Raw genomic sequence first — 275,946 nt, 5'->3', positions numbered from 1 at the left:
TCCTTGTTACCACGTGACCTGTAACAGCCAGTGCTTAACGAGGGGGCTTGAGCCCAGCTCTGGCCCTGGGTGCCAACCCAAAGACTTGCCGGTGTGCCCCCGAAACGGATATGAGTTTATGAGTGAGATCACTTTACCTGTGGATGAGTATGTGTGTAATGCGTTTGTATGTATCTATATTCATCAAGACACAGGCACGCGAGGCCTCTAAGAATGGCCGTCAGTTCTCTGTAGAAGCCGACCTTCCTTAGACCTGCCCTGTGGAGTCGGCTGCATGGGGTCACTAAAATCCCACTGAGAAAATAGTCCACCTTGTCAGCTCTCTGCAGAAGGGACTGACTTTACCAAGTTCCTGAAAGTCTACGGCGAGCACCAATCATATTGTCAATCCAAATTTTGTTGAAAGTATCGTTCATTTGATCGTCAGGTTTGTTTTCTGTTTTTTTGGGCGGGGTGTTTTTGTTCTCCTGCTGGTGACACAGGAAAGATTTGAGTGAAACCAGGGTAGGGCTGGTGGGCGATGCGCTTCGCGCCTTCTCGGAACCGTGTCTCCCGGGGCGGCCCCTGAGCCAGGCAGGGGCTCTCCAGCCTCCTAGTGCCCTTTACCGCTGGCTCTCCCACTCCTGCAGCCCTGTATCCTCTCAGGAGGAAAGAAGATGCTGAGGCGCCTCCAGACACCCGCAGTGTGGCATCAGAGGAGGCCCTGAACCCCAGAGGACGCCCTTCGTGGCCAGGCGTCACTGCCCAGCCCTGGGGCGCGGGCAGCTCGTCCATGGAGCCGAGGGGACCCCTGCTGTCGACGCGGGTTCACAGAGCTGCGCTCGGCTGTGTCGCAGGGAAACTCCTCCGGGGCCGCGTGGCGTGGGCCACTTCTCTGTGGTTTGCAGGTGTGGACTCAGTTCCATCTTGATAATGTCTCTTCCTGGCACGTGGCCTCGCTTTGGCTTTTGTCCCTCTCCGCTGTGGCCGAAACTGTAGCTCCTGGCCAGGGTGAGACTCAGGGCCATTCTGCCCGCTGGAGCAACAGGCGGGGGTGTGAAAACCACCCCGAAAGCCACCAAGGCTCGCTGGGGAGCTCAGGGTGCCCCCGCGAGGAGGGGACCACGGGCCTGGGCATGCGCTCAGCAGGTGGGGGGGGCGCTCAGATGGTGGTGACAACCGGAGGGGGCCTGGAGGCTTCAGGGGCACTCTTCCCCTGTGCCTGGCACTTTCTAAAGCAGCTGAAGCAACCCACTTCCCTCGAGTGCTTGTGGGAGCATCTGGCCCCAGACAGTCACTGCAGGGTGACCCCTGGCCCTGGAGGATTGTGGCCGTCGTGGACCTGCCGAAGGCGGTTGGGCTCTGAGCTCAGTGGGGCCACCTGCCCGTACTCGCTGCCTCGAGCCGTGGCGGAGTGGCCATCGGCAGGGGTTTGAGCTCATGCTGCGCCGCCGCCACTGTCCCCGCCGTCCCTGCCACGCTGGGCACCAGCAGGGCTGTGATGGGTGCGTCCCGGAGCCTGGCCCAGACGTGACTGTCTGCGAGAGGAGAGGGAGGTCTGGCGTGAGATGTACATTTTAATTTTTTAAACTGCTACAAACATTGTACTTACGAATAAGAAGAAAAGAATTAAGCGATAAATTGCCGGGTGAGGCCTGCTTTGCTTGTGGGGAGCCTAGACCCCGCGGGGGGAGGCGGACGGTGCTGCCACACCAGCACGAGCCCAGCGCCTCGGTCGGGGCGGGTGGTCGGGTGGCTGGCCGTGCGGGGCTGAGGAGGCGACCCGCGGACCACCTCGCAGCGGGCCTCCTGCCAGCACACGCGGCCACAAAGGCTGCAGCGGTTCTGTCGGAATCTCCCAGGGGCCGGGGGATTTCACCCAGAGCCCTCCCCTGGAGGGGTGGTCGGGGCTGGCACAGGTTCTGGGGGGCTCACTCGGGGGCCACGACCTGACTTTCGAGCCCCTCACGGTCCAGCTGCCCCTTCCGCCTCGTTGGCCATTGGCCCATGTGCTCCTGGACGACAGCGTGAGTCGATGCTGCCCTGTCCATTTGAGCCGGTGAGTTCTTCCCGCCTGAAATGCTAGCTCCTCCTGGAAGGCTTCTCCACTCAGCTGAGTGGGCACCGTCCTCCCCAGCCCCCGGGAACCCCGGTAGTGAGCGTCACAGTCATCTCGGGGCGCTGGTGATCGCCCACCAACCTGCAAACACAGAGACCCTGGGCCACGGGCTGCCCCGGGCAGGCGCTTCACAGTGTCTGCTGAAGTCCCCCCAGTTCTGGGAAGTGGGCGGCCCCGAGCCCGACCGTGGTGGGTGCCCAGAGAGACGGCCGAGCATGGGTGGACTGGCCCCTGCCTGTGGTCACGGCCGTGGGACCGCACACACCTGCAGACAGGGTGTCGGGATGTGTGCAGGCGCCGCAGGTGCGGGCAGTGTTGGCAGGAAGCTGCTTGGAGAGCATTGGGCTGCTGGGCCTCGTGGACGGGCCGCACGGGTTCGTTTCCACCTGAGTTGCTCTACGCGTTTGGGAAGGTCATGTCACCTCCGCAGGTGTGTCTCCTCTGCGACACACCCCCAGGGCCCCTTCAGCTCACCCTTCAGAGCTGCCTAAGCTCTACCCGCCCCTCCCTGGTCCAGGCGAGGCAGCCAGACCCTGGCCGGCACACCTGGTCCACCTGTTGTTTCCAGAAAGGAAATGTCCCCAGATCCCCTGGAAAGAAGCGACGGCATGTCCCCCGCTCGCCCTCCAGCCACCGCGCACAGGTGCCCTCGGTAAAGGGCAAGACTCCTCTTGCCTTCAGAGGAAGCCCTTGCTTCCTGGCCTGACACCTGAGAGCCCTTCTGGGTCTGGGGGTGCCCGGCCCAGCCTTGCCCCTCAGGGTAGCCTGGCCATGGGCCCAGGCGCCGCCGGACGGGGCATTCTGCCAGGGCCCGGGGCCCGTGGGCACAGGGTGGGCCCACTTTGTGGGGTCACCAGGGCTCTGGGGAAACCATGAGGGTGTCCTGCAGTTTCCACGCGCTTGGGGGCCTCAACAGCCTGGCTTCTCCACCTGGATGGCTCATCCCCACTGGCCTTCCAAGCAGGAAACCCGGGGCCCGGCACGGCCACGTCCTCCAGGGGCCTGACGCTCCCAGGCCTTCACCCTGCGCTGTGGAGGGGACGGACCACTGGCCAGGCCTCCACTCGCCCGGCCCAGGCGGTGCTCGGAGCCTGGCTGGCCCAGTGGAGCCGTCGGGTCGGGGTTGGCTTCTGCCTGCTGAGGCGGAGGACTGCAAGTTACGGGTCTGGGCTCCCGTGCGCGCGGGGAAAGGGTGGTGGTGCCGGCACGGTCGTCGCCGCCTGGCACCAGGGAGTCCATCCTCCCGCCCTGCCCTCCTTCAGCTCTGCTCTGCCCGCGCCCGGGCCTGGACCCATCTCGCCCACTCCCTGTGCTTCCCTGCCTCTGCCCAGCTGGGGAGTCTTCCTCGGCCAAACCCCTGCCTTCGGAGGCGGGCTCAGCTCACCGCTGCCTGCTCCCAGGAGGTGCTGGAGGCCCCTGAGGCCCCTTCCTGCCCTGAGCCCCCCGGGGGGAGGCGGAGGCCTGTGCCGAGGTTTGCAGCCCTGCCCAGCCGAGGGCATGCAGGGCCCACCTGTGGGGCCGCTGGGAGCTGGGCCTGCCCTCCCCTCCTGCCTGGCTCCTCCTTGTCCTTGGGCCGAAGGTGAGGGCTCTGCTTCAGGGAGCGTCCCCCGGGCCCCCCCTCTCCAGGGCTTCCGGTGCCCCTGAAACCTGAGAAGAGATGGTTGGAGCCCAGCCTTTTACCCTGACTCTCCTGGGCGTGTTGGCTGGGGGCCTAGCAGGGGGTGTAGATGCCTCCTCCGAGCCGCCTGGCTGCCAGGACCCTGAGCCCGGGCAGCGATGCCTGTGGGCCACAGCTGCCCCGCGGAGGCACTGGGACCCGCTGTCCTGGGGTGACCAGGCCGGGTGCCCTGGGGCAGCAGCTTTTCCTGATGACGATTCACCAGCCCCAGCCAGGCCAGCACACGGGCCTCTGCCCTCTCCCAAAGCTCCAAGGAGGGTTTGGGTGGGGGGAGGGAGGGGGCAGCGGGTAGGGGCCGCAGGGCCTTGGAGGTGCAGCCTCCAGCCGCATGTCTGGCGGTGGATACTTGTCCAGAGAGGACGACTCCTGTGCTCTTAGCCCCACTGTAGGTGAGGACGGGCTGGGGGGCGGGGACAGCCGAGTCACAACCCGAGTCGGTGGAGCTGGGTCTGAGACCCTGAGCCGGCTTTGCCTGCCTCTCCCTTGGCCCCCCTGCCCCTGGTGCTGGGATGCACTGAGTCAGCCCTGCTCTGCTCTTGGAGTCGTGGTTGAAGAAAGGTCCACCTGGAGGATGGTCAGGGTTGGCACAGGCTCTGGGGGACACAGAACCAGCGCTAGGGCCACTTGGTAGGTTGAACCCTTCATCTAGGGCGGGGCAGGGTGGGGGGTGGTTCCTGGAGGAGGTGGGCCTTCCGGTCACTCGTTCACTTGGCAAACACTACTGAATGCTCTGTGCCAGGTACCCAGGCCGGAGGAGTGCAGCAGTTGTCAGCCTTCCTGGGCGGTGCTGTGTGGTGTCCCTGTGTCCCCAGAGAGGGAGAGGCCTCCACCAGGAGCTGATGGCAGGGCCGGGCCCTGACCCAGGGACCCCTGCTGCCCTCCCCCTCTGCACCCCAAGTTCTGACTGCGGTGGGGGGAGGGAGCCCCAGCCAGCCCACCACATCCTGAGCACCTCCCCTCCTTCCGCCTAGGGCTTCAGCCCGCCTCGCAGGGTGTCAGAGGGCAAGCTCTGGGCACGCGGGTGCGGGGCGGGGGGCACCTGGGCAGAGACTCGGGGACGCCTCGCATCCCAGGCTCAGCTTCCCTGTCCTGGGACGGCTCAGGCCAAGATGCTCCTGTCGTAGTCAGGCCCGAGGAGGGCCCTCTGTCGAAGGTGGAGGTTTTCGGCCTGGACTTTGTGAGCCCTTCCCCCCGAGTTCAGGCCACCCCAGAACCCCAAGGATGCCAGGCAGGCTCACGGATGGGCACGCTGGCCTGTGGGCCTGGGGGTGGGGCGGGGGCACCACGTGGCCATCGCGGCCCGTCCAACAGGTGTGAGGGCTCTTGCTGGCAAGCCCCCTGCTTGAGTTTTACCTTCAAAATGTTCAGTCCCGACGCCTTAGGTGGCCCTTCTCTCTGCAGCCCCCGCAGGCTCCACCGCTCTGGTCTTCTGCCCGGCTAAGGCTTGGTTCCCTGGCCATCCTGGTGGGCGCTCAGCCCCTAGGCCCTGCCGAGGTGGCGGCCCATCCCCAGCCTGGCTCTCAGGCCCCGCTGTCCTGCCCTCCCCGTTACAGCCCCACCACCTCTCACTGCCCGTCCCGCACGTGCTCTGGGCCGGGCGGCCTTGCTGCCTCCCTTGGCCGGTCCTTCTGCAGAGCTCTCCTTCATCCTATGCTGCACCGCCCGGCTGGTGCTGGAGGTCAGTGTTGCTGTCCCCTGAGCCTCAGTCAAACACTGGCGGAGGCCTGCTGAGGGTGGGTGGCCGGGGACCCCAGCCAGTGCCAGGGGTTGCTTTGTCCAAGGTCAGCATTGGGGGGCCTCCCAGGAGAGCCAGGAAGCAGCGGGGCGTTTGCCCAGGACCATGGGCAGAGGAGGCGTGATGGCGTCCTTCACGAGGAGCCTGGCGGCCACTGCACAACACAAATCAAACCCAGCCCCGAGCCAGCCTGCCTGGGTTCAGAGCCCAGCTTGGCTCCTTGACCACAGCGTGACCTCACCTTTGTCCCTCAGGCTATTCATCTGGAAAATGGGAATAGCAGCAGTGCCAGCCTCCCTCACAAGAGTGCTGTGAGGATCAAAGTAGAAAACACAGACGTACCAGACATACTGCACTTAGAACAGTGCCCAGCGATCAGAGAGTGCTTGAATTCTTACTACTGTCGCCTTAGCAAGCGCCACAAAGCTGGAAGGCAGAAAATAAATGGCTGGCTCAAGGAAGGTCCAATTTGCAGGAGGGAAAAAGGGGAGAAGGACCAAAGTGTATTGAATAGGAAGACTTCAGAGAGGAGCTGATGCCAGAACAGGGTTTTGAAGAATGAGTAAGAGTTTGCCAGTAAGTCCGAAGGTGAAGTCTAGGCAACCTGCTGGAAAGGGAGGGGAGTTACCTGAGGTCGGTCCTTTGTTCATTCCTTTATTCAGCAAGGCTTCCCCAAGCCGTTTCCTGCGGGGTCCTGGCGTACAGGAGCAGCCCACCCAGCCAAGTGGACCGGGCAGGTCTGGGCGTGGATGGCGCTGATTGATGCAGGGCGGTCAGGGCTGCGGTGGGGCTGCCCGTGGTGGGAGGGGTCCACACCACCTGCTCCCAGCTGCTCTCTGGCCTCAAGCACTGTGCCGGCTCCTCAGCCCACCCCACGTCACCCAGGCCAGCAAGCATCCCGCCTGCAAGGAGGGGAGCAGGCAGACAGTGGCCGAGCCAGGGGTCTGCTCGGGGCCGGAGCCCTGCCCCCGCCCAGCCTGGTGGTGGTGGCATTTGTACCGTAAGTGTGAGCGTGTTGGCCGGAGGATGGCTGTGCGCAGGGCACGCAGGTGGGTGGGTGTTGGTGCACACGCACGTCTCTGCGGGTCCCCGAGAGTGTGTTCCTGTGTCATTCTCCCGGTCTGTCTGTCTCTGCTCCTCCCACCCCTCTGTGTGCCATCTCTCCTCCTCTGGGTCTCCCTCTTTGTTTGCCTATGTCTCCTCATTTGGTTGCACCCCAATCCCTTACCTGGGGCCCTCCCTGGGCCCCCGCCTGTGTGAGCCGGGGCGGGGCAGAGGCGGGGGCTGCGGCCTGGATCCCACCTCTCAAGAGCCCAGTCTGCCCAGCGGAGGTGCCTCGTTCGGTGGCCTGGGCCGGCCAGCCTGGCAACAGGGCTGGGGCTCCGGGCAGGGCCGGGAGCCTGGGCCGCCAGTTTTGGGTCTGGCTCACTCACTGCAATATTGATGGCCCGTCAGGGCAGCCCTGATTCCTGCGCTTTCAGTTAAAAGGTTTCTGTTGTTGTAGCTTATGCAGTTGCTCTGTTGCTATGGAAACGTGACATCAAAATGACGTTTCCCGTTTAAAAGCTTTTAACTAAATTCCTGCCTGTCAGATGTAGGCCCCATTTTGAGCGAGGAGCTGCCTTCCAGGAGCGGGGCTCCCGCCGCCGTGGTGCGCAGGCCCCACGCGGCCCGGCCCGAGCGCGCTCTGTAACCCCGCAGGTGCCCCCCGGCATGGCAGCGGCCGAGGTGCCCGGCTACCTCGTGTCCCCGCAGACAGAGAAGCACCGGCGGGCCCGCAACTGGACGGACGCGGAGATGCGCGGCCTCATGCTCGTCTGGGAGGAGTTCTTCGACGAGCTGAAGCAGACCAAGCGCAATGCCAAGGTGTACGAGAAGATGGCCAGCAAGCTGCTGGAGATGACCGGCGAGCGCCGGCTGGGCGAGGAGATCAAGATCAAGATCACCAACATGACCTTCCAGTACAGGTAGGCCCGCGGGCACCGCTCTCGCCACCACGGAGCCCCAGGGCGCCCCAGGCTCGCCGGGCAGGCGGTCCGCACAGGGACCCCCCCCCCCCCGCCCCGGCCGGGACATCCCCGGAGCTGAGTCAGGAAGGTGGGGGGTCCTGGCTTTGTGTAAGCGAGAGGGGACCTGCAGAAGCCGTGGGGGAGGGGAGGGGGGAAACCGAGGCACAGGAGGGCCGGGCTGGGGCTGACCCCGGCTCCTCGGGCCTCGGCCAGGGCACCACCCCCCAGGCCCGCGGGCGACTCCCACTCGGCCCCCCAGGCTTGGCTCTGCTCCCCAGGGTGGCGGGTGCTGCTGTGTGGGCGGGAAACCGAGGCCGGAGGAGGCTCAGCCGCCAGGCCCGCGAGCCGGCCTGTCCTGCCGCTCTGTCTTCTTCAGCATCCGCTGAGCCTGCTGTGAGCAAAGCACACCGCTGGCCTCAGGGCTGGGGCGGGGGCGTGGAGGGCTCACGCGGAGGCCCCGAGTGCCCAGGAGGGTCCGCTCCCCGGAGGAGGCCCCCTGCCCTGGCTGCCTTGGGAGGAGCCCGGTCAGGGCCAAGCACGCGGCTCCGGCAGGGGCAGCTCTGGCGTCCGGGACGGAGCCCTGTGGCCCCACGTGCCCAGCACCGTGGAGTGTGAGGCCAGGCCTATCTGCAGGGGGTCACGGTGAGGAGAGGGTCACAGGGAGGGCAAAGGTCAGAGGTGTGGAGTGGGTCAGGGCAGGTAAAGGTCAAGCAGGAGCTGGGCTCTAGGGGGAGAGTGGCACGGAGAGCACGGGCCCTGGGGGCGGCCTGGGCAGCCCCGAGAGCCTGTCAGTGTGCAGGGGGGTGGGAGGGTGCCGTCTAGGGGGCCGTGCAGGGACCCAGCTGGTCTCAGCCCAGGCCACCTTCTGGCCCTCCTAGTGGCCGCCGTGGGCAGGGGCACAGAGCTGGGTGTGGACGGGGCCCCGCAGGTTGGCCTCGGGCACCTTGAGCCACACCGTGGGTGAGAGGACCCTCACCCCGACTCCCACGCCCACCTCGAACAAGCAAGGAGAGACCTCACCCCTCCTGGCCTGTCGCTCCCGGCTCGTCTGGAGCCTGGGGACGTGCAGAGGCGCCCCAGGGCCCTGGGCAACCAGAGGCTATTTCAGTTGCATCCATTTAACTTTTTCTGGCCCTTGGAGGTCCTGAGCCTGGCCCGTCCGAAGGCCCATTTCTGACCCCCAGCTTGGCCCCCAGCCAGGCCCCAGGGCGGAAAACAGGCGGCTGCTGGGGTCCAAAGGCATCCGAGTCGCTTAGGTAAAGTCTGTCAGATTCCAGCCGCCGGCTCCTGGCGGGAGGGCCGAGTTGCATGTAGGCGCACCTGCCCCCCGCCCCCCGGTGAGGAGGGGGGCTGCGGAGGTGACGCAGGCTGTCTTACGGGGCTCCTGTCTGACTCCGTAGCTCCAGGGCCCTGACTGGTGTCTAGCCGGGTCATTCATTATTTATCCTGAAAGCTTCTTCAGAGTCCCAGGGGAGGGATTCTGTTCCATTCCTGGAAGAGGGATGTGGGCCCCAGAGGCCACAGGAGAAGAGGGTGTGGCTGAGCGGGCCCAGGGCCCCCTCGCAGACAGCACTTCACAGTTTAGGAAGCACTTGCACACCGTGGTACCTGTCAGCTCCCGTTCACCGATGGGGAAACCGAGGCCCAGAGCAGGAGAGGGACTTGCCCAAGGCCACACAGCCCCTCACAGGCCAACGCTTTGGCTGCATGACTGGTTCTTTCTCTCTCGCCCCGCCACCCAGAGCCTCCCACAGCAGAGACTTTGGTTATTTTTTCATGACAGCTTTTTTTTTTTTTTTAACAATCCTTGTGTATTTATTTATTTTTATTTTTTATTTTTTTGGCCTCACCACAGGGCTTGCGGGATCTCAGTTCCCCGACCGGGGATTGAACCCGTGCCCTCGGCAGTGAAAGCGCGGAGTCCTAACCGCTGGACCTCCAGGGAAGTCCCAAGACAGCTTTTTATATATTAAGATTGTCGGGGGAATTACCTGGCGGTCCAGCGGTTAGGACTTGGCGCTCTCACTGTCGCGGCCCGGGTTCAATCCCTGGTTGGGGCACTAGGATCCCGCAAGTCACTCAGTGCAACCGAAAAAAAAAAAAATGCTGGTTAAGGAAGCCTGGGGGTGGCCTGGTTCCGTGGGGGATGTTTTGTTGGCACACCGTTCAGGGGCTCCCCGTGCCGGGGCGGGCCTTTCCTCATTTCTCTGAGGAGTAAGCTGGCTTGAGTTGACAGAACAAGAGCTGGGGGGGCCTGCGGAGGGCCTGGAGGGGAGCCCAGGTGGGGGCCGGGCCCCGGGCACCATCGTCCACCCCCTGTGCCCATGTCCGTGTCGCCCTCCGCGGGATGGACGGTGGTCCGTGGTCAGGAAGACAGAGCGGCCTGCTCGTCCCCACGTGGCCTGTCCCTGGCTTCCTGCTGAGGACACTCTGCTTGAGGGCACGTCCCGCCTGGCCCGCCTCTACCTGCTGCCCTGAGCCACACACCTCCGCGGGGGGCGACTCTTTCAGGTGGTCAGCTCATTACCTCCAGCGGCCACACCCTGGCAGGGATCCCCTTGTCAGAGACAGAGACCATCTGGCCACGGGGCACTCTGTTGCTCAAAGGCCTCCCCACAGCGGGAAGAGCGAGGGGCAGGAACAAGGGGGCTGCAGGCTGAGGCTGGAGGCCCGGGAAACCCTGTGGCCTCTTTCCTGGCCTGGCTGGTGCTGCCCAGCTGTCTTGCAGCCGCCTCTCCCCATCCCTCACCTCCCAGGGGACAGCCAAGGCCCAGGGACCTTCAGGGTCTGTCTGCAGGGGTGGGGAGCAGGATGCAGGGCCTCGGATGGGCTCAGGCCCACAGTGGGCAGAGCTGTGCAGTGCAGACCCTGGGCCTGGGGCCCGAGTGGGGATGGGGGATGTCAGGCAGTGTGGGAAGGGACCCCATCCGGCCCAGCCCCGGTCCTCCTGGTACCTTCAGCTGAGAATGAAATCTGACAGCTTGCTGTTTGCCAGGCACCAGGCGTTGTCTTCTCAAATCTTCCCGAGAGTGACGGCCACGTGAGGAGCTTACTTTGATCATCCCCATTTTACTGATGTGAAAATGGAGGCTCAGAGAGGTTAATGGACCTGCTGATGGTCACACAGCAAAGCGATGGAGATGAGAGACAGACTCAGATGTGCTGGACACCGAGGCCTGTGCTCTTACCTTCTGAGCTTCTTGCTCCCCAGGGCGTCCTCTTTAGAAAAGCACGTTTATTATATGACCGTATTTTACGTTTGCATTACACATTATATTACGTTTTATTCCCATGTTGGTATTATACCATATATTTGATTATTGCCGGTTAACTTATTACAAAGCAGTATTTGTTCATTGCAGAGAGTTTAGAAATTCCAGAAAAGCAAAGAGAGGACGAATGAGCCCAAGGTCCCGGCACTCACACTGGGGCACGTGCATCCTTTCCAACATCCAAGGCGGTGTAGGTCCCGAGCCTGACTTCTTGCTGAGTCCCATGTCACCTTGGCCCTGGGGCCTGGCCGATTTTTCTGGGGAGTCCTGACTGCCACGTGGCTCCCCCAGGTCCGGAGCCCCCGAGTGCCCCTCCGCCGAGGGCCGGGCGAGGCAGGGCCGGGAGCAGCTGTTTCTCACCCTTGGCTCTTGTGTCTCTCGTTTCAGGAAATTAAAATGCATGACAGATAGCGAGTCCGTCCCGCCCGACTGGCCCTATTACCTAGCCATTGATAGGATTCTGGCCAAGGTCCCCGAGTCCTGTGATGGCAAACTGCCGGACGGCCAGCAGCCGGGGCCCTCCACGTCCCAGACCGAGGCGTCCCTGTCGCCGTCTGCTAAGTCCACCCCTCTGTACTTACCGTATAACCAGTGCTCCTACGAAGGCCGCTTCCAGGACGATGGCTCCGCCAGCTCCTCCAGCTTACTATCCCTTAAGTTCAGGTAGTGTGTGTGCTTCCCTCTCTTGCCTCCACACCAGCGGGGCAGGGGGCTGGGGGCCGCGAGGGGGCTGTCCTGGCGGCGGCATCCTCTGCCGGCCCGGGCCGGCCGCCGAAGCCTAGGCAGTGTGCACCAGCCCCCAGGGGCAGGGAGGCCAGAGACAGGAAGGCAGGTGGTTCCCGAAGCCTGGGCTGTCGTGTCCACAGACTGGGTGCATCTCCTGCTCCGTCACCGTTTAGCTGTGTGGAAAGTCCTTGATCTCTCTGGGCCTCAGCCTCCCTCTGTGAAATGGGGATAAATCAGGACCTTCTCCAAGGAGGGCTGGGGTTAGAGGCGAGCCCTCCCGCCTGCCCTCGGCTTCTGGCTCTTGCGCTCCCCCTACCCCAAGCAGACCGTGCCCTGGGGTCCCCTTCTCCCTGGCCTGGCCGGGCTGGCTGGTCTCTCAGCACCGGGGAGGGGGTATCAGGCTGAGCCTCCAGGGTGTCCTCGGAGCCTGGCTGCAGTGGGGGGACGCAGCCCCTCTGCCGTCTGCGGCGTCCTGCCAGGCCTGTGCTGACCTCGCCTCAAGATGCCCTCAGTCAGGCGTGCGGGAGACACACCCCTGTGGTGTGGGGGCCGGGGAGCCAGAGGAGGTGACGTTTGGGCTGGGCTTTCACGGGTGAATAGGAGTTGGCCGGGGGGGAGAGGACAGGAAGAGGATTTGAGCCGTGGCCCTGCCTCCCCTGAGCCCGGTCTCACGTCTGTCAGACAGGGGTAGGGTGGGGTGAGGAAGGCATCTCTGGGGGCCCCTCCAGTCTGACACCCCCAGTCTGGGGGGCTGCTGCTTGGTTTGTTCTCAGCAAAGACTCCAAACAGAAATGCCTTTGCTAGTGGCCAGGCCGAGTTGCAGGGAAGTCTGAGATTTACGGACAGTTGTTTCCATGGATTGAGCCCAGTTCCCACACTGACAGCTGCCCCGGGCGTTGCACCAGGACCGGGACGTGGGGCTGTTCTCCCTCTCGGGGCCAAGCTCTGCTCTCTGCCCCTGAGGTTGGCGCAGTCAACGATTCTGCACAGAAGCAGAGGGCCTGGGCTCGGGCACGGGCAGGGCCTTGGGGCCTGGTGGGGTTTGGCAGCTAGCTCCCTGCCCACCCGTGAGGGCCGGTTAGACCCGGGATGCCCCACCCCCGAGCAGAGAGCCCAGGGCATGCCCACCCAGCTCAGCGGGTTTAGGGGTGCTCTTGTGGCAGGGCCCCCCCACCTCCTAAGCCTGCCCCCCACCTCGTGGTGGGAGGGCCCGGCCCTCACGTGTGTGGATGGTGGCCCAGCTCCCCATGTGCCCGGTGGCGGCTGGGAGGGTCGGGCAGGGCCCGGGCTCTGCGGCCAGCTGTCCACACGCCGGCGCTGTCCTTCCAGGTCGGACGAGCGGCCCGTGAAGAAGCGCAAGGGACAGGGCGGCCACTTGCAGAGGAAGAAGCTGCGGCTGCTGGAGACGATGCTGGAGGAGCAGCGCCGGCTGAGCCGCGCCCTGGAGGAGACGTGCCGCGAGGTGCGCCGCGGGCTGGACCAGCACAGCCTCCTGCAGGCGCAGGGCCTGCAGCTGCAGGAGCGCATGATGAGCCTGCTGGAGAAGATCATCGCCAAGTCTGGGGTCTAGGCCGCCCGCCTGCCCCCCGCCGCTCCCGGTCGGGCCTTCCCTCCCAGCGGGCCGGGAGCCCCCAGAGCCTCGGTCTCCAGCATTAAAGCCCCCCGGACACGCGGCCGGGGCCCCGGGCTCACTGCAGGGTGGCTCCTGGGAAGAGCGTCCCGGAATCTGCTCTCCAGTATCGTCCCTGTCGACGGTACTCGGAACGGCTTTCGATGTTAAACGTGTCATTTTCATCACTGCCTGGAAGCGGAGGTCACGGTGCAGCCTTGGAGGGAGGCGGCAGGCGGTCCCTCCCAAGACGAAGCAGGTGGACGCAGCGCGGGGGCGGGTGTGTCCCCCTCCCTGGGTCTGCTGCGTCGGCCCCGAGAGCCTCGGACACCCGGGCCAACCCCAGAGGCCCGCACCGCCTTCAGCGGCCTTTTCATCTGTCCCCCCAGGACGTCGGGCATCCCGACGGCGCTGATAACAGCGGTGACCCTGCCCTGTTCCACCGTCTCTGCCCAGGGACGCGGCGGGGACGAGACGAGGCCCAGCCTCGGGGAGCTGACACTCGGGGGGCAGGCAGGCGAGTGAGTGGAGAAGCCGGGTGACAGCGGGTTGTGAAAGTGCTGGCAGGGCAGGGCCGGGCTGGACACGGGCACACATAGCCGGCAGCCATCCAGGAGCTGCCTCCCCGGGAGGGAGAGGGGCTGGGGGTGGGAGTGTCAGCACTGCAAGATCTGCCGGCAGGAAAACCCCTCCAGAGCCCCCCGCACCCCCCGTTCCTCCTGAGTCTCATCCGGGCCCAGGTGGCTGAAAGGAGGCACCACAGGAGAGCTGGGGGTTACGTTTTGTTCAGGGCCTCCCAGGGGACGTAGCCTGGGACGCCGCCACTCCGTAGCTCTGAGGACGCTCTTCCAAAAAAGTGGGGAGAAAGGAGCCTCTTGATATGTGACTTCTGGTAGGAGATATGGCAGTCAGGTCCCAGTAACAGGTCACAGCTAGTCACAAAGAGCAGACGTCTCAGTTAATGGCTGTAGCGCTTTTCTCTGTGTGGGAAGAACCGGATTCATTAAAACTCTTGCTGAGATACACGTCTGCCTGTCCGAGGGCCTGATTGTTTGTCCAAAGCACAGAGTACCCCGTCACGGTCTTCACGTCCTCTGTCTGCAGTGTGGAGGGCTTCGTCCTGTCTCCTTTTTTGCTGGGTGGGGGCCACGCCGTGTGGCGCGCGGGATCTTAGTTCCCCGACCAGGGGTCAAAGCCGCGCCCCCTGCGGTGGAAGCGCAGAGTCCTAACCACTGGACCGCCGGGGGAGTCCCCATCCTGTCGCCTTGATCCCCTCGCAGGGTGCACCGTGGCTCCACCCCCGTGCAGCCGGGTGACGAGCGGAAGCCCTCCGTTGCTCTCTGCTTTACAAGGAATGTCTGCTTCGCCCCTGAACTACAAGTTGCTGCCACACAACAGGGTTCTGGGGAGACACAGTGGGTGGGTTAGTGACAGGTGGCTTACGGGGTTGAAGAGCTCCTTCTGACTGTGGCTCAGCAGACTGTTAGGATTTCTTGTGGGGCTGCGGGGTGGGGAGTGGAAGCCGGGGCCCTGCGGGAGGCTGCCGCGGTCTCCCTGTGTGACAGCCACCGGCTCATCCGAACCTCCAGGGGCCCTTGAGGGCAGCCAGGCCGTAACCAGGGCTCTGCTGGTGTCAGAGCACTCCGGGTGAGCCAGGTGGTGTAGACACCTGTCTGCTGGAGGGAGGGGCTGGGTGTCCTGTGCAGCGCAGAGGGCGGGGCCGGGAGGGCACGACGGCCCACCGGGATCCCCTCGGAGAGCACGTGCTGTGGCCTCAAACCATTGCACTTTGGGACTGAAGAGGTGGTGTGTCTGGGGAATGTTTACCCGGCTCTGCAGCAGGGGTGGAGCCCTGCCACGTCAACCTGCAAGTATTCCCACGAGCCCCAGCTGCCAGGAGTGCCCTAACGGGTGTGTCCCGCCAGGAGTGCCCTAACGGGTGTGCCCAGCCGGGAGTGCCCTAACGGGTGTGCCCAGCCGGGAGTGCCCTAACGGGTGTGCCCCGCCGGGAGTGCCCTAACGGGTGTGTCCCGCCGGGAGTGCCCTAACGGGTGTGCCCAGCCGGGAGTGCCCTAACGGGTGTGTCCCGCCGGGAGTGCCCTAACGGGTGTGCCCAGCCGGGAGTGCCCTAACGGGTGTGCCCCGCCGGGAGTGCCCTAACGGGTGTGTCCCGCCGGGAGTGCCCTAACGGGTGTGCCCAGCCGGGAGTGCCCTAATGAGTGTGTCCCGCCGGGAGTGCCCTAACGGGTGTGCCCAGCCGGGAATCCCACATGGCTCCCATGTCCACCGCAGAGGCCCAGAGCCTGGAGGCGCCTCATGTTGAAGGCCTGTGTTTGGGGGCTGCCCTGGCGAATTTCTAGCTCTTAGACAAGGCACCAGCACGAGAGCTCACTCAACCAACGCTGGGCCCCGGCCAGGCTGGGCCTGAGAGGGTCTGGACTGAACCCCGACAGACAACCGTCCCCATCAGGGTGGTCATGCCCAGAAGCCCTCCAGGAGGGGCGGATCGAGTCATGTAGCAGAGTCTTCACCTTAAACATCTTTGCGTTCCTAGAATCAGGGTCATGAAGTATTCGTATTTCGGAAACTGCGAGGCCTCGGTTACAACGTGTAATTTTGCATTTTTGCATTTGTATTTAGAGGTAATTTGGTCTGTTTTCTTTTCCCTGCTCTCTCCATCAGAGTTTGTAATTAATGCCCCTTCTGCGTCCTCGATGGAATCAGCTTATCTCTGTCCTTGGTCTGGACAGAGCCATTTAAGGTCCAGCGGAACTCAGCTGAGAACCGCCCAGGTCGCGCCCTTCATAAACAATGTGTCTTTAGCCACTTTCCAATGTCTTCTACAGTTATGGGTCCGTTAAGGAAGGAAAAGTGGCGCTATCAGTAAATGCTAAGATATTTGATAAGATTCAGCAAAACAACATGTTAACACTGACAAGTAAAATCAAGAACCAGACAAATGTGCTCACTTTCACCATTATTATTTTGTTGTCTTGACATTTATCGCTAATGCATTAAGACAAACAAAATAAGCAGGATAAGAGACGAAATGAAGAAATTAAAAATACCTTTATTTTCAGATAATATTTTTATATACCCAGAAAACCGAAGTATAGAAAAGATCAAGAGCACTTTAAACTACCTTAAACCCGTTAAATATGAGGATGGAAAAATTCACAGTTATGATTCAAAGCTGTAGACTATCTACAAGTGAATTTAAGCAGAAAGGTATAGGATTATATGAAGAAAACTATTCAGTCTCATCAAACAATGTAAAACAGGCCTCCCGCCTTCTGAGATGGCCCAAACTCTGTCTGTGGAGCGTGCTTCTCCCGAGGCTGTTCTCCCCTTTTGAGACAGACTGCATTATGTCTATGGAATGTGGATCTCTCTAGATAACTCCACTTCTTACCTATCCAAAAAAAGAAAATTTAAAACAATATCTGAGCATGTGGAGAGGCTTAGCATTCTCCCAGAAACTCCAAAATATAATGTAATTATATTAATGTAATCCCAACTCTGCTCTCAATAACACTGCACTTCTTTGTTTTGAAATGGATGGAATTATTTTAAAATTCACATGAAAAAGGAATAGGGCAAAAGCTCCGAGACCGATGAAAGTGGGAAGACGTGCTCAGCTCCAGGAGGCATTGGGAAAATACGAAATTAAATGCGAACATGCATTTCACACTCGTGAGATGGGGAGAACGTCAAGAAACGAAGACTCGGACACGGCCGGTGGCCACATAAACTGATGCAACCGTTCCGAGGAGCCATCTGTCATTTCCTAGGAAAGCTCATCAGCCGGGCCGTTCCCACACGTGCCAGCCCAGGGCTGAGTTCTCAAACCGGGGCCTCAGGACCCCCATAAATAACACTCTTCAAAATTATTGAAGATGCCAAAGAGCTTTTCGTTTATGTGGGTTCTAACTGCCAATATTAATACCTGTTAGCTTACCTTACTAGAAATTAAACCTAAGATTTAAGAAATATTCACTGCAAAATAACAATAAACTCACTACAGTGGTAACCTAAGTAACAATTACATGGAAAATATGTTTTTCAAAACAAGAAGTTTTAGCGAGCAGAGTGGGATCATGTCACATTTCCTCAAATCTCTGGCTTCAGAGAGGTCAGCGTCCACTGTGGCACACGGCTTGGTTGGAAAACGTGAGAGAATCTGGGAAATCCAGACTCACATGGTTACACGTTTGGGAAAGAAAGGAAGGTTTAATAACATCTGCAGGTCACGGACGTTCTTCCTCGTGACGACACCCAAACTCAACAAGCGGTGGTCCCTCTCGGGCTGGTTGCAACGTGGAATCTGAAATCGTATCAATGAACTTTCCCTTCTGTCTTATTGGAATCCATCTGTCCGTCCTGCGCCTGGACCAGTCCTTATCCACACTTGTTCCTGTGACATCACACGCTGGGCATTTGGAAGATAACAGATCACCAAGCAATGCAGGTGACAGTCATGTATCAAAGTGTTACTTTTGTGAATATCACCATCAGTCTCAGCAGAAAAGTCTTTAGTTTGGTAAGTTGGAGAGCTTATGGTGACGGATGCAGGTTTTTCAAAATCCCAGTCTTTGCATGAAAGCTTGAATTTTATTATTGGTCACAAACGCTCCGTTTTCCTTGAAGGGACAGGCTCACTTTGTCGTTTTCAAGAAAATGTCTGCCAGGTCTGAATAATCAGAGCTTCTATCAGTCCTTCTTTCAAGTAAAAAGTTGTTGCATTAAAATGTGTGTGTATTTTTCAGCCAGCAACTCAAACAGCTGCACACGTGCTTTTCCCCAACCTCCCCTCAGGCCCGGAACTGAAGTCCTTTGTGTGTATCTGCCATTTGGTCACACGGCAGATTAAGCCGTGGACTCAAGGGCCAAGATTTGATAGAATTAACCCTTCTCCAGCAGGTGCTGCCTCTGAGGGCCCCAGGCAGCTTTCTGACACTGTCTTCTGGCGTGTTCCATTGGAACCGTGCTGGCCAGAACTCCTCACCCCATGTGGTCCCAGGGTCAAGGGTGAGGTTGTGTGAGGCTGGGAAGGCGGAAGTGAAGGGGAGGCCAGGATGTTCTGAAGGCCGCGGTGGCTTGCGGTCATGGGGGGTTAGGGCCATCGACGCAGCAGGGGAGAGACACAGCTGTCTCAGCTGTTCCAGTTTGTCTGGTGCAGTGTAACTGGCCGCGTGAGCCATTTCAGGGAACTGGTTCCACGGCATTTTGGGGGCACCTGCTCAGGTTCAGGTGCTGTGATACTGTGTCCCTGCCCTCGAGGAGCTGAGGACAGACCTCAATTCCTTCATTCAAATCTCTGCTGTTTGGTGTCGAGGTTGATTCAGGTTTTCCCCTGTAACAGACAATGCACCGAAGACCCTCCCTCCCCTCCCTCCCCTCCCTCGTGGCAGAGCCTGCTAAAGGCCCGTCAGTTTCCATGCTTTCCTTCCTCAGTGACAAAATGCTTATATTATTCTGGGCAACAGTGTTCCAACTAAATCTGACCAAAGTTCCTTGCAATTTAGGGTGACAAGTAAGGCATCTGAGGAAGTTAGGTGCAAATTCTAGGAAACCTCCTTAAGAAAGTAATAGGCAGGTATGTGAGTTTTTCTTGCCCTTTCCCCACTTTCTCCTGTTTCCTGCCCAGCAACAGGGGAGATGGAGGAGATGTCTGGCTCTCCAGCAGCCTTCCATGACTATGAGGCCCTCTTGAGGATGAAAGCCACAAGCCCAACAGAGCAGAAAGACTGAGGGCCCTGGCATCTGCCTGCACCATGAAGCTGCTGTGTGGGCCTGGCTTCTCTTATGTGAGAGAGAAATAAAATTCCATCCCATGTCAGTGTTATTTCCAGCCTCTGTTTTTTGCAGCCAAATGCAATTTTTAACAGAGAATTTAGTACCAGAAAGGGGAAAGGGTATTGGCAACAGCAGCTCCTAGAACAATGTGCCGGCCAAGTGGAGGCAGCTGAATGGGGGGCAGAGGGGTCACGAGGGCCTACCCATTGCCGCTGGAAAGCCGGTGACACGTGCCATGTCATGGGGATTGTGTGGCCAGACTGCCACCTGGCCCACCTTAGCAGGCAGACACACACAGGCAGGATGGCAGCGCTGGGGGGGTGGGGAGGAATACGTGCAGAACCCTGGTGAGAGCTGGGCCCTTCTTGGCACCTTGAGCAAGACCCCAACAGCAGAAGGGGAGCCCGGGGGGCGCGCAGTGTCCTAGGGCCAAGGCCCCCCACACCATGTGTGTACAGGGTCCCCGAGTTGGGATAAGGGAGGCCGGGAGGGCCGCGAGTGTGGGCGGGGCCCCGGGGACCTGGGCTGCTCCTCAGCTCAGAGGCCACAGTCAGCATGGGGGCCTTGCTCCCCGGGGAGGGCCCGGCACACAGACCCTGCCCTCCCTCCTGCTCCAGCTGCCGTCTCAGCTGCCGTCTCATTTCACATCCACAAAATGCCCTCAACGCAGGCCTCGCCCCCCAAGCTTTCCACCAGCTTCTGGAACTTTCCCATCTTATTACACCGGTGTGTTATTACTCCTCCACGGCCGATTCCTCGTTAACCCGTTGCACCACCCTCCTCCTCCTGTCAAGCCCACGGCTCAGGCTGCCGGGGGTCTGGGGGCCCGCCTCTCCCCAGCTGCTTCCCCCGAAGGCCAGGAGCTCAGCGCACAAGAGCCCATTACTGTTGAAATTTAGATTCCGGCTTCATGCCTGACCCCCACCTCCCTCATTTTCCAAAACGCCTTTGTCTTTTCCTGTTCAGAGAACTTTCAAGAGATCTTCCAAGTTCTCAGGGAACAGTGCGGCTCCCCAGGGTGCCAGCTGGTATCTCCTGCAATTATCCTTTAATTATAGGGACAATTTTAATTTCACAATAATTAGAAATATCAACTGCAGCTCAAGCCTTCAAAACTAATGGAATTTTAATGGGCAGCTGCTCAGGTTACAGCCAAGGATAGTAACGCTCCACCACCGGGCGGAGGGGGTGGCTGCAGGCGTCCGTGCGGGGGGCGCAGGGCGGGCTGGCCGATGCTCTGGGGCCGCCCTGGAGCCTGGGAAGTGATGGGCGCACCCAGTCCTGTGGAGTAGGGCCTGCACCCCGGACTTTGGGCCCCAAGCTCAGTGTATTTCCCTCCTGAAGATGCATCCCGGGCCCAGGTCCGCCCACCGGCAGCCCCCAACGCACTTGGATCTGAGCTCCTTCCCCCCACCCTGGGCCAGAGCCCACCCCACCCTGGCGCCCACAGGGTGGGCCACGAGGAGCTTCCTCTGAGGGATCTGGGAGTCGTGACGCTCACCCACTCGTGTCTCTCCTCTCAGGACTGCAGTCCAGTGTCTGAAAACAATCTTTTCACGTGTTTGGTCCAGTTTTCAGTTGTTTGAAGTGGGTGGGCACGGGTGGAGGGGTGATTCCATCCAGACCTGTGACACCACTGGGGTGGAAAGTATAAGTTAATGGTGCCTTTAGGTGGGCAGAGGTTTTGCTTTTGATAAAATCAAAATTACCTAACATTTTTCTTTTATGACTAGAGTTTTTGTGGCCTAAGAAATCTTCACCAAGGTCATGAATTGATTTTCCCATGTCCTATTCTAGCAGCTGTGATGATGTTTGGATCTTTGATCCAACTCAGATTAATTACTGTGTATGATGTGAGTTAGATATCATGGTTCATTCTTCTCCATGGTTATCCAGTTACTCCAACACATTCCCCCATGGAATTTTTCTGGTGCCTTTGTCAAAAATCAATTCACTGCACACGAGTGGGTCTAATTTCTAGACTCCGTTCAGTTCCGCCGGTCAAATGTCCACATCATCATGATTACTGACTGTAGTTTATAGAGTCTTGAGGTCAGATAGTGTGAATCTTCCAACTTTACTTCTTTTCTGAAATTGTTTTGTTTACTACATATCTTTTGTGTTTCCTTATACATTTTAAATCAGCTTGTCAGTTTGTATCCAAAGAAAAAGCCTGCTGAATTTTGATTGACACAGCATTGATCTGTAGATCAACTTGAAGAGAACTGACATGTTGCCAATCACTATTGAATCTTGCAATTTTTGAACGTGATATATCTCTCCCTTTGGAGAAATCTAATGCATACTTTATTAAATCTATTCCTCAGTATGTAAATCCTCCAGTTGTTTGTTGGTAGTATATAGAAATACAACTGATGTTTGTATCTGTAGCTTGCAACCCTACCAAACTTGCTTATTAGTCTAATAGCTTTTTAAATAAGTTCCTTAGGACTTTCCAAGTTTATAACCAGGTTTTCTGTGAATAAAGGCAGTTTGCTTCTGGGCTTCCCTGGTGGCGCAGTGGTTGAGAGTCTGCCTGCCAATGCAGGGCACACGGGTTCGAGCCCTGGTCTGGGAAGATCCCACATGCCACGGAGCAACTGGGCCCGTGAGCCACAATTACTGAGCCTGCGCGTCTGGAGCCTGTGCTCCGCAACAGGAGAGGCTGCGATGGTGAGAGGCCCGCGCACCGCGATGAAGAGTGGCCCCCACTTGCCACAACTAGAGAAAGCCCTCACACAGAAACGAAGACCCAACACAGCCATAAATAAATAAATAAATAAATAAAAGAACGTGAATTTCTAAAAAAAAAGGCAGTTTGCTTCTTGTCCTGTAATGTGTATGCCTTTTATTTTTGTTTCTTGCTTTATTCCTCTGGCTGGGACCTCCAGGACAATGTTGAAAAGAAGTTATGACAGTGCCATCATTGCCTCATTCCTGAGCTAAGGGGGAAAATAGTCTTTTACCAATGAGTATGATGTTAGCTGTAGGTTTTTCATAGATGCTCTTTATTAAGTTGAGGAAATTCCCTTCCATTTTTAGTTTGTTTAGAGTTTTTAATCACAAATGTGTACTGAATTTTGACAAGTGCTTTTTCTGCATTTATTGAGATAATTGCAAGATTTTTTTCCTTTGTTTTGATAATGTGAATTATAAGGGTTGCATTTCAAATGTTAAACCAACCTTGCATTCCTGGGATAAGCCATACTTGTTCATGGTTTTACTTCTAGTAATATTTTGCTAAGGATTTTTATATCTATGTTCATGAGGACATGGGTCTGTACTTTCCTCTTCTCATTATGTCCTAGTCAAGTTTTGGTATCAGAGTTATGCAGGCCTCACAAGATGAGTTCAAAAGTATTCCACCTTTCTCTGTTTTCCGAAAAACTTTGTGTAGGAATGGTGTTATTTCTTCCTTAAATATCTGATTCACTCCAACAATGTATGGTTCTGGGATTTTATTTGTCGGTAACTTTCTATATGGAAAATGCTGGCTTTTTTCCCTAAAAATTTATTATGAAAATTTCAACCACTCAGAAAAGTGGACAGAATTGTATAATGAACAGTCATATCCATTTCCTAGGTTAACATTTTGCTGTACTTTCCTTAGCAGATATCTATCCATCACACCATCTTATTTTTTGATGCATTCCTAAATCACAGACATCAGTACATTTCCCCTTAAAGATTCTTAATTATTCGTTCAATGTATTTAACTGATATAGGGGTAGTCAGACTTTCTACTTCCTCTTGTGTAATATTTGTTGTGTTTTTAAAAGAATTTTTCTATTTTTATATAAAAATTTACTGTCAAGTTTATTGCCATCAAGTTGTTCATACAGTTCTCTTACTATCCAGTAGATATCTGTGGGCCCTGTAATGATATTCCTGATATTAGTAGTTTGTGTTTCCCTCTAACTTTCATTTGTCTTACTGAGGTCTGATAAATTGTATTAATCTTTTTGAAACACCAACTTTTGGCTCTCTTGTTTATTTGTTTTCCCTGCAGTTTGGCTCTTCTGTATTTCACTAATTTCTGCTCTTATTTTTATTATTTCCTTCCTTTACTTCATTTCCTTCATTTACTTTAGGTTTAATTTGCTCTTTATTTTCTTACCTCTTAATGTAAGGCTTAGGTCATTAATTTCAAACCACTTTTTGTCTGTTTAAACACTTGAAATTGAAACCACAATTTTTGATATACTGAGTTTTTTACCATTCAGTTTAATGTATTTTTCTAATTTCCCTTGTGATTTCTTCTTTGACCTTTGGATTATTTAGAAGTGTGTTACCTAATTGTCAAAAGTTGAGTGATTTTCTAGGTATCATTATTGATTTCTGTTGTCAGAGAATATATACTGTATGACTTCAGTCCTTTAAAATTAACAAGATTTATTTTATGGCCCAGCATATGTTCTCTCTCGGAAAATGTTTAATGTACACGTGAAAACAATCTGTATTCTGTAGCTGATGGGCGTAGTCTTCTATACACTTCCTGATTATTTTGATTTTTCATCAATTTATGATAGAAAAATGTTAAAATATTGTTATAAATCTATTAAATTATTTGTCGATTATTATTGTCTCCTCTTAGTTCTCACAATTTTGCTTCAAATATTTGAAGATATAGCCACTCCAGCTTTCTTATGGCTATTTTTCCGTGGTATTTCTTTTTCTATCCTTTCACTTTCAATCTAAATGTGTTTTTCTATTTAAAGTGTGTCTCTGTTAAACTAGAATGTAGCAGGTTTTTTTTAAATCCAGTCTGACATGTCTTGCCTTTTAATTGGAGTGTTTAGCCCATTTATATTTAATGTAATTAGTGATATTGTAGGTTTAAGTCTACTTGTAATCTTACTAATTGTTTTCTATTTGTCCTATTGGTTCTTTGCTCTTTTGTTTCTCCCTTTCCTATCTTCTTTTGGATTAACTGATTTAAAATTTAAAAATTTTTATCTCCTCCATTGGCTTTTTAGTTACAATGTTCTTTGAATTATTTTTTTAGAGGTTGCTCTAGGGATTCCAATATGTATCCTTAATCTACTTTTTTAAAAAAATCTTTTTTAAAAATTAATTTATTTTTTAAAAATTTATTTATTTTTGGCTGCATTGGGTCTTCGTTGCTGCGCATGGGCTTTCTCTAGTTGCGGCGAGTGGGGGCTACTCTTCATTGCCATGTGTGGGCTTCTCATTGCAGTGGCTTCTCTTGCTGCGGAGCACAGGCTCTAGGAGCGTGGGCTTCAGTAGTTGTGGCATGTGGGCTCAATAGTTGTGGCTCACGGGCTCTAGAGTGCAGGCTCAGTAGTTGTGGTGCACGGGCTTAGTTGCTCCATGGCATGTGGGATCTTCCCAGACCAGGGCTTGAACCCGTGTCCCCTGCATTGGCAGGCAGATTCTTAACCACTACACCACCAGGGAAGTCCCCCTTAATCTACTTTGAAATCATATTATACTACTTCATGTGTCATGTAAAGACCTTTCAACATACAATTCCATTTCCTTCCCATCTTTTGTGCTATTGTTGCATATAATTTACATGTACTTTTGTTATAAACCTCATACAACATTGGTATTATATTTGCTTTAAATGTTCAATTGTTCAGAAAATAATATGTGTCGGTAAGGATGTGGAGAAATTGGAATCCTTGTGCAGTGTTTGTGGGTTGTGAAATGCCGCTGTGGAAAACAGTGTGGCGGTTCTTCAAAAAATTAAAAACAGAATTATCATCTGACCTGGCAATTCTACTTCTGAGTGTAAACCCAAAAGAACTGAAAGCAGGGACTGGAATAGATACTTGTACCCCCATGTCCATAGCAGCATCATTCACGACAGCCAAAAGGTGGGAGCAGCCCAAGAGTCCGTGAATGGGTGGATGGATGGATGGATAAACAAAAATGTGGTCCGTCATACAATAGGATATTATCCAGCCTTGAAGAGGAAGGAAATTCTGACACATGCTAAACATGGATGAACCTTGAGACATTATGCTCAGTGAAATAAACCAGTCACGAAAAGACAAATACTGTATGATTCCACTAATATGAGGTCCCTAGAGGAGTCAAATTCACAGAGACGGAAAGTAAAATGGTGGGGCCGGGGCAGGGGGATGGGAAGTGAGTGTCTAATGGGGACAGGTGTCAGTTTGGGAAGATGAAAAAGTTCTGTGGACGGATGGTGGGGATGGCTGCACAACAATGTGAATGTACTTAATACCACTGAACTGTACACCTAAAAATGGTTAAGATGGTGAATATTATATTTGTTGTTTTGGGTTTTTTTGGCCGTACTGCATGGCTTGTGGCTTGCGGGGTCTTATTTCCCTGACCAGGGATTGAACCCGGGCCCTGGCAGTGGAAGCGCGGAGTCCTAACCACTGGACCACCAGGGAATTCCCTATGTTTGTCTATTTTACCAAAATCAAGAAAAAAAAAAAATTGGAGAAAAGCCCATAGCTTTAGCTCTTTTTTTTCAATTTTGTTGTTTTATAGGAATTTTGTCAAGGTGGAAGGACAGAAGGAAGGCATTTTATTGAACATTTTACTGGCTTCAGTTACATTTATTAGTATTTATTAGTATTCAGGCAGATGTGGTGTGTGGTTCCCATCTGCACTGTGATTCGGGGGCCCTGAGTATTAGGTATGCTGTGGAAGAGCTGAAGGCTGGCAGGGACCCTGCCCCTGGGTCCTGGTGTGCCGGGCGGCTTTAACAAACTCCTATAGACTGGGGGCTTAGACAACAATCATTTATTCCTCACATTTCTGGAGGCTGGACGTCTAAGATCAAGGCACCGGCAGATCTGGTGTCTGGTGACGCTTTGTGGCTCATAGACTGTGGCTGTCTTCTTGCTGTGTACTTACATGGCACCAGGGGTGAGGGAGCTCCCTGGGGGGGGTCTCTTTTCAAAGGGCACTAATCCTATTCATGGGGGCCCCACCCTCAGGACCATCCACCTCCAGGACACAAATGTTCAGACCACAGCACCAGCCCTTAGGGTTCCTGCCTATGTATGAGCCACGGCTGCAGACACTCAAGTCACCCACCTGGAAGGTCCCACCTGTCTCAGGACCCTGACATGAATGTCCAAGGCAGCACTGACCAGCGGGACTCCGAGAGGGCCCTGGAGGAACCGGGGTGCAAGAGGACGAGGCCTGGGGACCCTTTGGCCTCAGGTGAGACACTCCCCTTGGTCTCACGCAGAGGGGAGCACCGGCCCCCTGAGACAGGCATGCAGGCCCGGAATCTGAACCTGGGTGGGCGGGTGGTCGTCTGATGGGCGGGTGGTTGGGTGGGTTCCTTTCCTTTCTAAAGCAAAGGAAACATAGCAGCCTCCCCAGGAGGCCATGTCTCTCCTGGGCGGACACAGCCTGTCCTGGGGACCCAGCAGACCCCCTGCTCCTCCGGGAGGGAAGGCCCAGAAATGCACCCTGTCACCTTGGATCTGAAAGGGGTGAGACTGAAAAGCGTGTGAAAACTCAGAGACTTCCTGCTCTTGGGGGTTCCCAGGGCGCAGACAGGGCTTTGTGGAATCGTCTATTCCTTCTCAGTTCTTGCCCTATCGCTGCCATATTAGCAGAGACATCCCGCAGCCCGGGGCCAGGGACTGTCTCTCGGGCAAGCCAGGAAATCCCATCACAGGACCAACTGGGAAACGCGCAGAGTCCAGATTCCTTTAGGTGTGAGAGGCAGTGCCTTTGTCCAGCCTGGGTGTCTCCCTGGTTATTCGTGACGTCCGTCAGAGGTGGGGGGACTGAGGGCTGCGGGGGACCCAGGGACGTAGGACTTCCGATGCTAAAGCCTGGAAAGGCCCAGGTGAACTGGGACAGCTGGTCCTCATAAAAGGGAAAGGTCAGACCTTCACCCCACAGTCTGAAACGTTTATTTCCTATGCAGTTGGTGGGTGGGAAAAGCATTTCTCACTATAGAACCAAAACGCAACTTTCTTTACTTTCTCCCTCTTTCTCATCGCAGCCCGTGCAGGGGGCCAAACTTCCTAGGTCCCTAAAACTTTCTGGTGGCATTAGGGTTTTCTGCTCACTCTTACATAAAAGGCAGTTAACTTTCCATCACTTAAGTGGCAAATATAGTCTCAATTCAGAATCAGTCCAAATCAGTGATATCAAGTCTGAGATACTAATCAAAGTTCCACACTTGAAATCAAATCAAACCCTCCTGCCCTGGGCCAGCTGGGGTCTGGAATCCTGGGAAGGGGCGAGGTGAGGGTTTCCCCTTCCCCAGTCTCCTCCCACTGCGCCCCAGCTAGTTGCCACATTTCTTTTTTCTTTAAAGAAAAAATTTTTTAAATATTTATTTATTTAGGCTGTGCCAGGTCTTAGTTGCGGCACGCATGCTCTTTAGTTGTGGCACGTGGACTCTTAGTCGCGGCATGCAAACTCTTAGTTGCAGCATGCATGTGGGATTTAGTTCCTCTACCAGGGATTGAATCCCGGCCCCCTGCATTGGGAGTATGGAGTCTTACCCACTGGACCACCAGGGAAGTCCCCAGTCGCCCCCATTTCTGTCCCTGCAGGTGGAATGGAGGGGGTGGGGGAGAGGGAGAGGACTGAGGGAACTTCTGGGGTCTGGGCCTGCCGGTACAACATCCCTCTCTCTGCAGGTACTTTCGTGGGTCCTTGGGTGAGTCCACGGGTGGACAGGTGGGGACCCCCCCGGACACCCCCTCCTTCCTCGGCCCCGAGGAATCAGGGTTCACGCCTGTCCTTGCTGTGGGCCCTCTGCCTCTTGGGGTGGCAGGCAGACAGGACAGTGATGCTGGCACCACGCATGGTCCACGGGATTCCTGGGCATCCTTGTGCACACACAGTCAGGGTGTGGGATGGGTTTGGGGGCCCGGGATGCCTCCCAGGTCCCCAGTGCCTCCTCTGCAGGGGACACAGGACACAGAGTGACACCTGGATGTGGAGGAGGCATCAACTCTCCCCCATGCTGGGTGGGACCCGTAGCAGGACATCCCAAAGAATCTCTCCTCAAACCCTTCTCCGCTCCCTCCGGTGGGCAAGCGGTCCGGCTGTCTTGCCTTTGTAAGCTCCCCCACTGCACTTCCCCGCCCCCTTACTCATCCATCACAGCTGTCACACTGTCACCTGGATGCAGATGGACCCTGGCTCTGGCCTGCCCGTGGTGGGGCTGGGGGCTTTCCCTCCTGCTCGGTCTCATCACCTGACAGTTGGGATAATACTAATAATACCCACTCCATGAGGCCGGCTGACTAGGTGATGCCAAAAAATTCCCCACGCAGAACCCCTGTTGTCTCCATAGAAAACGCAGGAAGCACCCGTCCGTCCGAGGGGGTCCAGCACGTGGTGGGGAGCGGGGTGGGAGACTCCGGGTCCTTACTGAGAGGTTACCCTGGGGCTTTGTCGTCCCTGGAGGTGGACGTGGGTGGCCTTACAGGCAGGCGTGCGGCCCGCTGGGCCTTGTTCCTCGGCTGGTGTGAGCGTCCCGGAGCCCTGATCCCACGCAAGGCTCCCCGCGGCCTGAGAAAGAAGCTGTCCTGAGGAGCGTGCCTGTGCCCCACCTGCCCGGGACCTGAGCTCGGTGGCGTGGGTCCGAGGGTGTCCGGGTCCCAGACAGAAGAGGGCGCGTGACGGACAGGGCGACCCTGCTGGCCTGGCGACATTCCTCCCGGGGAACAGCGGGAACAGCCGCGCGCGCCCCGAGGCACGAAGGGCAGCGCGCCCCAAGCCTGGAGGCCCGGCCCGGCGCCGCACCCTGGAGAAGGCTTGGCACTGTCTCCGGGAGCCCGGGTCCCCACCCACGGCTGTGAACGGGCAGAAGCGGGGCTGGCGGAATAGAGAGGCCCGGCCGGGGAAGCACCCGGGGTGCCCGCGCCCAGAGGCGCCCTGACCCGGTGCTCATCCTGCCCAGGGGAATTCTGCACAGGCCCGGAGGCCCCCCAGGATGCGGCCTCGCTGCGCCAGGAGCATGGGCTCGTGCACACCATAGGGAGGGATCCGAACGGGGACTTCGCCGTTCGAAAAGGGATCCTCGTCCTTTCCAAGTCCTGGTCTTAAAGGTGAGTTCCAGACGCTGCCTGCTCGCCGAGGCCACCGCCGAGCCTTCTAGGAATCGCTGAGGGACTCAGAGTGCAACGTTCAGAAATTACTCCCCCGTCGTTTTCCTGTTTTGAGGGGGTGTTTCTGATTTATTTCTTGTCGATTTCCCGTGGAGGAAAACACAATCTCCTAACATACACTGTCCCCCAGTAGGTATTTTTCCAGCAGGAGGGGTTCTGTTCCAGTGCGTTTAGGCGGTTGGTGGAGAAGAGACATTTCAAAGTGGGGACTGCCCAGGAGGGGACATTCACGCGCAGGGGCCCCCCTTTCCTGCTATGTGAACTTGGCCGAGGCCAGGCCGCCAGTCCCCAGACCACCAGCAGCCCGGCGATCCTTCTTGGGGGCCCCAGTGTGTTCTGATTGATTATATGTTCTGTTTCTGTAACACTATGGTCTGTTTCATTAGTGCACGCTCTATTTGGTGACAATGTCCCTAATTAATACAAGTTCTATTTAGTGACAATATGCTCTATTTAATTAATTTCATGTGTTCTAGTTAAAAACAACATAGTGCGTCACCTGATTTATTTTGTCTGTTCACTGATTCTAATGAATTCCAAAACACAGGGTGCGAGGGTGGGTTCTGCAGACCTTCGGGGCTGGTCGGCTTGCCTGCCTGCAAGGAAGGGGCTCACGAGGGGCCACTTGGGGATTTCAGGTGGGGACAGCATGTGAGCAGGGCCTGAGCTGGGGGCGCGCAGCCCCATGTCTAACTCGCTGGGGTCCCTCAGCTGGCCTAACCCGCTGGGCTCCACACCAGCCTTGCCCCTTGGTCTTGGCCCAGGGCCCCTGCCCCTCCCTTGCCCACACCACGGCCTACAGTCTCTCACACCCCCTGCTGCCCCCTCCCCGGGGCCCTGTCCCTCCCTTGCCCACACCACGGCCTACAGTCTCTCACACCCCCGCTGCCCCCTCCCCAGGGCCCTGTCCCTCCCTTGCCCACACCACGGCCTACAGTCTCTCACACCCCCGCTGCTCCCTCCCCAGGGCCCTGCCCCTCCCTTGCCCACACCACGGCCTACAGTCTCTCACACCCCCGCTGCCCCCTCCCCAGGGCCCTGTCCCTCCCTTGCCCACACCACGGCCTACAGTCTCTCACACCCCCGCTGCCCCCTCCCCAGGGCCCTGCCCCTCCCTTGCCCACACCACGGCCTACAGTCTCTCACACCCCTGCTGCCCCCTCCCCAGGGCCCTGCCCCTCCCTTGCCCACACCACGGACTACAGTCTCTCACACCCCTGCTGCCCCCTCCCCAGGGCCCTGCCCCTCCCTTGCCCACACCACGGCCTACAGTCTCTCACACCCCTGCTGCCCCCTCCCCAGGGCCCTGTCCCTCCCTTGCCCACACCACGGACTACAGTCTCTCACACCCCTGCTGCCCCCTCCCCAGGGCCCTGTCCCTCCCTTGCCCACACCACAGCCTACAGTCTCTCACACCCCTGCTGCTCCCTCCCCAGGGCCCTGTCCCTCCCCGGGGCACTGTCCCCACTCCCCAGCACCACCACCACTGCCCCTTTCCGTTGTCCCTCCACCCAGCCAAGGGCTCTTCTGGAAACACAGCTGCCCAGTATCCTGGACGTGGTTCCCAAACTCCTCCTGAGGTGGCCCTGCAGGTCTCTCTGCCGGACGGCCCCCATGGGCCATGGCACCTGCTGGGCTGGTCCGCCTGGAGCTCCTGGAGCCTCTCCTGTCCCGGACATTGTGCCCCCAAGCCTGGCACGCGCCTGGTGTGCGTGGGCACTCCCACCCTTCTCACGGCCCTTCCTGTCCAGGAGCTCCGGGGTGGAGGGGGTTAGTTTGGGGGGTGTGGGACAGACCTGAACTTGACCCCTTCACAGAATGTTGGGACGGTGGCAGGTGGGTGTGTGGGTCTGGTGGGTGCATGGGAGGGGTGTGTGGGGTGGAGGTGGGTGTGACAGGTGAGGGGTGTGGGAGCCACTTCCCAGCAGGCCGGCCAAGGCCAGGCAGATGGGAGGAGCACCGGCTCAGGAGGGCGGAGAGGACCTTGGGCCACGCTGGTTGCTTGACCACTGGAGCGCTGATCTGGCCTTGTGTCCGGCTACGCCAAGGGCGCCTGGCTGTAAGGCCCAAGGTCCCGTCTCCTTGACTTCTTGCAAGGCCGGAAGGGGCCTTGTGGAGGGGAGCCTGGAATGCCAGCCTTGGACTCAGACAGTGGATTTCTTCCTGCAGAAGGTGGGGCCCCCAGGAGATTCTGAGCAGGGATGGTACAGCAGACGCAGGCTGGGGAGAGGAGCCTGGCAGCGTGTGCCCGCCGGCCTTCTGGCAACGGCTCAGGGCGCGGGGAGGGGCTGTGTGGCATTGCGTCAGCTCCCAGCACCCCCCCACCCCTTAGTGGTGACCTGTGCAGGGCCTGCCGGAGGTCTAGACTCACAGTGGCCTTGCAGATCCTTCTGCAGAAGGGCTCTGAGCCCCTGAACTGAGATCTAGAGGCGGAGGAGGGGCTGCGGCTCTCCATCGGGGCCGCTGCTGCAACCTCTGCTCACCAGCCCTCCTCTCCTTTAATTGTGGAAAACGACCGGCACCCAGTGCCCCGCCCACCTTTCTTGCCCCAAGAACACCATCACCACAGACCTCCAAGGGTCTGCCCACTCCAGCGGGCCCACCACCTTTCCGAGCTGTGACGTGCGGGACCAGCCATGGCAGCACCTCCACTGTCAGCCGCGGCCTGCGAGGCAACCACCGGCAAGCCCCTGGATGTGCTGTGCTCTCCGCAGAGAACATTTCTTAGGCTAAGTGACCATACGCTTTATCACCCCGCATAGGGCTCCTTGTGGAGACAAAGGGGTTAATAAAATAGACTGAGAATGCAGCCGGCAGGTGTCGACGGGGCAGAGTCGCTTAACTCTGCCAACCTTGAAAATAAAATAGCCAGTCAGTTATTTTACCAGCAAGATGAGTTCATTCAGGAACAGCGGAGGAATTGCTATTTGGGACGTGCAAGTTGTGGCAAAACCATGAGCAAGTCTAGCAAACAAAGGAGAGGAATTTTATAGAGTAAAAGGGAGGAAGGTGGGAGGGGCTGCTTTGAAAGTCCACTATAGGAAAGCAGGGGTTCAGAGTGGTGACGGTTTCTCATTGGCTGAGCAGTGGCGGCTTCTCATCGGCTGGGCTATTGCCAGGTGAAGAGAAAAGCCTCCTCCTGCTGGGGAAGTAGTGACCTTCCTGTTGGAGATGCAAAGTACTCTCTTCCTGTATGAGGCCTGTAGTCTCCCGACTGCATGAGAGGTCCCCTTCAAGCCTTCCCAACTCTATTTTATTTTGTTTTGTTTTTGTGTGTCTGTTTTTTTGGGGTTTTTTTTGGCCACACCATGTGGCGTATGGGATCTTAGTTCTCCGACCAGGGATTGAACCTGTGCCCTCAGCAGTGAACTGCGGGGGAATTCCCCCCAACTCTATTTTTTTTTTTTTTTAATTTTATTTATTTATTTTTGACTGGATTGGTTCTTTGTTTGCTGCGTGCAGGCTTTCTCTAGTTGCGGCGAGCAGGGGCTACCCTTCGTTGCGGTGCACGGGCTTCTCACTGAGGTGGCTTCTCTTGTTGTGGCGCACAGGCTTAGTTGCTCCCTGCGGCACGTGGGATCTTCCCGGACCAGGGATTGAACCCGTGTCCCCTGCATTGGCAGGCGGATTCTTAACCACTGGGCCACCAGGGACGTCCCAACACTATTTCAAATGAGGTTTCCCTTTGTTAGTTTTCAGATGTCCCAACACGCCTTGGCCTGCATCTCAGCCCAGTGACCACGAATGAGGGTGTCAGTGGTCACCGTGGAATCGCTTCCTGCTGTCATGCTACTCACCACCAGCAGCGGGGTCCACGCTGTCTTCGCACAGGTTGGGAATCCAGTTCCAAAATCCTTTCCTGATGGTCTGCCTTCTGGAAGGGTTACACTGGATCCGGCGGCCTCGGCCGGGGCTCCCTAGAGCACAGAGCCTGCAGGGACGGGTGGAGGCACGCGGGGCTGCCCCCAGAGCTGGCGCAGCTCCTGGGCTTCTGCTCAGTGATGCAGGTCGTCTCTGGGCTGCCCTGTGAACAGCTCCACTTTGAGCAAGCTGACCCCGGGGGAAATCCGGGACCCTTCTTTCTCAGTTCTCTTATTGCCCAGCTGTTGGCCCTTGGGAGGCTGGAGGGGACCCACTCCCCAGGGCGGGTGCTTCCTCTGGGTCTGGATGTGGGGTCCGTGCAGCAGAGCTGTATGGTTCACCCGCCCCAGACCTTCTGCGAGGCCGGCTTGGCCAATGCAGGTAGAGGAGGCTGCAGCAGTGCCGCTCCGGACTGTCCCCCACTGTTCACGTGTTAAAGCCCTAACCCTCCAGGTGATGGTGTTAGGAGGTAGGTCTTAGGGAAGTGATCAGGCCATGAGCGTGGAGTGCCTGTGATGGGATTAGTGCCCTTATAGGAAGAGACATGAGTGAGCTTTTGTCTTCTCTCTCTGCTCTCTGCCGTCTGAGAAGACAGCCATCTGCAAGCTAGGAAGAGGGCGCTCACCAGACCGGGGATCTGTCCCCACTTTGACCTCGGAACGCCAGGCTCCAGAACTGTGAGAAATAAACATTTGCCGTCTAAGCCCCTAGTCCATGGTATCTGTCATAGCAACCTGAGCTGACAAGATAAGAGGCGTCCAGTGCTCTCCGCTGGCTCAGAGCACAGGCAGGGCCGAGTGAATCTAGACACCACGTGGAAGGCCCTACGTCCGCCCTGTTAACTGCTACACCAATAATACTACAGACTGGTGGCTCAGAAACAACAGAAATTTATTTCTTGCACGTTGGAGGCTAGCAGTCCAAGATCCAGGTGTGGGCAAATTCAGTGTCTGGTGAGGACTTGTTTCCTGGTTCACAGACAGGTGTCTTTGGTCTGTGTTCTCACATGGCCCATCGGGTGAGGGAGCTCTCTGGGGTCTCTCTTATAAGGGCACTAATCACGTTCATGGGTCTCCACTCTTATGAGCTCATCACCTCCAAATACCATCACATTGGGGAATAGGCTTCAACATGTGAAGTTTTGGGGGGCACACAGTCCGTAGCTGTGCTGTCGTGGAGACCGTTGGCCCCAATGCCCGAGAGCTCACCACTACCTGCCCTCAGCAGAGCACGGCAGCCCTTCTGATGGCCAGCACAGTCCTGCCAACACAGGTCCACATCCCCGGATGCTATCGAGCTATTTCATTTGCAAACATAAGGGGAAGATGCATCCTGACAACATGTCAGGTAGTGAGAAATTTGTCCTTCGCTGCCCTTTTGGGAGCACTGAAGGGAATATGAAGCATAACTTAAGATTTTCTGATTTTTCACAGTCAGCCGAGGGGCTTGAAGTGTGATGGCTGGTGTATTTGTCACGATGATTTAATATACAACCCAGCAGGCACCAGCCAGGTTTGGGTGCCGGCTGCATAGCTGAAAGTCAAGGCCTGACTAGTCAGGAGTCCTGGGCTTGATTTTTCCCACACTTAGCTTGTACAATAAATGCCCAGCAGACTGTTTCCTGAAAATACTCTGGCCGGTCACTATGACTAACGGGAATGGGATTTCCAGAGTAGTGACCGCTGAGGAAGAAGACAACTGGAGGGGAGGAGAGCCAACCCTGGACGGTCTTCCCGGGCACAAGGCCCAGTGTCTGGACAGGTGGGAGGGGAGCAGGCGCCCTGGGGACCTCCAGGGCAGCCTGGGTCGTGCTGGGCACCTGCCTGGCCTGACTGGCCTCTGCCCCCTGTTGGGGGACTAGGGGTCGGCTGTGATGCGCGGGGGACACCACACTCCCTTCCGCAAAAATAAAGCGATTTCCTGGTGGAATGCGGTCTGATGATCATCAAGGTCGCGGAAGGCAGTCGAGAGGAGGGGGCGGGGTCCTCGAGACGCGGGGCGCGGAGGAAGTCTCCGCACCTCCCGGGACCGGGGGGGTGGGCGCGGGAGAGAACCCGGTGAGGGAGGGGACACGGGCCGGCGGCGCAGGGCGTCCACGGCCAGAGCAGGGCCCGCCACGTCTCGCGGGTAGCGGAAGTCCCGCCCCTGTCCGGGGGTCCCCGCCCCTCAAGATCCGCCCCCTCAAGATCCGTCCCTCGTCTCCTTCTTCCCTTGTCCCGTGGAAGCGCCGCCCCCCATCCTGTCCACTGGACTCCCCGTCCGAGCTCCATAGACCAAGCACTCAGGCCCCGTGCTGAGAGCCTCCCACGACCTTGGAGGCCACGACCCCGCCCCACCTCCCTCCTGGAGGTCCCGCTCCTCCCACGGCCCCGCCCCCAGAAGGTCCCATTCATCCCTCGACCCCGCCCCATAAGCCCCGCCCCTCCCCGGCCCCGCCCCTCCCCGGTCCCGCCACAGATGGCCCCGCCCCCGGGGTATACCTCTCCGCCCACGGCCCCGCCCACATTGGCCCCGCCCCAAACAGCCCTTAGGCCCCGCCCACGCGCTGGTATCACCCCCATTGACCCCGCCCCTCTCTGCGGCCCCGCCCCCTCTGCGGCCCCGCCCCTCGGCCCAGGGAGACAGCGGAGGCGACCGTTGGGCGCGCGGGCGGAGCGGTTCGCGGCCGGAGAGCGGGCGGCCGGTAGGTTGCGGGCCGGGCGCTGGCCGCCCCGCCTCCGCTTTCTTTCTTCTCTGGGCGCGCGCTCGCGCCCTCCGCGGTCCGCCCCGCCCAGCGGAGCGGAGGGTGCTGGGGCCGGCCGGCTCCTCAGTGTCGGGGCTTCCCGGCCGCCTCCGCCCCCGAGAGATACCTCTCCGCCCACGGCCCCGCCCTCATTGGCCCCGCCCCGAAACAGGCCCTTAGGCCCCGCCCACCCGCTGGTATCGCCCCCATTGACCCCGCCCCTCGGCCCAGGGAGAGACAGCGGAGTCGACTGTTGGGAGTGCGGGCGGAGCGGTTCGCGGCCGGAGAGCGAGCGGCCGGTAGGTTGCGGGCCGGGCGCTGGCCGCCCCGCCTCCGCTTTCTTTCTTCTCTGGGCGCGCGCTCGCGCCCTCCGCGGTCCGCCCCGCCCAGCGGAGCGGAGGGTGCTGGGGGCGGCCGGCTCCTCAGGGTCGGGGCCGCCCGGCCGCCGCCGCCCTCCTTTTGTTCCCGGGCCCGACTCCGGCCGAGTTGTGGGGCCGCCGCCGGGCCGGCCCTTGGCGGGACAGGAGGGCCGGGGGTCGGGGCCGGGCCGAGCCGCGGGCCTGCAGTGCCCACCGCGTTCGCTCGGACGGCGGCCGAGCCCGCGCGTCCCGGGCCGAGTCCGCACGGCTCCCGAGTTTCCTGTCCGATCTCACGGGCGGCCGCATTGTTTGGCCAGAGGCCGCCTCCAGAGACCCCAACTCTGGAAATCCACTGCCGCAACGCAGTGCAGTGCCGTGCCGGCTTCCCGGTGCAGGCTCCGTGCTGCAGCTCGGGGGTGGAGGGGTGAGACTGGGAGGCCCAGAGTGGTGGGTGTAGACAGAGAGCAGCCCAGAGTTGTGGGTGTAGACAGAGAGCAGCCCAGAGTTCTGGGTGTAGACAGAGAGCAGCCCAGAGTTCTGGGTGTAGACAGAGTAGTCCAGAGTTGTGAGTGTAGACAGAGAGCAGCCCAGAGTTGTGAGTGTAGACAGAGTAGTCCAGAGTTGTGAGTGTAGACAGAGAGCAGCCCAGAGTTGTGGGTGTAGACAGAGAGCAGCCCAGAGTTGTGGGTGTAGACAGAGTAGTCCAGAGTTGTGGGTGTAGACAGAGAGCAGCCCAGAGTTGTGGGTGTAGACAGAGAGCAGCCCAGAGTTCTGGGTGTAGATAGAGAGCAGCCCAGAGTTCTGGGTGTAGACAGAGTAGTCCAGAGTTGTGAGTGTAGACACAGAGCGGCCCAGAGTTGTGGGTGTAGACAGAGTGGTCCAGAGTTGTGAGTGTAGACAGAGCGGCCCAGAGTTGTGGGTGTAGACAGAGAGCAGCCCAGAGTTGTGAGTGTAGACAGAGTGGTCCAGAGTTGTGGGTGTAGACAGAGTAGTCCAGAGTTGTGAGTGTAGACAGAGAGCAGCCCAGAGTTGTGAGTGTAGACAGAGCGGCCCAGAGTTGTGGGTGTAGACAGAGCGGCCCAGAGTTGTGAGTGTAGACAGAGCGGCCCAGAGTTGTGGGTGTAGACAGAGCGGCCCAGAGTTGTGAGTGTAGACAGAGCGGCCCAGAGTTGTGGGTGTAGACAGAGTGGTCCAGAGTTGTGAGTGTAGACAGAGCGGCCCAGAGTTGTGGGTGTAGACAGAGCGGCCCAGAGTTGTGAGTGTAGACAGAGTGGCCCAGAGTTGTGGGTGTAGACAGAGTGGTCCAGAGTTGTGAGTGTAGACAGAGCGGCCCAGAATTGTGGGTGTAGACAGAGTCGTCCAGAGTTGTGAGTGTAGACTGAGCGGCCCAGAGTTGTGGGTGTAGACAGAGTAGTCCAGAGTTGTGAGTGTAGACCGAGCGGCCCAGAGTTGTGGGTGTAGACAGAGTAGTCCAGAGTTGTGAGTGTAGACAGCGAGCAGCCCAGAGCTGTGGGTGTAGACAGAGCCCTTGGCGGGCGAGCACCCTCTCTGTGCCTTGGTCTCCCCATTGCTGGCTTGGGTTTGTAACGCGAGCTGCCTGTGAGGCTGCTCAGGGTTGTGAGTGGGTCCGCGTGGTCAGTGTCCGTTACTTTCACGTGCTGTGATGGGAAGGGCACTTGTGAGGCCGGGGGACCTGCAGGTGGGACAGTGAGGCCTGTGGGGAAGGCGCCGCTTCCCCTTCCCCAGAGACCCCCCCCCCAACCCAGGTCTGAGACAGGAGCCCAAGTAGGCAGTGGGGAGAGGGCGGTGAGTAGAGAGAATACGTTTAAAGTTTTACTTTAGAAACATAGTGGTCACAGCGTGAGGTTTCATCAGAGCGCCTTCCGACCCAGTGGTCTTGAGGCCTAGAGATAATGGGCATGAGGTGGCCGGCACAGGACCTGGGCGCTGGGTGACCGCCTGGGGGCCGGGATGGGCAGAGGAGGACCTGGGCTGGGCGGACGTGTGGCGCTGACCTGTGGGCGGGTGCTGGGTGGCAGTGTCCTGCGCCGGGTCAGGAGGTGAGAGGCAGGCACTGAGTGGGCCTGCGCAGCCGAGAGGAGGGGGCCTGGACACTGCTGTGCCCCGGGGTCAAGGGCAGGCCTCCTTCCCCTCGTTCTAGAAGGAGGGCATCTGAGAGGAAGGGGCCAGTGGCCAGGCAGAGGAGCAGCTGCGGGCTGGGAGGCCGGGACCAGTGTGGCCCTGGCGGAGGGGCGGGCGGGAGGCGGGGGAGGTGAGGGCGGTCAAGGCCACCTGACCAGTGGAAGGAGTGGCCCGTGCCGCCCGCCCGCATCTCCCACAGCAGAGGTGATAGCATGTTCGTGCTCTGATTATATTGTCTTTTGACACTTGTCTTTGTCTGAAACAGGCCAAGCAAAAGGGTCAGGATGAAGGAGAAAACAGTGTGTTAGTGAAGACTTAACACATGCTGTGTAGCAGGTACACAAAACACAGCGAAGCCAGGGCGTCTTACATTTTCTTTGAATTTGGTGGAGTTCCCATAAACCTTTTACTTTCTAGTTAGCACGTGTATGTGTTTCCCGTGACCTCTGTAACAAATTACCTCCAGCTTAGTGGCTTAAAGAGCAGAAATGTACCCCTCGCAGTTCTGGAGGCTGTCCCCACACGCCTTGGCCCTGGGCCCCATGTCACACTGCCCTGGCGCCCCTGCTTCCGGCCTTGTGTCCTGTCTTCACACCTCCCCCTGCCTCCCTCCCGTGAGGACACCTGTGGTCGCACCTGCGTGTGGAACCCAGGGTCCTCTCCCAGCAAGGGCTGTTTAATGTAATCCCACCTGCCAAGTCCCTGTTGCTTATAAGGTGACATTCGCAGTTCCAGGGCCTCGGACCCGATGTCGTTGCGGACCACCCTGACTACTTTTGGAAGGGCTGTGGTCTCTCCCGTCCTGTGCTGGGGAACAGCCATCTCGTACACCTTCCCCGACTGGGCGCTGCTGGCCCTGCGTCCAGAAGGGCCTCGCGGTGTCCCCTGCTGTGCGCTGGAGGAGAGGCCGCAGCTGTCCCGGGAGAGAAGATGAGCTTTGCTTGGGGTTCAAGTCTGGCAGATCACTCGTTTTTACTTTTGGGGGTGGTGGTTACCAGCTCCTTTGGCCATCTGACAAGAGCTGTAGTCAGTCCTCAGAAGTACACTTAACCCACGTGCACGTGCAATTTTAATACAGACACAAGTTTATCTGCGGTTTTTGGGGGTTCACCAGGTTCATCCCCGAGATCATGTACTCCAGGCAAGTAAAATGCCTAGTTTGTCCTTTCTGCTTTCTTTCCTCTTTTCCTGTGGCCTTACTGTGCCCAACCCTGTAATCAGGTGATATCCCGATGTGTCTCCTTCCTTGTTTTTTTTTTTTTTAATTTAATTAATTAATTAATTAATTAATTTATGGCTGTGTTGGGTCTTCGTTTCTGTGCGAGGGCTTTCTCTAGTTGCGGCAAGTGGGGGCCACTCTTCATCGCGGTGCGCGGGCCTCTCACTATCACGGCTTCTATTGTCGCGGAGCACAGGCTCCAGACGCGCAGGCTCAGTAGTTGTGGCTCACAGGCCTAGTTGCTCCGCGGCATGTGGGATCTTCCCAGACCAGGGCTCGAACCCGTGTCCCCTGCATTGGCAGGCAGATTCTCAACTGCTGCGCCACTGGGGAAGCCCCTTGGTTTTTTTTTTTACACACATCATGCTGCACCATTTTTGTCCCTTGACAGTGGCCATCCTTCTAGGACACCAGATGAAGAGCTAAGGCTACTGATTAAAGAATCAGACAGCAGGCCCTCTCCTGTCCTGCTTGCCCCCATCTCCAAGGGGCAGTCATCTCAGGCATCCTATTTTCTCAGGCATTTACTGCCATTTAAGCTGCTGTCTTAAAATGTGTGTGTTTGATTTCTCTCGAAGATGCGAGGGAGGGCTGGCTCTCCCCTCCGCTGCACCACTGCTTCCTCTCCCTCCATTTCCCAACTTCATCACATCACCTTCTTTTGGTTAGACTAGTGTCCGCTGCTCACGTGTTTGTTACTGAACCACACGGTACCTGAGCACAACTCCTTTCTCACCCAGCCCTGTCACTCCCCTGTCAACCTCTCTCTCCTCACCCCAGCACGCGCCCTGCCACACCCCTCTTGTGGTGGCCCTTGTTGTTGGGGACTTCGCTTCTGGAATCCCGCTTCCTGCCCCACTCTGTCCTGGTCCCTATGGGACCTGCACGCCTGCGCCCCCGTGTTCCCGCGCTCGGGACCTCTATTCTCTGTCTGGGCTCACTCCTTGTTCTGTTGAGTGCATATTCATGATAACTAAGAAACATTAACTAGATTTTTCTTTTGCCCTTGATTCTGAAAGTATCTTTGTTTCACTCTTCAGTTAACTTTTAGTTTAGCTGGGTATAGAATTCTACTGAAAAGTATTTTCTCAGAATTTTGAAGACGTTGCTTCATTGTGTGTAGTTTCTGGCACTGGTGGACGCTGATGCCGTGGTGGTTTCAGGTCTCTGTGTGTGATCTGGCCCCACAGGAGCTTCTCTTGTTCCCCATGTTCTGAACTATCAGTTGGTGACATACGTTCTCATCACTGTCCTGGGCCAGGTAGCCCCCTTCAGCCTAGGCCTGATGTTTTGTGTTATTCTTAGTTTTCTTTCTTTCAGTTTTGTGTCTCTCTGGAACTCCTTTATTTGGAGGCTGGAACTCCTGGGCTGACCTGCTAATCCCTGATCTTCCTTCTCCTCTTGTTGATCTCTTTGATGTTTGTTCTGCTCTTGGGAGATTGCTTTGCATTGTCTTCTGACTCTTCTGTTAATTGTTTTATTTCTGTTATCCCTTTTATTGTTCAATAGTTCTTTTTTATTTCGATTTTCCTTTTCTATTTATCTCTTAGAAGGTAATAATTAAGGATACTTTGAGTTTTTATTCTTCTTATCTTTCTTTTTTTTTTTTTTTTAAAGATTTTAGTAGTGTCTATTTTTATTTATTTTTATTTTTGGTTGCGTTGAGTCTTCGTTTCTGTGCGAGGGCTTTCTCTAGTTGCGGCAAGTGGGGGCCACTCTTCATCGCGGTGCACGGGCCTCTCACTATTGCGGCCTCTCTTGTTGCGGAGCGCAGGCTCCAGACGCACAGGCTCAGTAGCTGTGGCTCACGGGCCTAGTTGCTCTGCGGCATGTGGGATCTTCCCAGACCAGGGCTCGAACCCGCGTCCCCTGCATTGACAGGCAGATTCTCAACCACTGCACCACCAGGGAAGCCCCTTATCTTTCTTTTTTCCCCCTATTTTTTACTAGACTATATCCTTCATGAGAACAAGGATTTTTTAAAAAATAAATTTATTTATTTTTGGCTGTGTTGGGTCTTTGTTGCTGTGCACTGGCTTTCTCTAGTTGCAGTGAGCAGTGGCTACTCTTCGTTGTGGTGCGCGAGCTTCTCATTGCAGTGGCTTCTCTTGTTGCAGAGCACGGGCTTCAGTAGTTACAGCACGTGGGCTCAGTAGCTGTGGTTCACGGGCTCTAGAGCACAGGCTCATTAGTCGTGGTGCATGGGCTTAGTTGCTCTGTGGCATGTGGGATCTTCCCAGACCAGGGCTCGAACCCGTGTCCCCTGCATTGGCAGGTGGATTCTTAACCACTGCACCACCAGGGAAGTCCCTTGAGAACAAGGATTTTTTTTTTTCCTCAGTATTATTCATGGCTGAATTCAAACACCTAAAATTGTGCCTGGCACATAGAAGGAACACTATATGGTGTTCAGATCTCCTATATTACTGATTTTTTGTGGGGTAGGGATTCTGGTCCTTCTAATAATTGTTGAGAAAAGTGTTAAAGTCTCCATTGTTGACTGTGGATTGTTGATTTCTGCCTTGAGTTCTTTCAGGTTTTTCTTTATATATCTGAAGCCCTGTTATTAGGCTTGTACACTTTGGGGGTGATTTGTCTTCCTGATGAACAGAGCTTTTGTTTTGAAGCCCATTTATCTGACACTGATACGCTCCCCCAGCTGTCTCATGTTTACTGTCTGCACCTTATGGCTTTTCCATCCTTTTACTCTCAGCCTGTCTGTATGCTGACATTCAAAGTTAGCTTCTCATAAAGCCCATTTCATACTTTCTGCTTTTGAATGTGAGTGTTTTTTCCATTTCCAGTTTTAATGTTTTAATTTCCCCCAAATTGAAAATTTTTATTAGCTAATAAATAAACAAATAATAAACACAAACTTTTCCAAAGCAGTTTTAGGGGGGAATGGGCATAAATAATATTTGGAACACTCTTAATACCAATTTTTAGAAAGTGTTTGTTATAGAAATTATTTGAATAGATACAGAGTAAACAGAAGAATACAGTGAACGCCCAGGTACTGTCACTCACCTGTGACGGCCTGTGATGACTGTCGACGTCTGGGCTTTCTTGTCTCACCGTGACTCCACCTGCTCCTCCCTCCTCTTTTGTCGTAGCTTTTCATTTCCGTTCCATGTGACTATTAATAGGGCTGATTTGTGTCTCCACTTTGTTTTCTGTTTGTCCTATTTTTTTTCTTTCCTGTCTTGTTTTGGGTTAATTGAATGCATGCATATATGTGTGTACATACACAAAGGTATGTACATGTTTGTATCTGTGTATTGCATGTACCAGATGTGTATTTATCTGTAGTAAATATACACACATATTTTCTAGTATTCCATCTTAATTCCTGTCTTGGCTTTTTGGCTGTACCTCTTTGCATTATTTTTTAGTAGTGTAAAATATGTATACTAACTTACTGCAGTCTGTTTAGAGTTAATTGTGTAACACTTTAGAAAAAATGTTAAGAATTTTATAATAGTAATAAAAGTTCCATTTATCCCCCCTTTGAGCTATTTGTTGTCATTCGTCTTGTATCTACATATGTTATAAACCATACAACACATGGTTATAATTTTTGCTTTAAAAAGTCGTATGTATTTTAAAGAAATTAAGAAAAGGAAAATAATATTTCAAAACATTTACCTGCATATTCACCATTTCTGTTGTGCTTCATTCCCTCTCGTAGATTTGAGTTTCCATCTGGTATCCTTTCTCTTCAGCTTGAAACACCTCCTGTAGCATTTCTTGCCTGTTGGTGACAGATTCTCCCAATTTTGGTTTATCTGAACTGTCTTCATTTTCCTTCAGTTTTAAAGGATCTTTGTGCTGGCTGTAGAATTCCGGTTTCTCCTTCCCAGCCCTCTGGTTCGCTTGTCTTCCGGCTGCTGTTGTGTAGATGTCAGCCTCGCCATCGCCGCCTTGTCCCCATGTATCACGTGGCGTCTTTGCCTTTGCCGTCCGGCACTTGGACTGTGGCGTGCTTCGGCGGGTTTTCTTTGTATTTATCCTGCTCAGGGTTTGTTGAGCTTCTTGGATAAATAAGTTTATAATTTTTTACCCGATTTGGGGGAAATGTGGTCATTGTTTATTCAGATGTTTTTCTGCCCCGTTTGTTTTCCTCTCCTTCTGGCGCTCCTATTACATGTGTGGCTGATGTTTGTTTGTTATTGTTCCGCAGGGCATTTAAGCCCTGTTCTAATTTAAAATTTTTTTCTCTTTCTCATCTCCTTCTCTTCCGTCTCCAGTCCAAATTAAGTCCATTTCATTCGATGAGTTTTAAAATTTCAGTTACTGTAGTTTTTATTTCTAGAGTTTCCACTGGCTTCTTTCCTATAGTTTCCATTTCTCTACTGAGATAGGCCACCTGTTTATTTGACTGTATCTTCCATTAAATCCTTGAACACACTATATTAGCTGCCTTAAAGTTCTGATCTGCTAATTTCAACTCCTAGGTTATCTCAGGATAACTTCCCACTGGCTTCTTTGTCTCTTGACTGTGGGTCACACCTTCCTGTTTCTGTGAACATCTAGTAATATTTGACTGTGTACTGGACACTGTGGATGATCCACTAGTGGTTCTTTTTTCTGAAGAGTGTTGATTTGTCAGGACTCACACAGACCTCTCTGCATCACGTCTGCTGCTGTGCTTGGACTCTGGCTTCCTCCTCGGAGGCTCTCTGGGCACAGGCTGCTCAGGGGCTGGCCGAGGGCTGGGCAGAGTTTACCAGCAGACCTCAGGGCTTCCTCTCTCCCCAGCTACCTCCTGTCTGAGACGCTGAGATGTTCCCCTCACTTTCCAGCCACCTGCCATGCCCAGACTCCATCCTGTGACTAGAAGCTGGAGGATTGCAGCTTCCACCTGAGCTCTAGACGTGTACAAACACACACCTTACCCAGTGCAGCCCCCTTCTTGCAGAGGATAACTGCCCTCCGGTTTCTGCCTGCTGTCATAGCTCTTCAAAGAGTTGGTTTTTATATTTTGTACCTGGTCGGAACTTGATTCTTCACAGGCGGATGCATGAGGCTGTCACTTCACTGACGGACCTCCTGGCACTTCGGTTAGTAGCCAGGCGTTGACCTTTGGGGTTTACTTGTTTCTCATCTAGAGAATCAAGTAATTGGGGAGTGAGCCACTCCAGCTTAGGAGAAAGCTCTTCCTTACCAAGTCCTGGATGAGATGAAGTCCAGGGCGGCTCTTCTGGGATGCCTTCTTAGACACATAAAGCAGTGTGGGGAGCGTGTTGGCCGGTGTGCACCCCTCGCTGCATCCGTACGACGTGAGCCGCCGAGGGGTGAGGACGAGGGTTTTGTCCTCTGACCTCTGGTGGGGGGGCGGTCCTGCTGGTGCGGGTTCCCTCGACGCAGGGCTCCGTTTGGTACCTGCTCTTCACCCCGCCCCGGTGTCTAGCCCGACCTCGGCAGACTGCTTTTCTGTGCCAGCTTCTGTCTGTAAAATAGGGTTAATGATAATGCTGTCGTGCGGATGAGCTAGAATAACGAGTGTGAAGTGCTGGGGACCGTGTGGCCCGTAGGATGTTCCTGGTGCCGTTCGCGTGGCTGCTGTGAGTGGACGTGTGCCTGTGGGCACACCCGCGTCCAGCCCCTGCTGCGGGCCGGCCTGTGGCTCCGTGGCTCTTGAGTGCAGTCCCGAGGAGCCCGGCCTGGGACACGCTTTACCTGGAGGCATTTGGGCAACGTGAGGTGCCCAGACCGCCCGCTCCCCAGAGCCCCCATCCCTAGTGGCCTGGAGCCCGGCCGGGATGGGCACCGAGGCGTTTCACAGCCAGTCCACTCCTGACCGCGAGGGTGGGGCAGCTGGGCCCGGGCTGGGGGGCTCCTGGGCGCACTTTGTGTGAGTTTCCCGGGGCCGTGGAACAAAGCACTGCCAACTGGGGGGCTTACACCAGCGGGGATTTATTCTCGCTGCTCTGGAGGCGGATGTCCACATCAAGGTGTGGGCAGGGCCCGGCTGGGCTCCCCCTGGGGGCCCCCGTTGTGGGGAGATCCTTCCCACCTCTTCTGGCTCCTGGTGGCCGCTCGTGGCCCCTACGCTCCTGTCTCTGCCTCCGTCTTCACGTGGCTTCCCCTGTGTCTCAGCTTCCCTCTGCCTCCCTCTTACAGGGCAGGGCCCGGCTGGGTTCCCCCTGCCTTGCCCTCTTGTGATGGCATTTAGGGCCCCCTGGGTAGCCCAGCACCGTCTCCTCATCTGAGAATCCTTCACACAAGCCCATCTGCAGAGACCCTTTTTCCAAATGAGGTCACATTCCCAGCTCCTGGGGATTAGGACCTGATGTCTTTGGGGCCACCGTGCGGCCCACCACACCCTGCCTGGACCTGGGAGGCGAGGAGCCCCGTGGGATCGTGGGCAGGGGATGGGCCTCCTGCCACGTGGCCTGCTCTGGCCACGCGTCCTCCGTTGATTTCCGAGGGCTCTGCCCGCCGCCCGCCTGTGTGCAGGCTGAGCCCGTGTGCAGGCTGAGGCGGGTACTGGGACTCTGTGCACTTGCAGATTTCTGTCTCCCTGAGAGTGACTGGGAGAGACGCAGAGCACAGAAAGGTTCCCGTCTGCCCCACTGAAAAAGGCAACAAGGGCAGTGCGACACCCTGCGGCTTCTTCCTCTTGACTCCTGTAGCGAATGAGCAGATTTGTACGTGGGGGGATGTTCTGTAGGAGGCCTGAGAAAAGACCCCTTTCTTGGAGAGGAGAGTTGTTCTCCGCCGGTGCCGGCCTTGGCGTGAGCGAGGAGGCGGGGACCAGGCAGCCAGGTGGGCGGAGGGTTTGGCTGTGCCTCCTGTCCTGGGCCGCTGGGAGGGTGGCGGGACAGCCAGGTTCCGGCGGGGGGCTGCTGCCTCAGGACTGTGGGGCTGTCCCTTCATAGTTAGATGTGCTGGATAAAAACTGCTGTGCGATATTTGGGGCACAGTTACACTAAAAAGTTATTCGTCTTTTATCTGGAATTCAGGTTTAACCAAGTGGCCTTCATTTTCATTTGCTAAATCCAGCAACTTTATTTATAGTCCCCCCCTGCCCAGGTTTCAAAACCACAAACAGAAATAAATACCAAGCAGAGCTGAAAAGGGAAAGTCAAATAGCAACAGGAATGGAAAATTGAGATGGTTTAACCTTCAGTATTTCAATTTGTAGAATTTGTTTCTGGAATCAAAACTAGCCCCCCAGTTCCATCAGCTATAGAGCCTGAAACATTGTAGCCCCAGCTTGTCCCGTCTACTTTCTGGAATCGGTATGGCCAGGCTGGCACCCAGAGCAAGCCAGGAGCTCGAGGGCAGGGTCTGCCCGCCGATGGCAGGGGTAGGGTGTCACTGCTCTCGGACCCCTCCGCTCAGCCCTGGCTGCGGGGGGCTGGGTGGGAGCGTGGTAGGGCTCCCGGCCCGCCTGAGCTTCTGCTTGGTGTGGTGCTTCTGGGCAGTGGGGATTTCTGGGGCTTCCGGCCCCTGTGTGTTCTGACCTTGTGGCAGGTGGACCCCTGGCTGACGTTCCTGCCACTCCTTGTGGCTGTCTTGTTCCGCTTCCCCTGCCCCCTGGAACCTGCCTCCTGTCCTGTTCTCCCCCAACCCCGACTGTGCACCCACAGTGGCATGTGGACCACTGCCCAGGGCTGGGAGGGGAGGGGCTGCTGAGCAAACGGCAGGCGTGGCCCAGGTGTGGGTGTCCTCCACTGGGCTGCCGGGTAGCTGGGGGGTGATGAGGCTTCGGGGAGTTCGGGGGTCTGGCTGGGGGGGGCCACCTGAGCCAAGGAGCGGCGGAGGGAGGGAGGGGGAGAGAGTAGGTTCAGGGAAGAGCAATTTTTCAAATGGAGTCAGGGCTTCGGTTGCCCTCCTGTGGGTCCCTCCAACTTCCGTGTGTGATGGTACTGGCCCATTGAGCTGTTTTGTCCCCCAGGGTGGCTGGCCCTGGGAGGGCGGGGCCGTCACTGGTCATCTGATCGTAGTTGTCTACCCGGTGCTGCTGTAGAGGCCACTGGACAGTTATTGAATGAATGAATGAGTGAATGAATGAATGGGTGAGCAGGGAGGTCATGGGATGGTGAAGGTGGACCTGCCCAAGGTGAGCGTTGAGGTTTGGGCTGGGACCCTGGGCGGCAGCCGGGGAGGATCCCGGGCTGGAGCAGGGTGGGCTGTGGAGGTGCGGCCGGCAGGTGTGAGCAGGGGCCGCTGCAGGTGCTGGCAGCCCAGCCAGCCTCTCCCCTGCCTGTCTCCTGCCCCTGTCTTTGCCGCCATCACCCTGCCATCTCCCACCTGGATGTCCGGCTGCCTGCCTTCTGCCGAGCTCCTCCTTTCCTTAGTTGAGACCTTTCTTAAATTCCTTCCTGTGTAGAAAGTGTTCTTATTGTGATGGGAGTTTAAAAGTTACTTCCAAATGCACCAACCTCAGTATCTTCGTTATGCCCATCACACTGGAGAGTGATGCAGAGTGGCAGCAGAGGGTGCCTGGTCAGCCAGCGATCAGGCCCCACGTGTGCTCGGGGGACGGTTTTTATGGACACGGGTGCCTGGTTACAACATAGGTGTCTTTTGTGTCCCCTGAGGCTGCAGGGTCTGTGCCCCTCAGTGCCTGTGTGAGCCTAGCCGGTGCGAAACGATGCTGCCTTCTGCTTGTTGGAGGTCTTACGCTTTAAAAAAAATTTTTTTTTTTAATTTTTAAAAATTGTTTTATTGAAGTATAGTTGATTTACAACATTGTGTTTTACACTTTTATTTATTTCTTTTAGATGAGAGAGATCTCACACATTTGTTTCTCTTAACTGGTTATCATTTGGATTTTTCGTGATGTAAACTTTACAAAGGATTAGAATCACTCAGAAAGATGTAAAATAGCAATATTTTTGAACCAGTAAAACGGACCTTTGTAATTTAAAATAGTATCTTTTCTGCTAAATCTAGACTTTCTTTTCATACTTTGAGAAAAGGAGAAGTGCTGGTGAGGGGGCTGCTTGGTTGAGGCCTGGCGTAGGCAGGGGCACCGGGGACAGAGATAAAATATTCAAGCCACCCTGCAGGTATCCTGTTCCCACAGGCCCTTCTGTTCTGAGCGCTTTGGGTGCTCGCGGGGTTCCTTGGGTCTCCCTTCCTTGGGGGCAGCCCTCTCCTTCCTCCGCAGCTGAGCTGTACTCGGCTTTACAGCACTGAGAGAGAGCTCAGTGCTGTAAAAAGAACACCCCGTGGTGTGTTCTCTTGAAAGAAGATGGAGCTAGATGAGTTTTTTTTATTTATTAAAAAAAATTTTTTTTTTCCTTTCTGCATATTTTGTAAACATTCAGCTATACCAGGTCTTAGTTGTGGCATGTGGGATCTTTAGTTGTGGCATGTGAACTCTTAGTTGCAGCATGTGGGATCTAGTTCCCTGACCAGCGATTGAACCCGGGCCCCCTGCATTGGGAATGCGGAGTCTTAACTACTGGACCACCAGGGAAGTCCCTGGAACCAGATGAGTTTAAAGCTAGTGTTTTAAACTTTCTTTACGTGGGAAGTATGACATCAGCAGAGCTGTATGTCTTCAAGTTCACATTATTTTCGGAATTCCATTTCCTTTTAACGTTATTAGACTGTGAGTAATAATTTTGTATACATTTTCCTGCTGTGTTTAAATGTTCTTAAGGTTGCCAGTCTTTCATTTCCCCTCTTTCTTATTTTTTCTCCTCTTTCCAGATTACTTGTATTTGTCGTATTTCCTAATTCTAAGAGCTGCTTTGCTGTTTAGTAAATTCTTGTCTCCATCCCTAGTCGATGGGTGGCTGCCTCGTGATGACCTGACTCTGGCTGAGGCTGACTTGGGAGCAGGAAGGGACGTGCCCCCGGAGAAATTCTTGTCTCCATCCCTAGTCGATGGGTGGCTGCCTCGTGATGACCTGACTCTGGCTGAGGCTGACTTGGGAGCAGGAAGGGACGTGCCCCCGGAGGCCAGAACCCAGGCATCTGCTCCGTGTCCCTGCAGCCTGACCTCTTGGTTTCTCTGGGCTTAAAGTGTTAAAACCCTAAGAACTGACATTTTGAAAAAAACCCACGCAAAAAACTCTGCATAATAACAAAGTGCTGAGCTGGAACATTTTATGTGTGGTACTCTTCTCTTCAGCCTATCATAAATTATTCAACAACCGCGCGTCCTAATAATTTTAGGGGCTGCTGACCTGCTTCCTAAACTTAGGTTAATGTGCAAATTTGGGAGATGAAGCTACCAAGGAGTTGAGCTAGACTGTTTGAGAACCAGGTGGATGATTTTTGTTAGCAGAAATACTTCAGGGGAGGCCAGTTTCTACACAGGCATTTGCTCGTGTGCTAATAGTAAAAAGTGTGGTTAAGAGCCCAAACTGAAACTGGTCAGCCTGAGTTTGAATCCTAACTCTGTCTTCGGACGTGGTTGTAGGCGAGATGCCTGAGCCTCGGTTTCTTCATTTGTAAAACAGGACTGTTATATTTAGCTTGTGAGACTGATTGATTAGGAGGTCATCCAAAAGTAGTCATTTTTATTAACCAGTTTTTCCCATTCCTGGTCAGTTTATCTTTGATTTATGCAGCATGATTTCCTTAATCACCTCATCACAGATTAGATTTGAGGGAAAAATACTTAATCATGCATTGCTGCTTAGAAATAAATATAGCACTGTTTTGTGTATATTTACAACAGGAATGGTAACAAGTCAAGTGATAACATTCATATTTTGGATTACGTGGTACGTTAGTTATTGCTGCCATATAACAAATCACCCCCCCGAAACGACAAGGGCTTTCTGCCTCCCAGTTCCTGTGGTCAGGACCCCGGGGGCGGCTTAGCTGGGTCCGCGGTTCCAGCTCTCACGCCGGCTTGTGATGAGGGTGCAGTGGGTGAGGAGCCACTCCTACGCTCACTCTCGTAGCAGCTGGTGGCCTCGAAGATCCACTTCCAAGGTCACAATGTGACTGTCGGCAGGCCGCACGGCCTTGCTGGCTGGGGGCCAGAGACGCTGTTCTTTGCCACGTGGGCTGCTTCTCGGGGCAGCTCACAGCCTGGCCGCTGACTTCCCTCAGAGCGAGGGCGGCGGGGAGGCAGTCTTTGGGTAGCCTGTCTTGGAAGCGACATCTCGTCACTTTTGCCATATTCAGTTTATTTGAAGCGAGGCACCAGGTGTAGCCTGCACTCAGGGAAGGGGGCTGCCCAGGGTGGGACGACTCGGGGGCAGGATCGTTGGGGCCATCTCAGAGGCTGCCTATCTGTGTCCAGCCCACGGCCCCAGTGGTTCACGCCCCTCGCACGTACAGAACGCACTGCCCCCGAGATCCCTCCACGATGGCATCAGCTCAAGAGTCCAGAAGGCCGTCATCCGGACGGGCTCCAGGTGTGGGTGAGGGTCCCCGGCTGTAGTTGCTTGAGCACAGCTCCGGGGGTGCCCTTCGTCTCCATCTGTAGACCGGAACTGAAGGCCAACTATCAGCCCCTCCCCAGAACAGTAATGCAGTGTTGGGACAGACATAGGGTAACCACTGTAGACGCTCCTCAAAAAGAAGGGAAAAGGGAAGGCGTAAAGGAGTCACAGGTGCACAGCAACTCTTTAATCCAGCCTGGAAAATGTTGGAAATCGCTTCTGAAGATTTGGGGATGGTGGCTCTCGCTCTGCCTTCTGTGCTCCTGATTCTTCTCTTTCCCTTTTCGTGAAGGCAGCACGCGTTTGCAGTTGAGTCATTCTCTCAGCCTTCTTCCCGCCAGTAGACTTTTGGAGATCCAGTGCCCAATTTTCATTTTGTACTGCCTGTGACTCTTTCAGTTCAAGCTGGCAGTGTTTCCACTGATAGTGTTTTCTTGAAAACTTTGTGGGCCTCCTGTGAATCTCATTGGTGTTCACGCCATCAGACAAGAGTCATCCTTCAGATCTCTCTGAGATAAGCCCTTCTCTGCCTTGGGCTCCTGCAGGGTGAGGGACGGCGCCCGTGGGCATCCTAGAGGCCCAGATGTTCAATGAGAAGGTCTCTTTACGGGGAGCTGTCCATCTCTTACACCTTTCCTTACACGCAGCGGCTTGCACGCGGCATCACACGCACGAGGACTCTGCCCTGAACAGAAGAGGAAGGTGAGGTGAGGAGTTGGCTTTTGGGGACGTTCGGGTTCTTGTGGGTGGTTGCTCGGAAGAGAGTCAGGTGGCAGGAGGTGACAGTGATGACGAGTTCAGAGCAGGTGTGGAGAGGAGGAGGTGGATGCAGGCGAGCTTGCCCAGGGGGACAGATCAGCCGTGCGGGAGGAATGCAAGTGGGGTGAAGACAGGGCCACGCTGGAGGTCATACTCATGGCAGGTCCGTGTCTCCCCTCTCCTGTGTCACCTAGATTCAGTTAGGCTAATTGGATTTTAGTTTTGGGGCTTTCTGTATGCATTGCTTGTGAACACATGACACCATATGCTCAACAAGTGTCTGGCCCTGTGGTCTGAAAACTCCTGACGGTTGTTTCCCTCCTTAAGTAGAAATGTGTCAGTCTGCTCTGGCACTTGAACCTCAGGACCATCCCTCAGGGTATAGGTCGTGTACTTGGAAGAGGCAGGTGACCCGAGTGGAGAACGACCCGTGGTCCTAGCCGCCTGGCCCGGCCCACCGTGGCTCCCTGCTTCTCTTGGGTTGGGTGTTTGCAGGGACTTGGGTGCCTGGGAACTCTGCGTGTCTCACCTGATGGGCGGTTCGGCTGCCAGCTGTCCTTGGAGGTGTTGGGCTGGGTTCAGGGGTTCAGGTCTGATGAGGTTTGGGAATAGGGAATGAGGGTGGGATTCTAGCTTCATTTTAGGGAAGAAACGTGCCAGAGTGGATTTTCGCCAGTTTCCTGATGTTTGGCTCGCTCTGATCCCTTTCCCTCTTCTGAGTTGGTGCTGATCCAGACCTCTGTTGATGGATGTGGTGATGGGGCGAGCCTCACCTTCTGCCCTGGACTTGCAGTTGGACCTGCTTTCGTGCCACCAGGGCAGGGCGTCTTGCTGAGGCCTCACCCCCTTGCTGATCCCCATCCCAGCTCCGGCAGAGTCTCCTGAGACCCCACAGCCGTGGTGGGGGCCTGCCGCAGGGCACAGGTCTCCTCTGTTTTGTCCCTTCGGTGGGGCAGGATTGATGTGGGTCTGGAGAGAGAAGGCAGCCTTCATTTTTGTACAGCTGGGAATTAGGTGTTCCTGATGACGGTGGCCTGCGTAGAAAAACCCATTGCCCTCTTCAGTTAACTTTTTTTTTTTTCTCCTTACAAAAGTCATATCTATTCTTTTTAGAAAGTTTAGACATTATGGACTAAAGTAATTAAATTCTAACACTTAGAGACAGCGAGGCCATGTCCTGAACAGTTATTGGCTCAGCAGGTGCTCACTGAGCCTTCTTCCCGCTCCAGCGGGCACAGGATGTGAGTGCGGAGACCTCCTGCTGCACCTGCACCACCACCCCCCCCGCACACCTGCACCTGCACACCTGAACCCACACCTGCACAGCTGCACCTGCACATCATGTGTCATCTGGGCTAGTGGGTGGTCTGGGAGGGACGTTCCAAAGGGGAGGGTGCAGGCGAGGCTGATGTAGGGGTGAGGGACTCGAGTCCTCGGGGAACTGCGTGGGGTGCTACTTTGTCCACCGGGCCCTGTGACTCCTCAGACCGTGGAAGAGTGAGGGTGAGCCTGGCCTCTGCCTGCCCCCCAGGAAAGGTGCTCTGTTGTCTCCATTGTACAGGAGCAAGGTCATCATCTGACCAGTGTCACACGAGTGATATGGCTGGGCCCCCAGCATCCAGCTCCACAGTCCAAGGGCCCTGACTGGAATGGTCTGCTGTGCTTTGTCTCAGCTATTTTGCACAGGCAGAAGGTGGGCCCCCCAGTGTGGACTCCCCAGGATGGGCTGCCCCCAGGATGGGCCCCCCCCAGGATGGGCTCCCCCAAGATGGGCTTCCCTAGGATGGGCCTCTCCAGGATGGGCTTCCCCAAGATGGGCTCCCCAGGTTGGCTCCCCCCAGGATGGTCCCCCAAGGATGGGCCCCCCAGGACGGGCTGCCCCCAGGATGGGCCCCCCCCAGGATGGGCTCCCCCAAGATGGGCTTCCCTAGGATGGGCCTCTCCAGGATGGGCTTCCCCAAGATGGGCTCCCCAGATTGGCTCCCCCCAGGATGGTCCCCCAAGGATGGGCCCCCCAGGATGGGCTCCTCCAAGATAGGCTCCCCCAGGATGGCCCCCCAGGATGGGCTCCCTCAGGATGGGCTCCCCTAGGATGGGCCTCCCCAGGATGGGCTTCCCCAAGATGGGCTCCCCAGGATGGCTCCCCCCAGGATGGGCTCCTCCAGGATGGCCCCCCAAGATGGGTCCCCTTAGGATGGGCCTCCCCAGGATGGGCTTCCCCAAGATGGGCTCCCCAGGATGGCTCCCCCCAGGATAGACCCCCCAGGATGGTCCCCAAGGATGGGCTCCCCCAGGACGGCCCCCCCAGTATGGCTCCCCCAGGATGGCCCCCTAGGATGGCCCCCCCAGAATGGGCCCTCCAGGTTGGGCTCCCCCAGGATGGGCCTCCCTAAGACGGGCTCCCAGGATGGCCTCCCCCCAGGATGGGCCCCCGGAGGATGGGCCCCCCCAGAACGGGCTCCCCTAGGATGGGTCCCCCAGGATGGCCCCTCCAGGACAGGCTCCCCCTGGACGAGCCCCATTGTCTCTGTTCCTCTTCCCAGAACAGCGCTGCCTGCACAGCAAAGGCTTCCTACGTGTTTGTGGGGTGGACGTGGACAGACAGCTATCGGTAGAGCTATTTTAGTCCCTCTGGTATTCAGGAGAGGGGTGTAAAATTCTACACTCAGAAGGTACTGCCCGACCAGAGGTCCTCTTAAAAAGAGCCCTTCCTTCTTTTTCCAGGGGCCGAGAAGTCCTTTGTGGGGAGTGTGACATGTGCTCCTGGCCTGGTGTATCCGGACTCCGGCCACTGATCAGCAGGTGGTGGAGGGTGGTTCCGGGAGCACCGCCCGCAGCGCACCTGTCTGTCTGTCTGGCTGTCGAATTCAGTCTGTGCCTCTGCTGACGTGTGCGTGGGGCCCGCCTGGGGCCCAGCCCTCCTGAGGCCACTCCGCACTGGGTGAGAAGCTGTGTCATGGGTGAATAAAAAGAACCCCCCCGAGTCAGGCAGATGGGGACTCTGCTTTCAGCTGAGGGGTGGCCGGTCCCTCCTGACGGCCGGCGCAGGGGTGGCTGTGGACTCACAATGCCTTGTTTCAGCGTCTCCCTTGTGTGTGCTTGACCATCACACTTAAATGGCCGGACTGGACATGCTGCTTTTTCTGGCTACCCTCACCTTTTAGAGCTGCCACAGGTTGAAGTTCTGGCCGGGGCTACGTTAATAGTACAGCTCACTCACGTAAGTGCCTGGTGAGCGTGACCGGTGTACCCACACCTGAACACCCAGCCTTGGCCTCCACCTGCCTGTTGCCTATTCAGCAAGTGTGCGGGAGCCGGAGCACCTTGAGGGCTGGGCTGTGCTGTCCTCAGACACCTGCTGGCAGGTTCTCTTTCTTCATGTGAGACCTTTCTCTCTGAAGGTTTGGTGGGACTTCTTCACTTACCCTGCTTAGCATTTGGTGGGCCCTTTGAATTTAAAGGTTCTTGTCTTTCTGTAGCTCTGGGAAGTGGTCCATTAATTTTTGGACCAACAAGGCAGAGAGGTGTTATTGGGCAAACACTGACCACCACGAATGAATTCAGTCAATCCATCCACCCACCATTCATCCATCCCCCAATCCCCGTCTGTCCATCCCTCCATCCATCTGTATATTCATCCCTCCCCATCCCACACCCGCTCATCCATCCCCCATCCATCCATCCATCACCCCATCCACCCATCCATCCATTTATTCACCCATCCCCCATCCATCCTTCCATCCTCCCATCCCCCATCCATCCTCCCATCCCCCATACATCTCCCCATTCTCCCCATCCATCCGTCCCTACATTCTCCCATCCATCTCCCCATTCCCCATCTGTCCATCTGTCCATCCCTCCACCCATCCACCCACCACCGAAGCTGTGTCCCCTGGCACTGTGGTGACCAGTTTCTTGTGCAGAAGCAGCCTGGTTGCAAAGCATTCCCTGAGATGAGGCATAACCTGCGGCTTGAGACTTGGCAATGAAACCGCGGTGCCTTTCTCTGTTTTGGGGACCTGAGCACGGTGACCTGTGTCCCCTGAGTCGTCGGGGGTGGGACTGGGGGGAATCTTACCTTTGTTTTAGCTGCTATTGGATCCCTCTTCTATTTCTTCCAGTTTCTTTCTCTCCTTTCCTGCTTTTTTTTTTTTTTTTTTTAAGTCAGATGAGGTCAAATATCCCACCAAATGCTAAAATCTGGCTTCAATTTCAGCTGCCTCCAAAGTTCTCCAAAGAGAATTTTGTGTTTTCCACATAAGCTACAATTTAGGTCATCCAACCCCAAATACACCCTACTCATTTGGGAAAACCCTTTCCGGCTGCCCTGTGGGTGATGCAGCGACAGATGAACAGAGAGGCTTTCCACTGAATTTAGCCACGTGCTTTCCTCCCCCGGCGGCCCCTGGACCCATCCTCTCGGTCTCTTAGCTTTCCTGTGGTGCTCCATCTCCTGGTCCTTCTGTGAAGACTGCCCCGGACTGCCCTCCGGCCCGGGGTTATTGTGGGCTTTTGCAGGCTCTGTTTCCATGGTTGTTCCCTGTTGGTGATAACCTTTGCTTGAGGCTGCGTCTTTTTGTTTTGCTTTGTTTTGTTTTTTGCAGGGCAAATATTTTATTTATTTATTTATTTAATTGAAGTATACTTGATGTACAATATTCTATGTTACTGGTGTACAATATTATATGTTACAGGGGTACAGTATAGTGAGTCACAATTTTTAAATGTTATACTCCATTTATAGTTACTATAAAATATTGGCTGTATTCCCTGTGTTGTACAATATATCCTTGTAGTTTATTTTACACGTAATAGTTTGTACCTCTTAATCCCCTACCCCTATATTGCCCATCCCCACTTCCCTCTCCTCACTAGTAACCACTATTTTGTTCTCTGTATCTGTGAGTCTGTTTCTTTTTTGTTATATTCACTAGTTTGTTGTATTTTTTAGATTCCACATATAAGTGATATTTACTGTAATATAAATGATATTCTGCATGTAAGTGATAAGTATTTGTCTTTCTCTGTCTGACTTATTTCACTTAGCATAATACCCTCCAAGTCCATCCATGTTGTTGCAAATGGCAAAATTTCATTCTTTTTTATGGCTGAGTAGTATTCCAATGTATGTATATACCACATCTTCCTTATCTGTTCATCCACTGATGGACACTTAGGTTGCTTCCATATCTTGGCAATTGTAAGTGATGCTGCTGTGAACACTGGGGTGCATGTATCTTTTTGAATTAGAGTTTTTGTTTTTTGGGGGGTATATACCCAGGAGTGGGATTGCTGGATCATATGGTAGTTCTATTTTTAGTTTTTTGAGCAACCGCCATACTTTTTTCCATGGTGACTGCACGAATTTACATTCCCATCAACAGTGTATGAGGGTTCCCTTTTCTCCACATCTTCGCCAACATTTGTTTTTTTTTAAGTTTTTTTATTTTTGGCTGTGTTGGGTCTTCGTTGCTGTGCATGGGCTTTTCTATTTGCGGTGAGCGGGTGCTACTCTTCGTTGCAGTGGTGGGCTTCTCATTGTTGTGGCTTCTCTTGTTGCAGAGCACGGGCTCTAGGCATGCAGGCTTCAGTAGTTGTAGCACGCAGGCTCAGTAGTTGTGGCTTGCGGGCTCTAGAGCACAGGCTCAGTAGTTGTGGTGCACGCGCTTAGTTGCTCCGTGGCATGTGGGATCTTCCTGAGCCAGGGATCGAACCCATGTCCCCTGAATTGGCAGGCGGATTCTTAACCACTGTGCCTCCAGGGAAGCCCCCAACATTTGTTATTTGTGTTCTTTTTTATGATAGCCATTCCTTTTTTAAAATTAAAAAAATTTTTTTATAGGAGTATAGTTGCTTTTATAATAGCCATTCTGACAGGTGTGAGGTGATATCTCATTGTGATTTTGATTTGCATTTCCCTAATGATTAGCAATATTGAACATCTTTTCATGTGCCTGTTGGCCATCTGCACGTCTTCTTTGGAAAAATGTCTATTCAGGTCTTCTGCTTATTTTTTTAATCAGATTTTTTTATGTTGAGTTGTATGAGCTGTAACCTCTGATCGGTCATATCATTTGCAGATATTTTCTCCCATTCAGTAGTTTATTTTTTCATTTTATTGATGGTTTCCTTTGCTGTGCAGAAGCTTTTAAGTTTAATTAGGTCCCATTTGTTTATTTTTGCTTTTATTTCCTTTGCTTTAGGAGACAGATCCAAAAAATATTGCTATGATTTATGTCAAAGAGTGTTCTGCTGTGTTTTCATATAGGAGTTTTATGGTTTCTGGTCTTACATTTAGGTCTTTAATCCTTTTTGAGTTTATTTTTTTATGTGGTGTTAGAGAATGTTCTGATTTCATTCTCTTACATGTAGCTGTCCAGTTTTCCCAACACCACTTATTGAAGAGATTGTTTTTTCTCCATCATATTGGGTTGGCCAAAAAGTTAGTTTGGGTTTTTCCATAACATCTTACAGAAAAATCCAAATGAACTTTTTGGCCAACCCAATGTATTCTTGCCTCCTTTGTCATAGATTAATTGACCATATGTGTGTGGGTTTATTTCTGGGCTCTCTATTCTGTTCCATTGATCTATGTGTCTATTTTTGTGCCAGTACCATACTGTTTTGATTACTGTAGTTTCGTAGTGTAGTCTGAAGTCAGGGAGTGGGATTCCTCCAGCTCTGTTCTTCTTTCTCAAGATTATTTTGGCTATTCGGGGTCTTTTGTGTTTCAATACAAAATTTAAAATTGTTTTATTTCTGTGAAAAATACCTTTGGCATTTTAATAAGGATTGCTTTGAATCTGTAGATTGCTTTGTGTAGTATGGACATTTTAACAATATTAATTCTTCCAATCTATGAATATGGTATATCTTTCTATCTGTTTGTGTTGTCTTCAATTTCTTTCATTGGTGTCTTATAGTTTTCTGAGTACAGGTCTTTTACCTCCTTAGGTAGGTTTATTCCTAGGGTTTTTATTCCTTTTGATGCAGTGGTAAATGGGAGTGTTTCCTTAGTTTCTCTTTCTGATAGTTCATTGTTAGTGTATAGAAATTTAACAGGTTTCTATATATTAATTTTGTATCCTGCAACTTTACTGAATTCATTGATGAGCTCTTGTAGTTTTCTGGTGGTGTGTTTAGGATTTTCTACGTATAGTATCATATCATCTGCAAACAGTGACAGTTTTCCTTCTTCCTTTCCAATTTGGATTCCTTTTATTTCTTTTTTTTTCTCTGACTGCTGTGGCTGGGACTTCTAAAACTATGTTGAATAAAAGTGGCAAGAGTGGACATCCTTGTCTTGTCCCTGATCTTGGAGGAAATGCTTTCAGCTTTTCACCATTGAGTATGATGTTAGCGGTGGGTTTGTCATATATGGGCTTTATGATGTTGAGGTAGGTTCTCTCTATGCCCACTTTCTGGAGAGGTTTTTTGTTTTTTTAAATAATAAATGGATGTTGAATTTTTTCAGAAGCTTTTTCTGCATCTATTGAGATGATCATATGGTTTTTATTCTTCAATTTGTTAATGTGGTGTATCACAATGATTGATTTGCATATAATCACAAATCCTTGCATCCCTGGGGTAAATCCCACTTGATCATGGTGTATGATCCTTTTAATGTATTGTTGGATTCGGTTTGCTAATGTTTTGTTGAGGATTTTTGCATCTGTATTCATCAGTGATATTGGCCTGTAATTTTTTATTCTTGTGATATACTTGTCTGGTTTTGGTATCAGGGTGGTGCTGGCCTCATAGAATGAGTTCGGAAGTATTCCTTCCTCTGCGATTGAGGCTGCATCTTTTTGACTCTCCACGTGCCCTGATTGGGATTTTGGGAGTCCTTCTGGGATCCCCCACTTGTGCTGGCCTCTGCCTGTGTGACTGGGGAGATAGTGGGCCGGTCACCAAGAGGGTGTGGCTTTGGGAAAGAGGGTTTGTTTTTGTTTCGACTGTTGAGTTTGAGGTGCCCCCAAGCTTGCAGGAGAGGTGTGGGCGGCGATCAGCAGGTGGGAGACCCCCACCTTGTGGTGGGTGTGATTGCCCAGGGGGAGGGGAGAGAGGCCGAGTGGAGGAGCCTTGGGGGGAGGTAGGCGTGCTGAGTCTGCTGAGAAGTGGGGAATGAGGACTGAGCGTGTCTGGGGGCCCAGCTTGTGAGGTCCTTGGTGGGTGGCATGAGGAGTGTTTGGAGGCACGAAGGGCTGGAGGCCCCCAGTGTGGATAAGCCCTTAAGAAGCTGCCAGGGGGAGAAGCAGCGTAGCCCTGGGTTATGAGGAGTCAACTGAGGGGTTATACTCCTTTTAGGGCTAGAGAGGCTTGGGTGTTTTCAGACCCAGGCGGGCGGTGTCAGCCCCCTGAGGTGGTGGGGATGGCATCGAGGGCCTGGGGGAGAAGCTGGCCTGATGGAGGGGGAGGGTGTGCACTGCGGAGGGAGGGCCTGCGGGGTGTCTTTCTTCTCTGGAAAGGAGGGGACAGGCCACGAGCCGAGGGCAGGGAGGCGACGGCCGGGTGGGTTTGGGTGGTCGTGAGTAACCAGCGGAGAGTTGCGGGGTTGACGGGAGTGCTGAGAGCCCCGGGGCTGGGAACGTGGCTGTGGACAGGGGCCTGGGCGCCCTGTGTCGTGGCGGCCCCGCAGCACCTGCTGTGGAGAAAGCCCAGGCCATTCCTGCGGGGGGGGGGGGGGGGCGGTCCCCGGGGTCCCCGGATGGGGGCGGAGGACATGAGTGGGGGGACAGGAGCGTGCCTGGTCTGATGCCTGGCGGGCGGGGTGGAGGGAGCGGAGGCGGGCAGGAGAAGCAGGATGGCTGAGGGGGCTGGTGCGACGGGGGGCTCCGGGGCGCGGGGGCAGCGTGTGGCCGCAGAGGAGCAGGCTGGACACGGGTGACCGCGAGAGCGGCCGCTGAAGCGAGGAGGAGGAGGGATGGAGAAGGCTGGGGGTGGGATGTCCAGGTGGATGGAAGGTGTCGGGGACAGGGGGATGGTGAGGCGGGGTGGGAGGGACGGCCTGGAGGGGGAAGTGGGGATGACCGAGGCACTGCCTGGTGCCTAGAAGGGTGGGTGGGCTTAGGCGGACGTCGGGGCCGAGGAAGAGAAGCATGCTTCCAGCAAAGGTGTGTTTGGGTGTCGACACGCAGAGAGAGGTGACGGGCAGCTGAGAGCGCAGGAAATGGGTTTGGCGCTCGGGAGAGAGTTCCGGGGTCAGGCCTTGGGGTCACCCACGTGGGGGCTTTGAGTTCAGAGAGGAGGTGGGTCCTCAGGGAGAGGGGACAGGGACAAGGGGGCCGACAGCGCTGCCCCATGCGCAGAGTGCAGCAGCTGGGCTGCCTCCCTGGAGGGTCCCCTGGGAGCCGCTCAGCAGGCCGCGTGGCCCGAGCAGCAGCTGTGCAGACGCCCTCAGGAAGCTGCTGCCGTCGGAGCCTCCGGTTCCCCGTCCCCGGTCCCCTGCGGAGAGGTCTTCACAGGAAGGGACCGTTCCCTCCTGAGGCAGCCCCATGTCTGGCCCAGTCCCACGCACAGTGGGTGCCCGGTGACACCGATGAACAGGTGAAGGGTCTCACCGACGTCAGTGGGGGCTGTCAGGTGGCAGGCAGTGGGAAAGGGGCCTTTCAGGACGAAAGCTTGGCGAGGGCGTTGGTTGTTGGTGGCAGTAAGGGGCCCAGAAGTGGCCTTGATGCGCGGGGTCCACCCGCAAATCCTCCCGGGTGGTTCGGGCCCTGCTGCAGGCGGGGTGGCCGTGGGCTCGGGAGGGCTTCGCGGGGGTCAGGAGCGGGCGTTGGAATGGACCGGCGGGGATGAGGCGGCCGGGACACAGGGACCACCAGCGTGCATCCTGGCGTGGGTCTGCCGGCGGTGTGCTGAGTCCTCCACGCGTGTGTGTGTCCCCGAGGGGTGTCGGGGAGGCGGTGTCTGGCGGGGCTGGCGCCGTGAGCACTGCTGGGGTGGTGGTTGCAGGTAGCTGCTGGGACACAGTGGCTTTGGGGATGGGTTTGAGGAGCAGGGGTCTGCTGGTGGGCGCGTCCCACCACTGCTCCGCTTCCTCTCCGAGCCCCTCTGCACGGGGAGAGAGAAAGCCCAGAGCAGCCGGGTTCAAGTCCACCTCTGACACTGATTAGCCGTGCAGCTGAAGACAAGTTACTTAACTTCGCTGTGCCTCCGTTTCCTCATCTGCAAAATGCGAATAATCGTACCTACCTCATAGCGACGTTTCACACACACGAGTTAGTAAGTGTAAAGCCCCCAGAGCGGCGCGGTGCACGCCGTGGGCCGTGCCGCTTCCCCACTGCCGCCGTTCCGCGGCTGTCTTGCCCTTATTCCTGGACCTCCCGCTTCTCCTCAGTGTGCTGGGTGCTTTCTGCCTCCTGGTCCTCAGTTTCTCTCCCTCCCGCTCGCTTCCGCGCCCTGTTGTGGTTGTTCTTTATTGCTTTGGTCTTTTGACCCCGTGCTCAGCTCAGCCCGTTGCGCCGTGAACATCTGTCACCTTTGCGGCACAGCCATGAGACCTGCAGGGCCATCCCCACAGATCGCCCGTCTGCACGGGCAGAGGTGGAGGCCGAACTGCGGCTGTGCCAGTCGCCCCCTCCTGGGATGGCTTTCCCGGCCCGTCTGCTGCAGACTCCTGGGCACCCGAGCACAGGTCTGGGACTGGCACTCGCCCTGCTCCGGAGTGATGGCTGTCGCCTCCTCTTGCCCCTCCCTCTCTGGGGATGGCGGGCTGCTGGAGCAGGGCTGGGACCCGCTCTGTAGCTGCTTGGTCTGGGGCGCTGCCGGGCCCAGGTAGGCACTCACTCTGTGCCTGTGAGTGGAGAAATTCATCAGGACAGGGCTCATTTTGTGCCAGATCTAAACTGTGGAAAGGCGTAGGCACCTGGTGTTTATTTCTAGATCTCATTGGTTTGAAGGACGAGTGGCTGACGGTGGTAGTGGGGTGTGGAGAGAGGGGAGGCCCTGGTGTCCTAGCTGACTGAGCCATTAGGAGGTGGCCCTTGGAAGAAGCACTTCTTTCCGACCAGGTTACCTTTTCTGCGAAACAAGGAGGCTGGCTAATTAGATGATGTCTTCATCCGCTCCGCTGCTGTAACAGAATTCCCTACACCGAGAGGCTTAAACCACAGGCGTTTATTTCTCCTAGTTCTGGGGCTGGAAGTCCGAAATCAAGGCGCTGGCAGATCCGGAGTCTGGTGAGACCCACTTCCTGGTTCCTCACATGGTGGAGAGCAGGGGCTCCTGTGTCTCCTCTGGAGCCACAAGGACACTAGTCCCGTCGTGGGGGCTCCACCCTCATGACCTCATCCAACCTGATCGCTGCCAAGGGCCCCGCCTCCAGATCATCCCACTGGGTTAGCATCTCCACGTATGAATTTGGGGACACAAACATTCAGCCCGTAGCAGACGGTCTCAAGTCGGGGTGTTGCAAGTGCTGTCACCCACGTGCGGATCACCTGGGCCGTGCACGGTGGGTCGGGGCTGGCCTCTGCCCAGAGCTCGGAAGCCGGGGCCTCTGAGTGCAGGAGCGGGAGCGGGAGCCTGGGTGGCAGACGTGCCCGGTGAGGTTGGCAACTAGCGCCCTGTGGTTTCTTCTGAATTTCACTGTCTGTTCCACCAGTTTTACTATTAATTGATACAGTTTAAGGAAAAATTAACCTGTAGGCTGGATTACAAAATGTGATTATTAGGTATCAAGATATTAGTAGTATGAATTAGAAACTATTTTTGATCGATAGAAGAAGACGGCAGTAAGAGTCTAATAGAAATGTTTGGGTAAACCACCTACAAGACTGTCATTGGCTATTGTGTCACACAGTGTTGTGTGTGACTCCATGGGGGTCGGATGAATCATGGAGTAATTCTGCATATAAAACTGGGAAATTATTTTTTTCATACAAGCAACATCTGTTACTGTTTGGAAGAGAAGGCCTGGGGTTTTCTGTTCCTGGAGGAACCGGTGGGGCCTCGCTAACCCTGTGCCAGGGAGTTCACGGTGGCAGCCTACATTGTCGGGAGCCAGACGCTGCTGTGAGCCTTTTTCAGGTGGGATGTTTCATGCATACACTGCGTCCCCTCTCCCCACCAACAGGGCGATTCCCCTTTTGCGAGTTTCCCAGTGGCTGCTGAAACAAGTGACCACAAACTCAGTGGCTTGAAACACCTCAGGTTTATGCCCTTACAGTCTGGGGCCAGGAGTCCAGAATCAGTGTCGCGGGCGGAGGCCGGATGCGGGCAGGGCTGGTTCCTCCTCGAGGCCCCCGGGGAGGCCCCTTCCCCCCCCTTCCAGGCTCGTAGCTCTGCTCTCTGACTCCCCCCTCCCACCCCCCTCCCGCCTCCCTCTGCCAGGACCCTGTGATCACGGCCACCCCTCCCCGCCTCCGGCGAATCCAGGGTGACCTCCCATCTCGGGACCCTTCACTCCATCACATCTGTAAGGTCCCCTCGGCCATGTGAGGTGACAGGTTCCAGGGATCAGGACGTGGCGTCTCTGGGGTGTTGTGTAGCCCACACCCCTTTAGAAGATGCAATGAGAAGACCCTGAAGCACAGTTCATGGCAGACTTTAATATACACATTTTTTTTTTTTTATTTTTTTAAAAAATTTATTTATTTATTTATGGCTGTGTTGGGTCTTCGTTTCTGTGTGAGGGCTTTCTCTAGTTGTGGCAAGCGGGGGCCCCTCTTCATCGCGGTGCGCGGGCCTCTCACTATCGCGGCCTCTCTTGTTGCGGAGCACAGGCTCCAGACGCTCAGGCTCAGTAGTTGTGGCTCACGGGCCCAGTTGCTCTGCGGCATGTGGGATCTTCCCAGACCAGAGCTCGAACCCGTGTCTCCTGTATTGGCAGGCAGATTCTCAACCACTGCGCCACCAGGGAATCCCCAATATACACATTTTTAATGATGAATATTAAATAGTTAAATTCCAGTCCTAATATTTAAATGATTAATTTAGCATCACTTAGATACTGAATAACATGGTAGTTTATAAATAAATTGCTCTTTTCACTCTTATTGTCATAAAATAATTCTACTCAAGCATGCGTCCTGCAGGTCAGTGTTTTGTCACTTGCAGCTGCTCCTGGAGTCATTGAATAATATACTTCCCATTTTGTCCAGTTCTTTCACTTTTTGTTGTGTATACATCAGTTACTCTGAGTTACGCTTCTGTTACTGGAAACTTTATCCCAAGACATGAGAATTTCTCCTGACAACTTTAAAACAATTATTTAAAAAACATATACTCTTTAAAAAACGTGTTCTATTATGTTTTGGATCTTCACAATACAATCCCTCACTGTATTGCTTTTTTTTTTTTTTTTTTTTTTTTAATCCTAACATTTTCTTCCCTTCTTTTTTTTTTTTTTTTTTTAAATTTATTTATTTTTGGCTGTGTTGGTGTTTGTTTCTGTGCGAGGGCTTTCTCTAGTTGCGGCAAGTGGGGGCCACTCTTCATTGCAGTGCGCGGGCCTCTCACTATCGTGGCCTCTCTTTTTGCGGAGCATAGGCTCCAGACGCACAGGCTCAGTAGTTGTGGCTCATGGGCCTAGTTGCTCCGTGGCATGTGGGATCTTCCCAGACCAGGGCTCGAACCCGTGTCCCCTGCATTAGCAGGCAGATTCTCAACCACTGCGCCACCAGGGAAGCCCTGTATTGCTTTTTAAAGCGATCTCTAAAGGGTTTTGTGGGGAGAGGGATCCTCCCAGCGGGCCTGGCTGCCGCCCTCTGCGAGGCCTGCGTGTGGGGCTGGCGTCCGGGGGCTGGGGTGTCGGGATGGGGGGCTCCCTGGGCCTCCCCTGCTGTGTCTGTGCTGACACCCTTCCCCCCTCCCTGGGGCTGCAGTTCGGTGTGTGCCCGGCAGAGGGGCCTGCGGAGCCTGCGGGCCCCCAATGAGAGCCCCGGTTCTGAGTCTCTGACGAGCTTCCCTGGGGACAGCATGTCGCTGGGGGTGGAACGCAGCCCGCGTGACTCCACGGGACAGGGTTCTGGAAGCTGGCGCCTGTTTCCTCTGGACCTCGCCCCCGGGCCCTCTCCCTTCAGTGGTTCTGCTTCACAGCCCTTCACTGTGATGGTTCAGAGCCCCGAGTATACGTGAGCCCTGCGTGTCCTCCTGCTGGAAACCCAGGGGTGGTCTTGGGGATCCCAACATGGGTTTGTTTTCAATGACAACCAATACTTTCCATTGTGAAGTCATCCTCCTGGAGCAGTTAAGTTTAAATTCTTTTGCTCTTTTTGGTTGTTTCATCTGTGCTGTCAGGCAGCCTCTATAGTATCAGGTTGGCCAAAAAGTTCCTTTCGGTTTTTCTGTAACATCTTATGGGAAAACCCAAACGAACTTTTTTAGCCAACCCAATATTTCAGACTAATGTGTTTTCCCCACACGGTGCTTTGTTCAAAATAATTACTTGAGGGAGGGTGGTGGATATGAGGGAAAACAAGCTGACACCCCTTCCTGGAGAACTTTGTGTGGAGGGAGCTTGTGATCAAAGACGGGGCTGGACTAGGGGTCATGCAGCTGCCTTTCCACCCTCGGCTCTGCCCCTGGCTCAGCGCGTGGCAGGGAGCTCCGGGGAGCTGGGCACCGGTCCTCGGAGCACACCCTTGAGTGATTAGGGTCCAAGGGCTCTCCTCTTTCCATCCAGACAGGGAGGAAGCAGATTCTGCGGCAGTCCTGTGTTCCTCAAACCCGGGGTGGGATTAGCCTCGGCGAGATCGGAGTTGGGAAGGATACCAGCCCTGGGAAATGCCTTCTGCTTTGGAAGATTTCTTTGGCCGACTAAGATTTGTTGCACAGAGATAGTGCGTCTCCTTCACGTTGACATTTGTGTGGCAACGAGAGACTCTTCCTGTGACGGTTTTGTTGTGAATTATCTTTTTATGTTTGGGTAGTAGCAGTAAGCAGTATAAATATGAGATCTTTAACAATGAGCTTTATTCTTCTTCCTTAGGGCATTATTTCAAGGAGAACTATGGTAGCTTCCAGCATTCCCTGAACCATGGATCTGCTGGCATAGTGAGCTATGCTCCTGGTCTCGGAAGCACTTTGAGATGTACAGAGCGGGGGACCTGGGGGAGCGGCCGCTGCTCGGGACGGCGCCCCCCCGGATGCGGAGCGTGGAGGTGGCCAGAGGAAGGGCGGGGTACGGATTCGCGCTTTCCGGGCAGGCGCCCTGTGTGCTCAGCTGTGTCATGAGAGGCAGCCCTGCGGATTTTGTGGGCCTCCGTGCTGGCGACCAGATACTTGCTGTCAACGAGATCAACGTGAAGAAAGCGTCCCATGAAGACGTGGTGAAGTTAATTGGGAAATGTTCTGGTGTCCTGCACATGGTGATCGGTGAAGGCATCGGCCACCTGGAGTCCTGCTCCAGTGATGAAGAGGTTGGATTTTATGAAGGAAAAGGCTGGCTGAAGCCCAAACTCGACTCTAAGGCATTAGGTATAAACAGAGCAGAGAGAGTCGTTGAGGAAATGCAGTCTGGAGGGATTTTCAACATGATCTTTGAAAACCCTGGTCTTCGAGCAAGCAGTTCAGAGCCCTTGAAGTTGAAACAAAGATCCCTTTCAGAATCAGCCACTGGGCGATTTGACCTTGGCCATGAAAGTGTAAATAATCCAAATACCAGCCAGCTTTCTAAGGAGGAGATACCGAAAGTTGTGAACGATGATTCTGTTTTCAGCGTTGGGCTGGAGACTCATGAAGACTTCGGGGTGGACGCAAGCATTTTGAACGTGGCCATGGTTGTGGGCTACTTGGGCTCCATCGAGCTGCCGTCCACCAGCTGCAGCCTGGAATCGGACAGCGTGCAGGCCATCCGGGGCTGCCTGCGGCGCCTGCGGGCCGAGCAGAAGATCCACTCGCTGGTGACCATGCAGATCATGCACGACTGCGTGCAGCTCTGCACGGACAAGGCTGCTGTCCTGGCCCGATACCCGGCCGAGAGGCTGGCGTTCAGCGCCGTGTGCCCAGACGACAGGAGGTTTTTTGGGCTGGTGACCATGCAGGCTGCCGATGACGGGAGCCTGGCGCAGGAGGAGGAGGGCGTTTTGCGGACATCCTGCCACGTGTTCATGGTGGACCCGGACCTGTTCAGTCACAAGATCCACCAGGGCATCGCCCGGCGCTTCGGGTTTGAGTGCACGGCCGACCCTGACACCAACGGCTGCCTGGAGTTCCCCGCGTCCTCGCTCCCAGTCCTGCAGTTCGTCTCCGTGCTGTACCGGGACATGGGCGAGCTGATCGAGGGCATGCGGGCCCGGGCCTTTGCGGACGGGGACGCGGACGCTCACCAGAACACCAGCACCAGCAGCAACAGCGACAGCGGCATCGGGAACTTTGCCCACGAGGACAGAAGCAGCCGAGTGCTCGTGGTGGACCTGGGCGCCAGCTCGAGCAGGCACGGCCCCGGCGGCAGCGCCTGGGAGGGTGTGGTCGGGAGGGGCTCCCAGCCCTGGGGCGCCCCCTGGAACGGGGCCTTCGGCCACGACCCCGAGGGGGCCCCGTTTGAGGCCGCTCTGCAGGCCGACAGGTGCCGGGACCTCGGTAAGCACCTGGGGCCCGCTCCTCACGTGGAAGGCCCCCCGGCCTCCTTGCGATGCTCGGTCCCTCCTTCCAAGAGGGGCGCTGCGGGCCCCGGTGGTGGCTTCGGCCAGCGGTGGCTCCCGGTCCATGTCCTGCAGGAGTGGCAGTGCGGGCACACCAGCGACCAGGAGTCTTACACGGACTCCACCGACGGCTGGTCCAGCATCAACTGCGGCACGCTGCCCCCTCCCATGAGCAAGATTCCCGCTGACCGCTACCGGGTGGAGGGCAGCCCCGCGCAGCCCCCGCCCAGCACCCAGAAGAGGGACTGGGCCAGGAAGGCTCTCGGGATGCAGACCATTTTCGGCCCCCATCGAAGTGTTAGGAAGACTAAGGAAGACAAAAAGGTAAGCCTGTTAGGGGAGGGTCAGGAAAGGTGAGCGTGGTTTCATAGCTCGGTCAGTTACTGATGAACGACGGCACCTTCATGGCCCAGTTCCCAGTTCTGCCTTCCTCTGGCTGCCCTGGTGGCCTGTGTCGGCTTCAGGGCGTGTCTGCCTGGATTTGCCCTGGCTCTGGGCGGGGCGGGGCGGGACGTGGGTGGGACAGGTGGTGGTGGAAGAGATGGTGACCTCCCGGCCAGGGTGAGGCCCTCCTCCCTGCTCCCCACCCTTTCCTGCTGCCCTGGGTGCCGGAGGGGCCTGTCCCGGCAGCCCCTTTGAAGCCCACTTCGTCTCTGGCCCCAGTGGCTGAGGCCTCACGCCCTTTTGAAGCAAGAAAATTCTGGAAGCACAGAGACTGGTCGCTTCAGGACGGGGAGCTTCACCTTGGTGTTTCCTTCATTGAGAAAGTCCTGCTAGGAGAAAAACAACAGCTGAAGTTGGCAGTGGCTCGTGGCTGGAGCGTCAAACAGCTGGGGGCGGGGCCGGGAGCTTGGTTCGGAGTGGGGGGAGGGACTCAGCGCAGCAGGAGGGCTGGCCCTGCTGGCATCTGTGCTGGCGGGCGGGCTGGCCCTCAGCTCAGCTGGCTTGGAAGGAACCCTTCTCAGAGGACCTTTGTGATTTAAAACACCTTTATTGGGTTTGTTCCCGCTGTGGCCTGGGTTGTGGAGTTTGTTGAACGTTCTGTTCAGGATCCGTCCCCTTTCCAAGTCTTATTATTTTTCATCGTAGAACACATCAGAGAAAACTTAAAGACGAAGGAAAGGACAGGCCTCCCATAGTTTTAGCTCCCCTAAACGACCATGTAACACTGTGATGTATCTAAGCATAGATTTGTGCTTTTGTAAACACAGTTGTAGTCACGCAGGTTTTGACTGAATTCCTAAAGTGGCCGGGCTAGCGGGACTTCTGCCCTGTGCGCACCTTCCCTCCCGTTCCCTCGGTGGAACTGCGTGGGCTGGGGTCTCCTTCCACCTGCGGTGCGGGCAGTGTGGGCGGTGTGGGCGGCAGCTGCGGCCTGGGCTTCCCTGTTGGTTGGGGGAGGGCTTGGGGAGGGAAGGCCCTGGAAGGTGGCTAAAATGTTATTAGAAATTGGGGAATTCACCACCTCTTTGAACACATATCCCACAAATGGGTTTTCTCCATTGCCACTGCGCATGTGAATTGTTACACTGGCAGGAATAAATGGTGTTTGTCTGGCGGACTGTGGTGCACCCTCATGTCCGTTCACTTGGTGGCAAGTCTCAGGCTCCCCCCAGGGGCTCTGACCTCAGGAGACCCAGAGACAGGGTGCCGTGCTCCCCGCTCTCCAGGCGAGGTGACCCGTCCTCGAGGGCTAAGTGACTTGTCTAAGGCTCAGCAGTCAGGACGAAGCAGGTTCATGAGTCAAACCTTGGGCTTCGTCGTCTCGTTTTAAAGACTTTATTTTTAAGAGCAGTTTTAGGTTTATAATGAAATTGAGAGGAAGGCACAGAGAGTTCCCTCTACCCTCAAAGGCACACAGCCTCGCCACCATCAGCATCCCTCACCGGAGGGAGGGATCCCTCATCCCTCGCTTGTCACAGTCAGTAACCCTGGAGCCCATAGTTTATATTAGGGTCGCTGTTGGTGGTGCGCATTCTGTGGGCTTGAACGGTTTATAGTGACGTGTGTTCACCATTGTAGAATCAGACAGGGTGGTTTCACTGCCCTAAAAGTCCTCCGTGCTCTGCCTGTTCAGCCCTCCCCTGCCCTCCCCCAGCAGCCACTGATTTTTTTCCCTGTCTCCGTAGTTTTGCCTTTTCCAGTTGTCGTATAGTTGGAATCATACAGTCTGTAGCCTTTTCAGATTGGCTTGTTTTACTTAATAATATGCATTGAAGTTTCCTCCATGTCTTTTCATGGCTTGATAGCTCATTTCTCTTTAGCGCTGAGTACTATTCTGTTATCTGGAGGTACCACAGTTTATGTATTCATTCACCTTCTGAAGGACACCTTGGTGGCTTCCAAGTTCCGGCAACTATGAGTAAAACTGTTATAAACATCTGTGTGCATGCAGGTTTTGGTGTGGACATAAGTTTTCAACTCCTGTGGGTAAGTACCAAGGAGTGGGATTGCTGGCTCGTGTGGTGAGAGAATGTTTAGCTTTGTAAGAAACTGTCTTCCAAAGTGGCTGCACCGTTTTGCGTTCCCACCAGCAATGATGAAAGTTTCTGTTGCTTCACATTTTGGCCCCAGTTTGGTGTTGTCAGTGTTCAGAGTTTTTGCCATCCTGACACGTATGTAGTGGCATCTCACTGTTGTTTTACTTTGCATCTCCCTTGATGACATGTGAGGTTGAGCATCTTTTCATATGCTTACTTGTCATCTGTATATTTTCTTTGGTGAGGTGTCTGTTAAGATCTTTGGCCTATTTTTATCAGATTGTTTGTTTTCTTACTGTTGAGTTTTTTTTTTTTTTTCAAGAAATAGGCCTTTAGTTCCTTTATTTTAATATAAATTTATTTATTTATTTGTTTTTAGTTTTGGCTGCGTTGGGTCTTCATTGCTGTGCGCGGGCTTTCTCTAGTTGCGGCGAGCGGGGGCTACTCTTCGTTGCCGTGCGCGGGCTTCTCCTTGCGGTGGCTTCTCTTGTTGCGGAGCACGGGCTCTAGGTGTGTGGGCTTCAGTAGTTGTGGCATGTGGGCTTCAGTAGTTGTGGCACACGGGCTCAGTAGTTGCGGCTTGTGGGTTCTAGAGTGCAGGCTCAGTAGTTGTGACATACGGGCTTAGTTGCTCCACAGCATGTGGGATCTTCTCGGGCCAGGGATTGAACCCGTGTCCCCTGCATTGGCAGGCGGATTCTTAACCACTGCGCCACCTAAGAGTTCTTTGTTTATTTTGAGTAACAGTCCTTCATCAGATGTGCCTTTTGCAAATATTTTCTCCCATTCTGTGGCTTTTCTTTTCATTCTCTTGATATTGTTTTTCACAGAGTAGAAGTTTTAAATTTTAATGAAGTCCAGCTTATCAGTTCTTTCTTTGGTGGATCGTGCCTTTGGTGTTGTACCAAAAAGTCATCACTAAACCCACGGTCATCTGGGTTTCCTCCTGTGCTATCTTCTAGGAGTTTTATGGTTTTTTATTTTACATCCAGGTCTATGATCCGTTTTGAGTTCATTTCTGAAGGGTGTACGGTCTGTATCTAGATTCCCTTTTTTTTTTGCAGGCGGATATCTCTTGTTCCAGCACCATTTGTGGAAAAGACAGTCATTGCTCCCTTGTATTGTCTGTGCCCCTTTGTCAGAGACCAGTGGACTATACTTAGGAGGGTCTTGGGCTCCTTTTTAATGTTCTTTAACCTTCAACAAAAATGTTGTGGAAACGAAGGTATTGGCTGTTATTGCTTATACCGTAACAAAAGAATGAAGTACTTGACATGGGATTGATGTTTCCAGCGCTGGAAGATAGCAGTGTAGTGTTCACTGTTTGCAGTGTGCTTTATTTCCTTATTTGATCTATGAGCTCATTATCTTACTGACAAGGAGAGTAGGGTTTACACACATTGAGCGACTTGCCCACAGTCAGGTGGCGTTCCTTTCCTGATGTGATGGGACATACGATTTATCTAAAAATAAGTAGTAATAAATTGTATTGTATTGCATTCCAGCTCTGATCTCTGGAAGTGTATCCGTGGCTCTTTGCTAACTGGGTTCCCCCGCATTATTAGCGCAGTCTAATCCCACAGCCCCTGCTGGAGCGGCCGAAGCTTCCAGGGTCCTAAGGTGGGTCTTCTGGTGTCCCTCCTGGCCTGGCTTGAGCTGGCTGGTGGCTTGTCAGGATGAGCAGAGGACAGGTCAGGAAGGGATGGAGGAAGGAAGTGCTGGAAATGCGAAGAGGAAGAGGCGTTAGGAGCAGGAGGGGGAGATGCCAGAGGTCGTGGAAGGTCGAGTAGTCGGTGTCCGGAGTTACTGTAAATTCCTCTCTGTGGTGACAGTGGCTTCAATGTCTTACTCTGTGCAAAATCAGGCTGTGTCCGTCAGGATCTGGCCAGGAGACAGAAAACACACCCGCGAGTTGAACGGGGAGACGTTAGAGTGAAGGATCAGTAGCCAGACCAGAGGTGGCCCGCTGGCATGAGACCACTAACGGAACCCCAAGGAGGGAGCAGCGGAGGGGGCGGGGCCAGCAGCAGCCAGGCGGAGACTTAGAACCGAGAGCAGGCGGCCGTGGGGCTGCAGCCAGGGCTGCCCGGGAACAGGCTGCCGGGAACGACGGCCCCGAGGAGGATGCGGGCGCAGCCAGCCCCCGCCGCGTGGGAAGCAGCCCGACGGGAGCCAGCGCAGCCCCTGCCGGCGGAGCACCGTCTGCAAGGCCCAGCTCCGGTGTCCGACGCTGGCAGAGAGGTGTGGGCTTGGCGCTAAGAGGCGAGAGACTCTCGGACGCCTGGCTCAGCCCAGCATCTGGCGCCCTCTGCACACTCCATCTGATCTTCGCGCAACCGAGAACCTCAGCAGGGCGCCCCGCACGGCGCGCAGCTGTCCTAGGAGCGGAGATGCGCTCTCCCCTCCTTGCTGTTTGTTGTTGTTTGTTTAGGGGCTTTTCTGAGCAAATTCTGTCCGGCGCATTCTTTGTTGTGTGTGGCCGCGAGGTCTCGGCTTGGTTCGCTTAGAGGTCAGCTAGTGACTGGGCAGAGATTTCCTTCGATGCCTGGAGCCGGTCAGTCTCGGCCTTTGCCGAGGGGCCTGTGTGTGTGGAGCCTTCAGCGCTCAGCCAGGCAGCTGATGGCCCTGCTTGGGCCTCCACTCCTGCCGGTGCAGCCATAGCCCTGTGCGTGGGCACAGCCCTCCATGGCCTTGTGGATTCTGGGGAAACCTTGGAGCTTTTCACACCCCTAGTGGACTTCTCACCCCCCCGGCTTCTCCTTTTAAGCCGGCCTTGGCTGCCTGTGCCCCTGATCCCAGGCCTGGGGAGCGGCCACTGCCAGGACGCCCTCCCCATAGCGCCCTCTCTCTCTCTCTCTCTCTCTCTCTCTGTCTGTCTCTCTGTCTGTCCTTCTGTCTGTCTCTCTCTCTCTCTCTCTCTCTCTCGCAGCCCTAGGGTGGTCTTTAGTGGTCTCTGTGTTTATGATTGCTTCCATGTTATACTCGACAGCCCTTTGTATTAAATGTTCCCTTTGAAACTCTGGCACGCAGCCCTTCTATTCTGTATGCACAAAGGAAGCCAACTCTTAGAGGGGCTATACCACTGCGTTCAGTCACCAGCTGGTCTCTAAGTCCTATCAGTTCTCCGTCCAGACAGTCATCTTTTCAGGATGCTCCTTTACCAGGGCTTCGTCACTGTCTTCTTGGTCCTTTATACCCTAGCTCAGTCCAGATCTCGGCTTTCTGGGACCCCTTGGCTTTCGGGGACCCCTTACTCCTGTGGACGCCTGGAGGGAAACTGGCCAAAGAGAAGGCCCACTTTTCTACGCTTGCTCGTTCAGGTGGACACCTCTCTGCCTCTCAGGCTCTTTTATTATGCTGGTCAAGTGGGAGGTTTGCAGAGGGAATGCTCGGCACTTTGACCCCCTCCCAGTAACATCCAATGCTCTGACTCCTAGTGCACTGACCTGGGCAATGCTCCTGAACTGTTTCCTCGTTGGGGAGCTGTGGGATACTGGGCTGGGGGCTGGGAGCCCATCACTCGTAGACTTAACCGAGTGTATGACATTGTTGACGAGAGTTAAATAATGTTTATAAATGGATGCCTTTCCATTTTATTAAGAGTTTGTTAAGAGTTTGGGTGGGCTGCCCAGGGCTGATGTGGAGGCTCCCCGTTCATCAGGAGCCAGGTTCCTTCTGTGGTCTGTTGCCATCTTCCGCCTGTCTGTGCCTCCACATGAACTTGAAGATAGCCGCTCTGCAGGTGCAGATGGAGACAGCTTTCGTCTACACTCCAAACTGCAGGAGGGGGGGAACCTGCTGGAGGAAGGGGAGCCTGCAGGAGGTGGGGAGCCTGCAGGAGGAGGTGGGGAGCCTGCAGGAGGAGGGGGGAGCCTGCAGGAGGAGGAGGGGGGAGCCTGCAAGAGGAGGAAGGGGGGAGCCTGCAGGAGGAGGAGGGGGGGAGCCTGCAGGAGGAGGTGGGGAGCCTGCAGGAGGTGGAGGTGGGGAGCCTGCAGGAGGAGGAGGGGGGAGCCTGCAGGAGGAGGAGGTGGGGAGCCTGCAGGAGGAGGAGGTGGGGAGCCTGCAGGAGGAGGAGGTGAGGAGCCTGCAGGAGGAGGAGGTGGGGAGGCTGCAGGAGGTGGGGAGCCTGCAGGAGGAGGAGGTGGGGAGGCTGCAGGAGGTGGGGAGCCTGCAGGAGGAGGTGGGGAGCCTGCAGGAGGAGGAGGGGGGAGCCTGCAGGAGGAGGAGGTGGGGAGCCTGCAGGAGGAGGAGGGGGGAGCCTGCAGGAGGAGGAGGTGGGGAGCCTGCAGGAGGAGGAGGGGGGGAGCCTGCAGGAGGAGGAGGGGGGGAGCCTGCAGGAAGAGGAGGGGGGGAGCCTGCAGGAGGAGGAGGGGGGGAGCCTGCAGGAGGAGGAGGTGGGGAGCCTGCAGGAGGTGGGGAGCCTGCAGGAGGAGGAGGGGGGGAGCCTGCAGGAGGAGGAGGGGGGGAGCCTGCAGGAGGAGGAGGTGGGGAGCCTGCAGGAGGAGGTGGGGAGCCTGCAGGAGGAGGAGGAGGAGCCTGCAGGAGGAGGAGGGGGGAGCCTGCAGGAGGAGGTGGGGAGCCTGCAGGAGGAGGTGGGGAGCCTGCAGGAGGAGGAGGTGGGGAGCCTGCAGGAGGAGGAGGGGGGAGCCTGCAGGAGGAGGAGGTGGGGAGCCTGCAGGAGGAGGGAGAGCCTGCAGGAGGAGGAGGGGGGAGCCTGCAGGAGGAGGAGGTGGGGAGCCTGCAGGAGGAGGAGTTGGGGAGCCTGCAGGAGGAGGAGGGGGGGAGCCTGCAGGAGGAGGGGAAAGGGAGCGGCGCAGTCCCCGTAGAAGCTGCAGGAACTCTTTTGCTGCTCCTCAGTGTACAGGCCTCGTCACCTGACTGCACGCTGCTGCAGGCGGGGCTGGGAAGTGCGGCTGCACAGGCAGGTGTGCAGCCCAGATGTCCATCGCTGCTCAGAGGGGACTGTGGCTCTGGGCTCTGCCATGGGGGATGGGGCGGGGTGTTACCCACGTGGAAAGCCGCCCAAGACTCACGAAGCGAAAAAGCAGGTCACATGTGCGTATTTAATATGATCCCGCTTTTGTGTAACGTATTTCAATACCCCCCCAAATAAACCTAAGACATTTTAAAGCATACGTATGTTTGTATGTAAGTATATAGAAAAAATTAAAAGGAAACACTCCAAACAGAAAGTAGTAGTTACCTCAAGTTAGTAAGTGAATACTGGGAAGGGTCCAGGACACTATAATTTTATTTTGTGGTGTTTTGATTTTTTTGTTATGGGAATCTGAACATATTTTACTTATTTAAAATAATGCCTTTGGAGGAAAAATGAAAATTACTTTCTTAATTCTTTTAATGAGAACAAAGTGAGGATTGGTACTGGAAGCTGTAGTGGTATTTCTGTGGCATTGCTAATGACAGTTCATCAGCTATCCAGCCAGGAGAGTATTGGATTCCACAGACAGATCTTGTGCAGTTTTTCTAGTACAATGAGAGGAAGTTTTAAAATAGATTCTAAAAAATTCTGGAGAATACTAAAAAGGCCAGGTTAGGGCCCCATGATATAATTCCCTCTAAAAACAGCAGCTTTGATCTTCATCCCTTGTAAACAATGCCCTTGGGCAACATTGCATCTCTCTCTGCCGAAGCAAGAGGAAAGGAAGCAAACAATGGAGATAGAGTCAGCTGGTCTGGGGAGATGACACCACTCACAGGCAGAGGGGCTGGGGGCGGGCTGGGAAGGGCACTGGGCTCCTTAGCTCCCTACCGACTCGCTCTGCGCAAGGCCTTCCTTCTGACCACGTGCACTGAGCGCTCTCTGGGGGGCTCCGTGCTGCGTGCGGACCTGGAGACCCAGGCCGGTGGAGGTGCTAGGGGGAGCGGGGGAGAAGCGCTTGGGCGCTCCTGGAATAGGCAGGGCAGGGCTTCCCAGAGCTGGACGCAGTCTGTAAGACGGAGGTGGGGGGACACTGAGGTGAAGGAAACGGGAGCAAAGGAGCAGAGACACAAAGCAATGCCACCCCTTACTGTTCTTTGGTTTTGTATAGTTGCCAGGAAAAGTGAGAATATTCAGAGCTAAGTGGCCACTGCCAGAATCAGAAGTGTATGAAGTGCTTGAATCCCTTATTGATTAGTTTTGCTGTTTCTTCAGCTTTATAAAAATGGCTTTATAACACAGTCTTCTGCAACCTGTTTTGAGATCACTGAATATCATTTCAAGATTTATCCATGATACCATCTGCAGCTGCAGTTCATCATTCTAACTATGTAACATTCCATCGTGTGAGTGTACCACCACCACACACACACGCGTGTGCGCGCGCACACACACACAGAGCCATTAACAAAATGACTGATGATGCTTTGGTGAACATTCTCGCACACGTCTCCAGGCGTGTATATGAAGGCATTTCTCAGGGTCTATCCAAAGAATGGAATGGCTGGTTTGTATCAGGGCCGTGTGTTAAGCTTTTGGTCTCTGTATCCGTTCATATTGACAGTAGACAGGTCTCTGGAGCAGACACAGCTTTAATTACTGATGTACAATACGACAGTGGTTCCCCCGTGCCCAGTCCTTGCCCTGGACTGGAGCAGTGAGAACCGCAACGGGTATCACCCCTCAACTCCCAAAACAGGGATCCAGGAGATTATACATGTGCTGCCCCCTTCCCCTCCTTAAGGGGGAGAGAAACCGTTACTCTAAGCAAATCCTCTTTCTAGACAGGGGAAAAATCCTGGGTCTCTCCTCTCACCCTTTGCAGGGCAGGTGGGTGTCTCCAGGAGGGACATAAGATCAGCCTCTCTGGGAGGTGTTCCAGGCCTCATTCCTTTGAAATGTCAGTCTCACCTGGAGTTTTCACCATCTGTTTGGTCATAATTTAACTGCTGAGTCCCAGGACATGGAAACTTTTAGTACAGGTCCCAAGTCTCAGTAAACTTTGCTCAGAATGCTGTAACCGTGCAGAAACATGCTGTTTTCCTGACAGTCCCGTACCAGCTACTGTAAGAACTCAGATCGCTCCACATCCTTGCTGAAGCTTGCCTTCGTCAGACTCCTCCAGTTTTTGCCAATCTATTAGTTGTAAAATGGTATCTTGTTGCGGCTTTAGTTTGCATTCCCTCGAGCACAAAGTTTTGATTTCCTCTTTGTTGAGGGACCTACTGAAATCTTTGCCCATTTTTCTGTTGGTTGTCTTTCTCTCTAATTGGTAGGAGTTACAGATTTTGGCTCTTAACCTTTGCCTATTACAAGCGTTCCACGAATGCCCTCTCCATGTTCCATGTGCTGTGGCATTTTGATGAACAGAAGTTCTTGACTTTGATGTCGTCCAGCTTGTCAGCCTTTATCTTGCACTTTTGACATAACACATTCACTACTACCCTGAGGACAGAAAGATTTTCTCCTTTTTTTCCCCTAAAATTTTTTGGAGTTGATTTTTGTGAATGGAATAAGGTGGGTGGCAAGTTAATTTTTTCCTCTATGTGGACGACCAGTTGTTGGAGCACTAAATTCAGGCTCTCACGAGGCCCAGTGGTGCCCTCTGCTGTGTGCTGTGTGTTCACATATGTGGGTGTCAGTTCTCTGTCCTCCACTGTCAATACCCTAACTGCACTTTACCTCCAAAATTGTACCTTTGGTAGTAAGTCTTCGTATCTGATAGGCCGAATCACCTTATCTGATCTTGGCTTTGCTTGAGCCTTGCTCTTTTTTGAGCCTTGCTCTTTCATATAGATTTTACAATCAGCTAATAAATTCTCCAAAAAAAAAAAAAATGTTATAGACTTTTTTATTGGGACAACTGACATATGTAGGATATTGAGTCTTCCTATCCATGAAAATGGTACCTCTCTTCATTTATTTAGGTTTTCTTTCTTTTCTTTCAGTAAAATTTTATAGCTACCTTCATAAATGTTGTTAATTAGATTTTTTCTTAGATTATTTGGCCAGATTTATACCTAGGTACCTTATACGTTTTATTACTATTGTAAATGGGTACCTACTTAAAAATTGTAAATGTTAACTTTTGTGATATATAAAAGTACAATTGATTCACTGCTTTCTTTGTGCAGCTGCCTTGCCAGGATTACTTCTGTTTGTATTCGTTAATACTTGTCATCATGAATGGATGTTGAATTTTAGCCTTTCTTTTTTGGTTCTTTTTGTGTTCATTGAGACAGTCAAATGGGCTTCCTCCTTTAAAATGCTAACGTGGTATATTACACTGATAGAGTTTTGAATATTGAACCATGCTTGCATTCCTGAGATAAGCCTAACTTGTGCTTATCTTTTTATATGCTAATGGGTTTGGTTTGCTAGTATTTTTGTAGAATTTTTGAATCTGTGTTTATGAGTAAGACTGTCTTATAGTGTTCCCTTCTCTCATTGTTTTTGTCTGGTTTTGGTATCAAGTTTATTCTAACCTCATAAAGTTATAAAATCAATGGTGGCATTTTTCTCCCCCTTTTCCTCCTCTTCTTCCTCCCTTTCTTCTTTTTGGTGTATTGAATCTCTTATTTAAAAACTCTATTAGAGATGAAATCTGTTTAGTCTGTTATTAACATAGCTACACAAGCTTTCTTCAAGTCAACATTTTCTGTCCTTTTATTTAAACTTTTCCATTTCTCCATGTTCTAGGATTGTTACTATGAGTGGCAGGTAGTTGGATGTTTTTCCTGATCCAATTTGACATTCTGAGATTCAAGAGTAAGACCGTATTGACATTCTGAGATTCAAGAGTAAGACCGTAATAAATTGGCAAATTTAGTCCATTTATATTTATTGGGATTACTGGCATTGTAGTATTGGTTCCATGATGTTACTGTGTACTTTCCGTAAGTCTGTTTTTTCCTAGGCTCTCTCCTCCTTTCCTGCCTTTGTTTGTGTGTTTTGTTTTCAAGGCTGTTGTTGGTTTTCTTGCTTTCTTCATCACCTCCTTTATTGGCTTGGAAGTTATGCCACACACCTTGTTTCTGTCTTTTTAAGGTTTTCACTCTTGATGACTGCCTGGCTCTTTATTTATTGAATAAACAAACATATTCCTTAATTTTCTGTCTCGAGTTGGATGTCCTTTCCTACATAGTCACCCTTTTCTTCCTTGAGCAGGACACCCAGTCTTGGCTTCTTTCTCGAGAAGGTGATTCACTGTGACCAGGAGCCCTTCTTCAGCTCCCACATGTTATTCCAGAGTCACCACTCTGTGTTTGTCCAGTGTCTTGTTGGAAATAGAATTTTGTTGATTTTAAAATTGATTTGATTTTGGGCTTAGAATTCTTCCTGATATGGAGAGTTTTGTAGGAACCAGATCTCACAAGTTGTGCTCGTTACTTAGCTGTTGTCCCTCAGCCCCAAGCCCGCCTTCTGTGATGGGCTCTGGGACGGGGGTCTGTGCCCTCTTCCCCTTGCCAGCTGGGTCACCACCTGGCTCTGCTCCCAGCGGCCAGGCGAGAGGAGGAGGGTCCTGCAGTTTCTCCTGCCGCTGCTGCTGAGTCCAGTTTGCGGTTTCCCCGCCTTGCCCCGGGGCCTTGTCACCCCCCCAGACACCAGCCGTTGCCTGTGTCCCCCTCTGAGGTCCGAGTTCCGGGTCCCACCTGCCCCTCATCTGGCTGCAGAGTTTAAATAAGTCCTCCTCTTCCCATACTGTCCCAGCCCTGGGGGTGCAGCCGCTTCCCGTCCTGGCATCTTGGAGTCTCTTTCTGCCCTTTCAGTTCTCTGATTCCTGCTTAGCAGTTCTTTGTGGGAAATTCTCTGTTGAGCAGTTGGTATGGTTTTTCTTTGTGACTGATATGGTGGGAGAAGTAAGTATGTCAGCTGGAAATCCTACTCGGCTTCTCTTGGGCAGGTCTTCAGATGATCTGGTCTCTGTTTTAAGCTAAACAGCATCCTTGGTTAATTTGTTCAGTAAGTGCTTACTGAGCACCTGCTGTGTGCCAGGCACTGTTGAGGGGGGACACAGCCCTTGCCCCACTGGGGCTTCTGGTCTAGTGTTTACACCCTTAAGTTAGGAGTTTCTGGTTCTGACTGTGGTGCAATGAGATCTGGGTCTGGGCCCTGCTGGCCGTGTGGGCCCGAGCAGACCCTTCACTGGCTGCCGGGTTCTCATCTGTAGGTTGAGGAGGCTGGACTGGCTGGTCCAGGTCACTGCTTGTGCTAAAATGAGACCTCTCCCTGGGCGGTGGGCAGGCGGGCAGGTGGCAGCGGCCCGGTTCTGCCCGCACTCCATCTGCTGGCTGTTTCTCCTCTCGAAGGCTTCCCTCAGGGGCCCTCCGCCCTCCTGTTCTGAGTTGACCGTCCAGAGCAGGGTTCAGGAGCGCGAAGGGCTCACGCTGAGGTCCATGCCGGCTGCTGGCCCTCGTACGGGGCGCTTGCGGGCAGAGAGGCGGAGCTGGGGCAGCCCTCAGCCCTCCCCTTCGCAAGCAGTTGAGATGAGTTGTTTGCGATTTAAGAAGTGGAGTTGACTTTGAAGAAAGCGGATTTGTAGCCATTTTTGCCTAATCACTACTGTTTAGCTCTGTCTGGGGAGAGTGAGTGATGTAGTGCCAGCAGGGGGCGCCAGATCAGCGGGGATTTTCCAGCAGTTTATTGATGTACAGCCGTCTTCATACACCAGGGTGGGGGGCAGGGACTCTCGCTGAGGAGCAGCCGGGTAAGAGCTGAAGCTTCTCCCTGTTGGTGAAGTGTCTCCACGGGGTCGATTCACACCTCTGTAGGCGTTATTCCTTCTCTGAAGTCCCAGTCCCGCAACGCGCCCGTGCGCGGCCACGTGCAGACGGCTGCTTTCCTTCCGGCCGCGTGGACCCCCCGGTCCCCAGTGACGGGCTCCCTGTTACTGGGCACCCAGGTCCCCACGCAATTTTGCTCTTGTGCGTTCTCTGAGCAAATGCCACCCGGCCAGGCAGGTGGTCCCAGGAGGGAGCACACGCAGAGCAGAGGCCCCTGCTGCTCCCGCGGCTTCCAGGCAGCTGGGGAGATGGTGCGGGGGGTGGGGCGAGGGTGCTGGGGACCTGTGGTTCCGGTTCCTGCTGAGAGTGGAAGCCTCGGGACCCCCGCCCCCCAGCAAGGGGCTGAAGGGGGCTCGCTCTTGAAGGGACGCCCCGTGCGGCGAGGAGGGGGCCTGGGGCGGGGGTGAGGGTCTGTAGAGAGATCGCTGGGTTCCAGGTACATTTTACACATAGACTCAGCTTTGGGCATATTTTTTGAAAAAGACATTTCTTAGACAAATCTTTCTCGAGAATATGTCAAATTTAGTAACTTGCCGAAAAGGCCCCGCAGTGAGCAGAGGGTGCTGCTCCCGGGGGTGGGGTGGGGGGCGGAGAAGGAGGGACTTGGACACAGAGGCGGGGAAGGGTGTGGGTCTTGACAAGGCCTGAGTGGGTTTATCGGTGGTCACAGAGCAGCCCTGTGGGGCAGGGCCTGGGCGCCTGTCCGCAGGAGCGGAAGCACAGCTGGAGCCACAGGCTCCCCCAGCTCAGGGCCGGGGTGGGCCTCTCGGAGGCCAGGCTCCGAGCCACACTCGCGCTGGAAACAGGCTTTTCCTCAGCTTTCGAGAGGCAGCGTGACGGGTCCCCCGGGCCCATTTGGGGACAGGCAGGTCTTCTGTGCAACTTGATTTCTCAGAGGCATCCCGGCCGAGCCCCAGCCCGGACGCAGCTTCACCTCTGCACGGCTCTGTGGCCATTGTCCCTTTCAGAGTGACGCTCTCGAGCCCGTGAGGGTCTGGCTGCGGCCGGGCACCCTCACTGCCTTCTTCCCTCCAGTGTCCCCCGCCTGCCCTTAGCCCCAGCTCCACGGCAGCCCCGTGGGGCGTCTGTGTTGCCCTCTGTGCTCCCAGCACCCTCTGTGTCACCCTTGTTTTCCCCCACCGGCCTGGGGACTGCGGGTGGGCAAGCCGGCGGCACAGCACCGCCTGGTGTGGACACGCGGAGACGGAGGATGCGCTTGCTGGGACAGTGTGCACACGGCTTCCCTCTTGGGCTCCCGCTGGGATGCTAGGGTTTGATGAGCACACGTGGTGACGCGGTACTACGTCCCGGGAGCCTTTTGCTGGTGGTGACGATGCATCTGAGATGGAGCCTTGGCTGTTCTCTGCGTCTTCTCTCCCTGAGTCAGCTCCTTTCTCCCTCTGTCTCCGCCGCTCTCTGTGTCTTCCTCCCTCCCTCTCTTTCCCTGTTAGTTCGTTCTGGATCTTTCTCTCCCTCCAGCTTGCTCTGAGGGGGGTGGTGTCTGCGAGGTTGGCCGTGCAGAAACTTAGCCCAGAGAGCTTTATAAGGGAGTGCTGCAAGGTTTTGTCTTTCTGCAAGATGCCCGGGTCCCGGCGCAGGTGGGGAGCAGAGAGAGCCTGAGGCCTCGCAGTCTTTAGAAACTCGTAGCTTCCCTTATGCCTGAAGCCGGTCACTTAGGATTTTGAGTACCCAGGAAGTCAGAGATTTTCAGCTGTGATGCTTTTTATTTTTAAAATGTGATGACATTTGCTGGAACCACATTTGGGGAGATGTCTGGCATAATGACAGTGAATTAATTCTGGTCATTTCCCAGAGAAAGAATAAGATGTTTTAATGGCTGGTTATTTCATGCACTTGGGTTGGTTTGGTCTTCAGACACCAGCTGAATGTCTAGAGATTCTTTAATTTCCTAAAATGCTTCTAAAATTATGTGAAAGCACGAGCTTGCTGAAAACCAGCCTTTATATTACTAATGATTTCCTCCGCCCACTTGTGCTTTCCTATACATGCGCACATGTTTTTCCGTTGCCCTTGGATGAGGAGTTTGAGGCTGGGATTGTCCTCTGGACACACAGTTGGAAGTGGCACAGCAAACGCTTGGGGGCCCTGGGATGACTCTTTTTTTCAACTTTGCGTTTTTGGTTGTGGTGACTCGTTCGTAATGTGAGGTTGACCTGGACGACCTTGAGGCCTCCTCTCCTCTGGTCTCTCCAGGCGGTGTGTCAGGCAGAACTAGTGTCTCCTCGCAAGAAGGTAACGACGTCTTTTTCTCGTTTTAGGGCTCAAAGTTTGGGCGGGGCATTGGACTCCTGCCACCGGCTCAGCGTACCTCCGCCCGGAGATCTTTCGGGAGGTCCAGGAGGCTGAGCCTCACCCGCTCCCTCGATGATCTTGAGGTAACTTCATTTCAGGGTTTCTTCTTTCATTCTCCAGGTTTTAAAAGATGATACAACTGCATCTCCTTTGAATCCCACCCATTTTCTACCGCCTCTCCCTCTCCTGTAAACTCAATCTTCAAGTGGGGCTTCTATGCACACCCGGCCCCTCCCCTGCCCCACCTGCTCCTGCCCCGTCCGGACCCTCTTCCTCTGCTCCTTGGTCTACAAAGCATCACGGTGTGTCCCGTCCTCTCTTACATGCCAGATGCCGTAATAGACACGAGAACCCTCTGGGGGCCTGTCATTGCCTGTTACCAAACCAAACTTGGGTCCGTTTGCGCAACACACAGAAAAGCTAATCTATTGACACTGGGTTGTGGGGAAGGAAAGTACAGGCACCAGACAAGGAGAACGGGTAGCTCATGCTCAAAAGACCCAAACTCCCCAATGGATTTCAGGGAAGGGCTTTTAAAGACAGTGTGAGGTAGGGGGTCATGGGGTATGTGATCAGCTTGTGCACAATTCTCTGGTTGGTTGGTGGTGAGGTAACTGGGTGGTGTTTCAGGAATCTCAACCATCAACCTTCCAGCCGGTTGGGGGGTCTACGTGCTGTTGGGCAGCCTGCATAACTTCTTCCACCTGGTGGGGGTTTTAGTATCTGCAAAACAGCTTAAGGACATGGCTCAGGATGTTATCTGGAGCCCTTGAGGAGGAACTGGAGGTCCTTGACACTGTTCAGAACTATTATGGTTTTGTCTTGCTTGACTGTTTTCTTTTGATTCTGCATTTTCTCACTTCTCTGGTTAAATTTGCTGTTTGGAATTTGGGGAGGGCCTAGGAGGCTAAAGCTTTTCTACAAACAAGAGGTGGGGGGAGGCACTGGGGGATGCGTCCCCAGGAGGCCCCCCAGGGTCCTGCTCCATTTCATACCCACTTTATTTTTTTTTATTATTAAAAAAAATTAATTAATTTATTTATTTTTGGCTGCATTAGGTCTTCATTGCTGCACGTGGGCTTTCTTTAGTTGCGGTGAGCGGGAGCTACTCTTCGTTGTGGTGCGTGGCCTTCTCATAGCGGTGGCTTCTCTTGTTGCGGAGCACGGGCTCTAGGTGCGTGGGCTTCAGTAGTTGTGGCATGCAGGCTCAGTAGCTGTAGCTCGCGGGCTCTAGAGCGCAGGCTCAGTAGTTGTGGCACACGGGCTTAGTTGCTCCATAGCATGTGGGATCTTCCCAGACCAGGGCTCGAACCCGTGTCCCCTGCATTGGCAGGCAGATTCTTAACCACTGCGCCACCAGGGAAGCCCCATACCCCCTTTAAATGTATGATATTGATCCACATGTATCGAGAGTATCCTCTTGTGTGGTCCTCTTCTTTGATCTGTAATCCTTAAAAAATTAATAGACTTTACTCTCAGAGCAGTTTGGGGTTTACAGAAAAGTTAAGCAGGAAGTACAGAGAGTTCCCATGTGTCGCTATGCTGGATACATGATTATTAGTTTAGGTTGCATAACGTGCATGGAGGCCACTCCTTGTGCTGTACATTCTAAAGGTTTGGACAGATGGATTGAGGTCACGCAGCCACCATCATAGTGTCACACAGAGCAGTCTCACTGCCCTAAAATCCTAGGTGCCCCGCCTGGTCATCCCTCCCTGCTCACCCTGGACCTTGGCAGCCGGGGTCCTTTCACTGGTTCATTTTGTGTGTTTTAAAACTTTACACAGATGTAATCGTACTGCATGTCTTATTCTGCCACTTTTATAATATTGTATTATGCTTTCAAGCTTTACCTTGTAGTTTTAGTTTATTTTACTTGTTATGTAGCATTCCATTATGAATATGTCACAAATTTTTATCCATTCTGCTATTGCCGGCCACGTGATAGAAGGTTGGGAACAGACCTCCCTGAGCGGAGCGGCAGCGGACAGTGTCATGCAGGTGCCCACGTGCACAGCCAGGGCTGTGAGAGCGTGTTCTGGGGAGTCAGTTGCTGTGACAGTCTCGGCCGAGCCTCACCCAGGCTCTGGTCGCCAGCAGGACCAGGGGCCTTGCTACCCTGCTCACCGACACTTGGTACTGTCAAACTGAAATTTTCCCTGTTTCAATAAAATGCCAACTCATTTTAATTTGCATTTCACTGATTGTGAGTGAGGCTGAGCATTCCATCACGGGCTCTTTGGCTGTTCAGGTTTTCTCTTTTTTGAATTAGTAGCCTATTCATGTCCTTCTTGTAGTTTTAAAATTTTTATTTTATTTTATTATTTTTAAAATAGATTTTGTAGTAGTTCTTTACATTTTGCGGATACAAATACTTTGTCAGATAAAGGTTTCGAAAATATGTTCTTTGTGGCTTTTTTCTGCCTTTGTCTAGGGTGTCAATAGATACATATTTTAATTGTAGTAAATTAGAACATAGAATTTACCATTTTTAAGTGTCCAGTTCGGGGCAATAAGTACATTCACATCATTTTGCAACCATCACCCGTCAACTCCGGAAGGCTCCTACCTCCTACAGCTGAATCTCGGTGCCCGTCACTCACTCACTCACTCCCCCTCCCCTCCCCCAGCCCCTGGCACCCACTGTCCTACTTTCTGCCTTCAGGAATTTGACTTTCGTGTCTGGCTTTTTTCACTTAGTAGAGTATCTTTGCGGTTCACCCATGTTGTAGCAGGTGTCAGAATTTTTTTCCTTTTTAAGGCTGAATAATATTCCACTGTATGGATGGACCACATTGTGTTTATCCATCTGTCTGACGATGGACACTTGGGTAGCTCCCACCTTTTGGCTAATGTGGCTAATGCTGCTGTGAGTACGAGTATGCAAATATCTGTTTGAGTTCACTAATGTTTTAAAAATTAACCATAATTTCTTACAAACTCAATAACAATTATCTGGAATAAATTGACTTTGGGATTTTTTTTTGCTTAAAACAGTGAGTTAATTGTGTTCTGATGCTAAGCTGGAATCTTTGGCTGTTAAGAGCTAGAAAGGGCCTCGAAATCACCTCATTATCCAGATGAGAAGGGGAACGGATTCCAGAGGGTTTTCAGAGAGTCCTGGGTGGGTTTTGGGGCAGCGGGGCACATGGTACTGGGAGGTGGGAGCGGGAGCAGCCGTGGGGCAGCCCTGGGGGGCCCTGAGGCTGGAACAGGCCCCTGCGCAGGGCCTCAGGGCTCTGGGGTTCCGAGAAGGGGGGTCCCCGCCAAGCCTGCATTCTCCCTTTGGGAGTTTGGCCAGGTGTTGTCTCTGCATCGTCCTGGGAGAAGGGTCTCTGCAGGGGCCTGAGCCCCGGGGGACCAGGAGCCAGCGCGTGTGGCTTGGTGGTGGCTCGAGGTCTGCTTCCGGACAAGCGCTCCAGGCCCTGCAGTCACCATTTACGTCTCGTCATGACAGACACCAGGGGTCTGCTGTTATCTGCGTGGCTGATTGAGGGCAGGCCGGACCTCCCCTGCCCTTTCCCTCTGAGTGTCCCCATTCCATAGATGAGAAGCCGCGTGCAGGCACAGTGTTCTTTAGACCACGGACTGCAGAGCATGCGATCTTTCTATCACCTGTGAACCTCTTTTGTCAAAATAGTACGTTAGAGACATGAGATTCAATCTTTGCTACCTTTTTGCCTGAAGATTTCAAGATGTAGAAGCACAGATAACTTTAACACTTGCCTTTGGGAAGCCTGTTGAACGCCCTGTCTGTCTGTTCTTCCCTGTGTCCCACACTCTTCGGCTAGGCGGCCTCTGGGCCATCCCTGTTCCTGGGCCTCACACCCTTGTTTGGCCTCCTCCTCAGAGACACCAGCTTTCACATCTTGCCTTTAATTGTCCCTGCCGGGGCCTCTGCATGCCGCTGCCACCAGCCCGACTCCTCTGCACGAGGCCAGCTCCGAGTCCAGTTCCTGGGCCCTCGGGACACCGTGTCTTAGGTTGGGCCTCCTGGAGCAGACTCAGACGGAGGGCCCTCTAAATGCTGGGCGAGGAGGAGGACCCAGGAAGGACCACACAGAACGGGGCGATAAAATGGTGAATGTATCAGTCAATCCAAATGAGTGGTGACTGTGTAAAACAAGAAGAATTGTGTTTTGTTTGGTTTGAAAGTACATGAAATGAAATTACAGCCCAGCAGGATGCGCACCGGCAGAGGGGAGTGGAGGTCAGGTGTTTCTGGGCGCTTATCTCCACTAGGAAGAGGATAAAGGTGTGATTAAAATTTGAGTTTTATAAGGTAAGGATGCATGTCGTAATCTCCAGGGTAGCCCAAGACAATAAAATAATAAGTACATTTTAAATTAATAGAAGGAAAAAAATGGAATAATAAAAAATATTGAATTTGAAAGAAGGTGAGACAGGAGGAAAGGAGAGACAAAGGGCGAAGAGCAGGAAGGACGAGTCGGCAGGCTCCGTGAGGGGGTTCAGTCCAACTGTGCTGGTAGTTACATCAACGGTAAAGGGGTCAAATATCCCAGTTAGAAAGGAGAGACTCAGGCAGCATTAAAAGTCTGGTTATGCTGTTTGCTAGGGACACGTCAAATGGAATGAATGGAAGAATGGAGGAGGAGACACTGTGCAGTACTAATCAGAAGGCTGGTAGCGGGGCCGCACTGATCTCAAAGCGGTCTCCCAGGCAGAGCGCCCCACAGATAGACAGGGAGCCTTCGTCATGGTGAGGCGACAGGGAGCTGCAGTTCTAAATTTTGTTTGCATTCAGTTACACAGTCTCAACATGTCTACAGCAAAAACTGACAGAAGTAGGAGCAGAATAGGACTAATCTGTACTCACAGTAGGAGATTTTTTAGCTCCTTGCTCAGTAACTGGCAGATTGAGCAGGAAAAGTTCAGTAAGAGGTAAAGGATCTGACCAGCCTGACCTGCTGAACTCACGTGTGCAGCACCCAGTAAATTCATCCTTCCCTCCCCGTGGAACATGCAGGAAAGCTGACCATGTGCTGGGCCGTAAAGCAAGTCTCAACAGATATGGATGTCTCTTCACCCAGAGTCTGTCCTTGGCCGCAGGCAGGTGTAGCAGAAACCAGTGGCAAAGAGAAGACACCGCACTCAGGTCCAGAGTGAGAGGCTGAGTGATCTAGAGTTCAAAGAAGAATCACTGTGGAAATTAGAATATATTTTAGATGATAAAGAAAATACATCTAAGCCTGTGGGATGTAGCTAAAACTGAGCTTAGAGGAATATTTGTAGCTTTACGAGCGGATGTTAGACATGAAGGAAAGTAGGAAGTCACCACAAGAGGTTAGAAAAAGAGCTGTAAAACAGACACAAAGGAAGTAGAAGCTGGACAATGATGAAGGTCAAAGCAGAAATTAATGAAACAGAAAACTATCAAAACAATCAGTAAAGCGGCGTTACTTCCTAACTCATTTTATGAGACCTCCAAAACCTTGGCACCAAAACCTGAGAGACACCTTAGAGGAAAGGAGGGTTATGGGGCAGCTCACTGGTGAGAGAGGTAGAAGGTCGTAAACTACATCATGTCTTCTGGATCCAGCTGTTCATGTTTGTTCTAAAGACAGCGTTTTTTTAACATTTGAAAATCAGTCAGTGTAATTCACCACATTAACAAAGTAGAAAAATCATATATCATCTTAACAGAAGCAGGAAAGACATTTGGTAAAATTCAATATCTGTTCATGGTTAAAAAAAAACCTTAACAAAATAGGGATTAAGGGGAACGTCCTTAACCTGATAAGGATATAAAAAAGCCTATAGCATGTGTCAGACTTAAGCTTTCCCTTTGAGATCGAGCGAGGAAAGATGTCTGCTGTTACCATTTCCATTTAAATGTTTACTGCAAGTCCTAGCCAGTGTACTAAGAAAGTAGAACAATGGAAGTTAAAAAACTTGCAAAGGAAAATGACAGTGTGATTATTCTCCCATGATGTGATCGTAACATGGAAAAATCCAAAAGAATCTATGGATTCTTAAGATTAATGAGTAAGTTTAGCAAGGTTGCTGGATATATGGTCACTATACAAAAATCAGTTGTGGACACAGTTTGAAAATGACATGTAGATTCAATGTAATTTTAACCAAAATCCCAACTGCTGTTTTGTGGAACTTAAGATGATTCTAAAAATTTTGTGGAAATGCAAAGGGCCAAGTGTAGCCAAGATATTCTTGAAGAAGAATAAGGTAGGAAGACTTCCTCTATGAGCTGCCGAAACTTATTATAAAGTTAGAGAAATGTGAAACTGTGGAAGTGGCGGCACACAGATAGATGGATAGACAGATAGACGGTGGAGTAGGAGAGAGAGCAAGAAACAGACCCAGCACCTGTGGACGTCGGGCCGTGTGTGCAGAGCAGGGGTGAGTGTGGTCTTTTCAGTGGTGCTGGGCTAAGTAGGGGTCTACACGGAAAAAAAGAGTGCAAGAGAACCTGATTCTCCCTTACGCTGTGCAAGCACAGTTAATCCAGCTGTGTCGCAGATCTCCCTGGGAAGGGCAAAACGCGAGTTAGTAGGGGATAAAGTAGACGCACATGTCCGTGGTGGTGGGGAGGGAAAGACTTTTTAAGCTGAACACAAAAAGCACAAACCATAAAGACCAAGGCTGACTCTGACTCAGCGAATGCTTGGAATCTACGTTCACACGAGTGCACCTTCCCTCGAGGGCAAGGACGGGGGGGACACGAGTGCGGCGACCCACGGAGGCTCCTTACAACACCTACCAAAGCAAAGCGGGCAAGAGATTCAAACAGGCCTCTGATGAGAGATGATCCACAGTGGCAAATGCAGCCCTGGAGAGGCTTCCAACCACATTAGTTACCAGGGGGGCAAATTGCAGCCAGTGAGGTCCACATCCCAGGAGGTCTGGTGGAAAAGACCGGCGGACGGCGTGAATGTTGGTGCAGACGTGAAGCAGCCGGACTCTTGCCAAGCACGGGGGAGTGTTCGCCGTTACTAGGGACACTGAAGACACAGGTGTCCCGAGACTCAGCATCCCTCGTGTCTGAGACGGCGTCGTGTGGACCAGGAGACAGGCAGCAATTCAAGGCAGCGTGTCGTGAGGCTCCCAAACGAGGCCACCTCTCCTACCACAGTGTGATTGGCTCGTGCTGGAATGCCCCGCGGCTGCCTCGTGGTGTGCAGGTGTCACGGGAGCAGTTGGACACCAGAGAACGCGTCTGCACAGTTCCATCTGTGTGGCTGTGGCTCGTGGTGGTGTGTCCAGTGCAGAACCGTGGAGAGAAGCGGGGACATGGCTACGCTTTCCCTGTGACTTGGTGGGGCTGCGTCGCGGGGGGCGAAGGGGGAGGGAGGGGAGGGGAGCTGGTGACAGGTGGGGGGAGGCGGGGTGCGTGGGGGGCGTCCTCCCTGGAGGGCTCTCGAGACGGGAGGTGTGGGAGCGTCGGGTGGGTTTCTGTGAGTTTTGGTCGTGATCACGCGGATGGTCACCAAGGAGGGCGGAACCCGAGAGGCGGGGCAGGAAGAGTGCAGTCTGCACTTCAGGCCCGCCTCTGCCTGCCGCGTGTAGAGCCAGTCTCAGAAAGAGGGCCTTGCGTTTGTGGGACATCTTCAAGGCGCCCAGGGCCTCGAAGGGGGGCCCGGGTGCAGGGGTCCCAAGCTGAGCAGTGCAGGCCTAAAAGGGAACAGTGCCCCAGCCCAGTTTCCGGGAGCTGTCCCTCCCCGTCACCCACTGGAGGCCGTTGACCCGTGTTGTGCGTGGAGCTGGCTGAGCCACTGCTGACCGTCGGCAGGGGTTTGTCCGCGCCTGCTCCCTCCGTCAGCCTGTGCTGGCTGCTCTCACCGGAGCGGGCCCAGGGGTTGTTGGCAGGACTGGCAGTGCCTGGCCTGGACAGCAGGGGGCGCTGAGGCCATGCGGTTCCCTCCCTGGCCACTTGTCCAGACTTCTCTGCTCTGGAGGGAGGGGGGCTTTGGGGGGTGGGGGCTTCGCCTGGTCCCTCTGATGCCGAGGCTGAGGGCGAGTGAGCTGCTTTACACCAGCTCCCTGAGCTATGCTGGGCTGGCCCCTGAGACTGACCCCCTACAGCAAAGGCAGCAGGACCCCGAGCTGGGCCTCAGACCTCAGACTGAGAGCCCAGTTGCCGGCTGTGGCCACTTGTCTGATTTGGTTCACTCCTTCCCACCTCTGGCTCACCTCTGGGACACTCTGGGCGATTTACAGAAGTCCCATTATCCAGGGTGAAATCTACTCAGACATTTCAAAACAAGCTCTTTTTACCCATTTCTTTCTTTTGCTGTTTTGCTATTTCTAGGGGAATTTAACTTTGAAGTTTTTGCTTATTTTTTTTTTTTTAATTTTATTTAGTTTTTTTTTTTTTGGCTGCACTGTGCAGTGTGTGGGATCTTAGTTCCCCAACCAGGGATTGAACCTGCACCCCCTGCATTGGAAGCGTGGAGTCTTAACCACTGGGCCGCCAGTGAAGTCCCGGTTTTTGCTTATTTTGGTTTGTCATATGCTAGTCTACTCTTTAAACTATTTACATAGGAAATTATCTTAATTCTCTTTAAGATCCTATTAACTCAGGAGCATATACTAGGTTTTCTCAGTACCTTGAGTGTCTCCTCATTCAGTGACTGTTTTTTGAATGCCTACTGTGTGCCGACGTAATTCTGGCTCTGTGGACAGCACTGGACAAAACTGACACCAACCCCTGCCCTGGAGGAGCTGACCTCCCAGCAGGGATGGATGGACGTGAGGGGCAGGAGGTGGGGCACAGGTGCTGCAGATGGGCAGGGCAGCTTCAGGGTTTAGAAAGGGTCCCTCTGGCTGCTAAGCCAAGAGTGAACAGTAGGGGTGTTGGGGCGGGAAGGGGGACAGTTAGGATTACCCTTTGGGCCACGTGGTGGTCCAGGTGAGGGGAGGGGTTGGGGAGTGGGGGGCTTGGGCCAGGTAGATGACGAACGGTCAGACTTCTCACCTCGGATCAGGGATGGAGGGCAGCGCTGTGGGGAGACTCGAGGGCCCCCGCCCACAGGGGTCACAGCCGAGGTCCTGAGGCGGCCGTGGGAGGCCTGGGGTGAGGAGCTGGGAGGGCAGGTGAGGCCGCGTTTCCTGAGCATCTCCCCACGGCAGTCACCATGGTCACTGTGGACCCTCCTCTGGTTGTGCCTTTTACCCACTTAGCCTCGGGAAGTCTGGGCATCCCTGAGCGGGGGTGCTCTGGCCCTCGCCGGCCTCCTCGCCCTCGTGAAGGGGCGAGGGGCCGGGCAGGCTGACGCAAGCCTGTCTCTGAGCTTGTCTGCGCTCATGTCCCTTGGTTACTTTGAACCTTGAGTAAAGCGTGGGTCTGTCCACTCCAGGCCCGACTGTGCCCAGGGCTGGGCGGAAGCCTCGGGAAGCCCTGGTGGGTCCAGGGTGTTAAGGAGAATGTGCCCCCCCTCCCAGGACTGGCGTGGGCCGGGGGATGGTGACTGGTGAGAGGCTCCTGGGGAGACAGGTGACTCTGCAAGGAACCCAGAACGAAGAAGGAGCTCTTTGGCCCTGAGACCCCACCTGCGGCCCCCAGCCCTGGGATGCAGCTCGCCAGGGTCCCCACTCTGCCTGGTTCCCCAGTTCCCGCTGGACGCCCTCCCTCCCTCCCTCTCATCTGCCCGTTCTGGCCGGAGCCCTCCCCAGCATACTCCCCGAGCTGCCCTGACCCCGCTCCATGCACCCCACAGGCACTCTCGTGCCACGTTAGCTCAGGACGGACCCCCGGGCAGGCGCGGCCCCAGGGAATAGAGGCCTCTGGGTTCCTCCAGCTGCGGGACTCTCCCGCGGGTGCTGTCGTCGGGCTTCTGGGCCGGGGTGCCCCCAACACCCCCCTGCTTTCCGGCCGTTTGCTCTCTTGTGGAGGTGCCAACAGCGTGGCTGGCCTCAGCTCACAGAGGGGGCCGTCCTGTCAAGGCCGAGCTGGGCAGCTCCACGCTGTCCGCTGCCACCAGCCTTTTCTTCTCCTGCCCGAACCAGCACTTGCTGGGTTTGTCAGGGGCTGTGCTGGGCTTTGTGGCCCCGGGTCTGAGGCCGCCGCCCCCTGGCCCCGGGTCAACACTCCCACCAGAGTAAGGAGGATGCAATGGTGGGTGTGGCTGGTGCTCAGAACGTCCTGGTCACTTGTTCCAGGAGCTCCGGGAACCTCTCTTTCCCCAGGAAGTGAGCCGGGCTCTGGGCTGCCCAGGACACCATCTAGTACCGGGGAGTCTGTGGCCAGATTCTCGCCCCACCCCTTCCTCTCCTTGCCTTACGGACAGCAAAGGAGGAGACAGAGAAAGCCTGAAGGGACAGAAGAACCCAGAGGGGACAGCTGCACGTGGACCCTGATGGTCCTGGGCTGCTTTTTGGGCTGAATGTGATAAAACACGCAAAGTGAAATTGTTCTGCTTCTGCAGGGACACATACATTTCTGTCTGAAATGATTGAAATAAAGACAAGTTTGACACCGAAGTGGTAACCTGGGCGGCTCAGCACCTGGGTGCTGGGTTTTCCCAAGGTCCTAGGAGGTTCTTTGCTTGCCCTGTGGGCGTGGCCTGTGCTGCAGTCTGTTTCCCTTCTTGGTCCCTGGTGGTCCTCTCCGGGGTCTGCCTGGTGGGCCTTTGGGGCTAGGATGCTGCTGTCCCCGCTCTGGCTAGGAGGCCAGCACCTCCTCCAAAACCCTGTGATTAGTACCGGCCCTCGGAAACCAGCGAGGAGGATGATCAGGCCACAGAGTCACGGGCTCAACTGATCACTGTGAAAACCCCACGGTTGTCTTTCCAGAACCCTCCAGCAGGTTTTGTCTGGACATGTGCACGTGTGCACGTGGATGGGTGCGTGTGTGCGGGTGTGTGCGGGTGTGCATGCTGGAAGGGGAGGCTGTGCGGTGGAAAGGATGTCGCTGTGTCTAGCCCCCTGTCTCAGCCCTGCAGGCCTGCAGCGCGTACCTCACAGCTCCTCCCGCCGTGACGTCTGCGTGCCCAGAGGGCCTCGTTTGTAAGGGCACCCCCCTTTCCTTAAAGATGAGGCCCTGCCAAGGAAAGGGTTCGAAGCCCCTCCAGGCCAGGCGGGCACCCGGGGACCCCGGGAGCTGGAAGGAGTGGCTTCTTGTGTCCTGGAGCCCCCCTTCCGGGGCGGGTCAGGGCGGGGGCAGCTGCACAGAGGGCGAGGCGGGGCTGCGGGTCCCCTCCCTGCCCCTCCACACAGCCCTCCCTCCCTGCCCCCCAGCCGGCCGAGGTCTCCTCCTGCTCCCTCTCCCCTCCCCCCACCCCCCTCGCTGGCTCATCACAGCCCCCAGCATCCCCCATCGGGCTGTTCCTGTGCTCCGTGGTGGCGGAGAGGGTGACCGTGGCAGCCTCTGCTCGTTCCCCTCTCCTGCTTCCGTACATTTATTGTGTGAGAAAGCCTGTCTGAGGAAGCTCGAGCCAGTGCCCGCTCGTTATCTCTGAGAGTTCTGCCCGTGCACAGGACACTCAGGCTGGCCGTGTGCGCGTTTCTCGCACGGAAAGCAGAGTAAGGTGGGCTCGGCGTGTTCCGGCTGGCCGCCTGACCCCCAGCCCCAGGCCATCATCCCTGCCCGCTGGCCCATTGTCACCACTGCGCCCGCAGCCCTGGACAGGATGCGTGCCGAGGTCCTCCCGGTCTAACACGCCAGGAGCGAGGGCCATTCCTGGAGCCCCTCAGATGAGACCCAGGGCACCTGCTGCGGAGAGGTTTTGACAGGGAAGCCCCTTGGGGAGAGCAGTTTATCCCGAATGTCCAGAAAGCTAGCAGGTAGCTCTGCAGTGTTGCCTAGGTTCTGGAAACAGTTTTCTTTTTCTTTCCTTCTTCCCTTTTAAAACCAGGACCTGCCATGGCCCCCTCGCGTTCAGGTTGTGTCAGGTGTTGGGAGGCAGACAGCAGATTGTGGAGCAGGGGCCGAGGCTCCGAGACAGGTCTCAGGAACACGGCAGGTTCCCAGGGCTGGCCCCGCGCACGCGTGCACGTGGAGCTCATAATAGACTCGTCAGCCTCTGTAATTAGGCGGTGCACTGCACCACGCTGCTAAAAAACAAATTCTCTGCAGCTGCTGTACTGGCTGAGCAATTACCCCTATCAGCTGAAGGTTTATTCTTCTGATTTGGTAGAGGAAATACTTTTAAAATGATCTCACAGCGTGATTTATGTAAACGGATTTTTTTTTTTCTTTGTACGAGACAATTGAGATAGAGTCTGAATCCCTGGCAAACCACAGCTTCCTGCAGTGCCCTGTTGCCATGGGTTACGGAGGGAGCGGGATGGAACTTCATCTGAAATGGCTTTAAACTTTCTGACGTGCACAGGCGTGTGGCGGGGCTGCATGGTGTGTTTTAGAGCTGCGTGCCTGGTGCGGGTCGGAAGTTCTCCTGTCTTAAGATGAATTTGGAAAAAGGGTTGCCAAAGGAGACTCACGTTTTAAACAGTCAGCAGGTAAGCTACTCCAGATGTTTCTCGTCACTTAAACGGAATTGTTTTAAGGAAACTTGGCATCTTGGTTCCTGCTTTATTTTCAGCCTGTTTAGAGAATGGTAGCTTTTAAGTGTAAACTTTGAAAATGTCTTTCTTGTGTCTACATCATGGAGCCTGAAGTGAGTCCCGTGGAGGTAAAAGCCCGGCTCTGGGACCACAGACCAACACCCAGAGCGAGGCTGGGTTGGGGGCCGGTCACACCGGGTCCCCCCCAACCTTTCGGTGGGACGCTGCCCGCATTCTAAGTCAGCCTTACAGAGAGCATCCATGTTTCCTTGTCCTTACCATAGTGATTCTAATAGATTTTGAAGATGAGTGAATTAATTTTGTTGAGATATTCAATTTCAACCAGATACCTGTATTACAATTTTTCTTACTCTTTAAATTACTGTTTTATAGCTAACATTTTCTCTTGTTTAAAATTGAAGTATAGTTTTCTTTTTTAAAATGGATTTACAATGTGTTAGTTTCGGGTGTACAGCAAAGTGATTTGGTTGCATATATCTAGCATTTTAAAGTGTAATGAGCTGGTTCTGCTTCGTATACATACATGGGGAACTACTTACTGGCAGTCGTATGGAATGATTGATTAGTATCTAAGCTTATAGAGTTGAACTTACTATAAAATGTTTTTAAAAGATTTGAGATTAAATAAAAATTTTTACTTTCCTCTCGTGGCTGTGCTGTGTTGATGTAAAGGCAAAAATAAATTTAAATTATTTACAGAAGATGGTTCCTAGTTACTGGGTACCAGTTTAAATTCATTCTTTTCTGAGAGTTGTTTCATCTTAAAATGTTCTCCTGATGTCTAGTTAGAGCCTTCTGTAGAGAACAGCAGGAGGAACTACTCGCTCAGAAGTGACTGGCTTGGGTGTTGGGTTTAGGAAAATGACTGCATCGTTCCCTTTAAATAGAAAATAGAAGTAGGTCTGCTGGACAGGCCAAGAGTCGTGCCTGTGAAGGAAGTGCAGATTTTAATGGATTTTAAAAATATTTACTATGTATTTTGAAAACTCCTTGTGCTGATAAAGCTCACCTGAGAGGGTGGGCTGGCGGCTGTGATGTTCACGGGTGTGCTTGCCGCGTGCCCGCCTCTGGCCCTCTCTGCAGGAGTACTGACGTCTCCTGTCCATTCCATTTCACGTCCTGGTGGAAGAGGGAACTTGGGATACACTGTGTCCAATATATGCACCAATTGACCAGTTACTAACTTGTACATATATGTAGGCTGCATTTTCGTTCCCATGGTATATAGAAGCAAGTTTTAGAAAATGTTTTTTGAGTGAAAAAAAAAAATCACTAGAAATCTGCCTTTTACTTGCCTACATAAACGATTTGGATTCATTTTGAAATTTTGCAAATGCTCAACCCGGCATATAACAAAATCTGGTTGGTAAGGTCATATTTTAAGCAATAGGAAATGGGCTGGAAGGTGGTAGGGCAGTGTGCAGTCCTCCGGGTCTGGCTGGCTCTGCCCACGGGCCGGTGGGAAAGGGGGCAGAAAGCGCCGTGGCCTCCAGGTCAGTCCTAGCGAGAGACGTCTCGGGGTGAAGGGCAGTAGGGCTGGGGGGCCTGTGTGGGAAGGCCGCCCTCCCCTTGCCAGCTCTGTGCCTCCCCCGAGCCTCAGATTGTCCATTTCTACCATGGGTGTGTCACGGGAACGCTAGGGCCCCGTCCACGTGTGGATGTGCTCAAGGAAAGCCGTGACTTGTGAAGGGCGCTGTGTCTCTCGTAGCGCCTTTCATCTTGGAGAGGAGAACCCGTGAGCCTTGAGAGGAGACATCTCCCATAGCCATCTGAGAAGCGCACAGGGAAGCTGATGGATGCGGACCCGGCAGGAACGCAAGGCCCTCACTGGCCAAATGAACCTGTCGGTTTCCCCATCTTTTAGGAATGAGGTCCAACATAAGTAGACTTTGAAATGTATCTGCCCCTTTGCCAAAACAACGCGATCCTTCATATTTAAACCACACCACGATGGGCTGTTACAGCCTCAGGGGCTAGTAAGATCGCATTGAGGAGGCACGAGGAATCGTTGCGGGAAGAAGGAAAGCTTAGTGGGCTCCCTCTCTGGGCCGCCTTGCGGACCTTGGAGCGGCGCCCGAGCGCCCCTGCTGTGTCTGACCGGCGCACTGGGGTGGGGGCTGTGGCGGTGCTCCGCGCTGTGGCCGGGCCGCGGTCCAGGAGGGCTGCGACGGAATTGGCCGTGTGCCGTCTGGCGAGGCAGCCCTGCCAGGCAGAGCGCCAGGCCGGAGACCTTGGCGACCCCGCGTCACTGCAGCCAGCGGCGGGCTCCATACCGCCTTCTGGGCCGCGGGAGCAGCCCCCCGTGAGGTCCGGGGCCCCGGGCACCGCCGTGGGCACTGCCTCGGCCGCTGACCCTGCGTCCCCGCTCTGCTCTCACTGCGCCAGGCCCACAGTCCGTGTCCACAGCACCCAGTGTCGCCGGGCGGAGCTGTCCGGCCTGCTTGGGTGTCCGCTCCGGTGGCCCGGCTGCTCCGGGAGGGCGGTCAGCCCTGGGGGTCCCGGGCGTGGATACAGGTTCTGCCGCGTCGCACTCAGGCGGTCTTTGGGAGAGTCGGGTGTGGCGGCTCCGTGTGGCCTTCCCTCTGCCCAGGCAGGTGCCTTTGGGCTCTGGAGTCCCAGGGAGAGAGCTTGCCTGACACCAAGGGGCTTTACCCCTGCGTGCGCTGGGCTCTGGGTGGGATTTGAAAATAAAGGTTGCCCTGTGAAAAGCAGTAAAATAGTCTTTTCTGGGCGGCGCTGAGTAGGGAGGTGTTAGGACCAGCCGCAGTGGGCGGGCGGCAGCGGTCAAGGCGTCGGCGGCAGCGGTCAAGGCCGTGGGCGCCCGCTGAGGGGGTGGCGCGGTCCAGGTGCAGCCGAGGGAATGCGGGTGCTGGGCAGCAGATCCCAGGAGGAGCCCTTGAGCAAGGCAGCTCCGTGCGCTGGGGAAGTGAGAGCGTAAAGGCGGAGGGGCAGGCGCGGCCAGGAGTGGGCCGCTGCTTCCCGCCCTGCCGAGCACGCACCAGGACCCCGGCTGGCCCTCTCCTGGTTGGGGGCGGCGTGGGCAGGGGGCAGATCTGAGCTGCGCCCTTCTGTGGGCGGGTGTGTCGAAGGCGCTTGGCCCGCCCTCTCTGAACCTCTCCAGGAGAAGCTCGATGGGCTGTCAGCCCTTCAGTTGACTGAGTTTCTGTTTAGCTCAGATGAGCTGACTTGGGCTCACTGGCCTCTCCCCCCACGTCGGCTTCTCCTGCTCCTGCCGCCGGGGTGCTCCTCTCCAGAGCCGGGGTGGCACCGGGCTGCGTGTCCAGCGGTCTTTGCCAGCGGGCATCCCGTCGTGCTGGGGGCACCCCAGTCGCTCAGGCCTGCTCTGCCCCAGGCCTCTTCACCTGACAACTGCATGGGGCAGTGGCTTCGGTCTGTCCAGGACCGTCCACTGTACCCCACTTGATCTGTGGGCTGCACAGATTCTTTTCTCCCTTTTTAACGCTCTGATTCTTGTTCTCTGTAGAAGAAGAAAGCCTCCTAGCATACTTGAAGGAAACGATCATCTTCCCTATTGTTCACATCTTCCCTTCTGTTCACATCTTCCCTTCTTCTGTAAGACGTTGGTCACCTGGAACTGGGCTTCCCTGCGTCCTGTCCCCCTTTCTCTTGTTTGTTAGCGTGGCCGCAGGCGGCTCCTTTCTCCCGGGTCCTCTCAGTGAGCGCTTCTCCCCTGACTCTGAGCACACAGCTCTCATCTGGCGGGTGTGGAAGCTGAGCCCACCTCCTCCTGAAGCAGCAGGGCCTGTCTGCGTCCCAGCATCCCGCTGCTGCTTCGAGGCTGCCCTCCCCGCCCCGCCTCTGCAGATCTGGAGCCGCGTCCCTTAGGACGTGCGGGAGGCCTGGGGGGAGGGCCCAGCCCTGCTCCTGCCGGGCTCCCCGACCCCAGAGCCCTGCGGTCAGAAGGCCCCTGGGCTCGACCCTCCGAGACCCTCCGAGTCTGTCTGACCTTACACTTCCTCGCCCCGCCGGCTCTCCTGCCCTGGGCCCTGGGAGCCCCACTCACTCTGCCCCACGTCGGCCCCCTTCTGTGCCATGCGCTCCGGGACACCTGCCTCCCCGGGACGGCGGGGACTTGACTTTCTGGATTGATCTCCAGCCCCTCGCATAAGCGCCTGTGTTGCAGGTTTGTGGCAGGCACCCCGCGTCTGGAGGAGCGCGCGTTTGGTTGAGTGAGTGGAAGCTGTCCCAGCGGGTTCCCCGCTTCCCACGCTCCCTGACCCCCAGGGCCGGCGCCCCCCGCCACGGCCCCTGGCCCGCCTGGGGAGCAGGGGCTCCAGCTCCAGGCCCGGCTCCGCCGAGCTGAGGTTTTCAAGCGGTGGCTGCATCTCGGCCTCCATGAGAAAATGTTTCAAACGTTTCCTGGGTTTGGGCCCCAAGTTCAGATGAGAGGGGGCTTTGGATTCCGTGGACTGTTTATCCAGGAGGAGCTCCCGGTGAGCGAGCCTGTCTGAGGCTATACTCAGTGCCACGTCCTGCCCCGGACATCCCGGGAGGCCAGTGTCTACGTTAACTTGACTTGCAGGAGTCCGGCTGTCCTGTGGGGATGCAGGCGTGAAAGTCGTCCCAGACCCTCTGAGACGTCCCGCCCTGTCTACACAGTGGGGATGCGGGTCTTTCTTCAGCTGGGCTGGCCAGTGTGGAGGGGGTCTTCGTCTTCATTTCAGCAGTGAGGCCAGAGGGTTCTCGTGTAAAGTTGGATGCTCACCCCAAATCCCTAGCGTCAGTGTGGCGCCCGTGTGCCACCTCGTCCATGTTCCTTTGGGTTTTTAAGTTTTTGTAATGAATGATCTGAGGCTTCTCCAAGGGCACAGTGGAAATATTAGCTGTTAAATTCTTAGGAAAATGCTGTGATTGTGGGTTTTCGGTTTCTTCCGATTTTATTGGAGATTGAAGAGCTCTTTGGGACACACACACACACACACACACACACACACACACACCCCCCGGAGACGCACAGATTGCATTCTGAGCCGGGGCCCCTGCGCCCTCCGACTGCAGGCCCCCACTGCCCGTCCCCACCCCTTGCAGGAAGTGCCGTGAGCTGCCTGTTAAGCCCCGGCCCGCCTTGTGTCCGGCCACCCCGCTGGCCACTGGGCAGCACTGAACACACCTGTGGTGCTGTCGTCCTGTTGTCACCATAGTCTCTGGATCGCAGAGACCCTCTGCTGTGAAGTCGGGGTTTGAACCTAGAACTACTTGCCTCTTCCTTGCTGCACGTGAGCCTTGTGTCCAGGTATCTCTTTGGCTGAAACTGCTGGGAAGGAACAGTGAGAGGGGTGTGTGTGTGTGCACAGTGTGTGTGCAATGCTGTGGATCCTGGGTGGGCTGGGGCGCGGGCACTGCCCCTTTGGTTCGGGCCCCTCAAGGTCTGTGGGAGGTCACCCCTGTGTCCTGTATGTAACCGGAGGACTGGGCGTCGTGGCTGTGGAAGGCTTCTCTGGAGAAGGCATGGGTGAAGCTGCAGCCCAGGTAGTGGGCTCTCCAGGTGCGGCTGCAGGTGAGCGCTAGGGACGGGGTGGGGTGCTCCAGGCGAGGGGAGGGAGAGGTCGCCTCTCTGCTCTCAGAGCTGTTCACACACGGCTTCCCCACGTTTGCACAGGTGCTCTCCACGCACCACCCCAGGACTACCGCCCGCGCGGGGGATGCGTGTCACATCAGGACACACGGGGTGTGTGTGCTTGCGTGCACGTAGACGTGCAGCTCTGAGGCCGGGCTCTAAAACAGTGGAGACCCCGGGGCATTCGTGGTGTTTTTCTTTCACATTATTCTATCCCATCTTAACTCATTTCTTCACAAATGCTGCTAACGATCCACTGAATTGATTTGATAGCTCCTTAGAGGGTCGTGGCCTGGTGTGAAGACCCCTGAGCTCTCGGAGCAGAGGGCGGGCTGGCGTGTGGGTGGGACCGGCAGAGTGGCCCTCCATCCCTTGTCCTATGGCCCTTCATCCGCCCCTTGGAGTCTTCCTGCCCCACACCACCTGCTCTCTTCTGTGCTCCGTCCAGTGAGCAGTCGCTTTAAAACTTAGACGATCGGGACTTCCCTGATGGTCCATTGGCTAAGACTCCGCGCTCCCAATGCAGGGGGTCTGGGTTCAATCCCTGGTCAGGGAACTAGATCCCACATGCCCCAACTAAGGGTTCTCATGCCGCAACTAAAGATCCCACATGCCGCAACTAAGACCCGGCACAGCCAAATAAAAATCAAATAAATAAATATTAAAAAAAAAACCTTAGAAGATCAAGCTTTTAAAAGGCCAAATAAATATAAATTAGGTGCAAATTGAATTGTTAGATTCTTAAGGCTTTTCATCATTGGGATTATCTCTTTTTTCAAAACGTTTGGGCAAGTTACAAGCCTTTGGTCTCTTATTTTAAGAACCAGAGATGGTTATTTAATATTTCTTATGTTCGAAGTAGGAAATTTTGTCAGTAGCTCAAAACTGAAAATATATATAACTGTGTATTACTATGTACCGTGTAATTAGGAAATGACATATTCTCATAACTGCTATTGTCAAATGTTACTGACAGAATCGGCCTTGATAAACCAGAATCATGTAGCACTCTTCATAGAAATTATCTAAAACGTTCAAAACGTTAATTAAAAGTAAAATATCCGTGCACATGTGTGGTCCAGACACATTTCCTGCTGGGAATAGATCCAAATCAGTTAACACTGAACTATCAGGTTTAAGAGGCTGACCTGAGGTATGGAGATTGTTTGAACTTAAATTACGTATCTAAAATACTTTGTAAGTTTTTAAAAACAAATGTATTTACGTTAGTGTAAACTCCAGTCTTGGAGACATATCATAGACCTTTTTAGAGCTGTTTAGTTATGGTATGTGTTTAAATCGTAAGCACAGAAAAATGCTCACTTTCTGGCACCTTTTAACTGGCAGCTTGTTTTCTGCAGCTGCACTTTTTATAAGAATAGCATGTCGATATGGGAATGTGGGAAGAACCCAAGAAGTACAGGCTAATGAAAACACGTTGATACAAATTATACTGAGTATCAGAACAAACGTTAGGCGAGTTAAATTTTAATTTGTGAAAATGTTTATAGTGGTCTAAGCATGCCAAGAAATGTGGGGATGCCTAACTTTAAAAGTCATGTTGAGCTGCAATTAGTCCTTCTTACCCTTTGTGGGGGATGTTCTTTGGTAATTATCTATGGGAGTTTCTGAATTTTTGCCATTTTGGATGCTTCCCCCGTCAACCAGGATGTGCTTGAAAAATGCAAGCCAGGCTTAACAAGGGTAATTTGGTCAGAATTGGACATGTCAGTCCCAAGGTCAATAGAAACGATTTGGGGGTTGCCTGCCTTTCCCCCAAGGCTGTTGTCGGCAGGTTGCTTGCCTGCACCGTCTCATTGGCCCCTACGCCAAGTGCTGGCCCCCTCCCTCGCCCCCTCCTGTGACAGCACCTGTCACCTGTGCTGCACTGTGTCACCTTTCAGCCTCACCTCCTCTGATAATGAAGCCCCTGTGATGTGCTCCGTAGCCTGCTTCCGTATCCTTCTCAAAAGGGCCAAGGAATCAGACGCTGACTAGGGATCCAGCGGGCCCTTTTGGGGGATATCTCATATCGGTTCACGTGATGGCCCAGCTCTGTCACTCCCAGTGTGTGCTTATAAATAGAATAAATACTGGGACTTCCCTGGTGGCGCAGTGGTTAAGAATCCGCCTGCCAATGCAGGGGACATGGGTTCGAGCCCTTGTCCGGGAAGATCCCACATGCCGCAGAGCAACTAAGCCCGTGTGCCACAACTAGTGAGCCTGCACTCTAGAGCCCGCATGACACAACTACTGAAGCCCGCGCGCCTAGAGCCCGTGCTCTGCAACAAGGGAAGCCACCGCAATGAGAAGCCCGCGCACCGCAACGAAGAGTGGCCCCCGCTCGCCGCAACTAGAGAAAGCCCACGTGCAGCAACGAAGACCCAACACAGCCAAAAATAATAATAAATAAATAAAATTAAAAATAAATAAAATATGAAAAAAAGAATAAATATTAGATAGTAAACGGAAGAATTAGGTTAATGATAATTACACATTATTTGCAAATTAAGTAATCTGGTCAGGAAGTCATCACCGACTTCTCCAAAAGTATGGAAACTTGGAGGAGGACAGTAGTTTTATGTCCAGGTGATATTAAAGTGCGTCTCCATAGAGCTTTACTTTCAGATTAATGTCTGGTTGGGATGGAAACAGTTGCCAGGATAACAAATCGTGAACAGAGAAGGTGGGAGACGGCGAGGCAGGGCTGCGTAGCTGCTTCCGGTGATCCTTCTGCGTTGATTCGTGTCAGGAGCCATCCCAGCGCGAACTTGCCTCTCGTCAAGGATTTCTGTGCAGAGCTTAGGGCCTTGGGTGGGCGGGGATATCCGGCCGCTCCGGGAGAACCCTCAGCACACAGGGGCCACCAGCCTGTGGCTCCACAGACGCCTAGTACTTGGAAGGCACTCTTGGCACAGCTACCCAAAGTGGGGAAAGGAAGGAATTACATCATCTGAGGCTGTGGCTTGTAGACTTTGAGTCCCTCCTGGAAAATGCTGAACAACTGAGACTTGGACCCAGGATGCCTCTTCCTGGTGGGCATCCTGGAGGAGTTCCCGGAGGGACGGCCTGTGGGCAGTGGGTGCCCATCTGCAGAGCAGCTTTCACTCCTGAGGGGGTCTCGCTGGCCCTGCTGCAGGCTGGCCAGGATTTCCTGTGCACCCTGCACCCTCTCTGTGCACCCTCCCAGTGCAGCCTCGTCTCTGCTGCTTGCTTCCTGGGCCTCCTCTCTGTGCTGCCATCCGTGTGATTTCTTTCAGGTCTGTCTTCCAATCCCCAAATTTTCTCTTCAACCTCTAATCTCTGTTAACCTCTCTACTGAGTGTTTAATTTCAACAGTTGCAGTTTTCATTGTCAGTCATTCTGTTGGGTTATTTTTCATGTCTACCACCTTACTTCCTCTTTTCTTTATTGCAACTTCTATTTCTTCACAATTTCATGGTTATTTGACATCTGTATTAGAACCTTCCAGTGTCTGAGATTCTGTTAGTAGCTATTTCTGCTGGTTCTTTCTCGTGGTGGGGTTTCCTTGGGTTTGGGGGGATTTTTGAATTGGGAGCTCACGTCTGGGCAGGCTCAGGAACTCCTGTGGGCCTTCCCGGAGGGTTTGTGTTTGTGGCCGCCGGAGATGGGGCTCCTTGCCCCAGGAGCGTCCGAGTGAGTGGACACGCACCGCTCAGCCCTGCGTCCCGCCTGGCGGCCTTGGCATCTGCCGGCTGCTCTCCGTTCCCTCCCCCTCTCTCCTCCCTCAGGGCTTCCCCTTGCTTCTGCGGCGCAGCAGTATGTTAGAAAGCATGTTTGTTTCTGTGCTAGCTTCACAATGTGTCTATAAATCTAAAACTGCTCTAGAAGCACGTTTGGGGAACTTTACCTGGATCTGTTCACACTGTCCCCCATGGTGGAGTCTGGCAGCCCCCCAGCTGGAGCCTTTTCAGACGCGCTGAGCCCGCCCTGCTCGCCGTCTCCACGCTCCCCAGCCCACCCCGCCTCCCCGTGGGCTGCCCACACTCAGCTGCCACCTCCTTCTTGGCTTCAGGCACACTCCTGTCTCCTGGATCTTGAGTTCAGTTCATTTTGGGGATACGTGTGAGATTTTTTAGCACATTTTGTTCAGTCTGCTAAAGCCTGAGACTTTAGTTTTAGTCGTGATTGTAACATGAAGTGAGCCACATCCTTCACATTCGTGGATTTTGCATTTTATGACTTATTTTTCAAAATTATTATTGATAGTATTTCTGCTTTTGTGTATGGCCTTGCAGATTTTCTTCTCGTAATCTCAAGGGAGTAATTTGCCTTTGATATTACTTAATTTACAACACGATTGTAGGTGATTTATTGTGAGCATGGGCAGAAGGACAGCTTCCCATGGTGCAGTCGTCCGCCCCGGGAAGGAGACTCACCCCACGCTTCTCCGGTGAAAACCAGACCCTTGGCAGGTGAGGGCTGGTGGCTCGCTGGGGCCTGCTCATTGCCTGCCTGTCTGGCAAGATGAAGGTTTAAAAGCTGGACCCACAATAGCCTGTGTTTTTACTACTGAAAAATATATTGATAAGGTACCAGGTTATAGTTCCAGAGTATTTCTGACCAAGGACTCACGGTGGTGTGAAACGCTGATGAGCCCGACCCTAAAACCATCAGGAAGCCGCTTCCTCTCGCTGTCAGAGGACAGACCCTTGGGGGCAGGAGGGTAGGTGTAAGTCCCACAAGGTGAGGGGCTGTGACCAAGAGGGTCCCCTGTCTTCCGTGAAGCCCAGGAGGCAAGGTCTGGGGGGCCCTGGCGCTGGCGACAGGAGGGCCAAACAGTGAGTAGGGGATGCAGTTGACATGGTGGCTCTTTTCAAAATTCGGCCACAAATACATGCTTTCTCTCCCCCGGGGGGATGGCGCTTCCACCGGAAGCAGCTAATCTGGGGCACCTCTGTCCTCACTTCTTTGGCTTTGGCCTTAGGGGTCTTAAAACATGACCTCTGCTTGTTGGGGAGGCCCAGGACTTGGGAAGGGGCTCCCCGTTCACTCCCCACGCCATGCACTGCGATCTCCCTTCCCTCTGCAGAGAGGAAGGCGTGCAAGGCCTGGGGGTTCTGCAGTGGGTTTATTCTTAGGGCGTGGCTGGGAGGTTTCCTTGCGCCCAGCCCCGCGCTGGGCGAAGATGCAGAGGGCAGCACGCCCGCTCCGGTGCCCAGCACCGCACCGACGGCCCGCTGGCCCCCGTCCCTGCCTTGGGGCCCTGCCTGCCCGCTGCTCTCGGAGCTGTGCCTGTGCTGTGACCAGGACATGTCAACAAGGCAGCAGGTGGCCCTGCACTGAACCCGCTCCCCTTCCCGCGGTGAAGGCTCCCTGGTGTCTGTGCCACCGACACCCTCTCCTGCCTCCGCCCAGCTTTTCCCTTTCCCGACTCCTTCTCCGGAGCCCTCTCCCTCCATGTCCCGGGTGACCTGCCCTAGGTTGCAGCCTCAGAACTGTTGACCCCCAGGTGGGTCCCCAGGGGGTCTTGCTCAGCTGTCCCCATCGGAGGATTGCTCAGAGCTCTTTGGGAGCCCAGCCCGCCTGTTGTTCTGGGACCTCCCTCGATGGCCTCCTCCCTCCAGTCCTGGCCTGTCGCCATCTGTTTGCTCAGGGTGGCTGGGCCTGGCGGTCGGGATTGGCTGTGGGCCGGCCCCCACTCTGCTACCACCGGGGCGGTTTCACCCCTGCACGGGCCGGGTCTCGGGGTGAGAGCGCCGAGCAGGGCTGTGATGTGCCCAGGGCAGCGCCTGGCCCTGGACGGACAGTGGGCAGGGTGCCTGCCTCCTGGACGTGGGTGTGCCTCACGGACTCGAGCCCGGGCTGATCAGACTGAAGTCTGTAACGCTGTTCTCACCGAGGTTGTTACTAAGACGGCGATGTCAAACGTGCTGGGATTTGTCCTCAAGGGGAGATGGGCTGCTTCCGCCCGGCCTGCGCCCCGACTCGCCCAGGAAGCGCAGGGACGCGCCCCAGTGAGGCGGCTGGTCTCCTGGACACCCGCTCCCAGAACGGGGACGGCCAGAGTCTTCTTTTGCTGCTCACGTGGATGTGCTATCTCCTGACCTGTCATGAGGCCCAATTAACTCATGTCTCTCTCTCTTTTCTTTCAGTCTGCAACTGTGTCTGATGGTGGTAAGTCACAATTTCTGATGTATATTTTTATTATTTTTAACGAAGTTTTCACATGTGGAGTGTATTTGCTGTTGGCTCACTCGTAATGATGTTTTCTTGGCCTTTCTGCATCCCTGGGTGGAGGGGAGGATCTAGTCGGGGCCAATTTGGGGGCAGCTCTCCATTCCTCGCAGTGACTGCTACCTGGGTTTTGGAAGCAGTTTATTGCAGGGACGTGCTCGGTGTGGCAGCACCCTCGCCCGTCCCCTCGCATTCCTGTGCCAGCAAGTAAAGACCTGCTGCCCGCCTTGTAGAACTAGCTTGTAAACCAGCAAGGGAAGATTTCAGAGCTCTTGCTGAATTTGAGCGATTCTGGAAATTCGGGTGAGACGCTCAGTTGCTAAATTTCCCTTTCTTAGGAAAAGTTTAGTAGATAATTGGAGAGGTGTGGGATGAAGAGGAAGCTTTTTTTCTGCCTTTAAATGATTTTGTTCAGGGGATTCTTTTAATGGGACTTCCCCGAAAAGCAGATGGCCAGAGATGTCCTACTTCACTTAAGATATTTCTCGATGTAACCCTTATCATTTTAGTTCCGTGAGTTTTAAAAACTCTTCAAAATGATTTGGAGAGTTTCTTCCAAATGTTCCTTATTTCTTATAATACTCATAAAAGTCCTATGCTCACAGTTTTGGTTTTTTTACTTGTTTTTAATTACTCTGTTCTGTCTATTGAGAGTTGAATTTTATAATTTGTCAAAATGTATCAGCACTTTATTTTCATTTATTTGCTGGCTGTGGGTCCCAAGTACTGCCAGAGCTGGGGAGTCACGGGGTTCAAGGTTACCCTCTGTATTGTAAGTTAAAGAGAAACCAAGGGTTTCTATTGTCCAGCAACTACAGACTTCAGTCATGAGCCTTAGACAGGGTAGCAGGTATGTGGCGGGGCTCGGCCTGGAAGGTGACGCCAGTCGCCCTCCGCCGGCTGGGGTCAGTCCAGCCGTGGGAAGTACAAGAAACGTGCAGATACCTGAAGCTGAGACCAGACAGATCCTAAAGTTTGTGTTTGGGGATTTATTTTTTTAATAAAAGGAATTATGTTACCTGTCTTATGTACAACAATAATCATGTCATTTAATCACCTTAAGCTAGGAGTGGGAAAAACTTCCTTAATGAAAGGAAATAGGACCTGTAACCAAATCCAGGATAAAAGTGAGTGGTTTTTACAGTATTCTGTTCATGTTAACCTTTCTGTGTGCTCATTTATCTTTTCTGGTAGAAGGCATTCATTTCTGCAGGAAATTTATACATTTGAGAAGTTTATTTAATATGTTCAATTTAATCATAATTATTAAGATTTATTCATCTCTAAAGTTTTCTTCTGTCAGCGGTAGATGCAGGAACCCCGGGGAGTTTTATTATATACTTCATTTTACAATTTTTGAAAAGCTAAACTTCCCAAGTGTGGGAAGCCCCAGACTCACAGCCCTGTGTCCTTTCTAAGGAAGTGGTGTCCTGGCTGGTGGCAGTGGTTCCCCTGCCCTGCTGGGGCTCCCCACCCCCTGGTCCCTCCTTCTCTTCCTGCCTCAGGCCCTGTGCCATTCAGGATAGGCCCCTCCCTCATGAGTCCCTCTGCGGCAGAGCAGGGAGGGGGCAAGGTCGCTATTTCTTGAGCACGCCTTCAATTTCAGGGACTGCACCAGACAGTTATATGTGTCCTACTGAGTTTTTTCGTGCTTTTATTATTTTCCATCTTCAATTTCTTTTCTGATTACAAATAAGAAGAAAAAGTGATCTCATTTATTTTGCATGTTAGTTCCAGGAGGTATGTATTATTATATTCTGCCATCTTTACAGGTAAAAGCACCCAGGCAGAAAGAGGGTCACACAGACACCAAGTTAAGAGGCTGGGACTCAGGCTCTGAGGTCTGCCTCACTGCAGAGCCAGGCTCACGGTGCCCTCCTCCCCATCTCAGCCCTGGACCCTCCAGTTTCTGACACCTGCTTCCTGGGGTCACCTTAGCCCATCTGCGGTCGGGGGCTGGTGAGAGGATCCAGGCACAAACTCGGAATATGTGTCCACAGAGATGTTTCATGTTTGTGTTGAGCAGGAGATTCCGGCTCCTGGGGGCCTGGGAGCTCCAGGAACAAACTGTTTCTATGGGAAACGAGTCCTGCAGTGACTCAGGACCGGCTTTGGGGAGCAGCTTTTTCACAAGCTGTGCGGCCTCCACCTAGTCGTCCGGCCTAGTTTGGGTGACTAATAAATCATCACTCAGAAATATTTTGTGTTGTTAACCTTGTCGGTGAGATCATTTGGACTCATTTAACTGTTGGACTCATTTCACACTTTATACTTTTATTATGTGTGTTCTCACCATAGAGTTAGTTTTGTGGGTTTATTTTAAGGAAGTTGGACAACACTATTTTCGCCATCTTTGTCAACCAGAAGTGTGTCTTTTCGATTTCTCAGGAGAGTGGCCCAAAGCCAGAGACCACCCTGTGAAGGAAGGATTAGAGGTCAGTCTCTGTGGAGGGCAAACCAGGACCAGGAGTGAGTCCAGGGAGGCAGATTCTACCTCAAGAAAAGGAAGAACATCCTAGCACGTGAGAGAGGCTTAAAAATGCAATGATCTGCCTTGTGGCAAATTATCCAAATGCTTATTCACACCGAATCCCCCATCGTGGGAACGGAACCCTGGGGAGCTGGTGGCCATAGCTTGGTGGCGTCGTAAGGCCTTCCCGTGCGGAGGGGAGAGAGCCTTCCGGTCCCTGAGCCTGGGGTTTGGCACAAGGCAGCTTTATTGTAATAAAAGTTTACTCTCTTATTTTCTTTCTTTTTTACTTTGTAGTACCAAGCAGCTTCGCCAGGACTTCCCCTCCCACCCAGCTCCCACACCCTGGAAGGGCCAGGCTGTCTCTGCCGATACTGGACCCGCCCTTTGAGGTTGGGAAGTTGGGGCATTAGGGAGCTTTCGAATGAACGCCTGCATCTGCAGGCACGTGTCGGGCTGTGACCATGGGGGACGCGGCTCTGGCTCCTGGGGTCTGGGGTCTGGGGTCTGGGGCACATCCTCTCCGGCTGCTTCAGAGACACACCAACCTCGCCTTTCCAACCTCGCTCTTTCTCCACAAGCATGCTGTGGCCCCAGGGTCTCCTCGTGACCTTCCTCCGTCTCCGCCCCCTGCATCCCGGCCCCTCCCACTTCCTCCGCCTAAACTCCGCCCCTCGCGGTTCGCTCCGCCACCCCACAGCTGACTTGGGGCCCAGTCCCCCGGGCTGGCAGGCTTCCTCCCCTGGTCTCCCGTGGCCCCTCAGACGCACGGGATCTCGGTTGGCTCGCACAGCGCTGTCCGCTGCCAGCGTGGTCTCCCCGGCCTGGGGCAGCGCCCCCCGGAGCCCTGTGCTGACCACCCCGGCCTTCACTTGAGTGTCAGCCCAGGCTTCATCTCCTTCCGACACTGCTGACGAGGTCCCGTCATTTTAATTATTTATCGGTGTCGCTGTCTTGTCTGCTCCCTCCACCCACTGGACAGTGACCTTCGCGCGGTGGCTTCAGCACAGCGATGGCGGGGGAGGTGTTTGTCAAGTGAATATTGAATTCGGCCGTTTACGGTATGGCAGACAGCAGCCAGGGCCTCGGGGCTAAGACCTGCGTTAGGCCATTAGGGCAGTGGCTTTCACAGTTTTTCCTTCTTAGTGAAACCCTCTCAAAAAACAAGCAAGCAAGCTTAGTAGAATCCCATTCTATAAAATACAGCAGCAGAACTGTCTGCTGGACTCGGGGGGTGTGGCCAGGCCCTCTGAGGATGCTTCTGCAGCCGGGGCCCAAGGACCCGGCGGCGGCCAGTGTCCACGGGGACTCGCGTGCAGTTTCTTTTGTCTTTCTCCAGAAGCGGCCGTTTATTGCCTCTGATTAACAAAGACAAATCGTTTTGAAGTAGATTTTACACTCTGTTGCCATAAATTAATAAGCAGTACTTTGAAATATTTCTGATTATTGTTCTAACATAAAAACCAGGACCTTTTGAAATCAGAAATAATATCTGAGATGAAAGACATGCATTCTTTAATTGTTGTTTGTTTTCTGAATGGAGACGGCCTTTGATTTTATATCTACTCTCTGCCCTGCTTTTCTCCGTCTGCCCCTTTCCAACAAAGTACAACTTCAGCCAAGTGATAGGGCATCAGGAAGGGGGCTGGCAGGTTAGGAAGTGACAGGGAAGGCCGAGCGGTGGGGCTCCTTGTCACCTGGCAGCTGAGGAGCCCTGGCCACCGAGCCTGGGTGTCACCAGCCCGGGGCACTGACGTTGGCTCCGTAAACCCTGGGCCTTGCCTGAGCCGGCTCAGTCCTGGGGCGTAGTACTGGGAGGGGGGACGGGGGTCTGGTGGAGGCTCTGCGCTCGCTGGTTAGTTCCTTTGTAACTGGTAGCTGAGAGTTGGGCTGGCAGGTTAGGATCATTGGTAGTTACAGTCAACGTGGAGAGCAGCTGAGTATGTCGTGTCGAGCCAATGGTCCTTTAGTGACAAGGATTACATCATAAACCTGGGCTGTGAGATGCAGCCAAACCGAAACCGGTTATAGGTGAGGTCAGCGCCCTAGGGCGTGCTCGGTACCCACCCGTGTGTGTCATTCGGACTCACGTCTGATATCAGTAACCGCTTCCTACCCAAGGCTTTCTTTTTTTCTTTTTCCCTTTTAAAAATTATTTTACTTTTTTCCAGCTTTATTGAGGTATAATTGATAAAAAAAAATTGTGTTTAAGGTATATGATGTGATATTTTGGTATACATACACATTGTGGCATGATCACTACAATCAAGCTAATTAACACATCTGTCACCTCACATAGGCACCTTTTGTGTGTGTGGTGAGAACACGGAGATCGATTCTCTTCTCAAATGTCAAGTGTACAAAACACTATGATTATAGTCACCATGCTGTACTTACTCATCTCACAGCTGAGACTTTTCGTACCTTGACCCACGTCTCCCCATGTCCCCCTCCCCCAAGTCCCTGGCAACCACCATTCTACTCCCTGCTTCTATGAATTTGACTATTTTAGATCCCACAAAGAAGTGAGATCATACAGTTTTTGTCTTTCTGTGTCTGGCTTATTTCATTTAGCATGTCCTCCAGATTCATCTATGGTGTTGCAAAGACAGGATTTCCTTTTTTTTAAGACTGAATAATATTTCATTATATGTAATATATATATATATACACATACATACATATACACCATAATTTCCTTATCCGTTCCTCCATGGGCACTTAACTTGTTTCCATATCTTGACTATTGTGAACAATGCTGCAGTGAACGTGGTGATACACATATCTTTTGAGATCCTATTTCATCTGGATGGATAACCAGGGATGGAGTTTCAGGATCATATGGTAGTTCTAGTTTTAAATTTTTTGAGGACCCTCCATACTGTTTTCCACAGCAGCTACAGCAATTCACATTCCCACCAACAGTGTAGGAGGGTTTCCTTTTCTCCACACCCTCTCCAGCACTTATCTCTTGTCTCTTTGATAATAGACAAGACTGTCGACTAATGGGTGTGAGGTGGTATCTCATTGTGGTTTTGGTTTGCATTTCCTTGAGATCAGTGATGTTGAGCATCTTTTCATGTACCTGTTGGCCATTTGTATGTCTTCTGTGTCAAAGTATACATTCACCTCAGGTCTTTTGCCAATTTTTTAACCTGGTTATTTGGGTTTTTGTTATTGAGTTGTATGAGCTCCTTGTATATTATGTTTATTAATCCTTTATCAGATGGGTTTGCAAATCTTCGGAAGGAATTCTGACCACGTGGCCACCATTAAGCAGTTCAGACCCTCGGCTTCTTTACTCTCACTCACCAGGGAGGTTTCTAAGAGCCCAGGAGTATTCTCTTCTGCTTCTTTGAGAAAGTCAGTCAGTTAATACTCAAAGGCAATTTAGTTGTAAAAGGTTTTTCTCTATGTTATTAATTTGATTTTTCAGATATATCTTGCCTCTTTTTTTACTTTTTATTCATTTTGTGGTAGTATTGATTTTGTCCTCAATTTGTTTCATCAACTATGCTTTCTCCCCTTTCTCTCATAGAACATGAAGAATTTCTAAAGTTTTTTAGGCTGTGTTTTCTTCCAGACCAGACTTTGTGTTTGCTTTTTGCATATTCTATACCTTCTTTCCTCCGTCCGCCCACTCATCTACACATCCATCTACCTACCCATCCATCCATCCATCCATCCATCCATCCACCCACCCACCCACCCATTTACCCATCTATCACGTCATCCTCCCATCTATGGATGTCAGCAGTCCCCATGGCCCTTATCACTGTGCTTTCTGGCACTGACATTCTCGAGCCCAGAGAGACCACAGTGCTGAGCTCCCGGGTCCTTCCTGCCTGAGCTGACACCCTCAGTACTAGTTGGGCTCTACCCACAAGGGTGTATCCTTGACTTTCCCTATTTTGCTGGTGCAGCTTCCTTCCCCAGGACACCTGCTGGGGACTCAGGAATGGGTCAGACTCAGAACCTGTCAAAACCTTTTTATTTTTTCTCTTTTCTTGGCTTTTTTTCTTTCTCTTTTCTCTTTTTCTTGTTTGAAGCTTATGGCATCAGACTGTGCCATCTTTTTTGGTTGCTTTTGCTAAGTTTGTGGCTGATTTTTAATCCCCCCACTCCGCCCCCGCCTGTGCTAGATGTGGGGAAAGGAGAGGCTGTGGCTCTTCTTCACTTTGCCCATACTTACCTGGGGAGCTGCCGTGTGCCGGTTTGTCTTGTCTTGTTTTGAAATAACTTTCAGTAGGAAACGAAAGAGGAAAGTAGGTCGTCACAGACTAGAGCTTCCAGTCGTCTCCGCCCGCTCCTCCAGGTGCTGGGTGGTGAGTGGTCTCAGGCCCAGCAGATCTCTTTCCAGGGCCCACCAGGGCTCTTCTCCCAAAAGTTTGTACACACCTGGCCAGGGCTGAGCGTAGCTCAGTGGGCATGGCTGCGGGGCCGTGTCTTCCCGGTTCCGCCCGCTCCGTGACCCTGCTGGACACCCGGGAAGCCATGGTGAGCACAGTCTGGGTCAGCTCCAGCCGAGGGTCCTCATTCCCCACCTCCAGCCTTGGGACCCCTCCCGCCTCTCGCCTAAGTCCAACCCTCAGCCCTCCATCCAGGTCTGCCTCTCGGCTCTGTTTCCCTCGCGCTTTACGTTCACAGTAAACTTTGGTTTCCAGAAGTGACTTACTGCTTCAGGTGTTTGGGGTTTAGAGGGTCTCTCCTTTAACACCATCCTGTGTGAGAGAATACATCAAGGCACAGAAAAACTCCTGTTGCTTTGGTCATTCTCTGGAAAGAGCCGACTCCCCCGGGCAGCTCCTTGGCTAGCCGCCCGCCCCCAGTCCGCTCACACCGTGCGCTCCGCGGCCACGGAGGGAAGCTCACCGGCCGCCGTCCTCTCTCTCTCTGTGCCTTGTGTTTTCTCGAGGCCTGACGGCACCTTCTCTGCCCGCCTGGTGGGGTCGTGGTGCGGGAGTGGGCCCTGCGCGTCAGGCCACTTCCGGGGCTCTTACAGCAGCTGCCTGGCGGTGAGGGTTACGTGCCTGTTAATTGAGGGAGTTAAACTGCACCCTTCTTTAAAATACTAGGTATTGGGTCTTCCCTGGCGGTCCAGTGGTTAAGACTTCACCTTCCAATGCAGGGGGTGTGGGTTCGATGCCTGGTCGGAGAGCTAAGATCCCACGTGCCTCGCGGCCAAAAAACCAAAACATAAAACAGAAGCGATACTGTAACAAATTCAATAAAGACTTTAAAACTGGTCCACATCAAAAAAAAAATCTTTAAAAATAAAATATTAGGTACTATAATCTCTAGTATTTTTGGCAATGAATTTGCATCCTGTAAAATTACGAAAGAGAAGGAGAAATGTAAAGGTTTCAGAGTGGTGTCATGGGTATTTGTACAGAATTCTGGTGAAGTCATATTTTCCTCATCAGAAAAACAGTGCAGCCTAATTGCACATTTTCAAAAATGTTTGCTAACTAGTAGAGATGGAATGTTAATTTGTAATTTGCTGTGTGAGAGGGGTTGTTTTAACCAGAAGTCTTTGTTTTGGTTTAATATATTGTAACATTCCTTATGGTTTGCTTTGAACCTAAAAATTATACCCAGAGTTTACATAGTGTATTTATAGGGTACAAAGTACTAAGTATTTTGTAAACACTAGTCAAACTTGGATTTTAGTTTTTGGAAGGTTGGAGACTTGATTTCTGCCAAGATTCTTTCCAATGTGCTGATTTCTTTCCAGTTCTACAAGATATTTGGAGAGAGTTTTTATTAGTAATTATTTATACTGTGAAATTTTTTTCAAGCAAACAGAAGTTCAAAAGTAATAAACCAGTGACCACATACCTTCCTTCTAGAAGTCACGCCGGCTAACATTTGGGCATATTTGCCTGAGGCCTTTCTTCCAAAGCACTGCAGTCACTGTGGAGGTCCCCTTTGTGACCCTCCTGTGTCCGTTCCTCATCCTCCCCCCAGAGGCCCTACCTGGAAGCAGGTGTGTATCCTTCCACTCCAAGGGGACGGATTAGTTTGATTCTTGGGGGGGAAGCGTCTCTTAGGAAGCCGTAGCATGAAGAACAGTGTAAGGACTGGTCTAGTAAGCCGTGTGTCCCGTCAGGAGAGCAGTCACCCTGAGGCAGCTCCCGCCAGAGCCCGTGTTCTGCCTCTTACACGAGTGTTCACTCATGATTTGTGCCCTTTTTTGGTATGTATTACACTTGAATGAAGAGTTTACTATAATAATTAATATTGTTTTAAATGCTTGAAGCTTTTTACCTAAGGACTTGCCAAATGGTTTGAAAATTTTATTAGATTCACTCTCAGGAGAATATGTATAAAGTTGCTCAGAGAAAGTATTACATAGATTGGGTTGAAAATCTGATTGGCCAGAATAATTTAGGGGAAAGGTCTAGAAGTCGACCTTGAGGTTGGGGAGGGCTCAGTGGCTCTTTGCAAGAGCTCTACCTAAGCAGCTTTTATGCAGATTAGGAAAACTAAGAAGAGAAAGTAGATGCCTTTGGGCCTGCCTTCTCAGCTTGTAAGATTTTCTCTTTTGCTGATTTTCAGCAACTTAATTACGATGAGTCTTGGGTTGGTTTTGTTGTATATCTGCCATTTGGGGCGTGTTGAGTGTCAGATATCGTTTACCCCTCTCCCGCTTTGGGGACTTGGGTTTTTCCTACAGGCCACTGAGACTTGTTCATTTTCAGTCTTTTTTTTTTTTTCTCCATATGCTTCATGTTTCATAGTTTCTTTTGTTCTGTGTTTAAGTTCACTGATCTATTCTTCTACAGTGTTTAATATGCTGTTAATTCCATCCTGTGGACTGTTCATTTCAGAGGTTTATTTTTCGTCTCTAGACGTTCCTTTCGGATCTTTTAGAACCCTTCACTTCTCTCCTCATATATTCACGCTTTCCTTTAAACTCTAGAGCGTGTTTACAACATCTTTAAGTGTCTTCAAGTCTCTGTCTGCTGACTTATCCTTGCTGTCACTCCTGGGTCTGTTCTACTGCCTAATTTTTCTCCTGGTCGTGGGTCACATTTCTGCATCTTCACATGTCTAGTGATTTTCGACTGGGTGCAGGATTTTGTTGTCTTCCCTTGAAGAGTATAGGGGTTCGTTTTAACTGGCAGTTAAGCTACTTGGGGCTTGGCTTGGCCCCTTTGAGGCTTGTTTTTAGGCTTTTTTTTCCTAGGGAAAATCTAAAGTAGCTTTCACTGAAAGCTAGTTTAGCCCCACTACTTAAGCCTGACACATGTGGGGTCTCCTTTGAAGGCCAGGCGTTCAACCAGAGCTGTGGGGACTCAAAAATCTCACAACCCTGTGTGAGTTCTGGGAACGTTCATCCTGCAGCTCCCAGCTATTCTTTGCCTGGCCTCATGGGTTTCACCCCGTGTGCACACAGCTTAGAATTCAGCAACAGACTCCAGGGTTCTCTTTTGAGATTTCTGGAGCTCTTTCTTCACTAGCTTTCCTCCCGGCACCTGCAAATTCCAGCCTGGCCTGGCCTAATTCTAATCTCTGTCTCTTCAACTCAGTGCTCATGCAAGACTTCTGCCCACTTTCCTGCTAGGTCATCTACCTTTCCTTATTGGTATGTAGGAAATTTGAAAAATAGATCCTGGAAATGACTCTTACATTGGATTTATGTATTCAGGTGAGCTCCCCCACAGCTTACCTGTTCATTCTCTTCGTGGTCTCTCTTTTTTTTTTTTAATTAATTAATTTTATTTATTTTTGGCTGCGTTGGGTCTTCGTTGCTGTGTGCAGGCTTTCTCTAGTTGCGGCAAGCAGGGGCTACTCTTCATTGAGGTGCTCAGGCTTCTCATTGTGGTGGCTTCTCTTGTTGCAGAGCATGGGCTCTAAGTGCACGGGCTTCAGTAGTTGTGGCACGTGGGCTCAGTAGTTGTGGCACGTGGGCTCAGTAGTTGTGGCTCGCGGGCTCTAGAGCGCAGGCTCAGTAGTTGTGGTGCATGGGGCTTAGTTGCTCCGCAGCATGTGGGATCTTCCCAGACCAGGGCTCGAACCTGTGTCCCCTGCATTGGCAGGCGGATTCTTAGCCACCGTGCCACCAGGGAAGCCCTCTTCGTGGTCTCTTTTGATGACGAAAAGTTTTTAATCTTTGTATCATTCAATTTATCATTTTCCCTTTCTGTGATGCTTTTTATGTCCTTTTAGAGCAGGCATTGCCCTTCCCAAGATTATGAAGGTAAAGCCATAATTGTTTTATCTTTTGCATTGAAAGCTCTGATTATCTGGAGCTGATATTTGTGTATGATGTGAGTTAGGGGACAAGATTCATTTTTCCCCGCTGGGACCCAGTTGATCCAGCTCCATTTATTGAAAAGGCGATCCTCTCCCCACTGAAAGGAAGCAGCACCTTTATCAGGTAATCGTATATTTGTGGGTCTGTTTCTGGCTTCCAGCTTCTGTTCCATTGGTCTCTTTGTCATTGGATCAGCACCTCGTGTCGTCATTACTGTCGTTCTGTCGTGCGTTCAGAGATCTGGTTGTGTAGTCTCAGGCTGGCTTTGCTTATTCCAGCCTTTTGCATTTTCTTACACATTTTGGAGCTAATTGGTGAGTCACTGCCAGTTTTCCAGAGTCACCTTTGCTTCTTTCTGTCTGAGCTGGTGGAGATAACAGCACTTTTGGAATTTGTGTATGATGCTTTCACTGGAAATGTAGCACAAGCCACACAGCCACTGATATTAGGGCAGTTGGGTTTTCCATTGTTTTGTGACGGTACGTTTGTGACCTTCATTATGTAGCCACTTACTGTCTTGCTCTTTAAAAATCTTCAGGCCATTCCCCCAGGAATAAATACTAAATCTGGCTTTGTTTGCCTTTTAAAAAACTGTTTCTTTTAGAGGACTGACCTCTATCAGTATCTAAAACCAGCATTAATCGAGAGTACTTCAGGCCAACGTGTCACCCTCAAACAGATGCCGTTGTTCAGAGAAGGGAGGGAAAGTCTTGTAACGTACAAGACTTTGCAGGGACTTGCGTGTAGGGTGACCCGAGCATCCGAGAGGGGCTGGTGGACAGGCCGTGCTCGCCTCTGGGAGACGGTGGATTGTCGCGGGATGTGCTGCCGCTGGTGGTGGGAGAGATGGAGCCGGGCGGCAGGGCCTGGTCCAGCCAGAGGCCCGCGAGTCCCGCGGAGCCGAGCCCTGAGATGAGAGCAGAGGCTCTCCCTCATGTGAGTTTGGGGAGACGGGAGGGGCCAGGAAAAAGCCGAGAAGGAGCAGCCGGGGTGGTGGAAACCTGAGAGAGGATGATGCTGTGTCTGTGAGGAGAGCACAGGGTGAGGAGAGCTCCACTGGGGGACGGTCACAGCGTCGGCGGCGGGGGAAGGAGCAGGGTCGGGAGAAACAGATAACAGGGCGGTAACAAGAGCTCTGCTTTGGACCTGTGACTTCTGAGATACTTCGCAATTTCCAGGTGGAGATGTGGTGTAGACAGTTGGGTAACTGAGTATGGATGCCAAAAACGGTTGGGCCTGGAAGCTTAAGCTTAAGGGTCATCAATCCACCAGTGGAATTTAGTGCCTTGGTAAACTTGAGAAATTAGAGATCATGCAGAAAAGAGGAGTCTCAAACCTATGGGATAAGTGGGAACCGGAAGACGGCCGGGGACGTGAGAGGTGATAAGACACACGAGTCAGAGCATGGACTGGGTTAAACCCTGAGTCTGCCACCAGCTGGCCACCTCAGTTCTCTGTCTGTAAGATGGGTACCAGGACCCATCTTACAGAGTTACTGTGAGAATGACAGGAACTGATATCTGTGATGCATTTAGAACAGTACGTGGCACATGATGAAGAGCTACGCAAATGATAGCTGCCATTATTATTGTCAATATCACTGTTGCTGTTTTAATTGCATTTCCAATATAAGTGGTACTAGGAGTGGATAAAATTGCCTAGAAGAACTACGTAGAGAAAAGAGCCTAGGACAGGCCCTGAAGAAGATTATAAGATCAGTGGAAGAGAAAGGGCATCAAAGGAGAAAACTCTCCATTTAGATTGTTTAAAATTCAATTTTAAAACAAAAGGACACAGGAAGATTGAAAAAATTAAATGAAATTAATTATTTCCTTAGGTAGGTACTAAGGAAAAAGAAAATTGGTATGGCAATATTAACACCAGACAAAATAATTCAAGTGATAAAAACAATAAAAAGCGAAGAAAGCAGGCAGTGTGCACCAAAAATAGAGTCTCTCACTTGTAAACAAAGTTAGATGAACTACAGTAAAAGTGGACAAGTATTCTTAGGGGAAGACTATAATATACCTTTTTCAGAAACTAAGAAATCAAGCTGATAAGAAATAGAGTAAGATCACAGAATGTTTGAATTATAAAACAGACAACTTAAATTTTATATATGTAAAATTTTACATCCAATAGAGAATACACTTTTTTCCCAAAGATACATGAAGTATTTACCAATGTTGACAATATTCTATTCCAGAAATGCAGTTGCTACAAATTAAAAATATATTTATAGCATACAGATCACATCTACTGTCTGCAATGTAATTAAATAGAAGTCAATTACAAAAAGACAATACAAAATAATCTGTACATTTGAAAGTTTAAAACTATATTTCTAAATAATCCATGGGTCAAGGAGAAAATTAAGATGGAAATTATAATACAGTTTAGAACTGTTCAGTAATTATAGTGCTACATATTAACACCAGTGGGATGTAGTCAAAGTGGTTTTCAGAGAAAAATTTGTAGTATATTATAAAAAAGAAAAGTTGGGAAATACAGGAAATAAGCTTTCAAAATAAGGTAGGGAAAAACATAAAGTAGAAATTAACAAAGTGGAAAACAAAACAAACAGTATATAACTGATTAATAAAACAAAAAACTAAGTCTTCAGTAGGTATGATCAAGAAAAAGAGGGAAAAACATTAAGAATGAAGAAGAAAGAAGACAAAGATAACTTCAAAGATAACAGAGAGCTAAAGTTATAAGAAAATTCTTTGAATAACTTTATACTAATGCATCTGATTACCAGGTCAATTGGACAACGTTTAGGAAAATATGGTTGGCCTAAGAAGAAAAGGAAACTTTGGTTAGATAAATCAACATAAGCAAAAATGATTTGGAAGTCAAAGATCTACACCGCAAAAGGCAACATGCCCAAACCAATTTATTGGTGAGTATATCAATCAGCTTGGGATAAATGATGTTGCAAATAACAAATAACTCCAAAATCACAGTGGCTCTAAGAAAGCAAAATTTCTTTTTTACTTACATTATACGCCCACTGCAGTTTGGCCTTGTTTTGCTTTGCGTGTTTTCACTGTTGCAGCAGTTCCTCTATGGGACACTGTGAGTCTTGTGGCAGAGCTGGGCAGTGCTTCCTTCCCAAGCACTACGTGCTACACTCTCTCACATCACAAGGCCAAGCCTGACACTGAGGTGGGGGGCATGGGTAACCCTCCCACAAACAGGGGCAGCAAATATTTTGGACTTAACATGGTCTACCACACAGGGTATAGAAGATGGGAAGCTACCCTACCCTGCTCATATCAAGCCAGTATAACCTTGATACCAAAACTGGACAAGGATGGCACAAAATTGAATTATTGGCCAATTTAACTTAGTGAACAAATATGGAAACTTCCTAAATAAAATTTTAGCAAATTGAATCCAGCAGTGTTTTCATTTTTTAAACGCATCCTTATGAAGTGAGGTTTATTCAGGGAATGCAAGGATAGTTTAACATTAGAGAATTTTCCACTCAAGTCACCATTTATTCATTCGACAGTTACTTTTAGAACTCCTACTTTCTTCTAAAAACTGTTCCAGGCACTGGGGATACATTGGTGAACAAAACGAAGTCTCTGCCTTCATGGCGCTTACACTTCAATAAAGGAATATCACGGTCACATAAGCAGATTGTTTTATATTAATAGATTAAAGGGGTAAAACTGTATGATTATCACAGTAGAGGCAAAGGAGTATCTAATAAAATTAAGTCCCCATTCCTTTTTTTTTTAAGTTGAAGTATAGTTGATGTACAATATTATATAAGTTACAGGTGTGCAATATAGTGGTTCATAGTTTTTAAAGGTCGTACACCATTTATAGTTGTTACAAAACATTGGCTATATTACCTGTGTTGTACATTATATCCTGTAGCTTATTTTATACACAGTAGTTTGTACCTCTTATTCCCCTACCCCTATATTGCACCCCCCTTCCCTCTCCTCACTGGTAACCACTAGTTTGTTTTCTATATCTGTGAGTCTCCTTCTACCCATTTCATTTTTTTAAAGTTATACTTAATAGTTAAACATTAGACCCAGGAATAAGACAAAGATGTTTCATATCTTAGCAACTATTTAACATTATATTGGAGATTCTGGCCAACACTATAAGGCAAGAAAAAGAAATTTTAAAACTTGTAAAGGAAGAAATGAAATAATCATTATTTACAAATGACATTCTTATCTAACTAACTAGAAAACCCACAGCATATCAGTCACATGGCCAGGCCTGACTTTTAGAGCTCATGGAGTTCAGGAAGATGAAAAGTAGTAGCTTTCCTAAACAATATACATTGTTTTGATAGGAACATATATATGTTCGTAAAAGCATAACAAAAAATTTGGATCAACACCAAATTAATAAGATGGGTTTCCTCTAGGGAGGGGAGATAGGACTAGAATTTTAGGTAATGATCAATAAGGGATTTTATTTTTTATGTTTAAAATTTTTAAGTAGAAAATATTTTATGAATTGTGCATTAAAACTGCAAGATGTTTATAATTTGAAGTTATATGCCTTTCAGCCTGTGCCATCTCATTAGCTTGTATTTGGAACACGTGATCTATTTATCCAACCAGTATTATTGAATGCCTGCTATGTGCCTGGTACTACTTGTCACAATACTCTTATGATGCCAGTATACAGTTACTACTGTGGCTTTATAGAAAGGTGAAGTGACTTGGTGAGGAGTGGAGTTCTCACAGCATCCCTGTGACATTAGTACATGGTTGTTACTGCAGCATTACAGAAGGGGGAGGACAATGTGACTCCAGAACCCACACTGTGAACCACCACACCTGTGCCAGGTAGAGCTGGGCTGGAGACTGGCTCCCAGGACAGAGCTTGCCACAGAGTAGACCTTCCACAGGTGTATGTTGAGAAATGAGGAGGAGGGGGTGGCCCCATTTACTTCTTACTCATCTTAACGGCCCATCCAGTTTTAGGAAGAGAACATGGAGGATGGTTGGGTTCCCCCGTGTAGTGGAGCCCTGATCTTCTTCTTCCATAGAAGCGTCAGGCTCGGCAGGTCCTCAGGGCAGGCGGGGGGAGAGAGGGCACACCTTTATTTTTATTTTTTGCACCATGTAATTCTTTTTCAGTCTGAAACTATATCAGGCTTTCAAAAATTGCAGCTGTAGGACAAAGAACTTTTCCTGTACCATTTGAAAGTAAGTTGCTGATATGATACCCTTACCATCTTGAATACTTTAGAGTGAATTTCTTACAAATGGATACATTTTCCTGCATAACCAAAATACAACCATCAAAATTAGGAAATTAACACCAATACTTTGCTACCATCTTATCCTCACACTCTGTTCATTTTGCCAATTCATAGTAAATGTCATCTTTATGGTAAAAGGATCCAGTTCAGAATTACATTTGGCTTTTAGCTGTCATGGTTCTTTTATCTCCTTCAATGGAACAGTTCCTCCTTCTTCGCTTGTTTTTCACATTCATGCCGCTTTGGAAGATTGCAGACCCCTTAGTTTGTCGATGCTACCTCAGTTTGGGTCACCTCCACCTTGAGCTCCACCCACTGGAGACATCCAGACCAGGGGTGGGGCTTCGGGAGCCCCACCACTCAGCACCGCCTCCTGCAGGAGAAGGGGCAGGAGAGCTGCCTGCCTTCTTTGGGGGTGAGGTGGGGACGGGGTGAGGACCCCTCATGGAATAGGAGCCAGCCTGGTGACCAGATTTTTGGAGCCCAGTCTGGGACAAATGACTTTCTGAATTTGAGTGCTTTATTTGGAAGTCACATAAAAGACACAGGTATTACATTTGTTTAGTTTTGCACCTGACATACTATCTTCATTATTAAAATTATGTGAAATCATAACTGTTCCAGAATCCCAGGCTATGGATGCCATAGCCAAAAAGTACAGTTTATACCTGACATAAAAGTAAGTCTTTCCTGTGTCTCAGTATTACCTCTCTTCCACTGACAGGAGTGGCCTCTCAGTACCATCCCTGATGAAGGCGGTGCCTGCCCCGTGCATCCTTGATGATCTTATCCCCTTGATCCTTTTCCTTCTCTGATGGCCAGCCCACCAGCCCCCTGTCCTGTTGGGGACGGCGCCCGTTGCCTGGCCCCCCACCTACACGGTCTCAGTGCAGGCCTGGCGCCTGCAGCTGTGCCTTTAGTCTCCTGTGCCTCAGCTGCAGGCAGGGGTGAGCACCAGTTTTGAGTCTTCCTTGTGGAGGCCCCCATTTGGGGTCCTTGGGCTTCTGCACTGAGCAGTGGCCTCCAGACAGGGTCAGGCCACAGCTGGAGGGTTTACACTTCACGTGTGGCTCTTGGCCCCAGAATAAAGCGAGGTCTTCACAGAATGTATGTATTTTATTCACTGAGATGAAATACACTAATTTCACTAAGGAATTAGTAAGTGAATAATGTGAGTTTTTTTCATTCAAATCAGCATAATAAATGAATTTGATTAGGGCTAATCTTTGAAAAGTGTCCCGCATCCCTTTTTGCTGAGTCCTGGAGGCCCCCTGTGGTCAGATGCTGGCTAGTGGGCAGCCCACGTGTGGTCACGGTTGCTAGCGCTGCGCCTTGAATCCTGAGCACTCTTGCGACAAGTGACACGTCCCCTTTGCGTGTCGCGTTACTTCCCACGCTGACCCTTTTTGGCTACGGTTCTGCCCACTCACACGGCCTCGTGAGCTCTCCCAGCATCTCACCCCCATCTGCTTGGCATTTCAGTCTCCAGAAGGACTTGTGTCATTTCAGACACAGAAAGTTTGTTCTGCTCTGCTCTGCCAGAACAGTTATAAATCGACTCTTCTGGTAGTGACTCCAGGAAAGACGCAGCATTTAGGTTTCTGGTGTTTGGGCCCACATTTCCTGTGGCCCTGGGAAGTATACGGAAGGATACTGTACACTGAGTGCTCCCCGATAGATCTGTGAGGCGTTTGCCTGCTCTCCAGGGCTGTGACATCTGGCCAGGAGCTTATGCACGGTGACACTGGGAGCGTCCCTTGGAGCACATGGACGCTGTCTCAGCACCTTCACCAGCTAATCTCAGGCTGGTCATAGGAGGGCTTCACACGTCAGCAACTTCCTTTGTAAAATGGGCTGATGGATCAATAGTTTGCAGACTCCGTGCCGAGGAGGTGCTGTCAGGCTCCGTAGACGTTTCATTCTCATCGGCAGAAGGGCTCTGTAAATAGTGGCAGATCTTTCATGAAGGAGGTGCTGGGCTGCCTGCCCGAGGCTGCACCAGGTCAAGCAGAGCGCCGCCGAGGTCTGTCCCACCTGTTCTTGTCTGTGTCTTCTTCCTTCCCAGTGGCCCAGCCCACACACGGGGATTCCATATGCGATTGCTTTGAGAAAAAAAAAAAAGGGCCTGCTGCTTTCAATTTGTAAAACATGCCAGGGCTGCAGCTGGGGAGTGAAGTGAATACTCTTAGGGAGCCTGCTGTGCGGCGTGGGCAGGATGGCAGACTTGGACGTGCAGCTGAGCGGGGTAGGGCGGGGTGGGGGGAGGCCGGGCAGCCCTCCCTGTGCGCCCACCTTTCAGTGCAGAGCTCGGGCAGGTTCCAGAATTCTACGTTCAAGCCTAGCCTTCCAGGGCGTTTGAAGAGAGGAGAATAGAATATATCTTACTTAACAGCATGTTAGCTTCTTGGATATTTTTTCACTATTTAGATGCATGGTGTAAAGATCTTAACTTGTACTCTTGCCCCAAGCCCTGCAATTGTTAATTTCTCCCCTAATGAGAAAACCAAGACATAAAGATATTCAGGCCCATGCAGTCTATCACATTATGCCACCCAGAGCCAGAATGACCATCATGGGCCTGAGGCTCCACCTGGCTTTTCCCCCAGAACTGAATTTTACTGTTGAAGTGGCCATATGGCAGATATTCTCAAGGCCTGGTTTGAAGGGTGGACCAGTTCACTTGATGAGCAAGTACAGGCTTTAAAAAGTAAATGACGTGATGTTAAAACTCATGGAATCCTGCACCTAAGACTGTGTATTTCACTGTATGTGGATTTTATCTCAAAAAGAACTGTAAACAAAGATTAAAGTCTAGTTACTGGTTTTGTTTTTGGCAGTGTATGTGTTATCAGTTCTTTTTTTTTTAAATAACTTTATCTATTTATTTATTTATTTATGGCTGCATTGGGTCTTCGTTGCTGTGCGTGGGCATTCTCTAGTTGCAGTGAGCAGGGGCTACTCTTCATTGCGGTGTGTGGGCTTTTCACTGTGGTGGCTTCTCTTGTTGCGGAGCACAGACTCTAGGCGCACAGGCTTCAGTAGTTGTGGCATACGGGCTCAGTAGTTGTGGCTTGCGGGCTCTAGAGCGCAGGCTCAGTAGTTGTGGTGCACGGGCTTAGTTGCTCCGTGGCATGTGGGATCTTCCTGGACCAGGGCTGGAACCCATGTCCCCTGCATTGACAAGCGGATTCCTAACCACTGCGCCACCAGGTAAGGCCGTGTTATCAGTTCTTAAAGTACCTTCTGTGTATTCCAGGCTTCAGCAGATGAGCAAATACACCAAGAATGGTGGGAGCCCAGTTCTCCACTGCTGGGGAGGGAGTTACAAATATGGGACAGGAGAATGTATTGGGGTTAAGGTTGGGGTTGGGGTTTGAGGTGTCAGTGTGAATTCATGGTTTTAATAGATGGACATGAGCATGTAGAAATAAGTAGATAAATAGATGTGCACCTGTGTATTCATAGGCATGTGTGGGTATGCGTATCAGTATTTCTTAGCTCTGTCCACTGGAAGGGCCTGGAAGCAACAAAACCCCCCAGTAGCAATGAGCACCCCTTGTGTCCAGATCTTGGTGTCTAAACACCACTCCTCAGTGAAAGGAACAGGGTTCCTTGGAGCAAAACTGATTCCTGGTCTGGAGCACGGAAAGTACAAAATGAACCCTGCACATGTTTTCACACCAGAAAATAAGGAGGTGCTCAGTGCATGATGAGGACTTACCAGAAGGCCCCAGGTGCCAGCTTGAAGGGAGGCAGAGCATAAAAACAGAAGTGCGTCGAGTGCATACTGATGGAGATAAATGAGTTTATAGTAAGTGGGGGAGGAGAGAAAGCTCTTTCATACAGTAAAATGTGGAGGAATGATGGCATCAGAAAGTCTTCTGTGGGGACTTCCCTTGTGGCGCAGTGCTTAAGAATCTGCCTGCCAATGCAGGGGACACGGGTTCGAGCCCTGGTCTGGGAAGATCCCACATGCCGTGGAGCAACTAGGCCCGTGCACCACAACTACTGAGCCTGCACTCTAGAGCCCATGAGCCACAACTGCTGAACCTGAGTGCCACAGCTGCTGAAGCCCTCACACCTAGAGCCTGTGCTCCACAACAAGAGAAGCCACTGCAAAGAGAAACCCATGCACCGCAACCAAGAGTAGCCCCTGCTTGCTGCAACTAGAGGATGCCCACGCACAGCAACAAAGACCCAACGCAGCCAAAAATAAAGAAAGAAAATAAATTTATATATATATTAAAAAAAAGTCTTCTGTGGATGCCGAAATACTGGACACAAGCTTGACGAGGAACAAGATCCATCCATCAACTCAGAGGGCAGGATAGTGCCTCCACAGTGGAGAGCCTGGCACCCCAACCGAACAGCACCAACGCTGCGATGGACTGACGCCCCTTCTCCTGCAGAGAAGTGCAAGGAGGACACACGCGGGGCACCCATCACTCCCGGAGTGCTCCTGCCAGGTCAGCAGGAGACACCAGGCAGCCCAGACTGAGGGGCAGTCCACAAAAGAGCCGGCCCATGTCCAGGTCTAGAGACCAAAGAGAGGCTGGGGGCTTTTTTTTTTTCCTTAATTAATTAATTAATTAATTTTTGGCTGCGTTGGGTCTTCGTTGCTGCACGTGGGCTTTCTCTAGTTGCGGCGAGCGGGGGCTAATCTTCGTTGCGGGGCACGAGCTTCTCATTGCGGCGGCTTCTCTTGTTGTGGAGCACGGGCTCTAGGCACGTGGGCTTCAGTAGTTGTGGCGTGCCAGCTCATTAGTTGTGGCTCACGGGCTGTAGAGCGCAGGCTCAGTAGTTGTGGCGCACGGGCTTAGTTGCTCCGCGGCATGTGGGATCTTTCCAGACCAGGGCTCGAACCCGTGTCCCCTGCATTGGTAGGCGGATTTGTAACCACTGCACCACTAAGGGAAGCCCCAGGCCAGGAGCTTTTAAAGAGACACGACCACTAAGCGATCCTGAATTGGACCCTAGACGGGGAAATAGCCAGAAAGGACATTGCTGATGAAACTGGAACTCGGACTGTGTCACTTTCTCCAGTTTTGATGGCTGTGCTGTGGTCGTGAAAGAAAATGTCCCCGTACTTCAGAAATTCACACTGAAGTATTCAGGGGTGAAGAGGTATGCTGTCTCCACCTTAATCTCCAATAGTTTGGGAAAAGTTACCGGCGTGTGTGTTTAGAGAAGGAGACTGGGAGGAAGGGAGTGAGGGGGAGAGGAGAGAGGATGACACGGCCAGTAGAGCAAGATGTAGACGGCCAGTGAATCTGGGAAAGGGTGTATGGGAGTTCCTCTTACTGATTTTGTAATTTTTTGCAAGGTTAATTTATATCAAAATTAAAAGCTGCCCCCAAAGGATGGCACGTGTGGCTCTAAGAAAGGGGCAGCTTTAGGTCCGGTGGAGGTGTTTTCAGACCTCGTTCAAAGTCCTGTCTCCCCAGTTTACCAGCTGTGCTAGTAGCTCTGCCTTTCTGAGCACTGCCTGGGTCCCTGGGCAGATGAGGGGCCCGACGCAGAGGGACTGGGGCCCCACATCCTGGCCTGACTCTGCCTCTGCGCCCCCTGAGCTCTGCTGCCTCACCGGCAGATGGCTGCACTTCAGAAACGTGAGGTCAGAAAGGACACTGATAGGAAAGTGGGACCCACTGGGGCTCTGCCCCATCGTTAAACCCTTTTCCTGAATTGTTTTCTTGGAAAATGTTGATATTGATTTAACACCTTTTTAACAGAACTGTCACCTAGTTGTAGCTGTTTATGCAGCAGTGTCCATCCAAGAATCTGTAGCCGGGTCAGCCTGAGAGCCAGATCCAGCCCCTGCCAGTTTTTATAAACAAAGCTTTCATGGAACAGTCACGTGCATGCTTTGCTTTGACCTCAAAATGCTCCTTATGGTTTAAAAGTGGTTCAGTTTGGGGTAGTTGCTTATTACTTAGTGAATACTTATTCCTGATACTATGCAATTTTGGTGATCACCTTCTCATTAAAAAGATAAGTTTTATGTTTATGGGATTAAAATTTTTAAATAGGGAAATTAAGAGTTTTATTGTAAAAAGTATTTTTTTTTTCCTTTGCCACTGCTAGTTTAACAGAAAACAACTTCCCAGAGGCCCCCAGGGCTTCAGCCTCAGCATTTGTGCCTCTGAGAACAGCTTCTGGAGCTGTGCTCTGCCTGCTAAATAATTCACATTCGTCGGCAGCAGCAGGCTAAAGGTCTGCTCTAAATTATGGATGCGTCTCCTGTGATGCTTTGTGTTAAGTATACTGGTGGTTCCTTCTCCGTGAGCGCGAAGGGAGAGCCTCGCCTTTGTCAGCCTGTGGACTGGGATCTCTGGAGAAAGTGCACTAATTTACCTCTTTGGGAGCGTGAGCTCAGCAACAATGTCTCTGTGTGTGGCCCGAGCCTGGGGCCCCGGGGGCTGTGCTGGCTGACCCTGGTATGGACTCAGAGGGGTGGTTTGCGGTGAATGGTTGGAAGTATTTGGTTAAATGGCATCACAGTGGCTCTTATCGGCTCTGCCCAGGTAAAGTCCCTCTGGTCTGTGCCTTGTCGTGGTTGGCGGGGGCAGGCAGACTGCGCGGTCTCCAGGTATGTGTGCCGAGGGGGCCCGTCCGCTCGGAGGCCGGTGGCAGTTAGCCCTATTACCTGAACTTGAGTTGTGATTTAAATATTTAAAGTGCTGGAGGTTATGGTTTGGATGAGATATTCTGGTGAGATAATGATGGGTGAAAGCCTTGAGTTACAGAATTATCTATAAAATGTTAATACTAAGGCATTCTTCAAGTTATTTGCAACACGGTAACCTGCATGTTTGTCCAGCCAATGTAAAGGTGGTGGCTTTCCTAGTTTTCAGCAGATCTGAAACAGACTTCAAAAACTTTCTCACCAGGAAAACATTTCTCTGACTCAAACTGGTGAATTGAAAGGGAAAAAAAAACCCCAACAGCGCCAACAGAAACCAGGAAACGTTCTCTGAAGTGAAGCTGTAAGGTGGGATGTGGGGTGTCTTCCATGGACGTCTTCTTCTTTGGCTGCAGCGTGTGGTTTTCCAAGCACCTGACACCCCAGAGAGACTCAGGCAGTGGCTTAGACATAGTGGGGTTTCTTCCATCACCTGTTCTGGCCTTGGAGTTGGGGTAGGAATCCTGGCGTTCAAAGGAATTTCATTTGTGTTCAAGGGCAGTCCTTCCACACATGTGCACTGTTTGCTGTGTGTCGAGAGCAATTCCAGAGTGAGTTTAAAGGTGGTGTGAATTATGACGTTCAGAACTTGACAATGGCTGTCAAGGCCCAGGTGACTCTCCGTGTGTCACGGACACACGGAAGTGCTAGGATCTTGTCATCCCCTAGGGGTTCTGCACCCACCGCATGGCTCTCCACATTCTTCTGCAAGAACCTGCCACCTAAAGATTCACCAGGAGACCTCATGATGACAAGAACTGTGTACTGACGCGCTTTACGCGGCCAGGCATTGTCTCTAGTTTTCCCACTCTGAAGAGTGTGCACATGCCCAGAGGTCTGGCCGAGGTGGAGGGAAACGGCCGGGGCCGCGGCCTCAGGCAGCGTGGCCTGGCCCTGGAGCTGCTCCTGCAGGGTCACTGCTATCCGCTCTCGAAGCTCCTGGTGCCTGAGGTGAGGCCCAGGGAGCAGGCATTCGGGTCCCAGAAGCAACAGTGTGGGTGTGTCTGCCAGAAGGAACAAAAGGAGCCTGTGGGGAGGCCCGGGAGCCAGCGCAGGGTAACTTTCTGACTTCGTGGGTCAGATGAGAGCTGGGGTCCAGGGCCTGCGTCCCCAGCTAAAGTGACTCTTCCCAGGAGAGGCTGTGTCTGCAGGCAGAGCCCAGCCCAGCCCTCCACACCCCCCCACCCCGCCCCTTCTCAGGCCCAGCGCATCTTTCTGTGCAGGACACCAGTGCCCCTAAGAGTCCACGGCAGGAACCGCCCCGCTCCCGCCAGGGCATCAGAAAAGGCAGGCCTCAGGGTGTGCCTGCCGCCGGCCGGCTGAGCCGCACCGCCCACACCGAGCGGCCGGGGGGGTCCTTTCTTCTTTTAATCGTAATGTTTCTTTATCGATTAGACTTTTAAAGTGTCAGTTATTGATTTGTGAGCCTGAAAAAAATAATTCATATTTGCTAAATCTTATAAAAATGAATTAGTATACGGGTCATCTTTCCCTTAACACGTGTATTCGGTCAACGTTCATTCTTTCCTTCACTCAGTCCCTCCACAAACTTGCAGCGCTGGGCAGGGCCGGGGTTGGGCGCCTGGGAAGCCTGCCCACCCCCCCGCCTCCCTCGTGTCCTGTGTGCACTGGTCTACATCGCTCTGCCTGTTGCGTGTTGGAATCCACACACCTTTTGTTTGACAAGTAAAAGCTGCGACACCCTTGATGGGTTCAGCTGCTCTGTCTGCAGTTTGCGCCCCACCCTGCCCTCACCATCCAGCCTCAGCCAGACCTCCGCTGGCCGCTCTCCACGTGCAGCCAGAAGGACAAAGTCCCTTCTTTTTTATTATTATTATTAATGGAATGTTTTATTTTTAGCATAGATGTGATGACTTGTTTTTCAATATTTTTTATTGAAGTATAGTTGATTTACAATGTGTTAATTTCTGCTGTACAGCAAAACAATTCAGTTATACATATATATACATTCTTTTTTTAAAATATTCTTTTCCATTATGGCTTATCCTAGAATATTGAATACAGTTCCCTGTGCTATACAGTAGGACCTTGTTGTTTATCCATTCTCTATATAATAGCTGACATCTGCTAATCCCAAACTCTCACTCCATCCCTCCCCCAACCCCCTCCCCCGTGGCAACCACAAGTCTGTTCTTTACGTCTGTGAGTCTGTTTCTGTTTTGTAGATAAGTTCATTTGTGTCATATTTTAGATTCCACATGTAAGTGATATCATATGGTATTTGTCTCTCTGTCTGGCTTACTTCACTCAATATGATTGTCTCTAGGTCCATTGATGTTACTGCAAATGGCATGATTTCACTCTTTCTTATGGCTGAGCAGTATTCCAGTGTGTATATATGTACCACATCTTTATCCATTCATCTGTCAGTGGACATTTAGGTTGTTTCCATGTCCTGGCTATTGTGAATAGTGCTGCTGTGTGAACATAGGGGTGCATGCATCTTTTCGAATTATAGTTTTGTCTGGATATACGCCCAGGAGTGGGATTGCTGGATCATATGGTAATTCTATTTTTAGTTTTTTGAGGAACCTCCATACTGTTTTCCACAGTGGCTGCACCAACTTACATTCCCACCAACCGTGTAGGAGGGTTTCCTTTTCTCCACACCCTCTCCAGCATTTATTGTTTGTAGACTTTCTAGTGATGGCCATTCTGACCAGTGTGAGATGGTACCTAATTGTAGTTTTGATTTCCATCTCTCTAATAATTAGTGATGTTGAGCAGCTTTTCATGTGCCTATTAGCCATCTGTATTTCTTCTTTGGAGAAATGTCTATTTAGGTCTTCTGCCCGTTTTTTGATTGGGTTGTTTGTTTTTCTGTTGTTGAGTTGTATGAGCTGCTTATATATTTTGGAAATTAAGCCCTTGTCGGTTGCATTGTTTGCAAATATTTTCTCCCATCTTGACATTCCCTTGTTTATCGCTGTCCTCCAGGGTGAAATCCGCACAGCTTGGGTGCCCACCTCCCGGCCCTGCTGGCCTTGCCTGCCAGCTCTCCTGCTCCTCGGCCGCCCAGCCACACCGGCTGTGAGCCGTGTTTCTTCTGCCACAGGGCCTTTGCACGTGCTTGTCCCCTTGTGGAAGGCTTTTCCCGCTTTTCTGAGGTCGGTTAAGTTCTGTTCATCCCTCAACTCTCAGTTCAACCATTATTGCCTTAAGGGAAAAAAGCTGGAGGAAAATGTTTTGGTGCTCATACTTTACAGAGTGTTTTTGAAATGGACTGTTTCATCTTTTGAGGATGACCCTGTTTATCAGCATGAAATGTAGCAGGAAAGCTTCTCTCCTCGGCCCCTGATGCTGCCCCTGACGCTGGTTCACGGTTCACATTCTCTTTGGCTCCGTGTGGGGGTCCCCGGGGCTGGGGGCGTCTTAAGCCCCTACTTAGTGACAGATCATACTCTTCCTCCACTTTCCTTCGGTTTATTGATCTTTTTTCTTATTGATGTGTAGGTGCTCTTAAATATAAAGAAAATTAGTCCTTCAGCTGTGTAATGTGTTACTGTATTTCCCATAGTTTTTTTAATAGTCTTTTGCCTTAGCTTACAGTGTTTTTTACATACAGAGGTTTTATTTTATTTTTTTGAGGCGTAGTTGACATACAACATTATGTTAGTTTCAGGTGTACAACATAATGTTTCAAAATTTGTATATATTGTGAAATGATTGCCACAGTGAGTCTAGCTAACTTCCCTCACCAGGCACAGCTGCAGAATTCTTTCTTGCGATGAGAACTTTCAAGATTTACTCTCTTAGCTCCTTTCACGCGCGCGATGCAGCGTTGTTGCTTACACTCGCCGTGCCGTGCCGTCCATCCCCAGGACCTGTTTACCTTACGTCTGGACGTTTGTACCCTCTGACCCCTCCACCCACATTGCCCCCCACCCTGCCCACTGCCTCTGGCACCACCCGTCTGCTCTCACACACAGAGACTTCAAGTCTGTCTCTGACGGCTCTGGGCGGGAGCCTGCTGGATGTCCTCACTCAGGTATCTCAGAGAGCTGTCCCGCGCTTGCTTCTAGTATTTCTCCGACTTCACTGTTTACGTTTAAATCTTTGGTCCGTGTGGCATTTATTCTAGCGCGTATTGCAAGACCCCCAACTTGGTCACTCTCCAGCTGGTCACAGTTGACCCTGTAGCACATGTATCGAGTGATCCGCTTGTGTCCTGTCCCAGTGGCGCGTCTCCTTCCGCAGCGGCATCGTTCAGGATGCAGGTGTGCGACGTGTATCACGTTGGGTGGGGCTGGCCCTGCCTCCGTGCTTTGTTTTGTGTAGTTTTCCAGCATTTCGTGTTTAGTTTTCCACGTGAACCTTTACACTCAGTTTGTCTGGTTCTAATAGAACGTGTATTGGGAAGTGTGTTGGGAGGAGAGGTTAATCTGGGGGGGATGGGTGTCTGTGGTGTTTAGTCCTTTGTTGCCCCGGTTACTGGACACAAATCATACGTGAAGACGTGGGGTCTTCCAGGACCCCAGCCCCAAGGAGAGAGAGGAGGAGAGTGTGAGTGTGTGCCTGCCTGTGAGCGTGTCAGGGTGTGTGTGTGAGCGTGTGCCTACCTGTGAGTGTGTCAGGGTATGTGCGTGAGCGTGTGTGAGCGTGTGCCTACCTGTGAGTGTGTCAGGGTGCGTGCGTGAGCATGTGTGAGCGTGTGCCTGCCTCTGAGTGTGTCAGGGTGCGTGTGTGAGCATGTGCCTGCCTGTGAGCGTGTCAGGGTGCGTGTGTGAGCGTGTGTGAGCGTGTGCCTGCCTCTGAGTGTGTCAGGGTGCGTGTGTGAGCATGTGCCTGCCTGTGAGCGTGTCAGGGTGCGTGCGTGAGCGTGTGTGAGCGTGTGCCTGCCTCTGAGTGTGTCAGGGTGCGTGTGTGAGCGTGTGCCTGCCTGTGAGCGTGTCAGGGTGCGTGCGTGAGCGTGTGTGAGCGTGTGCCTGCCTCTGAGTGTGTCAGGGTGCATGCGTGAGCGTGTGTGAGCGTGTGCCTGCCTCTGAGTGTGTCAGGCTGTGTGTGTGAGCATGTGCCTGCCTCTGAGTGTGTCAGCACGCATTGAGGAGTGGGTTTCCGGTCACATACACACAAAACCGAGAGCTGTTCTCGTGGGGAAGTTTTGTGTGTCGGAGTCTAAGCAGAGCAGTTCCAGGTGGTTCTGTGTACCCTGGTCCTCAGCTCCCTGCCTGGGCACTGCGGTGCACTTAGCGACAGTGCGTGTTTCTCCGGGTCCTGGGAACCCCACCGGTGCCCCTTTCTCTCTGCTCAGCCCGCCCGTCACCCAGCCCTGGCTCCTGGCCCGTCCCGACCTCAGGTGGACTCACTCGGAGCCCCTGCCGTGCCCGCGGCCAGGGCGGCCGCGACCTGTGACGAGCATCCTTGTCGGGTGTGCGCGTGCGTGGCCTCAGGAGGTGGGTTCGGTCTCGTTCCCACTCGGCCCAGTACCCAGGGTGCCCAGAACGATGTGGCCACGGTGAGGGCACTCGCCGCACTGTGCCGGCTGAACGCACCTCCTGTAGAAGACAGATGGTGAGGGCCCCGTGGGCAGGAGGGGGACAGGCCCGCAGGTGAGTGAGGTCTGTGCTGGCCCCGCAGAGCTGAACGGCGCCGACCTGAAGGACTGCGTGAGCAACCACAGCCTGAGCAGCAATGCCAGCCTCCCCAGCGTGCAGAGCTGCCGGCGCCTGCGCGAGCGGAGGGTTGCCAGCTGGGCCGTGTCCTTTGAGCGGCTTCTGCAGGACCCGCTCGGAGTTCGCTACTTTTCCGTGAGTCTGACGGGCAGCGGGCACCTCCTCCAGCCGGACCCCAGGGCAGGGCTGGGCAGGGCAGACGTCTCCTCCTCCTGCTCCTACCCCGGGCGCTCAGGCCCAGGGGTTGGAGGGAGCCTCTGTCTGCTGTGAGGGGCATCAGAGCTTCTTGCGAACCCTGGAAGCAGCTGCCTGCTGGCCAGGCCAGCTACTAGGAAGGGATGCTCAGCCCCTGGGAAAGCAGCTGGGAAGGCCCAAGGGGTCCCAGTGAGGGCAGCTTTTACGTTTGCTCCCAGGTAGATTCTGGAGAGGCGCTTGGAACCCCTGGTTTCTGTGAAAGATGAAAATAAGAATAAAGTAGGAATAATGAAACAGAGCACAAGAGGAGGGAGGTCCCACCGCCACTACTGACGTACCCTTTTCTGAGGATTGTGTGAAGGTTAATCTATGGCGTTTTTCTTAGGATTTTCTAAGGAAGGAATTCAGTGAAGAAAACATTTTATTCTGGCAGGCCTGTGAATATTTTAATCATGTTCCCGCACACGACAAAAAAGAGGTATGTTTCTTCAGGCTGGGAAGTGGGCGTGGTTAAAGGGCAGGGTGATCTGAGCGTAGGTTCACACATAGTGCAGTTTGAAAAGTCCGTGTAAAAATATTTTCACACGATTAAAAAAAATTCTTTTTCAGAATGTTTCTTAATATATATGATATTTAATTTTGCCTAAACATAGCTTGCATAAATGGCCCTAAAACTTTCAGCACATGTGCTGCCACTCGGTGTGTGGAAGGGGATTTAAGAGAAAATCCTGGGCGGAAGAGCCTCCTAAGGATGCCCGTCCGTACAGCCGCCCTTGCAGGCTGCGTGGGGGCAGCTGAGCCCCCGCTGGTGTGGCTGCTGAGCCGCGGCGTGACCTGCCCGGAGGCAGCCTGTGCCCCTCCCTCAGAGGGGGCCTCTTCTCGGCTCCTCACGCCCCGTGCTGCCCGGAGCTCCCTCCCCCTTTGGCGAGACCACACCATGTGACGCCACCCGCGCCGCCCGCAGCCGGATGCCCCGTGGCAGCCGCACAGCCCCGGTCTTTGGAACATTCAGATTGCGCTTTGACAGAATTCGGAGAGGAGCTGATTTGTTGAAAAGTTTCATACTGGCTGGTACTGTTAGTTAGTATCCAAGCAAGAAATATTTACTAGGCCCCGAGAAAATGTGTCTCCATTGCCTGGACGCGTGTCAGAAAACACGTGTGTGGTCTGCATGTCCCACTCACGCGCTGTCCCGTCAGCTCTCCTACAGGGCCCGCGAGATCTTCAGTAAGTTCCTGAGCAGCAAAGCCACCACGCCGGTCAACATCGACAGCCAGGCCCAGCTGGCAGACGACATCCTCAGCGCCCCGCACCCCGACATGTTCAAGGAGCAGCAGCTCCAGGTGACAGCCCGGGGTGCGGGCAGAGGACTCGGGTCCCGGAGAGCAGCCCCCGCAGGCACCAGCCTGCGAGGAGAGTGCCGGGGGGACCCCCACCCCTACCCTGCCCCACCCCGCCCCCTGGGCTCCATCTCAGAGCCAGGGTTCAGCAGGGCCCTGGAGCAGGACGTCCCCACCACAGCGTTCCTGACTGTTGACACTCTCCCTTGTGCATCTGTGTGTGATCACAGGTTCATGGACGGTGATATACATAGAGATGGATAGATGTTTGGATTTTTTTCAGTTTTAGGACATCACTGTGATGAAAAGTGTGCATTAGACTTAATGTTTTTTAGAGCACATGTCCACTGGCCTTAGCAGAGGTTACTTATGTTACTGAGTCATATGAATGAGGTTTAAAAAAATGGAGGAAGGTATTTTCAAGTCAGGTCTCCCTTCCTTTAGGTTTCCAGTTGCCTTTGATTTCATTCTTATTTAACAAAGTAAAGATTCTCCAAGATTGCACCTTGGCTGTCCTGAGGCCACTCAGACGCTGGCTTTACGTGGATTGTTGGAACTGGCTGATCGTAAGCGTGGCCACCGAGGGCTGGCGTGTTATGAGAAATGTGATCAGACATAAAGGAGCCTGGGCAACGACTCCAGGGGCGATGAGGGGCTTTGGGAACAGGCCCTGCTGCGCGTGCGGCCTGGCGCCGCCCCGCACCTTCTTCAGGGCCAAGTGTCCAGTTCCGTGTGTCACAGGACAGCGCTGTGTTTCCTCGGCAGATCTTCAACCTGATGAAGTTCGACAGCTACACTCGCTTTCTGAAATCCCCGTTGTACCAAGAGTGCATCCTGGCGGAGGTGGAGGGCCGCCCGCTGCCCGACGGGCAGCAGGTCCCCAGCAGCCCCACATCCAAGCACAGCGTCAGCTCCGACCACTCCAACACGTCCACACCAAAGAAGGTGCCCGTCCCGGCCGCGCTGGCCCCCAGATGAAAGCTGCTCTGCAGAGATGACAGCAGACGCCCCTGTTGGCTCATCCCCTCACCCGCAGGGAATGCGAGGCTCTCTTAGCACTCGTACCTCCCATGCGCCTTGTCTGAGGCTCTGGTCGGGGCGGGGGGCTCCAACTGCCATTTCTGGAGAGGCTGGCGGGGCTGTGCCTCTGGCCTTGAGGGACCTGGACCCTCCTGCGGAGCACCTGTCTTGGCAGCCTGCTCCAGCTCCCTTTCCCATGCATTTCATGTGATATTAAATTACCTTCACACTGTTTTAACAACGTTTTCCATTTGATGGCAGTTGAGTGGAATATCGAAATCAGGACGGTCCCTGAATGAAGAGTTGGGGGACGAGGACAGCGAGAAGAAACGAAAAGGAGCGTTTTTCTCTTGGTCAAGGACCAGGAGCACCGGGCGGTCCCAGAAGAAGAAGGACCAAGGCGACCGTCCAAACGGTTCGTGGTTTGTCGTGTGCAGGTGGGGGAGGGAGGGGGGCGAGGCCCTCTCAGGGATGAATGAGGAAGTGTGGGCTGTGCTTGTGAGGTGGCCCTTTGGGGCAGCCTGACTGGGGAAGCAGGGGGCTCTAGGGCCCTCTGAGAGGGGGCATGGTGCATTCTAACCCCCCAGGCTAGGGCACCCCACAGGTACCACCCTCTTCTTGCTTGAGCAGTAATGGGTGCTCTTGGTAGAAAATTTGGAAAATACAACCAAGTGAAAAGCAGAATATACAGGTGTCCTGCCCTCTGTCCACCCAGACAGCCTCTTGCTTTTCTGCCGTGTGCAGAGAGGTACACGAGCTTTTGTAATTTCTTTAAGGAAATGTGACACCCTAGTTTGGGTACCAAGCATTTTCAAAATTGTAATTTCATTATTGTAAATTTTAAAGGTTGCCATCCTAGATCTTCTCTGCCTTGGTTTCTTTCTTGGATGTGGCTGAGAAGACAGTGTGAGAGGGACAGGGACGGGGCTGGGACGCGCCGGGAGGGGGCTGGGTGGAGCGGTAGCCGCCTGGGCCGCGGGCCGGGGCAGAGAAGGGCGGGGCGCACGCTGGGCGCCGGAAGCACGCGCGGGAGGGTTTGGCGGCCTTTTCTTCTCCACAGACTGTCAGGAAAGGGGTTATTTTCCGGGAAGTAGCCTGCAGGCTCCAGACCTGGCCCCAAGTTTAGGTTGGGCAGCTTATGGAGGGAGCTTGGACAGGGAGCCCCTGAGGGAGTTGGTGCCTGTGCTGTGCCAGGCGCTTCAGAGGGTTTATCTCCTGCTTCGAGCCGGCCGCAGGCAGCGCTCACGCCCGCTTTGCAGAGGGCAGTGTAGGGAGGCTGTGGGCTTCTGCGGTGCCCTGAGGCTCCGGGGCCCTGCCTGGGGCGGCCGGTACAGCTGTTCTTCCACAGGGAAGGGCAGCCGGAGCTGGGGGTGGGAGCGGTGTCGTCCGTGCGGCCAGGGACCCCCGAGGGCCGGAGATGGGGGAGTGCCTGCCTCTCTAGGTCTGTGTCCCCACGTGGGACCCCAGGAGACCGGGGTCCCCATACCCGGCACATCTTTAGAGAGCCACCCGGAAAGGCCCTAAGTCCTGACTCCAGGACGCTCCCCAGGCATCCTGACTCTCTCGCCTGGCAGTCCGTTGCTTTTGGCAGATGGGTCAGTGGGACCTGGGGGTCTCCGTGTAATCAGGCCCCCTGCTCCACCCGCAGGCCCCGGCACAGCGGCATGATCGGGGCCCTAGGCCCTGTGTTTTTAAAGGTCCTTTCTGTGTCAGAGTTCTCGCGATTTTTAGATTACAGTTAGCTCAGTCAGTGACATCGGGTGGCGCGATTGTCAGGACTTTACAGGAAGACGGGACGTGAGCCGTTGGTAAAAGATGCCGTAACGGGCTGGCACGTGAAGCCACATGTTGAGATAACAATTCCAGATTAAATGAAAGGCAGGGAGGCCCTGCACTTGCTTGCGTTTTGACCTGCAACGAGGCAGCAGGAGCCGGGGGGCCGCGCGGGCGCCAGCAGAGCAGAGCGCGGGCGCCAGCAGAGCAGAGCGCGGGCTGGGCGGGGGCTCCTGGCTCCTGCTGTGTGCCAGGGGCGAGGCTGCGCCGCCGAAGGGCCTCCGAGCCGGGCTCCTGTCCTTCGAGTGTGTCTGTTCAGCCTAAAGGAGGTGTGGGGCTGTGGGGGACATGACCACCCTCGGGGGGTTTCTGCATTTCTGCATTAAGCGAGCAAGCATGAAGCTGGTGCTGTTGGGTGTTCTGAGTCCCTGTGTCCCCTCCAGACCCCCTGCACGCCAACGGAGGCCTGGGCCGCCGGGAGTCACAGGGCTCCATGTCGTCGGCCGGGAGCCTGGACCTGGTGAGTCCCCGCGAAGCCGTGTCCCTCGTAAAGGAGCTGTTGGATGGATGGGGAGGGCACCCCTTGAGCACTAGGAATATCTCTGGGTTTATTTCTGAGACCTTTTGTTCCCGTTCAGGCACGTTTCTCTGGACGCCCACGGGAGCGGGCAGGTGCTCCTCTTGGTCTCGGCACCTGCACGTCCCGTGAACTCAGACACCCCCGTGTCTCTGCCTGTGCGCTGGGGGCTGTGCCGACGGGGCTCTTCCCCGCCGGGCCCTGCTGTGGGCCGGGGGCCCGGGTCCTGCCTGGCCCTGCGCTCTCTCCTCATGCCCCTCTGAGTTGCTTGTCTGGCCCAGTTTCCAGTTAGGTGGAGGAGGCACTGGGCTGACCTGCTAGCTGGTTAGCTGTCGTCTGATAGCAATTTTGGAAAACCCTATTGTTGCCGGCCTCCTAGTCGCTTGAGATGGTCAGGCAGTAGTGAGTGTAGAATGTCATTTCTTCTTCAGTTATAACAATACCAGTCAGAGCCGTGAGGGTGGACCACGCACCAGTCAGCTATTGCTGCCTGACAAACCATCCCAAAACCCAGTGGCTTAAGACAAAGATCATTTATTATTGCCCGTGCGCCTGTGGGAAGGGCATATTTGGGGCCATTTTGCAATCAGTCTACCACCTGCAAACTAGTTTTCTGAAGTAATATTTGGGAGAAAGAGATTTTCAGACCCTCGGAGCACAGAGGGGTAAGGAAGTGACAACCAGGGCAAGTCGGGCATTAGAAGGAGGCATGCGGGGAACTGTCTAGCCAGGAAGCGGTGCTGTAACTCAGGGACACAGAGGTCTGCCACGGGGAGCGCGGCCGCGGGCTGGCCCCTGGTCCAGCTCCTGCCCCGAGCACGTCGGAGCCCTGCTCCGAGCAGTGGGGAGGGGCCACCTCCCCACTCTTGCCTAGTCCAGCCACAGCGCAGACATCACGTCGCAGGTGCTGCTGTTCTGGAAGGCTCGCTTCCCCATCCTGCAGGCGTGTCCCCCGCCGCAGGGCCTGGCAGTGGGACAGGTGGGCGGGGCCACATCCCCCGCGCCGGGCAGAGGTGGTGGGCGTTCTCTGGGCAGAAGGCACCCCAGGCTGCAGGCTGCCTGCAGGGTGCACCCCCGGCAGCCCCGCGGAGGAAGGAGCTGAGACTCCCCCGTGCCCCTCACACCCGGCCTCCCCGTGGCTGCTCCTCGTGAACTGGGGCCAGGGTCTGAGGGGCCTCACACCCTCAGGTGTGTGCCGCTGCCTCTGAGCCTTGGCCCGGCCTTCCCGCCCCCTCTCCCAGCCTCTTCCCTCCGGCCCACCTGCTGTCTGTCCGTCCATTCCTCTCGGAAAGGCCTTGGGCCTGCGAGGTCGGGCAGAAAGAGCCAGAAAGGTGACCAGAAGCAGCAGAGGTTGCCTGCTTTGTCCGTCCCCAGCTCCTAGGCTGAGAGACGGGCGAGGCAGCTCCTGGTCCCTAGATGGCCTCAGTGGGCTCTGCAGGGTGACTCCATGTGCTTCCGGGTCAGGAAGGCCAAGACCGGACCCCTGAAAACAAAAGTGGGAAGGCCCCTCCTATTCTAGTAGGAAAGCTAGTTAGCATGGCCCTTGTAAAAGTTTAGACTCAGAGGTTGGATGCTGGGACGGCAAGGACGGTGCCTGTAGTTGAGAGGGGGTGGCTCTCTCTGCTAACTAGCAGCCCCACAGCTTAGCGGCCGTGTGTGCACAGCGCACTGTGCCTCTATCGGGACGTGTTTGCATTGTGGAGCTGGGTGTGCACAGGGAGCCGCACTGCTGGGCCCCGCAGGCGTGTGCAAGCTACGATGGCCCTTCCCCGGGGCCTCCCCGCACTTTCCCTGACCCTGCGCCCGCCCCCGTGTCTCCCTGCCCCCCAGCCAGAGGCCTGCAGGACCCTGGCGCCCGAGAAGGACAAAGCCGCCAAGCACTGCAGCATCCAGCTCCCCGACGGGACGGCCTGCGTGGTGCTCGTCAGGGCGGGGCTCTCCATCAAGGAAGTCCTGGCCGGGCTCTGCGAGCGACATGGCATCAACGGGGCTGCCGTGGACCTCTTCCTGGTGGGCGGGGACAAGGTACAGGGCTGCGGAGACCGAGGGCCTTTCCTTTGGGGGCGTCTGCCCTGTGGGAGGTCCTGCCGATAGGGGAGCCGGCCAGTCTGCGTGTGTTTACCTAAACGTGCGGGTTCCCTGCCACCTTGGCCTGTGTTGGGCCTCGCGGCCGACTCTGCTCTGTGCTCCTCGTCTGAACCGTGCGTGTGACGGAGGTGGGTCCTGAGAGCTCAGTCTCGCTGCGCAGAACCCTCTGCGGGCTCACAGCAGCCGGTCAGAGGGCCGAGGCCTTCCCTCCAGCTGTGGTGGGCTGCGTTTGAAGCTGCACTTTGCTTCGTGCAGCTGTGCACCCTGGCTCCCACTGACGCCCGTCTCTCTTCCTTTCGTGTGTTCCGTAGCCTCTGGTGCTGCATCAGGACAGTAGCATCTTGGAGTCTAGGGACCTGCGCTTAGAAAAACGCACTTTATTTCGGTAAGAGAAATGCAATTGCCGTTTTCATGAGGTTTCCAGAGCCGCAGGCTGTTTCTGACCACTTGCCCCGCTGGCCTCCGCTCTGCTGGGAGTGCCGACACCCCCGCTGCGAGCTCAGAGGGGCAGCCGCACGTGGCCCCAGGCACCCCAGGGGCCAGAGGGTCACGCTCCCCGCCTGCCGGCGACCACGGCAGGGCTGCACCCGGGGCAGGGTCGACCCGTGGGGAGGGGCCGCTCCTTGTCGGGTGTGACAGTCCTGGCTCAGCCCCGCGAGACCCTAAAGAACCCCCCCTGTGGGCTCTCTTCTCGTGCAGAACCTGGGGCTGCCTTGGTGATCCCCGTGGGTGCCACGCTGCTCTGCTCTTGAGACGGAACGTCCACGTGACAGTTGCCGCGTATTTGTGGCAAACGTGCTCCTGTTTCTCCCCCTCTAACCAGGCTGGATCTGGTGCCGATTAACCGGTCTGTGGGACTCAAGGCCAAGCCCAGCAAGCCAGTCACGGAGGTGCTGCGGCCCGTGGCGGCCAAGTATGGCCTGCGCCTGAGCGAGCTGGTGGCCCGGCTGGTGAGTGACCAGGCTGGTGAGTGACACGGGGCCCCTGGGCCCCCGAGCCGCCCGCAAGCTCAGCGCTGCCTGCTGGGGCCCAGCTTGCCCCTGTTGTCCGTGAAGCGAGCTGTGGCTGGTGTAACGGGAGGACGCCGTGGGGCCGACCCAGCGCCTGTGTGCAGCTTCTCCACCCAGCAGGCCCTGGGGAGGACGTGGCCGCTGCCCTCTGGTTTCCCACCCTTTGGTGGAAATGCTTGCTGCTTATTCGTACCGTGGTTGTGCCCTCTGGGGTTTGGGTTGGTATTTGAGATTTGGGGGTTTTGGCCCAGGGAAACAAATGAAAACCTTGCAGCCTCCCGCCGTTTGCAAATCTGATCAGATGACGGCACGCGCTGGCGTGCGTGACCCGATCTGCACCAGCCTGTCGGGCATCCGCTGCTTGGCTGTCCAGCTTCCCACAGGCCGTGGGTCTGGCAGCTCTCTCTGGCGTTTCCGCGCCGGGCCGTCGGGTTCCTCCGTGAATGGGTGAAGGCGGGATGAGAGCAGAGCCCCCGCGCCTGTAGCCGGAGGGCGGTCCCGCACCGCCACACGTTTGCTTTGAAATGCGGTGACTTACGACCCATTGGCCTGTGTTCTCCTTTCTTTAGAAAATATATTTTATCAGAGCTACGATTTCAAGTATTTTTAGGATTTTTATTTTCTCTGAAACGGGCTCCATAATTGTTCAAGACTTTGACGTGAACGAGAGGACCAGTTAAGTTGTTTTCAGACTTCCCGAGGGTAACCCGAAGCCCTCCGCCCAGCACACTACGGGGTGGGGGTGCCGTCCTGGAGTCTAGAATATGCCGAATGGAGAGGGACGTGGCCTGGGTTCCATGTGGTCTCCCTGCTCGTACTCTGTTGAGATCCTAAGCGATCCTCAGTCCCCGTGCCTGTTTCCCCATCTGTAAAGTGGGGTGAGTCACGGAAGCATGCTCATGGGGTCGCTGGGGGGCTTCAGTCCCAAAGGGCTGGCCAGTGGTTGGGGCTCCTTCCCCGCTGGGCTGCTGAGGCCTGACCGGGAAGAGTGGTCCAGCTGCCTCAGGACTCGGGGCCGGGAGAGTCGGGGAGGGTGGTACGGGGAGTCCTGTGGATGGGCTGTGAGGATGTGGCTTTCCTTGGACCCTCCTCCTGACCCTCCTTAGTGAACTGTGGGCCAGGCAGGACCCTGCTAGCCTTGGTCCGTTCCCCACTCGGCTGGAGCTCTGTCTGCGCGTTTGGTAGCTTAGCAATTTAAGAGCCAGACTACAAGTTCAGATTGTTTTTTTGACAGAGGATGTGGGACTTGAACAGCAAGCTAGTCTCCCCAGGAGAGAAGGGCAGGATCCCGGGCCTCAGACGCGCCTGCTTCCTGCCCACAGGGAGGCATCTCCCCGCTACTCCCACGCCTCCTAGTGCATTGGGGACCAGTGAGGTGGGCTTGAGGTCCCCTCCTCCAGGTTGGAGGTAATGCCGAGACTTAGGCCAGCTCGACTTAACGCCTAAAAGCACCAAACCTGTGGACGCAGATGGTAGCGGCGCCCACCAAGTGCTCCTCCACCCCCGGGTCTTCGACTCGGCCCAGTGTTGCCAGCAGCCATCACTTGGGTGACAGCCCTGTCAGGCGGTCTCCTCCCGGCGCCTGCGTTCCGGGCAGGCCCGCTGGCGCTTGGGATCCTGGTTATTGCACGTCAGGCGTCTGCGGCTGGCCCTGCCGAGGTGACAGGACCTGGGGTCACCTGGCGTGTGACTCCATCAAGCCTGGGATGGTCCTGCTGGCAGATGGACCACACGCAGTTGTTCCAGAAAGCTCCAGCCTGGGTGAGCCGCTCATTGCGCCATCTCTGCCTCTAGAGTGGAGAGAAGGAGCCCCTGGACCTCGGAGCCCCCATCTCGAGTCTGGATGGACAGCGGGTCATCTTGGAGGAGAAGGACCCCTCCCGAGGGAAAGGTGAGCAGGATGATGCTTCCCTGGTCCTTCCCGCCTCCTGGGTCCCTGAGCTCGGCCCCCTGAAAGCTCCCAGCCCTGCTGCCCTGTGGTCTCAGAGTGACACTGCAGATGTCCTCACTTGGGTTTAGGGTCTCACGGGGCCCGGCGACCCCCTGCCATGGCCGAGTCCAGCCGTGGCTGGGCATCTGTCTGTGGGCAGGAGACCCCGGGACCAGGAGCACGAGGGCCTCTCGCTGGGACCCCTGCACGTCTTCTCTGCCGTAAGAAGGGGCGGCAGGCCCTGCGAACACCCTGCGGTCGCTCTGAGGGTCCAGCATGCCCTGGAAAGTGCTCTCTTCCTGGGAGGCCTCCCTATCCCTGTGCACAAGGGACCTGGGACCCTGGGGCGTCGCTGCCCCATGTCGGCCCAGCAGTGGCTGAGGTGGGGGGCTGGGGCCCCCTGTGCCTAGCGCACAAGGAATCGGTGGTTTACAGGGCCCTTGCCCATACGCTGCCTCAGCCCCGCAGCCCTGCCCTGGGGACGGGGACCTGCACTCCCAGGTGGGGGCAGCGGAGGCGTGCCTCCTGGAGAGAGCCTTCTGGAGTCTACTGAACAGGGCGAGGAGGTGGCCGTGTCAGGAGCCACCCCCTCCCTTCCCCGGGCTGGCTCAGCTCTGAAATGGGCTACCGATCACTCGTTTCCATCCCCAAGGGTGACCCGGGCTGCGGTCGCCCTTCTGCCCTCGGGCTCCAGTGCCTGCCCCTTGTCCCCCTGTGGGCCCATCTGGGTTCTAGAGAATGCTGTGTGCGCTTCTCCTGCGCGGTAACTGGCCTCGGGGGGCGAGCGGCCTGAGCGGGGCCCGGGTGCTCAGCACCTCCCTCCAGGGTCTGATAAGGTCGGACCTCCCGGCCCGCTTGTGCACAGGTGAGTCTGAAGGCACAGCTGCGGGCAGGTGCGTGCAGTGTGTTTGGGACGCTGCTCACAGGCAGGAGGGCTGGGACTCCGCCAGCCCATCCTGGGCCAGGGGGGTGGTCTGTGGACCACGAGGGCCAGCAGGGGCCAGCCTGCAGCCCTGACTTGGGGCAATGGCCGTATTTGAAAATACATAATAAATGTGAGACTCTCCTACTTTCTAAAGACGTTCGTGCCAAATAGTACCCGAAAGGCGCTTTCACTCAGCACGGGACCACAGAGTCCCAGTAGACACAGTCAGCCTCGAGCCTTCTCCCCGTCGCCCTCATGCACACCTCGCCCAGACCGCGGCGGGCGCAGGAGGCTGGTCCTCTGTCCCTTGACCCCGCAAGGGTGCTCAGGCCTGAATGCGCATGTAGATAAGGGGCCTCTGATACCTTTGGCTTCTGTACAGCTTTGATCTCAGAGACGTATAAACGTGATTATGTTAAATGTTGAGATGGATTTGCAATTCACTGCAGTTTTGTAAAGCTTATGTCACTATGTTCAGCGTCCACAGATAAACAGAAAAGTGTGCCCATCAAACAGAGCGCAGCTGTAAATGCCAGCTCCAGAAATCACTCGGCTACGGTAATTCCCCTCCTCACCCCACCTCGCTCCTCGCCTGCAAAGCTCAGGGGCAGGCGCCCCCAGCGGCTCTCTGCCCTGGTTGGGCCTGCACCCTGGGTTGGGGGGGGGGTCTTCTTAGGGTCCCTTTGTGGTGCCTGCTCCCACTAGCCTGGGAATCGCTGGGTGGGTGGGTGTGCCTTACGTGCTGTTCTTTTGGAATCTTTATCATTGCGATTGATGTTTCTGCAACGCATGTGAAGTCCAAATCAATGCAATCTGTGTTTCAAAGACCCTTTTTATGTAACTGATGAACTGTGTTGTCATGTGTCTGAAATGTGAGTGGAACTTTGACTTTCCTTCTGACGCAGGGAGAGGAAAGAACACTAGGCAAGTCTAATTCTATTAAAATTAAAGGAGAAAATGGAAGGAATGCTAGGGATCCCCGGCTTTCAAAGAGAGAAGACTCTATTGCAAAGACTGGGGGAAAAAAATGTCAGAAAATTAATTTGGACGAAGCAGAGGGTATGTGTACTTTTTCAAACTTCCACGTTTTTCGTGAATGCAATGTCAGTTTTCCAGTCCAGTCACTAGAAGCTTCTCTGAGTTACTGACATTGGGGTGGCCGTGACCCGTCACACTGAGCACTCGCCCCTGTGTCTGTCTGCAGCTGTCGGTGTAACTCTACTAAAGCCCCAGTTTTCAGACCGAGAGCCGGGCCCTAGGAGTCAGGGAGCCCCCATGTGGGGCTGCAGCAGGCGGTCTCTGTCCCCCCTCACAGCCGGGTCCCGGCTCAGAGGGGGGCTCGGGACCAGGGTCCACGTCCCTGAGGGTCCTCGCCAGGAGGAGGCCGGTGGGAGGGCCTGGGCCTCGCTGGCCTCCGCTGTCGGGGCCCTGAGGAAAGGCTGTGCGTTCGGCCATGGGGGCCGGATGCCCGAGCCGCCCCCGGGCCTGCAGGACAGAAGAAGGATGGCATGAGAGATGGACAGGAGGCGTGGGGGACTTCCTTTTCTTCCGAAAGCTCGTGACAGAGAGACGCTCTAGGAGCTGTTCCGCGCCCTGAGCTGTAACCCGGGGAGCACTTCCTGGGCAGGTCAGCTGGGCTAGTCACAGCTCCCCGTGGCGTCCGGCCACGTGCCAGAGTAAAACACACGCCCGCTCTGAAGTTCTCGCGTTTCTGAGCGCCGTTAAGATTTGCGCTTTTAAGCCCCTTGCTGGTCAGAAGCTCAGAGTGTAACGTAAGCCTCGAGCAGGCTCAGTGTAGACACCGTCTGTTTTGGATGGTGAACTCGAGTTACAACTGAGAATCCACCCAGGTAAGAAAAAGAGGAGCTCTGGGAAGCCAGCCGGGAAGCTGGACGTCCCCGGCAGGGCGGAGGTGCCGGGAGGGGGCGGCCTGGGGGACTGTGGAGCTCCCGGGGCGGGCTGCGCGGCGGGGAGAGGGCTCGAGGGCGGGGCGCTGCTCACAGGCCCCATCAGGACCGCCCTCTGCCCCGGGTGGTGCCCCCGAGAGGCCTCCCACACACGGCTCTAGGCTGGTTCCCCAGCTCCGGGCGCAGGGGTTCCTGGCCATGTCAGGCCGTGGTGCCTGGTCAGCGGCCTCCCTCCTGCTCAGGAGGTGGCATCAAACGTGGGCGGAGCGCAGACATGGGCCGCGGGCGCGGCGGCCCGGAGCCGGTCCAGGGAGGGGCGGAGCTGTCTGCGTGGCCCGCGGCCTCCCTGTGGCTGTGCCGGTGGGAACAGGAGGAAGGGGGAGGGCCTGGGGCAGCGGGACAGGGCTTTGCAGACGCGCTTGCTGTGCGTGCCGGAGGGTAGACGCGCTAACGCTTGGTCAACGTGGGTTTTCTTCCAACAGAGTTTTTTGAGCTCATTTCCAAAGCGCAGAGCAACAGGGCAGACGACCAGCGCGGGCTGCTGAGGAAGGAGGACCTGGTGCTGCCCGAGTTCCTGCGTCTGCCGCCTGGCCCCCCGGGGCTCGCCCTCTCCCCGTCGGCCGCCCCCAAGGCCTTCTGCACGAGACCCGCGACAGGCCACGGCGAGGAGAGCGCTCCCCGGCCCTGCGAGAGCCCGGCCACCAGCCCTGGCTCGGCCGACAGCCCGCCTCTCTGCGCCCCCGGGACCCCCAGCCCCCCGGCGCAGGCGGTGGAGGCCAGGGGCGTCCAGACCGTGGAGGGCGAGCACGGGGCCGACCTGACGCTCACGGGGGAGGGGCACATCAGCAGCCCGAGCAGCACGTTCCTGCCGCCGCCCCCCACCCCGCCGGGCTCGGCCGCGCCTCCGAGACCAGGTACCTCTGGGCATGACGCCCCTGCTCCTCTCTGACCCCGCTCCTGCCTGCCCGCCCGCCGGGGTCGCCTGCCCGCTGCTGTCCGCCCAGTTAGAAAGCGCCAGCGGTGGAAAGTTACCCCCTCCGCCCCTTAATCCCTCTAAGGAGGTTTCAGCGTGCCGGCCTCCTCGGGTACTGTGTTGGTCGTGGCGACCTCTGCCTTCTCTAAAAGGACCCGGCGGCCGCTGAGGTCAGAGTGTGGCCAGGATGGGCGGCCGGGGGCCCGGAGGGGGTGTCCCCCTGTGGTGTGACGCTCGTGAGCGGCGCCCGCACTGGGCCTGGCGGTGCCCTCCCGCCGCCTTTCCCTGGGTCCCCGGCAGTAATGCCACCAAGCAAGGCCCTGGGAATTTCTGCAAAATGTATGTGTTACTTTTATTACAATCTGGATAGCTACCGTTTTTAGTATTTTAATCTCAAGGCTGAAAAACACAGTGTTTGTCGTGAGCAAGGGGGTGAAGCCCGTGTGATGTAGAGCGGGAGGGCTGCGCTGACCCTGCAGGGAGGGGGGCTCACCCTCCGCCCGTCGGTCAGACAGCAGGTGCGGGCCCTGCGTGCTGGGCGCCCGGATCCCCACGGGGTTCCCTGACCCCGGGTAGTCACAGGCGATCCTCCAGACGGAGGCACGAACGCGTCACGGTGAGCAGAAGGGCTGGCGGTGGGGCTGTTCCTTAGCCGCGTGAGTGTCAGCAGGTGAAGCGAGGCCCCCGGCCTCCTGGGAGAGGGGCTCCCGCCCCGCACTAGGGCCACGGCCTGTGTCCCCGGCCCCGAGGTGTAGGGGAGGAGCCTTGTCCGCGCAGGCATGTGCCCGTGGAGCCCCTGGTGCCGCCGTCCTCGCCGGCGGGCTCCGTGGTGTGCAGACACTAGCTGTGGCTGCTGTTGGGGGTGGCGGGAGGCCCCCTCTGGTCTGAGTCCTGCCCCAGGACTGGGTCCTGTCGGACCTGCAGCCGCATCTCCGTGGGGACCCAGGGCGGCATTAGTCTCTGGCTCTGTACCCGTGGGGTACTGGCGCTTTGGGGACTGGCTCTGCGGGCCGGGCTCCCGGCGCCCTCCCCACGGAGACAGCCCGCGGACGTGAAGCCGGGAGAAGCCGCGGCCTTCCTTGCATGTCGCCTGCACTTCGACCTGACTTCCCTTCTGCTCTTCCCGTAGACACCTGTGTGTAGTTTCACCTGTGTTTTGAGTCTGTGGTCTTCCAGGAGAAATAAACTCTGCATCTCATCATTGGACTGGTTTAAAGCGCTTTCCTTTCTCACTTGAACATCTGTTTCCTCTTTAGAAAACTACAGGTGTATTTTAATCCAGGGAAAACATTGCACATTTTAATGGAATTCATTGGGTTTACTTTAATATACTGGCTTTCGAAAATAGACCATTCACTCACCAGATATTCTTGAGCGCCTCACGCACATCCGCAGACACAGCTGTGTAAGGGCGGCAGTAACAAGCTCCACCAGGAGGCTGGGTGTGAAAGTGGGGACACCGCGAGGGGCTGGGATGGAGCACACGGGGGCCACGGCCCTCCCCTCCCTGAGTGTTCCGGGGTCGGGGGCCGGGTGGAAGAAGGGTGGGGTGCCAGGCGGTGGTGGGTGAGCCGGCCGGGCCAGATCCTTCCGACCCGCTCCCCGTAAACCCAGAGCCCAGGCTCGCTGGCTGCCTGCTGTCCAGCCATTTCCTCCGAGCTCCCGCCGGGCTCCTCCGGCTCCACATTCCGGGCTTGGGGCATTGGGCCCACGCGGATTACCCAGTGGGGGGCTCAGCCCTCCCACCTCTCGCCCGGCAGCGTGGGCAGCGTGACCGGCGAGTTCTTGCATTTCCCGGGGGCGTGGCTGGGGGCCGTTGGTGCCCCCCTGTGCACTGGTTGTCCCTGGTGAGTAGGAACCCAGGTGGGGACCCTGGATGCTTGGCTCCGTGGGTGTCCTGAGCAGGGCGGACAGGGAGGGGCCGTGAGGGTCTGTGATCGGCCAGCGTCCTCCTGGGGCTGGGAAGGGCCCCCGCTCCTCCTCCTGTGCGGTGCCCACTCGCCCTGCGAGGCCCTCGGTGGGACGGCCTCCACGTTGGGCTCGCCGGACGGATCCTCTGCCCGTCCTGTGTACCTTGCGTCCACCTTTGTGACGCGGAACCGCACCCGAGGTTCCCCAGCCAGCGAAGGGCGCCGCAGACACCCTTGGGCCGGCGCACGTCTGGACCCGGCGCTGAACTGTATCCTCGGGGTCCAGAGGGCAGGGTTCATCCAGACCTCCTGCTGATTCAGCTGCTGTGAGCTGTTTCCTAGGTGGTGGCCACCGTGGCCCCTCCGTGCAGGGCGAGAGACACCGCGTGCTGATGCCGCCGGACCCTGGGCCGTGCAGCCCGGGGCAGGTCGGGGGGCTGCCCGCAACACGTCCCCATGTGTGGAGGGTCCCCTCAGAGCTGTGCTGCGCCTGCACCCCGGCCCTTGGTCCCCAGCACCCTCGTACGGAGAGGCCTGTGAGTGCCCGATGCGGCCGAGGGATGGAGGTCTTTGAACGGCCGCGTGGCCCAGGCACGGAGCCTTCGCTGCGGGACGCAGCCTTCCAGTGTAGCCTGCCGTGGATTTGGTCCTAATCCCGGCCACCTTCCCCACTGTTACCTGTTTGGTTTCCAGCAAAACTCTGGGCATTGGTGGGCGTTGGTGGGCATTTTCCGTCCCGGGGAGGACCGGCTGGGTGGCGGTGTGAGTCCCCGGTCCCAGCAGCGCGAGCGTCAGGTTCCGAGGTCGGCGTCCACGGCCCTGCAGAGGGCGGGGCCGGCCTCAGGGCTCGCTCACCCAGCAGGCCAAGACCCCCTGTCCATGTAGGCAGACGTGGAGAGGGCGTGGGAGTCGCCCCAAAGGACACCTTCGTCCCAGGGAGAGAGAGGAGGTGTCTTCAGGGCTGACCGGCGGGCGGCCGGGCGGCCCCGGCCCAGCAGTCCCCCTCCCCCGGCCCTCAGGTGTCCTTGGGCTGGGCGGGTCCTCGCCTTGGCCCCGGGCTGAGCACTCAGCTGGATGCGGGAACCCCAGGTGCAGGGCTTGACCTTGTGGGACCTGCTGTCCCAGGAGGTGTCTGGTGCCCTTCCCGGGCCCTGGGCTCAGAGAACTGTCTCCGTAACCGCCCCTCCCTCTGTCCAGTGGGTGAGCACCACCCCGACCGCAGCCTCGGCCGGGCACCGGGCAGGCTTTCCCTCTCACTGCCGCCTGGCCGCCTGGGTCAGGGTCCTGGCCGGGCCTCTCCCGTCCCCCTCCTGCAGGAACGCGGCTGCCAGCAGGGCCACCCGCCCCTCCCTAGGAGTCCTCGCCGCCAGGCCTGGCCCGGGGTCCCGGGGCCTCGGTGCAGAGCTGCTGCTCACTGGACGGGCAGAGGTCGCCCGACCTGGGGGCCTCGTGCCACAGTGTGCAGGGTCCCCAGAGGCACGTCCCGTTACCAGAGTGGGGTCAGCAGCCCTCAGCTCACTTCCTAGCAGGTGCGCGGAGCGCTCCCGCTTGCCAGGGGTCGCTGTAGCCTAGTAACTTGGTTTGCATGGGAACGGGGCTGGAGCGTTAACCAGAGGCCACAAGCCCACGAAAGGGCCACACCCTTCACCTTGGCAGTGAAGGCAGCCAGACCACGTGCCCTTGGTTTGGCCGTTGAGTCCCAGGAGCCCCTCTGCACCTGGCTGCTCAGTGGTCAGCCACTCCCCCGCCCCCAGCCTGGACCCCCAGCCAGTCTCGGCGTGTCACACCTGGTCAGTCCCAGGTGAGGCAGAAGCCCTGGGCTGGGGACAGCAGCGGAAGCCCAGCTGTGCACGGGACAGCAGCCACAGGGGGGTCCAGCTGCCCGTCCCCTGGGGCGTCAGGGCCTCCTGGGAGAGCCGTGCAGATCTCCCCAGCCCGGGCCCCAGCCTCTTGTGCCTGCACCGCCGCCCCGCCACTGCCAAGTTTGCACTTGTCCCTTCAGATGTCCCCTCTCTCCAGCAGAGCCCTGGCCCTTCTGTCTGGGCGGCCGGGGGACACCTCCACCGCGCACAGCTGCCTTCTGGGCGAACAGCCCGCCTCCCCAGTACAAACCGTGATGTGCACGTGGGAGGCTGCGTGGCCTTCTCGGGGTCACGTGGGTGCCCGGGGGTCCCGGCGAAGGCAGCCCTCTGCCAGGGCTCTCTCCAGAGCCCCGCTTCCAGCGGAGCACGTTCTGGCGCTCCGGCCTTGCCCTGTTTAGAATGGACCCGAGTCCTGCTAGATGTCTGGGGGCTTCTGCCCGCACCCGGCCCACTCCACAGGCCCCCACGGGCTTCCCAGGGCTGACCCAGCTGGCCCAGCACCCCTCCCCAGACCCCAGCACGGGTTGTGACAGCTCCATCCTCCTGGCTGCTCAGGCCGACGGCCCTGGGTCTCCCCTCGCGCGTCCATCCTCCTCGTGTCCCCTTCTCCGCGCGTCTCCTCCGTGTGCCCTGCGGCGGGTCTGCTCCACCCGGCCCCTGGGTCTCTCAGAGTGGAAGCCACGGGCCGCCAGTGGCTGGCAGCGTGACCTCCCGCACCCTGACCTGGGGCCGGCACTGCTGCAGCCGCTGCCCGCGTCCCCTCCCCAGGCTCCGCCCGTCTGCACGCCTGCACTCGGTATGGCCCCGTGACTGCCCGGTCACTGTCCCCCCCCTTACCCTGTGCTGCCGTGAGCGGGAGTCCTGGCACCCGGTAGGTGCTTAGTACAGGTCTGCTGAATGAGGAGCTTTGATTCAGCACCCAGGGAGAGCTGGAGGTGGCCAAGGGGTCAGGCTGCACCCACCGCCCTGGCTCCACCCAGGCAGCCCTGCACCCGCCGGGCCCAGGAGGACGGTCCTGACTCGGCCTGCACCTTCTCCCGATGTGGAGCCTTGAGGGCCAGAGCAGACCTGGCCGCCGGCGAGGGGCTGATAGGTGGGCTCTCGGGAGGGGCTCTTGGGGTCCCAATTGCCACGAGGCTCCAGCAGGGCGCCCTGAGGGAGGGCCTGACTGTGCAGAGTTGGAATCAGCGGGGGGGCAGGGCCCGTGGTCCCTGGGGAGACGAGGGGTCAGCAGGGCAGCCTGAGGGGCGGGGGATGCGGCTCTGGCTCCGGCCCCGCATGCGCGTGTCCGAGGGACGTGGGACAGAGGCCCGGGTGAGCTGGCACCGGGAGCGAACCTCATGAACGGGGCAGACCCGGCTCCCTTCGGGAGCGGCGGCCCCCGAGCCCTGGAGGGTCCCCCGTGCTGCTGCCCCCGCCAGGAGAGCCAAGGGGAACTTCGGGAAGCTGGGAGGGCAGCCGCCCCGGGCAGGCCCTGGCACGGAGGCCGTGACGTCCGCCTGCCGCGCGGGGCTGGGCCCCTGACAGTGAGTCACAGGCCTGGGGCTGCCACTTCCTCAGGAGAGAAGTCTGGGCGGGCGGGCAGGCAGGAAGGGCCTGGACCGCAGCCACCCTCCCTGTGACACGCCCGTCCCTGGCCCGTGGACGAGCTTCCCGTCCACAGAGGCAGGCGTCCCTCCCCATCCTGAGCGCACCCGAGCTGCCCAGGCGTCAGAGAGGCCCGTGGCTGAGGCCCCTCCCCCTTGCCGGCCTCTGTCCTCCTGGGGGGTCCAAATGGGGCTGGACAGGAAAGGGCCGTGCCCCTCAACCTGCATGGGGTCACGGGCCTCAATGCTCCAGACAAATGCCCCAGATGGGGACATTTGTTTGAGGAGCAAAGCCCTGCCTCTCTCCACGGCCCCCAGTCCAAGTGCAGACCAGCCCCACCCCATCATCTGCTGGCCCCGGGAAGCCGCTGACAAGCAGGGGAGGGGTGGGTCCAGCAGGCCCAAGCTGAAGGTTTGTTAAATGACTAACAGACGGGCTGTCTGGAGCAGCTCCTAGTCACGGCTGCTGCACGTGGGCCCTTGGATCCCCAGAGACACCTTTTCCCGCCAGCGCTTCCCGCTGCTGCACCCAAACAGGGCGCCACGGCCGAGCAGCCCCTGTGAGGCCCTGAGTCAGGCCCATGCCCGTGGAGGCCCGGGAAAGGCTCCTGCTGCCACCTCCGTTAGATAGATCAGAGGAGACGCAAGCCCCTCCCGCAGGCTCGGACCTGCCCCGGGGTTCTGGGGGCCACAGAGCAGCTCCTGCAAGGGGAAGCAAGGCTCCTGACCCCCACGGCCGTCCCCACTCCCGCACGTAGGCCTCGGACCCACGCGGGGAGCAGAGTCTTCACCTCCACCAGCCAGGCCCGGGAGGGGTGGTCAGCGGAGCAGCACCCTGTGTCCCTGCGCCTGGACTCCTCCTCCAGCCTGCCCACTGGGAGCCCGGGGCTGGGGCTCCCCCTGCACCCCAGGCACCTGAGGGTCCCTGGCTCCCAGGCTCCCAGACACGCCAGCCTCCCCCCTACACCTGGCCACACCAGGGCCTGGGGCTCTGCCTGGCCCCTGGCCCCGGGGCGAGCCCTGGGGGGGCTCGGTGGAGGGAGCCGAGGCTGAGGGTGCCTGCCGAGCGCCCTGTGCCCTGCCCCCACCGACCTGGTTCCTGGGGACTGCACCTCTGTCCCCCAGGGGCCCCCCCGGGGACCAGCCATGGTGACAGCACAGTGACAGCCTGCTGGGGTGGTTGGCAGGGAGGTGTGGCTGCCCAGCCCGGGATCTAAAAGCTTCCAAGGCAGTTTCAGGCAGCCTGGAACTCCTGGGGCCTAGGTGGGGACTTGAAGGCAGAGGCCTGGCTGACCACTGAGCAGCCTGGAACGGAGCAGGCGGTAGGGTAGGGTGGAGGAAGGGGCACTCGGCCTGGGGTGTTGCTGATGGGGTAGGAGAGCGTGAAGGACTCAGAGTTTGTGAGGCTGAAGAGGTAGGCCCGGGTCAACCGGCAGGTGGACAACCGCATGGCCAGGTCGCGAGGGCCCTGGGGGGCATCGGCGGTGGGGCTCAGGCCCCTGCCCCGCTTGGAGCCGCAGCCCTCAGAGACACCAGGCAGCGAGTTCTGTGGATGGAGACCCAGAGTGCTCTGAGGGTCCAGCCCCGTCTGGAGCAACCCACACCCAGTGCTTGGTCCTCCCTCGGCCCAGCAGCATGCCTCCCCCTGGAGCCCCTCCCTGATGGCCCCTCGGCTACAGACAGCCCCCCGAGGAGGAGTGGAGGGGCCCAGCCCTGAACCTGAGCTGCGGGACGGGCCATGGGGGTGTCTGAGAGGCGCAGCGGAGGTGGCTGGGAAGTTTCTCACGAGACCGTCCCCCACGTGACCCTCCTCGGCCACCCCCCACCCCAGGGGCGACTGCATCCCGCTGAGGGGCCCTGGGACCCCCCGCCCCAGCTCCTCCGCCATCTCAGCGCCCACCAAGGGGCACCACGTGCTCCTTCCCGCGACGCAAACCCACGCCCCCCTCCCCCCCCCTCCCTGGCGAGGGGCAGCGCGGTGTCGTCTGGGGGCGGGTGCCCCTGATGCACCCAGAGAGAGTGAGGAGGAGGTGGCGGGGCGAGGCCGGGCGTCGGTGGGGAGCTGCAGGGGCTCGGGTGCCGCCCGGCCTGTGAGCTCCTCCCCAGAGGGGGCCCCAGCTGGGCGGACAGCACCCTAGTGGGTGGGCCATCCCCACTGTCCTGGCTGCGCCGGGCGAGGGCAGGGTGCAGGTGTCCCCGTGACAGGTGAGGGGCCGCGCCGGTCCCACCACACGGAGCCTGGGCCCTGCGCCCCCAGACCCCCTCCCCCAGCTTGCTCCCCCGCAGCCTGCAGCTCCCTCGGCCTGGGACCCTCCCTGCTGCAGAGGGCTCCCTGCGCCAGGCCCGGGGGCCCCAGGTCGGAGGTCGCCTGCCCCTGGGATGCACGTGGGGGTCTCAGGAGCCCCTTGCCACCGTCTGTGCCAGGAGGGTGGGGTGGGGTCTCCAGCCCAGGGTGGGCAGACAGGTGACAGCCTCTCTCTTCTCCCCGCGGCAGGAGGTGGGGCCCGAGGCAGCCGAGGCCTCCCAGTCAGCACGATCGTCGACGTGGACCGTGTGGCTGGCTCAGCACCTGGGCCGGGCAGCAGCGTCCCGGGGGTGTGGACGGGCCCCCGGAGGTCACGGGCCAGCGGGACCCCGACATCAGACCGCCCCGGCCTGAGCCCCGTCCTGGGGGGACCCGCCAAGCCCAAGGCCGGCCCACACCACGCCACCTTCGTCTGAGGCTGCCGCCCGCGGACCCGACCGTGCCCGCCGTCCCTCCCTCCCGACCCGGCGTCCGAGCCGCCTGCCTGGACACACACGTGGAGAGCAAAGATCCCGAAGGGGCAGCCCAAGCCTATCTCGAGGGCCTCGGACGGGCCTCCTCAGCCACTCCTGGGGGCCGAACCAGCAGAGGGCGGGGAGGGTCCTGGCCCCGGACACTCGCCAGCGTTGGCTCAGGGCTCCCCGGCCCCCGCCCCGGCCCCCGCCCCAGCTCCCGCTCGGCGTCCAGCCTTCCCGCAATAAAGCGTCTTTGAGGACCGGATCGTCGGCCTCGTGCCTGGTCCTGGGGCCCGGACCCTGCCCTCAGGGAGCCGTTGTTCCCGTGGCCCTGTGCGTGTATCGGCAGGGGGCTGGGGAGAACCGGCTCTCGGGGGTGAGGTCAGAGGTGGGCAGGGAAATAAGGCTGGCCTAGCGGGGCGTGAGGCCTAGCCTGTGGGCAGTGGGACGTGGTCCTGCCCCGTCCAGGGCCCTGGTCTTGTCCACGTCACAGCGCCTCCTGCAGCTCAGTGCAGGGGCTCCTCTTGGGGTGGCCGCCGGTGGGGGCAGAGCGTGGCCTGGGGACCCTTCAGGCCACTCTGACCCAGCCCCCTGCCCTTGGCCTCACTTAGAGAGGTGGTCTGGCAGGGCCTCTCTGTGGAGGGACCGTCTCAGGGGAAGCCTGACTGCCCTGCCCAGGAGGCCTGGGAAAGAGCGTCAGCCCGTGCGGAGGTCCTGAGGCTTGAGCGAGCCGGGAGGGGACGGGGTGGCAGGCCAGGCCAGTGGGCAGGGCGGACAGAGACGGTGCCATCGGCCCAGGTGCCTCGGCGGAACCCCGGCGCTGAGCAGCTGAGTGCTGAGGGCCCCCGGCACCCCTCCCTCCTCCGAGATGCACGTCAGGCTTGTCAGAAGGGCCCTAGACCTGAGGGCGCCCTGGGCCGCTGGGGCTGCTCTGGACGCTCCTGGGGGGCTGTGCTCTGAGCTGGGGGTGCCCGCCGCGTGCCAAGCTGGCTGCCCACTCAGTTTCTGCTCTCCCTCCGTCTGCACAGGGGAAACCGGGGGCCCAGAGAGAGTGCGATTTGGGGGTGCCCAGTGAGACAGCTGCAGTGCCAGGCCCATCCCCAGGCCAGCCCTTCTCTCCGCCCCGTGCAGGCAGCTGAGCTGACTCATGGGGACTGGGCCACCCCCCCCACCCCCCCGCCGCCTCCGCGGCCCCTCAAATTGCAGAAGAGTTTCCCGTGGCAGCTCTGCCTGCAGCCGCAGTCACGAACCACGGGGCCAGCTGGGGCGACAACTGTGGCCGCATCCGGGGGGCGACACCCCAGTATCCGTTCACAGACCTGGGCAGGACCCCAAGCCAGGTCTCTGTGGCCCTGGTGCCTGGCCAGGGCTTGGGATGGGGAGGAGGGCAGCCCAGGACAGAGGTGGGATGGCACGGGTGGTCCTGGCTACGATGGGGAAGCCCAGGGGTGAGAGGGCTTCCTGAGGGGGGTGCCCCAGCGGGTCCAGGAGCAGTGGGGGAGGGGAGCTAGGACAGCAGGCAGGGCTCTGGTATTGCCCACCTCCTCCGCTCCACTCCCCCTCCCCCCGGAGGCCCCACCCCAGGCTCGTCCTGGGAGGCACAGGCAGAAGTGCTGCAGAAAAGGGCGGCAGAGATCCCTGTCCTGGGGGGCACTGTGTGCAACGGTGCACACACCCTCCTCTCTGTGCCTGGCCTCTTGCTGGCCAGGGGGCCACACCCCATGCTCTAGGCCTGGGCCCTCAAAAGGGCTCAGCATCTGTAGGTGCTCTGGTTAGTATAGCTCACAAATAGACAGTGGCCAGCCCTGTGGCCAGGTAGGGACCGGAAGCTGGGGCTGTGGGGGTCCAGGCCCCTTCCTGCCGTGTCATCCTGGAAGACTTCCTGGAGGAGGCGTCGCAGCTGAGATTCGAGGACATTGTCAGGTCCAGGACCAGCACGGCTGAGGCCAGAGGGGACGGCTGGCTCAGGCAGGGTGAGCTGGGCAGCAGACATGGGGGACGTGTAGGCCTGGCACGGGAGGCAGCCGGGGTTAATCATTTCCAGGCGGCCTTGACCCCCACCTGCCCTGGCCACTCCGCTCCCGCCTCCTGCCGCTCCTCACGCCAGCCCAGGAGGAGCCATGGGGCGCTGGGCCGGGGTCCCCAGCCCCTGCCCACCACTTGGGCTGTCCCTGCTCCTGCTGCTGCTGCTGGTGCCTCGAGGGGCTCAGCCCCAGGCTGGCAGGGTGAGCACTGACCCCACCGCACTGTGATCATGGGCTCTCCGTGCCCACTCTGGGTCCTGGGGCTGAGGCCAGGGCAGGGTGTGGGGTGGGTGAAGGGCCCAGCGTGGCGACAGCCAGCCTTCCGGGGGGCAGGTGGGCGTGCTGGGCTGGCCTGGGGGACAGGGGGCCTGGGGATCCAACTTGCTGGCCCCCACCCAGGGCCATGGAGACTGTTTGCCTCTCTGGGCCTCTGCTGGGTCCACGTGTTTGAGGTGGGGGCGGGGGGGGGGTGCCTCTGAAGGCCTCGCAGCTGCTCTCGTCCATCCCCCAGAACAGACCCCCGGGGTTCGAGCCTGGAGGGCAGTGGTGCCAGCCTGGCAGACCCTGAGCCAGCTCAGCCTGACTCCTTGGACTCGGTGGGAGGGGAGGGGACAGAGTCCAGCTGAGGCCTTGGGACAGCCAGTGTCCCCTGGTCCCTACTCCAAGACCTCAGGGCCCCAATATGGAAACTGAGTCAGGGCCTGAGTGTGAGGGGGGTCCATCCCACACCGACCCCATCACAGGCCTCTCGGCTCTTCCTAGAACCAAACGGAACCCCCAGAATATAACGCCACAGTGACCCCTGGGACTCCCGCGATCCCCGTAACCTCGGTGACCCCCAGGACCCCAGCCACAGCGACAGCGCCCAAGGCAGAGGGACCCCATGGTGGGGGGCTTACCCACCTGCCCAGGGCAGCCCCCTCCAATAGCAGCCCTGGGGGCACAGGTGGGTCAGGAAGGCTTCCTGGAGGAGGTGGCAGGCTACACCTAGATGGGGGGTCTGGAGGAACACAGCAGCACCTAGGGAGTGGGGTATGTGATGGGGGTTGGGAGGTGACCAGCGCGGGAGCCCTTGACCCCTGTGTCTCCTCTAGCAGTGCTCACCGAGGCCGGGCAGCCCTGCAGGTTCCCCTTCCGCTATGGCGGCCGCATGGTCCACTCCTGCACTACAGAGGGCAGCGCCCACAGGAAGTGGTGGGTCCCAGTCCCCACGCCCCGTGTCCACCCTGGCGACGCTGCTGCTGCCTGCCCTCCGGACCCCATACCGAGCCTGGCACACAGCAGATGTAGTGAATGAATGAATGAGAGAGTGAATGGGAGAGAGCCCCAGAGTGGTCAGCGTGGGTCCCTGCGTGAGTCGGGGTTAGGGTGGGCGGGTCTCTGGCCTGGGACCCCCACGTCACCGCATGCATCACCCCCAGGTGTGCCACGACTCACAACTATGACCGGGACAGGGCCTGGGGCTACTGTGTGCAGGCTTCCACTCCCCGGGAGGGCCCAGGTGGGTGCCGGGGGTCTGGGCCTGAGCGCAAGCTAGGAAGGGGCTGGGCCGGGGGTGGCGGTGAGCTTGAAGGGCGTCAGAGCTGACCTGGGGCTGGGGTCCTGCCTGGTGTGCAGGAGGGAGCTTCGGGGTTCATCCCACTGCAGGCCTCGGGGCCTGCAGGAGTGGGGAGTGGGGAACACCCTGCCCCGCAGGGTCCTGCCGTCTCTGGGGGCCACATAGCTGCTTTGGCCATTGCCAGGGTCAAAGCGCCCCCTGGTGGTCAGGCTGGGCCCTGCGGCTGCACAGGAACAGCCCTGGACATGGAGAGGGCCCAAGGGGTCCGCAGGGTGTGGTGCTGGCAGCCCCGCTTACAAGGGTCCCAGGGCACATGGAAGAGGACTGCGCTGCCTGATGGGGGTCGGGCTTTCAGGGTGCTGGATACAGAGCCAGAGGCCCACTTGCCTGGGGTCTGAGAGCTGGGCAGAGGATGTGGTGAGGAGGGGGAAGGCCTGCGCTCACTCCCAGGGCACGTACACACCAAGGAACCCAGGAGGGGCATCTTTAAGGTGGCGGGCCCTCGTCAATCAGGGAGAGTCACGGCGTGGGGAGGGGGTCACGAGGCCTGGCCGGGCTCTCAGACACACCCCTCCCTGCTGCGTGTGCCCAGCTGCCCCGGATCCCTGTGCCTCTGGCCCCTGCCTCAACGGGGGCTCGTGCTCCAGCACCCAGGACCCCGAGTCGTACCACTGCACCTGCCCCGTGGCCTTCACCGGCAAGGACTGCGGCACGGGTGAGCGGGGTGGGGGGCTGCAGGGCAGGGGGGCGCCTGCCGCACGCGCGGGGAGCAGGCGCTCACTGTGCCGCCCCCAGAGAAATGCTTTGACGAGAGCCGCTACGAGTACCTGGAGGTGGGCGATCGCTGGGCCCGCGTGCACCGGGGCCGAGTGGAACAGTGCGAGTGTGTGGGGGGCCAGGTCCGGTGCCAGGGCACCCGCCACACAGGTACGGGGGGGGGGGGGGGCGGGGCGGGCCGTATGGCTGGGCCTCCCACCCGGGGAAGGGGCTCGTCCAGGGCCACCCAGAGACGGGCACCGGGTGGGAACCAGGCCCTGCCCCTGCCCCTCGAGGCCCAGCTTCTGAGCCCTCCCCCTAGTTTGTCTGAGCAGCCCCTGCTTGAACGGGGGCACCTGTCACCTGATCGTGGCCACCGGGACCACCGTGTGCGCCTGTCCCCCAGACCACGCCGGGCGGCTCTGCAACATTGGTGAGTCGCTCGGCTTCGGAGCTGTGTGGCCCCGCGTCCTGGGGCCCAGGCTCACCGCGCACGTTGCCGCCCACAGTGCCGGCCCAGCCCTGCTTCGTGGGGAGCGGCACCGAGTACCGAGGTGTGGCCAGCACGGCGGCCTCGGGCCTCAGCTGCCTGGCCTGGAACTCCGACCTGCTCTACCAGGAGCTTCACGTGGACTCTGTGGGCGCCGCGGCCCTCCTCGGCCTGGGGCCCCACGCCTACTGCCGGTCAGCACTGGGCGGGCAGGGCCTGTCCCTGGGTCCTGACCCCTCGGCTTGGGAGGCTGCGCAGCGAGAGGAGCCCAGGGCCAGGGATCGGAACCACCTGCAGAAGGGGCCAAAGGCTGTGGGGCGGGGGTGGGCAGAATGCCAGGAGCCGCACCCAGCTAGGGGTCCCCAGCTCCCTCCTCCCACCGGTCACTGAGGGGCCGTGACTGCCTGCCCTGCCCACCTGCTTCCCCCTGCACCCCAGGAACCCGGACAAGGACGAGAGGCCCTGGTGCTACGTGGTGAAGGACAGCGCGCTCTCCTGGGAGTACTGCCGCCTGGCAGCCTGCGGTGCGCGCAGCTGGTGGCGGGTCGGAAGCAGCAGGGTGGGGGCAGCGCCGGCCCCGCCCCCGCTGAGATCACCACGGTTCCCCCCGTGGCCCAACCCACTCCACCCGCATGCCAGGCCTCCTCTCTCCGGAGGACCACGGCCCCATCGGAGAGATGGGGAAACTGAGGCTCACCAGAGCAGGGCTGGTCCAAGGCCACGCAGTGGGTTGACACCAGAGGTCAGAGCAGGCGAGTTGGTCGCTGGGTCCTCTGGGTGGTCCAGCCGGGCTGCACTGTGCCAGGATGGTCCCCAGAGACAGAGAAGTGCGGGTGCATGTGGATAATGTGAGTACCCTGGGGTCAGACCCTGGGAGTGGGCTGCTCCGTGAGGCCAGCCCGCCCCCTGGCCCCGTGCTCCAGGGCTCTCTGACCATCCCGAGTTGGCTCTGGGGTCCCAGGCTGCTGGGAGGACATGAGTACCTGCCAGGTGTGCCCCAGGCCGCCCTGGTTCCCACAAAGCCTTGTGACTGGGTACGGTTCTCCCCATCCTGCAGATAAGGAAACTGAGGCTCAGATTAAGTCATGTGCCCACAGGGGCAGAGCTGGGGACCCTCTTTCAGACGAGCTGCCTAGGCTGGGGCAGGAGGCAGGTGAACGGCGGGGGACCTGAGGATGGTGGACGCAGCCAGGACCCTCTCTGGCCTGGGGTGTGCAGAAGGGACACGGGGGGTGTGACCCGGTGATCTGTGTTCCCAGAATCCCTTGCCAGAATTCAGCCCCCGCCCACCGAGGCCCTGCTGAGCCTGCCTGGGCCCGCGGCAGCTGGACCAGCCGGACGCCAGACCTGTGGCAAGAGGCACAAGAAGAGGAGCTTCCTACGGCCACGCATCATCGGCGGCTCGTCCTCGCTGCCCGGCTCCCACCCCTGGCTGGCCGCCATCTACATCGGGAACAGCTTCTGTGCAGGGAGCCTTGTCCATACCTGCTGGGTGGTGTCTGCCGCCCACTGCTTCTCCAACAGGTGAGCGGCTCTGGCCCCAGTGTCCATGACCCCTGCGCCATCCCTCAAACCATCCACCTCTCCACCCACCGCTATCTAGGCCTCCGCCCACCCACCCGGCCATACACCCATCATCCACTCTCCACCCGCCACCCATCTACGCACCCACCCGCCTGTCCTAACCATCACCCATGTGTCCCCACGTTCCGCCACCTACCCGTGTAAACCCCGTCCTTTGGTCCCTCCGTTCCCCGTTGCCCCTCTGACTCAGGTGGGACTCAGCGCTCAGCCCAGTGGTGGGCATGGAGACTGCCGAGACCCGCCCCATTCCTGCCCCGGGGTGCTGTCCCTGTCCCTGCCCGTGTTGCTGCCCAGCCCTGGTCCTCGCCCCGGGAGCTCCAGGTCTCCCCGCTCAGGGAGGGGCGGGGCGGGGCGGGGCGGCCAGCGCGTGCGCGGCAGGGCGGTGGGTGTGGCCCGTGCCTCGCAGGGCCCGCCCCTTCCGGCCCCGCCCCCCGCCCAGACCGAGCTGGTGGCACCGTGGGGCGCAGGGAGCCCGAGGCCCCGCCCAGTCGGCGGGCTACCGGAGCGGAGGGCCGGCTGGGGCTGGCGGCTGGGGGAAAGATCAGGGGTGCGAGGCCCACTCCCACACCCCAGGGGTGGGGGGCAGCGAGCTCAGAGCAAGAAAGGCCAGCCCGCCCCCCGCTCCTCACGGCTGGGATGGGAACAAGGCTCTGCCGTGGGGAGTGGGGGGCTCTCTCTGGGGGGGGTTCAGTGGGAAGGAACGGGCCTGACAGTGGCATCCCAGGGAGTGGGACGTGAGCGGGGGCTGGGGACTTGGCAGCGTGAGAGTCCGACGGTGAGTCCCCACCAGTCACCCCAGGGACTGCAGCGTAGGGGTGGGGGGCAGTGGGCACAAGTCCTGCCCTGTGCTGACCGCTGTGTGACCTGTGAAACAGGACCCCTGAGGCCTCCCCAGTATGGATGGGATGGGGGTGGTTAAGAGGCTGGAGGAGGGGAGCAGGCATCCTCTGCCCACATCCAGGGAGGGGCTGGGGAGGGCCAAGCTGGATGGAGGTGCCCGTCCCCTGTGGGCTGGACCCCAGCACCCTGGTCCCTGGCCCGGGCCAAGCAGGGCTGCTGGAGGTGGGTGGGACAGGGCATTCGTGTGCAGGTGCGGGGGGGTGAGGGGAGCGCTCAGACTCCTGGACCCGCAGGTGACTTCACAGGAGACGTGCCCCCGTAGCAGGGGCGTGGGGCAGGACCGGTGCCCAGGGCTGGGATCCGCACCAACGCGGGCGCGTTTCAGCGCAGACCCCACCTGGACCTGCACAAGGCCCCCCAGGGCCACTCATGCCGCTGCCTTAGAGGCGGTGCTGCCAGGACGGGGGCTGTGGCCCTAGCTCCCCACTCCCTACCGCACTACGGCCCACACCCCAGCCCCTGCTCAGGTCTCTCCCAGGGCCTGGCGGGGGCGGGGGCCCTGCACAGCGTCACCCTCCTGGGGTCGTCTACCGGATGCTCTGTGCCCGTGGGTAGGGGGCGAGCTGACCTCAGGGGCCCGAGGGTCATGCTGCCACCAGCTCCCACTGCACAGCCCCCCCAGGGAAAGTGTCTCTGTGGTCCTGGGCCAACACTTCTTCAACCGCACGACGGACGTGACGCAGACGTTCCGCATAGAGAAGTACATCCCGTACCCCCTGTACTCAGTGTTCAACCCCAGTGACCATGACCTCGGTGAGGCTCGGGACCGGTGCTGTGTGCTCTGTGCACACCCAGGGCCAGAGCCGGGAGAGAGGCTGGGAGTGGGTGCCAGGCAGGGGAGGGTCCTCAGACACTCAGGGGACGGGTGGGCGGGAGGGGGAGGAGGGGCAGAGCGGGGAAGGGCGGAGGGGAGGGCAGCTAGAGCGCCTGGTGTGGCCGAGTGGCCTTGGCCTGGCTGGAGGAAACCCTGGCTGGCCAGCCTTGCTGGCCCTCCTGTTGCCTCCTGGGCCTCCCAGGCCACAGCCCCTCTGCCCGGCGGGGCTGGGCCCCATGTGACTCAGCAGCCACCTTCGGCCCATCGTGGGCCCCCGCGCCGCAGGCTGAGCCCCGGCCTCTGTCCCGTGCAGTCCTGATCCGGCTGGAGAAGAAGGGGGAGCGCTGTGCTGTCCGTTCCCAGTTCGTCCAGCCCATCTGCCTGCCTGAGCCCGGCAGCGCCTTCCCCGCTGGGCACAAGTGCCAGATCGCGGGCTGGGGCCACCAGGATGAGAGTGAGTGGGGTGGGCGCACGGGGCCAGCGTCGTGCCCCCGGGAGCAGCGGCCCGGCCCTGCAAGCCTCGCCCAGGCTGAGTGCCCCCTGTCGGCCGTCAGATGTGAGTGGCTACTCCAGCTTGCTGCGGGAGGCCCTGGTCCCGTTGGTCGCCGACCGCAAGTGCAGCAGCCCGGAGGTGTACGGGGCAGACATCAGCCCCAACATGCTGTGCGCCGGCTACTTCGACTGCAGGTCTGACGCCTGCCAGGTGAGCCGGGACGGCCGCCCCGGGAGCTCAGAGCCAAAAGGGACAGACCCGCAGGGCCAGCCGGGAGCCCAGGCAGAAGGCCCATCTCCCGGTTGGTGGCACCCCCAGGATGGGCGCTCGCTATTGCTGGAGGCCCGGGGGCCGGGAGTGGGGTCCCTGCTCACAGGGGGTGGGGATTGAGGCCCGGGAGGGGCCGGATCCCAAAGCCCAGGCTCGTGCCAGCTGTCCAGCCAAGGGCAGGGCTGTCCACGTGACGTCAAAGGCCAAACCCCTTTTCACCCAGAGTTCTCCCAAATGGGCTCAAGCGATCGGCCGATCCCAGTGTCCCGTTTATCAAGGGCTCCTCAGGGGGCTGCACATCGGTGCTGAGCTGGAGAAGCTGCTTTACTCCCCATTTTTATAGGTGGGGAGACTGAGGCCCAGAGAGGTCTGCTCACTCTTCCCAGGTCACCCAACTCACAGGTGGCAAAGGGTCGGGGCTCGACACTCGACCACGTGGTACAGCAAGCGCCCTGGGGGAAGTCAGGGTGGCTTCATGGAGGAAGGGGCGCTGACACTTGTCCCAGGGGGTGAATAGGGGTTTGTCAGGTGGCAAAGAGGGTGTTTCCAGCGGGGAATATCCTCTGCTGGAGCGCGGGGCCGCCTGGTGCACGTGGGGTGCGTGCTGGTGGGCGGAGGGGGGACCCAGCTGGAGGACGCCGCTGGTTGTGGAGACGAGAGGAAGCCGCAGCAGCCCCACTGCTGGGAGGACGCCCTGTGTCTGCGGTTGGGGGAAGCGGGACAGCTCCCTTACTTGGAATACCCATGTCATCTGTGCCCAAGCTCTCGGGAAGCCCACCTCGAGGGCTGACCGCTCTGGAGGCATGTTCCGGGTTGGGGCGAGGGACCCTGGGGTGAGGGGGTGGTGGACTGTTTCATGGGTGTCGAGGAGCTGAGCCGTGGGTCTCCTGAGCTGGGCCCCAGGCTCTGACCGGCCGCTCTGCGCAGGGGGACTCAGGCGGGCCCCTGGCCTGCGAGAAGAACGGCGTGGCCTACCTGTACGGCCTCATCAGCTGGGGTGACGGCTGCGGGCAGCCCAACAAGCCCGGCGTCTACACCCGCGTGGCCAGTTACGTGGACTGGATCAGAGACCGGATTCGGCCCCCCAAGCGGCCTGGGAATCCCTCCTGAGACCACGCCTGGGGACATCGTGCCTCCTGCCGTTCCCTCCTCACTGGCAATAAACATGTTTCCAAAAAGACCCCGGCCCACGCTGCCTGTCCCGCTGCCGCCAGCTCAGCCTTCCCCGTCCCCAGGCCGTGACCCCCGACCCAGCTTTGTGGATGCTGGAGCTTCAGGGCTGGGGGCCCCAAGCCAGCACCCCAGCTGCTCAGAGGAGACGGGAGCCTGTGGCCCCACAGGGAGGGTCCGGCCCCATGGCCTGGGCAGTCAGGACAGGGGATCCAGACCAGACCTTCGCCAGAGCAAGCGCGGTCCCCAGCCAGACCCCTCTCAGACCCTCCCGCAGGCAAGTGGGGCTTGGGTCCGGGCACCCTGGGCTGTCCCACGGCAGGGCATGCTAGAACTTAAGACCCGTTATTTGGAAAACCCCTGGCTATCATTTTGCTTCAAGAAGGCAGCCCGCCCGACTGCAGCTCTCCCTCAGCCGTGTCTTCTAGGCGGGGAAAACTGGAGACTTCCTCTGAAGGAAACCAGGGGACGAGAGGAGCCCAAGTGCCAGAGTGAGTGGAGGGTAGTGGGTTGCGCCGGCCAGGCAAGACACTGTGGGGATGGAATCTGAGATGCCCGCAGGGCCCAGAATCCTGGGCCAGAGGAAGCAGCACATGCAAAGGTCCTGAGATACGAGGCTGGTCGTGGCTTATTTATTTTATAAATTTGTTTATTTGTTTATGTATTTATTGGCTGTGTTGGGTCTCCGTTGCTGCGTGTGGGCTTCCTCTGGTTGCAGCGAGCGGGGGGCTACTCTTCGTTGCGGAGCACGGGCTCTAGGCGTGCGGGCTTCAGTAGTTGTGGCACGCGGGCTCAGTAGTTGTGGCTCGCGGGCTCTAGAGCGCAGGCTCAGTAGTTGTGGCGCACGGGCTTCGTTGCTCCGCGGCATGTGGGATCTTCCCGGACCAGGGCTCGAACGCGTGTCCCCTGCATTGGCAGGCGGACTCTTAACCACTGCGCCACAAGGGAAGCCCCTGGTAGTGGCTTATTTGAATCAAAGTAAGGAAGTGTGGCTGAGGCCGAAGAGGGTGGGGTTGTGTGTGGGGGGGGTGGGCTGTAGTGAGGTGCTGGGGTGTCCCAAGTGTCCCTGATGGGACAGCAGGGTGGGGGTGTGATGACATTTGTGGTCAGGAGAAGAGGCCTGGGTGTACGGGGGTGGGTCAGAGCGGTGCCCGGCGCCGGGTGCCCTGGGGAGCTGGGACCCCTGGTCTCAGGGAGGGTCAGGAAGAGGGTGGCATTCAGCGCCCCCAGCCCCAGCCCTACCCATCCTGCTCTGGGCATGGGGCCCCTGCCCAGAGCAGCCCAGAGGGTGGGGTCCTCCTCCCCACAGTCCCTACTCCCCTCTGCTGTCATCTCCACAGCCCCACCTGGACCGGGTCTCGCCGCCTGTCCCGGTGACACGCCAGGGCTTCCTCCATGTCACCCCCCCATCTGGGAGCCTACCCCCAGTCTCTGTGTGGTCTGACACCACCTGCCTCCAGCCCCTCCTCTGCCCCCCAACCACACTCTGACCACTCCGGCCTCCTTGTGTCCGTGAAACTGACCAGGGCCCTTGCTGACGCTGCTGCCACTGCTGCCTAGAACATTCTCTCCCGTACCGCCCCTCCCCCTTCACTCAGCCTTTGGAGCCCTGAGAGGCCTGACCGGTCGGGTCCTTTCCCAGTCACTCTCTGTGGTCACACGAGAGTGATTTGCCTGAATGGGGTCCCATGGCCACACCCAGCTGCAGAGGAGGCCGGAGGGCAGGGAACAGGATTGTCATGACAGGACCAGACAAATCACCAGGGACATGCACTGCCCCCAGCAAAGCCAGAGGAAGAGAGACAGGCACTGGGAGGACAGCAGTGTGTGTGCCCATCGCCCCACGTGCCGGGGGTGGGGCTCAGAGCCCTTCAGTGGACCGGGACTTGCTGCTGAAGCCCCACCACGCTGACCGCAGCCAGGGCATCAGAGGCTGGTGCTGGTGCCCCAGGAGCATGGAGGGTGGGGCAGCTCCCACTCGTGAATCTGGGACCACCGACTGCCTGTTCTCGGCCTCCAGGAAGCGTGTTGCTTCAGTCCCACCGCACCTTTGCCTGACGTGAGCTCTCCCTGATCTCCTCCCCTGTGAGTGTTGAGTGTGGCTCTGTTAAAGAGGTGACGTGCATTTATAGATGGTCTAACGTCAAGCCAACCTTGCATTCCTGTAGTGAGCTGTGCTGAGTCGGGTGGGAGCCAGCTACCTTCTGTCAGCTTCTCCAGATTTATTCCCCACCTTGCCCTGTGCCCCATAGGCTGATCTTGATGGGCTGTGTCAATGGGCTCCTGTGCCCTTTGGGGGAGCCCCAGCAGGAGGTCAGAGGAGAGAGGAGTGGGTGAGAGATTGGGGTGTTGATTTCCCTGGCTCCCTTTTCTGGGGTCACCTCAGTGTTATCGGTTGGATTGTGTCCTCCCCAAGTTCATATATTGGAGTCCTAACCCCTAGGAACTCAGAATGTGACCTGATGTGGAAAGAGGATCTTTAGAGAGGGGATCAGTAGCGTGGGGCCTGATCCAATATGACCGCATTCCCCTAAGAAGGGGAAATTTGGACACAGAGACATGCATAGAAAGAAGATGATGTGAAGAGACACAGGGGGGAGATGGCCATCAACAAGGCAAGGACAGAGGCCTGGAGCAGGTTCTCACAACCATCAGAAGGACCCAGTCCTGCTGACCTCTTGATATTGGACTTCTGTCCTCCAGAATGGTGAGACAATTTCTGTTGGTTAAGCCCCCAGTCTGTGGTGCTTTGTGATGGTACCCCAGCAAAGGATACACCCAGATCCCTTAACTGAAGGCCATGATCCTCCCAAGATGTAAATGACGCCCCCTTCATGGTTCAGGGAACCCCCCACCTCAGGTCTAGAGGTGGTTCCACGGCTCTCTAACTGGCCCGGGGCTACACAGTCACGTACTGTGCCCCTTATGTACACAGGTGTGGTTCCTTCCAAGAGCACACCTTTGTGAATAATCCCACCTTGAATTGTCCTAATGTAGTGTCAGCTGCTGGGACCCTGGCTCACACACTCTGTCATACTTGTTATAAGCTTTTTTTGGATTTACTTAAATTTTGTTTAGGATTTTACATTTACGTTTCTGAGTGACATTGGCCTGTAATTTTCCTCTCGTGTGCTCTTGGAATGACTGTCTTATACTCTTTGAATGGCTATACTGATCTCATAGAATGAGTTCAAGAATGTCCCTTCTTTCATGATCCACTGGAGGGCTGCAGAAAGCTGGAATGATCTGTGTTTTGAAAGTTTGGTAGAATCTCCTATAAAATTCCCTGGGCCCAGTGTTTTCTTTACAGGATGTTATTTAACTACTGAGTCGTTTTTTAATACTCTGGGACTTGTTGAGAATGCTGTTTCTCCTTGAGCTGGTTTTAGGAAGTTACACTTTCGTGAGTGTTTCTGTCTCCATTTCCACATCTATTGCCATAAAGCTGTTCGTGCTGTTCGCTTGGCGTTTCACCTCACACATCAGTAGTTACTCTCTGTCAGCACTTGGGCGGTGTTCCGCTGTCTGCTGTCACTCCTGTTGAGAAATCTGCTTTAAGTCAAACTGTTGTTCTCTTGACATAACTCCGCCTCCCCCCAACCCCGCCCGGCAGCCTTCGTGCCTTTGTCTTTGCTGTGCTGCGGCCTCACCACAACACGTGCGTGTGGGGGCCTCTCCCCGACTCATCCTGCCTGCTGTGTGCGGACTCCTGCTCAGCTTGGACGTTTGCTGGTGCCCTTGGCCGTGGCGACTCGGCTGGGTCCAGGCTCCTTCTCTGCAGAGCTTCCAGACACTGTGTATCAGAATGCTGCTTCGATGACACAGATGGCATCCAAACGCAGTGACGTACAAGCAGCCCCGTACTGAGCTCACGATGCTGGGGGAGTTGGTAGCTAGCGTGGCCTTACTTGGCGGGGTGCTTCTCGCCGCCTGGGCCGGCTCCGCCACGTACCTGGGTCGCCAGTGGGTCTTAGGCGGTTCTGCCCCCGGGGGCTGACTGGCTCTTGGCTGGGGCCGTGGGGTGACCGGGCCACACGTCTTTTGTCATACGGCAGGCTAGCCTGGGCCCATTCACATGGTGGTGGCCGGGTTCCAAAGAAAGGGTGGACGTGAGCTGCTCAAAGCGAGCCGGATTCCGGGGTAGGGTCCACCTCTCAGTGGGAGGAGGTCACATTTCAAGGGGTGTGGGTGCAGGTGAGGGGCATTTGCAGGCATTTATTCAATCTTCCACACTCTCTGTACCAGTCTGCTCGGGCTGCCGTAACAGAAGGCCACAGACTGCAGGGCTCACACAACAGAAATTTCTCATGGTTCTGGAGGCTGAAGTTCAAGATCAAGATCCAGTAAGGTTGATTTCTGGGGAGACCTCTCCTCCAGGCTTGCAGACGGCCGCTGTCCTCATGCGGCCTTGCCCTGTGTGTGTGCTGAGAGAGAGAGAGAGCTCTGGTGTTTCTCCCTGTATTTTAAGGCCACAGTCCTATGGGATTAGGGGCCCACCCTTATGACCTCATTTAACCTTAATTACCTCCTTAAAGATCCTATCTCCAGGGACTTCCCTGGTGGCCCAGTGGTTAAGACTCTGCACTTCGATCCCTGGTCAGGCAACTAGATGCCACATGTCACATCTAAAAGATCCCGCGTGCCACAACTAACACCTGGTGCAGCCAAGTAAATAAATAAATATATATTTAAATATTTAAAAAAAAAAAGGTCCCATCTCCAAATACAGTCATATTGGGGGTTAGGGCTTCAACAGATGGATTAGCGGGGACACAGTTGGGTCCATAAGACTCCGTCTCGCCATGCAGTGAATGAGGAGGGTGGCAGACGTGCAGGGCTGGGAGGTGGCAGTCATCACCTCTTCCCACTCTGCTGGCCAGAGCCCCTGTCATGTGGCCCCACCTAGCTGAGGGGAGCTGGGAATTGTAAAAGGAGTGACACAGGGTGTCGCTCGGGTGGACACAGGCATAGTGTTTGCCACGATCAGCTGGTGTGTGTTTTTCTCCAGCCTCACTGAGCACCTGGAGATACAAGACAAGGCGGCCTGTCCCTGGTCCCCATCATTCCCTTGTGTCTGTAAAACCCGTGATCATTTTGAAAGACCCTCACATACATCATCTCATTTAGGGGCTCATCGTAACAACGTCGGGCTGGAAGAGGAAACAGGCCAGAAAAGTCACGTGATGATTAAAGTTCATTTGGGTGGTGAGTGGCCAGTGCAGTGTCTGATGGCAGGTCCCTTGGCTGCAGAGCCACTGATGGGGTGACACTGCCCTGGGGCCATGGAGTCTGGTGGTGGGGGCAGTGTCCTTGGCAGTGATGTCCAGCAGCAGCGCCCGTGGCCGTGTGGCCAGCCGGTGGTACAGCTCTGACCCATGGCCGGGGGCCCCTTGGAAGGCGGCTGTGGAGTCCGGCAGGGCAGTGGTGCGGGGCGGGAGTGGCATCTGGTCTCAGGAGCGTGGCTGTGCTCCCCTGGCACCCTACCTCCTGCAGCTCCCGCTGGATCCCCACCTCCCCTGGGTTCTACCCAACGCCTGACATTCTTCCAGCAAATTCCTTCCTGCTTCAGTGGCCAGAGTCAGCTTCTGCCACTTGCAACCAGCAACTCTGGCTGCAACAGCTGGGGAAACTGTCTTAGTCCGCTCGGGCTGCTATAACAAAAACACTGTAGACTGCGAGGCTAAAACAACAGATTCATTTCTCACAGGTCTGGAGGCCGGAAGTCAGAGATCAGGATGCCAGCCCGGCTGGGGTCGGGTGAGAGCCCTCTTCCAGGCGTGCAGATGTCTGCTTTCTGGCTGTGTCCTCAGTGGTGGGTGAGGAGAAGGAACTTGTCCTTCGTGCCTCTTCTTATAAGGACAGTGATCCAGTCCTGGGGACCCCGCCCTCGTGACCTCATCGCCTCCCACAGGCCTCACCTCTTCTTACCATCCCCTTGGGGGTTGGGCTTCAACATGAATTTGGGTGGTGGGGACACAAACATTCGGTCCACAGCAGGAACTTAGGAGAGAGAGGCCAGGAGCCCACCCAGGGTCTGGGAGTGGGAGCCAGGCAGGAAGATCATCCCACCTCTAAGTAGCCGCCGGGGGCGGGGGGAGCCGTCTGTCCCCACGGCGGCCCGCATTCTCTCGGGCCAGTGTGGGAGCACGTGCAGCTGCCAGGCATGGCAGGAGCCTGGGTCGGGTCCAGCGCTCGGGAATGCAGCAGGGCACTGACCCTCCCTGCGGGGATGACCAAGTGCCAGGCGCCTGGGGCGGCGGATGTGTTGGTGGCCACAGCCCCCAGCGCCACCCGGCTCCACGCCGGCTGTCCTGGGCCAGCCCCTGGGGGCCTGAGATGTGTGGGGAGCATGAATGGGGCTCTGTAGTCGGGCAACTGCTCTGCAGAAGGCGGCTGGTGGCGGCACAGGTGCCGCCGGAGGTGGTGCTGGAGGAGGGGACACAGGAGACACAGAGCTGCTTCCTGGGCCTGGTGTGCCGCTGCTCTGCATTACGTCCTGGCAAGACATCCCCAGGGCATCGGAATCAAGCTGGTGCCCACCAGGGACCTGCCTTCTCAGCTCCCCAGGGACAGTGAGGAGGGGGAGTGGGTGCCCAGAGAGCAAGGACCTGGCCCTCTCTGTGCCCAGCACGGTGGCTGCTGAGCTGGGACTCCAGCCCAGGGCTCTGCCTGCCCCCGCGGATCCTGTGCCCTGCTTGGGGCTCAGCCAACGAGGGTCAGTCCCGGAGGCGCCCGCAGCTCTGAGCCTTAGTTCCTCCTCCGTGAGAGGCAAGACCTGGATGGGATAAAGATGCACACACTTGTTCCCGCCCATGCGGATTTCAGGGCAACAGGACACCACTGAGCCCTCCCCTCTCCTCCCGGCGGACATCAGCTCCTTAGGGTGGGACCTCGAGTAGGGTACATTGATTGCTTCTCCTTGCTTTTCTAGGGTGCTGCCGCATCTCTGCCACTGGCCCCTTACCTTGTTGGATGCTCCTGAAGGCATGAATGTCAGAGGTCGTCTTAGAGACAGGGGCTGAAGTCTGAGATGTAGACCTGCCAGGTCCCCCAAGCACTTGGGTTCCCAAAGAACCCGGGCAGCTAGACTGGAGCTACAGGGTGGAGGAGGGGAAATCCAGAAGGTCAGAGCTCCCCCGCTGCAAAGGGGACTCTCAGGGGGCCTTTATAGAGCAGCAGAGAACCTCTGTGCCATCCTTGCCTGGAGGGATAGCTCTCAGCCCCGGGGGGAAGGGGGAACCAGACAGGGAGACCGCGGCATTGTGGTCCCACTCACTACTGGGCAGCAACCTGCACTGGGATTCCTGCTGCCAGGGGACGTGAATGGACCCCCCTCCATCACCCTGCCTGGGGAGTGGGGGTGATCTGGGGGAAGCAGAGAGGGGGCTGGAGGGCTGGGGGCGGGGCAATGTCTCGGCCAGGGTCGACCCACGGTCATTCTGTGGTCAGTGGTGTCTGGTGACAGCTCGGGGTGGTGGGAGGGACAGGTGCCAGAGGGCGAAGCCAGCTCGGTTGAGGCGCACTTTAAAATTGGGCCAAGCGCTTGGACGCGCGGACGCCCCCTTCCCGTCGGGCGTTCCCTTTGCTTTTGGAGGGGAGCCCGCTCCCCACCCCCCCACCCCCCGGCGTGAGCAGTGCCGGAGCGCCAGCGGCCGAGCCCCGCAGTGTGCCTGGCTCCGGAGGGCGCTCAGGTGGCCTCAGGTGCCGCGGGGCGCATCGCCGGGGCGGGGCGCGGGCAGGGCAGGGCCGGCTGGGCGCGCACCTCGGCCCCGCCCGCGCGCCGCGCCGCCCCGCCCGCCCCGCCGGCCGGCGCAGGGCCCTCCCGGAGCTATTTTGAAAGTGACCCTGGGCTGGGCGGCCGCGGGGCGGCGGGGAGAGGCGCGGCGGGCGCGCGGGAACCATGACAGAAGATGACCGAGGCGGCGCTGGTGGAGGGCCAGGTCAAGCTGCGGGACGGCAAGAAGGTCGGGGCGCGCGGCGGGCGCGGGGCGGGCGCGGGGCGGGCGCGGGGCGCGGGCGGCCGCTCACGCTCCCTCTGTCCCCGCAGTGGAGGAGTAGGTGGCTGGTGCTGCGCAAGCCGTCGCCGGTGGCAGGTGAGCGGGCGCGGGGCGCGGGCGCGGGGCGCGGGGCGGGCGGCGGCGGCCTCCTGCGCCCGGCCGGCCCGGAGCGCGGCCAGCTCGCCCGAAATAGCCGGCGGCGCCGGGGCCGAGGGCTGTAACCGGAGAGCGCTCCGGCCTCGCCCCGGCCTGCGCCTGCCGCGGACGCCGGGACGCGGGACCCTCCCGCGACCGCACCGGGCCCGGGAGCCGTCACCTCAGACTCCAGGCCCGGGGCGGCGACCCCCTTGGCAGAAGGGCGGATTGAGGCTCGGAGGGGCCTGCGGGAGCCGGTGGAGGCCCGAGGGGCGAAAGGGCAGGAGCCTGTCCTGGCCCCCTCCCCCATCACGCAGCAGGGAGCATCCCGGCAAGTTCTGCCCCAGTTGGGGATTGAGTCGTGTCTTTGAATCCAAATGCGGATGGGTGTTCCCGGCAGCGCTGACCCCAGGCGGCCCTTCCACCCTCCCCAGGTGGAGCCGAGGCTGGGCCGCCAGGGCCAGGTGGGAACGGAGAAGAGTGAAATGTACCTTGTGTGTGGGATCCGTCCCGGGAGGAGAGGACGGCCCCCTCCCAGCCCCCTGGGCAGAGCCGGCACCCCAGCCGGGAGGAGCCAGCTGGAGCCCCGGAGCCGGGCATCTCCAGCTCAGCGGCCGGAGGCTCCGAGCTGTGCAGCTGCAGCTGTTTCCGGAGACAGGTGCCTTGGAGCCGGCCCAGGCCCCCGGGGGTCTGTGTGGGCTGCTGGGGGTGTGAGCGCACGCTGCCTCACACGTGCGGGCTTTCCGAGAGTCTTCCGGGACGCCTGGGGTGTCTGCCATTTCCCAGGCAGGGTGTGGAGGGCGCCCTCCCTGCGCCCCTCCCGGGTCCCCTCCTCCATCCCTTGCGCCGAGCCGGCTCTGAGAGCCTCGTGGTTGCGATAGAAGGGTCTGCTTTTGGCCGCGGACACACTCACCTCCTGCCTGGGCCTCAGCTTCCCCTCCAAGGGGGCCTGGGCTGCGTGCACCCTTCGTTCAGCCGATCAGTCTTTCATGCCCAGCCCCTGCGTCTGGAGCTGTGGGGTCCTAGTCCTGGGGAGCTCAGGGACGCCTGGTAGGGGTGGGGGAGGGTCGGAGCTGGGGAGACGGGGGCCCCAGCCGGCAGGGAATGGAGGCACCGGCCAGCTGAGGGTGGCAGAGCCGGGGGCGAAGGCCGTGCTGACCCAAGAGGCTATGGCCCGAGGCAGGGGGCTGGCTGTTGGTTGGCGGTTGCTTGCCGGGACGGTGGTGAGCCAGGGCCCGTGCGGGCCTCTGGGACAGGTGGCCCACCGGAAGAGCAGTCCCGGGGTGGGCCTTGTCCCTCTTGGTAGGGGGGGCAGTGATTTGCAGCCCCTGGTGGTGGATTTTATGCCAGTATCCGAGCGCGCTGGTTGAGAGGTGAGCTCTGGCCGGCCCTGGAGGACACCTGTGGAGGGGCCCTCGTGCACTGCAGGGGAGTTTGCAGTGGGTCCTCAACACCGTAGACTCTGAGTCTGTAAGCGGGCTTGTGGTCATCGGGCCTTTCCTGGGTCTTACCACGTGCAGCCCAGCGGTAGAGAGCCGGGGGCGTCGGGGAAGAGCCTCCTCTGCAGGGGCGCCAGGGCTGGACCGGAGGGGAAGTCGCGGAGAAGAGGGGGAAGGCGCTCGGGCAGGACGCGGCCGGGGACTGCGGGCGGGGAGGGGATTAGGGGTGGTGGAAGGTACACGCGGCCCCTCTGGGCTGCCGTCCACTCCGAGACCTGCATCTCACGTCCTGGTCCCCAGGGCCTCAGAACCCCCGCTGTCACTGCCGTTATCTTAGCAGCGCCCCCTTTATCCTCACACTGCACGAGGGCCGCGGTCATCATCTTACGGGTGCTTGGCCTGAGGCGGAGCTGCCAAGCTGACCCCGCCGGGCCACTGTCCCGCTCTCGCCAGCCCTCCCTCTCCCTCCTGGCCGGTGCCAGTGGCCGTGGTTCCCCGATGGGTCAGAGGCTCCAGACCCTCCTCGCTCTCCCCTCCCTGGCCCTTAGCTGATGAGCTGGCCCCTCTCTAGTGTGTTGGGGGGCCTGGCTGGGAGGGGTGCAGCTGCCTGGCCCCCCTTATCCTGAAGACCAGCTCCCTCGGGTGGCCTTGGGTGTTGGGGGCAGGTCCTTGTACTTGGGGTCCCCACAGCTAAGACTCCCCAGATCCTGGCTGCAGCCAAGGGGGAGCCTGGGAAGGAGAGAGGAGGGGCCGCCCTGCCTTCTCGTCATGAAAACCCAGGACTCTTGTTTTTGAAAAGTATTTCCTTCCCAGGAGGGCCCACAAGGAGAGGTTAGGAGGGAATCAGGGGCTGCAGGCGGGTGGAGGGTAGGAGGGCCCCTCTCCGCTTTGTGTCTTTTCTCCTGTTTTCGCTTTTCTTAACCAGGACCACTTATTCTTCTTACAATAAAGTTTAGTTAGTGGAAGGAAGGAAAAGCTCTGATTTTTTTTTTAATCTTTATTGGAGTATAATTGCTTCACAATGCTGGGTTAGTTTCTGCTGTATAACAAAGTGAATCAGCTATACCTATACATGTATCCCCATAGCCCCTCCCTCTTGCGTTTCCCTCCCTCCCACCCTCCCTATCCCACCCCTCTAGGTGGTCACAAAGCACCGAGCTGGTCTCCCTGTGCTATGGGGCTGCGTCCCCCTAGCCATCCATTTCACATTCGGTAGTGTGTATATGTCCATGCCACTCTCTCACTTCGTCCCAGCTTCCCCCTCCCCCCGCCCCCGTGTCCTCACTTAAAGAGATGAAAGGGAAAACCTCTTATTGAAAGAAGTAACAATCTTTATAAAAGGCAGTCATACTTAAGTGGGATTGTGCTCCTTGGGGTCTCGACCTCTGTCCTGGCCAGAGAATTCATGCCTGGATCCTTTCCCTTGAGAGGAGGATGGTCTGGGCCCACCCCTGGTGACCCTGGGCAGCCCCTCTCTTCCTCCCGGGTTGAGGCTTAGGATGGTGGGAGGGGTGTCTCTCGCGCGGCTGCCCCGTGGAGGGGGCGGCCCACCCACGGGTGAGGCACCCAGAGGGGTCCTGAGCAGCCAGGGCGGCTCCCCGGCCCTCCGCTCCGAGGGCCCTGCTTCACCAATTCCTGTGCAAGCTGCTGGGGCTTTATTCAGCCCAGGAAAGCCACCGGGAGGGACCCTGACTCCTGGAGCTGGCAGGGCCTTTGGGGGGTCATCATAGGCACAGGGGCTGAGACTTGCTGACCCAAGGGGTCTGGCCCACAAATGATTGGGTGCTGCCTCCTGCCCCCAGCGCCTTGGCCGGCTGGGAGGTCAGCACCTGCTCCTGCCACTGAAGGTGAGGTATTAGTTCAGTACCCCCTTCCTAACCCTGCCCTCAGTCCAGGTGCTGAGTTCCTGGAGGGCAGGGTCCCTGACTCAGCGTCACCCCTCACAGGCAGCCTGGCAGGGGCTGGGACCTGCCCGGTGAGGTGCTGTGAGCTCAGCCACTCTCGGCAACATCTGGGCCCTGCAAACTTGCCCAGGAACCGGGGCCTCACGACACCTGCCTCTTAAGCCACCTGAGCTGTCCCCCTGTGCCCGTGCCTCTCCTTTGCAGTGGCAGCTCTGCTAACTAAGGTGGGCGCATTCCGAGAGGTTGGGGGTCCCAGGTGGTGATGGTGGGGAGGGTCCCTTCTCCGGTCCCACCTTCTGGCCTCGGATCGGCCGTGTCCCCCGGGAATGGGCGTGACTTCTCAGTCCTGGGCTGGGCAGGCACTCAAGGACAGGGTGTGGGTGGTGGCCAGCCATCCCGTCCCCATGGAGACCTCGACAAGGGGGCCAGGGCTTCCTGCAGCCCCTGGTTCCGGACCGGGAATCGGAGCACCTGGGCTCAGGTCTTGCCTTTGCTCGGACCAACTGTGTGACCCGGACGCGTCCTAGTTGGTCCCTGCGGAGGGTGGACGGGTGGTGGGCGTGCACTGGGCCCGGGGCACCGTCCTCTCCCGCGGCTGCCGGCGAGGTCGGGGTAGCCTGCCTGTGGGAGCCCGTGAAGCCCCCTTGCGCCCTGCATACACAGTGAACGCGCTTCCCCCCGAATTGGATCAGGAACAGGCCTGGACCTGTGGGTCAGAGGGGGTCCCTCTGGGCTTCAGCCTGAGGCACCGGCTGGCGGGCCCCGGTCAGCAGCCCCCATCCCCAGTGCTCGGCTGCCCCCAGGCCGCTGCCCAGCTGCTCTGCTGAAGGCACTGCCCAAGGTCACTGTGACCTCCGAGGGCTAAATCCAACAGCCGCTCCTCCGGCTGTGTCCCGTGGGTGGGTGTCAACCTCCGTCTCCTCTCCCGGCTCCCCCTGCCCCCCACAAGGCTCGGAGGTTTGCCTCTTCCCAGCCACCCGCCCTCCCCAGGCTCTCGGCCCCGGGCTGTAAACGCCTCTGAGTGCCCATGACTGACTCCATGGTTATTTTTACATCTTCAGACGCGTGTGTCCAGCTGCCTGTGTGCACGCCGCCTGGCGTCTGATGGGCCTCTCAGGCTCACGTGTCCGGGACAGAACCCCAACCCTGCCCCCTGCCCCCGGCCCCGCACCCCCGCCCAGGTGCCCCCCTCCCCAATCCAGCATCGCCCTCCTCTTCCTTTCCCTCACCCCGTCATCCACCCACCAAGAGGTCCCACGAGTTAGCGCGGCCTCCGCAGAGGGAAGGCCCCTCCCGCTGTCACCATGGTTACTGCAGAGCCTAGCCTTGGGCCCCCTTTCCTCTGCTCGGCCTAGGCCAGCAGCTCCTCTGGCCTGGACAGCTGCAGGGGCCTGGAGCTTTGCTGTCACCCTGTGTCCCTTCGCCACACGCAGCGAGGCTGGGCCCTCTTTGCTCACAGCTCTCAGGGCCCCTGGTGTGCTGGGATGCGGCCTCGGCCCGGCTCAGCAGGCCCGCCTGGCTGGAGCCCGCCTACACCTCGGACCACTCTTCCCTTCCCCTTGTGCCAGCCCTGCCCATTGGGTCCCTGCCTCTGGGCTTCTGCACTGGCTGTTCCCTCTAGCACAATGCTGTTCCCTGAGGTGCTGCCGGGCTGGCGCCTTATATCCCTTGGGAGTCCGTTGTCCCTTTGGGAGAGTCTCTGACCCCCGTGCTCAGGCCCCATGACAGCCGCTGTCATCAAATGCCATCCACCCCCAAATGCCATCCACCCCTGCCATCAAATGCGGTCCCCTGAACAGCTCTTCCTCAGAGTTTTCTTCTTTATCGATCTTTTTCAGCGTTTGACTGTCTCCTCTCTTGGGTTTCAGCTCCACAGAAGCTGGGCTGTGTCCCCTGGGTCCCCGGGCTGCTCGTGAGCAGAATGAACTGGGCTGAGGGCTATGGGGGAGGCCACCCCGCGGAGGGACGGGAAAGGAGGTGGGGTGGGCTCCGAGGGGCCCCACTGGGGGTCTTTCAGTGGCCCTTTTGGTGAGCAGGGCCCACTATGTGCGGAAGAGGGCAGGGGTGGGCTGACCCCAGAGGCGGGTGCGCTCCCCTGGGTTTCGTGGTGGTGGGGAATGTCCCAGGGCCCAGGCCGAGGTCCCTGCTCAGCCCGCTCTGTGCTTGCTGGCGTGTGGCATTCACCGAGGGCCTCTGTGTGCCAGGCGGGGGCTGTGCTGGTGCCTTGACTCTGCAGGGTGAGTGGCGTCCGTTTCTCAGATGGAAAATAGAGGCTCTAAGAGCTGAGGGACGGGTTCCCAAACGCAGATGTGGGACGTGAACCGGGTCAGCTGGTGCCCACTGTGGCGCCCGTGCACAGTGGTGGAGTGTGTGTGTGTAAGCGTGCAGGTGTGCGTGTCTAAGCACACGTGTGTGAGCACGCACGCATGCGTGATCAAGTGTGTGGCAGTTTGTGCTCGTGCACAGGAGTGTGTGTTTGTGCGTGTGCCTCTGCGTGCACCCCCTTGCTTTAATCTTTGGCGCTTTTGTCATCGCCCCATCCGTGCCTCCTTTCACTACGATGACCGCAGTCCCCTCCACCCCTGGCCGAGAGCTGCCCCGGCAGCGAGCCGCCCAGGCCCTGCGGCGGCTTCATCTCCTGCCCCTGGAGTCCGGGCGCCCAGGGCCAGGTTGCAGCCTGGCTGTGGCCCTGCAGCTCCAGCTGGATGGGTGCTGCCGTGAGCGGGGTCCTCAGGCCCTCGCGGCCCGGCGTGGAGAGAAAGCGGCCACGTGAGTGGGTGGCCCGGGGCGCGGGGTGGGAAGGCCAGGGACGCTCCCTCGCCGAGTGACCAGCCTCGCTGGGCTTCTTGCGAGGGGCGCAGCCCTGGGTGCTCCCAGCTCCGCAGGAAGGGCTGGTGGTGTCCCTGCTCCCTGGGGGCACTGGCGCTGTCTCTCCCGGGCACGACCTGCTTTGTCTCAGGCCCAGACCCGAGAATTTCTGTTTCTCCGGTGCCTGGTACTGAACAGCTTTCCACTAAATAGCACTCCTCACAGAATAGGTTTTAAAAATAGGATCAATACATGGCCCGAAGTGATGGGGAGGGAGAGGGGGTGGAGCAGCTGCCCATCAAAGGGCCCCAGCCACGCCCCTCCCAGGAGCGGTGTTGCGCCTCAGCTAAAGGAGCCCACTGTGGGGGGCTGGAGGGTGCCGGGTGAGGGGGTGTACCGCAGCTGCTCCAGCCGTAACCCGGGCTGTGGCTCTGGGCCTCCACCAGGCAGAAGGTGGGAGCTCGTCACACAGCCGTGTCCCTCACCCTGTTCTGTTCATATGTAAAGTGGAATCAGTGACTCCGAGGGTGTGTTAGCTTCCTGGGGCTGCAGTAGTGAATTGCCGCAAACTGGGGGGCTTAAAACAACGGAAGTGTGCCCTCTCACAGTCCTGGGGGCTGGAGGTCCAAAATCCAGCAGCGTTCTCCTGCTGAAGGCGTGGGGGACCATCCTGCCCGCCTCCTCCGGCTCCAGGCCACTCCAGGCCTCCTGGGCTTGTGGGCACATCACTCTGTGACTTGTCTTCTCGTGGCCTCTCTTCTGTGCATCTGTGTTTCCTTTTTTGTCTCTTATAAAGACACTCGTCTTTGTTTTTTTAAAATAAATTTATTTATTTATTTTTGGCTGTGTCAGGTCTTCATTGCTGCGCGCGGGCTTTTCTCTAGTTGTGGCGAGCGGGGGCTACTCTTCGTGGTGGTGCGCGGGCTTCTCATTGCGGTGGCTTCTCTTGTTGCGGAGCACGGGCTCTAGGCGCGCGGGCTTCAGTAGTTGTGGCACGTGGGCTCAGTAGTTGTGGGTCGCGGGCTTAGTTCCTGCGCGGCATGTGGGATCCTCCCGAACCAGGGCTCAAACCCATGTCCCCTGCATTGGCAGGCGGATTCTCAACCACTGCGCCACCAGGGAAGTCCCAAGACACTCGTCTTTAGATTTAGGGCCACGTGGATAATCCTGGGTGACTCATTTTGAGATCCTTACCTTGTTCACATCTGCAAAGACCCTTTCTCCAAATAAGGTCATGTTTGCAGATTTGGGGGGGTCAGGACATGGACATGTCTTTTGGGGGGCCCCCATTCACCCCACTGCAGATGGGCGAGGGTATGCATTGATTCTCAGATCTCTGTAAGGAGTAGGATGTGAGCTGCATTTCAGATAGAGCCAGGATCCAGAAAGATTAGACCGGCCCAGGGAAAAGGGTCTCGGGGACACATGTTGGCTCTTGCATGTAGGTCCCCAAACCAGCCTTGCAAGTGCAGGCGTCCAGGGTGGCAAGACCTGCTTGGCAACAGGAGGCATCTGAGGAACGTGAGAAGTTATGGGGCGACACAGGGGCTCGTAGCAAACTAGACTCTAGACCATGAGTCGGCAAACCAGGGCTCTGAGCCGAAGCCGGCCCGCTGCTTGTTTCTGTTATAAAGTTTTATTGGAACACAGCCATTCACTTACGTGTGGTCTGTGGCTACTTTCGCAGTTCAGTAGTTGTGACAGAGGCTGCGTGGTCCACGTAGCCGAAAACAGTTACTGTCTGACTCTTCACAGAAAGGGTTATGGACCTTGCTCTTGGCTATATCACTGGGAGCGTAACTCCTAGAGCAAAGGGGTGACAGTCTGGCCCTGCCTTGCTGTTAAGGCCACAACTAAAGCGAACGGTCTTTCCTGTGACAGAGGCCCTCACCCTCATCTGTGCCAGGTGATGGGGCTGTCACTTCTCCAGCAGAAGAGGGCCTGCCTTCAAGAGCTCACCTTCCAGGGTGGGGAGTGGGGAGACAGGAAATAGACAGGGGGCAGACAGCTACCTAGAAAAGCCACCGAGAGATGCCGGCCTTCGCTGGGGAGAGGAGTGGCAGGAGGCGGTCGGCGTGTCTGGGGGTGTGGCAGCCCGTGTGGCTGGCAGGGCTGTCCTCACGCCCGTGGTCCCTTCCCTAGCTGCCTCGGTGGCTTCCCTTTGTCCACACACATTTTTACTGGGGGTCCTTCTGTGCTCATCGCCTCCCCAGGCTTTTACCTCTTGGGCCTCTGGTGACACATCAGGGAACGCTTCCATAACAACACATGCCCTTCATGCCACGTGTGTGACTAATTTCTCTCCGGGCTGGGCCACGAGTTTCCTAAGGGAGCCATGCTCGGGAGAGAACACGCTGGAACCCTTGGGTGGGCAGATGGGTTTTTGTGGGTTCTGGGGTTTTGTTTGTTTCCCTCAAAATGAGAACATCTTTGCTTTTTTCTGACATAAGCATTTCAAACACTACAAACAGGGTCTCAGATAGGAAGTGAAGCTCCCCCATCACAATCCCCGGATTTTGTAAATACAGGCGTGTCGGAGCCCAGTCACCCAGGCTGGTCTGTGTACTGCCTGGGGCTGCTTTCACGCCCGACGGCAGAGGTGGGTGGCCGGGACAGACTGTCCGCCCTCTGCCTTCATAAGGAAGGGGCTGTGACTGTGGTTTGATGGCAAACAGGCAGGAGGCCCCACCCTTGTTCTCCGTCTGGTGGCAAAGATGAGTCTTGAGTCAAGCTCGTTGGGATCTGGTTGTCACTTGGGTCTGTGGGGCTGCTTTTCCAGGCTTCGGGGGTTGGGCGGGGGGAAGCAGTTCATCGCTCCATCCCACGACCTCCTCCTGCGCCCGCCCCTCTGTCCCCTCCTGCCCCGGTGAGGGGGCTTGATCGTCGAGAGCTCCGGTGCGGGGCTCAGGGCTGTCTGACACTTCAGTGTTTAGGTGTTTACATTAGGCCCCGGACTCCTCACCCTCATCAGAGACCGGGCGGCGGCTGGGGTGGACGTGCTTAGGAGGGACGCTTGTCCTCTGATCTCGGGCGGTTCGCCAGGGCCACACAGGCGGCCAGGAGCGGCGGGGATACCAGCGCAGCGATTAGGGTGTTGAGGGAAATGGGAACTTGAGACAGACTCAGGCACGTCGCCTGCAGGGTCTCGGGGGTGGCTCGTGTTGGGTCTGGCAGAGGGACCCCAGCGCTGGAGTCCGGGTCACACCCTGGAAACGGAGAAATCCAGGAGGTGAAGTGGGTCTGGGTGCGGCAGGAAGCCACCCTTGCAGGGCCGAGGCGGGAGGCCTGAGTCCCCGGGCAGGCTCTGTGCTGTCCTGCCAGCAGCCTGAGTGTGGCCCCTGTGGCCCCAGGGTCTGGGGCAGGGTGGAGGCCCTGGCTGGGGGCCAGGGTCAGGTGGGCGGGCCAGCCAGGGAGTGTTCTGAGCCCACTTCCGCTGTGTGGCCCGGGGCCCGCGGGTGGGGTCACCCTCTTGCACACGAGGAGGTGGAGGTGCAGGGTGGCCGGGGAATTGCCCGGGGCCGTGCCTGGGGCCCAGGCTCTCGGGCGAGGGGATGCCGGGGACCCGGGCGGTAGCTGCACTGGGCCGGCATGCCTGACGGCCCCCCGCGCCCTCCGCAGACTGCCTGCTGATGCTGGCCTACAAGGACAGGGCAGAGCGAGCCAGAGGGATGCGGGAGCGCAGCAGCCTCGCGCTGGAGGACATCTGCGGCCTGGAGCCCGGCCTGCCCTACGAGGGCCTGGCCCACACGCTGGCCATCGTCTGCCTGTCGCAGGCCATCATGCTGGGCTTCGACAGCCGGGAGGCCATGTGCGCCTGGGACGCCCGGATCCGCCACGCGCTGGGTGAGGGTGAGTGACACCGCTGCAGGGCTCCGAGGGCCCGGCCTCTGTCCTGAAGGGTCCCGCGGGCCTCACCGACGGGCTGCAGAGGCCGGGACACGGCTCCAGGCCACGGAGCTCAGTGCTTGCTGAGCGCCCTCCGCTCGGCCGCAATTGGGGCGGGGGGCTGGGGGGCTGGCCCCTCCTGAGCTCCCTAACTTGACCCCCTTCATCTGAACTAGAGCTTTTAGCCCCGGCGGGCGGCTGCCTGAGCCCAGAGCCGGGGTAGGAGGGGCGGTGCGGTGTCGGGAGCGCCGTCCCCCGCGTGTCCCTCTAGGGGAGTAGCGGGGTGCGGGGAGTGTGCTTGGGAGATGGGGAGGACCCAGCCCACCCCTCAGCCCCGCTGCCCACCTCTCAGCCCCGCTGCCCACCCGGCTGTGTGAGCAGAGGCGGGCGGGCCCCCAGCTGAGCCATCAGAACCCATGATATTTTTAAAAAAATTAAAAAAAATTGCAGTATAGTTAATTTAGAATGTTGTGTTAGTTTCAGGTGTCCAGCAAAGTGGTTCAGTTACACACATATACGTATATTCTTTTCCATATTCTTTTCCATTATAATTTATTACAGATAATGAGTATAGTTCTCTGTGCTATACAGTAGGTCCTTGTTGTTTACCCATTCTATATATAGTAGTGTGTATATTTTAATCCCCACGTCCTAATTTATCTCGAAACCCGTGATATTTTAACACCGTATTTTGAAAATTCAAAATTAAAGCCAAAAGCCCATGACGAACAAAGCGTCAGAATTTAGAGTGAAGTTGGGCTCAGAGCCACGCTCAGACATTCCCGTCCTCAGCTGCCCCAGCGCCACAGCCAGCCTGGTCTCGATTTACGCATTTGCTGCTTCGCTCACCGTGGGCTCTTTGCATTAATTTTTGTTGTTTAAATAATCATTAAAATGTCAGTGATCTTGGCCACTGTTTTGTGCCCAGGTAATGGCCTTGCTCACCTCACCCCAGCCCAGCCCGGCTAAGGGGCTGCGGCCCCTCCCACCTCCGGGCGCCCCCTGAGCGGTCCCCTAGTCTGGGGACGTGTGGACGGCTCAGTGAGGGGATGCAGTGGCAGAAGGGAAGAGCCGCGCCTTTCCAGAAAGTTCTGCGGTTGGGGGTTCCCGCCAGTTCAGCCTGGCTCAGGGCACGGCTCCTTTTCTGCTACGGGGCAGGCAGGGCCCTTGCACAGAGGCAGCTGGCACCCTGTCTCGGCACCTTGACAGAAATCACCAGGACACTGATGGGGTCGGTGACCCCCAGCCTCCTTGGGCCGGACAGAGCAGGCCCTCAGCGCTTCCTTGCCTAGGAGCCCCTCGATGCCCCACTGCAGGGGCTTGGGTGGGGCTCAGGGAGGAGGAGGTGGAGCTGGGACTGGGCCCCTCTGGGTTGGAGATGAGGCTGGTGGGCACGGGTGGGTAGGCCGCTGTCCACTCCTGGGCCCGGCTACTCCGGGGTGCACCCTCTTCCGAGGTGGGAGCCATCTGGGGAGGGAAGACCGTCCTCCTGAGGGGCTTCGGGGGCAAAGCGCCGAGCTGAGGTAGTGGATGAGATCTCGGGGAGCAAGTTGTCCTGCTCGGCGCCAGGGAGAACCCCTAACTGGAGAGGGAAGGGGGTCCACGGTTTCCCGAGTGTCCCTGCGGTCAGGCTGGGCTGTGAGGCAGACCTTAGACTCTCCACGGACCAACGGGAGGCTGGGCCTCCTGGGCCTCCGTTTCCCCATCTTTGAAATGGGACCACAGCAGCTACCCTTGGCAGGGGTTCTCAGAGGAGGTGCTGTGAACAGGAGTCCTGAGGCCGCGGACCTACCAGGAGTCGCATGTGAGCTTTTACTGGAGCTCGCCGGGGCCAAGTTAGGATGGGGAGGGGGCCCCCTGAGGATGGGAGAGGTGAGTGTAGCCACCTCGGGGCTGGACGCTGCGCTGGGAGGCGGGGCGGGGCAGACCTGCCCTCTGAGCCGACCCTGGGATGCTGCGCGCCCCTCCCTCGCCTCTGCCCCAGCGACGCCCTCTCGCCCCTGCCCCGCCCTCAGTGCACAGGTTCCACGTGACCGTGGCTCCCGGCACCAAGCTGGAGAGCGGACCCGCCACCCTGCACCTCTGCAATGACATCCTCGTCGTGGCCAGGGACGTCCCTCCGGCCGTCACGGGGCAGTGGAAGCTGTCGGACCTCCGGCGCTATGGGGCCGTGCCCAGCGGGTTCATCTTTGAAGGAGGGACCAGGTGTGGGTACTGTAAGTATGCGGGCCGTGGGGACCCTGGGCCGCGGGCAGCCCCAGACCTCCCGGCTTCCCGGCCCGACTGTGGTTCAGAGCCGACCCTCCTGCTTGCAGCTGGCCTCTCGGGGACACGGCAGGGTTATGTCTTTTAACGTCGAGCCCAGACCCTCAGCTGTCTCTGTTCTTGCTGTTGGAGGGTGGGTGCTTGGAGGCTGAGAGGAGGGCCCTCCCGCAGGAAGCCCCTGCAGGGGTCACCCGGAGGCAGCTCATGGGCCTACGTCCCAGGTCACAGAGCGTCAGAGCAGCTCAGGTTGGCTTTAAAAAAGAAAAGGGGAAGAAGAAGAATAGATGCATTTATTGAGGATGTGCTGAGAAACTCCATAGTGGACCCGCCAGCTCCCTCGGCCCTCCCAGGCCGGACGTCACAGGTGGGGGCCGAATGCGAGGGCGCAGCAGTGAGGCAGGGGTCCCCAGGGCCGAAGTGGTGTCCGAGCTCCAGGGAGCTGGCCTCCAGGCCGGGAGGGGTGTGGTGGGAGTGGGGGATGTTCCAGTGCCCCCAGCCTGCTGTTCTCCGAGTTGGGGGCCGCTGTGGACCTGCTGTCACCGTGCGGAGCGAGAAGTCCCTTCCCTCCTCTCCAGAGGGGCCGAGCCTATCTGCGTGGCCTCCCCGGGCTCGCGGCCGGCCGAGTGCCTCCTGCTGAGCAGCTGGGCGGCCTCGAGGGCCACGGTCAGTGTGCTGGGCTGTGGGCTGTGCATCCCCACCTCCGTTCAGCCGGGACCCTGGTCAGGGGGATCATCGGCCCCTCCCTCGTGTGCAGGGTGGATGGAGGCTCTAAGCCGGGGGCAACCTCTCTCCACCTCCCCACCGCCGTAAAGGGGCATTAACCGCCCCCTTCTCTACCACCTGCAGCCTCATGAGAGGACGAAGATGGCAGGGGCCTACTGCAGGGTCTGGCACACTCTCGGTATGGCCAGGATGGGGGTCCACCTGGCTCTGGGGCCGCGGTCATGCCTGGATTTCTCTGGACAGAGGACACGTGTGCTGTGTGCTGGGCATCTGGCCCCCTCATTCCGCAGGGGGTGTGTGAGGTGGGACAGGCTGATCCGGCCCAGCCGGGCAGCCCGCAGGGCCCTGCCTTTGAGGGGACAAGATGTGAGCTTCAAAGGCGCTGAGCAAACAGGTGAACAAGCAGGTGAGGGCCAAGTTCCTGCTCAAGGCAGCAAGGTGTCTATAGCCACTGCATTGTATGATGCTCCCTGGTCCTGGGCTTCGGGGAGGTTAAAAGCTTGGAGAGGCAAAGAGAGGCAGGGAGGGGGGCTGTAGCGGAGGCGTAGGTGGGCCTCTGGGGCGGGCAGTTTGGCGCAGTGGCCCTGGAGCTGGTGGGGTGGCCGCAGCCAGCGTCCGAAGGGCCTTGACCGCGGCTGGGCCTGTGCATTTCCCACCTGGAGTTTTTGAGCAGGAACGAGGGGTGAGCACAGCTGTTGGCCTGCCTGCCTGGGCTGTTGTGGAAGGGCCTGCCTGCCTTGGCTGTTGTGGAAGGGCGCACAGGACATTGGCCAGAGTCCTTTCTGCTGGACAAGCCCTGGGCCACCTCGTCTTTGGTACATTAGAGGTGACAGCAGCGGGTGGTGCAGGGGACCCTGGCCCAGCTTCGTTTCCCTCCCTTGCGTGGCTGGCCGGGAGCCGCAGGTCACAGCGTACTTGGCATGTGGCGGCCCTTCCCTTCCGAGATCTCCTCCATGTGGGGCCCTGGAGCTGCTGGGGGCACCCCGGGCAGGGTGGGGGGAGCGACCAGCGTCCTGGCTGGAACTGTGGAATCCCTGAGCGCTGAGGCTCAGACAAGTTGGCTTGTGACTGGGGTTCAGACCTGGGGTTGGTGCTGGCGTGTGCCCTCGAGCGGGGGCAGGCCAGGACGACCGGTTCCTTGGAGACCGTTTTATTTGCCCGGACATAATGTAATAGAGCCCTCTGGATATTTTTCCCCTGAGGCCTCAGAGTTGAAAATTCCGACTCTTGGGGTGGGTGGGCTCCTTCTGCGATCGTCAACAATTCCAGGCATCGGAGCAGCGCTTCCTGCGAGGGCAGAAGCTGAACCTCGAGCCGCTGTGCCTTCCCTGGGTCCCCAGTGTGAATGGTGACGGGGCCGCCCTGGTGCTTTTGCCCGAGGCCTCGAGTTAGCTCCGTCCACAAACCCGGGCGGATCTGCCTTGACCTGCAGGCTGCAGGCCGGACATTCTCCCGCTGAGGGACCCTGGACCGAGAGAGAGTCCCTCTTGGGCATCCTCATCTCCCCTCCAGGCTGTCTGGAGGCCCCTGGCCAAACCCACGCAGTCAACAGTGACCCAACACAGTGGTGGGTGGCTAGGACAGCCTGTCCCGACCCTCTGCCCCCGGCAGGTCCCACTGAGCTCCGTTCTCTTCCCGGGACAAGCTTGCCGCCGCTCTGCTGGTTTAAGCCAGTTTTTAGGCTGTTACCGGACTCGATGCAGGGCTGGGTGGGAGGGGACGGTGCACCGCTGTGCGTGTGGTCAGAGCGCCAGGCCGCTCAGGACCCGGGCCGTCCTGGGAGGAGGGCGGCTAGTTCAGGTCCGGGAAGGGGTGTGAGTTAGCGTCCTGGGGCCATGTAGCAAATGACCACAAACCGGGGCCTTAGAACAACACAAATTTGTTCCTTCCCCATTTCGTTCAAAGTCAAAGTTGGGGAAGGGCCGACCTCCCTCGGGGGCTCCAGGGGAGGGTCTTCCCTGCCTATCCCAGCTCCCGGGGGGGCCAGGTGTTCCCGGGCTTGTGGCCGCGTCTCTCCCGTCTCTGCCCCGGCATCATGGGGCGTCTCTGTAGGACACCAGTCGTTGGGTTTAAGGCCACCGCACACTCCGGGATGGTCTGTCTGAGAGCCTTCACTTGAGCACGCCTGCAGAGACCCTTTTCCAAATAAGACCACAGTCATAGGCTCCAGGATGTGAACCTGTGCTTTGCGACCACCGTTCAGCCCGTGACAGGGGTCACCTGACCTGTGAAGGCGCCAGCATTCAGATCTCGATGAGTCTGTGGGCACCGGGACAGAGGGGGTTAGAGTCACCAGAAGGCCCTGGAGGGTTTTGGATGTAAGGAATCAACATCTTCTCCCCTGGGGCAGGTCCCAGCCTGGACCCTGGGCCCCCCAGGCCACATCCCCCGGGCCCTCAGCCTCAGACCACTCCAGAGAGCAGTAACTCGACCCTGGCCCCCTTCACCCATCCTGAGATCGGTGACTGGATGTCAGGAGAGGGCCCTGGAGAGTGTGGAGGAGGGGTCGGGCAGGTGTGACCAGGACCTGGCAGGTGTGCGGGGGGCTCCGTGTGGCTCTGGGTACCGCGTGGGTGGACGTGTCCTCTGTGTGGCCTCCACACGGACGGCAGCCTGTTCAGATTATTCGGACGGGGGTTGGGCTTGGTGGCCGGGAGCTTGAGGTCCCCCAGCGTGGCCCGATTCTCTGTCTCTGGGGTGGTCACGGCCCGCTGTGTGTGTTTAGGGCTGCAGGCCAGGGGCAGGGCATGCTGGTGAGGGTGGCACAGAGATTTGGGGGCCCTTCCCCACCAACAGACTCAGCAGGCAGGGAGAATGGTGGGCCCGGGAGAGGGGGGGGTCTGTCCGGGGTCTGGAGCCCAGGGAGGGCTTTGGAGAGGGCCAGGGGGCATTTGAACAGGGCCTAAGCATGAATGGAAGTTTCTAGGATGAGGGGCCCCCGAGGAAGTCCCCGTCCTTTACATTGGCAGGTCCTGTCAAGGGCACTTCAAGGGCATTTCCACATCCATAGGAGCCGGCTGCGGACACAAGGATCGGGGTCCTCGGATGCGGAGGAATTCAGCAGGTGGTGGAGGGCGGGAGTCCTAGGCCGGCCCCTGAGTCTGTGCAGCCTGTTCCCCTCTCCTTCTCCCGGCTCCTCGGGGTCCAGGCCATCCTGTCAGCCCCTTGGGGTGCAGTGAGCAGTTTTAAATGATTCTTATATGTGAGTAGAGGATGAAGCTCTGAACTAGGGAGGGACCGTCTTGCTACGCCTGTCCCGCTCTGAGAAGCCCTTAAGTGCCTCTTTTGGGCCTTTGTGGTCCAAATGCTGGTCTCGCTGGAACTGCTGGAGCCCTGGTCTTGAAGCCCAGGAATCTTGGGGAGGAGGGAATGTGTTCAGGGGCTTCTCTGTGGCCTGCACTGGGTGAGGGGTTGGAGCTGGGAGCACACGGCTGGGAAGACTCAGCCTACGTGAGAGGACACAAGGCGTTTAGAATCCTCGGGGGCACGAGGGGAGCTGGGGAGGGCCACAGACCCCAGCCCGGGAGCGTTGGGGAGGCCCTCTGGAGGTGAACCTGAGTGGGGCCTCTGCAGGGTGAATAGGAGTTGGCCCAGCCGCCGAAGGTAGGGAGGGCTGGGGGGAAGAGAAAAGGTGCTCCAGCCATACATTAAGCGCGGCTGGGTGACGGGAACAGTGTGTGCGGGGTGGCAGAGGTGAGGTAAGAGGAGGAATCTGGACCAGAGCTTGCACTGTGTTCCCAGGGTAGCAGGGAGCCATGAAAAGTGCTAGAGCAGGATGGTGCCACCCACAGATCTGTGTTGAGGACGATAACTGTGGCCCCAGGGTGCAGACGGGATGGAGGCAGGGGCCGTGAGTGGGTGCGAGATGTGGTCCCGCTGAGGCAGGGTCCTGCTGTGGGCAGCAGCTGGGCGGGTGGGCAGGGCCTGTGGGTTCAGGAATGTTAAGGCGGTGAGTGAGAGGGGCAGAGAGGGAGGGCCAGCCTGGGGTGGGCGGGGAGGAGGGCGAGGTGAGGCGAGGGTCCCAGCAGGGTGGGCCTGGGCTGAGCGGTCCAGTGCTTTGCCCATGGGGGTGGGGCAGGCGTCCCAGGCAGGGTTGCAGCCCGTGCAGAGGCCCCGTCAAGAACCTGTTCAGGTTTATACTTGGAGGTTGAGTCTCCCCTTGGGGTCTAGGGCCCCTGTCACATTTCTGACACGTTTGTGGTTGATTTCAGCCCTCTGCCCCGAAGTCTCTGCTCTGGGGGTGGGAGTTGGGCCCGGAATCTGTCACCCTTTTGTACTCCACTATGGCATTTGCACACGGGGATGGTCCAGGGAGGTGACACTCAGGGTGTCCAGGGAGGCCTCAATTGCACAGGGCCAGGGAGAGATGGGGCTGGGGTGATAGTCACCCCAAGAGACCCCCCTGCAGGGCCCCATACTTTGTGGGGTACTAGGTCCTCACACCAACCCTATGTGGTGTGTGCACATCGCCATTTTACAGACAGGGAAACTGAGGCACGGAGCTGTCCATGAGTTGCCCTGGCCTGTCCGTCTGAGTGCGGTGGAGCCGAGGCCTGGCCCTGGGGGGACCTGACTCCACACCGCGTGCCCTGCTGTCCTGCCAACCAGCCCAGCGCCTGCCTGGCACTGGGGTTAAGTGGGGCAGGACCAGACACTTTTCAGCTCTCAGCAGACTCGGGGATTCCTTTTTGGGGTGTTTTGCTTCAGTCTGTTTCCTCCTAGGCAGAAAAGCAGGCCCCGTGTGTCCTCCTGTCTTTGGGGACCTGCAGGGTGGCCTCTTGGGACCATCTGGACGTGATGGCATGCGAGCCTCATCCCACATCTCCAAACGGGAGATGCCCGCTGTGTGTGCAGGCGGCTGGCATTTAGCAGCGGCCGTGAGGATGTGAGGTGCCTGCACTTCGTGGCTGCCTCCTGCCCGGATGGGGATGGGACGGGCTGAAGAGGGTGGGGAGACGGCTCGCTCGAGGATGGGACAGAGCCTGCTTCCCGGAGGAGTTGTTGTTTGTTTTTGTTTTACTGTGGCAAAATACACATAACACAAAATGTACTATTTAAACCACTTTTAGCATGTAGTTCAGTGGCAGTGAGCCCATTCACGCACATGGTTCTGCCCCCATCACCACCACCATCCCCAGAATCTTTTCATCTTCCCGAGCCCTGTCCCCATTAAACACTCTCTCCGCATCCCCTCTCCCCGCCCAGCCCTGCACCCTTTAGTCTACTTTCTGTCTCTGAGTTTGATGACTCTAGGGACCTCCTATAAATGGCATCATGCAGGATTTGTCCTTTTGTGACCGGCTTGTTTCACTCAGCGTAGTGTCCTCAGGGTTCATCCACGTTGTAGCAGGTGTAGCAGGAATTCCCTTCCTTTTTAAGGCTGAATCAGATTCCGCCGTATGGATGGACCACATTCTGTTTCTCCATCCATCTGTCGAGGGACGCTTGGATTGCTGCCGCATTTTAGCTATTGTGAATGAATGGAGCTATGGACATGGGTATGCAAATATCTCGTCAAGACCTTACTTTTAATTCTTTTGGGTGTGTGCCCAGAAGTAGAATTGCTGGATCAGATGGTGGTTCTCTGTTTAATTTTTTGAGGATCTGCCACACTGTTTTCCACACGACTGCCCCATTTTACATTCCCACCAACGGTGTACGAAGGGCCCAGTTTCTTGACATCCTCACCGGCACTTGTTTTCGGTTTCGTTTTAGTTTTCTTTTTCTTTGTTGTTTAAATAGTAGTCCTCCTAGTGGGTATGAAATGAACAGGTGAAATTTAAAACTTCATTTCGAATGAACTTATTTCATTGAACTTTGCTTCTTTCTCCCCAAATAAGGGCAGAGACAAATGAAGCATTAATTACTAGATGTTTTACTCTATTAGGAAACTCTCTGCAAAATAATATCCCAAGGGGCTCAGTTAGCTGTGCCAACTTTCTGACTGATAATCAGTGCTGTCTGGACTTGAGCTTTCTAGAACCTTCTTGGCAGGAAAGTCCTCCAACGCCTTCAGACTCTGTCCTCGACTGGACTTCACCGTGGGGTCTTTGTCAGCAAAGGGTGGAATGCTTGTTCTCTGAGGAGTTGGGGACTGAGCTCTTAATAGGGTCCAGTGACAAAGGTCTGGACACTGGAGATTAAAGACTAACTTCAGATGGGAATCGGCCGGGATCTAACTGGGCTCATTGAGCGTTTGAAGGAAGGCTTTTCTTTCTCACGGCTGGAGAATCTTTGAGTTGAACACGATGCTTTTCCACTGGAGATATTTATAACGCGGGCGAGTTTTGCTGCACCCCTGAGGATCCACAGCGCCTGTGTCCGTGAACCCGCAGGCGGCTGTTTCCTGCTCCGCAGGACTCTCTCCTCCGTCTGTTAATTTCCCGTGTTACTTATTGCTGCGGGACAGACACCCCAAACTTAGTGCTGTTTCATGGCTTGCGATTCTGTGGGTCAGTGGTCTGGGCAGGGCCCTCAGGGCTCTCTCTGCGCCACATGGTGCACTGGGGTCACTCGGGCAGTGGCGTTTGGTGGGTGGCCTCAGGTATGGCCTGGGGCCCGGGTGCTGGCTGTTGGCCGGGACGCCTCAGTTCTCCTCCGGGGCCTCGCCCTCCAGCAGGACAGCCGGCTTTCTCACAGGGTGGCTGGTTCCAAGAGAGCAAACGTGGGGGTCTCCAGCCCCTAAGGCCTCGGCCCCAAACCCGAAGGAGCGTCCCTCGGTTACTTCCTGTGGCGCAGACCCCGGGAGAGGGGAGCGGCCCCGCCTCGGGGTGGAGGCTTCACGGACGCGGATGAGAGGAGGCAGGGGGGGCGTCGTGGCAGTGACCACACCGGTACAACGTGGCAAAACGGGTCCAGGCCCTAGCTTGCCTCCCCTCCCCCAAAATAGACAGGCAAACAAGAAATGCGGGGAGCCCTTCCCTGGGGAGGGGAGGGGGCCTGGCTGCCTCCACGCCCCCCTTTCCATCCACACTGAGCGCGGGGGTCTCGTGGGCGCCTGGCCCTGGGTTAGACACAGGGGACTGCGGACGACTCAGAAGTGGTCCTGCCTCAAGGTGCTGGGCCTGGCGGCCGGGACAGCATCAGACCCAGGAGGTAAAGGGTCGCGGGGTCTGCCCCAGAGGAGGTGTCCCCTGAAAGCATCACCGGGTGAACCGTCACGGGTCAGGGGTCAGGAAAGGCCATGTTCCCCGAGCAGAGTCTCAACAGGCGAAGGGGTGTTACGGGTGACTGAGGGGAGTCGTGGAGGGGGATGGCCGCCCCGGGGGAGGTGTGGCAGGCGGGCCGGGCACACTTAGGGAGCTTGTTGCCCCCAAAGCCTGGGGTGGGGAGGGGAGCCACGGGGCAGCAAGAGGTCGCCGCTGGGTCCGGGAGGCCTTGTCCCTTGGTCGTGAGGCTCAGGCGGGCCGTCAGAGATGCATGTCCCCCCACAGGAGTCCCTGGAGCCGCCGCGGATGCTGGGTGGCGGCCGGCTCAGGCTCGGGAGCTCACAGACGCCTGTGGAATGCCACCGGCTCCGCTCCCCCCGTAATGTGGTTTTTTATAGTCGGGGGACTGACTGTGCCGAGGCCTCTGCCAGCTGACCGTAAGCTCCGGATTAGAGGCCTGGCCCCGGGGAGCAGGGGTGGCCGGGACGGGGCCTCCTCCCCGCCCACCTGCCATCGGCTAAGGTCCCGGGCTCGAGTTCTAGGTTGGGAGGGACCACCCGCCAACCCAGCCCCTCCGGGCAGCGAGCCTCGTGGGTGCCCCTGGGGACCCCCAGGGTGGGCCTGGCTCTGCTTCTGGTCAGACGCTCCGTGGTGCCAGGACATGGCCCCTCTCTGGGCGTCCGCTTCCTCACCTCTTGAGCAGGCGCGTCACCGGTTTGGGCCCTGGTGGCTGCCCAGGGGCATGGCGGCCTCGCCACGTGTGGGACTGGCCCGGGTCCCTGGGATTCGGTGCCGGCGAGCGTGACCGGGACGGTTTTAGTGTGCCGCTTCCCCGTCTCCCCCGGGCACCCTCCTTCCAGAGGGAGCAGGCCTCTCTCCGGGCAGAGGGAGGAGGGCGAGGCACCGAGGGATTCTTGTGTGGTGACACCACGCCGGGCGTCCAGCCCCCGTGACCCGGTGTCCCCATTCACTCGGCCGCGGGACTTCATTCACGCTGGCGGGGCTCCGGCCCAGCGCAGGGCCCTGCGGCCGCTCTCCGCCCCTGGCATCTTGCAGGCCCACGTGCCCCCTCCGCCCGAGCCCCCTTGGCTGGGATCCCAGCCGGGCCTCCCCTCTGTCAATGCAAATAATCAATAAACCATCAATGATAAGAATAGAAAAGAGTTTTATCAGAGCCAAACTGAGGACTAGCCCGACAACCTGCTTCCCAGACGACTCCGGAAAAGCAGGGCTTTCAGCACAGTTTTATATCTTGTCAGAACAAAGAACATCAAAGAAGTCAGGGTGACATTTCTTCAAGGTTTCAAAAAATAATAAAAATAAAAAAGCAGACCAGCGCGTACACAGCGAGTCAGCGTGGCCTTGGCACCTGGGAGGGAGGCTTACCGTCGAAGGAGGAGCAGCGTTGGTGCCCAGGAGGAGGGGCATTTATTTAATCTTTATGTTTAACATGGACCGTCTTTACTGCGGGTGGACGTGCCCTTTTCTCTAATAATTAAAGCAGATGTACAATTTGATAGACCACAAATAGGCTATTTAGTTAGCATTGAATTCAAGTGAACTCGTGTATAAGCCACGATGACTTTCCCGTATCTCAGTACGTAAACGTGTCTTTTATCACCTCTGTGAGTGGGAGCCCCGAGGCTGGGTCTCAGCCCTGCCACTGCGCACCAGGGGCTCCAGTGCCCCCCACCCAGAAAACGAGCCCGGGAAGAGGGAAGGGGCTTTGAGTGGGCCAGGCTGCTTCGTCTGCAGGGCAGGTGGCACCGCCTGTGTTTTGCCAGCTCCCCCTCACCACAGCCCGGGTGAGGACACCAGGTCTCGCAGCTGCCCTCCTGGATGTGCACCGGCCGCCCACCCCTCAAAGGAGCGCGGGCCAGAGGGAGGGGCTGCCTCCTCGGCCTCCTCCATGACCCCCATCCTCCAGAAGTCACCCCAGCTCCTCACACCAGCCCGGGAGACGAGAGATGGCTGACGGCCGGGACCAGCGGGCAGGACGCCCTCTCCCACCTTGCTCATGCCGTGCAGCTGGGACTCGGGCCGGGATGGTGCCCTCAGGCCTGGGAGAGCCGGGGTGTGGCTGAGCCTCCCGGATGGCTCACGTCACCACAGTGCCGAGGGGACATCGCCGCGGTGCTTGGGGGGGGGGGGGGGGGGGGGAGGTCTCACGGGTTGGCTCAGGCTTCTGTGGGCAATCCCCGCCCAGCGGCCCTGAGCCCACCCTGCAGGGGCCCCACCGACCCGAGCTCTGGCCAGGCTGACACCAGGGTCTGTCCTCCCTCTGCAGGGGCTGGGGTCTTCTTCCTGTCCTCGGCCGAGGGAGAGCAGATCAGTTTCCTGTTCGACTGCATCGTCCGCGGCATCTCCCCGACCAAGGGCCCCTTTGGGCTGCGGCCTGTTCTCCCAGGTGGGTGCCGGAGGTGGGGAGCCTGGCCTGGCGGGAGGGTCAGGTGGGCTGCTTGATCTCGGGCTCCCGGGGGCGTTTGCACCCGCACAGCCCCTCCTCCACGGCGTCTGAGCTGCTGGGACGCTCAGAGGCCGAGGCTTCCTGTTGGGACAGTTACTGTAGCTGCACCAGGTGGACCAGGAAGAGGCCCGAGCCCGAGACCCCGAAGACCTTCCGAGCCGGCCCGTCTCCCAGACCTGGGCGGGGCCCTCGCCTGAGGTCGCTGAGGTCAGGACTGGCTCCGTGGGAGCCAGAGTTCGGGCTGGAAGTTGCCTTGTGAGCTGGGGTCTCAGCGCATCGGGTTGGTAGGTGCCAGGGCTGCATGAGCTGGCCTGGTCTTCTCTCCCACTTCCCTGGCTGCGGCTGGGACACTGCTCTTCAAGAGTCCTGGACCAGGGATGGCGCTGGACCGCGGAGGGCCACGCTACCTGGGCACTTCCTCCCACAGGGTGAGGTCTGCCCTCCCCTCGGGGAGGGCGGGGAGGCCCAAGGCCATGGGAGGGACAAAGGCTGGTCCTTGTCATCGCAGCTTCCTTTGACCGAGGCCCTCCGGGTGGGTGGTACCCAGGGTCACCGATACTCCCCTCGCCCCAGTGAGGCAGTGCTTGTCCCCTCGTCCAGGTGGGAGACCAAGACCTGTGGCTGGGCATCAGGTGGTCAGTGAGCTCACATCCGTGGCCTCCTTGCATGGGCACCATAGCCGGGTCGGGGGCAGATGGACCTCCTAGGGAGGCAGGGGCTGGCGACGTGCCAGGTCCCCTTTCTCCCAGCGTGGGCCCCTCAGCCCCGCAACCCCCCAAGCGGGCCCCGGGGGGGCGGGGTGGGGAGGAAGGAGGCAGCTCCTGTGACCAGAGCCTCGCCGCCCGGGCTCTGCTGGGTGGTGCGGCAGCGCCCTCTGCTGGCGGCTTCCTGCATTGCAGCCGCAGGTAGTGGTGTGGGTGGCCGGGATCAGAAGGGGGCTGGCGTGGATGGGGCGGGTGTGGACGGCAAGGGTGTGGACGGGGCTGGTGGGTCCCTGCTCGCTGAGCCTGGCCGGCGTCGTGTTGAAGCCTGTGATCTTTGGGGACTCTTGAGATGTGGCCTCCACTGGGTCAGCAGCCTTAACACTCTGAGATTTGGGGGTGTCTTCTCAAGCTGACCGCTGCTCGGTCAGACCCACTTGGACACCAAGGACCAGAGGCAGGACCTGCCTCACATACAGTGGGGAGGGGGAAGGGGAGAAGTTAGAGTTCCGGGGTCCACCCTGCCCCAGGCGTGTCCTGTGTATTCCCACCTTGGTCCCATGGCGCGTGGCGTGCACTGTCTCTGCTCCCACATTTTGTAGTCATGGCTGTGAGGTTCAGGGAGGGCGAGTGGTGGGGCTGTGAATTCGTCCAGTGCCAGCGCCCTGCTGCCTCACCAGCAGCAGGAGGGTGTGCCAGTGTCCTGACCCCCTGCAGGGACTGCCCGCTTTGGGGCACGGGACATCTGCTGGTGGTCGGGGGGGCTGTCCTTGGGCCCAGGACACAGGATGATGGCCGGGGACCTGGACGGGGGTGGTTTGGGTTGCCTGAGCTTGGTGTCTGGCAGCTGGGGTGCTGGCATGGGGAGGAGCTGGGGCTCCCAGGGGCTGTGTCGTGGTGTTGCGACTGGACCGAGGTCCACACGGCCCTGGCAGTGCTGGGGTAACTGTGATGTCCTGAGCAGTGGGTGGGCCGCGGGGACAGGGCTGGGGCCGCCTCCTGGCTGACTGTCCTCTCTGCTGCAGACCTGAGCCCCGGGGGCCCTGCCGTGGAGGAGCGAGTGGCCCAGGAGGCCCTGGAAACCCTGCAGCTGGAGAAGCGGCTCAGCCTCCTCTCCCACTCCGGCTGGCCGGGCAGCGCAGGTAGGGCCATGGCCTGGGCCGTGAGGGAGGGCCAGCGGCCCTGGGGCCGGGGCTGCCCCTTTAAGGCAACCTCCCAGCTCCTGTTCGTTCATTCATGCCCCTCCCTCTGTTGGTCCATTCCTTCTCTCGCTCATGATGCTACACTCACTAAGCTCCGGCTTGGATGCTGACTGTAAGCATGGTGCCACCGTGGGTGCTGGCTGGCGGGTTGGGTTTGAATTCCTTCCCAGCCACCGGGGTGTGGCCTGGTGAGGCTGTGGCTTCACCGTCTGTGCCCACACAGAAGGCTCAGGGGTGCTGGCTGCTGGGAGCGAGGCCCCTCAGCTGCTGCGGTTCGCGGGGAGACGGACGGAAAGGGCCGGCAGCCCCTCGAGGGGACGCTGCAGCTCCCGGGGGTTGGGGGGTGGGGGGCTGCACCGGGGTCTCCTGGGCCAGAGGCGGGGGAGCTCTGCGGGCCCTCTCTCCTGTGCGATTGTCGCCAGTCCCATGGGTGCAGAGTGGGGATGGCGGCCTCTCCGTCCAGGCCCCTAGAGCCGGGGGCTCAGGTGTGCACGGGCCACCACCTTCCTGGAGGAGGGGCTCACGTCTGGTTCCCAGGAGGACGGCAGGGAGGGGATTGGTGTGGGCGAAGGGGCCGTCCTGGGTGACGCTGGGCGTGGAGGTCCAGGCAGGGCGTGGGTGAGCCGTCCCAGGGTGGCGACTGGAGACTAGGGAGCGCAGGCCCTCAGCAGGGCGGGGGCGTGGGGGGACTAGACGTCAGCTCCCACCGAGGCTCCCCAGCCCACCCCGGGCAGCCGAGCCCCACAGGAGTCTCAGCCCCCAACTCTCCGCTCAGGGGACGACCGCAGCCTGTCCAGCTCGTCGTCAGAGGCCAGCCACTCGGACGTCAGCGCCAGCAGCCGGCTCGCGCCGTGGCCAGAGCCGTCCCCGTCCTCGGCGGGCGCGTCGCCGGAGGGTCTTGGGCTGGCGGCCGCCCAGGCCCCCGGGGAGGCCGCAGCGGGTGCCTCGAGGCCACCCCCCAGGCCGCTGCGGCCACGGCAGCTGCAGGAGGTCGGCCGCCAGAGCTCCTCGGACAGCGGCATCGCCACGGGCAGCCACTCCTCCTACTCGGGCAGCTTCTCGTCCTTCGCAGGCAGCAGCCTGGACGTGTGGCGCGGGGCCGACGAGCTGGGCTCCCTGCTCAGCCTGCCGGGAGGCGGGGCGCCCGAGCGCAGCCTGTGCGCCTGCGCGCCCGGGGCGGCCGAGTACCAGGTGCCCGCGGCGCCGCGGCCGCACTACGACACGCCCCGCAGCGTGCGCCAGGCGGCCCGGGACCAGCCCCCCGCCACACAGGGCAGCGCCAGCGACGGAGCCGCCGGGGACTCGGGCGGCCGGCCGTCGGCGGGGTGTCCCTCCGGCTGGCTGGGCGAGCGACGGCGGGGACAGGCGACAGAGGCCCCGTCGGGGCCAGGCGAGCCCTGGGAAGTGGGTGCCCCCCACGCGGGGCCCCCTCCGGCTCTCTTTTCCGCGTGTCCCGTCTGCGGAGGACTGAAGGTAAATGCCCCTCCCTGAGGGCGGCGGCTGCGGGGTGGGTGGTGCCCTCGTGGGGCTGCCCTCGTGCCGTGGGGCAGCCGGGACCGGGCTCGGTGGGGCGGCCTGGGGGCCCAGCCTGCAGGGAGGGCCGCGGACGCAGCTGGAAGTGCGTTCTGGAAGGTGGGAGGCTGGTGGGGGGCCGGGTGGGGGCAGCAGAGCCCAAGGACCAGGTGCCCAAGTCACACAGGAGCCTGAGACTAACCTCCCTGCGCGTTGCGTTGTGTGTCCGAGGGGCTTCACCTGCTTGCGTGCACAGGTGGTCTGTCCTTTGGGGGGTCGCTGAGGCTCAGGAGGCCCCGGGGACTGGTGCGGGTCTGGCTCTCGGGACCCCGGGACCCCGACGGCTCACTCACAGCCGCCGCTTCCTGAACCTGCGCGCTCCAGGGGGAAGGGCAGGGTCGGGGTCACTTGCCAGGAGCCCCGGGACAGCGCGGGCAGCGGGCGCCCCCCTCCGCCCCCCTGGCTGAGCCAAGGGCTGGTGGTCAGGACCAGAGGATGCAGGGCTCGGGCCGTCCGTTCGCATTCAGGGGCCCCAGGCACTGCCGGTGGGTCGCCTCCGGGCGTCGTGCTTCTTCCACGCCCTCCGTGGTCGGCCTGCTCGCCTGCATGGATTTTGGCTGCGTGGCCTGGTTTGTCCATTCGCGCTACGATTCCAGACGCCGCCGTGGAAGGCGAGGCCCGTGTCCGTCCGATCTGGGCTCCGGCCGGCTGCGTCCCGCACACAGCTCACCTGTTAACTGTTTCGCTTTGTACCTTCACTGTTGGCTGAAGCCGTTTGTTGCTCTTCACATTTTTAAAACCTGACACTGTAATACATTCTTAAACTGGAAATAAAATTGTTTTTTTCTTATCGTCTTGTCCTTTTCCATGTGGCCAGCTCTGTCCACCTCCCACCCTGGCCCTCCCAGTGGGGCCTTTAACTGTCTCTGAAATCCAGGGGCTCGGCCTCCCTTGGCCCGTGGGTCACAGAGCAGGGAGAGGCCTCGCCTGTCTGTTCAGCCTTAAGCCTGAACACGTCGGAGGCGTGAACAAGGAGAGCAGCCTCAAACAGCACACAGGCCTTGTGCATGTGTGTGTGGTGTGTGTGCCAGTGTGTGATGTGTGCTTTCATTTGCATGCATGTGTTCTGTGCGTGAGACGTGCACACACGTGTGACATGCAGTGTGCATGTGTGTGTCATGGCGTGCACGTGCGTGTGTGCATTTGCATGCACTTGTGTGTGGCGTGTGCACATCCTGTGTGCACGTGTGTTACATGTGTGGTGTGATCTGTGCTTGGGTGCCAGGTGTATGCGTGCCCACGCACGTATGTGGCCTGTGTGATGTGTGTGCACACGTTCACTGGAGACCACAGTGCGGTCCTCAGTGGTCCCTTAGGCTCATGCAGGCGGCTCCCTGTGTCCAGTGAGGGTGGACACCCTACCTCCTGGGCCAGTGAGGGTCCTGGCTCTGAGCTTGGAGCGCCCTCCCCACCCCTAGTCTTCCCTGCGTGGGCGGCAGAGCTCCAGGGACCCCATCAGGGCCCCCCTGCACATCCCGGGAGGCCACATCCCACCCTGTCCCACCCATTTCACCCTGTTCACCACCCTGTTAGAGAGCCGGGGGCCCAGGTCCCTGCGGGCCCTGAGGACCGGGGTTCTGGCCAGGCTCCTGCAACACTGCAGTGGAGGGAAAGGCAGGCTTTGGGGGCCGAGCTGGGGCCCTGCCCGCTGGCTGGGTGGCCCCAAGCAACTCACTACCCCTGTCTGAGCCTCCTGCATAGATAGGATGACAGTCTTGCCTGCCTGGGCCCCGAGGGGCCTGGTGAATTGTTGTATGTAAGTGCTCGGTGGCTGCCTGTCAACGGGGCTCGACACACCGCTCCTGTCGCCTCCCCAGAGGGACCCACCAGCCTTGTTGCAAAAGAAAGAAGCTGAGAGGTGCTGGTGCTGCGGGCTGTGGGGAGCGGCCCTGGAGGCCTGGGCGGCCCACTCCGGCCGGAGCCCTCGTCTTCCAGGCCCAGCCCCGCTGCGCTCCCACGGGCCCTGCCTGCAGACGGCCCTCTCTCCACCAGGGCAGGTGGAGGCCCCAGCGGCCGAGGGACTTGCCCTCCATGTGAAGCCAGGGAGGGCTGGAGCTGGGCGTTTTGCCTGCCCCTGGCCCATGCGGGCGCCCTGGCTGTGAGCTCTGGTCTCCTGGACCGAGGTCGATGGCCGGGACTTCAGGGAAGAGCCACCTGAGGGGCGAGGCGGGAGGGGTGGAGTGTGGGCCGCCCAGGTGAGGACTCGGGCGCGGTCGGAGGGGACAGGCTCTGGGCTGGAGGGGGCGTGGCCAGGGGCCGGGGCCCTTCATGGGAGTGGCCACTGACCACCACGGCCCTTTGGGCAGGCGATGGGGCGGCTCAGGAGGAGGGCCTAGCCCCCAAGAGAGTGTGCCTCAGTTTCCCCTGCAGCCCAGGGCGGCCCAGGGGCACAGAGCCTCTCACCGGGTGCGGCCAGGTGGGCCGCCAGGATAGCCCCGCAGGAAGCTTTCGGTCTCGTCCCCTATCTTTCCGGAGCTCATGGGGTGGGCCTCATGCCCTTGGCTGGAACACCTGCTTCTGTACTCCTGGGGCCACCAGCTTCACTCCCCCTCCCTGGGGTGGGGTGGGCAGTGTGAGGGGGCTTCTCAGGTGCCAGGAATGGCAGGGCTGGGGGCAACCAGAGAGGAGTCCTCGCCTCCCCAGGCCCCGTGCACCCCCCTGCCCCCACCTGGCCCTGGCCCCCAGGGGGAGGGGACAGGAGGCACCGCGTTTGCTCATCTCCCACGGCACGTGGTTTCGTCCTTTGGGTCTGACGCTAGGACTCGCCGCCGGCAAAGCAGGTGCCGTCTGTGGGTGGGGCTCTGAGCAGTTAGTGATGGGGGCTCCTGAGGGCAGTCGGCTCTTGTCCCAGGTGTTGGAGGTCAGACACACCCTCCCCAAGTCCCCAAGCCTGCCCGGGCGCCTTTACACAAGGTGATGGGTTAGGCCAGCCCAGGTGCCCAGCAGCCTGGCCGGGACCAGGGTCGAGGTGCTGTGTCCTGAGTTTGGGCAGCACCTTTGACCTCCCAGAGAGCAGGTCAAGCTTCTGCACCCCTATTCCAGCCCGCAGCCCCCCATGAGACCCCACTGCCAGGCTGCCCTCCTCAGAAGCGCCGGGGATGCTGGACCCTTTCCCATCAGGTGCCCCCGGCCCTGGCTGGCCCATATCCTACTGGGTTTGGGAGGTGGAGGCTCAGGCAGCAGTGAATGTGCCAGCAGTGGGCCACCGTCCCTCCCTCCCAATCTGCCGGCAGACACTGCCCCCAGCTCTGAAGCCCCCAAACCCCCTTCCTTCTCGGAGTCTTTCTGCACCTCCAATCAGGCACCTCAAAGTGGCCACCCTGCAGTCTGGGGGCCTTGACCCATCTCACGGGGCCCCCAGGAGTGGCTCAACCAGGGTGCCCTGCTTAGAGCAGGCCGGCAGTGCCCGGGGCCAGGGGCGGGTGATGTGACAGCCCTCGTGCATCTCACGGCTACAAACCCTGCCACACAGCTGGCAGCGTGTGACACACAGCCACTGACACCGACAAGAGCAGCCAGGCCAGATCTGTCCTGGAGGCCCGAGCTGCCGACGCCTCGTCCCACGTGGGTTTGTGGGTGTCAGGGTGGGCAGGGACCCCTGGAGAGGAGTTGGGCCCCTGGCTGTTCTCCCCGGCAGGTGGCCCCTTGTGGCTCTTGGGTAGCATGCTGGCTCTTGGGCTGGGTGCAGGGTGAGCGGGAGCTGGATGGACAGACTGACATGTGTTCTCCTTCGTCTAGGGAGCTGCTGCCTCACCCCCTGGGCTCCCGGTGATGCACTCAGGTAGGCCTTGGCTTTGGCACAGCCTCGGGACAAGGGACGTGGGGTCACAGTGGCCGCAGTCACGGCCCAGCCAGAAAGTCTGTGCCAGATAGGACAGCGGGGGATCCGTGGGAGGAGGGTGACAGCAGGGAGGGGTGACAGTGGACAGCAGGGCGGCAGTGTGTAGCCGGGGTGAGCCCCGGCTGGGGTGGGGTGGGGCCAGGCAGCGAGTCGAGGACAAGGTGGCCGAGCGTGGCCAGCCTGCCCGGGACGGTGCGTGGTCAGAGCGGGCAGGGTCAGCACTGGCCTGGAGCCGCAGCCTTTAAGAGGGAACCTTGTCCTCCAGGTGACAGAGAACAGAGGTGATGATGGTCCGGGGACCCAGGAATGGGCAGGGGCATTGGTGACCTTGGTGGGAGGAAGCCCAGGCAGGGAGCCAGGGGGAGACGTGGGGTCCCCTTGGAGAAGCCCCGTTAAGAGGTGACGGCTGGGCAGATGCTGGCTCTGACCCAGGGGAAGGCCTGGGAAGCTGGGAGAGGCTGCCAGTCGGGGGAGGTTGGCCTCGGGTGGCGTGGCTGGAGGTCGGGGGTCTGCTCTGTGCCTCATTTTCTTGGTGGAGTAGAGGCCACCTCCAGCCTGGGCCGGGGTCTTTTTATTTCCTCTTCAGAGGCGCGTGGTGCCGGTTTGGGGCTGGACCCTGTGGGCCAAGCAAGGGCCAGGCCCGTCCAGAGTGGAGGGCGCAGGAGGGAAAGGGCAAGGCCATGGGCATGCAGGGTCAGACAGGGGCCACAGGAAAGCCCCATGCCTGCCAACCTAGGGTTCCCTGGGTCAGGATGGGGCCCTGAGGACCACTCCCTGATGACACTGGGCAGCGGGCATCCTGCCCAGATGGCCCTGGATGCCTCCTGCCTGCTGTCCACCCCCCCACTCCCCCTTTTACCCAGAGTGCGTGTCCCAGGGAACAGGCACGGGACAGGCGTCAGGATGTACCGGAGGACAAGGAACCTTTCCTCTGGGGTGGGGGGCCTGGGGGAGGAGGGGCCCTGGGTCTGGTGGGAGCAGAGGTGAATCAGACCCAGGACAGCGTGGCCAGAGAGCGGTGATGACACCCAGTGTGGACGGGCCGGGTCTGCCCTGTGGCCAGGGAGAGGTCAGGACAGACCCACCCGATCTCTGCTTGGCCCAGAGGGTATTCGAGACAGCTCCCGAGATGCTGGCAGGAGGCTCAGTCTGAAGGATCAGGGAGGGAGATGGGAGGTAAAGGGGAGCCTGGGGGAGCCAGGGCTGGGGAGCAGCCGCCAGAGGGGCGCCCCTGCCCCCGCAGACGCTGCTAGAGGCCAGGGCGGGACGGAGCAGCCTTGCTGTGCTGCCCGGTGTGACCCTGGAGATGCTGGGCTGCCAGAACCGTCCACCCCCCCTCCTGCTTCCACTGTGGAAAATGCGGAGCCAGCCCTAAAGCTAGCTGCTGAGTCACGGGGAGCTTGTCCACGTGACCTCAGGTCACGCCACAGCCCTCCTTTCAGCTTTCAGGAGGCCGGGCCTCCTTCCTAGACTCCCCTCAGACCCCGTCTCAGCCCCTGATGGGCTCTCCCAGCTTCAAGCAGGCCTTCCCGCCCCTCGCTCCCCAGCTTCACCCCTCAGTGTGTACCCTCTTCTCCAGGCAGCCTGCCCAGATTTCCCCTGGGCCCCCGGTCTAGGTGCCTCCCTGGGCACCTCTGCCTGTCATCTCGGGTTACACGGGAGAGGGTCTGTGTCCAGCAGAAGCCTTCCTCCTTCCCTCCCTGTCGCCGCAGGTCAGCCCCGGGTACAGCCCGCTCTGGCTGCTGTCCCCACCCCCAGCTTTGGCCGTTCCCACCAGGCTGGCTGACTTGGGAACACAGGGTCTCTCTGGCCTCAGTCTCCCCACTGAGCAAGTAGGACCCCCTCTGGCCTTGCTGGGGCAGTAAAGGGACGAGGTGACAGGTTTCTGTGCAGGTGCGGGCCTCCAGAAGGTGGTGCCCGCAGTGGTGCCCTGTGCCAGGACATGGCAGCGAGTGGGGTAGGGTCTGCCCACTGAGGCCCCTTGGGCTGGTTGGCTCTCTAGTGCCCGGCGCCGGCAGAGCCAGGACCCTCCAGGGCTCAGCTCCCCCGGGCCTGTGGGCAGGTGGCCAGAGACAGGCTGTCCTGTGGGAGCTTCACCCCCTACCTGAATCCCACCCCCCTCCTGAATCCTCCCTCCCGGAATCCCACCCCCCTCCTGAATCCTCCCTCCCGGAATCCCACCCCCCTCCTGAATCCTCCCTCCCGGAATCCCACTCCCCCCACATCCCACCCCACCAGAATCCCAGCCCCTGAATCCCTTGGGGCCGGGAGCTGGCCAGGTGGACTTGTGCTAGTCCCTAGGCCTGGCTGTGCCGTGAGGTGGAGCCCTCAGGGAGGGGGGAGGAACTGGGCTCTTGCCCTCTGGTATGGCTCTGGCTCCCCACCCCATGTGGTTCGGCTGCCGGTGAACGGCCCTGCAGGGTCTTGACCCTGGGCTCCTGCAGCCGGGGCCCTTCCCTGTGGGACCCCGGGGCCCTTCCCTGTGGGACCCCGGGGCCCTTCCCTGTGGGACACTGGGGCCCTTCCCTGTGGGACCCCGGGGCCCTTCCCTGTGGGACCCCAGGGCCCTTCCAACAGGCCGAGCTCTCGGGCAGGTGGGGAAAGGTGGATTGGGTGTGCGTCCAGGCACTCTGGGTCCCCACCCCTGCTGCTGTCGCACCTGCCCTGAGCCCTGTTGGCGTTTGCTGAGTGAAACCATCGACTTCTAGGAAATGCGGGAGGCAGGGGGCAGTTTCTTGGATGGGGGAGGGGACTTGAAGTGCCTGGGGCCACCCTGGAGGAGGTGTCACAGTGGATGGAAGTGTGGGCCTGCGCTCAGGGAACGATGCTCTGTGGGGACTCACCGGTCCAAAGAGGGTCCCTGAAGCAGATGGGGTGAGCCGGGAGGACAGCGAGGGGGAGGGGCGGGGCGTGGACAGGGCCGGGGCATCCTGCCTGGGAGGGGCAGGGCACCCGGGAGCCAAGGAGGAAGTGGCCGGGAGGGGTGTTTGAGGGTGGGTGGCCAGGGGCTGAAGATAGACGTGTGTCCAGCGGGCCATAGGGGGCATCCCTGGTCAGCCCGCTGTGGGGGGCAGGGGCACCCCGGTCAGGGAGGGACATGGGTGGGGTGGGAAAAGATGGCCGGGAAAACGGGGGAGTCAGGGAGGCTCCCCAGGCCCTGGAGAGGAGGAGGGCGGGACGCGTGAGGGGTGGGCAGTGGGGAGCTCTTTCCCGAACAGTCCAGGGGGTCAGCTCAGCCTCGGCCACCGCCTGGGGACTCACAGCCCCTCTCCCCGCAGGACCCGAGAGGCCGTGCAGTGAGGGGCCCACATATGTGAACGTCCCCGCCAGCCCTTCCCCCACGAAGCAGCTGCACTACTTAGGCCTGCAGCTCCAGGAGGCCGGCGCGGGCATCCGAGGTGGGTCCGCAGCGGCCTTGAGCCCCGGGCGCATCGGCCCTGGGCCAGGGGCTCGCGGGCACCCCCGTCACAGCCCCGAAGCTGGCGCTCAGGCCCTGGCTGGTGCGCGGGGTGGGTGCGGCCCCGCCGGCTCACCTGGGGCTGCTCGCAGGGGCCGGTGCTTCCCGCTACGCGCAGATCGACATCGTGGCCACAGAGGCGGCGCACAGGGCGGGGGCCCGGCACGCGCAGGCCCGGGAGGAGCGGCTGCCGGCGCTGGAGCAGAGGTGGAAGGGGACCCCGCGGTGAGGCGGCCGGACTGCGACGCGACCCGACGGCTCGAGGGAGCGGCCCCGCGGCACCTCTGCTGCGTCCCGGCGGTCAGGCTCCGAGCCGAGGGTGGGCGCGCTGCCCGGGCCCGGGGCGGGGGTGGGGGCGGGGGGACGGTTCCGGGGCGCTCCTCCGACACCTGCTCTGGTCCCCAGGCCGGCGGGAGGTGCCGCCTGGACAGGTGTCGGGCGGCTCCAGGTGGACCTGAGGCGGCGTCTGGCGAGCAGTCTCCGGTCCTGGGATGCGACCTGCCCGCGGCTTCCCTGGAGGCGGCGGCCCGGTGACGACGATGTGTCCCAGCCAAACGCATGTCCCCAACCACGGGGGACCCGGCCAGGCCCCACCACGTGGCGCCCTCTGCAGGGCCCCCGCTGTCCCCTCTGGGTCACTGCTGCCCTGCGCCTGGATGGTGTGGCCTTCGTGCGCTCAGCTGACTGCCCGCTTCTTGGGACCCATTTAGTTAGTTCTGTAAATGGTTTAAAATCACTCGTGTTCCATTGTCGACCCGGCCAGTTATTTCCTGAGGGTGAGGGCTCGTGCCACGTGCCTCTGGACACACGGAGGGACCCCTGGTGGCTGGGTGGGGCTCTCCCTGCGGCCTTGGTGGGTCGTAGAGCATTTCTAGGGCTCCGTGAGCCGGTGCGGTGGTCCCGGCTGCGCTGGCCAATGGGAGTCTGGATGCTGGGAAGCTCCTGGAGTTGGCGGTGGGCTTCCTGTCCTCCTCGCCAAGCCGGGCTGACCCACCCTGGCCTCGGAGATGAGACGGGGCCCTGCTCTGCCTGGTGGGCATCCCGACCAGGGCCCAGGCAGACCCATCCCTCCCTGCCTCCTGCTGTGATCCCACCCCGGACCCAGCGAGCCATGGTTAGCCTGCCCGTGGGGAGCCCAAGCGGCTGCACCCCACACCTCCTCCTCCTCCTCAGGCTGGTGGGGCTAGAACTTCAGTCCCCCTCCCCTGCCGAGCCTGTGGCGGCATCCCGAGTGGGATGCAAAGGCCCCGGGGCTGCTCAACAAACAGGTCCGGTTTTCACACGCCCTGGATGGGACTCCAGGGTATCAGGCTTTCCTTTTAAGGCGCAAGTGGGGGCAAAGCGTGGCCAGTGCACCCCAGTCCGGGGCTTCAGCTGTGTCAGGGTTCCCTCGGGTGGGAGGGGGGCCGGCCTCCATGCCCTGGGCAGGCTGCACGCACCAGCTCGGGGACAGGCAACTAGGGGTCCCGGGCCTTACCAGTGACCTTGAGTGGCTGGCGTCTGGGGTCTCCTGTTTTCCAAATACGGTGAGCCTGCTGAGTTTTCGTGAAGCTAACACAGGGCCAGGGATGGGTGGGGCATCCAGGAAGGGTCTCCACGCCCGCCTCCGGCCCTGTGGGTGGCCGAGGGGTCCTGGGTGGCATCCACCTGGAGCAACATGGTCATGGGAAGCAGAGCAGTTCCCTGCGGGGTCAGCCAGGCCTGGCCGAGGGCGCCACGAGAGGGGCGGTCGGGGAGCCGGGAGGCTGTGGAGGGGCCACGGAGCACGAATGCCAAGGGCAGGGGTTTGTCCTGACGTATGACGGCCGCCCTCCGGCCAGCGAGGCTCAGGGGTGCTAGGGCTAAGCCAGCTAGGGCGGCCACGCAGGGCCAAGTGGGGACCAGACAACTGCCTGCCCTTCCTCCAGAGCTGTAAGGGGCGGCTAGCCGGCACTTGGTGGCCAAGTCCACTGGGGTCACCTCGGCAAAGCTGTCGCAGCCACCAGGGGTGAGGCCCACGGGCCACTGTGTGGTCGTGGAAGGAGGTCTCAGGGACCCTGGACCCCAACCAACTCAAGCCTGGGAAGGGCTCCCCACCTTTGCTGAGAGGGAAGGGACATCCCTGGCCCAGCACCCCTGCAGTGACGCCCCCATCACTGCCCTTCCCACTCCCCTCATGTCCTGTCATGCCCTGTGCCCTCAGGTCCCCAGGCTGGACCCTCCTCAGGCCTGAGCTGGCCTAAGGGAGACTGTGCAGGGCGCTGGACACAGATCCGGCAGAGAGGTGCCCTGGAGGCTGGGGGGCCTCCAGTGCTGTGCTGGGTTTAGCGTCTTAATTCTGGAATATCAGTGTCAGACAGAACGCCTTATTATTGTTTTATTGAGGTTTAATTGACAGATTGTATTAGTTTCAGGTGTACAGCGTCACGGTTCTATATTTGTACATACAGTGAAATGATCACCACAGTAAGTCTCGTGAACATCCACCACCTCACAGAGTTACGGGATGTGAACTCTGAGGACCAGCTTCCCATCAGCTGTCAGGACACACTACAGTATTGTTACTAGAGTTGCCGTGCTGTGCATTACATCCTGTGACTTAGTCTATAATCGCAAGTTTGTGCCTTTTGACCCCCTTCATCGCATCATGCACTCCCTACCTTCCGCCTCTGGCAACCACACGTCTCTTCTCTGTATCAGTTCGGTTTTTTTTTTTTTTTTAAAGTTTCCAGATACATGTGAGATCATATATTCGTCTTTCTGTCTTATTTCACTTAGCACAATGCCCTCTAGGTACATCCACATTGTCACAAATGGCAGGGTTCCATTTTTTTAATGGCTGAGTAACATTCCATTGTATGTATGTACCACATCTTCTATCCATTCATCCATCGATGGGCGCTTCGGTTGCTTCTATATCTTGGCAATTGTAAATAATGCTGGGATGAACACAGGGGTGTAGATATCTTTCTGAGTTAGTGTTTTCATTTCCTTCAGATAAATAACCAGAAGTGAAACTGCTGGATCATATGGTAGTTCTATTTTTAATTTTTTGAGGAATCGCCACAGTTTTCCACAGTGGCTGCACCCATTTACATTCCCACCAACAGTGCACAAGGGTTCTCTTTCTCCACATCCTAGTCAACATTCGTTATCTGTTGTCTTTTTAATAATAGTCATTCTAATATGTGTGAGGTGATGTCCCTCTGTGGTCGATTTGCATTTCCCTAATGACTAGTGACGATGGAATTCCCTGGTGGTCCAGTGGTTAGGACTCTGTGCTTCCACTGCAGGGGTCACGGGTTCAATCCCTGGTCAGGGAACTAAGATCCCGCATGCCTTGAGGTGTGACCAAAAATAGAAAAACCAACAAAAACCAAAAAACAAAACTTAATGATTAGTGATGTTGAGCACCTTTTCACGTATCTGTGGGCCATTTGTATGTCTTTTTTGGGAAAATGTCTATTCAGGTCCTCTGTCCATTTGTAACTGGATTGTTTGGTTTTTTGCTACTGAGTTATATGAGTTCTTTATATATTTTGGATATTAACCCCTTATCGGCTATGTGGTTTACAAATATTTTCTCCCATTCCATAGGTTGCCTTTTCATTTTGTTGATGGTTTCCTTTGCTGTGTAGAAACTTTTTAGTTTGATGTAGTTCCACTTATTTATTTTTGCTTTTGTTGCCTTTGCTTTTGGTGTCAGATCCAAAAAATCATCGCCAAGACCAATGTCAGGGAGCTTACTGTTTTCTTTTAGTTTTATGGTTTCAAGTCTTACGTTTTTTAATCCATTTTGAGTTAATTTTTGTACATGGTGTAAGATAGTGGTCCAGTTTTCCCAACACCATTTATTGAAGAGACTGTCCTTTCCCCATTGTATATTCTTGGCTCCTCTGTCGTAAATTAACTGACCACATAAATGTGGGTTTATTTCTGGTCTATTCTGTTCCATTGATCTATGTGTCTGTTTTATGCCAATACCATATTGTTTTGATTACTGTAGGTTTGTAATATGGTTTGAAATCACAGAGCATGAAGCCTCCAGCTTTGTCTTTCTTTCTCAAGATTGACTTGGCAATTTGGGGTCTTTTGTGGTTCCATAAAGAGTTTAGGATTGTCTGTTCTGTTTCTGTGAAAAACGTCATTGGAAGTTTTAGAGGATTGCACTGAATCTATAGATTGCTTTGGGTAGTATGGGCATTTAAACAATATTAATTCTTCCAATCCATGAGCATGGAGTATCTTTCCATTTATTTGTGTCTTCCTCAGTTTCTTTCATCAGTGTCTTACAGTTTTCAGTGTACAGGACTTTCACCTCCTTGGTTAAACTTATTCCTAGGTATTTTATTCTCTTTGATGCAATTATAAATGGGACTGTTTTCTTCATTTCTCTTTCTGGTAGTTTACTTTCACTGTATATAGAAACACAACAGATTTCTGTATATTAATTTTGTACCCTGCAACTTTACTGAATTCCTTTATCAGTTCTAACAGTTTTTTGATGTAGTCTTTAGTTTTTTCTATGTATAATTTCATGTCATCTGCAAGAAGTGTTTTACTTCTTCCTTTCCAATTTGGATGCCTTTTATTTCTTTTTCTTGCCTAATTGCTGTGGCTAGGACTGTCAATAGTATGTTGAATAGAAGTGGTGAGAGTGGGTATCCTTGTCTTGTTCCTGATTTTAGAGCAAAAGCTTTCAGCTTTTCACTGCTGAGTATGATGTTAGCTGTGGGCTTTATTATGTTGAGGACATCTTATCTTGAAAAAACACATTAGAAATAACTGCCCATCAACAGGGACCTTGTTAAAGCACCTGAGAGAAACCCAGGGGAGGAAAGTGAGGTGCTTGGGAGGCAGCAGCTCCACCCCCCAACGAATGTTCACCACAGCCATTTCTAACTGATGTTACGTACAAAACTGAAAACGACTCAAGTGTCCATCAACAGCAGAATGGAGTAAAAACAAAGTGTGATACACCCCCATAACGGAATACTACGTAGCAACGAAAAGGAACAAATTTCTGCTAGACATTGTTGAACCTCACCAGCACATCTACTGGAAGCCAGACAACATACACACACACACACACACACACACACACAAAACAGACACACCGACAGACACAGACACATCCCCCCACTATAACTGCATGTTTATGAAGTTTGAACAGGGAAATCCAACCTTACTAAAAGAGAGTGGTTTCTTAGTCCACCTGGACCACTGTAACAGGAAACCATAGACTGGGGGCTTAAACAGCATACGTTTACTTTCACAGAAGTCCAGGATCATGCTGTGGAGACTTGGTATCTGGTAGGGCCAGCTTCCTGGTTCTTGCTGTGTCCTCACAGTGGAAGGGGGTGAGGGAGTCCTGGGGTCTCTCTTATAAGGGCACTGATCCTCTTCATGAGGACTCCAATCTCATGACCTAATCACCTCCCAAAGGCCCCATCTCCTGGTACCATCACCTTGGGGATTAGGTTCCAATATACAGATTTAGAAACATGCACAAGTGGTTAGCTCTAGGAAGGAGGAGTGCTGGGGAAGGGGGTCCTGGGGAGGCCGGGGCCCTGCACTTCTTGAGCAGGGGTGGGGCCCCAGCACTTGTGTGAGAGCTCACTGAGCCTCAGGCATATGTCTGTGCCCTCACACGAACACCCCTTTACTTCGAAGTGATCGTTTAGAAGCTACGATCAAACAATGCAGCCACTGCCCTTGAATTGGGGGGTTTCTGCCTCACCCATCTCCTCCAGGGCCAGAGCAACGACAAACCACAGTAAAGGCCCCTCCGTTTCCCTTGCACACGTCTGAAGCCAGGAGTTGCCTCTAGGCTGTCGGCTCCTCCGAGGGTAAACCAAGTCGAGGGTCACCCCCTGTTCGCCTCCACGTCCTGGGCCAACTTTGCACCACCCCCAAGCGTGAGCCTGAGGGCTGGGCCGTGCGTGCACATGCGGGACCCAGTGCCCGAGCGCGTGGCTGAGAGCTGAGCTCCCAGGAGCAGCCTGGAAGCCCCGCACTGAGTCCTCCCTTGGGCCCGACAGGTGTCTCAGTGCAGTCGCCCCAGCCCGGCCCGAAGCCTGGCCAGGGCTGTGAGGGACACAACAGCCGGTCGGGCCGGTGGCAGACATGACATGAAGGCCCAGGGTAGGGCCACCTCCTGTGCTGGACAGGCCTGGCGCCAGGCCAAGCGGCCCACGGAGGAACGAGGCTGCACCCAAGCCGCCTGTCATGGGGCCACCTCCCCACTCGTGTTCACGGTGCCCTGACATAGGCCTGGCGCGTTACCCTTGGCTTTTCATGTAAGAACGGCTAACGGGTATCTGCACTTGGCGGGCCCCAGTGCTGAAGCTGAGATCAGACGTGGCCAAGACGGGAACACAGCGCCCGGTGGATCCTCTTGGAACCATGCGTGCTGTGGACCCGACCCTGAACTGGGCCTTCTCGCTGGGCATGGAGCCCCATGGGCTGTCGGGCTCTTCCCAACCCTGACCTGCAGGCGCAGGAGCTCAGGTCAGAGGCCAGGGCACCATCCCCTCTGCCCTGCCGTCTCTACCCCATAACTAAAGCGCCAGACCAGGGAGGGCCCAGCCAAGCCCACCAGCCCCTCCTCCATCTCACGCCACAGAGATTGGGGGGTGGGGCTGGGGGCGGAAGAGGGGCCTTGGAGCTGGCACAGTGGCCTGGAGCCGCTCACCTCACCTGAGACTCAAGTCCCCTGGCCCAGCAGACACAGTGAGATGGGACCCAGTGACGCCTCAATGACCTCAAGGTTTAATTAAATACTGCAATATATTTGTAAAGACTTCTGTACATAGTATTTCCAGTGGCAGATTTTTAAGATTTTGATGCAAACTGTGATCTTGTAGCATAGGGGACCACCACTCCATGGGCAGCTGGGAACTGCGTTCTCAACCGAGGTGACGGCTGGCTGTGTTGAGGGCACGGGCCGCCAGCCAGGGGTGGGCGGGGCGGGATCATGGAGCTCCTCCTCCCGGCCCACGGCACTGTCCTTCCCACTCAGGCCCCTCGTGGCCAGTCCCCATCGCGCCTTCCCTGAGGTTCTGCTGGTGACAAGCCACCCCTGAGCACCCAGGCCCATCTTCAGGAGCCGCCGGCCAGGCTCCGGGGCCTCAGAGCTCATTGTGGCGAGCCCTGGAGATACGGCTGGACAGGTCCTGCAGATGCTTCTTTACCTGCAGGAACAGCACAGGTGAACCAGTTAGCAGATCTGCTCATGACCCAAGATACGCAGCCTGTCGCTGAGAACTCCTCAGCTCGGTGATCCTGCTGTCCAAGTACCCACCCATCTAGAACGGATCATAAATAAATCATAAAGGCAGCTCACTAACCGCAAACAGCCCGCAAGTAACATTATGAACGGCTAGAAGCAGAGGAGCGACGAACAGCGCTGCTTCCGCTCTCCACCCCCCTCATCCTCATTTCTGCTTTCATTGATTTGGGCCCTTTCTCGTTTGCTTCTTGATGAGTCTGGATAAACGTTTATCAGTTTATCTTTCCAAAGAACCAGCTCTTAGTTTCATTGATCTTTTCTATTTTTTTCTTTTTTTTAGTCTTTATTTCTGTTCTGATCTTCCTGATTCCTTTCCTTCTACTAACTTTGGGTTTTGTCTGTTCTTTTTCTAATTCAACTGTAAGGTTAGGCTGTTTATTCGAGATTCTTACTTCTTGAGGTAGATCTGCATTGCAATAAACTTCCCTCTTTTTTTGCTGTGTCCTCTAGGTTTGGGAAAGTTGTCTTTTTGCTTGTCTTCAGGTATTTTTAAATTTCTTCCTTCATTTCTTCAGCAACCCACTGACTGTTTAGTAGCATACTGTTTAGCCTCTATGTGTTTGTGTTTTTTGGAGTTTTTTTTTCTTGTAGTTTATTTCTAGTCTCAAGCTGTTGTTTGGAAAAGATGCTTGATATGATTTTCTTAAATTTACTGAGACTTGTTCTGTGGCCCAGCATGTGATCTGTCCTGGAGAATGTTCTGTGTGCACTTGAGAAGGATGTGTATTCTGCTTTTGGATGGCATGCTCAATCTATAGCGTTCATCTGGTCTAATGCGTTGCTTAAGGCCTGTGTTTCCTTACTGATTTTCTATCTGGATGATCTGTCCATCGATGTAAGGGGGGTGGTAAAGTCCCCCACTATTACTGTTACCGTCAATTTCTCCCTTTATGTCTGTTCATATTTGCTTTATGTGTTTAGTTGCTCCTATGTTGGGTGCATTTAAACAATTGTTACGTCTTCTTCTTGGATTGATCCCATTATGTAATGTCTACCTTTGTCTCCTGTTACAGTCTTTGTTTTCAAGTCTATTTTGTCTGGTGAGTACTGCTGTCCTGGCTTTGATTTGTATGCAATACCTTTTTCCACCCGCTCACTTTCAGTCTGCATGCCTCTAGGTCTGAGGCAAGGATCCTGCCGGCAGCACATGTACGGGGCTCATGTAGGAGACGTCCTACAGGGCCCAGCACTGCGGTCCCCTCCGGTCACCAGGGCTTCATGCTCCGGGTGTGACCCCGTGGGCTGCGGGGGGCCTGTCTGTCGTGGCGGGCTGCCTACGGTACCACGTCATTTCAAAAGCAGCAAATGAAGACCCCGACTCGTCCGCGGCTCCTGCCAGCTTGTCCTCATCACACGATGGCGGGCGCCACCGCCGCGGCAGTCCAAGGGCCTGGGCTCTGCTCTCTGTTCCTAGTTCACACAGAGCCCCGCAGGCTGGTGCTGCCGGCCTTCCGCGCAAGAGCCCGGGCCGGGCGGGGACCTGGGGAGGTCTCCTCTGGCAGCCCCGGTGCTCACGGCACGTCAAGAGTCCCTTCTCCACGGTCGGGGAAGCCAGGAGCACCGGCTCCCTCTTCATCCCCGCTGCGGAGTCCGTCACGGTGTCACCTGCAGGTGGACGCCCCACGAGGGGTGCCTGGCTTCCCCCTGCTCGGCTCTGCCAAACACAGGAAAGAATCCACACACTCCCTTCCTTCTCGGTACTTTGGTCTTCTTTCACTTTTTAAGTTTCGTTTATTTTTGAATAGATAACACATCCCTGCGCAAAAGGCACAAAGGAGGCTCCTCCAGGGCCCAGCTCCTCCGTTTTGAATTTCCTGGGCATCTGTGGCGACGTACCACGCTCGTGCTGCTGGCTCTGCGGAGGGTCCACACCGCCCGCCCCTCCTTTTCTCACTTAACCTAAACCAGAGGCTCTGCTGCAGACGGGCCCTCACGTCTTAGTGCCTGGATTTGTGGGTTCACCACGAATGACCAGGCGAGGGCGGGCAGCGGCGCTGCTGGGTCAGGTGTCCCCCAGCGAGGGGTGCTTCAGTCTCGATGGCCTGCACACCTGAGCGCTGTCTGGGGTTCACACGTCACCCCATAATGGAGCCAGCGCCCCCATTTGGGGTATTTGCAAGCCCCACTGAGCCGCACGTGAGGAGCGCCCTGCACGGGACCCCTGCCGCTGCTCCGGAGCCGAGTACGGTCTCCTCGCGCCCCAGGCCGAACGCTTGGGAAGCCGCTGGCTCCCGTGTCCACTCAGGAGCCTCCAAAGCCACGTGGGCAGCTTGCAGGAGCGCAGGACCTTCAGAACCAGTGACAGGCCACGTATTTTGGGGGCCAGGATGCCAGTGGTGCGGCTGGAAGAGCCCGGCTCCAGCCCCGGCTGCCCGCCCACTGCCCGCCTCGTGCGTCTGCGCCTCTTCACTGCTCGCCTGGTTCAGAGCGCGGCCCTAAACAGACCCAGAGGCAGGTGGGGCGGGAAGGCCTGGGCAGTCCCTGTCCCACCCCCTGCAGCTGACCACTGCGTGGCCGCTGCCCCCACCGAGCTCCGCGAGGGTGAGACAACCCCCTCCCCTCTGCAGAGGGGGAGCCGAGGCCCAGGGAGGGGAGGCCGGGGGGCCTGGAGGCCGGCGCGCTGGCGCTGACGGAACTGTCACGTGCCCGCTCCCGCGGAGGCCTGGCTGGCGGCCGCACACCCACCTTGTAGCCCAGCTCCTTGGTCTTCTCCTCCAACATGGCGTACCGTTCCTTGTTCCGGCTCACGTGCTCCTGGTCCCCAAAGCTCTCCACGTGTTTCAGTTTCTGATGGGAAATTTCCAGCTGCTTCTGGTAGTGGTTGTGCTTTTCAATTTTGGCTTCAAAGTGCTTAAGCTCTTCCTAGAATAATGTTTAAACAACTGAATTACCCCAACGTGCTCTTACTACCACCCTAGGGTCCGTGATGGAACTTCACGGCTGCTTCAGGAGAACACCCAGGGCAGGTGGCTGCACGCCCGGGGCCGGGGCTCCCCCGCCCTGAAGACTGCACACCCTGCGCCCATTCCCCGAGCAGCCCGCCTGGGACAGCTCCGGGGGCCGAGCGGGACGGCAGGCTCCGCCCTCCCGGCTGCCGCGCGATCACGAAGCAGCACACGTGGGAATCAGGTGAGCAGCCCTTCTCTCTAAAGGGACCCACGAGAACCTGACGGCCTTCAGGGGCCAAGGGTTGCAACCCTATGCGCTCCCCCCCCACTCCCACTGACCCCTCACCCTCTAGATGAATGGCACCTGCCAGGCATTTGGTTCCCTCTGGCCCTGACCCCATATCCAGCCTGACATGTGGCGCTTGAGCCCTGGGTACCCCTGCACTGTCCCCCATCCTCTCCGTTCCCCAGGCCTCCAGGCTCCCCCCACCCCAGTGCAGGTGGGCCTCCAGGCCCGACCCCTACACTCCTCCAGCGCCCCGCAGGGGTGCCTCCAGGCCCATGTCAAGACACCTCCTGAACATGTCAGCGATCTTAACTCCCCAGGCCCCGGGCAGGCTCCCCTCTCCCTGCACTCCTGTCCAAGGAGACGGAAGCTTCACACCCACGGGCCTGTGCCCTTCCTTGATCCCTGACCCCCTGACCTGTGGCAGCTTTGCCACAGCAGAACCCACCTGGAGGCAATGCCCAGGTGACCCAAAGACCCTTCCTCCCTCCGGGCCCAGCACCGCGGCCCCGCAGGGTCCTACTGGCTCCTCCTCCAAATCCCTCTCAATTCGCTCGTCCCACAAGCCCCGGCCTCACGCCCAGTGCACCCAAAACTGAGCAGATGCCCTGAAGCCACACTGTCTGTTCACCGGAGGCCAGCTTTGTCCCACACGGGTTGCCAACCAGGGCGGCGGAGGGGCACAGAGGGCAAGGAGAGAGAATGTTCCCGTGAAAACGCTGATCTGCTGGGACTAAAGAAGAGGACCTTCCCCACATTATCAGAAAGTCCACTGGGAGAGATGCCGCCAGACCCCGTGGCCGAGGCCGTCCCTACCCGAAAGGCCTCCAGCTCCTTCTCGGTGAAGTTGGCCGACTGGGCCATGTCCCACAGGTCCAGCACCCGAGGCTCCTCGAACCCTGCGAAGGACCAAAGGCAGGCTTGGAGACCTGCACGGCGGCAGCCCGGGACGCCCGGGGCCACACAGGCCGCCTGCACAGTGCACGGTGCTTGTGCGCAAGCGCCCTCTGGAAGCAGACCAAGCACTCCTTCCATGCACGTTCGGTCTGCGGATCCCGGGACCCGCTGAGGGGGCCTCGGCGATGCCCTCCCAGCCCCTGGTCGAGCCGCTGCTGCCCGGGGCACGGGAGCACTTGCGCGAGCCAGCAGGTGGAACGCTGGGGGGGGGGTGTGCGGTTCAGACTGTGGGTCCCCCTACCCGCAGCTCCAGGCTGAGGCTCAGGCGCTGCCTGCCCCTGTAGCTCTGAAGCAAAGTAAACCAAACGGAAGGGACCCCGTGACTTCAGCCACCCCTCCTGCGAGCACGGGGCGAGGGTGTGGGCTTGTCACCCGCCTCCCTCCCACGGCGGCCCGCCCGGCGGTCATCTCACCAGCTGTCCCACCTCCCCAGCGGCAGACCCTTCCCGCTGCCCGGGGCCCTGGGGCCCTGCTGGAGGGACTCGGCAGGCCAGCAGCAGGGGCCGGCTGGATGCAGCCCCGGGAGGGGAGGGGCCGAGGCACAGCATCAGCTGCCCGGCTCCTCCACACGGCCAGGCCCTTGGGGTCCCTGCTCCCTGGCATTTCAGCAGATCAGCACAGCGGGTCCACACGGCAGTCTGGTCCCCTCACCACGGCGGGCGAGCGAGCCCAGCAGGGCAGAGTCGTGCCCCGGGGCACCCGGGCCATGGGGAGGGGCAGGGAGCCCACCTCGCGTCCCCGCTGCACCCCCGTGTCGAGAGCAGCACCCACCACATGGCCAGTGCTCGGGAAACAGGCGGGAGAAGGAACGGACGGGTGACAGAAGACGCTACAAGAGCGCCTGGCCGACTTCCTGCAAGCCCGCACCAGGCTTGAGCCGCGGGCTCCTGCGGGAGACGCGCGCACAGGCCCGGGCCATCCTCCGGGGGGCGGCACCCAGCGAGGAGCTCCGGCCTCGGCCCCCGAGCAGCCATCCCAGCGCGCGGGGCCGCGGGCCACCGTGAGGGTCAAAGGACGCCGTGGGGCTAGAAATAAAGGTGTGTGCACCTTCCAGGAGAGAGAGAGCAGCCCAGGTGTGGCCCTGGGGGCGGAGGGGCTGGAGGGGCTCCGCGGCCGTCACCCGGGTGCCGGGCAGCGGGGCGCGGGCTCACCGGCCTGGTCGCCGTAGCCCTGGAGGCTGACCCTCCGCAGGCGGTCGAAGCCCTGGCTGATGTCCCGCAGCTTGTCCTTCAGCTCGGCGTGGCCCGCCTGCAGCGCGTCCTCCTTGGCGCGGCTCACGTCCACGGGGCTGATGACATTTTCGTGGATTTCTGCGGAGCCAGAGGCAGGAGGCCGTGAGGGCCGGCCCTGGGCCGCCCGCGGAGCTCCGTCTAGATGTCGTGGAGCGCCGCAGCCCCAGCCCCGCTGCCTCTCTCGGGGCGGGTCCTGAGCCCCCCACAAGCCCCTGAAGTCACGCCGGCGGTGACAGGAGCGGTGGCCCGTGGCACCGCACAACAGGTTCATCTGAACCCACGCCCACAGACGTGCGTAGGCACCCCGACGGGCTCCTAAATGCTGAGATTCCTGCTCGGAAAGCTGGGAGGCCTGACAGCATGGCACTGCCCCCAGCCCCCCAGCAGCTCTGTTCTGGAACACTCTGGAGCCAGGGCCGCCTGCGGGGAGCACCTTCGGTCCTGCTCAGGGTCTCCAGCAGGACGTTGTACTCCTGGACCTTCTCCTTGTGATGCTGGAGCTCCCGCCACAGCTTGTCCAGTTCTTCACTGGAGAACTTCCCAGAGGTCTTCGCCTGGAAGGAAAGCCACCTCCAGTGAACACCCCCGTGGGCCGTGCTCGCCTGTCCACACCTCGGGGTGCACCCTGCCAGCCATGCCCACCTGGGGTTAGTTAGGCGGGTGCCCCCGTGGATCACTCCCGCAGGCCAGGCAGGACCCTTGCTCCTGGGTGGAGTACTCAGGCCCAGGCCTCGGCCTTTACCCCCCTTCGCTAGGGGACGCGGGGGCAGGAAACCAAAAGCCAAGGCCCGACGCCTCCAAGGCGGATGGCAGCGCCGAGGGTACCTTGTGCCACAGCTTCTCCAGCCGGGGGTCCTCCAGGCTGTGGTCGGCAGGGCCGTGGCTGATCAAGTTGCTGCTCACGGCCCGGGCGTCCTTCCTCCCGTCCAGACCGTACTTGGCCAGGATGACTAGGAGAGTGCGGGAGGGGGTCGAGGCCGTGGTCTGGGGGCCGCCCCTTCCTCCGCCCGCCCAGCTCTCCTGCCCACTCAGGACCCAGCGGAAGGAGCGTGAATACACCCAGGGTCCCGCTCCGCCAACCCCCCCCAGCACACACTGGCGGCCTCGGGGCTCCCGCCGCGCGCTTCCGGCCGACCCCTCCGTCCCCCGCCCCGCGGTGGAGCGCGCGCGCGGCAGCACGGGCTCAGCACCCCCGGCACGGCCTGTAGGACCAGCTTCACAGGCTCGCAAAACCAAACCCGCAGCCCGATCCTGTCGTGGGCGAACGCCAGCGAGGGCGGGAGAGGACGACAGTCCACCGAATGGACGGGGCGGTGGCCAGGGGAAGCTCTTCCGCGGCCCAAATCATATTTTTATTTGCAGAAAAGATTTTCTACAAGGAGAAACCTCAGCGTCGGCAGCTTCCGGTGAAAAGTTAACAGCGGTAGCCGGGAGGGGACACTGGCTCCAGCCTGCTGCTGGCCGGTCACTGTGGGGCAGCGACCAGGTGCCGTCTGTCAGTAGCGCCAGGACACAGCGCCGCCCAGAGGCCTGCGTCTCAGCACCATCGTCACCAACACGACGCGGCGGGTGCCTCGTGGACCTGGAAGCAGCGCCCCTCGGCGGGGCCGGGCTGCTGGTTCTGCCCTGGAGGACGCCCCTCCCGGCATCTCCTCCCGCCCCGCCCGCCCTGCTCTGAAGGAACAGGCGTCCTTCCTCCCGTCTGCAGACAGTCCCCACTGTCTCCTCCAGGCCACACGCGGGCCCCTCTGGATCCGGGCTTCCCTTTCCCCTGTGCTCGATCCCTGAGGTCCTCATCCGAGCAGTGGCCCACCTGACCCCTGACCCCCAGCACCCCCTCTGACAAGCGCTGGACACGAGTGGTCCCCACGGGGGCCCCGCGGCCCACCTGCGTGGCCTCCACACCCAGCTCCTCGCCCCGGGGCCCACCCTCAGCTGAGCCAGCCCAGGGAGTGCCCTGCTCAGCCTGACCTCGCCTCCTGGGGCTTCACTTCCCTGTCTACACTGCCTGTGCCTCAGAACTCACCCTGCCCAGAAGCTCAGCCCACTGGGAGCCTTGAGAGTGAGCTGTGATGAGTGAGTGTTCCTGGTGTCCAGCCTGCGGTGCGGGCATCGCGGGGAGGGAGCTGACCACCAGCCGCCTCTCCCTGCCCCCCACGCTCCTCCATCTCCCAGCCCCGGGCCACCTGGACGCACCGGGAGCCCTAGATGCAGGGTGGGCCACAGGGGCCACAAGGCTCGGACCGGCGAGGGCCGTGCTCTTGACGTGGCCAGACCCTGGGAACAGCCCCGCTTCCTCGTCCAGGTGACCGTGGGCATCTGGCCATCCCAGGCGCCTCCCGGACCAAGCAGCCCTGGTTGCTCGTGCGCTAACGCGGCCAGACGTCCTCGCCCTGGCCCTCCCTCCCACGTGCCGAGAGCCCGCACGGGACAGCCTGGCAGCTGTGCCTGCCCGCGGCTGAGGGTCACCTTGCCAGGGCCAGGCTCACGAGGACAGCCCTGACTCTCGTCTTGCCCACAAACCAAGTCAGAGTAAGAAGCTGGGGCCCGAGCCTGGGTGACCGCTGCCCTTGGACTGAGAAGAGACATACCGTTGAGACTGCGGGCAAGCTTTGCCTCTTTCTCTCCATCTTCATCCAGGCCTTCAGCCTTCAATTTCTTCCACTTGAACTCGTCCCGTTCTTGTATCTTCAGATCAGCATGGAGCTCGGACAACTTCAAAGGAGGAAGATCAAGCTGCAGGAGGAGAAAAGAGGACACGTGATCCCCAGTTGAACGATGACCAGCGACAGCGACCTCGGAGGGCAGACGCCAGAGACGGGGAGGCGGAGCCAGGGTCCCAGGTGGCCAAAATCCTGCATGTGCTCCCGCACGAGAACCTCAAAGGGACCTCTGCCCGCAGCGTGAAGACCACCGGCCCTTACACCCCGAGGCCGCTCTCCAGCCTCGTCAGATCCCAAGTCCCCAGGGAGCTGCCCGCCACCAGCGGCCTGAGTGTGCAGGTGCTGGTGGCCCAGGGGCTCCTGTCGCAGGACGCCTCACCTTCCCAGCCGGGGCCCTGGGGAGGCTGCGAGTGCGGGGCTCCCCCTGGGTAGCCCTTGGGCGCACCAGCTCCCCGGATGGCCGTGCCACCCCAGGCAGGCGCTCCCCGCAGGTGACAGGACAGCGGGCGAGGGCGCCGGGACCTGACCCCTGCGCACTTTCCTGGCTGTCCACCTCCCCAGGCGCCAACGTCCGGGCCGGAGCCCCGAGCTGCAGACTGGTGCCCAGCAGCGTCGGAGGCTCTGTGTCTCACAAGGGTGAGCCGTGATCTGGTGCCAGCCTTCCTCTGAAACGTGGAGGCCCGCGGGCTCGGGCTGGAGGCGCCCCGGGCGACAGTGGTGCCCCCAACGGCAGGCACGGAGCCCAGGCAAAAAAGGCCACTCTCCGGACCCTCCTAACCTCCTTAACTTGAAGTTAAATGTTAATGGCTCCTGTGAAAATAATGGGTTAATAGACACCAAATGCAAAGCAGGCTCTGTCAAATATTAAAGCGGAGTAAATCACCTACACCCATGAGACAAGCAGCTGGGCAGGAGGAAGCCGCTCTCAGCGGCGGGCCAGGCCCGCATCCTGGACGCCCTCGGCCCAAGGCTCAGGGTGAGCACAGCGCCCTCCACGGAGCTGCTCTCAGCCCGGGGCCTCACGAGCCCGGCACCTTCTCCTCTGCCTCTGCAACTTTCACAATCACCCTGCAGGCTGCTCGGGTAACTGAGGCCCAGGGAGGTTAAGAACTGGCCCAGGACACACAGCGAAAGGTCACTGGGTACTTTATCCTTTCTGCTGCTACCGTAAATGGGATTGTTTCATTAATTTCCTTTTCAGAGCGTTTGATGCTGGTGTACAGAAATGCAACCGAGGCTTGTATGTTGATTCCGTATCCTGTAACCGCGGTGACTTTGTTAACTAGATCTAAGTTATTTCGTGAAGTCTTTAGGATTTTCTGCATATAAGATCACATCATCTGCAGATACTTTTACCTCTTCCTTTCTGATTTGGATGACTGTCATTTCTTTTTTCTTCCCTAGCTGTTCTGACTAGAACTTCCACTACTACGTTGAATAGAAGTAATGACCTGATTTTTTAAAAAACAGGTGAAGACCTTGAATAAATATTGCTCCAAACACAACATCCAAATGGCCAACAGGTACATGGAAAGATGCTCCACGTCACGAATCATCGGGGAAATGCAAGTCCAACCCCAATGAGGTACCACCTCACACCCATGAGCATGGTTACTATGGGAAACAAACAGAAAACAACAACTGTTGGTGAGGATGGGAAGAAAAGGGAACCCTCGTGCACTGCTGGAAGGAATGCAAACTGGTGCCGTCACTGTGGAGAACAGTACGGAGGTGCCTCAAAAATGAAGACGGGAACGATCAATACACTGTGATCCAGCAATCCCACGTCTGGGTATTTATCTGAAGGAACTGAAATCAGGACCTTGAAGAAAGATCTGTGGTCCCATGCTCACTGCAGCACTATTCACAACAGCCAAGAGGGGATGGAAGGTGCGGGTCAAAGGGCACAAAGTCAGTTATGCAGCGTCAGTCCCGAGGCTCAGTGCACAACACTCTCGGCTATTTACATCGCGTACTTATTATTCAAAAATTCGCCAAGAGCGTAGATCTTACCTTAAGTTCTTATCTCACACACACACAAACTAGAGGGCGGGAGGATACTCTGGGAGGTGACGGGTGTGGGTGCGTTTACGGCACAGATGGGGGTGCTGGTTTCAGGGATGTACACTTACCTCCAAACTCATTAAATACGTACAGCTTTTTGGAGGTCAACCATACCTCAAAAAAATGGTAAAAAACCAAAACAAAACAAAACAAAAAAACCGAAACAAGTCCCTGGGAACCAGCGTCCACGCAAGCCTCGGCCTCCAGCCACAGCTCTGCACTCTGAGCTGAAAGCCCCCTTGCTCACAGCGTCCCTAAGTCCGCGAAGCAGCCCCGAGGACAGAACACAGCCCTGCCCGCCTCTGAGCTGCTGTAGGGACAGGAGTGCCGGGTGTACAGGTGACTCCTGGTCGCTCGGCCGGCCCTCCCTGAGTCCTCCCCGGAGCAGAGGATGTGGTGCCTGGGTGCAGAGAACAAGGCCGCACGCAGGGACAGCGGGGTTGAGACATAATTCACGCGCGCGCGCACACACACACACGCACACACGCGCACGCACACGCACGCACGCGGCAACCCCGGGAGGGAGACGCCATCCAGACATCTCCACACGGGCACCCCCCGGGACGACTTCCCACGGCTTCACCCACCCCCCCGAGCTCCAAGGACGGCTCCGGCCGCTCCCTGCTCACGAGCCTTGCGACACCCCGGGAGAGGTCACAAGACCCACGAGGCTCTGGAAGTAACCCTGTGCCTGCCGTCTGGCCCACAGCTCTTCTAAAGCGCTTGGATCAAGAGGAACTGCACGATTTCACAGCAAGTCAAGACTGGAGATGCTGGGCTGTGATGAAGCAACACCAGTAGTTCCCTGGTCTGGTCTCAGGGTGGGGAGGCCCCCTACCATGGCATCTGTGGGCCAAGGCGGGACTTGCCCCCCACCCCCGTAGAAGGTGGGCTGGAAAGAGAGGGCGAGGCGGGCGCCTTCATCAGACTCGTCTCCCTCACCCTGGGTACACCCTAGGCATGACATACTATGAAATTGTTTCATATTTAGAAAACAAAGAAACACTTGATGTTTTCAGAGAGCACGTGTCCAAGGCTGAGAACCCTGGCACAGGTGTGCCGGGCACCCCTCACCGCCCTGGGCACCGGCTCTGAGCAGCGCGAGTGCCCACCCCGGCCCGGCCCGGCTTGAGGACTGCACAGCTCGCCTCCCGGGACCAGCTCCGCCGCCGCCCTTGAAGCTTCTCAGCCTAGAGGGCCCGGGACAGGCCAGCTTGTATTCCGTGGGTCTGCCTACCCGCGCGAGGCGTACGATGTGAGGAGGGACCCGGAAAATGCCACCAGGCATGGACCCCACCCTGGAAGGTCTGCACATTTCGTTCAGAAGAGACTTGTCCGTGCAATTGTAGAATTCAGGGCCCAGGGGCCCAGAAAGGTCATCCAGTTCAAGGCCTGTCCGTCCAAGCCTGGGGCAGGGTTGGGGTTCCTGGAGAACCGAGTCAGACTCTCTCGGACAGATGTGACCTGAGGCTGCTCAGGTCAACAGCGGACTGAGCATGGGGGGGTGGCGGGTTCAGGCGGGTGCGGCTCGAGGGCAGGTGACGGCCAGGAGGTGTGAAGAGGCTGCCCAGGCTGGCAGATGCCAAGCAGCATCTGGATGGACAAGGCGGGGCTGACCAGGACAGCCCTGCAAGCAGAAGGGCTCAGGGCAGGTTCCTGGACACAAGATCCCCTTCCTCCAGGAAGCCCTCCTGGTTCTCCAGCCCAGAGCGCTCTCTCTCACCCGGGCAGGCTGCACACACACAGTGGGCCCTGACAGCTGGGCCCCCGGCAGAATCCTCAGGGCCACTGGCCTGGGCACAGCGCTGGGCCTGGGGGCATCCGCTCGCCCCAGCCTGCCCTGCGATCTCCCTGCCACATCCCTTCCCCAGCCTTTGCCCCTCCCCCCGCCTTTCTTTCCCGCCGGTTTCTCCTCTCTTCCAAAACTTAGTCCTTACTTTGTTTTACTCTCCTTCTCAAGGACTCGGGAATGCGTAAAACTGGAAGACTGGATCTAAAGACGCGGAGGCCCACAGGGTTGGGGGGAGTTTGTCAATGGCCATTTCACTAAAAACAAACCCCACCTAACAAAGGAGGGGCCGTTACGTTAACGAGGAGGCCGCTGGTCCAGGTCACACCCCAAGCAGCAAGCTGTAGTCCCAATTCTACCCCCAGGCGGAGTGACCTTGGAGGCGCCCTTTGCTCTCTGGGCTTAGTTGCTTTCTTCTCTAAAATGAGAACAGTCGGTCGGATTTCGTTCACTAGCGTCTTAAGTTTCAGGTGTTCTCCTCTCACCTCACCATCTCCCCTCACCCGATTTCACAAGAACTGGCTTGCTTCTAGGATTTCTGCTGTCCTTGGGCTTGCTTCATGCTCAGTATCACCTGTTCTTCTTGTTTCTCCATACAGAGAAATACAATGTAGGAGAAAAGGCAAAAACCTGCAAGGCAGGAGACCTGGGTCTGCCTGCAGGGAGGGATCTCGGCCTCAGCTGCAAAGCTGCCAGTTCAAACTGGCGGGGCAGCCCTTCTGCCCAGGCACCAAGGCCTCCCCAGCCTTCGCCTGTCATCACCAGGCCAGGGTCCCTCTTCCCGGAGGCGCCAGGCAAGGGGTACCCACACCTACATCTGCGGGCAGGTCTGAGGCTGTCAAAGGCTCAAAGCCCCGGCCCCGTAGACCCCCAAAGTTAGAGGAGATCCGGGCCCCGGGGACCCCAGGATTAGAAGAGACCCCGGTCCGGGCTCCGCTGATCCCAGTATTAAAGGAAGCCCCTGCCCCGCGGGCCCCCGAAACTAGAGAAAGCTCCGGCCCCGCGGACCCCCGAGGGAGAGGAAGCCCCGGCCCTGCGGACCCCCGAGGGAGAGGAAGCCCCGGCCCCGCGGACCCCCGAGGTAGAGGGGCCCGGCCGCCGCTCACCCGCTGGGCCTTCTCCCACAGCTGGTTCAGCTTCTCCATGCGGAACTCCCCCCCGGGCTCGCGCTTCGAGGAAGGCTCGGGCTCATTCTTCTCCCGCGAGTACTTGCCGCCGTGGCCCGCCGCCGGCCACGGCCCGAGGAGCAGCAGCAGCAGTAGTATTGGCGGCGGCCGGAGCTCGCGCAGCCCGATTCGAACCATCCGCGACGCCATCTTCCTCCTCCAGATGCGGAGACCCCGAGAGCTGCGGGAAGGAAAAGGCCCTAGCCCGGCCCCGCCCACCAGGCCCCCGCCCCGCCCCGAGGCCCCGCCGCGCTGCCTCCTGGGAGTTGTAGTCTCTCCCCGCGCGGCCTGTCTAAGAGAGGCGGCCGGCGGACTACAAGGCCCGGGGAACCCTGCGGAGGCACGGGGGCGTTTCCTAGGCAACCACGCCGCGGCCTCATGACGCCGGCGCCGCCGACTGCGGCTAGGGCTGCCCTAGCGGGGGTTGCGGGGTTGCTGCGGACTTGGTGGAGAAAAGAGCCCCGACCCCGCAGCCCGGATTGACCGGAGCGCCCTTTCCCTTCGACTCCGTAGAAAGAGTAAACAGTTCAGAAATCGGGAGCGTGTCTGCTGCACCTTAGATTGTTTCTGTGTCATCTGCCTTGGTCTGAGCCTTCCTTGTCATTATGGTCTCCGGAAGGTGGCCTCTGCTCGGCACTCCAGCGTCAGTGTCTCTGTCAGGAACTCTAGACCCACCCAGCCCGCTCCTTCACTTGTCAGAGGAAAACAGCGGAGGCACAGGGAGCCCCAGGGGTCCTGGGTCTTCTCACTCCCGTCCCCCCGAAGCTTTCCCCATGACCCAGGAGCGCTGGCACCCCAACACTTGTCTTTGAACTGCATCCCGCTTATCTTCCATGCACTTGTTCTGTATTAGAGAGACTTGTGTACCTGTTTGCTTTCTTCCCACCTGCTGTTGTCTAGTAAATCGAGCAAAATTGAACGCAGCCAATTTGATGGGGCCAGTGAGCCGGTCAGTGACCTGGGGGAAGAGCAGGAAACGGAAAGAGTGAGAAGCAGATTGCTGCCCTAAAGTAGCTTATAGGGTCGGGTAGAGGCACCCCCTAGGTGCTTTGATGGTTCGAGAAGGGACAGGGTGAGTCCATCTGGTAAGGACGCTGGACTGTGCCTGGGAGGTAGTGCAGGCAGATGGGGGGCAAGGGAGTCCCCAAAGAAAGAGAACCAGGCATAGCTTTCTTGACATAAGAGAAGCCACTTTAGGTGTAGGCCATGTTGTAATCTAAGCCTGGCCACAATGCTTGCCTTTGCGAAAGAACAGGTCTCAGTAGTTAATGATTTTAAGGAAACAAAAGAATGTAAGAGCAAACAGCTATTACCAGGCCAGGAAAATAATTCAACCGTATCGGAGATACTAAATCAGTCATAAAGACTCCCAGTTCTGTTTCAAAGGTAAAGATTAGTCTGACACGTATTCTCGAGCTGTTTTACAGGGTCCGAACCTCCTCGGACAATCGACCACCAGACTAACTGGAGCCAGAGAATGGACGATACTGATCTTTGCCGGCTTCAATCAACTAAGACCTGGACTGTCAACCTAGGATGACTCTTGCCCCAGTTCTATGCTAAATTCCTCCTGCACAAGCCCCCTCATGAATATGCATGTTCCCTTAGCTTAAAGCTTTCCCAATTTTGCTGTTCAGGGCGACACTGTTTTGGGAAGTAGCCTCGATGTTCTCCTTACTTACTGCAAGTAATAAATCCTTCTCCCACTTCTTGACTTGACTGTGTGTTTTGGCTTGACACCCACTAAGAGGCAAACCCAGTTTTTAGGTAACAGGAGAGCATTCCAAGTGGAGGGTCGATGAGGGCAAAGGAAGGGAGTGGAGAAAACCTGGGCGCCTTGGGAGGAATTGTTTTTTTTTCTTTTGGCCGTGCTGCGCCAGCTTGCGGGATCTTAGATCTTAGTTTCCTGACCCAGGATCGAACCTGTGACCCCTACAGTGGAAGTGTGGAGTCTTAACCATTGGACAACCAGGGAAGTCCCAGGAATTGATATTTAGTTACTTTTTTTAAAATTGAAGTATAGTTGATTTATAACGTTGTGTTAGTTTCAGGTGTACAGCAAAGTGTTTTAGTTCTATATATATATATATATATATATATATATATATTCTTTTCCAGATTCTTTTCCATTATAGGTTATTACAAGATATTGACTATAGTTCCCTGTGCTATACAGTAGGTCTTTGTTGTTTATGTATTTTATATACAGTAGTGTATGATTGTTAATCCCAAACTCCCAATTTATCCCTCCCCCCTCTTTCCCCTTTGGTAACCATAAGTTCATTTTCCATGTCTGTGAGTCTATTTCTGTTTTGTAAATAAGTTCATTTGTATCATTTAAAATTTTTTTAAATTTTTATTATTTTTTTACAAAAATTTATTTATTTATTTGGTTGCACTGGGTCTTAGTTGCAGCAGGCGGGCTCCTTAGTTGTGGCATGCAAACTCTTAGTTGCCCCGTGGCATGTGGGATCTAGTTCCCTGACCAGGGATTGAACCCGGGCCCCGTGCACTGGGAGCTCGGAGTCCTAACCACTGCGCCACCAGGGAAGTCCCTGTATCATTTTTTTTTTAGATTCCACATATAAGTAATATCATATGATATTTGTCTTTCTCTGTCTTATTTCACTTAGTTTGATAATCTCTAGGCCCACCCATGCTGCTGCAAATGGCATTATTTCAGTCTTTTTCTCAGCTGAGTATGATATTTAGTTACTTTTGAATCGTAGCCTGTGTTATTCCAGAAAAGGGTTTAAGGTGCCTGGAATTAAGGTGATGTGCTGTCCTTCCTGCCTCGTGTCCAGTATCTTGAGAGCCATTGTTTCATATATTTCATCCAGTTGTTTAGTTGTTTCAGGCAAAAGGGTAAATTCAGTCCCTGTTACTCCATCTTGGTCGGAAGCACAAGTTCCCAGCTGCTTGGCTATTAACAGTTAATGCACTTATCCTGTTTATTAGTTACATTAGGCTAACTACTATAACAAAACACGTACGACAAAATGCATAAAGGCCCCCAGGGGAGAGATGTCTCCTCTTCCCCATGTTCGAATCTGAAAGGCAGACGCTCCTAATCAGCAGGCAGTCCAGGCGGTGATACAGGGACCCAGCCTGCCCCATCTTCAATGCAGGACTTCCAAGATGCCTTCCCTCTGGCAGAAGAGGGCAGAGCACCGCTGTGTGTCCCGTCACCGTTCTTCCAATCGGGTGCCCACATTTTTAAACACTCCTCGGTGTGCGTTCTACATGTCAAAATAGGAACTCTTCTTTTCAGTGAGTGAATTGCACTCAGAGCAGGCCTGGCACCGAGCAGGTGCTCCAGGTGAGGCCCGTCTCTGCCCCTCGGCTTATCTCCCAAGGTTGGACGTTGGTTTTCAGCAGCTGCCGACTCGACCTCTTCTTCCTCAGTTCAGGGCGCCCACGCTGCCCGGCCCGGGCTGGGTGCTGAGGACTCCACGTGGAGCAGAAACCCCTCCCTGCCTGCTGTGAGGGCGCAGGTGCGTCCATCCACAGACAGACACAGCGCTGGGGGAGCCCTCGACCTGTGTCGCAGGAATTGGCTGCATCCGTTGCTTGCTGAGGCAAAGGGAGGCTGTGCTTGGGGGCCGCCTCCCTGAGCAAAGCAAAGCGCTCACCTCGGGGGCCATGGCGTCCGGGCTGGGTCAGCTTCCAGGAGCGAGAATGTTTAAGGGCCGGCTGACTTATAGCTGTTGCAGACTTGCCTCGTCCTGCTGCTTCTCCCTCTGTATGTCACGTTCAAGTCTCCCAGGCCAGCCTTGCCTGTGCGGCTCTGTACATCCCTTCTCTGACCCTTCCCGCATGGCCCCCTGACCCCCCAGACGCTCCAGCTGTGCCCTTCTGAGCCACGACACCGCCGTATCCTAGACCTTTTGTCTGAACCTTGACCTCGCTCTAACTGAAAATGGGTGCGCCCCTGTCCTTCAAAGACAGCATCCCTCTTTAACTCTCTCCCCTTATCGTCCTCAGTGATTTCAATTTCCAGGTGGGTGATCCATCCACCTGCTCTCCTCTGATGAACTTGACCTCCAACCTACCCCAGCCACCTACTCCTATGGCCAGACCACTTTGTGACCCATTACGTGAACTCTACCTGCCTCCTGAACACAGTTCCAAGCACCCACGCAGCAATCACACCACCTGTGTTTCCAGTAGACCCTCCAGTGCCCTGCCCCAAGAATCCTTCAGCCGCTGGGATTTATAATCTGCTGACCTGGTAACATTTTTACTGTTCATCACCGTCTCTTGTCCTCCTTCTCCCCTGCCAGCTATTATGGTGGGTACTCAACAGTTTTGGCAACAATTGCCAGTTCCCTCAAATCTTCTCTTCATCACACCAATAACTCCAGTTGTCCCCACGGAATGTGGGCCACGAGCCAACCTTTCTTTTGTGTCTTTGTCTTGTGCTTCTGTCCATGTCTTCTTCCCTCCTGGACCATATGTTCTCTGAGAGCAGTGACTGTGTTTCCTGCATCCTTGTCTCCAGCACAGGGCTGGGCTCAGAGTTGGTGCTCAAAGAAGGTGTGTGGAATGGATGGATAGATGGATAGATGATGGATGTAGGAATAGATGGATGGGTAGATGTGTAAGTGGATGGAGGGATGGAAGGATGGATGATGAATGGATGGATGGATGGATGGATGGATGGATGGAGGGATGGATGGATGGAGGGATGGGTGGATGGATGGATGGAGGGATGGGTGGATGGATGGATGGATGTGTGGATGGATGGAAGGATGGAAGGATGGAGGGAGGCATGATGAATTCTTCCCTTGTTCCCAGACTGGTCCTAGAATATGCTGCCTTTTCTTCAAAACAAGGTGTCACAAAGCCCTTGGTGATGATGGGCAAAGGAATAGATGGTGAAGGTCTCGTACCCACTTCAGATCCAGAACAGTCCTGGGGGAGACATCAGCCATCAGGATGTGCTGGCTGATGAAGGGGGCTGGGGCTGGGGGTTGGGGGAGAGAAGGCAGCCCAAAACTTTTTCCAGGCTCCAGACAGCTCCCCACTCCCCTCTGCCCCCCAGTGTTTCTTTTTTTCAATTTCTTAATTTTTAATTTATTTTTATTTTTGGGCTGTGTTGGGTCTTTGTTGCTGCCTGCGGTCTTTTCTCTAGTTGCGACGGGAGGAGGGGCTACTCTTCCTTGCGGTGCGCGGGCTTCTCATTGTGGCAGCTTCTCTTGTTGCGGAGCACGGGCTCTAGCACGCGGGCTTCAGTACTTGCAGTGCATGGGCTCAGTAGTTGCGGCCCCCCAGCTCTAGGGCATGCGGACTTCAGTAGTTGTGGCTCGTGGGCTTAGTGGCTCCACGGTATGTAGGATCTTCCCGGACCAGGGCTCGAACCCGTGTCCCCTGCATTGGCAGGAGGATTCTTAACCACTGCGCCACCAGGGAAGTCCCCCCACCCCCAGTGTTTCTGCAGACTCTGGTATCCTGGTCCCAAGGGGATGGGGGCTGGCCTGAAGCCTCTCCCACCCAGGTGTGTACTGTGGTGAGGACATGGGGACCCCTCCCCTGCTTTCTCCCACCCCCTGCTCCCGTGCCCTTTGCTCTCCCTGGGGTCTCCTGCGCTGGCAGCCCTGGGAAGCACCTCACCTGGGTGCCTGGATCATTGCTCAGCACTGCACCCCTGCATGAGGATGAGTAACTTGTCCGTTATCAACTCCTACTTAGTGGTTCCGACATGAAACTCCCACCAGGCTGAAACTTGGCAAGGAAGAGCATTTTAAAAAGTTGACGTTTCTGTAAGAGTTCATCCTCCTCCGCGCTCCAGCCTCCCCCAAAGAGACGTGCACTCAGGTACTTTTTGTGTGAATCCAGCTTTGCAACGCCCGCTGAGGTGCAGTTAAATTGGCTCTGGGCCCAGCCCCTCGCCGTGGCCAGGACTCTGCCTCGAGACTTGTGCTTAGTGCCCCTGGCACTGTCCCCCCCCCCCCGCCTCCCCCCGGCCACCTGAGCGCTTCCCTAAGTGGCCCAGTTCCCAGGGCCCCATCTCAATGGGTGGTGCACTTGGGAGGGGGGGGGAAGGACATCTTTTCTGATGACAATAGTGACAGGTGCGTGACTCGAGAAGGTCACACGCTTCTGGGACTGCAGCAGACACCTGATGGGGACAGCACAGCTGGGCCTCCTGCCCTCAAGAGAGGGAGTGAGGGCCTCTATGCCTAGCGAGGGTTGTGTGGGAGCCTGGCTTTCTGCTAGGAAGTGTCCCGTAAACACCCCCATTTACAGAGGAGAAAATGACGGTTTGGCCTGGTGAGGTCACTTGTCCAAGGTCAGACAGCTAGAAAGTGGCAGAGCCAGGATTCGAACCCATGTCGGCTGATCTAGCCCGGGACACAATGATTCTCCTTCCTCTCATCCTGCCCTCCGACCCCTAAGGTCAACTGCTATGGTATTTGTCATAAAGCCAGAGGTTCATTCGTCCACTAAGCAAGTACTGCCGAGCCCTCACCGTGGGTCAGGGGCTGTTTTGGGGGCCGGGGACACAGTGGCAAACAAACAACTAGAGTCTCTGCCTTTGGGAGGTGTGAGGGCGTGCCCCTTCTAGGGCAGGTGCGTGCAGTACTCTGCTGAGCGGTCGCCAGGAGGTGCTGACAATGAGCTGTCCCATCGCTGAGTGACCCGGCCTCCCTGAGCATGGATCCTAGGCCAGGCGTTAGGAGAGCGCGTTTTCCACTCGAGACTTGATTCCTGCCGCCCAGGAGGCACTGTGCGACATGGGGGACCTTAGCTCCCCACCAGGGATGGAACCCATGCCCCCTGCAGGGGAAGCGCGGAAGGGCAAAGGGAAGTCCCACGAAAGTGATTTCTAAACCGCCATGGTGACGCGCCCTGGAGCCCCTCCTGCCCAGGCAGGTGCGATGCTGGCCCCCGCCAGGTTAAACCACCCGGCACGAGTGAGCCCGGGGACCCCTCCCTCCCCAGACTTCCTCCTCCTTAGCGGTAAGGTAATCGCTCTCCTATGTTTACTGTCATCAGTCCCTTGCATTTCTTTACAACACTGATCGTGTCCCTAAACAATAGGGTTTGGTTTGCACTTTGTACGCGTGGACTCACACCTCGTGTATTCCTCGCACCTTTTTCCCTCCGCCAATGTCACGACCTACCCCCGTTGGCGAGACGCGTCCCTGCCCGGAGGAGCTCTGTTTCCTGCACGCTCAGGGCTGCAGGCAGGCGTCTCAGGAGTACGCCACACCCCCTTCATCCAGTCCAGTGATGACGGCCCCCTGGCTGGTTCCTGGTCTCTGGCGACTGTCAACAAGGCTGCTGAGAGCAGGTGCGCAAGCTTGCATTCCGTGGAGTATTTGCCCAGGAGCGGAATTGCTGGGTCCCCTGGCTTGCGTGTCCGCAGCTTGGACAGCCAAGCCCACCCTGTTCCCTCCGTGGCCACAGGCACCTGTGTGCCCACGGGCAGGGCGTAGCTGTGACAGGCTCCCTGCCTGGGTTCTCTAACAGCATCTTCCTGACTGTTAAGGCACTTCTCCGTCTGTATCAGTTCCTCCTTTGTGAAGCCCCCGAAGCTCTTTATATAACCTAGACACTCGCGCTTCGTCATTTTGTGTGTTGCAAATGTCTTCTCCCATCCTGCGGCTCGGTTTTATTCTTTTACAGGCGTCTTTTGATGTACAGGCAGCTTAATATACCTGAAATTATCAACATTTTCCTTTGATTGTTACCACTTTTTGTGTCTTTCTTAAGGGAGCTTTTCCAACTTCAAGGTCATGAACACATTCCGTATTATCTTCCAAAGGCTTTGTAGATTTGCCTTTCACGTTGGAGTCTTTACTCCACCTGGGACTGAGTTTTGAGGATGGCTTTAGGTAGGAGCACACCGCCCCCCAACCCCTACCAGCTTTGTCTTAAATCAAATGTCTGCATAGACAAGGGTCTGTTTTGGGGGTCTTTATTCTGTCCCACTTGTTTCTTAGTCTTCCCTGTGCCAACCCCACACCATCTTGATGATGAAGGGCCATCATGTGCCCTGATGTCTGGTACAGCAAGACCCCACCTCTTATCACTTGGTGTTTCAGCCATGCTTGTGTCTTGCAAACGTCACCTTTGTCCACCATCTGCTGGCTGCCCTCCCTCCCTCCTGCCCACCCCCAGCATCCCAGTGCCCCTCACCTGCCCTGCTCTTCGTGTCCCCAAAGCAAACATCTACTATCTGGTCACACCGGGAAATTCGCTGACGTGCTGTGTTGAATGACAGTTCCGTTGGAACGCAAGCTGCATGAGGCAGGATCTTTGCTGATTTGATTCTGTTGTCTCCCAAGTGGCAGGAGCAGTAAACACTTGTTGAATTGAATCTGTGTTTCCATGTTAATCTTGGAATCAGTATTTTAAGTTCCACAAAAACTTGGTTGGGATTTGGATAGAAATTTCTTTGGTTCTATAAATCAATATGGTAAGAATGAATGAATTTGGAGAGGATCTATATTGAGCTGTCCAATCCATGAACATGCTTATCTCCATTTATTTAGATCTTTTTTTTTTTAATGTGTCTGACAGTGTCTTAGAATCTTCCTTATAGTGATCTGCTACATTATGCCTAGACTTTAGATATTTTTGATGCTGTTATAAATAATGTCTAATTATGAAATTTTATTTTTCCAACATTGTTGCTAGTATACAGAAGTAAAGTTGAATATGGCACATAGATTTTGGGTCCAACGACTTTGCTGAACTCTCTATTCATTATCCTAATTTCTCTGAAGATTTTTCAGATTCTCTTGCGCATGCGACCGTGTCACCTGTGAATAAAGACAGTTTTGTTTCTTTCTTTACAAACTTGACCTGACTCACCGTGCTGCCCGCCACATCCAGGCTGACATTGAACAGTGGTACCAATGGGAACCTTTGTTTCCTTGTTGATCTCAAAGGGACAGCTTTCAACATTTCCCCATTAACTCGAGGTTTTAGGTAGACAGCCTTTATCAGATTAACAGGGTTCCCTTCTCTGAAGCAGCTAACATGCTTTCTTAAGAACAGAAATGGAATTTGATCGAATTCTTCTGCATCTGTTGAGATGCTCACCTGCATTGTGTCTTTTATTTATTTATTTATTTATTTATTTAATAAATATTTACTTTTGGCTGTGTTGGGTCTTCGTTTCTGTACGAGGGCTTTCTCCAGTTGTGGCAAGTGGGGGCCACTCTTCATCGCGGTGCGCGGGCCTCTCACTGTCGCGGCTTCTCTTGTTGCGGAGCACAGGCTCCAGACGCGCAGGCTCAGTAGTTGTGGCTCACGGGCCTAGTTGCTCCGCGGCATGTGGGATCTTCCCAGACCAGGGCTCGAACCTGTGTCCCCTGCATTGGCAGGCAGATTCTCAACCACTGCGCCACCAGGGAAGCCCTGCATTGTGTCTTTAACGTGTTAATGTGTGAACTGTCTTCGGGTGCCTGAGAGAACCTCAGAACCTTTGGGAAGAGGAGCACAGTTTATTCAGGGTAAGTGGGGGAGCCAGAGGAATAAGCACCCCCAGCTCACCCTCCTCCCACTGTCGGTCCCCCTGCCAGCTCCTCCCTTTTTTTAAAAAAAATTTTATTTATTTATTTATTTTTGGCTGCGTTGGGTCTTCGTTGCTGCGCGCAGGCTTTCTCTGGTTGCGGCGAGCAGGGGCTACTCTTCATTGCGGTGCGCGGGCTTCTCACGGCGGTGGTTTCTCTTGTTGTGGATCACGGGCTCTAGGCGCGTGGGCTTCAGTAGTTGTGGAATGCGGGCTTCAGTAGTTGCAGCACGCGGGCTCAGTAGTTGTGGCTCGCAGGCTCTAGAGTGCAGGCTCAGTAGTTGTGGCGCACGGGCTTAGTTGCTCCGCGGCATGTGGGATCTTCCCGGACCAGGGCTCGAACCCGTGTCCCCTGCATTGGCAGGCGGATTCTTAACCACTGCGCCACCAGGGAAGTCCCAGCTCTTCCCTTGATTGGTGTTTTCCTAGCATCTGTGTTTATCTGCTTGGCATCCATTAGCCATAAGGACAGACTAGCAGATAAAGTTGTTTGCATCTCTCCTGTGACCTGGAGCCCATTCTCAGCACCCCCTCTTTCCTTATCTCTCACTCACCAAGCAAGTATTCCCCTGCCCTGATCACCCAGGTCGCCAGGGCCAGGTACCAGACGACTAGGAACAGCCCCTGTGCCCCAGAGCCTGCTGGAATTATTTAAACTAACCAGTCCCAAGCGGTTCCCCTGCCCTGCTTTGCCTTTCCTGCGAGAATCCCACTTAGGGCTGTGGCCCAGGCCTTCCCCCTGCTCCTCCTGGGTCCCTGCCGGGTGTGCCGACCCTCTCATTTCTAGGCGTCTATGAGTAACATCAAATTTTTGTTTCAGGGTCCTTACCTCTGTGTGTCATCACTCAGTCTCTTGTATAACTTAAGATCCGGGCGCAAAACATCCCTTTGGCAGCGTGACGGGAAGGTGCAGGGCACGCGCTATATGGGATGTGAACGCATCCTGAGTGTCCAGCACTGCAAGCACGCGGGTGGCGGAGGGGACACGACACGAGGGGTACAGACCGGAGCCAGCTGTGGGCCCTGCTAGTCGTCCTCAGACGCACACCACCGTACAGGTGACGCAATGCTCATCAACACCTCGTCAGAACGGAAATGTGCTCGATCGTACGTTGTATGCAACGATAAACGTGCACCATGCATTGTTTCCTTTTCAAAAACGGAAGTCTTAGGAAATGGAATTGACCAGAACTGTTGTTTAGGGCACAAGAAACTAAGCTGTCCTACAAGCAGTGCATGTGTGGGCGGGGGCCACATTCTACGCAGCCCAACTCTGAACAAGACAAAACGAATTTCAATCAGTCCTGCTGGAAGAAAGACAACTATATTTCTATTCCTTCTTTCAAACGTGACGTCGCATTGTCATACGCTGAGATGACCGAAAAGGATGCGGCCAAAATGTGCCAGGAAAAGTATTATGGAGATGGATCAGGCAGCTAATGAATAAAAATATGTTGTTGTTTTTCCAGATTTTGTACGTTTTTGTCAGAATTTAAATTTGTCTTCATTTTTTTTCTCACTCTAAATAAATGTTCCCTTTCATACCTAATTTTGTGTCTGTAAGTTTGTATTCTTTTCCGTAAAGAGAGCCCCAAACTGTATGAGCTTCAGGCCCCACAAAACCTGGATCCAACTTGCTCCCTACCTCCTGTCCCCTGGGCCGGGGTGGAGGGAGGACCCGGAGGAGGTCCAGGGGTGATGGGAAGTGTTGCGCTCCTGAGGCCTTGGGTCATCCCGCCAGGGGGCCGACAGAATCTCCCAGAATCCTGCCTGAAGGTGGCCACCTGCAGTGCTCAGCGTAGCACCTGGCTCTCAGAGGGCCTGACGAACGAGAACTCCCTCCCCATCACCATGAAGTCACCCCAAAGTGAGTCGTTTATGCTCACATCCCTCCCTTCCTTCCTCTCTCCCTTCCTTTCTCCCTCCTTCCCTCTCCCCTCCCCCTCCCTCCCTCCCTTCCTTCCTTCCTCCCCTGCTTCCTTCCCTCCCAAATGTGGCGCCCCATGCTGGATGCGGGCTTGGTTTATAAAGACCTGAGCAGGACCAGGGCTGGGCCTGAGCCGTTCCAGTCTGGGGAAGGAGTCAGAGATGGTAAAAAGGAGAGTCTGGGCTCCTGATCGCTGGTTCTCAACTGGGGGCAGTTGGCAAGGCCTGGGTGGAAGCTGGTTGTCACAACTGGGTGGAGACATTGCTACCATCCTCTAGGGAGTAGAGCCAGGGATGCTGCTGAGGGCAGCCCCCTCTCACAGACCCAGTGCCGGGTGGGCGGAGGGGGACCCTGGTACCGAGCAGAGATGCTGGCTATGGCTGGGTGCGGTCCGGCCGTCAGAGAAGCAGTCAGGAGGTGGTGGTGGCTGGTGGGGCGGGTGGCAGTGCCACAGCAGGACAAGGATGCTCGTTCCCATTTCGTACAAGGACAGAGTCCTGGAGGGTTGTGTCCCCCCGGCAGCCGAGCCAAAGCCACAGCTCTGGATCTGAATCCCAGTTACTTTGCCAAAGAATACTTTTCTTTTTTTAAAATATTTATTTATTTGGTTGCACCGGGTCTTAGCTGCGGCTCGCCGGCTCCTTAGTTGTGGCATGCAAACTCTTAGTTGTGGCATGTGGGATCCAGTTCCCCGACCAGGGATCGAATGCTGGACCCCTGCATTGCGAGCATGGAGTCTTAACCATTGGACCACCAGGGAAGTCCCCGCCAAAGAACACTTTTCGTGTGCAGAGAAATTCGACCTTCCCAAATCATGTTCTTATTTTGTCCTCCCAGCGTTTCCAAGAATTAGGAGGGAAAGGTCCTTTCTCCCCATTTTGCAGAGACTGCAGAGACCTTATTGAGGTCTCGCGGGCTTCTTTGCATTTTCGAGGGGTGGTATAATTGAGCTGCCGCTGTGTGTATGGGCGGGGAGCAGGATTCGGGGTGCAGCCGGGCTCACCCAGCGCCCCCCGCATCTCCTGGGCTCAGCACACTCGAGTGTGGATACCCCTTGTGTGGATAAAGGAGCTGCAGCTCAGAAAGGTGCCCCCGGACCCCTGGCCGCTCCCCATGGCCAGTCAGCCAGAGGCAGGGCTGAGATCCCCGGCCTGGCTGCCCCCAGGCCTGACGGCCCGCTGGGGTTGGCATCGGCCTGTCCTGCTGGACTGGGCACTCCTTGGCGAAGGGCCGGGTGTTCGTGAGAAGGGGGATGGGCGGCTGCTCTGCAACCTGGCTGTGCAGCCTGGGTCCTGACCTAACCTCTCAGTTTGCTCATCTGTGAAGTGGGCTGGGCTCTAGTCCTGTCCTCCCCACGGTGGATAGTGTTCCAGTGAGAATGGTGCATGGGGTCCTGAGGGGGAGGGTGGTGGGTGTGTGTCTGGGCCAGCCTGTGGGCCCAGCCAGGGTCCCTCCAGGGCAGGGAGGGCCTGGAGACAGGAATGCGAAGGGGCCAGCGCAGGGACCCCTAGGGGTGGGTGGGGACCCAGCTTCCACCAGGCTGTGCCCTTCCAGTGACCTGTGAGTCAGAACTGGCCCCGGAGGGAGGGAGGCAGGGCGGGCAGGGTCCGGGGCCAGAGGAGAGTGGTTTGGGCAGGTTGGGGGTGGGGGCAGTGGTGTCCTGTGCTCGCTGGCCGCACTCTCTCCCTGGGGAGGATGGTCCGGCTTCTCCTGAGTGGAGGGGCTGGGCGGCCACATCTGAAATGTGGTGTCAGGGGCCAGACAGGGTTGGCACGTGTGGGTACATGAAACAGGGACACACGCTGTAGTGGAGATTCTTTCCTTCCAGCTTCTTCCATGGAAGGCTCAGACTGAAATTCAAGGCTGATTGTACAGTGAGAGCCGGTGAGGTGCGGCGTTGCCTTGCAGCTTGAGGTCGGCCATGGTGGGCGTCTGTGCAGACGCTGCACCCCAAGCCTTTCCCCAGAGCTGGGGTGCACAAGCAGCGGCACTCACCCTGAGGCCTGGGGACGCCCGCACCCCGCCCGCCGCCTCCCTGACAGGGAAGCTCAGCAAAGGCATCTGCGTGAGTCTCAAACCACAAGGCGGGAACGGAAGCCTCCATCCCGAATCTCCCCTCCGCAGCCTCTGCTCACACCCCCCCTCCTGGTGTCTTGGAGGACGCCAGAGCCCTGTTGCCAAGGGTTTCCAAGCGGCAGCTATGGCAACCGGCCTGGGAACCATCCCAGGGGACCTCCAGGCTGGGCCCGCCCCTTCCCTGGCCCAGCATCTCCTCCTCAGCAACCTGGTAAGTGCATGTCCCCCTCTGCCCTGGGAGGGAGGTGGGCCCAGCTGCTCACCCACACCAGGAGCCCCACTGCGGTCTCAGAGCCTGAAACCCCCCACTGCTACCCAAGCCCCCAGGGTCCTGCTCGCTGCCAGACCCAGGGGAGGAAGGAGAGGCCGAGGGGGTCACCATCCCCTCGCCTGTGAAAGCCGGACTCCGGGCATGATAACCCTTGGCCCTGACCCGTTTGGGGCAGAGGGTCCTGAGCTCCTTGGAGTCCTTCCATGCTGGGGGTCCTGGGGGTGCGGGAGGGTTTGGGGTTCTGTAGGGGTAAGGCTCCAGTCCCTTTGGTTCCCATGGGTTCCCCAAGGCCATGTGTCTGGGATGTTATACAGGAGACAGAATGGGGCAGAGCCCAGGATTAAAATGGGGGGACGTCTCGGGCCTGAAAAGAAGGGTTCACATGACATCTGAACTTGCAGCTTCAGGACTGATGTCCACAGCTGGGCTTGTCCTGCTGGGTCTCTGTGTGGTCACTGCACCTCATGGGAAACTCTTGGGTGCATCTGTCCTCGAGCCGTGCTTGGGGCTGTTGTTTGTCTGTGCTGGGGGGATGGGCAGCGGAGGAGGCCCGGCTTGTGTCTCCCAATCCCCCTCCATCCTCCTTCACTCCCCACCTGGTCAGGAATTCTCTCTCTCTCTCTGCGTTTGCCTCTGTGCTGCTGAATGCGGCTAACGGTCAGCTTTGCTGTCCTGTGCCTTCCAGCTCTGACAAAGCAGAGCCCTGGAACCTGCTGTGTTTTCCCCTCGTCTCCCCACAGCGTGTTGGTTTATTCTCGCTGCACGGTTAGACCATGCCACGTTTGCGTTCAACTTCCTAGGCTAGTCTCATTCCCATTTTTGATAGTTTTTTAAATGTCTTCGGTTAATCGCATTTAAGGTGCTCTGCCCCGCCTTTGCCACAATTCTCTCCGTCGTGCTTTGCAGGGAGGACGTGTGCTCATCAGTCCCTCCAGGAAACCTCGTGTGCTCCAGCCTTTCTCCTGGCTTCTGGGATTGCTGACGATGCTTGGAGACCCTTAGCTTGTGACCGCAACACTCAGTCTCTGCGTTCCCCATCACGTGGCCTCCTCCCCGTGTGTCTGTGTCTTTTTTTCCTTCTTCTAAGGACACCAGTCATCTTGTATCAGGGCCCACCCTAATTAAGTATGACCTCATCTTAACTTGATCACACCTGCAAAGACCCCATTTCCACAGAAGGTCACATTCACAGGTACAGGGGCTCAGGGCTTCAACATATATTTTGGCAGGGGCGTGGCACACTTCAAACCACAGGCATCTTTTAGGTATTGTTCTATTTCTCCTGGCATTTGATGTGCCCGTTGAGAATCTGATGCTAACATGCTTCTCTTTCCTTGATAAGATGCTTGTTCTTTTTGTCTTGCTGCCCAGATTTTTTTTCTCTGCCTTTCAAGCCCGTTTATTGACCAGGCTATGTCGTGCTAGTCACCATTCCATGGTCAGCCTACCCAAGTACATGGCACGTACTTTGATACACAGACGCACATCTTCCTTTATTCCAAGAAAGCTTTCTTGAGTAATGGTTTAAATATTTGTTCTGATCTATTACAGTTTTGGTGGTCACCTTGAGGACTTCGATTATGCATATGTTTGAGCTCTTTTGTCTTTTATAGTTACCATTTTCTCTCTAGTCCTGTTTAATCTCTTTCCTGTTTCTTCTCATTTGCTCACTTTTCCCCTTTTTTATGTCCCTTACTGTGATCTCCATCTATCATCTTCTCATCTCCCTCGTAACTTCGTCGCTTCATTTCTGAAATGGTTTTGTCTTTTTCTTCCATTTCTTTCCTGGATTACGTCAGTTCCCATCTCAGACTCCCTTGCCCACCCTTCCCTGGATCACGGTCTTCCTTCATGTTGCATTATTAGATGACGGGTTTTGCTGGTTGTGACATTTGTCTGGTGAGAGTCTTCATCTACAGGGAGACAGTGCGGCCTTGAAAGTGGAGAAGATGCTCATTTCTTGTTACTCATCTTTGCATGGGATGAATTTCCCTGGACACGTAGAAGGTTCTCGCAAGGGTGCGGGGCCGTGGTTCCTGCCCTCAGCACAGCGCATTCCCGTCTGGCACCTGGACGGGCTCTTCCTTGAGCTCCTGACCCCTGGTTGCAGCTGGTGGTTTTGCCAGTGCCCGAGTGATAGCGGCCCTGCACCCGGACGAGCCAGTTCAGCCCGACTTTATTGGTCTGAAGTTCTAGAACCGCCTACACGATCTGGGGTGAGAAGGGTCAGGACAGGGCTGCCTCAGCAGGGCACGGCAGTGAGGCTTGGACGCGAAGGAACGGGGGGAAGCGTCTGGGTGATGGTCTTGCTTTGTAGCTTGATGGGGTTTGCATTTGTCAAACTCTTTGAGTGACACACTGAGATTTGTACATCTCACTGGCATGGGTTGAATCGTGTCCCCCCAGATTCATATGTGAAGCCCCTAGCACCTCAGAATGTGACCTTATCTGGAAATAGGGTCACTGCAGAGGTAATTAGTTAAGATGATGTCATACTGGAGCAGGGTGGGCCCCTAATCCAATATGACTGGTGTCCTCATACAAACGGGGCATTTGGACACAGACAAGACTACAGGGAGAGGCCATGTGAAGGTGAAGGTAGAGATGAGCTGAGGTGAAGCATCTACAAGCCAAGGAACACCAAAGATTGCCAGCAAACCAGCAGCCAGGGGAGCGGCCTGGAACAGAGGCTCCCTCACAGCCTCAGAAGGAACCGGCCCTGCTGACACCCTGATCTTGCACTTCTGGTCTCCAGAGCTGAGACGATAAACTTCTGCTGTTCCAGCCGCCCAGTCTGTGGTACTTTGTCATGGCAGCCCCGGGACACTAATATTATCTCTGGAGAGTCTACTTAAAACTGTAAGTGTTGAACTCTAGTTAATGATATGCATGCAGAATTGTTTAGAAGCGAAGGGTCCTGATGTCTGCGACGTCCTTGGAAATGCGGCAGGAAATCAAGAGGTCGATGGACAGATGGAGAGGCGGGTAAATGGACGTAGCGGGGAGAAAGTGAGTTTAAAAAGCGGTGACTGGGACTTCCCTGGCAGTCCAGTGGTTAAGACTCCGCACTTCCACTGTAGGGGACGTGAGTTCGAAACCTGATTGGGGAACTAAGATCCTGCATGCTACAAACAAGCAAACAAACAAACAAAAGCAGTGACTGCCTGGGTGGAGGGTATATGGGTGTTGACTGAACACCTTCTATCCTTCTGCATGTTGGAAGATTTTTAGGATAAAATGTTGAAAAAAATGTTTATCTAGACCCTCCAGGTGTCTCTGAATAATCAAGTGAAAAGACCACTATATGAGAATGGGGGCTCTTTCAGTGGACGCTCAGGTCACACGTGAGCGTGATGCAGGCCCCCGTGCAGGACCCACAGGAGAAAGATCTCCAGCTCAGCTCCCTAGCTCTGAGCCTGCACCCACTTTGCGGCCCCAAAGGGCCGATGTGAGGCGGGAACCTAGTTCAGGCTTGCCTGAGAGAGCTGTGGTCCTTGGTGGGGAGTCTGCCCCACCCCGGGCATCACAGGCCCCCACCCAGCCCCACCCCATCACCCCCGCCCCAGGGCCTCCTTAGGGAGCGAGTGTGTGTCCCTGCTGGGCAGGCCAAGGCCGCCGTAAACAGAACACAACAGACGGGCCTTAAACAACCAACGTTCACTCCTCATGGTCTGCTGGTGGGGACACTGGGGTCAGGGTGGGTCCTGGGGGGGAGGCCCCTTCCTGGTTCGTCCTCAGAGCCTCCCCGGGGTATACTCGGCAGGGCGGGAGCGACAGGTCTCCCCTCTGTTCCCGATTTGATAAAGACACTAATCCCTTAACGGGGCCCCGCTCTTACAACCTCATGTGACCCTAATCACTCCACAAACCATCACACTGGGGGTTAGGGTTCCAGCGTATGAATTTGGGGGCGCACAGCATTCAGTCCACAGCAAGAGGGTGAGAGACGAAAGGGGAGCAGGAAAGAAGGGGGGGAAGAAAGGGGCAGAGAGAGAGGCGTCCCGGGCAGCGACAAGGACTTTCTCCCTCTGGGTGACCTCTGTCAGCCCGGCCCTTCAGCTCCCTCTCTGGATGTGGTTTTGTCCCCTGGCACCCTGGTCCCCTCCAGGCTGCAGCGAGGACCCGCCTGGGATGGACGCTGGTGGAGGGGGTGTGACGAGGCGCAGGTGACTTCAGGGGAGGCCGCGTTGTAGGTGGTCCCTGGGGATGCCGACAGCATCAGCAAAAGCAGTGGCTCCGGTTGTTATGGGTCTGCCTTGTGCAGGAGCCACGTGTTCCCAGACATTCCTGCTCCCTGTCCTCTGTGGGAAGAGACCCCGCGTTTTAGCTGGCCACAGAGCTGCTCAGAATAAAAGGCTACATCTCCCAACCTCCCTCCCTGGCAGCTAAGTGAGGCCAAGTGACTGTGTTTGGGCCAATGAAATAAAAGAGGAAGTTCTCTGTGAGGCTTCCAGGAAGGCTGCTTAAAAAAGGAACTTACTCCTGGGAGGGGCCCTTTCCTGCCCTGTACTTTCACAGCTTTCTTCTTCCTGTCCCATGGTCTTGATGGCTGGAGCTCCAGCAGCCATCTCGGACCATGAAGTGGCTTTGGGGATGGTGAGAAGCAGACGGCAAGAGTCTGCGTCCTTGAGGACACTGAAGAGCTGCCACGCCTCCCTGGATTGGTCACCTTCAGACCTTTTTTACTTAGGAAAAAATAAGCCTCTATCTTGTTTATGCCTCTTTTGTTGGGATTGCTTATGTGCAACCAAGCCAAACCATAATGGATACATTATTGCTGATATTCAGCGTAACCTTAACCGCTCTCCTACAGAGGGACAAACGGAGGCCCAGAGAGGTCAAGGCACTTGCTCAGGGTCACACAGCTGGAAGTAGCAGGTAAGCCCTGAATGCAGAGAGGGCACTCACCCAAGGACAACTTCACGGAAGACAGGTGGGTGCAGATTCCAAACGTGCCCCTCCTCCTTGCCAGCAGCGTCTGCATTCCTCTGCATCAAAGTGACTTGTGACTCGTGACTCTGACGCCGGCAGCCTGCGGTGCTTCAGACAGGGCGACATCGTGCGTGGGAGCAGAGCCATGCAGGTTCCTGTAGCTCCGCGGGCTCTTGCTATTTCTGGAACGTTGCGGGGAGGGAGGGTTACTGGAGGTAAGATAACTGTAGTGTCACTCTGTGGCCTCCACTGGGAGGGGTAGTGCGCGTTTAGGGGCACCTGCTCTGTCGCCGCTGTCACTCTATCTGCATCGTCACTCTGTAGGGAAGGAGACTCGCCCTGCCTGTGCGTCCTGCGCACACCAGGGCGGGTGTGGGTGTGTGTGGACCGGTCCTGCCCTGGAGAGCCTGCTTCTTCCCAGATCCTCCTGGACCGCAGCCCTGCACTGGGACTTTGTCACTGTGCGAAGTCCCCAGTTTCTTAGATAATTCACTCATTCACGTGTGTTGAGCGCTCACCTTGTGCCAGACCCCGAGCTGGGCTCCAGGAGGAGGCCGGGTGGACAGCGGCTGAACTCCTGCGCAGTCTGACAGTTTGGCGAGGGACACGAGTGAGGGGCTGAGAGCAGATAGAGGAGAACTCTCCTTTCGGGGGGGTGGCAGCGGCACGAGACCCCCTCCAGCTTCCCAGGGGAACAGCCTAACAGGCAGCTCTGTAAATGGCTGCACAGAAGTGAGACTCTGTTCAGTATCACTGAGAACTGTGCTGTGGTCCTCGCGGTCGCAAAGGAAAGCCAGCAGGAGAGAGAACCTGTGAAGGCTGCGTGGGAGGAGCCTGGAAGCAGCCCCAAGGCCCGGGCTGGGGTCGTGGCCATCAGAGTGGCTGGAGGTGGAGACAGTGGGCTTGAGGAGGGGCCTGGTCTGGGGGGTAGGCCTGGGGGTCATCTCAGTCCCTTGGCTGGCTCCCCAATACTGCCCAGCCCCCTCCCTCTGTGCCCGGCCCAGTGCTGGTGACGCAGGGACTGATAGAGCTTCCTGCAAAGCATGGCGCTGAGGTTGCTCTGTGATCCATCCATCTACTCACCCACCCATCCACTCACCCATTCCCTCAAACATCCATCCATCCATCCATCCATCCATCCATCCATCCATCCTTCTACCATCCGCCCATCCACTCACCCATTCCCTCAAACATCCATCCATCCATCCATCCATCCATCCATCCATCCATCCTTCTACCATCCGCCCATCCACTCACCCATTCCCTCAAACATCCATCCATCCATCCATCCATCCTTCTACCATCCGCCCATCCACTCACCACCCACCTACCTATTAAATCAAAAATCGGTACATCCATCCTCCCATTCATCCACCTATCTATCCATCTACCATCTAGACATCTCCCTTCCTTCCTTCCTTCTTTTCTTTTATCCACCCCCATCCCACATCCATTTTTCCGTCCATCCACCCATCATCTGTCCACCCATCCCCCATCCTATCCATTTATCTTTCACTCATCTGCCCATCTATCCATCTCCCATCCATGTACCACCCTCCCATCTAGCCATCTTCCTTCCTTCCTTCTTTTCTTTTATCCACCCCCATCCCACATCCATTTTTCCGTCCATCCATCCACCCATCCCCCATCCCACCCATTTATCATTCACCCATCTGCCCATCTATCCATCTCCCATCCATGTACCACCCTCCCATCTAGCCATCTTCCTTCCTTCTTTTCTTTTATCCATCCCTATCCCACATCCATTTTCCCATCCATCCACCCATCATCCATCCACCCATCCCCCATCCCATCCATTTATCATTCACCCATCTGCCCATCTATCCATCTCCCATCCATGTACCACCCTCCCCTCTAGCCATCTTCCTTCCTTCCTTTCTTCCTTCCACTCCCTCCTGTCCTACCCATCCATCCACCCACCTACCCGTCCATTGTCTCTCCCCCCAGCAGCTGTTTACAGAACGCCTGCGGTGCCGAGGTGCTGGGGGTCAACCACCGCCCTGCTCTGGGCTGGGCTTCCTGATGGGGCAGGCGGACACTTAGCGGGCTGGTTTCCGATGGTGGTAAGTGCTGTGAAGGAAATAAAACAGAGAGATGGGGTAGAGAGCTGCCAGGGTCTCCAAGGGGACCAAGAAATAGCCAACTCTTCCATTCTGAGTCCTGAACCCATGGAGAAATGAGGCATGAAGGCAGTAGCCGGGCCCCCAAACTGTCTTCACCGGGGCCATCTTCTCCAACGGGCACAGCGGGTTCAGTGCCAGGGCCCTTGAGACTTTTAGGGGCCATGAAAAATGTTTGAACTCCTTTCATTTTTTTTATTTTTTAAAGAATTGAAAACAAAGTCTTTCTTGAATTTGTTACAATATTGCTTTTGCTTTATGTTTCAGTTTTCTGGCCCCGAGACACGCGGGGATCTTAGCTCCCAGACCAGGAGTTGAACCCACACCCCCTGCATTGGAAGGGGAAATCTTAACCACTGGACCACCAGGGAAGTCCCTGAACTTCTTTTAAAACTGGAAGAAAGCATAACCCAACTTGGATTATATTCATCTTCATACCAACACAGTTGTAAACTATCATTTCCAATATTTGTGTGCAGAGCCGGGACCCCACGAGACCACCGTGCGGGTCTGCCCTTTGTTCCTGATGGGCTGGTCGGAGGACACACCTCAGCGTGAAGGCCAGCTGGGCCTCCCACCCGACCCCCAGCGTGAGACCAACTGCCGGGCCCAGAGACCCCAGGGGGAGCCCCCAGCCTACACAGCACAGCCCCTGCAGGCGTGGGGGCAGGGGTGGGGGGCAGTGGGCTGAGCATGCGCAGTGGACCCCCCCCCCCAGTTTGCCAACCTCCTTCCTGCGTGGGGGTCGGTGAAGAAAGGTGAGAGAGAGGCAGGAGTTGGAGCCATTGGCTTTCTCCCTGGGGAAAGAGCCTCAGGGGCTGGGGAGAAGCGCACCCACCTTCCCACACTTTGTCCCCTGGCCGAGGGCTTTGCCACCACGCCTGTGGTCCGCTGGGAGGGGGAGCTGCCCCTGGGGGGTGGGACAGCCCTGTCTCCCCTTCATGAGGCCACTCCCGGTGTTGGGGGCAGTTTGGGTTCACCCCGGGGCTGAGGAAGCTGACCCCAAGGCCCCTTTGTACCAAAGCTGACAATTCACCCTCTACTGGCCGACCCCCACCCCCACCCCCCACCCCCCCGCATCCACCCTGCTGTCAGCCGAGCTGCGAGGGGTCTGCGGCAGCTCCAGAAGCCAAAGTCCAAAAGCTTATGTTAAGCCCCCGGATTATCTTCTCCAATTTCTTTTATTCTCCCCCGCCCCGACCTCTGTCACCGTCAAGAGGTCCTCTGTGGCGTGGCAGAGCTGGGCTGCTCTGGCCGCTGCAGCAGGTGTTTTAGGGACACGAGCGGCTTCTCTCTTGGGGCGGTGCCTGGGGTCCCAGGTAACTGGGCGAGGGCTCGGCCACTCTGCACCCAGGCCACCCTCCTTCTTCCTGCCAGTGGCCTTCCCGGCATCTCCCAGATGCCCTTGCAGCTGGGGTTCAGAGGTACCGGGTGAGGTTTTGCCGTGGGCAGGAGGCGGGGGCCCTCTCCCTGCCGCGTCCAGCTGCCAGCAGACGCGTGGGGCAGAGGTTGGACCCACGGGTGTCTGCAGTGGGTGGTGAGTCCGCCTTTGCAGAAGCAGGGTCACAGCAGAGCCGGGGATCCGTGGCGGCGGAGGTCAGCTGAGGCCGGTCAGGGTGTGGATTTTATTCCCGGTAATCCAGAAGGAGATGGTTTGCAGAGTGGTCTGCTTTTGAAAATAATTATTTTAATTTACACTCAAGAAAAATAAACTTTGTTTTTCAGAAGAGCTTCAGATTAACATAAAAATTGGGAAGATGGTGCCGAGTTCCCATAGACTCTGCACCCAGTTTCCCCTATTATCGATATCTTACATGAAGACCGTACATTTGTCACATCATGAACCAATATGGATGTGGGATTATGAACAAAAGTCCGCATTTTATTCAGATTTCCTTTGTTTTTCCCTAATGTCCTTTCCCTGCCCAGAATCGGGCCCAGGACGCACACATTTAGTTGCTTGTCTTCAAGCTCCTCCTGACCGCGCCTGTTGGTCTGTTTTCCTTTTAATACGAGGCTGGGGCCGCGGGTGCAGATGTGTTGGTGGCCCTGGGGCCTCGTGTCCGTGGCACCCAGCGCTGCTCGAGGCTGGCCGTGCCTAGGACCCCAGCCATTCCCCTCTTTCGCACGTGGTTTTGCAGCTCCCAGTTTGTTTCCCTGCTGGTGGGGAGAGGGGCCTGGGGGCGGGGCAGACATGAAATGGGGACCTGTCACTCCCCGCGCGGCCCCTCTTCTGCTCCCTTGGCCTGTGCCACGGCCCTGTCCCCTCCCCAGGACTGAGAGAGCCTCGAGGCAGGGGCTGGGCGGGCCTACCTCGCCCTCCACTCGCCCCTGACCTCTGGGCAGGGACGCAGTGATCACCAGCCCACAGGCCCCTGGCCGCCTGGCTCTGACCTGGGCTCGCTGAGGCCTCGGAAGGAGTCGGGCCGGTGGGGCGAGGCCAGGGCCTCTGGCTGGACACCCGGGGCTGCCTCCTGCACCGGGTTGCTGCCGGCCGGGGGAAGGTCTCCTGCTGCTGGAAGTACACGCTCCTTTCTTGAGGGTCTGCTGACCTTTAACTCTCTCAGTCCTGGGGTTTGGAAGCAAAGTTTGCTTTCCTGGGTCTAGAATTCCAGGCATCCTGAAGCTGTGATTCCAACGTCTCTGGCTTCCGTTGGCGGATGAGAAGTCGATGAAGAGTCTGTTGGTCCAGGTGGGCAGTCTGACTTCTGTTTTCCGGCTGTTTCTTAAAACATCTTCCCTTTGTCTTTGGTAGCCTGCAGTCCCACTCTGATGTTTCTAGATGACGGTTTATCTTTATTTACCTTCACTGATCTTCCTTCCTCAGAAGCCATGTCTTTAAAATATTCTGGGGAAATCTCAGCTTAATAATCACTGATTATCGCCTACCCCCCACTGTGGGCCCTCTGCTTGGGCCCCCTGAGCCCCCCTCCTGTCTCCTGTGAGCTCCTCCGCCGGCTGCAGGGGCACCTGGGGCCCCCTTGGAGTCCAAGTTCCCAGGGGCAATGGTGGCGGGTGTGAGAGCTGGCCCCCTTGTCTTGAGGCAGGACAAACTCAGAGGTGGGTTTCATGCCCCAGAGCCCCCCCTGGGATCCGAGTGAGGCCGGCACTGCCCAGAATCCCACCCTTGTGTGGCTTTGCTGTCCTGTCTCCCCACTCCCTGACCAGGGTCCCCTGGGAGCAGGTGCCTGCATGACCCCTGCTCAGCGCAGGCTGTGCTGCTGGGGCCCTGGCTGAAGACCAGCTCTGTCCAAACTTTAATTAGATCCTGTTGGACGTGCTCCTTCTGGGTCTCTTAGCTTCTCCTGTTTCCCCGTCTTTGCCTCTCTGTGCTGCGTTCTGAGTGATGTCTTCAGATCCATCTTCCAGTTCTTGAATTCTCTCTTCAGCTGGGTTTCATCTTCTATTTAACCCACCTGGGTTTCTAATTGGGATCTCATTTTAACATCTACTCTCTTTTAAAATCCGCCTTGGCAATTTTGATAACCTCTCTTTCTTTTTCTTCTTCTTTTTTTATTTTTGGCCACGCTGAACAGCATGCAGGATCTAGTTCCCTGACCAGGGATCGAACCCATGCCCCCTGCTGTGGAAGCTTGGAGTCTTACCCACTGGACCTCCAGGGAAGTCCCAGCCTCTCTTATTCATCACCCTTTTAATATGCTTTATTCTTTTAAACACATTGAACAGACATTGAAAAAATTCTACATATTCCTACCTGATAATTCCAAATCTTCTGTCTCTGTGGGTCTGATTCTGCAGTCTGTTGTTTTGGCCGACCCACTCAGGGTAGCTGTTTGCTTGTGTGTTGGGTAGCTTTTTGTGGCAAGCCCTGAACCTTGGGCCTCTGTTTGTGGGAATTCTTTGAGGTCTGAGGTTAAAATGCTTTTCTCTGGAGAGGACTTGCCTTTGCTTCTGCCAGAGCTTGTGTGGCCAAAACTTTCCAACTGAATGTTTGGGTTGGGCTCCTTCTGGTCCCCCAGCAAGTGTGAGTTCTGGCCTGAGTTGGGCTTGAGGCTGGGGTCCTGCCCCTGCTCTTCCTTAGCCGAGGGGACACGCCCTACCACCTCCCTCTCTGGCGAGGGTCTCCCCTAGTCCTTCTGTGGAGGTGTCACCCTCCTTGGTGGGCATTTCTGATCCCCACGCCCCTTTGCCTCCTGTTCCTTTCCTGTGACCCATTAAAACCAACTGAATACAAAACCAAAGATTCCATAGAAAAGTGGGTAAAAGACATGGACAGTCAGTTCAAAGAAAAAGATAAATCAGTGGCTCTTAAACACATGAAAAGATGCTTATACTCAATGCATACAAAGGGACTTCCCTGGTGGTGAAGAGGTTGAGAATCCGCCTGCCAAGGAAGGGGACACGGGTTCGAGCCCTGGTCCGGGAAGATCCCACATGCTGTGAAGCAACTAAGCCCGTGCGTCACAACTACTGAACCTGCGCTCTAGAGCCCACGAGCCACAACAACTGAGCCCGTGCGCTGCAACTACTGAAGCCCGTGCGCCTAGAGCCTGTGCTCCGCAACAAGAGAAGCCACTGCCATGAGAAGCCCGCGCTCTGCGGCAAAGAGTAGCCCCTGCTCACCACAACTAGAGAAAGCCTGCACGCAAAAACGAAGACCCAACGCAGACATAAATAAAAAAAAAAAAAAAAAAAAAAAGCTGCACTCAGATACAAAGTCTCTCATATCAGATAGGCAGTGATTCAAAAGTGGCCCAATGCTCTGTTGAGGAGCCTGGGAAACAGGCGCTGTCACACGAGGTTGGGGGAGGGAAACTGTACACCCCCAGGAGCGGAGCGGAACGGAACGTGGACGCTTAAGAAAATTACATAGACGTTTACCCTTTGACCCGGCCTCGCCATTTCTGGGAATTTCTCCGTGGCGGCTACTTGTCTGCAAATAGGAGACAATGTACGTGTATGGTGATGCATCGTAGCCTTATGCATCACAGCAAAGTACTGGAAACAACCTAAGTGTCTATCTGTCATCTCTCTATCAATCTACTGGGAAAGAGAAGGAGGGAGAGAAAGAGTTTGATTTTGCACGAAGAAAGGAAGGAAAACCCAGATGCAGTGCACATGGTTTTCTAATTGTGATGAAATCTTGAGCTTCCCTTTATAGGTTTGTTGTTGCAGGGAGTAGCAGTACTTGTGTAATAATTTTGAAGATATTGTGTGTGTATTGAAGGTTGATCACATAAGAGAGATATTCCTGGGAGCCAGGGTCCTCTCTGTGGGCAGTGGGAGGTAAGGGAAGAAGAAAAGAGAGGGGCTTCCCTGGTGGTGCAGTGGTTGACAGTCTGCCTGCCAGGGCAGGGGACATGGGTTTTGGTCCCTGGTCCGGGAAGATCCCACATGCCGCGGAGCAACTAAGCCCGTGCGCCACAACTACTGAGCCCACAAGCCACAACTACTGAGCCCATGTGCCACAACTACTCAGCCCGCATGTCACAACTACTGAAGCCTGTGCGCCTAGAGCCCGTGCGCCACAGCTGCTGAGCCTGTGCTCTGGAGCCCGCGAGCCACAACTGCTGAGCCCGCGTGCTGAAGCTGCTGGGGTCCACGCGTCTGGAGCCCGTGCTCCGCAGTGGGAGGGGCCACCGAGGTGAGAAGCCCGCACACTGCAGCGAGGAGAGGCCCTGACTCGCCGCAACCAGAGAAAAGCCCGCACGTAGCAACGAAGACCCAACTGCAGCCAGAAACAGTAAATAAATAAAATAAAATAATAAAATAAATAAATTTATTAAAAAAAAAAGAAGAAAAGAGAGTGGGGGAAGGTGATGAAGAACCCTGGGGCTTGTGCTTGAACTGAAAGTTGCAGAATAATTCATGATCAAAAATTTTTAAAAATCCATTTCCTAGCTCTGAGCACGGAAAGGAGCTAAAAGCAATGATACCCCAATAGCAAGCAACACGCCAGTGGTTTCTGAAGTCATCCTACTAATGGGGCTGAGGGTCTCGCAAGAGACTAACTCCAGATGTGGGCCAAGGTGAGCCTGGAGCGTCACGTCAGCCAGAAAGTACAGAAGCCCTCAAAGACCAATGGGGGCAGGTCAAAGGACATGAGCGCCAGGCTGCAGGGGCTCCCAGTGGCCAAATTTGGGCAATATTATGATGAACGTCAAACATCAAAGTATCCATGAGTCCACAGAGACACTAAAAAGAAGGAAGGATTTCTATGCAGAACAATGCCAGCTAATCAACGTTGGAGAGACGATAGGTTTAGAAAAATCCCCATTTTTGCAACCCCCATGCAATATTTATTCTTTTAGGTGAGGGTAGTCAAGGGATGCTCTGGTCAGTTGAAAAATGGCCCCAAATATGTCCCCAATCCCCAAACCTGCCCGCATCCCCAGAACCTGTGAATGTTGCCTTACATGGTAAAAGGAACTTTGCAGAGGAGGTTAAATGAAGGATTTTAACATTATTCTGGGTTATCAAAACGCAATCACAAGTGTCCTTAGAAGAGGAAGCAGGAGATCAGTCAGAGGAAAAGGTGATGGAGACAGAGGTTGAAGGTGGAGTGAGGGCCACGCGTGAGCCAGGCACCTCTAGAAGCTTAAAAAGGGAAGGCCAGTGGTTAGGACTCGGGCTTTCACTGCCAGGGCCTGGGTTCAATCCCTGGTTGGGGAACTAAGGTCCTGCAAGCTGTGCAGGGAGGCAAAAAAAAAAAAAAAAAGAAAGAAACACCTTGACTTTAGCCTGGTGAGGCTCCTTCAGACCCCTGATCTACAGACTGTGAGAGAACAATTTCATGTCGTTCAGAGCCACTGAGCTTGTGGTAACTTGTTTCAGCAGCAAGAGGAAACTAATTCAAGTGCTAACACCAATGAGTTAAAGGCTGTTGGTGAACAGGAAATTCACACTCAAAGAAACACCTGATGGTTGACACACTAATTACAAAGGAAAACAGGAACTTTAGGGTGGAGGTGTCAGGGGGCGCCCCTTACCCAAGTGATCCAACTTAGCGTCACCTGAAAAGGGACAGACGGATGTCATGTGTCCCCATGTGCTGTGCCGAGAAGGACACAGCATCCCTTAGAGTGTTGGTGCCCCAGCTGAATTAGACCGTGGCCAGTCCAGATGGTGGCACATTCTACAGAAACCAGCCTGACCCCTTCAAGGCTGTCAGGGTCATTAAAGGAAAAATCAGACACACGAGCCCCAGCACCCAAACACCGCGGGTGTTCGTTGTTGGATCCCAGATCAAAATATATGGCTAGAAAAGACATTGGGGGAATTTTGAGTATTGATTATGTATTAGACAACATTACTGGGGAAGGAATTAAGTGAGTATATGGGTATTCACAGTACTATTCTTGCAACTTTTTTTCTTTTTTTGGGGGGGGGAGAAGTATTAAAATTTAATTACCCAAATTTAAAATAACAAGACACGTCTGGTTGCTTACTGAATTTCAATCTCTGCCACAAGTTTTCTTTTCTTTTTTTTTTTGAATTTTATCTTATTTTATTTTTTTATACAGCAGGTTCTTATTAGTTATCTATTTTATACAAATTAGTGCATATATATCAATCCCAATCTCCCAATTCATCCCAGCCCTCCCCCGTCCGCTTTCCCCCCTTGGTGTCCATACGTTTGTTCTCTACATCTGTGTCTCTATCTCTGCCTTGCAAACCGGTTCATCTGTACCATTTTTCTAGATTCCACATATATGTGTTAATATACGATATTCGTTTTTCTCTTTCTGACTTACTTCACTCTCCAGGTCCATCCACGTCTCTATAAATCACCCAATATCGTTCCTTTTTATGGCTGAATAATATTCCGTTGTGTATATGTGCCACATCTTCTTTATCCATTTGTCTGTTGATGGGCATTTAGGTTGCTTCCACGTCCTGGCTATTGTAAATAGTTCTGCAATGAACGTTGGGGTGCATGTGTCTTTTTGAACTATGGTTTTCTCTGGGTATATGCCCAATAGTGAGATTTGCAACTTTTTTCTAGGTTGTAAATGTTTAAATGTTCAGAAATTAAGATGCTGGGAAGCCCCTCCCCCAGCTCTAGGCCCAGGATCCGGTGCTGACCCGGGGGAGGGGCTGCTCCTGGGCTGCTGGCCCCTTTGGATCAGCTTTTCCTCTGGGAAATCTCCTTGATTCTCAGGACGACTCAGCGCATTGAACCCAGCTGTTTCTCCCTTCTGTCCTCTCCTGCCGGGGGCCTCTCGATTCCAGTTTACAGTGTGACCTGGGAGCGATAGTGACTGTCTGAAGTGTTCCCTGAGGGGCCAGGACACGCACAGGGAAGAGGGTCAGGGTCGAGGCAGGAAGGGGTCAGAGGCGGGCCCTGTGCGATGGGGTGCGGATGGGGGAGCCATGCCTCCTCGCCGGGACCGCGGATGCTGTTAGCGCTGGGCGGGCGGGGACATCACATCCGTCACCCCCGGCCCGAGTCCTCCTCGGGAGCCACAGTGCCAGCGTGGTTGAGCAGCACGATACTCTCTCGACCTGCCGTGCCCACCGTCGGGGTGATTTCTCCTCAGCGCCTCCACTGAGAAGTGGGGCGGTGAGAATTACTGCACCATCTGTTTTCCAGTTCAGAAATCCAGGTGACACATGGCAGAGTATTTATTGTTACAATGTGGGATTCCTTATCCCAAGCAAAATCGACCCACTGGACTTAGGCCCTTGATGAAGGAGCTTGGAGCCCAGCGCTCTGCCCGGGAGGTGGGGAGGGGTGCCGTGTCCACCTCTCCTGCTGGACCAGGGTCTTGCGTTTAAGCTCGCCCTCCGGGGCAAATAGAGACCCCGAGGAAGAAGAGACTGTGCCGGGGAGCTTTGGCTGCGTAAAACCCCTCAAAACGTAGTGGCTTAAAACACCAATGACCTCACCCAGCTCAAGATTCCCTGACTGAGTGGGCAGCTGCTTTGGTCCCAGCTGGCTTGGCTGGGCTCTGCGGTCAGCTGGTGGCGTGGCTGGAGCTGCGTCAGGTACGTGGCCTCCCTCCACGTCTGGTGCCGGGCCGCGGGTCAGCCGGCACGCGGAGGTGTGAGAGCACGACCCCCAGGCACTAGTGCTTTTCAAGCCTCTGCTGGCATCACATTTGCCGATGCCCTTTGATTAAAACGGCCACGTGGCCTCACTTCCGTGGGGCAGAGAAGGCGGCTCTGTTTCCTGACGGGGGAGCAGAGCTGAGCTGCAGGGGGTGCGCACAGGGTGAAGGGCGGGGGTCATGTTTGCTACTTGCTAACCCCGTTCTCTCATCGCTTAAGTATCTGCGTGCCAGCTCAGTGCTGGGCGCCAGGCACGGGGAGGGCGCCCGTTCTCAGAAGGGTTTATTTTGGTGTGGAGACAATCTACGTGCAAACACAGGCAGGTCATGGACACACCTCGTGGGCTCCAACTACAGGCAGCGTAACTGACCCAGGGTCCGGCTGAAATCCATTGCCATGTTCATGCCGAGGTCATGCTTTCCACCGCAGCTCTCAGTGCAGCAGGGACACTGAGGCAGGTCCATCCCTGGGGCGCCCGGACCCTTCTGATGGCCAGCTCGACTCGAGGACTCCCCATCAGCCTTTGGAACCTTCCTGGGATGCTGCCACTCTTCCTCCCGCCTGGAGTGACGTCACAGTGTTGTTGGTGATACCCGCCCCCCATCACCTCTCCTGGGCGTTTCCCTCAATAAATTCCCTGCACGTTTAACCCCAGGACTAATGTGACATGAAAAGGAGAAAGGCCATGGGATAACGGATCAGGGCAGCGCATCTCCCGCTCAAATCCCCTGCTGCCCCTTCCTTCCCGCCACTTAGCACACAGCACTGAGCCTACATTTGTGTCTTCAATTTCCTTTCCTGTCTCCCTGTTAGAACGCAAGCTCCATAACTGCAGGGGCTTCGTGTGCCTGCTCTCAGCTGCGTCCTGAGCCCAGCCAGTGCCTGCGCGCAGTAGGGCTCAATCTGGTGAACGAGTGAATGCAGGCAAGAGCGAAAGTGCCAGAGTGACTGGGTCAGGGAGAGAGAATGACCATTTTTGGAAAGTGGCTAGTGCAGGCCTCTGTGAGGCAGGGGGTGGGGCCTGGGGGGGGCAGATTAAGGCTGAGACTCCTTGAATGATGAGAATGAGCTAGTCATGTGATGACCTGGGGAAGGCAGAGGGATAAGCACATGCAAAGGCCCTGAGGCAGGGACAGAGCGGCTGGGCTGTTAAGGCCAAGAGGGGGGTGTGATTGGGAGAAGGCCCAGGAGGCAGGACCTGTGAGGCCCTGGCTGGAGGGGGGCGCCCCTTGGTGGTTGTAGGTGCCCGAGAGAGGCTGGGGGTCAAGTGGCCAGGCAGTGGTCACGTCTATCTGCCACACTGCACTAAATTTGACCAGTTAGGGAACAAGGCACAGAAGGCCCAACTCAGCCCTCCTGCCCCCACGTCCCATGGGGGCAAAAGGGGGCAGGACTGTGTCGTGGCCTAGGAGCCCCGAGTTAGGAAACCCTTGATGGTATGAAGGAGCTGCTGGCAAACCTGCTCAGCGTGGCCTGCAAGGGGGATGTTATCTCTTCACCCTGGAGGCTTAGCAGGTCTCCTCCCGGGGGAGGGGGGAGATTTCGCTTTCATGAAAGAGCTCCTGGGGTCTCTACGTCCACGCTCTCTAGCTTGCAAGTCTGTCTCTCATGCAAATATTCTCGAGGTGGCCGTGCAGAAATGCCAGCCTCGTGGAGAATCTCCTCCTGGCCCGCGGGAGCTGGGCAAGTGGCGGGGATGGTACGGAAGCCTCCGGTCTCCGGGCAGCTGTGGTGTTGGTCTGGGCTCAGAGCAGGACGTGGGAACAGCTCTAGGAATCTCCAGCAGAGACGGATCCAGTGCCGGGAACGAGATGCTCACAAGCGTTCTGGAAGGAGGGCAAGTGGGGATCCAGGGCTGGAAGCCGGTCGCCGCGCCCCTGCTCCGTCCACTCCTGGTGGGTGCTGCCCGTGGGTCCACCACCGCCGCCGGCCCAGGGCCCTCCCTGCCAAGCATCGTCAGTATCAGCCACTTGGGTCTTCTCTATACTTCTGTGAAACTACATCTCTGATCTTATCATGAAAATCACAGGAACGCTGGGCTTACTGGACGGGGATCCACACGTCTGCCTGTTTGAATGGCGGGCGCACTCCATCACCAGGAGTCTGACTCCTTGAGGAGGGGCCCTGCCTCGCAGGGGATGGCGTATTACAACTCACAAAGCTCTTCCACGTCCACGGCCTGGCTGACCAGCCCAAGGCTCCCTGGAAGGAGAGACACGGGGGCTGATCTCAGGGGAGAGGTGGGCTCAGAGGGGCGTGGCGGCTTCCCCAGGGGGGCCGGGCTGGGCCTGGCCTGCACTCCTGAGCCCAAGTGTAGCACTGTCCCCCACTGCTGCCCACTGCCCCTTCCCCTGCAGCCTCGCGTGTCCCTGGTTGTCCTCTGAGGACGGCATTGGCCTTCCCACTCACACCCTGCCCTGGCCGTCCCGGGTGCCCAGCTGGTCCATGTCGGAGCATGCCGTGGGAAGGAAGGGGCTGTTCGTGCCACGGCAGGAGGCGAGGACGGGCATTGCCGCCTGAGATGTCCCCGGGGACCCCTCGTCACAGTCGGGTTGAGAGTCAGCCGGCCGGCGCGGGGATGGGCCTTGTGTGGCTGTGCTGGACTTCCGAACGCCCAGGGCACGGGAGCACCTGACCTTGGGAAGCCGCCTCTTTGGGGACAGAGTCACTCCTTCCATGCTAACCGGGCCCCGCCCGGGGCAGGGGCTGTTCTTCCCGAACCAGCGGGGCAAGTGGGGGATTTAGCAAGGGTGGGGGGGGGGCAGTGCGGTGGGGGGGGAGGAGGAGGGAGGGGGAAGGCGGAAGGGGGGGAGGAAGAGCAGGAGGCTGTCCCCGTGGAGAGGGTGGTCTGGGCGGTGGCTCAACACGGTGGCAGGAGTGACACGGGTGGCGCCTGGTGAGGACGGCCACCAGGAAGGACAGAGCGGTGTGTGCCCGAGATCTCCGGGCCCGGGGGACCCCTTGTCTTGAGGGGCCTTGATGGGCCCTGACCACGCATGGTCCCAGTCCCCGGTCCCCGCCCAGCAGTGGAGGGGGGCGTTAAGATGTCCAGCCAGGGACACCCTCTGCCCCGCCCTCTTGTTTCTCAGCCGCCGGGGTGGGAGGAGATGGGGGTTGGGAGGGGCCATCCAGGACTTCTCTACTCTGGGGGTGGTCAGCCTGGTCTGGGGGTGTGGTCACACCTGCTCCAAAGCACTCTCCTGTCGCCACCAGACACACGCCCCTGGCTGGTTCAATGCCGCCTGCTCCAGAAGACCAGTGGCCCCATGTGAGCACGGCGGCCAGTACTGGGGGCGTTTATCAGATTGACTGCTTGGGTGGGGTGCTAGGACCCCAGACGGGGGAGGGGCTCTGGAGGGAGGGACCCCGGAGGGAGCCTGGGGTCGCTGGAAGCACCAAGAGGGAGTGTGTGGCTCTGGGACTCAGTTTCCCCATCCGCAAAACCAGGGGACTGGGGCAGGTGGCCCAGGCGCCCTTCCTGGTCAAGGCTGTGCGTTCAGCTGCGTCTGTGTCTGGGGGAAGCAAGCGCACACAGGGCGTCGCTGGGCTGGGCTCCCAGGGCGGGGGTGGCCGTGGCCTCGCTGCCCTTCGCTCCCCCTGTTAGCACTCCCGCTCACTCGCTCACCCAGGAAGCCCCTCCCAGCCCCTCCCCGGCCCCTCACCACGGCAGGAGAGTGAGTGAGCTTCGCCCACATCCGCTGGGGGACGGCGTGGACAGGACGCAGGGGAGGGCCGCATGACGGAGGCTGCGTGTGAGGCCTCGGGTGGGCCTGACTTCTGGGCTCAGCCCTGCCCCGTCCTGGCCGTGGGACCTGCGCGGGCCTCACACTCGGTTTCCTGGTCTGTAACCGAGCCTCTGGCCGCCCGGGAGGCACGGTGCCGACTCACACTCTTGCCTGACCTCCTGCCCGGCCTGCCAGGGCGAGAGGCCTCCCGTCCTGGGGCCCAGCCCAGGCTCCAGTCCTGTGGACAAACTCCTCCATCTCAGCAGCAGCTCCTGTGACTAATCCTTGAATTACAGTCGAAAGGGCAGACGGGGGCACAGACGTGCGTAAACAGCCGCCTCGGGCCACCTCCCGGGTCTGCAGGTCCCTCCAGCAAGGCCGGGGCAGGCGCCTGCCGACAGCTCCCTGGTCGGGCTGCAGGGTCAGCGCGCGTCTGTCCCAGGGTGGAGCCAGCTCCCCGCAGAGGCAGACGGAGGGGGGGCGAATGCTGCCCCATCTGCCCGGCTCCGGGTGCCGAGGGGCTGACTCGTGGGCCCAGCGCCCAGTGACCGCCCTGGCCCTGGTCCTGAGGCCCCGAGGTCACCGTGGAGCCCCCCCCCCCCCCCACGCCAGGGTTGCCCCAAGCTGTCTGCTCCCTGACTGGCACCTTGGGGAGGCAGAGCCCTGTGTCCCCATCGGGCTGTGCTGCCGGAGGCCTTGCGTCTCCTACAATGTGGGCGCCCAGCCACTGGGAGCCAGGGGGGCTCGGCCATGAGGGCTGCACCCCAGACGCTGGGCGGGGGGGTTTCTGTGCCTCTGGGACTCTCTGCTTCGGGCTGCACACATTACCTTTTGGGGTCTTGGGGGCCCCTAAGATGCACACTCAGCCTTCCCCTCATTGAGGTAGAGTCACGGGGACGGGCAGAGGGGGAGGGTGACTGCGAAATCTGGGTCGAGGATTTGGCTTTGACGAGAAGCCCCTCCTGCATCAGCCAAGCTCTGCTCACCCACCAGCCACTGGCAGAGCCCTGCTCAGCCGTGCATGCGGAGGGGGGTGGCCAGAGCCCACCGCTGGGGCCGTCAGATCTCCACGGGGGCCACCAGCTGCTCCGCTGCCCCCTACCCAAACTCATGGTCAGAGAGCAAGGGGCAGAGACCTGGGGGAGGGGCCCCCATCTCACCCCTGGGGCTCAGGGAAGGCAGCAGGGAGACCAGGCGGTGAGAAGGAGCTGTCATTCCCCTGGCGCCTGCCCAGGACCCCCCATCCCCCTGCTCAGAATGGGCCCTGAGCTCAGGGCACTGCCAGTCTCTCTTGGGCCCCTCGTGCTCTCTGCGCCCCAGTGGCCCTTCCTCAAACGTACCAACCCTGTAGCCCCAAGGCCTTTGCAAATGCTGTTCCCTCTGACTGCGATGCTTTTCCCCCAGCTCTTTGCTTGACTGGCACCTCCTCCAGGTTGCCCTCCCTGACCACTGCAGCCGAAGAGGCCTTACCCCTTGACAAGACAGTGGCTGCCTAACTCTCTGATTCCCCATCAGAAAGATCCAGAATCCTGTGAGAGCATCAGACTCACAGCAACTCAGAGCTGGGTGAGAATTTATAGACCTCGCTATTCCCTGGGCTCTCCAACCTTCCTGCCAGGTGGTCCAGGGACCTCAACTTGCGCCCTTCCAGGGACGGGGAGCTCACCATCTCATGGGGCAGGGGGCCCCAGTGGCCACCCACTCCACTGGGTGCCTGTTTTCCTGCAGCCTTACCCCCCGCTGGCATGTCCCCCCCCACCACGCCCCCCGTGCTCTCTGGTCCCACAGAAATGTCCACCCTCTTGCCTGGTTATTATCATTATCTGGCTCCCTTTAATGTCCCCTGGGTCCCCAACTCTCCTAAGGCCGGACCCTGTGCAGGCTAGACTGCCTCGAGGGAGCCCCATCAGTCTATTTGTGGCAGAAAAGGTTAGCCGGCTCTTGGGAAATGTCAGGGGGCAAGTCAGAGCTGGCCAGAGGCGAGGCCCGGTGACGCGCTGTCACTTTATGAGTCTCTTTCGTTAATCAGTCGAGGAGAAAAACAAGCAGCCAAGCGTTTCCCATAGCAACCACCAGTGAGCGGAGTTCTCTTCCGGTTGGAGCTGGTCCCAAGAGGACGGGCCGCTGACCATGGCCCCGGTGGCAAGGGCCGTGTCCTGGGGGGTGACTCCCAGGCACCCGGGCCTGGGCTGGAGGACTGAGCGGGCACAGCTCATTATGTCCGTCTGCTCCAAGACACTCACGGAGCAGATGGGAGAAGAGCCGGCAGTGGAAGCGCCAAGTCCTAACCACTGGACTGCCAGGGAATTCCCGACTAGCCTTCTGAACTGGAAACTCATGCGTTTCCTCCTTCACCATTCACCACCCACCCATCCATCCATCTTCTGTCTATTCACCCACTCATCCTCCTACTTACTCATCCATTCACTCACAAACCGACTGAACATCTCCTCCCATATATCCCCATATTCATCGACCCACCCGCCCATCCACCTACCCACTGCCTCATTCACCCACGCATTCCTCAGTCTACCCACCTGCCCCTCAACACACCACACACCCACCTCCGCAACCAACTCCCTATCCGTCCACACACCGAGCTGCCTCTCCTCCATCCATAGCCCACCTTCCCATCACCCATCCACTCACCCATGCGTCATCCCCCTACACACCCACCCGCCCTACTGCCCACTCACCCACACACGCATAAAACTGCTCTCCGCCCGCTTAGACACCTGCTCTTACACCCACTCACCAACCCATCTGTTCACCACATCACGCTCCACCCTTCATCCACGCATTCACCGAGCACCACACCGCGGTGGCGGGATCTTAGAAGGCTTGTCCACGGCCTCCAGCTCAAGTGCTCTGAGACTTGCGGCATGCAATCAGCATCGTCTTAGCCCCTGGAATGTGCGGTCTTACCGGGAAGACTGCCCATCATGGAGGGTTTGATAAATGCAAAATCCAGGGCTTCCCTGGTGGCGCAGTGGTTGAGAATCTGCCTGCTAATGCAGGGGACACGGGTTCGAGCCCTGGTCTGGGAAGATCCCACATGCCGCGGAGCAACTAGGCCCGTGAGCCACAATTACTGAGCCTGCGCGTCTGGAGCCTGTGCTCCGCAACAAGAGAGGCCGCGATAGTGAGAGGCCCACGCACTGCAATGAAGAGTGGCCCCCGCTCGCCGCAACTAGAGAAAGCCCTCGCACAGAAACGAAGACCCAACACAGCCAAAAAAAAATAAAATAAATTAAAAAAAAAAAAAAAAAGAAAATCCAATAGAGCCTCCGGGGTGGGGTTTGCAGATGTGTATGAGAGGACCGGGATGGGTCTGTATGGGGTCCAAGGGTTGAAGACCAAACTCTAAGTTCTGAAGTTCTCATAATAAAACATAAACAGGTCTCTGGGAGCCCCATCTGTGTGGATGGAAATACCATCAGTGCAGTGAAACAACCAAGAGATGTGAGGGCCTAGTATTTTGCAACCTCAGATTAACAAGATAATGGCCCCAAATCTCTTGGTTGTTTGCTTAGTGAATAAGCACATTTCTGAAAACCCCAAAGCATATTTAGGATTAAGTACAGAAATATTTAATGGCATCAGATCCACAGCATTGATATTTTTATGTGAAGGAATCTGAGTGTCTTTGATATCGTAAGCATTTGTTTAAGAGAATTTGGGCGATCAGAAGAACAAGTCAACCTTTCAATTCAAATTTAAAATATACACTTAATTACTTGATTTAGACTTAGGATTTTACGTTGAGATCCTGTAAAGTGTATACTACACAGTGTTGGGACATCTAACAGAATCGAAGATTCTTCATATTAGGGGGACTGCCCTGGCCGTTCAGGGGTCAAGACTCTCTGAGCTTCCACTGCAGGGAGCGCGGGTTTGATCCCTAGTCGGGGAACTAAGATCCTGCATGCTGCACGGTGCGGCCAAAAAAACCCCAAAAAACAAAACAATCATATTAGGAAGTTATCTTTTTAGGTTTACAAGAATTACTTAACATAGTGGGAAGGTTTATCAGATAAAATACAGTACATCAAGTTGGTGAATGTAATTGAATTTCTGAAGGTGTTTTTTTGTTAAGTAAGTTTGAAAGTGGAACCTCGTGTTAATCAAAGAACCTTTAAAAAGAATTTTGAAACTTGTTAGACTTAAAAGTATGATAAGATTTGTAGATCAAATTAATCGTTTAAGGGGAAAAAAATCTAGGTTTCTGGTTTTGTAACATTAATAAATGAAAACTTAATGAAAAAAAAACAGATTTCTGAATAATCTTTCCTAAGAATAGAAAGCCAGCTTGAGGACCTAAAAACAATCTCACATTAACACCACACACCCCCTCATCCTCCCATCCAGCCATCTACTCGCTTACCCTTCATGCTGTCCAACTATCCTCCAATCCTCCCACCTGCCCATTCACTTATTCAACCACCCATCCGTCCATCCGTCCATCTGTCCATCCACCCACCCTTCTATCCATCCATCCACCCATTCATTCATCTACCCAGTCATCCATCCATTCACCCAATAAGTATTTACTAAAGGACCTAGTAGGTGGCAGACACTAGATAAATACCCACAGCTAAAGGGAGGCTGCTTCTGGACCCACAGAACTCGCATGGCATCTCAGCATTGGGAGGCCCTGGCCCTGCCCTCCCTCTGCCCTTTTCACTTCATTGTCCCCGCAGTGTCTGGGATCATGGGTGCAGAGGTAGGTGTGTGGGTCCTGGCGCCAGTGGCCCCGATTCAAACCCCAGCTCCTCCTTCTGTGGGATGTTGTCAATGGAGTTTATGAAAGGAGCGCACTGTGGGCTCACAATGAGGGCTCCCGGCCAGCCCTCGGTCCCAGTTGGCCCTGTTGGGACTGTTGCCAGGCGCCCTCCTGGATACTGCCTGCCCTACGTGTGTGTGTGTGCGCTTATGGGCTGGGTGGTCTGTGGGGGGGATAGACGCAGACCAACGGACAATTGCCACCGTCGTTAGAGCTGAGGACATGAACTTGGGGACTGTGAACGGAAGAACAGGAGACAGCTCTCCGTGGGGGACAGTCCCTGTGGCGTCAAAGGGAAGCCCACCGAGCTTCCTCACAGCCCCCTCCAGGGCAGCGCCCTCCTGCCCGGGGCGACCCCCTGCCTGGCACCCACGGCCAGGCCTGGACTGCAGGGGCCGCCCAGGGGTGATGAGCTGGCCTGGGGGCCCATGCCAGCCAGCACAGCCCTCCCCTGGAGCACAGCGCACACACAGCAGAAGCAGCCCGGCCCTCGCGTCTGGGACATGGGTCTGTTTGCTCTGTCTGGTGACACAGTGATGGCTGTGCCCTGTCCCAGGAAATCAGCATCTTCCCCAACAAGTCTGGCCCGGCTGCTTGGGTTCCGAGGGCCCTGTGACCCCTGGCATCACCTTAAATGCAGTCTACGCCATGTTTACCTGAAATCCTCGGTCCAGCCCGCCCCTACCAGATCCCACCGGGCACTGCAGCCTCAGGAGCTCCCGCTGCCCCGCTCCACCACCGTCCTCGGGGCCCACAGAAGGTCCCGTGCCTGGAAACACCTGGCCCTGCCGCCCACCCTCCTGCTTAGGACCACGGTCCCGGGGGGGCGCCTGGGTCCTCAGAGCCTGCACTTGGTGGGTGTCTTGTGGGTGTGTGCAGAGCAAATGCACCGGCTGGAGGGAGAAGGCACTGCTTGAGCTCCTACTGTATGCCAGGCTCCAGCCTGTGTGTGGGTAGGGTCCATGGGAGGTGGGTTTTCAGGAGAGAGAGAGAGAGAGAGAGAGAGAGAGAGAGGGGTTGGGGGGAGAGGGAGGGAGAGATCCTGGGTTGAGTGAAGCAAGGATAAGAAGTGATGGAAGGACAGAAAGTCCTGCAGCCCGAGGTCCCTGGGGGCGTGAGGAGGGCAGTGTCACTGGGTGGGTGACAGGGAGAAGGGGTTTCAGGGAGGGAGGGGCAGCACGAGCCCGAGGCAGCAAGGATTCCTGGACTTGGACATTTGGCTGCAAAGGGGAGGTGAGAGGTTGAGGGTTCAGTGGCCCTTTCTCCTGTTTAAGAAGGATTAGAGGAGCCCCCGTAAGTGCTGGCGGGCAGGAGCCGGAGATGACAGGACGAAGAGATGGGGAGGGGGCGGGGGGATTAATCATTCACTCACTCATTCATCCAGCAGATTTTCTAGGCTCTCTCTGCCACCTCCTGGGGAAACTGAGGCCATGAGGGGTCGGGAGCTGCTCTGGGTCACAGGACCAAAGGGCGCAGAGCCAGTGCTGGACTCAGGACCCACTCCCCTTCCCGCACAGGCGGCTCAATCTCGAGCGCTCCGACCCCACAGACCTCTGCGGTCCAGCCAGGACACTGAAGGAGGCCGCTTCTCCAGGTGACCTGCAGGTTAACTGGGGGGACACGGGAAAGGAGAAGGGGGGCTCACTCCAGCCACTGCAGCCCCCATGCCGTCCGCGGAGGTGGGCTGGTGCTGGGACCATCTCTCTGGCAGCAGTTCCTCAGGTGGGGAACTTAGGTGCATATTCGTGCGTATACTGGTCAAGGGCCAACCTCAGCTACGGTTCACACGTATCCCCCATCTGTCCTTTTCTCTTCCCGCCATCTTATTTAGGTGGGTGCTGGTGGCGGGGTTCACCTGCGTTACAGGGTGCTGGGTGAGGCATCCTCGTGTTCCGATGCACATGGGATGTCTGCCTGTGCTCCGGGGAGGACAGGCCATCACCGGCACGACGACGGGGCTTCGGCTGGAGCTCGGGGTCAGGGTGTGGAGACTGGGAGGTTGGTAAGGTGGGGAGGGGCGAGGAGCGGGGGGAGAGGAGGGGAAGCGGGGAGGGGGGCAGGCAGTGGCTTCATTCTCCAGCTCTCTTGCTTCCTCCTATCTGAGTCTCTGGGTCCCCAAAGCCCCTGGGCCGTCCGGGCAGCTGACAGAGCCCGGGTCCCAGTTCTCAGGTTGGGGTCTAACCCGCCTGACCAAGGACGGTGTCCTGCTGACCTTGTGTTCTGAACCAACTGGCTGTGCCCAGGAGTGAGTCCTCTGTGAGTCAGTGGGTTGGGGTGTGTGAGTGTGAGTGTGAATGGGTGTGTGTGTATGTGCACCTGTGGCGCCGGGCGGGGGGGACCCACAGCACTTGGAGGCTGTCACTTCTGGGTTTCCGTTCTGACTCACACCTTCCCGAAGTGACCTCGGCATGACCTTCCCGAGGTGACCTCAGCGTGACCTTGGAGGAGCCTCTCTGCTGCTCCCCAGGCGATGGTGGGGCTGCCACATGTTGACCCCTTGTTCCATGGGGTCAAGGCTGCCAGGGCAGGCCTCCAGCAGGTGGTGGTGTCCCCACCCTCTCCCGGGTGCCTGTGGCTGGGAAGGGAACTCTAGGACAAAAGGTCCATCAAAGCGGGATCTCTCCCACGCCTGGGACCAGAGCTATGGCCACACCTTGGAGGAGGAGGGATGCCCTGCCTGGGTCCTTCTCCCTCGTTCCCCTGAAGACAAGGTGCCAGAGAGAGGCCTGACCGGAGACCGGCGGGGTCCTTTCCTGTCCGGCAGGTGTCTGGCCAGGGCCCCTCTGGCTGACTGGGTGCCGCACGGCGGGCGTGACCCCAGGTTGGCTGAGGTGCCGCTAAGGGGCCTCTGGGCTCCTGTGCTTCTGGGCACCGGGCTGCCCTGCTGATTCACCGGCCCCTGTGCACCTGGACGGTCAGGTCGGAGGCCGTCCAGTTCCTCCCACTCCACTGGCAGAGAGGGGAGCCGCTGTGCACACTGGCTTTGCTTTATTACCATTAAGTGCATCACAGGCACACAAGGACAGTGGTGCCCGCCCCCTGGGAGCCCCCTTCCGCTTCGGAACCCCGAACCCTACTTCTGTGACAGCTGGTTCCGGCTTTCCGCTACAGTTTCTCCACCATGTGTGCCTCCCCAGACTCATACCGCTTGGTTGTTCCTCTGTGTTTGAATCTGTTATAAATGGGGTCACGTGATAGGAATCCTTTAGTGACTTGCTCCAATCAGGCTGGTGCCGGGCTATTGTTCACTCTTGTTGCTGTGTGTGTCCTGTGGACACCCACGCCACACTTAACACGATGCTGCTTCGGGCACTGAAAGCATCGTGTTCTGGTGCCCGGCTCACAAACACTCATCTACTGAAACACCCGGAAGGGACCTGCTTTGTCCACGGTTTTCACGCCTTCCCTGGAACCGCGGGCTGGTGGCCGAGGGGCTGCGGCCGTGGGCAGGACCTGCAGTGTCCTGTGAGCCGGACCCTCACTCTGCGTCCCACCAACCCTTGGTTCTGTCCGATTTCAACATGTTTGACAATGGAGTGAATGTCAAAGGGGATTCCCTGTGGTTTAATTTGCATTTCCTTAAGTATTGACGAGGGCTGCATCTTTGCTTGTGTTCCTTTGCCATTTGAATTTCTTCTTTTTCTGAAGTACCGGTTCAAGTCTTTAGTCCATTAAAAAAAAATTTTTTTTTGTCTTTTCCTTAGAGAATAGTTAAAAGTTCTCTCTATATTTCCTAATGAGTCTTTGCTGGTCATCTGTACTGCAAACGTCTTCTCCCAGTGTGGCTTATTTTTTCATTTTCTGTGTGGTGACTGGTGAACAGAAAGAAGGTCTAAATTTTAATGTCACCCAATTAATTCGTCCTTCTCTTTATAATTTGTGCCCTTTGTGTCCTGCTTAAGAAATTTCTCCCTAACCTGAAATCATCAGATTTTCTCCTTTACGTCTTTCCAAAAGATCTGTGGATTTATCGTTCGTATTTTAGTCTTTAATCCACCTGGTATTGTTTTTAATTTATTACTTATATTTTTCCCGGTATTGATTTTTGTGGACAGTGTGATTAATATTTTTTCCTCTCTGGATAATCAGGTCTCCAAACTGGTAGTAAGGAAAGGTCTGCCCTTTGTCCACTGATCTCCGGGCTTCTCCAGCAAACCGGGGAGGTCACGTTTCCCCAGCGTACGTGGTACCCACCGGTTCCTCACTGGTGGCTTTATTGTAGCTTTAAAGGAAATCTTGGGGTCTGGTAGGGCAGGCAGGCCCTCCTACCTTGTTATTCTTCAAGAGTATCTTGGCTAATCTTGGTGATTTGTAATTCCATGGAAATTTTAGAATCAGATTGTCAAGTTCTATACACACACGTATGCACACACACACACGAGATTGTGATTGGCATTGTGTTGACTCTACAAGTCGTTTTGGGGGAAATTGATATCTTCACAACATTTTGGGGACCCTTAATTCAGGTACATGTTTGATTTTTAAACGTACCTGTTTTCTCTCTCCATTAATGTTTCTTTAACGGCATGCAAAAAAGGTTTTTTTTTTGTTTTTTCTGTTTGTCTTGCACATATTTTGTCAGGTTTATTCCCAGGGATTTCATGTTATCAATATTATGAGAAATGGTATCTGTGATGGGTAATTTTATGTGTCAGCTTGGCTGGGCCACGTGCCCAGATAGCTGGTCAGGATGTTTCTGTGATGGCGCATTTGGGGATGAGGCTGGCATCTATTGAATACATTGGTGGGTTTTGGGTAAAGCAGATTGCCCTCCGTAACGGGGGTGAGCCTCATCCAGCCCGTTAGGCCTTCATAGAACAAACGCTGCCCTCCCCCAGGAAGAGGGCTCCTGAGCCCGCCCGTGGACCTGAACTCAACTCTTCCCTGAGTTTCCAGCTTCCTTCCCACCCTGAGATCCTAGACCCACAAACCTCCGCCATTGCATGAGCCAATCCTTGAAATAAATCTTTCCCGCTGTACACAGGGGGTGCCTGACGAATGATGGTGTGACTTATGGCTTTTCTATATTTGGTCCCATCCCGTCTCGTGACACTGGGCAGTGGCTGCAGCGCCCGGTCAACCTGAGATCACAGGGTTGACAACCGATACACTCACAACCCTTCTGGACCCAGACAACAGGTCTGTTTTTCACTTTCAGTCCAGTATTCAGTAAATTCCATGAGACGGTCAGCGCTTTATTATGAAATAGGCTTTGTGCAAGGTGATTTGCCCAACCGTAGGCTCGTGTAATGTCCTGAGCACGTGTAGGGTAGACTAGGTGCAGCGGTGATCTCCCTAGGTGAGAAGTGGAGGAGCGGCCCGCGTGGCTTTGACCATGAAGAGTAGCAGAACCTTCTTCCGGGGGGGCCTTCCCAGGCTGAGGACGGCCGGGAGCCAGGACAAGCGAGGGCTGATGGCTGCCCCTGGCGGTACCGGGGAGGGGTCTCCACCCCGGCACCCCAGCCGCCCTCCCTGAGTTTGGAGGTGGGCCCCTGGCTGCCACGGCCTGCCTTTCCCCGTGTGTCACCTTCCAGCCTGACTCTGGTCCCTGGCTGCCTTCTGACCCTAACCCTCCCACGTGGCTTGTCCACAGCGGGGGGAGCCCTGGCCCAGCCCGGGGGGAGCGTCTGACCTGCCGGACGGCCCATCACTCAGTTAATACAGGGCGTCCGGCCTGGCACTCCACCTCTCGGAGTTGTCAGCGTGACTCAGTGGCCCCCTCTCCTGGAAGCAGACCCAGGAGGCCCTCGTGGTGGAGTTTCTGCGTGTGCCAGGCAGGCTGATGGGACCCGGTCGTGACGATGCCACGCAGTGTCACCCAGGGGCCCCGTCTGGCCAGGCCTCGGCCGCTCCGTCCCGTGTGGGAGGGCTCTGGCTTTGTTGTTTCAGTCATTTCGGAGAAAACCCTCCCAAGATACACCGGACGCAGAGCCTTCTGGGGGTTGGCTCACCTTTTCCTGACCCCTCCAGGCAACTGCATTCCGCCTACAATGTTGGATTTTAATTAGAGTTCTTAGTCCATTTATACTGAATGCATTTCGGATACACTTAAGTTCAAAGCTTCTCTTCCGTCGTGTGCTTTCTGTTTGCCCACTGATTCTGTGTATATTTTCTTCCCTTTCTTGCCTTCTTTGAGTTTAGTTTCCCTGAGCTTTTTTTTTTGAATTTCATTTTATTTATTTTTTTATACAGCAGGTTCTTATTAGTTATCCATTTTATACATATGAGTGTATATATGTCAATCCCAATCTCCCAATTTCCCTGAGCTTATTTTAGAGAACTTTCAAGCAAACAGAAAAGTTGAAAGAATAAGGCAATGACGACTTGCCTGCCCTCCAATTACATTCACCAGTTATTACTATTTTGCCATATAAATGTATAAATTTATATACACATACAACTACATATATATGCATACATATAATACAATATGCAGACACACGTATATATGTTTATGCATGTGTATGTATGTGCTAAATCGGTTTCCTTTAAACAATTTAAAAATTTTTTTTAAATTTTTAACTTTTTAATTTAAAAAAAAATTTATTTTCTATTGGAGTATAGTTGATTTACAATGTTGTGTTAGTTTCAGGTGTGCTAAATTGCTCTCTAAAGTGAGCTCCATGAATTGACACTCTTACCAGTAGTGTGCGAACACTCTAGGCATTCACATCCTTGACGGCACTTGATTTTTACCCTGGTTTTGAACTTTTGCCAGCCTGGTGGGTGTGAAGCTCTAGCTCCCTGTGGCTTTAATACGCATTTCCCTGCTTATGCACGAGGGTGAGCGCCTGGGCTTCCTCTTTTGTGATGAGCCCATCTGCTCGTGTGCTGTCACCTCTCACTGGTCCATGTTTTTGACATGCCTGCCTGCAGCTGCCCTTCCCTCTCCTAAATTTTAGGGTCTACACTCCTGAGTTCTGGGAAACAAGGTACAGAGATGTTTACTGATTTAAGGCTGTAACCGAGGGCCTGACGGACTCCCCTATAGAACTGCATAGCATTAAAGGATGCCCTAGGTTGCGAGCAACAGAAACGCAACCTAAGTGAATCTATCAGCTTCTACAACAGACCAACCCAGCGGCAGTGGCAGCTTCAGGTGAGGCGTGCTCCAGCAGCTCCAGGGTGTCACCAAGGACCCAGTCCTTAGCCTCTGCATGCTGCTTCTGCAGGGTTGGTTGGTCCCAGGGCTGCCCCCCCATCTGTTCTCAAGTTGTCTGCCAGCAGGTCCTGAGTCTATGGCTCTTCATCCACACCCACTCTGAGCTGACTGGACTGACTTAGATCACCTGAGCATCCTTGAACCAACTTCTGAGGTTGGGGGATAGAACACTCAGATTAGGGTGGAGTCAGCTTCCCGAAAACCACGTGGATCCCCAGATGGAAATCAGAGCAGATGGGCAGAGGGTGGGGGGGTGAGGGTGGGTTGGATGCCAGGGCTGGACCAGTCAACTTGCACACAGCAGACGCGGCCTGGTGTGCCTGGTGCTGGCCATGGTGGCCGCTGAGCAGCCCTTCTTGCTCACTTCTGGGCACGTGCCTGTGCGCCAGATGGTCACACCTCCTGGAAATCTGATCTGCACGTAACTGCGGGATTTTTTCTTACTTACGAATGCTTTCATAACGGAAGACTAATACGGAAGATGAGCACCTGTATCTCTCCCACCCAGGT

General features: G+C 56.7%; 6 protein-coding genes and 2 long non-coding RNA genes across 31 annotated transcripts; 6 read left to right on the top strand and 2 right to left on the bottom strand.

The window, feature by feature from the left end:
* The first annotated feature begins 4,073 nt into the window (after nt 1-4,073).
* On the top strand, nt 4,074-14,152 carry MSANTD1 (Myb/SANT DNA binding domain containing 1). The gene is made up of 3 exons (XM_082391284.1): nt 4,074-7,478; nt 11,180-11,455; nt 12,848-14,152. Exons 1-3 carry the CDS (start codon nt 7,225-7,227, stop codon nt 13,086-13,088), a joined length of 771 nt encoding a protein of 256 aa, XP_082247410.1. The 5' UTR covers nt 4,074-7,224; the 3' UTR covers nt 13,089-14,152.
* Nucleotides 14,153-35,491: 21,339 nt separating this feature from the next.
* On the top strand, nt 35,492-158,223 carry RGS12 (regulator of G protein signaling 12). Of its 8 annotated transcripts, none has more exons than XM_082391240.1 (19): nt 35,492-35,561; nt 66,372-68,349; nt 83,507-83,623; nt 107,736-107,757; nt 136,073-136,242; nt 136,688-136,780; nt 137,502-137,645; nt 138,408-138,587; nt 138,924-139,077; nt 139,509-139,568; nt 140,879-140,955; nt 142,843-143,037; nt 143,412-143,485; nt 143,924-144,050; nt 145,905-146,001; nt 147,444-147,523; nt 147,871-148,024; nt 149,355-149,786; nt 157,698-158,223. In XM_082391240.1, exons 2-19 carry the CDS (start codon nt 66,472-66,474, stop codon nt 157,922-157,924), a joined length of 4,281 nt encoding a protein of 1,426 aa, XP_082247366.1. In that variant the 5' UTR covers nt 35,492-35,561; nt 66,372-66,471; the 3' UTR covers nt 157,925-158,223. The 8 variants fall into 8 exon arrangements, 6 of the variants coding, with proteins under 6 accessions (XP_082247366.1, XP_082247365.1, XP_082247367.1 ...); XM_082391239.1 differs by lacking the exon at nt 35,492-35,561 and adding an exon at nt 35,814-35,899; XM_082391241.1 differs by lacking the exons at nt 35,492-35,561; nt 139,509-139,568 and adding an exon at nt 35,814-35,899.
* LOC309628340 lies at nt 107,764-109,644 on the top strand. The gene is made up of 3 exons (XR_014244431.1): nt 107,764-108,120; nt 108,881-108,944; nt 109,590-109,644. It is a non-coding gene; the product is annotated as an uncharacterized lncRNA (long non-coding RNA).
* LOC309628337 (uncharacterized protein) lies at nt 149,822-163,756 on the bottom strand. Its single transcript, XM_082391283.1, has 3 exons — nt 163,489-163,756; nt 151,919-152,574; nt 149,822-151,742 (listed from the first exon to the last, which is right to left on the bottom strand). Exons 1-3 carry the CDS (start codon nt 163,726-163,728, stop codon nt 151,199-151,201), a joined length of 1,440 nt encoding a protein of 479 aa, XP_082247409.1. The 5' UTR covers nt 163,729-163,756; the 3' UTR covers nt 149,822-151,198.
* HGFAC (HGF activator) lies at nt 159,993-168,671 on the top strand. Of its 3 annotated transcripts, none has more exons than XM_082391262.1 (14): nt 160,026-160,188; nt 160,750-160,933; nt 161,082-161,181; nt 161,409-161,488; nt 162,138-162,260; nt 162,341-162,472; nt 162,624-162,734; nt 162,811-162,985; nt 163,230-163,315; nt 164,051-164,315; nt 165,889-166,028; nt 166,403-166,543; nt 166,644-166,792; nt 167,780-168,032. In XM_082391262.1, the coding sequence occupies exons 1-14, from the start codon at nt 160,084-160,086 to the stop codon at nt 167,960-167,962; spliced, it is 1,974 nt and encodes a 657-aa protein (XP_082247388.1). In that variant the 5' UTR covers nt 160,026-160,083; the 3' UTR covers nt 167,963-168,032. The 3 variants fall into 3 exon arrangements, with proteins under 3 accessions (XP_082247387.1, XP_082247388.1, XP_082247389.1); XM_082391263.1 differs by having other exon boundaries at nt 160,047-160,188; nt 161,085-161,181; XM_082391261.1 differs by lacking the exons at nt 165,889-166,028; nt 166,403-166,543; nt 166,644-166,792 and having other exon boundaries at nt 159,993-160,188; nt 167,780-168,671.
* A 7,119-nt stretch (nt 168,672-175,790) lies between these two features.
* On the top strand, nt 175,791-210,703 carry DOK7 (docking protein 7). Of its 13 annotated transcripts, XM_082390847.1 has the most exons (11): nt 175,794-175,986; nt 176,070-176,115; nt 185,924-186,154; nt 188,206-188,406; nt 198,614-198,733; nt 200,520-200,636; nt 201,472-202,169; nt 206,007-206,049; nt 209,388-209,507; nt 209,659-209,885; nt 209,972-210,676. In XM_082390847.1, exons 1-10 carry the CDS (start codon nt 175,933-175,935, stop codon nt 209,793-209,795), a joined length of 1,767 nt encoding a protein of 588 aa, XP_082246973.1. In that variant the 5' UTR covers nt 175,794-175,932; the 3' UTR covers nt 209,796-209,885; nt 209,972-210,676. The 13 variants fall into 13 exon arrangements, with proteins under 13 accessions (XP_082246968.1, XP_082246975.1, XP_082246970.1 ...); XM_082390849.1 differs by lacking the exon at nt 198,614-198,733 and having other exon boundaries at nt 175,792-175,986; nt 209,972-210,687; XM_082390851.1 differs by lacking the exon at nt 209,659-209,885 and having other exon boundaries at nt 175,793-175,986; nt 188,206-188,395; nt 209,972-210,682.
* Nucleotides 210,704-216,315: 5,612 nt separating this feature from the next.
* LRPAP1 (LDL receptor related protein associated protein 1) lies at nt 216,316-230,079 on the bottom strand. Its single transcript, XM_082390852.1, has 8 exons — nt 229,822-230,079; nt 224,791-224,935; nt 223,025-223,149; nt 222,633-222,753; nt 222,119-222,277; nt 220,827-220,909; nt 219,522-219,698; nt 216,316-216,738 (listed from the first exon to the last, which is right to left on the bottom strand). The coding sequence occupies exons 1-8, from the start codon at nt 230,029-230,031 to the stop codon at nt 216,676-216,678; spliced, it is 1,083 nt and encodes a 360-aa protein (XP_082246978.1). The 5' UTR covers nt 230,032-230,079; the 3' UTR covers nt 216,316-216,675.
* A 12,936-nt stretch (nt 230,080-243,015) lies between these two features.
* LOC309628328 lies at nt 243,016-251,803 on the top strand. 3 transcript variants are annotated; one of them, XR_014244424.1, is made up of 4 exons: nt 243,016-243,621; nt 244,083-246,540; nt 248,495-248,614; nt 251,022-251,803. It is a non-coding gene; the product is annotated as an uncharacterized lncRNA (long non-coding RNA). The 3 variants fall into 3 exon arrangements; XR_014244425.1 differs by having other exon boundaries at nt 243,016-244,160; nt 246,437-246,540; XR_014244426.1 differs by having other exon boundaries at nt 243,016-246,540.
* The last annotated feature ends 24,143 nt before the right edge of the window (nt 251,804-275,946 follow it).

This window comes from Balaenoptera borealis, assembly GCF_965194805.1.
Source record: "Balaenoptera borealis genome assembly, chromosome: 4".
Classification (NCBI taxonomy): domain Eukaryota; kingdom Metazoa; phylum Chordata; class Mammalia; order Artiodactyla; family Balaenopteridae; genus Balaenoptera; species Balaenoptera borealis.
Note: the sequence above shows the minus strand (reverse complement) of the source record. Positions and strands in the feature narration are given on the sequence as shown.

What these genes read in the sequence shown, in the direction of transcription:
- LOC309628337 (XM_082391283.1), bottom strand. Translation starts at nt 163,728, where the DNA reads ATGGTCAGAGAGCCCTGGAGCACGGGGCCAGGGGGCGGGCTGGCCTCA. An exon ending in CTTGGACCAGCCCTGCTCTG is followed by an intron (nt 152,575 to 163,488) that starts GTGAGCCTCAGT and finishes CGCCCTCTGCAG; the next exon opens with GGCCGTGGACGCCGACCTCG. An exon ending in GTCACAAAGGTGGACGCAAG is followed by an intron (nt 151,743 to 151,918) that starts GTACACAGGACG and finishes CGCCCTGCTCAG; the next exon opens with GACACCCACGGAGCCAAGCA.
- MSANTD1 (XM_082391284.1), top strand. Translation starts at nt 7,225, where the DNA reads ATGGCAGCGGCCGAGGTGCCCGGCTACCTCGTGTCCCCGCAGACAGAG. An exon ending in AACATGACCTTCCAGTACAG is followed by an intron (nt 7,479 to 11,179) that starts GTAGGCCCGCGG and finishes CTCTCGTTTCAG; the next exon opens with GAAATTAAAATGCATGACAG. An exon ending in TTACTATCCCTTAAGTTCAG is followed by an intron (nt 11,456 to 12,847) that starts GTAGTGTGTGTG and finishes CTGTCCTTCCAG; the next exon opens with GTCGGACGAGCGGCCCGTGA.
- HGFAC (XM_082391261.1), top strand. Translation starts at nt 160,084, where the DNA reads ATGGGGCGCTGGGCCGGGGTCCCCAGCCCCTGCCCACCACTTGGGCTG. An exon ending in GGCAGCGCCCACAGGAAGTG is followed by an intron (nt 161,182 to 161,408) that starts GTGGGTCCCAGT and finishes CATCACCCCCAG; the next exon opens with GTGTGCCACGACTCACAACT. An exon ending in CACTCCCCGGGAGGGCCCAG is followed by an intron (nt 161,489 to 162,137) that starts GTGGGTGCCGGG and finishes GCGTGTGCCCAG; the next exon opens with CTGCCCCGGATCCCTGTGCC.
- LRPAP1 (XM_082390852.1), bottom strand. Translation starts at nt 230,031, where the DNA reads ATGGCGTCGCGGATGGTTCGAATCGGGCTGCGCGAGCTCCGGCCGCCG. An exon ending in TGTGGGAGAAGGCCCAGCGG is followed by an intron (nt 224,936 to 229,821) that starts GTGAGCGGCGGC and finishes CTCCTCCTGCAG; the next exon opens with CTTGATCTTCCTCCTTTGAA. An exon ending in GCTTGCCCGCAGTCTCAACG is followed by an intron (nt 223,150 to 224,790) that starts GTATGTCTCTTC and finishes GCACTCTCCTAG; the next exon opens with TCATCCTGGCCAAGTACGGT.
- RGS12 (XM_082391240.1), top strand. Translation starts at nt 66,472, where the DNA reads ATGTACAGAGCGGGGGACCTGGGGGAGCGGCCGCTGCTCGGGACGGCG. An exon ending in TGCAACTGTGTCTGATGGTG is followed by an intron (nt 107,758 to 136,072) that starts GTAAGTCACAAT and finishes CTGGCCCCGCAG; the next exon opens with AGCTGAACGGCGCCGACCTG. An exon ending in GGACCCCTCCCGAGGGAAAG is followed by an intron (nt 146,002 to 147,443) that starts GTGAGCAGGATG and finishes CACTATGTTCAG; the next exon opens with CGTCCACAGATAAACAGAAA.
- DOK7 (XM_082390839.1), top strand. Translation starts at nt 175,933, where the DNA reads ATGACCGAGGCGGCGCTGGTGGAGGGCCAGGTCAAGCTGCGGGACGGC. An exon ending in ATCTTTGAAGGAGGGACCAG is followed by an intron (nt 188,396 to 198,613) that starts GTGTGGGTACTG and finishes CTCCCTCTGCAG; the next exon opens with GGGCTGGGGTCTTCTTCCTG. An exon ending in GCTGCGGCCTGTTCTCCCAG is followed by an intron (nt 198,734 to 200,519) that starts GTGGGTGCCGGA and finishes TCTCTGCTGCAG; the next exon opens with ACCTGAGCCCCGGGGGCCCT.